This window comes from Colius striatus, chromosome 2 (assembly GCF_028858725.1).
Source record: "Colius striatus isolate bColStr4 chromosome 2, bColStr4.1.hap1, whole genome shotgun sequence".
In the NCBI taxonomy this organism is placed as follows: domain Eukaryota; kingdom Metazoa; phylum Chordata; class Aves; order Coliiformes; family Coliidae; genus Colius; species Colius striatus.
Genome location: NC_084760.1, coordinates 62,904,123 through 63,131,510, shown reverse-complemented (window position 1 = coordinate 63,131,510; position 227,388 = coordinate 62,904,123). Strand labels below are relative to the sequence as shown.

Genomic DNA, 227,388 nt, shown 5'->3' with positions numbered 1-227,388 from the left:
TTAAATATAGTCAGCATTTTTTAATTCTAAAGAAACTTTTCCTGAAATAGGAAATAGGCTAAAATTCTTTATAGTTTCTCCCCACTTTAAAGAAAACTAAAACCAACTTTTTAATCTCTGTTTCACTGTATTTAGAAGTTGATTCCTGTGCTGTTAAGCAGTGTTTATATGTTCTTTCATGAACTAACAAAAAAATTATTTTGCTAGAAATGCTTAAAACTTGGCATGTTTGTAGTCCTCCAAGGAAAGCATGCTCTGCCAAATCTGAAAACACTTGGAACAGAGAGAAGCTCTGAGTAAGTCTTGCATACTGTGCTACATTTTTTTTTACTGATTTATGAATAAGACGCTGATGCTTAGCCTGTACAGTACATCTGACCTATGCAATGAAATAAACACAGCTGCATTCATTACCGTGATTACATAGTCACATACTTGTTACCCACAAACTTTTGCGAATATTCAGAGAGCAGTATGTGCTAAAAATCCTAATTTCCTTTCTCTAATATCACTCTCAATTTATTTTAAATTTAACGTAAGGTTTTGTTTGTATAAGTGAAAAATGTTAATAGTAATGTTTCTGACACATCAGTAATTCAGATCATTTACACTGATTGCAAAGCAATGGTACTACCACTGCACAGGTCATAGAAAATACAGATGTGCCAGCCGTCACGGGTATGAAATTATGCAATGGAACTCAAGCAAGGCAGCCAAAGACCTTTAATGATCTGCCTTAGGAGAAGATTCTTTGCAAGTGAGTATTTTTAAAAGTCCGGATAAAGTCGAAAGATTCTTTTTCCTGGCATCCTGTAAATATCTAAACCATAGACAGTATACTAAATATATTTAGGAAATATTTTATCTTTTTTTTTTAATGCAAAAATTTCAAGAGTTATCCAAAACCTCTAAAAAACTGGAAGAGGGAATTCAGACAATGGTAGAGTCTGGTGCAGATTACTATAATTTCACCAGGAACCAGTTCATCTATGGGGGAGACCACAGCGACAAGCCATGTTCACTGAAAAGGAAGAGAATGGGGAAATCTTTGTTGGTTGCTGGATGGTTTATCACACCCTGTGTTTTTTCAGGAACCAAAGCCTATATTTTATTTGAGGCAGGAGCTGCTGGATATATCAAAAATCGTTTGTGACTGACTGATGTACCATCCATCTGTGTTCGTCAACTGAAGCTAAATAGGGTTTTGGGTTTTTTATACAAAAAGCATTCTATATAGTTTAAACAAGTAGTTTGTTCTTCTTGTGACCGATAGTGGGAAGCTAATGCCTAAGAAGAGTTCGGGTTCTGCTTTTGTGACCAGCATGGTCTGCATGTTTGGGAAGCAATTTAAGAGGCTCCCGTTCATTGGATGTATTGTTTGTTCTGAGTGATGAAGCATTCATTTAAGAAGATAATCAGCCTTGTTAAAAGAATACAATTTGAAGTCTTGTTTGAATGTTTTTCAAACTGTTTTAGGGTTTTTCTGTTACAATATTTAGACAACGGATCAAAATGTAAATTGTGTAGTTACTTCAGAGGAGACCACATATAACACAATTAGAAAAGACAAAAATGTGGTCAGTGTCTTAGATAAATAAAAATTCCATATGGAATTTATGAAAGCTTTTAACACAAACTGTTCTCATTAAAGCCAGGGACAGCAACAAAATACTTTGCTTAGCATTTATGAACTCTCCATATGTTGAGTCTGATTTTCAGCTGATGATTCCTCCAGCCTTTGTTTTTCCAGATGAAGGGGGATTTTTTCACAAATACTGGCACCCATATTCCTGTCCGACAGTTACTTGCTGTAACTATGTATCTCAGTAATAATGAATAATTGTACATGACTTAGATTAGATTTACATTAGATATACTGAAGAAATTTTTCACTGGGACAGATTGCCCAGAGAGGCTGTGAGTGCCCCATCTCTGGAAATGTTCAAGACCAGGTTGGATGGGACTTTGAGCAACCTGGTCTAGTAAAAGACATCCCTGCCTATGGCAGGGGGTTTGAAACTAGATGGTCTTTAAAGATCCCTTCTGAACAAAACCATTCTGTGATTCCGTGATATTTAGACAGCTGAAATCCTTATGGAGCAGAAACCTAAACACTTTATCAATTAGAAAAAGAATACATCAGCAGGTTTTCTGTCCCAGAGGAAGCAGAAGTGAGGAATGCAGTTTGTTTAAAGACACAGAAGCGTCTCAACCAAATGAAGAAAATTGTTACGGCAACTCCAAGGGTAGTACTGTTGATGCACTGAGGTAACTTATCATCAATTTGTTTTCTACATGGGCAGATACAGCTTTGGGTTGTTTCCATTTTCCAGGAATAGGAGGCCTAAAGGTACGTTGTCTCTCAGTCCTACACTGCCATCATGACTGGCAGTCTTCTCTTTGCACTGTAGTCCATTGACCACAAGGATCAAAAACCTCTGATTATCACTACGTGCTTTGAGCTCTGAAAGGGCTGTAATGCTATGGTCATGTTTTCACAGACTCTATGTGTTTCTGTGTGTTTCTATGTGTTACATGTGTTTCTATGCACAGCCTAGATTTTTCATCACTGTTTTCATCACTCCCCAAAGAATGTTCCAACCTACTGCTGCATCTTGAAGTGCAGAAAGTATGTTTGTCTGCAACTTCTTCGCACCATGTCAGCTGCCACACTTTATGCAGAACTACAGTAGTTCTACACTGAGGACTTTCAGACGCTTGCAAACCGAGCTGCAGACCATGCATCTGTGAGCAAGAATGGAAGGAAGGAAGCAGGGGTGGAAGAGCTCCTCTTTTAGTGGCAAAGAGCTGTTATGCCTGGTTGATGTGTTGTTGAATCATATCCTTAGGTCATCACAACTACCACTTCCTCCATGCTGTCGTTCCTACTGCACTTAGCTGGGATTGTTCCATTGCACCATTGCTACTGAGGTTTTTCGAAAAGTGAGAAAGGGTTTGAGAGATTTTAAGCTGGCAGAACACAGTGTGCTGACTCTTGCACTCCTGTAGATATGCAGAGCTCTGTAGCTTTGAAAAGCTCAGGGACTAGCCAGCAGAATGACCAGAGGTCTAAAGCACAAACCAGACAGACCTGGAGAATAAGTTTTAGCTTAATGTTAGGATTGAGAAGAGAGGACAGACAGAAGACTCACCGTGAGTAGTACAACAAGCCACTAACCTTTAAGATAGTTCTCCAGAAAATACTAAACTCATGTACTATGGAAGTGTGAATATATCTGCTAAGTACTTTGAGTAACAGGGATGAAGGTGTTGGAGTTAGTGCTGCTGCCTTTGTTTAATGGTGAAAATAACATGGCAAAGAAAATCAGCAAAAATATTACAGAACAAAATAGAAAAATGGAGCTCAGACACAGGCTTCGAGCAGGTGCATGACCCAGGGATAAGCCAGACAAAGAGAACTTGGGGCTGACAGAAGTTTCAAACAATGAATATCCAGGGAAATAGGACTTAGAGAAAAGCCTATCATTATCAGGAAAGTTCTACTATTAGTTTAAAATTGATGAGCAGGAAGAAAACTGAAAATCGGAAGTTCTGCTGCATCATCAGGCAAAGGTGTTGTGATCATTTGATAATATTTATATAAAGCACAAAAAGTATGGAGTCATGAGGGACAGGCCACAAAAGAAACAGGCAAAATTCTGGTATCATTTAACTTTGTCTGGAGTCAGACCTACTCCCATTTTCTGCCTGTCTTCACAGAATCACAGAATCTTAAGGGTTGGAAGGGACCTTGAAAGATCATCCAGTCCCATCCCCCTGCCAGAGCAGGACCACCTAGAGTAGGTCACACAAGAACTCGTCCAAGTTTCTTTGAAAAAACAATTTATGTTGTAGACAGAATTGAAATGTATGGTGATTATAAAAGCCCAGTGGCCCAACAAGACTGAGAGCATCCACATACTTTCGGTTAACCAGGAAAGAATAAAATGCTAGAAAACATCCTTCTCTTGCAGAATTGCCTCTGTTTTAAGCCTACACCAAACTTTTACAGTTCCACAGCCAAAGTAACTAAAAAATACAGGAGCTGACTATGTGCCAAGAACATTGAGCTTGCTTTCTAAATTACAAACCAGATCTCATTAGTGCTGCTCTGGAAGCAATGATGAAACACCCTCCCCCATCCCTCAGAGCTGTACTGTTGATTATTTCTGTGTATCACCTGGGTTGGGTTTTCCTTGCCTACACAGCCACATAGCTTGAATCTGTGGGATAAGCTACAGTGAGTGAGCCTGGTGATGCCAGCTGATCCCATGTAAACTAGTTTCTTGGCATGTAACTACAGTTTCAGGAAGAGCTGTTTGATATTGCATGATTGGCCTCATGGGTCTCGCCATTTGCTTCTGAGAGCCCAAAGGGATTGCAGAAGCCAGTCGAGGGAAGAGCAGTATTCATTCTGCAATGGGTGGTGAGTAACTCCCACAAAACTTGTCTTATGTTCCTTGAAATAGAACGTGAAAGTTATTAGGTCCTTAATTTGGTAATTTAACTTGAGGCTTAAAATACTGAAGGGAGAAAGGTATAATTCAGACATAATGAACTTTCCAGTGCACTTTGAACTTTCATTAAAAGTAAAATCAATATTGACTTGAAATAATTAGTAGAGTCTCTACTGTCCTTTTTTCTGCCTTCCTCCTTTGCATCTTGGTTTTCTCAGAGGATCTCCCACCCCAACCGAGACGGTTTGTAGGTATAAGACCCAGGATGTTGGGGCGATGCTGAGCTGCATATGTGAAAGCGACTGCTGCCCACTGAGCTTGCAGACCTCCTTCTCCAGCGGATGCAGCTAAATGGAAAGCAGCCCCTCGCTCCCACCACTCACACACCGCGATTACCACGGACTGCATTGCGTGAACGTGTGGGGCCGCGAGCCGCAAGGGTGGCTTGTCCATAGGCAGCAGGGGTGTAAAAAAAGAGGCAGGAGCATCCTTGTGGCACTGCCAGAAAAGGAAACATTTTTCAGCCATAACTGCTTGAAGTAGACAATATGCATGGGTATCTGAGGGAGGAGGGGTGTCCCTAAGAAAGTATGCGTTTCCGCTGAACTTAGAAATCTTAAATGCTTCCTTTCCGGCACGATGAATACTTTAAATCTCTAACTGTGCAAGTATTTAAGCTTCATTTCCCTTCATGTGTCCCTTCCTTTCACATGGGAAGAAACAAGCTCTGAGACCATCTTTTACTGGTTTCAGTTAACCAGTGTTCACATTTCAGTCACTCAATATTTACTTTTTTTTTTTCCCACACCTGTTTTTGTCTGAGCATTCCATATAGTAACAGTCCATCCTAGAAAAACAGACATACACAAATGAATAAAAACAAGGATTGTTCTGGAATAAACATACAGGCTTTGAATGTTTCAAGAATGTCAGTGCTTTTAAAATTCAGATTTCTTTCTTAACTTGGTTTAACTGTCAGTCCTAAAAACCCCTTATTTTTTATGAGCCCTCATTCTCTCCAGAAATGTTCAAGCTGTCATAGTAGTTCATTTTACAGTTTGCAAACATAGGAACCAGTGAAATAGCTGAAGTGGGCTTCACTGACAGTGAAACTCCACTCACTCATGGCATCTGAAGCTGTTTTCTGCATTTAGGTTTTGACTTCTCATTATTCTCCCTGTGTTGAAATCCATTTTAAGTACTTTTTCTTGCTTACAGATAAGAACATGCAAAAATATTTGCAACATCAGGATTTGATCTGCATTTTTAGAAAGGATATTAGGCTGGTAAATGTATCCTTTTTTAAACTAAATTTCAAGATTAAAATGAGGAATTTTGAATCAAACATGCTCACAGTCTTATGATATCTGCACTGGCAGACAATCTGACACCCGAATCGAGCTCTTAGCTTGTTTTCTTCCTACTGTCTTGTATTTAAGTCCACCTCATACTTGTTTTCCCCATGATACCCCTATAGTTTAAACAAAACTCCTCTCAGTTCAAGCATGCTAGTGAACAGGCCATAGTTTTTATCAAATGGCTGTCTCAAATGAACATGTCTAAGAACTAATGAAGGCATTCTGTCCCAAAATAAAACCAGAAGAATTCAATGTGGGAGAATGACTGCTTTCCACCCTCTCTTAATCAATCCTGACAGCTTCTCCTTCACAAGGCTATTGCTTAGGATTCCTTATGTGCTTAGACCTCTGCTTAAACAGCAGTTAGCCTGTTTGCACACTGTTCTCATCAGCTTCAACAAATAGTATACATCTGCACTCGGGATTACTGTCTGCAACAGAGAATCAGTGGGGCCATTCCAAGTTGCGAAGTTGTCTGTTGGGCAACCTATTTGGACTGAGATCAGAAGAAAGGTGATTCCGTTCTTTATTTTTTTAACACTAGATTGCATTGCACTTTTTTTTTCTTTTCCAAATGAAAACTTGAAGATGAAAGACTACTCTTGATTAACAGAGGAGAATTAGTGACTTGCAACTTTTGTGTATGAGTATCACCCCTAAACATGTTTCCCCTAGATCTTAACTCTCGTGTATGCCATTGAGCTTTTGGTTTGTATTCCACTGTCTCTGGCCTTGCACCCAAACTCCTCTATGCACCAAGGAGCTTCTGAAACATGAAATAGTAGAATAGTTTTTCTCAGGTTTACTTTAAGTAACCAAGGTAAAAAACAGATATAACAAAATATTCTACATCATAGTAATTATTGTAAATTTCATGTCCCCAAGATGCTAATGTAAAGGTGCAGTGGATCAGTCCCTGGATCCTTCCTTTGACAGCTGATTCTTTTTCTTTCATCACATCAATTCAGCAGCTGCAGTGGGAGCTGCAGAAGGCTACAGGGCAGGAAGGGACCATACAATCACTTCTCCCTAGGGCCCTTTTCCACAAAAAGGGAGGGATTGGGTTCTGCTCTTTATCATATAGCAGGAGCCGGAGCCAGTAGGGCATTGTCCAATTAAAATTAAATAGCAGCTGTTGACAGTTGCTAGTAGACTAAATTGGTTCTGTGGGGAATAGCCCATCAGAGCAGTCATCTAAGAGCTGCTGGTGCCTCGCAATGACAAAGTGTGTGGGCTTCTAAGGCTTGAACCTGCTTTCGGCCCATACCAGAATTACATGCTGGGACAACATTCGGTGCCGTGACATTCGATGGTTCGTTCCTAGCTGCCTGGCTCAGACTTTGCTTTTTCCTATTTTAGTAAGAATCTTAGTAAAAGTTAGCCACAATTAACAACTAGAGCTCCGCTCGCACCGCGGCTCGCGTTTCTCGGGCGGGCTGATTTTCTCCTTTGCGCGGTATCTCCGGCCTGACCTGGGCACGGCAGGGGACCAGGCTGAGGCCAGTCGCCAGCAGCGACGTTCCGCATCTCTTGCTTGACTCCTTTCGCCGGGCAGGAGGCGGCGGTGGCACCGGGAGCTGGTGTCCCCCGGGAGCCGGGCTGAGCCGCGCGGGCAGCGGCCCCTTCGGCTGTTAGCCGTCCGGGAAGGGTGAGGCGCTGGCAGAGGCTCCAGTTCGGGGAGCCACAGGTAGGCGGCGGCCTCTTTTTCTTTTCCCAGGTTCGTGGAGCTTTTTTTTTTTTAACTTCTTTTTTTTTTTTTTTTTTTTTTCCCTTCTCTCCTCCTCTCTTTCCAGCTTTCGCTTTCCGGGTTGGGACTTTGGTGCGTTCAGTAAAGTGCCTGCAACTGCACGGGGTTCCCCAGGTGGGGCTGCTCCGGGCTTTTCTCTCTCTCCTCCTCTCCCGCCTCGCCTGCCTTTCCTCCTTTGTGGCCGCATCCAGGACGCTTTAGCCCCCCTCCCACGCTTCCTCCTTTCTCCCTCCTCTCCAGTCTCCACATCTTGGAGAGAAAGCCGGACTCTTTCCCGTCTCCCGGCGCAGGGCAGCGTCCGCCGTGCCTGCGGTGCAGAGGCGGGCAGCCGCCCCGCTCTCCTCTCCTCCCTTCCCTCCTCCCGGGGCCGCTCCCGCCTCCGGGGGCCGCTCCCGCACATGGGCGCCGCGCGGGGCTCCCCCTCCGCCGAGGCGGAGGCAGCGGCGGCGGCTCCCCCCCGGCCCCAGAGCGCCTAGCCCGGCAGCCATCCCGCCCCGATTCATTTGTTGTTGTTGTTCTCCTCCCTCTCTCCTTCTCTCCCTCCCTCTCTCCTTCTCTCCCTCCCTCTCTTCTCTTTCTGAACTTTTGTCACCGCGGCCGCTGCGCAGATGAAGACTTTTTGCACCGGAGACGCCTAGCTTCTCCCCCCCGCCCCCGTGCCCTGCTCTGCCCTCTTTCCCTCGGCCGCGATGCCGTTTCCCCTGCGGACCCTGGAGCCGCTGAAGCTGTGCAGGTTGGAGGAGGCCGGTGCGGACGGCGCGGAGCGGGGCGGCCCGGCGCCGGGGGACCACGGCGGGGCGGCTGATGGGGCCGGCGGGCGCCGGCGCGGCGCGCTGCCGCTCTTCGGGGCGCTGGAGCAGGTCAGCTCGTACGCGCTGGTGTCACTGCTGATGCAGCTCTCCGACCTCTCCCGCTGCGCCGGCGACATCTTCGGCGGGATCCTCAGCGAGGCGGACTCCCTCTGCCACCGCAACGCCCGGCTCCAGCGCCGCCTCGGCGCCCTGGAGACACTCCTCGCTCGCCTCGACCACCGCAAAGTCAAGATCCGTGAGTGCGACCCTTCCCCGCCGCTGCGAGCCCGGGACGGTGGCGGGGCGGCTCGGGGGGTGTGTTGGGGAGGAAGGACGGACTGGCTGGGGAGCGTCCGCCCAGCAGTTTGCGCAGCCGGCTTCGCTTTATTTATTTATTTGTTGAAAAAATGAAAAGAAAGAGGGAAACTTCAGCATCGCCCTCTCGCCCTTCTCATGTTCGGGTCCCGCCGCGGTTCCTCTCGGGGCCGCGCCGGTGGCCGCCGGCTGCAGCGCGGTGTTACCCGCCTTCCTCTCGGTGACCCCCGCCCCGGCCCCGGGCTTCGTCCCGGCGGCTCCGGCGCTGGCTGCCGGCTGGGCAGGGAGGTGTCGGCGTGCGGGGCCGCTGGCTGCCGGTGTTTCCCGGTGCCTTTGTCTGGCAGAGACCGAATTCTCTGGGGAGAGGGTGTCCGCGGCGGGGAGAGGCGGCTGGCTGTCAGCGCCTCCAGCGAGGCGAGATTTTAGCCGGGAGATTTTTCCCGCGGTAATCCTGAGGGAGGGCTGGATGGGTTTGATCGTGTGTCTGTATCGGGTTTGCGATAGGCTTCGGATCAGCCGGGCTTCTGACAGTTCAGCCCACACGCCCGATTAATTCTTTTGTATGTGCATGGAAAGACCTCAGTAAATGGAACCTGGAATATCCTTTGCAGCTGGTTTTGTATCTCTTGGTTCTCATGAACTTCTCTTCTTGTGCAGAGCTGATCCCAAACTTGCATTTTCAACTTCATACGGAGCACAAACAGCAAGATCCAGGTTCAATCTCAGAGTCCAAAGTAGTGTCAGTATAGGGAGGAGATTCTTGTTAAGTTTCTCTCTGAACTTGTACAGTGGCCCTTAGAAACGACTAATTGTACAGCTATGCAGAGCTATAGGATTTTGTTTTTTCAGAGCTTGATTCAGTTTTGTAGAAAGTATCTCATAAAAATTGTATCTGCTACGTGCAGTTTCATTTGTGTGTGTCCTAGCCTCCCCACAGGCTAAGTGAAGGATGGCTTGCAACATCAACTTAGCTTTCTCAATGTGTTGGAAACATTCAGGAATCCAAAGAACTGTGTTGCAACTTCTGTGGCAGCTGTATAAGGTATAAACCCAGCCTAAGTAGGATTGCTGCTTGGAGACCACTGGTAGTTTTCTTTCAAATGGAAGTAGAAAGCCTGCTTTGCATATGGTATACTTATGAACCAAATTGGTAAGAAAGGCCTTTCACAGATAAGATTCAGAGTAGAAACCTTGGATGGGTAACTTATCATTGCAGAATTATTCCTTCTGGGATACTTCAGTGTAGGGTTCCCCCAGTGGAGAAAATCATCATCAACTTTACCAAAGGGCTGCTTCTGTGGTTTAGAAGTGTTAGGCTCAAGTTTTTGTGATAACTACTTTGACTTTTTTTTGTGCATTGTAACTGGTTGACAATTTAAGGAGCTTGTCTTCCTCACCAAGACAGGTATATCCTTTTCTGCCACTATAGTTGTGTTTAGTTTGGCATGGTGCAGTCCGACATGAAATGAGAATGTTTTGTTACTGAGGATACCTGCAGCATGATGGTGTATTACGCTGATGTCCTGATAGGAAGCAGTACTTATGTATCTGTTTTAAATAGGGAGCTTATTATTACTGTACACTGATGCAACACACCTAAAGGGAAGGATGAAATAAGGTTAGTGCTGCACTGTATGAACCCTGAGATTTTACAGGTGTCAGACATTTAGTTATTCTGTTCTGTCTTGGTCATCATTTTGCACAAGTCATGTATTTACTCCTTAATTTTTTTAAATTACAACTCCCGTCTTTGAGCTAAGCCTGTCATTGCTTTTAATTTGATGATCTTTGCCCATGTCCTTTCAATTCCCAAAACTGAACAAGTTCTTATGTTTGGCTTTCTCCATTTAGTTTTCAGTTCTTTGGTAAGTGCTGTCAAAATTAATTTTGTTACTTAACATCTGCATTGCTGCTGCTACCTTTCAAAGATCTTATTTGTTAATGTCAACAAGAATTAATAATTATTTATTTATATTTTATTGTATGGAATAGATTTTTTTTGTAAAAGAAGATGATTTTATTTGTCTGTTGATCACAAGGAATTGACATGTAGGCTGAACCTATTGACATGAATTTGCACATAAAGGTGTGTCAGTTCTCTTATGTGCTTTCTACATATTGTAATCTGTTTGAGGACATTAGGTGGGATGATCAGTTGTAGTTAGCACCATGAAGGTCTCTCTGGTGCAAGCTGTGAAGGCCTGTCTGCAAGTTCAGCTCTGTTCCTGGCATTGAAGGGAAATACCTGCAAAACAAAGAGAATGGTTTCATAATGCTGTCTTTGTTTGGGAACAATGACAAGGAAGATTTTTTCCTTCCCATTTTTGAAGATGAAGCTTCATGGAGAAAGCTGTTTGCTAGTGCAGGACTATAAGAACAAGGATTGTAAACAAATCTAATTGCTTTCCCATTTACTAGATTCTTATTGCTCATAAACCTTTTCTTGTGGGGAAAATACAGTAGTTTATAATATCTCTTGTGGTGCACAGGCAGATACCGTATGACACTGTGTTGGATGACAAGTATTTTGCTCTGACTTTCAGGATGAGAGGATAAGATGTTTTACACCCGCTTTTCAAATCATGGGTAATTTCTACTTGAATAAATGGCTTTTGTTCTCATTGTGGGGCCCAGACAATAATTTTCTCTTGGAACTGAAGGTCCCAGAGTGATTTCTGTGATCCCAGCCTATATGGGAAGGACCAGAGGAGGACTAGCAAACTTCAAATCTGGGTCACAACCACTGCTTGGGAAGTAGCTGCAGATTGGTGGCTGGTATAAGCTATGCTACATATTCCCCTGGTGCTTGGGAAAGTACAGACTTTGAAATTGTGTGGAGGTTTTATTTGTGACTATCATAATTTTGTTTCAAAGTGAAATTTCCATGTAGTAACCTTCAGATAACAGGGGTCTGTTAGTGTTTGTTCTTGGCGGAGCAGGGGTGGGGGTGTGAGGAAGGGAAAGCTTAGGCAGAACAAAGCTCTTCATCTTCAGTTAGTCGTTCTTTACAGTCATGGACTTGGCCTGCTTGTCTGGCTACTCAGTATGTCCTTATGTGTGTGTGATCCATATGCTCCTAGATATATGTATTGAGTATTAATAGGTGTGTCTTGAATTATCTGTATTATTTCTCTTTGGTATCCTGTAGCAAAAGCATTAGTTCAAGTACATCCATTCATTGCACCACATGTGAAAGAATTCTCACAAACCGGTTGATTAGGTGCTGTATTGCAATAGATGCTACGTCTTTGCAACCTTGACAAGGGGAGGCTGCCTCATCTATCAGGAGCGGTTGGACTTCTGTCATGCTGCTCAATTGGAAGGCCTGCTTTCCAAGGGTTTTGTGTTGGAGAGTTTAATTTCATGTTCACGTTAGGATATTGAAGGTAGCTTTCAGTTGTATGCGATCTCAGCGCTAGCTGAGTTTTCAAGGCAACTTGAGTTGCCACTGACTTTGGGATTCATTGGAATGGTTCATCTCTCTCGTTTGGTTTGGCTGTTTTATACTTTCCATTTAGAGTAGTAGAAAAGCTTCTCTGCATCACCCGAGAAACTTGTACACGACTGTGTTTCAATACAAGGATATTTTTAAGGCTGTTTAGTAAAATGCTTTCCTGACATATATTTGAGCTTTTCTGAAGAGAAGGGTGTTGTACTATAAGAAGGGACATTAAAATATGATGAGACATGTCCCTGTGGGGCTGATGACTGATTTTTAGCTCATGGTGGTGTGAGGCACTAATGGCTCAAGGTACAGTATGCATACTGGTGACCTTAGCTTAACTGCACTAGCCACATCTAGAGAATTAATTAGATTCAGTACTTTTTTTTTAATAGTCTTTCATCAGGTTTTCATTAAGCTTGTGCACATTGTTGTTTGGTGTGGTGTTATATGTTTCCAGCATCCAGCTGCTGTAATATGTTTTACAACATGGAACTTGCTTAACAGCTTTTTGTTGTCTAGCAGTGTGCATCTGTAGCTGTGACCTAGCATTAGGTGATGTAGTTTTCATCACTTTCAGTTCTTAAATGTCAGGGTGGGTGAGGACAAGTGCCTCTTGGGAGGGATCAGAGCTCATCAAAAGAATTGTGATGGCAGCAGAGAAATCTTGTGTGAATTACAAGGCCAGCTCTGCGGAAACTCTGTGAGGCCTTAAACAGTCATTTTTATAAGGCCATTTCTTTCATTAATGTTTGTCTGCAGATACTTAAAAAAACATTAATATTGCTGTTCTTTTCTGTGAATCCTAATGGTTCAGCAGACTGGAATGCTGTCTCTTCCATCTTCTGTGCTATTTATTTTTAGTCCTCCTGAAGAGATGTTTTGAGAGAAATGTTGGGAGGTTAACCTAATTGACAACTTCTGGTTCAGTTTCTCCATTAGTAGGATGGGGTTTGGCCAGTTGTATCTTCTATTTTAACAAGAAGAAACTGATCCTGTGGGATGGAGGAAATACTACCTCCTAATTGGCGTTGTTGTTGTTTGAAGTCCTTCAGAGTTTGGTTTTAAAGGCACAGCATAATTATTTGATGTTCATGCAGAAAATATATACATATGTGTGTGTGTGGGGGGATGTTTCCAAACTTAAGCACGTTAATGCAAGAGAGCTGGGGGACTGAGGAGTATGGTTTTCTGTTTGTCTGCATGATGGAAGGACAATCCAGTTTACACTTCATCTCCTGCTATTTTGTTTAGTAAGTATTTTCCACTCTTTGTGTGCAAGGCAGTACTGGAGCACATTTCCTGCTTTAGCCGAACAGGAAGCTTTATTCAGCTTATTCCTAGGGAAACCCCTCCTCCATCCCTAGCCACCAAACGTGAGTATTATTTGAGACCGTGTCAGCCATAGGCAGGAGATGACCAGGCTGTCTGACTTTCTGGGCTTTCTATAGCTCCTGCTGTAAGGACAGAGTGTACAATATATTAATCATCTTGTAATAAACCTTTTCTAAAGGTTAAAAAAAAAAATTAAACAAGACACCTCACCCAAAATAAAACCCAAAAAAAAAACCAAACCCCAACCAACAACACCACAACCAAAAACCCCAAACCACCCACTAAAACTCTGGTGTGCTGTTGAGGAAGCTTTGGTGAGAAAGGGCTGACTTTCAGGTGAAAAACTCTGTTCTAACACTATTTGGGAGCTATGGTTTGGCTGTGATACTCTACAGATGCTTGAGGTGCCTGTGCACTGGGGTACTTTTCTTCTCTATTGCTGTATAATATGAAGATCCAGCAGCAAAGTTCAAACCATGTTAAACAGTTAATTGTGAAGTTCCTCTTGGAGGGGAGGAAAGAAAAAGACATTTTCTCTTTTAGCCTGTTGTAATTATTCGGATTGCTGCTCAGAAGGAATATAACTCTTGTTTTATTTAGCTAGTGCAAGACTAATTATCTGTGGAAATTCAAACTGATCCAAAGGAGATTTTGTTTTAAATAAGCAGGAAGAAAGTCTGAGTTAGAAAAAGATTTCCCATGGGGACGGTGGGCCAAGTCGCTGTCCTGCTGAGTGGCAAAGCTCCAGCTGAATTCAGTTTGATGAGGGTTTGGCTTGCTATTTTGAAAACAGTTGACACTCCTTGGCTGAAATGTAGAGCTGCTTTGTTCATGGCTCAGAACCTATTATACACCACCTATGAACGTTTATTTCCGTAGATCTTATGATTGGCTTGATCATTGGAAACTGGTGTTCAGGTGAGGTAGTTAATGAATTAAACATACTTGTATGTAGTTGTTTTTAATGAGAATCTATTTTGAAAGTTCCTTATACTTTAGGATACAATTAAAACATCCTCAGATGTTTCTTTATTAGTATTGGCACAATCTCAGCTTGGTTGAGTGTAAGGTAGTAATCTTGGTCTTCTGGGCTTCTCTCCTAAGCTACTAATACAAAGTTCCTGCAGAAGAGGCATTTTTTTGGGTGAACCTATTAACAAACATAAAACAACACAGTGGAAAGCCACTGAAATTCCTTAAAACCTCTGTTTTGGAATTTAAACCAGCCTCTAATCAGTGGAGAGTCAGATGAGACTTTCAAGGGGGATGGGCATCAGTTTATCCCACACATCCTTAATGATTCCTATACCTTCCTCTGAAGTGTTTTAGACTGGCTGCCATCAGCCACAGGATACTGCACTTCACGTTGCCAAAGCCAGCTTCACTGTCATAGTTCCCATCATTTTTCTGTGTTTCTGGGTGAAGGAGGGGCAATTTCCCTTTCCTCATCTTCCTTTTTTCTTTTTTTTTTTTTCCCATTGCATGTCCAAATAGATGATATGATAAATGAGTGAGGGCATATGTTTTGCTTCCTGTTATCAGGAGCATTAGTGCAGCAGAAACAGAAAGGGAGATTGAGAAATAGAAGGAATTAAAAATTCACATTGAAAGCCTGGCAATTATGCAAAGTCCCAGTTTCTTTTGTAGTCGTAAACTAGCTATCAGCAGGCGAGATCAAAGCTGTCAACCCTAACAGTTAACAAGATCAATTAAACATGGTAATTAAATGTTGTTCATGGTTGTAGATTGGATAGGAAACCTACTGGTTGGATGGAAGTCTCCAGAGAGCCTGGATGACATGCCACTTAAGAGGCTGGGAGAAATATCTTTCTACCTGTGAGTTAAGCAGAGATTAATGTGGGTGGATTTTGCAAGTTGTTTGTATTTACATTATACTGTGTTTTTGCTGGGCAGGGCTTCTTCTGACTTCATACTGTCATGGTTTTTTTTCTTTGTCATTTGTGAATTTGTTTTAGCTTGTTCTTATTTATTTATTGGCCTCTTGTCCTTTAATCAGCATTGTGCATATGAGATTTTGTTGCCCTTTGAGAATTACGAGTCGTTAGAATATGAACATTGAAGGTCCCACTGAATGTGGTTGAGTTAATGTCACTGCACAGTCTGGAGGCATGGTGGCAGGGCTAAGTAATTGCTTTGTCATGACTCCTCTTGGTAATTTTCCTGCTGGAGCCACTGATCTACATGCTTTTTAGGTTAATGCCTGATGTTTTTTCTTTTCCCTCCCTGGTCCTCTCCTTTCTCCTTTGCTACCCGTATTGTGCCTGATAAAACTGGCATTGGTTATCTCCCCTACCTCAACACTCTTTGCATGCCTGGTAGTTAGTAGATTTGAGAATTAGGAGGAAGGAGATGAGGGAATAGGAGGCAGAGAAAGGAAAGGGTGAAATGTGATAGAGCTTCTGGCTTTCTCATGACAACCCCTTCTCACCTTTCCATTTCATAGCCCTCGGTGTTAGCACCAGTATAAGGCTTTCCTAAGTGTGGTTGTTGCACAGTGGCTAGTATCACAGTAATAGTTTTAATTTTGTCCAAGTGTGTTCTTATGTTCATTTTTAATGCTTCCCTTCCAAACACAGAGATGCCTATTGCTCTGCTATGTGAGTACAAAGTGAGACCAAAAAAACCACTTACCTCATTACTGTGGAGGAAGTGAGAGTATTCAGGTGTTAACAGAATTTTACTTCAATGTATATCTGTGGCTGAGTTCTTACAAGTTTTGAACTTAAAGGACATTTTAATGTTTCAGTAAGTTTAATCTACATGTGAGCAGCAGCTCTCTTTTAATCTGAAATGTCACACCTTGACAATCAGTAGATGTTAAGTTAGTTGATTGGATATCCCTTTTACTCTAATAAGGCTGTCGTCTAACTAAGCGAATTTTGATTAAGATTGTAATTTAAAAATTAAGTCCTACTTTTCAGAGATTAGGACTATAACAGATGCTTCCTGAAGTAAATTACAACTATGGGTGCTATGTGAAGAGCTGAGCCACTTGATTTTTCTACTAGCAGTAAATACTAATGTAAATCTTAATGGAAACTCAATAAAGTAGATGATTCAAACATACTGAGTAATAGGGACAGTGGTGGGGTTTTATTTTTTTTATTTGATTTTTTTTCTGGTTGAATGGCCAAGTGGAAAATGAAAACAAGAGACTTCTCCGGAATATTCTAAATGTTAACATGTTGTATTTGAATGCTTGGTTTTTTTCCTTGTTTCTCCTGTGTTTTTGTTTGTTGGTATTTTTTTCCTTTTTAGTATAAAAATTCTGCCAACAGAAGGGCTCTCATCAACTTTTAAGTCTTGGGATAAATAGTGCCGCTCACTGGCTTACATATATTCTTCTGTGTCTGATTGTTACGTTGGTAAGCTTTCCCAACAGCTTGGGTTTGAGTAAGAAAGCAAGCTTAGTCTTTCTCCTGGCAAATGGACATCTGTCTTCTGTTTTCTACTTTGGTGAGCTTTTGCTTTTGGCAACAGATGGAGTTTGCTTACAGAAAGCTCAGCAGGACCTAAGAGGAACACTTTGTGGGTTATCTCTAGTCGTACCTTTTGTTCCTGTTTTACAGGAGGAAAGAGATCTGAAGTGAGTGATGTTGGCTTTCCTATTCAATAACTAGTTGATTCTGAGTAACTGAATCTGTTTAAGTGCCTTGAAAAACCAAGTGGTGTTTGGCTGATGCACTATCTTTAAATGTTAAAAAGAAAACCTCAAAATATTGTTAGCCACGTTGTCCTTTGAGGTGCTTAATACAATTTGAATTATAAAAAAGAAGTTAAATGCCAGGAAATAGGAATAAGTTCCTACAAAACTTACTTAAACCATTCCCTTTTTTCTTAGCTATAGTATTTTGATTTTCCGTTTAGAAGAAAGATAGCTCAAGCAATGCTTGTTTGAATATACAACAAGATCCACGCCACAAACTACCCTTGCCCCCCTTATTCTGGACATGATGCAAATAAAATCCTTTTTTCTCAGTTTTTGAATGATTCATATCTGAGCATACATACTAGACACTGAAAATACTTCTTTGCCAAGTTGACGAATCCAAGAATATCTGAAAATAATAACTGTAAGTTGGAGATATGTAATAATGTGTACATGAACAGTAATATAGTGAATTACATGGTTATAGTCTCCTTTGTACTACTTTGATTTGTAGTGTTGGAAAGATGACACCCCTATTTTGGGAACTTTAAAATTTTAAATGTGAGAAAGGACTTAAGTTTGTTCCACATTTGTTATGAGCGAGAAGGAGAATAAAAATACTATCATGTTCATGATATGCCTTGGTGTGTTAGTTCAGATGGAGTTTTCTAAAACTTGTTCATTAAACTATTTGCTTGGTCCATTAAAGTAAAGGTAGGTAGTCACTGTATGGTTCTTCCTGCTAGCATTTTCTAAATAGCATGTCTATGTGAGAGAAGATCAAGAGTACAATAACATGTAAGCTTAATTTTTCATAAGTAAGTTTGCATGGCTGAGTCCATGCTGTAGAGAATCAATAGGGTAGAAAACAGAAGGATGATAGTGGGGGATTAGGAAGGTTTTGTACCAGTTGTGTTTGGGAGCTTGATGGAAGCCAAGATATGGGAAACTGGTATAGCAGCAACTGATTTCCACGGGGCAAACACCCTTCCCCGTATCTCTGATTGCTACCCTTGCAGTGAGGAGCATGTGCAGTCCTGTTGGGCAGGCTGGGACAGCCCGAGCTCCATGGGGAGCAGTCACATGGAGTGGGGGGCCCTGACCCTGTTGGGCTGAGGCTGAGCTCGGCCTTGGTTGTGCAACATGTGCTGAAGTGGCTCTGCCTCTGCGCTTGTGGAAATCTCAGGTAGCATCATGTATGGTTTACCTCGTCCTGGGGAGGCAGGCATGATCTTAACAAGGGTGGTTTAAATGTAAATAGATCATTACAGTTGATTTTGAAATCACAGTTGCAGTTATAATTATGTAATAGTTATAAAATACATAGCATTGTAATCTGTAATGATGATCTTTACCTTCAGGAAAGATAGGAAGGCTGGCGAAAATGAGGTGAATGTGACCCAGTTTTCTTGCTCTGTCTTGTCATGGTGGTCGGTGGCAGGACAGGGTTGCCCTCCAGCAAGAAGTCCCCTGCACAGAGGGGAGGGAGGCTGTGCTTGGTTATCCTGAAGGAAGGTGAAACTGCAGTGTTTGACCTGCTATCACAATTTTCCTTAAAATACTAGGAGGCACTTAGCACAGCCACAGTACAGATTTAACTATGAGCATAAGGCTCTTTGCACTGAGAGAGTCTAGTCTTAACGCATTTAAGTCAAACTAGAAGATGCCAATTTAGTTAAGTGTGGTTTAAGAAGGTCTGTGTTGAAGAACCCAAAGTTTCACAATAGTTATGGGCCTTCTTGAGGTCTGGAGGAAGAGCAGGTAATTAGAAATCCACGGAGTGTTTGCCTGAGGTGAAGAATACCACAAAAACTTAGAGCTCTTGCTGGGTTTTTTGCGTTTGTCACATTACAAAAGCCTCTGTTTGTTCCATATCTGTTACAGAGACATTGTGTCTACTTGGTGGTAATGAAGACCAAAACTATCTGCAGTATTTATTATCTTGCCTGCTCCCACTCATGGCTAAGTTTGGCTTGAATTCTGTTATTTCTGATGTCCCCTCTGAAGAGTGTGGTATGTAAAATGGGAGGGAGTGCTCTATGAGGCGTGTTGTTTTGACCCTGTTGCTCCAACAAATTGTGTTTTCCTCCCCCACCCCTTTTCCAAACACGCAAAACACAGTAGCTTTTTCCTTAGGATCCATTTTGTTGCTGTTACTAATCTTGCTGCCAAATTATGAAGCTTGCTGCAGTCTGGAAATAGCTACAACTTGTAAATGATAGGATGAAGAATAGGTAATTTAGTGTAGTATATAGTGATAATGTGCAGCAGGTTAACACATCAAATATTTAAGTGATATAAATACATTGTGTAGTGTGCAACTGGTAGAAAAATGAATTAGGTCACAATAGACCAAAGTTTTCTTCATTTGAGCTCCTATCTGCTTTGCATGTTTGTGCTTCGTTGGTTTTATCTCTAGTTACATCTGTGTATATACTGTATTTCTAATTTAAGTTATTATTAGTGGCTTATTAAAATATGAATAAACTTGATCCTGAAGACAATGGAAGCATGGGTATGTTTCTAATAGAAGTTTGAATTTACCAGGTAGAACCCCAAAATATCTCAGCATTTAACAGAAAGGAAATTGGACTGACAAAAGGCAGATACCACGAAAATAGCAGGCTTCAGAATGAATTCTGTGGGTAAATGCTGAAGTGACAGCCTGAAAGTCCTGCGTCATCTCAGTTAACACTAGAGCACAGTCTCTACTTACAGGGTGTTATAAAAGATACTTGAACTGTATGCTGTTTGCTGCAGTACCTTTTTTGATTTCTCTCCCCCACCTTGGTGGCTGCTGTTGAAGCTGTGGCTGCAAGTTCAAACTTTTCAAGTAAGAGTTCTTGAGGCTGCTTGAGCAGTCACCAAAGGCCATGTGTTGAGAGCCTTGCAACTGAAAGTGTAAGTGGTTTATTTTGCGGTCACTGAAATCATCACCTAATCCAGCCCCCTACTCAGCTTGAACAAGGTGACAAGAGCTGTGTCCAGTTGAATTCTGAGTATCTCCAAGGATGAGGAATCCACAACCCACCTGGGCAACCTCTGCCAGTGTTTGACTACCCTTATGATAAGTTTTTTCCCCCCCCTTACGTTTAAATGGAGTTTCTTGCACTTTAGTTTGTTCTCATTGCCACTTCTCAAAGCATTTTAAATGGGGAGGTGTTAGCTAGTCAAGCAATGAAGCTGGGAAACAAAAATCATGTTCTATAAAGTATAATTATTTCAAAAAACATTATTTATTTTTATTTATAATTATATACTTGAGACATTGCTACACTTTGCTGGAAGAGCTTTAATACTCTCAATAAAAATACCTACCGCTCCTACCGAAAGGCAAGGTATAAACTTGATCTCAGAAAGGTGGAAACTCTCCAGTAGAGATAGCAGAAACTGTTTCCAGTGTCTCACCTTACAAATAGTCCTGGCAAAGTCTCTTAGAGAGTGAAAGGCATACAGTGTTTGCAGGAGAAGTCCTGAACAACCCTTCTGCATGCTTAAGAATTTCAGCAACGGCTTCTTTTTGAAATTCTGACAAAGGTTCTTGGCTAGGTCTTTGGAAACTGTCTAGGATCTAGGTTACATCAATGCAGTACTCTTTCTCATTGAGAGGAGATCTATTAAACAGGTTAAAAAAAGATACCATATAGTTCTGTTCTTCATCTTGCTTGGGGCAAACAAGTGAACTCCAATGAGAATTACGGCAAACACTTTTTTCATCATCCACAGCAGCAGTTGATCAAATAAAGTAGTCTCTTGGTGCTGTTAGTTAAACACATTTTCCTATCCTTCCTCTAAGTAAGCACCCCTTTAGGCTGAGTTAATTGCCAGCACTTTGTATGTGTGATGATGCTTCCAATGAGGTTTGTGATTTAAGGACTAAATAAAACCTAATGAAGAGAAATAACTTACTTGAAAATGTTTTTGTTAGACTGCAGGATTATCTGTTTTTTTACATAACCTATTACTTACATGGATGGCAAACTATCGTTATACATTCTTTTTTTTTTTTCCTCTCCAATGAAAGTTCATAAACTCTCGTTAAAGTGTCCAAATTCACATGGGGGATGCCAAACTGGCATGCAATAAAGCTTTATTTAAAGCTCTTGGCAGGACTTTTCCCATATGAAAGATGTTATATGTAAGCTCTTAGTATAAAACTTTAGACTTGTCATCTCAAAACATTTTAAAAGACTACCAGATCATCCTAAAATTAAGAGATTTAAATACTAGATCACAGTTTTGTGTCAGAGTTCTCCTGTCTTACACTGTTTTTGTATTGTACATGTAAATTGACTTTTGTTACGGCACCTTTGGGAAATATCCACTGGGTAAGCTCGTAATCTCAGGTATTTGGCACATCTGTTGTTTTCTGCGGTGGACTTGTGCAAAAATGGGGTTCACTGAAAACTCTGGCCTAAGTATTTGAGCATAATGAATGATTTTTATTTTTCTTCCCCTATTGTATTTCTAAGGAGAACAGTTACCGTGGAATACATCCTGTTTTCTCTGCTGCAGTGAAACCTGTGGGTTTTTTATTCAGAATACCTACTATTTTTCTTCTTTGTTAAGGCAGCCCACATCTGACCCAGGACTTCTTAAAGCCAAAGGCTAATAGAGATGTGTTTCTTTGTTGTTTTTTTTTTTTACCAGAGAGGAAAAGGTTGGGGTTTTTTTTAAAACAAGTTTTTTTTCCTTGTGGTGTTTTCAATCAAACCTTTTGTGTGTGTGACTCTCAAAAAAAAGTCAAACCACCAACCAACCCACAAAACTCCCAATAACAACAACAAAAAAACCCCAGACAAACCCACCAGGTGGAAAAAAACCCCAGACTTTGGACCTGCTGTGAGAGAACTGAAGCATTAAAGGCATTGGATCCTAAAATGCATATATTCTTTTTTTCTAAACTGTGTCATTACTAGTGTAGATTAACAACCTAATCCATAGTCATTTTAAAGTTGATTATATTACTTGACATATATTTTAATATAAGCAGATAGTGTAGCTAAATATTTTTTTTTACCTGTTTCTTATTTGCATTTTTAAGATTAGGAAGACACGGAGGGGTGAAAGACTAGGTTGACTTACAATTTACGTTTTCCAACATCAGTTTTGACCTTGAGTTGCTAAGTATGAACTTGGAACAAAAGAACTTTATAGAAGCGGCTGATGGATGGGTTGTAATATTGAACTTTCCCTCCCGCATGCTCACATCCTCAGAGCTCAGTCCGTTGTTAGACGGAAGCGCAGGCTTTTTAAGGAAGAGCCTATTTGCTTCAGGAGTTAAAATGCTGAGGTGGACGTTTTGGGAGTCTGTTTATAATTGTGAAGATGTAGGAGAGAGAGAAAAGGTGAAAAGTGTGTAGGTAAGTTTTGTGTGAGTGGTTGTATTTTTTCTTTTTGGGGGAGGATATCCCCCAGTGTTTCCTAATTAGGTAGCTGGTTTAGATCAATGTTTAGCCTGTCTATCGCATAGGAAATGCTATTATATTCTCTGCAAACAGCTTGTGTTTTTTGTGTGGATTGTGGTACATTTACTTTTTTTATTAAAACAAAATCATCCTTAGCCCGATCCCACTCTAGCTTTTCCCTCATTTATTTCAGTAGCTCTAGCTATCATGAGTTTGGATTTTGGCGAAATTGTTGAGGTTAGTCCTTATTCTTCTTCACTTAAATGCTATGAAAATAGAGTGGGGGTTGTTTTAGGAGGAGAGGAAATTACCGGCAGTGGAAGTAGCAGCCTGAGCACTGCTATATCCAGGAATGATCTAGAAGATGGATTTTGCAATATTGAAATTTGAAAACAGAGTTTCTCCTAGCTAGGGATTGCCCTTGAGTTTTTAATCAAGCTTTGATGATATTCAGTAATGAGTATGGTGTAAGCACAGGGTTGCTGTGCAGTGGTAGTGGGGCACGCACTGTGGCTTCCAGCTGGGCTTCTGCAAGCGTTGTCCTCAGATCAGAGAGTAGGAATCTGTGCTGTCGTATCCAGTTGATGTCTCCTGTGTTAATTAATTAATCTGTTTTGCTGTGGATGGAAAAGGTAAAGTAGTTACAAGAACAGATGGCATGATGGAAAGAGATGGATTGAAGAGAAACAAAATTAGCAGAAGCAGGTTTGGTCCCGTTGAACTAACCAAGTTGTCACCTCTGCAGCCATCTTGCAGTCAAGTCAGATTCTCATGGGTGTTGTCTACTGTGGTCAGTGTTTGTATGTGAAACAAAATTAAACAGATGAAGGAGAGGGATATAAGTGTCACTTGTTTTGCTGGAGGGGATTTTAGGAAAAAAACCCAAATGAATGTGAAATTAACAAAAGTTAAAGTACTGTGGATGAAATCCTACAAGTACCATTGATGCTTAGAGTGTTCATGTGTGCCAGCATTCCTGTGAGACCTGTAATAATGACCAGTTCTCTTGTATTGTAATCTTGCAAGATCTCCTGTAATGCAATTTAAGGATTGCCTGAAGTTCAGAGATCTTCCTCTGCAAGTCTTGAAGAGACAGATCTTAATTTTGGAAACTAGAAAAACTCTTATGGAATCTGTGGATACAGAAGAATGGACTGCTACATAAAGAACTGGAAAATCTCTGTATGAAAATACCATCACCACCACAAAAATAAAGAGGAAAGAAGCCTTCAATGGAAGAGCAACATCGCTTCTTTTGAAGGCTTGTGTTTCAAAGGCTGATGTGGCCATGGCTGTGGCCATAAAAGGCATTCTCACTCATAGATGTCAAAAGGACTTTGAGAATGAGAGAATTCCCATTTTACAGTTAAGACAAAGAAAATTCAGAAAGATCAAGTGGCACATCCAAGTAAGCTAGTATCAGAGCCTGCATCTCAGTCCTGGTGAAATAGGATATCCCAATGGATTAAGCTGCTTTCCAGTTTGTAGGCTGCACAAGCTTGATGTGGGTGGAACTGACTTGCTTCTGTTGAACTTCACTTTGATGAACTTGTCTTTGATGAATAGGGTATCAGTAGCCTAACTAGTCCATCAGATCCTGAGGAGGGAGTGGGAGTGCCTGGTATTTTGCAGACTTGGGATGACTCTGATGATTAAGATGACTTTAATGATACAGGAAAATAATGACATTATTCCCTGTAACATTCCATAGACATATAAATCCAAGGCATTGCTTTTCATCCCAGCATTGTATGAAATAGGTATTTTTATTGTAACATTTGTGGTCAACTTCCTAGTGCACCAAAATAAAAAATAACTTCTCGAATGATACTGCAGTAGTTCAAAGGTGTCTTGGATTTCCTGTTTGCCTCCTTGGCTACATGTGTGCCCAGAGACACTCTCTGTAACACTGGTTGATGCTTGCTCCTTCAATCCTGGCTTGTGCTGGTCTGTTGATTTAGTTCCCAGGCTGAAATTTTTCCTTCTGCTTTGACAATCCTGAAAAGCCTTCCTCAAATCCCCATTTTGGTTAATTTTAACTACCCCGTGCAAACAAATTCAAGAATGGTTTTACCATCTAAATGTGTAAAGGATAATCATCTATGTATACGTCCTGAAATTACTTCATTGAGGTATGTCTGACGATTTATGAGGAAAGGGCTGAATGCTTTTTGACTTCAGTTAAGTGCTTTTCACAAAATATGTCTGTGGTTTCCCTAGTGATTAATTGCTCTCAAATACTTATCCCAGCTGAATTATGTAATATGAATCTCTGAAGGTTTCACCCCCAAAAAGTTTGTGAATGGTTGATGGAAATGTCTGCAGTGGCTTTTGAAATTCTAGACGTGACAAGTGCTAATGGGAAAAATATTTTACATAGCTCCTAAGATAAAGGTAGGGTCTAGAATTTTTTTTAAGGCCTTGTATTTAACTCCCACTGATTTAAAAATCTGAGGCGTTGCTATAAATTGTTCCTTATGCTTCTGGCATTGAGTACATTCAAAGAAATTAGGTTAAGGCTGGGAAGTAAAGAATACAAAATGGAAAGGTATGTACCTAGTTCCAAGTGTTGCGTGCGAAAATCTGGTGTAATACACTTCAGATTGTATGATAGGGTGCTATTTCTGAGAACCTCAATATGGATTTTTTTTTTTTTTTGGCAGCAGGATGATTAACAGTTTTTCTTGAGTCCTAAATTTTTCAAAGTGCTTTCGCTGGCAGCCCAGGAATTTAAAATAGACAAACATAAAGCTGAACATGTTGACATTTTCAGTATGTACAGAAAATTAAATTTCAAGGTTCATGATGCATGTACTAATGACTGAAGATCACAGAAAAAGTTAGAGGGTTTTGGATGTGGTTGAAAATGGAGTTTGCAAGGGTATACATAAAGCAGGTTGGAGGCAGGAGGGGCTTACCTCTTGTGCTGGAGTGCTCAGGTCAGCATTGACTTGGGAGTCCCGTGTCCTGTGCATGCAGAGGATGGGTAAAATGAGCAGTTTCTCTACTTGGATGTAGAGAAGTATAGTACAACCTCTGTTGTGGTAAAGGAAAGCATACCTGAACACATGAAAGTGTAAGATCTCCAATCCAGATAGGCAGACAGCCTGTGCTTATCTTTCCTGTGTTGCTTGGCTTACTACTGCCTCAGAAACAGCTGTTAATGATGAGGCTACTGAAACGCTCACAATTTCTCCATATGACATGCATTGCTGTGGTCACGTTCCCTGTTTTGGGCTTTACCTGTCATTTGTCAGTCATCTCCTGGAGTGGTATCAGTCCTGCCATGTTTTCAGCTCCATTTACCTGTCAGTGGTGGCTTTCAGGTATTCATTGTCTATGCCCAGTCAAGACAGGAGAGCTTTGGCCTGTCCCTGCTGTGTGGTTGGCAGCTCTGTGCTAGCTCACAGCAGCCCCTCTCGCTCTCCCTTTGAAAAGTGGCAGTCCAGACAGACTTGTCTGTGATTCTAATGGTGGGACCACCCCCACTTCAGTTTCAGACGGGTTTCTTCTTGGACGCTGCAAGATCTTGGTGTTGGTGCAAACAAGAATAAAATTGGACCTAATGTGTTTGTGCTCAGCTGATGTGACCAGCATCTAATACAGCTGATTGATCTGGTGGTGTTCTGTTCTCCTTAGAGCACAGAAGTATTGGGATACTGTAGTAATGGGGCTTGAATAATTATTAAAAAAATTATTAAAAATAAAAAGAGTTTTTGCTAATGTAAGAATGTGGTGCAGCGTTTTTTTCTGTGTTGTTTTTTTAAAGATATTCCCATCTGCAGTCCATACCCTTTTTGTTATAAGGGAAGATGGATCATCTGAAATGCTTCAGCTGGTGACCAGTAGATTCTTGCTGTAGCATTTTACTCTGTCCAGAGTTGATTTGTTATCAGAACCTGATAATTAGATATGCAGGAGAGTACTGAGAAGTGTGGAGAAAAAAACCCACCATCGTCGAAGCTGGTTCTACCAGCCTTGAAGTCTGAGTCAGGATACAAAAGGATTTCAGGGAATTTCCCTGGATTTCAGGGAAGCAAATGTTAACCAGAACTGGAGTTTATAAACCTCTGAAAATCTTGTGTGGGTTTCCTTATGCTGAGGAGAGAGACATTAGTCCACACTTGTATTCATTTAAAAAGTCATTGACGTCACTGTGTTGCTGTGCATATACCCCTCCAAAAAAGGCAGCAATGACCCAAAGGAAGAGCTCCTGTGACTCCATAGGCAAAAGCATTATCTGGCACAGAGGTGACTGAGGCCACATGTGATATCTTGCAGCTCCTCAGCAGCAGCTGGAGGGGAATGATTTAAGCACGCTGAGAAATGGTGCCATTTGGGGCTGCTACCAGTTAACAGGAGTTAGAGCAGTCCCTGGTTTTGGTGGCACTTGAGGAGATGGAAAAAAAATAATAATCAGATAAGAGCCAGCTTTAGAACTTTGCTGGCCATCCCTCTGTTGCCTTAGGACCACTTGATATTGAGAGTACCTCCTTCCACCTCTTCAGTGTCAGTGGCAATATCTGGAAAAAGTATCTCATTCCAAAATATATGTGCATATGCAGATTTGCTGAGGATTAACACAAAGTGTGAAGTGAAAACAGCTTTAGTTATTTTGGTACATTATATAGTTATTTGGGAAGTTGGTATGTAGCTCAACTCTCTGTAAGCGTTCCCAAAGGATATAATAAATACTGAATTGTTTAAATAAAAGGCTTCATATTTTCTTTAATAGATGGTTTTGAGCAAAGTGTCATGAACTATTGTTAACTCTGTAGATCAGTTAATGGTATGAATGTGTTTTAGGCATTTTTGTTCAGCTTATGGGTTGATAAGTCTGCTGTTTTGAGGGGAAGAAAAAAAACCCCACCTCTGTTTACAAATGTATTAATCTAAAATATATTTTTAAAAATTAAATATCATTAATTAGTTATTTGTTGTCTTAAGTTCAGATTTATAGCGTTGGTGTTTTTAGGTTTTCTATTTTTAAAAAACTCTCCTCACAGTCCTTAAAATAAAGCATGCTATGTTCTCTCCCAGCCCCTGCCTCCCCTAAAAGACTATTTTAAAACATTATTTCTAGCTCAAAAGTAATACAGATATTCCAGGTTAAGTTTTATTAACCTCATTCTCAGTCTGCTGCTACCTGTAAGCATGTGTGGCCTGATATTTTATATGGAGTCATTCACATTATTGCCAGCTGAAATCTATTCTGGGTAATGTAATTCCCCAAAGTAATGTTTTTTTCAAAAATTTCTGAAACACGGAATGTCTCAGCATTGTGTATTTATGGCAATAGTAATATTTTCAGCCATAACATTATTACTCTAATTTACACACATGGAATGACAGTCTTAGTTTGTAATCTTTTGAGGCTCTTGGTCTTATTCTTGCAATAATTAAAGTTCAGCTGAGTAATTATGAAGACTAGCCAAGCTTATCCTTATTAAATGTATTGTTTGCATGTTTTTTTCAGTTGCAGCTTATGTTTTTGACAACCAAACCCTGAAGCAGAAATGGCAAACAAGCCACAGTTGATGTATTTCTAAGGTTAGGTAAGCAGCAATGAAAACTGTGACAGCTATCAAGTACCGGGAGTAGTAACTAAACTGGGTTAGTTATTTGAAGCCATACATTGTGTTCATTCGTATGTGACACTTCCTCCATGTTATGGGTGTAGTTCTGTTCATTTATTTACACCATAGGAAACAAATTACATTTCTGAAGCTCTGCTGATCTTCAAATTTACTCACAAACTTTTATTTACAATAGAAAAAGTTTTTATGAACAAACTGTACTCAATCTGTATTATATATTTCACTGGTCAATATCAGATGTCTGGTACTGATTTTTTTTTTTTTTCAGCTTTACTAAATGTAGTGAATATTCTCAAGCTTTTGGCAAAACTTGTAAGTATTTGCAATTCTTAAATCCTGGAGACAATGTCTAAAAAGCCCAAGTTGTCCAAATTTGTTTCATCTCAATACTTTCTCAATATGTACCACTTTGTACCATTTTACAGTGGGAAAAGGGGGCAGGGGTTGGCTTGTTCATCCCCTTCCCTCTCTTACTGGATGAGTGTATGGCTCATCTGAATGTAACTGGAAACAACTGCTGAACTTTCATCTGTTAATTAGCCATTTATTGAGGACTGCACTGCTGCAGCATCTGTTAGTAATTATGTCTTGCTTAAAAAGAAGCCAGAAGGAAAAATATAGGAGGGAGAAAAACTGAGGTATTGGTTTAGAGCACGGAATTGATAACAAATGTTCTATTTTTGGTTTCTTTGCTGCCATGGAAGCCTTGTACTTTCACACAAATAATATACATGTCTTTCATCACCTGTTAAATGAAGGTGCCTGCTGCTTGCAGGTGTTTTATTTTTAGTTTGTGCATGCATCAGTAGAAAGCTTTGAAAATTCTTGGGTTTGCCTTTTCTTTCCTCTGCCTGTGATTCTGTATTTCTTTGTTGTTTTTTTGTTGTTGATGTTGTTTTCCAACCATGGTTGTTATCAAGATTTTTCGCTAGATGTTTTTTCTCTTTACTTTCTAAAGCACAGTGGCAATGGGAGGCTCCACTGGTGCAGAAGTTGGAGCCTGCATTGCAAGGCTGTAGAAGATAGCACACCTGTGAGAGAGTTGTCACTATACTGGTGTCAGCAGTATCTCTTGAACTGCCTGTAAAGATCTAACATTGATAAGATGGATTTTGGATTTTCAGAACAGTAACAAAGAGAATTTGTGCAATGATTGTGTGAGCTTTATATTTTTAACTCATGATTCTGGCCTGAAATATAAGGTATATGGCTCCTGCTTGCTCCCAAATAGATTAATTATTCCACATGAATTTATGACCAGGCATTCCCTGTCTGATATGTGACAGAGTAATGTACGGTCTGTGCTCTTAGTTGTTGGAATGGTGCTCTGCATAAAACTACCATGCACTTCAGTCTGCTGACTTTTGCTTCAATCTGGCTTCTGTGTCTTTTCAGTAAGTTTTGTCTGTTGGAGAATCTATGCTATGCCCTTGCATGACTTGTCCAGCCCTACCTAATACACCAGAAGAGCTTGGTGTGGTGTCTGTGGGCGAAGTAGCAGGAATAAGGCACCAGTGAAATGTTCCAGACTTTGTCCACATACATTTTGACCCCCAAGAGAAGGTAGAAGAATGTGAATATCCCCTTTGATGGTGGCAGCAAGGTGGTGGATGTGCTCAGCCTGCCACACTGGGTGGCACCTGGTCTGTGTAACTGTAGGTTGCTGCCACCCACTGCCTTCTCCTCCTGCTGTTGCTACGGGCTCCTAAAGTCAGATCCTGCAAAGGTGCAGTGCCAGTTCAGTCTACTGACCTTTCTAGCAAAAGCAACAACATATAGTTTTACTAGATTCGGAGTGATGACCTTGATGAGGTATGATGGTGTGTTCACTTAGGCAGTGCCCACCTTAACACCTTCTGTCCTCTCTGCAGTGTGCTGGCTCAGCACCAAAGTGATTGTAGAAATGAGCCAGTAAGATGACTCTGAAGAAGTAAAGGAAACTAGTAGGAGCTCTTTGTCTTGCATTTACTTACCTTAAAAACTCTTGAGTAACTACAACCTTGGGAAACTGCTGGGCCCAGGAGTCTGGACTTACTGCCCAGTAACTTACCTTGCAAGCTAACTGAACTTGGTTGATAACTCCCTCCTTGATTTGTTGTTCGGTTTAATGTTTTATTCTTTAAGGACAACAATAGGCACTTTTTATTAAGTGGCCTCTTCAAGGCCAAGTTGAATGGGGCTTTGAGCAACCTGGTCTAGTGGATGGTATCCCTGCCATCTAAAGGATGGAACTAAAGGATCTTTAAGGTCCCATCCAACCCAAACTATACTATGGTTCTAAGATTCAGACTGAAGGCAGTCAGAGTGCATGAGCTTCAGTCACTAGGCTGGTGTGTGCACTTTCTATCCCTTCTACTGGAGTAAAGATCTTGGGACTGAAAAGGAAGAAATTGGGAAAGAAGCCTCCTAGGCTTTGTAGCCTGGGAATTAAGACACTTGTTTGGATTACTGTGGGTTTTGGTCTATGTTCTGGGATTTTTTTTTTTTTTTGCTTTAGTCTGGTGATTTAAAAAAAAATATATTTATGAATAATAATGCAGCTATTATTAATAGGAAGTTCTGTATATCCAATTCTGGATTCTCAATTCCACATCATTTATAAACCTAATTCCTTTACCTAGATCACCAAGTATTTTTGGAATGTCACAATGGAAAACTTTGCTTCCTATGTTTTCTGGAGTATGCCTCCCTGCTCTCTCATCATCTCTTGTCTTTGTCTGTAGGCACTGGAATTTTCACTTAGCTGAAATTCCTGTTTCTCTAGCACACCTTGAGTGTTCATTAGTTTCCCCTATTGAAATTGATGCCAGACCTGTGTGGCTTGATCTACTGCTGTAATTAAATGCAAATTAAACCAGTTTTGCTCAATGTCAGTCTGCATTACAACTCACTAATTAAAAGTGCCTAATGTCTTGAAAAACCTGAGTCACTGAATTTCTCAGCCTGGAACAACAGTCTGGGACTGCCACTGCAGTGACAGAAAGTAGCTGATTTGGGGTTCAGTGCACAGCAGATGCCTCTGAGATACTAAGTAAGCAGAAGACAGGATATTACCCCTTTCTGTTCGCATCTGCTTTAACAGGAATTAGAAAAGGTTTTTTTAGTTGTTTATTCACAAATGGTGAGTTTAATTCAACCAGAAACTAGTGCTCCTGTCTAAACAGGCAGGTCTGCACTTGTTTTTTGGATCTGTCTTGCTGGAAACTCAGGGCTCTTAGCCTGCCCAGTAATCCCACATCCCTGGGATCTGAGGTGGGAGAACTGGTGCTCCTCTGTGTTCAGCCCTGCCTGGCTCTTCCTCTGCATTCCTTGGTGTCTCATCTTATTTTGCATTAAGATAAAATTTCTTCTTCCTGCTTGATTTCTCCCTTCCTTGTAAATCTCTAACCTGTTTTTATTTGTTTTGTAAGTTTGCCTTTAGTGTTGATACTTCCCAAAACGCTCTCTGGTTCAGGACACGTTAATTAGGGTTGTAACAAACATGCCTCTTAATATTTGCTCTCTTGTATGCAAGCTACACATGGCATCTGATTTTGAAATTCCCCTTGGGGTGAGGAGATTGTTATTGCTCAGCACACTTTCTCTTTACTGGATTTGTAAGCATGACTATATAGACAGTTTAGCTCAGAACACTGTATATAATAACTAGTAGACATGCTGGTAGGAGCAGCATATTGGTAGGTGGCTGTTTACTGGCCAGTGTACAATTATTGCTTAATTGCTTTTCCTTACAGTAATTTTTTTTTTTTTAAACTGGTTCCACCTCTGTGCATGTGTTCATTTCTCAGGCTGGTCTTAAAGAGCTTGGGAAACTGTTTAAAGGTTGTGAAGCCTGTGCCACTGCAGGGGATGTGTATCTGGGATGGTTTGGGTTGTGGTCACCTTTGGGAACTTGTCTCCCTGTAAGATGACCTTTCTTAAAATGAGCCCCAAACACCCTACAAAGTTTTTAGTTAATTTGTGTCTCTAATAGAAAAGTATTCATTCAAAGAAAACGTTTAAAGTTAATGGTGGTTCTTTCCCTTGTCCCTAATGCTTGGTCATTTCCTAACATGGATCCTGAGTGCTGCTCAGATTGTAGTTTCTCAGTGCTGTAGTTTGAGTCAGGATTTCTTGGATTTTAGCATGGCATGGTTGACTCTTTTGGTACCAGCTTCCACAAAGGACAGTAAATCTTTTGGCATCTATTTAGCAAACGTGAAATTACTGTGCTTATCTAGTCTATAATTACAGTCACAAACGCCAGTGAGTGAACTGATCAAATGTTCCCTTCACAAAAGCAGAGGTGACTGGCTTACTAGCATTACAGTGGTTTTGACCATTGGTGATCTGTATTGAATGTGAACCAGTGATCTAATACTTACATGGTGTTTTGATTGCTTATGCCCCATGGTTTTTATGAAGTACATTTGTTGGTTGCCTATGATCACTACTATAGAAGGAAGGCAGTTAGAGGTTTCATAGTGATAGTAATATTTTGTCTTTTAATGTGTAAGTAGAGTACCATGTGTGCATGTGGAGGAGTAAAAAAGCAAAGAGCTGTGCTTTTGAGACTCCAGAGATTTCTTTTAACCTCACTTTCCATCATTATTTTTTCTGAGCAGAATAGAAGCAAAAAATTACTGGCATTTTGGAAGTGGCAGAGAACCATGTTATCAAAAGCCATTTTAAGCTTGCATATATAGTGTTGTCCAGTTGGTTGGGCACTGGAGTAGACACACAGGACTTGGACTCGTAATTCCAGCTCTACCATTAATCCTTCCCAAAAACAGGGATAAACTCTTTACATGTCCCTATAGTTACTAGGAGGTCTAATTGAAGTTAGCTAAAAGGAAGCATTGAACAATCCAGTGAAGAGCACATTTCTTTAGGTCTTCCTGTTGAAATCAAGGCCTCTGTCCTGTTCCTGTTTTAGTCTTGTTACCATTAATAATCTCTCCTAAGCTGGTGCTGTGACTCGTATTTCTCTGCCACGGCTGAAGGTGAAGCTGGGAGGAGGGGAAGGAGGAGGTTGGTGCATCCTCTGCTGGGACAGTTTCCTGTTCTGCACTTCCCGTTGAGTGTCTGAGAGCAGGAGTTAAACCATGGTAAACAGGGTGGGGAGGGAGGACAGAGTGCTGAATTGACCAGAAATTGGGGCTTCACCTGCTTCTCTTGCTGCTATGTACCTACTATGCCCCAAATCAGAGTTTTAAGTATGGTACTGCAGAAGATACAGTAAAGCAGAAGCCCCTATCTTATTTAAATGCATGCAGGCAGCACTCCCTTGTGACCTTACACCATGCAGGCAGGGAGTCATGGCAGGGATATGGGGAGAGGTGTGGGTAGAGGGGTCTGATGAAGCAGTGGGAAGTCTGAAGGTAAAGAGATGTTGAGTAACAAGAAGAGATAAAGATCTATGAAGAAGAGGCCAGGCCAGCACTGGGATGCGTGGGAGTGCTGGAAAGTGTCTAGAGGGGAGACGGTAAGGAATTGGATTTAAGTAGCAAGAAGGAGAGAAGGAATAGGAGAGTATTTGTGTGAATTTGTTTTTAAACAAACAAGTAGAAAATCTGATGACCTTTGTGGTGAGACAAACCAAAGCTTGGAGCCTGGTTAAAACCATGTGGATGCATCAACTGCCATTCTTGTAAGCATGGGATCAATTCACTATGTTCCTCTGTGCAACACTGGATACAAAGAATATGGCAGAGATTTCTGCTTGAAATGCAGCATTTCAGAAAAGGCAAGTGTTCTGTTGTACGTAGATCTGTCTCTTCTACTACCAGAGTGTTTCCCTGCTGCCTTCAGTTCCTGGTCATGCCTGAGGTGTGATAAGATCTTGCAGGAGAATGTAAAACCGAAGTGTGATCTGTTTGTGATGAAATGTTTGCTTCCTGACCCATCTGAAGGACTATTTAACTTCTGAAGATTGAAATAACATTATTTTAGCATGCCCAACCTTGCTCATTGTCTTTTCTCAGTAATGCTGTATGTTTTGAGAGGAGCAGCAGTGCATCTTTTCCCCCAAGATTTGCATATTCACACTGAAATACAGGGTTGATCCCTTCACAAAATAATGAGTGTTGATGGGGGGTGGGGATGGGGGGGAGGGGGAAGGGAGGAAAAAGAGAAAGTCCCTGCTCTCTTCAGGACAGTGTCTGTGGAAGTGTCATCCAGCTTGTCTTTGTTTGAGAGTGTTTTCTGCACTTTCAGCTGCTCTATGAAATGCACTAACTCCATGAAATCATAATCGGCAATCTCAGGGGAAGTCAAATATAGAAATTATACTTAACTGTATAACGTGAATCCACTTAAAAGCAAACAGAAATAGAATTCGGCCACAAATAATATAATGCTGCAGGAGTAATAATAGACTATATTCTGGGCTTTTTTCTGTTATAATCTTCCCTGTGTATAGTCCTTAGTAGTTTGGGTTTGGGCACCAACTCTGTATAGCTGTAGATGAAGCACGTTCAGAGGGAGAAGAGTGGTTTTTAATGTGAGATTCTGACAGGGCATGCTTAAAAGAACACAAGACTTCATCTTTTCTCAGGTCAAAATCTCTGGTTTGGCAAAACTGATTTGAAATAAATTCATATTAAAAAAATCTGAAGAGAGTCAGTTTGAATTTCTGTAATTTTCATTAACTACAATCAATGGAACTTTTTCCAATAAAAAGGAAGCTAGTTACTGAATATTATTGTGTTCGTTGGGTTAATATCAGACGTATTAAGAAAATAAAGCAAACTAATGGATAAAGATCTAACAATTAAAGTTAGGTACTGTCATAATTTCTTCAAGTATCTCAAGTATGTGATCATGTGAGCAGTGTTTGTATGGTATGGATGAGCATGTCTGACCGCAGTGTTATTAAGGGCAAGAGATTCAGGTTTGGATAACAAAGAAAGTGAATGACTGAGGAAAACACAGAATCCAATGCCATGAGTCTTGTTTTTGCATTTTATTCATAGGTCTGCTGACTTGCTATGGTGCATATGTAATCTTGGTGTCTATTGTGAGAAGGAGCTTTGCATAATATACGATTCCTTTTGAAACAGACTTGAACTACTTCTTAAAGGCACTGTGCTCTATCTTGGTGGATGAACTTGTAAAGAATTACAAGCACTGGTTGAGGAGCTGCAGAGTATCTGGTTTCAGTCTTTCTTCCTACACAGAAAATAATGTTTCTGCAGAGTAACTGGAGGAGATCTGTTGTGTCTACAGGGGTGAGGCAGGTTGAAAGCTGCAAAGCTGCTGTGTGATAGTGAGGGTTTCTCTGGTTACTGTCAAATTGTCTGTATTTACTTATGTTACTTTTTGTGTGCTACCTGCCAGTCATGAATTTTGGTAATTCACAGTGGGGAAATTTGACTGCCAAAGATACTGGGTTTGTGCATGATGGGTTTTGAACCCTGTGTATAACATTGCATTTAACAAGAGGTTCCTTGTTGTAAATACGCTTGTGAGTTAGCTCTGTCGGGAGCAGAAAGTGCGCTTGCAGCTCTGACAGGGAGGGGAGAAGGAGAGAGAGGCAGAAGTCCAGAAAATGGTAAGTTTTTGCTTGAATACAGATGTTGTTCTCTGCCATGAACTTTTGTACCTGCAGCACTCTTGGATTCGGCTTTACCAGTGGGAGCAATCAGCTGCTGGTCAAGAAGCATGTTCATGAGAGCCAGGAGGAGATTTCTAGGGGAAGAGCTACAAAAGCAAGGGAAACAGACATTACAAACAAACCAGTTTCTCGAATCTTACTAAACTGAAAAATCGCAGGATAACTTTAGCTTCAGAAAGTCTTCTGGAGATGAGCTAGTATTTTTTGCAAACTGGAGTGATGTTTGCCTTTCTTAAATTGCCGTTCAGTGTGAAAAGAAAGTTAAACAGGAGATTAAAAATGAGCCAAGTTCATATTCCTACCTGTCATTCAGCTTGCAGCTGACACTTTCTGTGCTTGATGGAAAAATGGTACAACAGCAGTCTTGACAAGGCTCTAGAACAAATCAAGCATGTATGAGACAAAGAAACAACAAAATAATCCTGAATTTAGAATTGTGGTGGGAAGCAGCATGGGCATAGCATGTGAAGTTCTTGCATTTTTTTTTTTAAGTTTGAAGCTTTAATTTGTGGCAAGATGTCTTTTGAAACACTGACATTATCAAGGTTTGGTGCTATAAACTAGTCAGGTGGAGACTCTGGATTGGAAAACATTGAGCAAAGTGGACAGTAACTATTTTTTGGAAAAGTGTCTCTAAATTCATCCCCTTGGTGAAATTCTGTATCTCTTTAAATTGGCATTTCAGGTTTACTGACTGAAAATCTCTGTGACTTGACTGGTTACGAATGTTTTCATGCAAGCACATTAGCTTTTAAGTTAGTACATAAGCTGCTTTTTTTGTAAAGAAAGTGAATAAGCTTGTAAAGTACCGCGTTGGAAACAAAAAAAGTCTTTTTTTCACATAGACAGATCTGATTCATCAGAGAGCATCAAGATAATTGTCACGATTTTCATTTTAAAAGGAAACCAAGAAATCTTGGCACAAGTGTAAAACTTTCTGTTGCTGTACTGGCCTGTTGCCTGGAGCTAAATATTTGCCTCATGAATTTTCCTTTTCCTATCAGGAACAGGAAGCAATGTTACAAATGAAATGTATTAAGGTTTGTGAGTGATGCCTGTTATTCAGAAAAGGAAAGATGCTGTACATGTTATGGGATTATAAATGAGATAAAACAATTTTTACTCTGACTGAAATTTGGATGATCAGTTATGTTTGATGATTTGAGTACTTCCTAATGTGGAGATTTGTATCTACTTGCTGCAGGTCTCGTTCATCTAAATAATTAAAACATACATTAGAGTCAAGTTTAGTTATACAACTTCAAATACCACTAAGATGACTAGACATGCGGTCCTTTTCCTGTATTTTTCACTTAATTTTTCTTTTAATGAGCTCGGCCATCAGCAAATTGGGTTGTTGCTGTTGCTTTTTGGTCTTAGTACTTCACGTGCCTCTTGTAACTTCATCTTCTTTCCTGCATCGCTCTCAAGGGGTGCTACCTGTGACAGTCTGTTACTTGGAGTAAAAGGAAAGAGAAACAAATCCTGTCAAGAGACGAGAAAACTGCAGAGGCTGTGGAAATCTGGGAAATCATTTTGACATTTTGTTTGTTTCTGGAAATTCTCCTGCTTGTTGGGAAGACCTCACCTGTCTGCGTCAAACAGGAGGAAACCCAATGTCCCAGGCAGTGTACTCTGCCCACATTCCAGGTGATTTAGGTCCATAGTACATTTTGTCAAACATGATAAACATGAGAAGTGGCTCACCTTTTCCTACTGCTTGGTATGAGTTAGAGGATCAGCAATTGATTCCTACTCTGCTCTTAATCACAAGTGAATTCAAAGCTACCACCACATTACAGGCATGTAGTTGATAATATAGCAAAGGACTCTCTGAGGGTTACAAAATCTACTCCATAAGTGGAGATATATTTATCAACTGTAAAACCATTCAACTTATATCTTTGAATCTGCAAGGGCCTTGTATTTTGCTGTATGTTTCTGCTTTGTAAGTAACAGTTGACATGGCTGTGATACTGAAGGATAAAATGTACTGGTGAAACAAATTAATGAAAATGCAGAGCTTTAATTTTTTTGCTACTTTGTGATTCTGTATTTCTGAAGTTAGGCAAGTTGTTTTTTCTGCAGTCTTTTTTCCAGAGATATCATGTTGTCTTGTGTTTAATCATTTGCCTTTCATTACATATTATAAAATAAGATTTCTGTTCTCTAGTACAGACATATATTTTATTATCTTCATAGGTAATTCTCCAAAGTTTTCCTTTCATTTTGCCTATTTCGTGCAGCTGTAAAAGGACTTTCTTCTTAGCCAAGCATACCTAACATTAAATGTTCGCTGTGTGTATCATTACTACACATTTGTAGTTCTTGAGTTAAGACAGTTTGAGAGTTGGGGCACACAATGCCTTTTTTCCATCTACTCTGGAAAAGCTTTGCATGGTAATAGGCACTGCAGTTAGCCAAAGTACTCTTACTTCCTAATGAAATCTGCTTTCTCTGGACTTGAGGAAGTGCAGGAGGGCAGTGTGGTTGCTGTGGTTTGTGTCTGCCTGTGCATTATCATATACCCTTTTAGGAATCAGCCAGAAGAGTTTTAGAAAACAGCAGTGCTGTCTTTCATGTTTACATTGTTAATCTCAATAGCCTTCTGAGCATCTTAGGCCATAATAAAAACTGCAGTCCTACAACGGACCTCTCTGTTGGCTTTGCAGATGACTGACTTTACCGGGCAGACATTTGTTTTCATAGAATATATGGAGATATACACTTCCACTTTCTTATCAGAAACAAATTATTATGTTGAGAGTTTTCTATTGAACTTCTTCTTCAGTTTTGTATTGCACAAAAGCATCATTGTCAAAGTAAGAAATAATTTTTTGTTACTCAGCTATGGTGTTTGTATGTTAAAATGTGTATGGAGTCATTGACCTGCATAAATCTTTAGAGTATAAGAACTGCCTTGCATTTAGATGGCTTCTAAGAAAACAATACAGAGAGGGAAATTAGAACCAAGCTGACACAGCTCAACCCCAAGAAATGCCTGTGTCCACTGCAAGAATTTGAGTGCTGTGAATTAGAAGCTTCAAACAGGGAGAGAAGGTGATGTGTTTGAGCAAGAGAAAGACGATGAGTAAGTAAAACTTACTCATTTAAGTTTGGGGCTCAGCCTGGATGAAGCTCAAGGTGTGTGGCATTGGGATTGTGCATTGTTGACAGTGGTTTCGGACAGCAAGCAAAAGAATCATCTCCCTTTTTAATCCCTCATGCACACAAGGGCACTGTGGGTTGCTGTGAAAACTTGCAAGCTCTCATTGCAAATTCTCTCTAGCTACGGCAAATTATCACACACGGAGATTCTGTCTGGCTGTTATAATGCAAATGGACAGCATTGATTCTTCTGCCAGAGAGAAAGTGATATTGAGCAAGCCATCTGCACAGGTTTTTGCCTGATACAAATGCTGGGAATATAGCTGTTTCATTCTCCTGTGCTTTCACTTGTAATTGATTTAAAACTATTTTTTTTAAACTTATCTCTTTTAAACTGTGAAAACTTTGACTCCTGTTTTGTTTCTAGAGATATTTACTAATTGAGGAGCTAATGTGATTTGTTGTGGAGGTCAGGCTCTTTCACACACCAAGTGGTGTCATATGAATTGAGATAAAATCTCTGATAAACATGGACTAAGGGGATGATCCTTACAAGTTACCAGAATGATATTTGTTGTTTGAGAGTTGTTTTAACTTGTAATGATGCAGTGGAATGGCCTGTTATGATTTGCAGCAGCTTGTGTCACAGAATGGGCTTACTAGTGCTTTCCACCCGCTATTCAGCTTGCTATTGCTTGCTTGTTTTCTGTTTTAAAGTATTTTCATTGTCAAACTGTATCCAAACGATTCAGTTGGAGCAGCCCTGTTCTCTGGTGCTCCGAGAGGCTTCGTTTTGTCCTGACTGACACCTGATGATGGACAGAGAATATTCTGAACTAAATGGTAAATATGACTCTTCTACTTATGTTGCTATTTTTACTTATATTGATTTTTATTTAGGTCCAGCACATGTTTTATGACTGTGATTGAAGGCTGATGAGGTCACAGCACTTCAGAGCTCTGACTACCAGCAAAAATCTCATGGATGTAAATATGCAGAAAACAGGCAAACTGTGCAGACAGAAAAACTTGTTTGCAGAATATTGCTGGATAACAAAGGAAGATTTTTGTCTTCTCTTGCTTCTGAAATCATAAAAAATACATAAGATCATAGTAGTATTTAGTAGTGAATAAGGTTCTTGTATGAAATACTACTTTGCAAGCCCTTCAAAGCTAAACAGCAAGAACTGAGAAGGAACTGGCCAGGAAAAAGTGTTTGGAATGTCTGCCTCGTTGAAATAGAGGGGAAAAAAATATAGAAAAGCCAGAAACTATGGGTGTACATTGAGTGCTAAGTTTTGGGAGAAGATCATCTGTAGACACAGGTGAAATAGAAAATAGTCTATGCACTGCATCTTGCATTCTTTACATTGTTAAGTTATTAAAGGTTTTTATCTTCAGTGTCATATCAAGCACTGAAAGCTGTGATGGATATGAGTCCTCCAGGGAAACCTTTCTGATGTGTTTCTAGATTCTTGTTTGTATTTTAGGAATTAATGCAATCATCAGGACATGATTCTACGAATGTGTACAATTTGTCTTTTCTTGCACCACTTAGAGGGATCTGCTCACAGTTAAATACATAAGCTTTTGCAGGATTAAATCTTAAGTGGTCTAAAAAAAACCAAGAACTCTGAAATATTTTTATGCTTTTAAATATTTTAAGATGTATATGTAGCTGGGTATGGATATGTGCATCTTGGGTATGTGTTTCTGCATCATTTCTACAGTAGGAAACCCCTACTTGTTTCTTTAATTTCATTTCATTCATCTCTCTTTTGCATGCTCTCTTTTTTTTTAACTCGATGAACCAAAAGATACTTTTTAAGTTACGTGCTTCCAAAAATCTAGAGAAGTCCCAGTGATGTAATTTTTTTAAAAAAAAGCTTTTTCATTTTGATGCTGGGGAGCTTTTATTCCTCTTCCTACTGTGCATGTGTTTATATTTTATGTTTTTAAGGAAATTAATTTTGAATGGTTTCTGATTAGTGGCTTGGCCATACTTCATTATCATGCTGATTTTCATATGGTTCGCTTAAAATATCAGAAAGGCAGACATGGTAATGTGGGGAGAGCCAGAAGCCCTAGATGTTTCTGGCTGCCTTAATGTGGGGAAAGCCTTTGAGGTAAGAGCGGAAACTGGAAAGCATGTCCTGAGCTGGGTGTCCCTGGCTGGAAGCAAGGGACGACAAGACATATAGAGTGCAGTAAGAGTACAGTGTCTTTTTGTCCCAGGTCAAGGAAATTAAACATCTGATTTGTAGTGTTGCATAGTGGGCTAGAAAAAAGTCAATGGAACTGGAGGTAAAAAATACCAGAAAAACAAGTGGCGGAGGGGAAAATACATACGAACTCATAACATGGCAACTGCTGGCTGCAGGATGCCATTCGCTGATGGCTGGTTCCAAGGACTAGTGCCCACTCTGCACCCCGGCAGTCCTGTGCTGCTGGTATGGAGAGAACTGGAGCAGTTTGGTAGTGCCCAGCTGAGATGTTCTGCACCATCCAAGTCATTGCTTACTGAGTTGGGACACATCAGTTATGAGCCGTGACCTTTAAATCATTTCCCCATGGTACTGAGAGGTGCATGATTTTCCTGTAGAGTGCCCCTAATTGAGTTTATTCCATATCAGTGCTGAGATCTTCCTGTTTGCAGGACCGAGATGTGTTACTGCTTTAGTTCAGCATTTGCTGCTTTCACTTACTCAGCTTGAAATATATGAATACCAGGTACACAGAAGTGTTCTGTGATATGACTGGAGATGTGTAAAGGATTGGAGAGGAAAGCACAAATAAAGCGTCATTTTCACAGCACATTTAATTTTGTGTTTGCTTAACTGCGGAAGACCAATTCAAAGAGACTTCTTCATTTACTAAAAAGGGAGTGTCTTCATAACTATAGAGTCAGTAACTCTAAGTTTATTATTCTACCACTGTCAGGTGAATTTAAAACTTGTTTAATCAGATGAAGTTGGGCTGCCTCATTGCCACAATGAGACAAGCAAAACCCCATTGAGTTTCCTTAACCATCCTAGGAAACTTCAAAACAAGGGGCTATCGGAGGGTGTCAAGTTGGAGGTATTCCCCTCCGTTTTTTGCTCCCTAATGATTGCTACTGCTGGGTGGTCAGTAGCCTTCCATCACTGCATACCTCTCCCACAGCAGCAGCTACTTAAGCCACTCGCTGCATGTCGGTTTTTCTCCTATTATTAGGTCTTACAAAAACTGATATTTCATTATAATCTAGTAAAGAAACATATGTACTATCTTGTGCATTTGCTATAATTGGTTTATTTAACTGTAAATTTTTTAATCTTGTCAGAAAAAGTGGGACTTTGGAAAACCATACTGACATGTTTAGTGTAAGGGAAGGCTTAAATTTTAAGGTGCTTTCATTTATGTCCTCTGAGATATTATGTAAAATCCATTCTGGTTTTCTTTGTCATATTTCAAGTGATAGATGCTGCTGTGGTTGCAACATAGTCTGTAATGTTAAGCTAACAAGGTGAAGAGCAGGATTGCAGCTCTCAGTACTCTTGACTGCTCAGGTAGCTGCCACAGTCCCAGGTGGTGGGTTGCAGCCCTTGTGTCTTCTTTTGGCTCTGGGGCTTGAGCTGGCCACTTGAAGATGCACTTGAACATGTGTAGCAGTCCCAGGGGTAGGAATGTGCCTGCAGGTTTAGCACCTAGGAGACAACCAGCACAGAAATGAAACTTAATTTCCACATTAGTGTTCCACTTAATGATTTTTTTTTTTCCTGAGAAAGTGACTGTACCTGCTGTTTATCTGGCAGAAGTCTGTGACTTCAATCCAGAACGCAGGAATAAATGGTGATTAAACTGTGATACTGGTCTTTCCATTTGCTGAAGTTTGCAGTAGCTGCTCAAGGGGAATACAATACCCTGCAAACTCTGCTGTGTCAGTGTTGGCTTCATCATGACACCAGAAACATCTTTTGTTCACTGCTAGTTTAGAAAGCTTTTCCTGATTGTTTTTAAATTGGTGTTACACACTGGGAGAAGTTCTAGGTGGTTATTTTTTTTGGAAGAGCATGAAGGCACTAATGTGCCTCTGGTTACTGTGTGTAGGCTGAAGCAAAGTCTGAAAAATTCTGAGGGAGAGAACTCTGTTATTTGATGTTAATAGACTTGTGAGTATTTTTTTTTTTTAACTGAAGGCCAGGAATTTGTACATTGCCCAGAGGTGGTAAATTCCCAGGCAGTAGATGGTAGAGGAACTGGAGTCACTGAAATATTGAATGTAAAGAAGAATGGTTGTAGAATTCCAGTAAACTGAAGTCAAGTTGTTTATGTATTTGTCTATAGACTTTTCAGTTAAGAGTCTTACATTTGGGAATAAAATAATATGGGCTTTCATGTAGGATCTGAATTCTTTTTTCCATGTGTTTTTTTGCCTTGCTGCCAAAAGGTATAGGCAAGGGGAAAGCATCATCAAGTTAAGACAGTGCTAAGTTAAACTGAGCTGTAGAGCCGTAATGGGACTTGTTGTATATTCTGTTCTTTCTGACTATTTGTGCTTGAGATAGGACAGACCAGATGAAATTTAAGACTTTTATGAACTAGGTCCTGCTAGTTTGCCTATGGGTAGTTCAGAAGCAGTATCCCTTGAGGGCCTGTGTGCCATGCAGAGATGTTCCTGACCCTTTCTATGACTTATGTGAAACAACTTTGCTTACCTGTTGACCAAAGCGAATGAAGTTCTGTTTTCTGTTAACTGGCAAATTACTTCTGCTGGTTTATTTCTTCATAATTATTTAAATACTTGTGAGAGACCCGAATGAAATTGCCCCTTTCAAAGATCTAATTCCCTTCAAGTGTAAATTGTTTGGAACTGAAGGTTATTGCAGTTTGATGTTCCTGTTAGCACATTAAATCTTTGATCTCATTTATGTTACAAGTGACCACATCATTCATGTTTTCAAAGCATTACTGTACTCAGAATAAATTTACAGAGCTCACAGTCTTACAAGACAAACATATGTAAAAAGTTATAAAAATAGGTATAAAGCTTGGGTTTTAAACAAGTTTAACTTGACTTAAGTAGCTTGATGAGTTTCCCTCCATCCTTTCTTCCCCAGAAGTGAGGTGAGAAGCTTACATACAGTAACTGGTGTAACCACTTTACACTCTTTATTTTACTATAGTGTAATACCATATGGACAGTGACAACTCTTGTACCTAGTGCAGTGCCATATAGATACAGCTGATGTGTCTGTTAACTGTGAAAGAATGATAATTTTTAATTATAGCTCCCTTTTAATAATATTATGCTGTGGAATGAAAAAGTAGAATTTGAAAGACACTATTGTTTTCCTTATTCCTTCTTACTGCCACTCAATGCCAAAAATGTCAATTCTGATATTCACATCTTTTTGTGAGGACTGTGTGGTATGACTTTAGGGTTTTAATAGTGAAAGTAGCACAGTGTTTCCTTACCCACCATATTAGTTTATTTTTTGTGAAACTCAGAAGTTTTTTACAAGAGCTTTGTGGCATCTGTTGTGTTGGTGTCTGCACTCTTGATTTTTTTACTTTCAGCCTCACCATTTTGCAAACTCTTGATCTCCCAGGCTAGACAGGATCTGCATTTCTAATATGAAAATTCAGTCATTTTTGTAGATCAAAATGGAACAAAAATAGACAAGTTTCTCCACAGCTATTAACCTGGCGCCTCTCGTAAACATTAATTAATGTACTAAAAACTACCAATGATACTTCCAATTGCAGTGATTTTCCTTGAAATGCGAAATACTGCAGTACCCACAAATTTTCAGGATTATTAAAAAAAAAAAAAGTACCTCCAATAATGCAAGAGGATTAAATTTGATGGCTTTAATATAAAATTTGGCTTTTGTAGAGTAGCTTTAGACAAATAGAAGATATGTACAAAACACAAAAGTTGTTCAGGAGCTTGCACATAGGTTACAGGATGAAGCATGAAGAGTAATGACATAGGGTATTTATTAGAATAAGGTACATGAGAAATATTTTAAGACTTATATTTGCTGGAATGTTTACTTCACTGTTTGAAAAAAAAATCCAAGATTGCTAATACAGAGTCAGTATTTTCTTTTCCACTGTCTCCAACTAAATTGAAGGTCAGCTTCATAATGATTTCCTTTTCTCAACCTGTTCTTTTTGTTTCTAGTCTGTAAGAGTATAATTTGGAAAACACACCTACTGTCTGGGCACGAACCAACAAAGTTTGACTTGTTCTACTAGGTGAGCTCTTTGACCAAAACAAAATACTTGCTGATATTCACATTCTCCATATGAAACACAGTATTTGTAAAGTATGTCATCATCTGTATTGCCATCATTCCTCAAACTAAATACCATTGGAATCAGTGCAAGTTGGCATAAATCTTGATAACAAATATTGATTGTAAGTAATAATGAACATAAGAAAATTAAAGTCATGTTTTTGGTAAATGCTAAATTTTGGTATGGCATGGAAATTGTGGTAAAAGTTCTGTAAGATCATGATTGAGATGGACATCCCCTTGTACTCATCTACATAAACAGGTTGCCTTTGGAAGAACACTGGAAGTTGCTTTGAGGATAACAAATACTTTGGAAGTTGGTTTTGGTTAGAGTCATGTTTGTAACTGGCTATTACATCTAATTGTGTTCACAGTTGTCTAGTTAGAGGTTTCCTTATTTATTCTACTCTTGGTTAAGTTTCACTATGTGTGGTTAAAGCTGTAATCAAACATTAATGTTAATGCATAACATTATTTCAAGTTTACACAGATACTGAATTGGTATTTGAGCAGATTCAAAGTGGGTACTATTGAAACAGAAGCAATTTTAGCAGGAGGTGTCCTGTTGAAAGCAGTGCAACAGAAAGCTGGTGCTATAATAGAATATCCTTTCAAATTTAAGGTTACAATTTTACTATGTTGCCCTTCAAGTCTAAAGTTGGTATTTTAGTTGGAGACTACTTTATGCTGAGTTGTGGGATACAGCAACAAGGAGCAGTTGCCTTAGCTAGTTTGAGTACATTCATACACAGTTCAGTCTTGGATCTGTTGGAACAATTACCTGGTGCTGTTGGCAGGCTCTTGTGATGGGAAACGATGGGGAAGTTGAAAACAGCGTTTCAAGGAGAGGCTACAACTGGCAAGCTCTTCCACTTGCTCACATGCAGAGATCTATGCATTTTACCTGGGCATATACCAAAGTAAACAGACTCTGGTTTCTGGGACGAATACTGCATTTGTTCCCGAGCTGCTTCATGTGCAAGTTGCATACCTTTGCCTTGAGACAGTGTGTGGGTAGAGATAGGAGCAACTTTACTTGTCTGACTTTTACTAACTGCTACAAATCTGTCAGAAACCTGATGTGGGTTTTGGTGTCTGAAAAAGGAACTACCACAAAGTTTAAAGACTTCCTGCCTTTATCCCTCTGCTGCAGGTTAGTGCCCTGACAGCAAGATTTTACAAAGGTTATCTGTCATGAAGCTTTTTTTTAAAAAAAAATTATCCTCAATCTACTTTGAGGTTTCAATATAATCAAGATGTAAATTAGGCAGAATATTTTCATACTCATTTTATAAGTTCAGATATAGTTCACTTCTCTGTAACCTACTCCATTTTTTACACAAATTCTTCTTAACCACAATATACCAAACTGCAAGACAGTAAAAATTCAAACCAAATATCATTCATTCTTGGAAAATTGCCCTCTTCAGAAGGTGTCTGACTTCCTTAAAAGCATTAAATCTGTCCATATTCACTATTTTCCTATTTGGCAATTAGCATGTGCCTAAACTTTAACATTTTTAAGTACTGTATTATGTTATACAGGTACTTAAAGTATTTGCACACCTGGATTTGTAGGTAAATGTCCAGGAAGTTTTTGGTAATGTCAGAGATCCAAGTGTTTTAATAAGAGTGAGCTTTGGCTGGGTAACCATATCTTTTCTAGTTCTCTATCATCCATGCTTTTGCCTTATTTTCCCCTTTGTCTGGGCAATTTCCATGCAGCCACTGCTATTGAGCCAGCAGACTAGGGTAGAGGACAGCAGCTATCCATAGCTCTTTGCAAAGCAGTGCCTTCATCACCCTTGCTCTTCAGCAGAAAGCAGCAGGCACATCAGTCTTTGCAAATATTTGCTATTACTGTGTTTTTCCAAGACTTGTTGCCTTCCCTTGATGCTCTAGTTTAGCCCATGTTGTCAGTATTATGTATTTACCTGTCAGTGAAGTGATTGCTTCATTATTATTGGTTGTCCTTGCCAATTCTAATGTTCAGTCATTGAATGTCTTCCCCTGGCTTGCTTGTTATTTTGTTTTTCTTTCATGTCATACAGCCTTCATGAGCTTTTACTGAGTGATATATGCAGAATTATTCATCGTTTTAATATATAAGGGCTTAATACATACTCAAGTATAATGAGTAAGGAAATAGTTGTTTAAGCTGCAGTATTTCATTTATATCTTGTAACTCAAAATAAACAGTACAAATCCATTGGCTCCATTCCATTAACCGTGCTTATAATAGCGTAGTGAAGTTTCCTGTGTTATTTTCTCTTTTTTCCATGCATTCTCACCATCAACCTCACCATTTCTTTGTTATCCCCATTTGATTTATTTTCTCTTAAGACTGTGAATGACATGGAGAAAACACTTTATATTGTGTGTTTATATGCTCCGGGTTGGAGTCTCTTACTGTAGGCAATGGAAGTTTTCCACAAGAATGATGCAGGTAAAAGTGGTTCTGACACCAACATTAAAGTAGAGAAGTGGGGCCACTTTTAGGATGAGCATCAGCTCCAAGTTATGATCTAGATGCAAAGTAGCCTGTTTCTCTGTTCTGCTTGAGCCTGTAGTTTCATGGTAAGCTTTTACAAAGCAAAATCTCAATTAACAGTTGATTAGATCCACATAGTTCATGGAGTTTCATCCAGTAGTCTCTACACCAGGCTCAGTAACACGTCTAAGCTGATCATCTCCCTTAGAAATATGTTTGACAACTGAAAGTTAAAAGAGGTATAAGTATTTTTCATCCTAAAAGAAAAACATTCTGAAAGTATATTTCAAAGTCTGTTCCTCTTCTCTAAGAGTTTGCACTCCACAATATACATGAGAAACACTAGTTATTTTCAGAGAATAAATAACTAAGAAGTATTTGAGCTTGAGTGCTGTTTTTTCTAGTGAGTCTGGATTCCCCTGGCATTACTTAAGTAACTCCATATTTATGGAAATGCCAGATTTGCCATTTATTTGCAGCATTTCAAGATACGGTGCCAAAAAGATTCAAAGAGGCCATACATGCAGCAGAAACATAGTGCAGAAAGAAGTCCCAACGGTCGCAGCTTTGAACCTGGAAATAATGGTTTTGTCAATGTATATCTGTCATACAACTTTTGATCAAGCCTATGAAGCTGTCATCCTCACAATGAAGCAATACTAACACTTTTTACCACATGGGCAGGACTTCCAGTAAGCATGGTGCTGTGTCAGCCCAGGGTGTCTTCCTAAGAAGTAGGCAGAAATTCCTGCCTGTTACATTCCTTTTGTTTTCCAACCACTCCGATCAATTAGTTTTGTATCAAATACATCCTTCTTCAGAAGTACAGTGACTGCACTGAACATGTTTGTATCGGATGTTCTGAGAAGGTTTCACAAGGAGCATTTAAGTTCCTTAGAGTACCTGCAGTGTGTTTATGTGCTGGTATGATGCCAGAGAGCCAGAGTTTCTCTTGATATTGTCCGAGCTGAAGGAAACATCACATTAAAAAGTTATAATCCTTTTTTAGAGATTTTTATGAAATACTTAAGTGAGAAGAAAGTAGTTGTTAAATAGAAATAAATGTAGACCTGAGGGAAAGTAGCTGGAAAAGCAAGTAAAATAAATTTTGTGTAGGCTCGACTACTTGCAGCAGCTTTCACATAAGCAAACATCATTAAGATGTAATGCCAGGAGCCAGCTTTGACAGATCTGAAGAGCTAAAGATTGAATTTCATAGTGAGCTGAAAGCTTCAATGTGTTAGTACTAGGTTTGGTTAAGACACTTCTTGGAGCTGCGGTTTGGTTAAACTTTCAGGAGTGTATGTAGTAATTTTCCAATGATGAGCTTATAACAAACAAGAAGAATATGGATTACAAAGATACATGGTTGCATCTGGGAATAATACCGTTTGTTTCTCTACTAATAAAAGTTATATATTACCTTTCCTTGTCTAAGTAATTGTGAGATTTGGTGGGGTGAGGGATACAAAACACACCCTGCTACCTATTTCAAACTATTTATTTAGTGTCCACAAGTTTTAGATATGGTTACTTTATTCTTCAAAATTTATCTTTGCAAGAATTACTCAAACTGATGCCTCTTGCTACTTTTATCCACTGAGTTGTTGCACACGTGCTGTTTACTGCAAGTGAGGCTTTTTTTATGTTCTGCAGAAGCCTGCCAGGTTTAGTTTTTTTCTGTTTCAAAGCAAGAGTTCACATCTGAATGTTTTCTCACTCTAGGGGTGGATGAAGTCTTCTGGAGTGTGCTGTTGTAACTCTGTAGAAGGGTAGAAACCCAGGGGAACAGGAATCAAGCATTTAAAAAGATGGAAAGATATTTGTATTCTAATAAACGTGATGAAGTTTTTGGGTGGGTTTTTTTTTCTTCAGGCATGAGCGCTGCCTTGCAAATGAGAATTTGATTTCTCAAATCTGTGGTCATTTAAAAGTTGTGAATGTATGAATGAAACATAATGTAGAGATTGCCAAAAGAATGCAAATTTGAAAAGATAAAATTTAGCATTTAAGTTGAAGTAAATTGGATTTTGGCAACTGTGGGTTCTTTTTTTCTTTTGAATTCAAAGTTTTGTTTGAAAACCACAGTGTTGCCTTTTGCAAGTGAACCTTGTGCATTTTCTTGTACATGACTGTTCAGCAAGCACAGGTGACAGGCCTTGAGCAGTTGCCTCTCTTGGGATGCAGTGTCACGATTTGTTCTTTCATGACCTAAGATTAGGATTGCAGCCTGGGCATGCCAGCCGCAGGCAGCTCCTTCAGCAGGTAACTCATGTCTTACTCTCTGTAGGGGACTCTCTTCTGCAGTCTGGTGACAGCAGATGTCAGTGGCAGCAAGTCAGCATCTTCAGAACATGGTGTTATTTATTCATCCCTTGAAAATGCCTACTGGATACATGATATAGTACTGCGTGAGATGTAGCTTCGTCTCCAAAAAGGCTTATGTGGATAGATTTTCCTTACTCATTTATAAATTCCTCTAAGTCTAGATAAATCTGTCTCTGGCAAGGAGAGTTGGCTGAAACTGTGTTTTTACAAGATGAATTCATATCCCACGTTTCCATCTCGTGCTCACGTGCACGGACCTCTCGGTTGTTCCAGCACAGCCGTACAGCTCTCCTGGGACTCTGAGTGGGAACTGGGTCTGACTTTAAAAAGTGTGTAGGCAGCAGGGAACCAACATGTTTCATGGGTTTTGTTTTGCTCAACAAATCCAGATCTGATTGTCTGCATGGCAGTGTAAACAGGTGTGCTGGCCTTGCTGTGGGAGTGGGGCAGCAGCATTCCAAACAGGTGCTACTGTGGGAGGTTCCAGTGACTGAAATCATGTAATGAGCTTACAGCGTGGCTGTAAGGAGGAGTCAGCCCATCTTCCTGTCACCAGCAGAGTCATGTGGATTGTTGGGTTTTTTTTTCCCTGCTTCATTCAAACGTCTTCCCTTTCCTTGAGGTATGAAATAGCTTTTGGTTCATTTGTAAGCTTTGGGAAAATTAACACATTCAAATGTGGATGGATTTATGCACAGTCTCTCCAGTTAATAGTGTTGGCACTGTCAGTTCCTTTTGAAGCTATGTCTTTGAGACATTTACTTGCTGGCTTGTTTTCCTTTTTTTCTGCTCAGAAGTTTAGCAATCCCTTTCTAGTTTCTTTTCTTCTTCACCAGGGAAGTAGAGGTAGACAGTGAAGAGTGCATCTGTCAACAAATAAGCATTTTTCTACTTCTTTGAAACTCTTAACCCCTCCCAAGTTAGTCTTTAAATTTTCCAGTAAAGTAGCTGAACAAAATAGTTAAATACACTGGAAAAAGCCTCTATTCTCCCTCTCTTGACTTTTCTGTGAGATTATTATAGTGGTTTGTTCTTTATCTCAGTTATCTGCTGGAGTAGATTGCAGATACATCTCTAATGTGAGAAGGTGGCAGAAGCTGGTGCAGTTATTACTGGATTTTGAATATGTTGTAGTCTGGTATTTTCCTGCTTCTAGAGCTCTTTGAAGAGCCTGAGAACAGTTTGTGTGTGCTTTTTGAAGTCCTCTTGAGTGAAGTGTAATCCCAACTAGCTGTCTCTATTAATACAGAAGCTCAAGAGCTTTTCATTAGGACTGCATCCTGAAAAATGAATGCAGTGATATAATGGCCACCTTGTTTTGTTTATCCTTTTCTTTCATTTCTTCTGCTCCTCCTGATTTGCTGAGAAGCAGCACATCAGTCCGTGCTTGAAACCGTGTAGAGAGATCTGCAGCATTGCCAGAACTGGCACACTAAAAGAAATTATAGACATCTCTGTGTGTTGGGGTGTCCTTAACCATAAGAATTCATACTGCTCAGGTTCTCACTGCATTCATGTTTTGATACTTGAAATGGCTAAATTGTGTAAAGTTTTACATAGTAATTTGAAGCAAGATAAAATAAAGAGGAAAGGAAACGACCCAAGTGACTTTAGCATCTGCTTATTAAGACTGTAACAAAAATACATGCAGAAATTCTAAGATAAACCCAAGTGTGCTTTTACACCTCTGACATGAATATTGCACTTTCAAAGGGAAGGGATGAGTTTGACTTCTCAATTTACAGAGAGAGGAGAAGTGAAAAAATGTCTGCTTCAACCAGTTGGTACCTAACCAAAGTTGTCTTGTCATGTTAAGCTTCAGCTCATTTTTTATGGGCGTGATTGCAATTTCCCCTTTGCTTAATTCACGGAACATTTTGGGTGTACGGTGCTTGCTGCTGCTGTGTACGGGGGTCACTGCTGCCCTTTGCCGTGGCTGCTGCCTGTGCCGGCCTCTGCCCCTTCTCCTTCTCTGGAGTAGCTGGGCAGCAGGCTGTGGGGCAAGCTTCAGGATAGGGGAACTATGCATGCACATGGCCTGCTGGCCTCTCTGCTTTGGTGAAATGACTTTAAAGGCATCAAATGGGTAGTAGGTTTGAGTTTTTGACCGGAGAGACATAAGGTGTAATTTTTTCAGTGGAGGTATGTGCTGTGCTCTACTCTCACCCTGTCCCTCCCTCACAATTTTTATTGTTTTCTTTGTTTTTCAAAACCACAGATATTTGACCCCCTGGATATTTTAGGACTATGCTAATGCTGCAGTACATCAGGAATACAACTGCTGTGGATATTATCTTTATCCAGGCTATTGTTCAACTGTTGCAACAAATTGTACGTAGCTTGTTATGAACACAACACAGACTTTCTCCTATAAATTGTAAGCCTTCAAGTGTGGTTGAGTTCAGCTCCACCCTTGAGCCTGTGCAGCTTAAGAAAGTCTGGTTTTGCCTGATGGCACTAGAGATGTTGCATATAGGCTAATCAGATGCCGAACCCTTGTGCCTGTGTAACTGAGATTGTATTAATTGTGCTTACATTAACTCTCTGCTGAACGGAATCAGCTTGCCACAAAGCAGGGTAATGTTGGCAGCAGGGTTCTGGCCAGATCCCACGCTTCCAGTTGGAGGTGAAAGCGCTCTTTGCTAGGAGGAGCACAGTTTGAAAGTAGAGGGAGAGAAGTTGTGTTTTGGGGCTGTGCACAGAGCTGATGGGAGTTCAGGTGGTTGTAATTCAGGTGGAAGCAGGGGGAAATGAAAGGAGAAGGAATGTAGTCAGTGTGTTAAATGTGAGTGTACTAAATAGTCAGTTTGGCACCGTTTCCTCAGGATGTGTCCCTGTCTTCCAGTCCCTGCATTACTAGTAGGGTTCCTTTTCAGTATGCTTTCTGTAGGATAGTTCTGTGGTGTTCAGTGGTCCCACTTGTGATACTCTGTAACAGAAGCACCTCACAGCCACTTATTTGTCTGGCCTGATTGAGTTAAGATGCTTTGAGTAGGGAGTATGACCAGGAGTACTCAACAAGCACTGAGGATTGTAGTTCGGAAAGTGAAGCAAACAGCCCTGCTCAAGAGAAAGCTCTCAGACTGAAGTTGCTATCTAGATTGATGTTGCTGGTATTGAATATTCAGTGTTTTGAAGAAGAGATATCAGCTGAGAACAAGATACATGTTTTTGTGTTTTATGTAGTATGCCATACAGATGCACAGAGCAGATTTATCACTTGATGTTTGGTTTATGATGAGAAGTGGAGCTTGAAAACAAAAGCCATTTAGGCGTAAGTTTCTTCCCCAGTTGCTTTTCCTTTATTGACTTTCTGCATTTTGTCACAGCTGCAAAAGTTTACATTTCTCCATTATAAGACAGTGGCCTATATATAACTCAAGTCCCTAGGCAATTACCAGTATAATAAAAACAAGTGGTTGAGAAACTTATCAAAATTGTAAATAAGCAAGAAGATTAAAGATCTGCTAAAGGTGATCATTTTCTATGAGGAAATCTGATGGTCTTGTGCATATACATGGAAACTGTGAAGTTCCCAGGTCCTGCTCCTGGCATTGACTGTGCCTGCGGTGGTGGTGTGTAAGTTGCATCACTTTTCCCCTGGCTTCTGTGTTAAATAGTTTCCTCTATTAACTGGCCGAATAGTTTGTTTCCTCTGGAGTACTTCATCAGGAAGCTGCCAAACCTGACGTACAGTGGAGCCTGTCTTATTCTTTCACTGTTCTCATTGAAGTTAGTGAGTGTGCTTGTAATTAGACTTTGTTATGAGTAAGCAGCATCAAGCTATAAACCTAATATCCTTCTGAGATGAGTGTTGCTTAAATAATAAGTAACCTTCTGTTTTGTCTATCCAGTCTAGTTTAAGTTTAGTAGGCTTTCAAAATGAAACACTGTATTGTATGGCCCTAATAATTTCCTGTGACTAGCAGCTATTAGGTTTAGACCTGCCTTATACTTGATGAAAATACATGTGCAGTTTGTGCTGATGTTTTCTTTCCTTACCAATACTCACTTTTGAATTCAAATGTTTTAATCAAATATCTTTCTCTTGCAAATTAGCTCTTCCTGTTTGCTTTTGGCCTCCAGTATTTATTCTCATCTTATATATTACTGTTCCTTCCAAAGCAGTTACTGCTTACATTCTGTGCTATACCAAACATTTTCATACGTGATGTAAAATAAAATAAACTTTGTCATCTAAACCTGCTTGGAGAATCCTGTTCTGTCTTCAATTCTCTCTTCCTTTTGCTTTGTGTTTTACCTGTTAAAGCTGCTCTATCTGAAATATCCTTTGCTAATCTTATAGCTTTTACTGATACTTGGAAAGATATGATGGGATTAGAAGATGAGTGGTGACTTGGGAGCAGGTGAACTCACAGAGAACATGATCCTGTTTGTAGAGAGACAGTTTGAAGTATTTTAAATTAGCCAGCTACAGAAATTCTAGCTGTCAAAATGTGCCCCTTGAGCTGTGTGTGCTGTGTAGAGCCTCAATGACCTGCATGCTGGGAAAGCATCTGTGAAGTTACCTGCCTTGCCAAAAAAGTCATAGATTTCTGGTGGTTTGGAATGTATTGGCTGTCCTTCCCTTGCCACCTCCTGTCCCCTCACCTGCCACATCCTTGGCTCCTGCAGCCATTGGCCTTGCACCACAGGCTAGCTGTGTCAGAGCCATGCAAGCTGTGCCCTGAGCTGGTGAGAGGATGGTCTGAGAGTACATCAGACAGTTATAAATAATTGACTTACTGCTGATTTAGATATTGCTGTGCATGGCATCAGGACCCTTCCGCTGTTTGTGTATGCCTTTAACAAAAGGAACAGGTTGATTTAATCTATATTCATAACGTAGCTGGGACTGCTCGGGACAACGTGAGGTCAGTTACCAGCTTTCTGCTAATAGGTCATAATTTTTGAAGAGGCACAAGACAGGAACTGCTTTTGTTTCTGTGTGTGCTCCCTGAAGAGCCCCTGTGCCACCTTCTCCTGGGATGAGCTCTTCCTGGCCCAGGTGGGTTTCTTTAGGAATGCAAATGGGAAGAAGGAATGTTTGAGGGCAAGACTTGGTGCAATGGTTTCCAGTAAGGGCGAATAAAGTGTGCAGAGGGTAGCAGCTTCCCCTGTGGTGTTTGTGTTGTGCTTGTAGATCAGATCCCTTGCTCTTCTCCCCTGTGCTGAGGGAGGCTTTGCAGCTAACCCCAGGAAGTAGCATGAAAAGGGAAGGACAGGGAAGGTGTATTTTGGGTGGATTCCAACTTTCTTCTCGAGCCCTATCTGAACAGAACAAGAGGAATGAAATCTCCCTCCTTTTTTTTTTTTTTGTAAAACCAACCTCAAATAGTTTAGTGTTATGCAGATAATTCTGAGGGCATCTTAAGTACAAAATTTGGTTGTTTGAAATTGTATGTGTACCTCTCAAATTTCTAGATGCTTAGGTATTTGCTTAAAGCTTGTTTCCTTTGAGCTAAACTAAATACCAAGATTTGAAAAGAATTCGTAGGTGAAAGACATGACTTGTCACCTCGAAGACTATAATTACTGAGGCTTTTTGTTTTCTCAGGAGCCTTATCCTTTTAGAATAAATATTGTATTTTCAGAGCACATTACTTAGAACTTCACTTGTTGGGATTACCTCTTGTGGTGCTGTGCCCTACCCCTGCTTGGCTGCATGGGAGAGAAAAGGGAGAAATTACTGCAGGTTGCAGAGACACTTTGCCCTAATTATTGTTCTTCATTGAGGAGCAATGGTCCACTTCAGTGCTAATCACTGATAAGTGTGCATTTGCAAAGTGTCCACTCACTGGAGATCCAGGATGAGAAACAGCTTGTCAGGCTTAAGCAAAATTTCTAATGCAACTACTCCAGGTGTAAGTTTTATCAATTTGCTTCTGGTTTTTGCTTTTGCAAGGCTTCATGATTTTTGAAGGGAGAGAGCAAAGGATTGAAGGATTTCTTAGGTAAAATAACAATAGGACATCAGTGCATGTACAGTCTACTTTAGGGGCAATCAGTATTGGTACCCGCTATGTGGCCTGCATTACACAGTGAAGGCAACAGAAGCACTCTGTTTTTTTTTTTATTTTCCACAATTTAAGCACAGTAAAATGCTGTCAAATAAGGTCTATCAGGGTCCCCCAAGTTTGATGTGGCCCTTTTCTTGTGTATTTCTTCCCTGCTAAGCTGCTCAGTATTCCAACAGTCCCCCAAACTTTTGCATGCTGTGAAGTAACGAAGCAGAACATTGAGTCTTTTAAATCCAAAGAGTGCTGGCAATCTACTGAGCATTTCACAGCGCTGTTGTCAGCGAAGAATGCATATGTGTATTCTCCACTTTGTAATCCTCTGAGTGTGAAATTAGATCTGCTACCACTGTATTTTATTCCTTTTTTCTTTCCCTCTTTAATTATTTTTCATATCAAATATAGTATGTACTTTAATCACCCTATCTGTTTCTGGGTATATAAAGCAAGAAATTACCTTTTGCTAAGAAGATTTCCACTCTTTTTCTGGTTTTAGTAATACAGCTTAATAGCACAAGTTAAATAGAATGAATGGTTACGTGAGGAATTATAGGCTTTTTTTCCCTCCCCCTTTATTGTTAAATATGGGCTCCTTTTGAATATTTGGCAATGTCAATCCTATACATCCCTATTTATATTTTAAAAATCTATGTAGTATGTGGCCTTTTTGTGATTAAAGTTGGGCTTAATGAGTACTTTCAAAACCTTACTTTTATATGAATATAATTTAAACTTCAAGTTTCAGTAGCACAGAAATAACAGTTTTAAATAGTTCTCTTCTTCTGCTGTGTTTTTATTGACCACGAGAAGTGTCAACTCACAAGTCTCTTCCCCTACTCAAGTTTAAACAAGTTAAAACAAAGATTTAAACAAATCAAGTTTTTGTTTAAACTCACTAACTAGAGTTAGTAAGTGACCAACATTAGAAACTGGCACAGCTGTACAGTCATCTGCAAGAGTAAAAATAGACGAACAACTGGAAAGACACAAATGAGATGGAATTGGATGAGTTTGAATAAAGGGATCCAGTAGTGTGTACCTCTTAAACAGCTGAAATTATCTGCTCTGTGCTCACCAGCGTGATGCAGTCTTCACAGGGATATGGAAAGCTCCTGTGTTATGAAGGAAGGAGAAGGTTCAGGTTCTTTTATGGAAAGTTGAGCTACTTGGAAATGTTCATCCAAGGAAGCAGCAGATAGTGCTTGTTGTAAATGTGTTTTGAGTTAAAAAATCTGTTGCGAGTTTAACTGGGGAGTTAGTGATTGGGCAAATGGGGAGTCAAGTACATGTGGTTTGTAGCACTGAGGAGGAAATATCATGGATGGGCAGCCTTGGGATTCCCATTTGCTAGAGTCGAGATGAACAGAGGGACAAGATGCCAATTTCTCTGTTTCTTAGACAGTTGTGAGTAGGGCCATTTCTGGATTGTAGTCTTTTGTTGGGGAAATAACAAATTTTATTTCTGTGTAAATTAGATTTCGTGTTTGGAAATAAGTGTATTTGTAGTCCCTCTATACTGCAGGCGGATTTAAATAGGAGGTGATATTTTTGGCACTTAGTTGGCTAAAGAGAAGAAAGAGCATGCTTTCATTCTTATAAAAGAAGCAGCTGTCTTTACTGTTCAGAGTAATCTAGCTTTTTCATCTGAAAATTAAAGTTGTCAAAGCACACACAATACAAAAGGTCTGCTGCTTTAGGGAAACATGAGTAGTCTTTGTTTTAAATTAATATATTTATTCACTGATTGATCTTCAGTAAAAATGTAGGTATTATAATGTGATGAAGCTTGGGAGACTGATGTAACAAATCATGAAAGCTCAGGTGAGACCAGAAAACTTAAAGTTCCTTGTACTGATAAGCTCACAGGGACTGCAGACTACAACTAGCACAGAACAATGACTGTTTTTTTCCTTAAAGCTGATTTGCAAAAATATGTTCATGTCTTTTAAAATAAAAAGCTTTGAATATTCGCAGATATCCTTGTTTAAGTGCAATCCAGGCTTCTGTTACACTTGAAGTCTTCAGTGATCCTGTTCTGTTACTATGGGTAGGATAGAAATAGCATTTGTTGAAGTTATATACTCTGCCTTGCCACAGCCTTGGTTTGTTTTTTTTTAGTGAAAAGTGTGAACCCTTGAAATGTTGGAATTTCTTTTAAGCAGCAGCGCTCTGGGCTTTCACTTCCATTGTCTTTAATCTGGGTGAATATGTCTGAATAACTATGCTGACATGGCAGTCATCATCCAAAAGTTTACATTGTTCTGCAAAATAGATGAAAGTTCATGAACAAAAATCCATTATTTAAGATCTCTTTGACATACAGGTGTGTGTAGTTTCAGGATGCCATTACATCCCTTGTTTCCTGGAGAGTCCTCTGGTATAATAATAGTGGCATTTTTCTCCTGTGTGAAATTTGATGCTATTGCCTATGCGTTTTTGGCTTCCAGAGGCATTTAATGAAGCTTTCTGTTTAAATTCCCATGAGAGAGATAGCAAGATCAGAGTGGAGCAGAGCTGCCAGTTTATCACTTTCCTTGCAGGTAGAGTCACTGACTTCTTCCTTGCTGCCTGGTGTGGCTCACAGTGGTGACTTGCCCATGACCTTTCCTATAAAATCTGTTGTACCTATGTTCATTAGTGTAGTTCTTGCTCATACTTAATAAAGGTAGATCCTTTGATGCTGTTGGCACAATTCTTTATTTGAGGGCCCTTGGCTCCACTGATTTGTTGTTAGTTAAAGCATCATGAAGTCCTGCTTGTTTGCTCACCTGCTGCCCAAAAGGCTTGGTGAGAACTTGTGTGTGCCTTTGTGTTAGGTGTATCTCATACTTGGGATATAACTTTTGTTTTAAAATTAAAAAGGAAATGTGGTGGAATCCATCATTCATGAACTTTAATGTGAGACAAAATCTGTGTAGAAAAAAATTCATAGTTCAAGAAAGAAACGGGTCACACAGGTTCAAGAAACTGTATGTATGTCTGCTGTTCTTGAATAATCTAAACAATTTCTTTTTAAGAACTTAATCTAAAAGACTATGAAAAGCTCCCCTTCCTCCATTTTGAAGTATTTCATGATTTATCTGGTGAATACAGCAATGAACTTGGTAAATTCCAAATCTCATATTGATAATCAGTGAAAAGCTGTTGTAACAAGAGGCAAGAGCAGATATGAAAGGAAGAAGACTCCATCTCTTGCTGAAGTAGCCTTTGGTATGCACTTTAGCAACACACTTAAAATATTAATATAAGATTTTTCAATATAAGTAATAACCAGTCAGTGGTAATTACTTCAATTATGTTCTTAAAAAAAGCCAAAACAAAGACACCTTATAAAAACCTGGCAGGTTTTGAGACCGGGTTTTGAATGCTTTAAAACAAAACTTTGCTTTTACATAGATGCAGTCTTGTAGCTACTAATACCAAGAACTTGGGAGTGACTTCCAGTGATCACAGCTGCTTTATAAACACTTAAACTAGACTTGCTTCTGTTGAAATTAATGAGAGTTTTAGCCACCAGTTTTGGTGGAAGTAGGCTACATCTTTTTAATTATTTGAGCTTTGCTTCATTGAAGTTTGATGGTAATCGCAAAGTTAAAGCACAGGAGCAGAATCAGAATAAAAGACATGAAATTCTGGCCCTATGGAAATTAGGTAACTTATTTTGTCGGTTTCCTCACATAGCTTTTTAATAACTTAGCTAACTGCTGTTCTGTAGTTTTTCTTGGTAAAGTAGAAGAAATTATACCATAAATCACAAGGTGATCATGGAGCTTTGCATCTTGATAATCTCCATCAGTGTTAGATTGTTTCAGCTGAAGTATGATGTGAATATGTAGATAGTTTATTCTTGAGAATAATGAAGTTGGCTCTTCTCTACATACTAATTGACTAGTGGAAACACAGCAGAAAGAAATCTCCTTTATTAGGAGAAGGCATATTTAAGCAGGTACCAATTAATTCTTCTAAGGTATCTGTAGCTGGATGGCTCTTTCAGACAGGGTGTCTCCTCTTTGATGATCTTCATGGTGGTTTACTTTGTGGTGTTTTGTTGGGTTTTTTCCCGCCTACTGCAGGAAATTAAAGAATTGTGGTCCTGCCTTCATAGCTTGTGCACATAGGATATGCTATGTTTCTTTGTAGAAAATACCATGTTGTCACACACTGACAGGTTATGCTGGCTGTGTTGCATTGCATCTCCCCTGTCAGAAGATGAACAGAGAATGTGGGAGGCATGACGGTGGTTACTCCACCAGTGATGCACTGTTGGGAATTTGAGGCTCAGAGGTGGATATATGACTTGCCCCTTGCTCAGCACCTGGCATGGGAGCTCTGCTAAGCTTAAAGATCAGCTGTGGGAGTTTGAGTGAGCCTTCTGAGGCTGGACCTTGGTCAGGGCTTCCCTCAACTTGTAGTGAGATGCCATCCCTTCATGTCTCACCACAGCCTTTCTCTGTGGCTTTGAGGGAAGGTTGAAGGAAGTCTTGATTGATTTTGCTGTATGGATCTGAGATTAGTATGCAAGTTATGAGACCAGTAGGAGTCATCATACTACCCTTGCATCTCTTTGATGACTTGCTGTGGCAGCACTGCAGAGCAGTGCTGTGATGAGGCCTGTACGTTCTCCATCCTGAAAGACATTATGTGTTTCAATGCTGATTTACCTTAGCTTTACCTTAGCTGTGTGGGGTGTGGGCAGGAGCTGCTGCAGTGGTGGCTGCTGAATTGCAGTTGAAATGCAGCTTGTGCTGCTCTAGTGCTTACTTCAATTTGTTTTGACTTCCGTAGAGAAAGTAATTTCTTATGAAAACTTAGTCAAGCAATGTTATCACATTTAATTTCTCCCTCATTAACTGTATGATGGGCCATAGGAAACTGGGTGATGCCATTTTTCCCCAAGAATGCTGGATTTCAGTAAAGTGTGAGACTGTGTTAGTGTTGCATCTCTATTTCAGTACCCTGCACTGAGGCATTTATTAAAGTTGTGAAGAAATGTTCATTTCCAGTTAAATTTTTACATTTGTATTTTAATAGGAACACTTAAGTATTTTAAAGTACTTTGAATAGATCTCTTTATAACTTCATTAAAGCTCAGTGCCACTGAGACTCACAAATGTAAGTTGCTTTATCTCCCATTTGATTTAAACCAAAAGCCTTCATTTATCTGTAGATAAATCATAGATTTTGTTTTAAAAAAATATATGAAGCAGGAAAGAAGGAAGGAATACATAAATATGTAGAGTTGCTCTGGTTTTGAAGAAGGTTATTGCAAGTGTATTTGTCTTAGAGACTGGTAATTGAAATGCCCTCCCTTTACAAATGTGCTTCTTGTTATCTCTTCACTTTGACACAGACAAGCCACATTAGACTTCAATGGTAATTATATTAATTGGAAAAAATGAAAAATATTGGATTTAAAAGTTTCCCCTTGTAATTATGGGAAATATATGATCATCTTTGTGGCAGTGGTTGCCTACCCATATATCTAGTAATTATAATTGTTACTAAGAAGTAAACCAGAAACACATTTTTTTCTGATGCTACATGAATTTCACTGGCAATCGGTAACAATTGCAGTGGACATGTATTTTTGAAGAAGATTAAGTAAACAAACAAAAAGATAAAAAGGTTGTTTGGCAGGCTGACAACTTGCTAAGAGTTTCTGCTGACTCCTCTGAGTTTCCACTGATCTCCTTCCTTTGAAAACAGGACAAACGGGTTCAAAATTATCCGTCTGTGCTGTCTAGATGGACTGCTTTTCACTGTCATAGTAAATGAATTTTTATTAAAGAGATACATTGAGCAAAGATGGTGACAGATCTATGCTCTGCAAAGCTTCACCTGATGACCTGAGTCTCTAGGCCTGGAATTACACTATATTTAGAAGGGAACGATTAAATGTAGCAGGAACAATTGTGTTTTATAACAACTGCGTAGCATTTATGATGATGCAGATAAAGGCTGCACTTTGGTTTATGGATGAAAGCTTTACACTTATTTGTGTGTATGTATAAAAGTCAGATCAGAGTCCAAATGTGCAGATTCTAACCAAAGTATGTGTCCTTTTGATTTCATAATGTGTTTTAAATCAAGCGTAAATAACAATGGAGAATGCTGCTGAGTAAACGGAATTCACTGAATGGTTGGAAGAACTGCTTCAACAAAGTGAATAGGAAAACAAAGCAAAGACTCTGAGCTCCTTGTGTTATAAGCAATACTAATGAAGTGAACCTCTATGTGGAAGTCCTAAAAATTCAGATTTTTACAATACAGTCACATTAGTGTCAGTGTTGTCACACTTGCTCAGTCTGATGGAGGAGATTTATCAATTGAAGTGTCTGTAAGAACATTTTTAGAAATGGAATTGAATATTTCATGTGTTCCAGGAGCAGCATCTCTTTTTGGATGACCATTTTGTTAGCTGTTTATCCATAGAACTTTACCTACTGGCTATATTTAAATAGTGTTCTATATATAAAAGGAATGGAAAGTGTATCTATTTGTGTGTATGTATGAATAGATATAAGCAGAAATCTGACAAGAGTAATTTCCTGCAGAGAGAAGATGCTGACTGAATACACTCTGTTCTTGCAATTTTATTTTATTTTATTTTATTTTATTTTATTTTATTTTATTTTATTTTCCCCATATCTATATGTGTGTTTTACAGAACAGCAAAAGCCTTTAACATAGTCATCGGCTATTTATTGCTTTCCTATCAATTTGAAGTACATTAAAGAATTTATCAACAATAATAAGAACGGTGAGCAGCCAATAGTCTTTTCTTAGTGACAGTTCAAACAGTTCCATTTATAGTAGTAAAAAAGTGAAAGTCTAACTGCCTTATCTCTTGCTGTTTGCTCTTCTACTTGATGTTTTGGTTTTTAATTTAATTTAGAGTCTCAAAATGAAATATTTCTCCTTCCCTCAGTTTTTCAGCAAGGAGATTTTCAGGTATTTGGTTGTGGATTTTAGCTGGCTTAGGTTGCCTTATGTGCAAAGGCTGTTTTAAAGCAGGAAATTACTACATTTGGGAATTATAAAAAATCGTATTCACTTCAGGACTAGCCCAACTCTTGTGAAAGTTTTGATGAATGTGTGGGTTAACATGCCTCATGCACGGGTAAAGGAGATGTTCTATTGCTGTTCAATTTGTCTAGATACCATATGCATTTGGTACCCTGGTACTACCTACATCAGCCCAGGGAAGGGTGGGAAGAGATGATAGAGATGAGAAGCAAGCTACATGGCTGCAGTGACTCTGGCAGGGAGTGTGACTTTCCCTGTGCTGTCTGGAGCTCTACTCTGGCTGCAGGGGTGGCCAAGTTGGTCAGTGTGTGGGGAGGTTGGCCCCCGCAGTGCTAGCAGAGGCACTTGCTTCCCACTCGGAGTCCGTAAGCAGTTCCCACATTTCTACTATAGTCTGTCCAGATTTTAAAACCCTGGAGTTCTACAAGCCCATCGTTTGGTAAGAGGACAGACTATTTTTACATGCAGCGTGTAAGGCCAATGTTATGCAGTCCAAGAGTATTACAAGAAAGGGTTGGTATGTATTAAAAAGATACGAATGAGTGAGTTTAATTAATGCATTTATGTGAAAAGTTGTTTTTAAAAAAGAGTTCATATTGCATCAAATCCAGGTCTAAATATTGAAGTCCAAGATTATCCAGTTACTGATGAGTTTTGTACATGGTGCTGTTGTAATTTTTGGAAGAGAAGCAGGAATGACTTCATTCAAATCAAGGAGGTATGGCTTTTTTCCACCATCTCCTGGAACCAGCCTGAGAGAGAGAAACATATACTCCACGTCCCTACAAACTATCCCACAAAACTAGACAGTCCACATCTATAAAGCCCTCATTGAAATGTGCTAGTCCTTCTCAAATAACTAAAAATGGATTACCACACTTTCTAGCGCTTCTGCAGATCACAACAGAAACTCTCCTGCTAACTGTCCCTTTAGGAAATGTGTTGGCAATACGAGTGATCAATTCTAGGATAAATAACAGGTGAGAGGGAACAGTGATGGGAGGATGAACCACACTGAGAAATGATGTAATGTATGGCTTCAGATATTTTTTCTCAACCATGTAGTTCCCTCCTTGCTGCATCAAGCAAGCATGGGGCAGATAAACCTCAGGGACAGGAGGTGTCTGAGAACTTCAGCTTTGGTTACAACAGCTCTGTTGTTGGATAGTGGATTTGATCTCCACCAAAAAACCCCACAACTTGATTTAATCATCGTGTTCTTTTGCATGGGCTTGCACACTTTTGCTTGGAGGCCAGCTGTGTTCAGGGAGCAGGCTGCTGGATGCACTGGTTACATGAGAGGAAAGCTGACAAAATCAAGTTCATTTATAGGCAAGGGCTTGTTTGTAGGTGTAGCAGGTAAATGAGACTGCAGCATCTTCCGTAGCCCATGATAAGGAGCATTCATGCCATGGAGTGCTGCAAATGACTTCCACTGTAAATGTGCCCCCAAGGACAGAGAAGTAACACTGGGCTGTTTCTTAAAGGCGGAGATAGGGCTGTACTGCTGAGAATTTGGAAAATGGAATATAATAAAAACCAGGCAGAAATGACATCATTTTTTTTTCTGTTTCATAAGCATGCACTGCATGTGTGGACAGTGTGCAGATATCTTGCTTTGATAACTTTCTGTGTAGGTTTATGTCCCTCGGGCATTGATAATTGAAGAGGTTGGTTTTCTTTTGAACTGCATGAAGTTCTGTGGAAGCATGTGTCAAACTTCAAGTCACATTTCTGTGATATTTAGGGTGTTCTAGTCACAGAGACTCACGACTTTACTACTTAGTATTTTAAATATTTTTTTATTAGTCTTCCTGCTCCTTTTTTTCAGTTGCTAATTGTTTCCAGATACTTGTTTCACTGTGATGAAGACCTCTGACATTTTCTTTTTCTTTACTTAATTTTTTCTTCTTTTTTCTTAAGTGCAATGTGTAGGGAGGTGTTTTGATTTCATCCTCTTTCTAGAAAGTCAGAATAGTAAACTTTGAACACATGGTGTTTCTTGACATCAGAATTTCCTGCCAACAGTGTCTGATACCACAAAAAAAAAAAAAAAAAGAAAAAGAGATGAAGTCTCTGGAGAGCTTTCTAATGGTTTGTCTTAGTTTACTCTTGTATTCGAGACCAGACTCTATTATGTCTAAGACCAGGATTGATATACACTGCCTGAATCTGCTGATTGCTAGAGAACAGCTTTGCTAGATGAATGTAACACATTCCAAAGGTTTCTCCCTTTTATGGTCTCAGTTACAAATAATTTTTAGCTCCAGTATGCTTTAGTGAATGTATTTTGCTTTTAAATAGACATTCAACATATGTGTGTCTAACAAAGAGCCAACAAGCCATAGATCAGATAAAATCATTTTTCAGTTTGACTATATAATCCTACTAAATAGAGTTTATTTTTCCTTGCATGTCTTTTCCATTGTTTGCCAAAGTTTCTGTTGTTTAATATTATCCCCAAGTTTCCTTGGGGATCAAATGACCAGGACCCTGTTTTGGTCTTTTCTGTTGATGATTCAGAAATGTCATAAATTGATAAGACAGAATTAAGTAGTAACATAAATAGAGTGGAGATGGGAGCTGTAGAGACTGCTTCGGATGTAGACCAGTGGTGATTTACAGTAGTGCATAGCCTGTGTTTCTCTATAGAAAATTGCTATTTCAGAGCAATGAGAGAGATCAGTGAAATCAAAGAAATTTTTCAGTTTATATCACATGAAGAAGGCTGTGCTAAGTTCTCAACCCCCTCCCCTCCATAAAACAAACCCATATCCAAATTCCCTGTGCTCATTGTAAAATCTTGTCCCTTGTTTGGAAGCTTTAGGTCAGAGGCCTTATGTGGGTGAAGGAAATACTCCCCTCTTCCATCCCCAAGTTGTGTCATCTCTCCTGTGGATATATTCATCCTTCTGATGGAAATATCAGCCCTTATTCTGCTGTTTTTTTTTTTTCTTTTAAAGCCCCATTAGTAAGCTGCTGTGCTGTCCAGCACTCTCATACTTATCTTCCTTTGAGTTGCAGAAGTGTGTGACATTTCTTGTAAATGTTCTAGACTGTTAGTTCTAGTTCTAAAATATTACCTAGTTCCAGGGTACTGTGATTTATTTTGAGTAACTGACTCTTCTGCATTACATATCTTTTGCCAGCTGTCTGTTTGTTTGATTATAAAAACAGAAAAATCAATGTGGTTGACCACTCTTGCTTTAAAGAAAAGTCTGTTAATTGATGGTTTAGTTTATTGAATTTCAAGAAATATATTTTCAGCATACATTGACTTATCTAGTCAGTCATTAATGCTTCTTTTACACTGTTCTTAATACATTGTCTTTTTCTCTAAGGGCAAAAGAAGAATGTGTCAGTCTATAGTACATATAGGTCAGTTGGCTAAATTGGTGGGCTTGTTTTATCTTTAGATACAAAGTGTTAAATGTTGATTTAGTCCCTTCTTGCTTTTTCTGAGGATAAAAGCAGCTTTTTTTGGTTTTGCAAGCTGATCTGCAAACTCAGTAGTAAGTTGTGTATTAGATGAAAATAAGGAAATATAAACAAGAAAGTTTTCAACAAAAACATCGCTTAGTCTTTCATACCATGCAATATGAAAAATTGGTAGGCTTATTTACTGGTGAACTAAATTCAGTAGGTAACATTGATCAAATTTTTCATCTTGTGCTTTTGTCATAAATTTGACTGATGCAGCAAAAAAATGAAACAGGAGAGAAGTTAATTAATTGCAAATCTTGTGACAGTAGTTGATAGCTAGGTGGAGGCATCCATCTGGAGCTGTATGCTCACCTTCATGCAGACCCAGCTTCAGCTGATTCAGAGACTTCTTTTACACAGAGATAGTGAAGAAAGTGAGGGAGGTGGGCATGCTAGTGGTGATCCCATTCTGGTTGTCTCAGATACTGCTACTTTATGCTTAAAACAATCCTATGAAGTTACCCTTTTCAGAATGAGAGCTTTATCTTTAAAAGTTGACTGTTTGTTTTTTTTTTTTTTATAGTTTGATTAAAATATGAGTTTAACCAATTAAGAGTTTTTTTAAGAATCAAGATCAGATTTTCAGTCAACTCTTTGAATAAAATAAGCATTGTAGGACAAGAACTTTAAGTTCCATTAATTAGCTTTTGGGTGAAATAAATTTAGTCACTTATATTTGGTTGTGTGTTTTCTGGGAGGAAAGTGTGGTTTTTTTGGTTCATACTGACTAAAGACATTGCCATATAGAAAGCTTTCATATTTTTGTCCCATTGATGCTTCAGTTCTTGCTTCTCTTCGAACACTTGCAATCTTGCACTATTTTTGTTAGCATTATTGTTCTAACTACTTGGTGGTGAGCAATTACTTAGTAAACTGCTTTCACTACTAAGGGTGTGCACGCAATTATCCAATAAGGAAAAGCCTGTATTCTTCTTGCTTCCACCCTGATGGGGCACCAGATTGACAGGAGTGACATGAAAATTATTGTACGCAAGCATTCAGCAGTCTCCCCAGGAAAGCATCCCTTATCTTGCTTTAACTGCATTCCTGCAGCGTAACTGCTTCCATTGCAGAGAATTTGACTAAGATCTCTCCACCTGTTGAGGTGTGTTTAGCCAAAGCACACAGGATCTTGAGCTTACTAAATAAATAAATAAAAAGGTGGGGTTTTTTAAAGTAGTTATTGAGGTTTGAAGTTTTATGATGTTTAGGTTGTGTGAATTTCCTCCATACCTCAAATTAAGTTTAGGAAATTTCTCTGTCCTTTGAAGATAAAACACGAGACTCTTGCCCAAGAACGAGGATGTGGGAGGAAGCAGCACAGAGATGATTGATTCACCCTGAATTTTGGCAGTGCTGTGGGAAGTGGGGGGAACGAGTGCACAAGCACATGCATAGTGTTTAGCCCTACATCTCATATGCAGAGTGGCAGTGTGGTTTCTCTGTGCTACCTTGTGTTTCTCAGCTTAGTCTCCCAATTGCACTATCCTGGGAAGCTGCCTATGGAGAGGGAATGACACTGGAGAAAATGTTGGATGAGGCTTAAAGGTATTTTCTCACATTTCAGTCTGCAGCTCTGACTAACAGTGTCCATCACTGGAGAAGAAAGCAGTTATTATGGAGAGGCCGTGGGATGGAAAGAGAAGGTAGGCAGGAGGTTAGCCTCCCTGCAAGGAGACTGTAGACCCAGTTTTACAGGCAGAACCTGTAGGACAACTGCAGATGAACCTCTGCTAAAGACATGCAAAGGCAACAGCCCTCTTCTAAGCTTAGAACTATCTGGTAGTGCCTAAAGGATGAGTGTCTGCCCAGTGGACCTGCTGCTGAAGGCAGAGGGGGGTTTCAGGCTTCATCTTGAGCTGCTTTTCTGAGGAGAAGTGTATGCATGCTATGTATTTTGGTCAATGAGGGAGCTGTGTCCTCATCTCAGCAGTGATATCTCTTTTCCAACAAGGCTGGAGGGCTCAGGATGCCTGTCCTGCCCTTCCCTCCCGTTAATGACTTGCCCCCCGCCGCCCCCACCTCTGTGCTTGCCACTCTATCACAGAAATGCATTTTCTATCCAGTCTCGTAGTGGCTTTCTGTACTAAGATCTGAAGGTGACGTTTTCCTTGAAAAAAAAAAAACCCAAAGAAATGTTGAAAGCTAAAGCAGCAGGCAGCAGCTTTGCCAACTGAGCCTAGAGTTAAAAATTTGTAAAGGAAATAAGATTCCCTGGAATTAAGGTAGAAACACATCTCCATGCAATTTTAGCAAGCTGCCCTAACAAATTGTAATATCTGTAGGTGGCTGGCAATGTAGAAATAACCCATGAACTAAAAGAAAAGTTTACTTCAGAAGACAACTCTCTTAAATAATTTACCTTGGCTCCATCCTCTCCTGAACTGGGGAGAACATAAGAGTATTTCCCTCTCTTGGAATCCCTGTGTTGGCTGTTTGCTTTTGGATATGATGAGAACTACTTAGCACAGGAGAGAACTTCCAACATAGCAAAACTGATTGCCAAAACTAAAACAAAAAAAGTCTGCATCCAGTAATGACCTTTCTGTGATCTTGGATGCTATATTCCTTTTGTGCTGTCGCAATGACTTTTCCACACATTTTTATGAAGTGTTTTGAATTTTTTTTTGGTGACATAATTCACACAAATGCTCTGAGTGCTCTCTGTGCCTAATTCTGACCTCATCCCACTACAAAGTTTCTGTAATATTTTTTTCATATGTTGAAAACTAACAAAGACTTCAAGAATCATTTACTCACACACAGTGAAAATAAAGGATTATTTTAAAAAAATACTCCAGAACAAACCTAAAAACCGCTACCACAGATGAGTCTTGATTGAAAATAAAAGCCTTCTTTTTTTCCTTTCTTCTTTTTTTAAAGTACGAGTTGAATAGGGATTTGGCAAAGAATTGTGCTATGACCTTCTCCTTATCAATACCCTGAATTGTCCAGAAGAGAACTGAACAGTTTGTAGAAACCCCAGGACAGATGTAGCCTGGACGGTATGGCTGGTTAACCTGACATGCTCTGCTTCTGAAGAAGTTCCTGGGCTTGTGTCCACTCTTCTTCAGCTTGCTGTCCCTTCAGTTATGCTGACACAGCTGTTTTAGGGCCCTCAGTTGTCTCACTGCAGTAATTTAGGTTAAATCCCAGTATTTCTGAAAGGTTGCAGTTGCAATGATGCAGTGTCCCAGGCAGTCCCCAAAACAGCTGTGCCACACAGGAGAAGCAGTGTGGCTGGCTGCCACGGTGCACAGGGCAGGGAAAGACAGGAGCTCTTATTTTCTGGCTTTACTGGAGAGCAAAAAAAAAAGGTACTAGATCACACTGACCACCCAAGAGGGTAGGTTCCAAGCACTCTCCTGAGGGCTGTTGTAAGTTTTTTGGTTTTTTTTTTTTCCCTCTGAAATAGTGACCTCTAGAGCAGCCCACAATTTGGGAGCCATAAAGGAGCTGCTTTGTCTGTTTGTTCAGGACTTTTTAAAATAAATATCTATAAAATGAACTTTTTTTTTTCTCCTTTTTTTTTTTTTTTAAAGAGAAGCCATGCAGGATACTGACTTGGCAACTAAACTGTGTCTCTTAAGATGGCTCACTCATTGCTGAAGGAGACTGACAGGTACCATATATTTTAGTCATAATACGATTTTTTTTTTTAAAATAAGATTTTGTTGTTGTTGTTTTTGAGTAGTGTTTAGAGCTGCCAGTCTGTTACCTTTTGCTGGCCCTAAACTAAACAGAATAACTTAGGATCCTGTAGCTGGAGTAGCCCTTCATAAATGAAGTTCAGTTGGGTGCAGTAATGTAACAACAATGTTAGACCAAGCAGAGGAGCATTAACTACACTGAGAGTTCCCGAAAGTGGGTGGTGTCTACCACCAAGTTCAGTAACGCATTGTCATAATGAAAAAAAATTACTGTCTGCAAGTAAAGATTGAAAGCATCTCCTCACATCTGTTTGTCTGAGATTGGGAAAAGGTGCCATTGGATGAGAACAAATCCTGCTGTGGCCGTGCTCATACATGAAGGAAAAGCTTTAAATGCCAGAAAATGCCAAAGCATCTTTCATGAAGTCAGTTTTAATGTATTTTTAGACTTGATTAATAGTTACTGCAATATTTGCCTTGCACATTTTTAATGGAATGCTTTAAAAAAGCCTTGTTTAATATGTGACCCCTTCTGTGTAATTGTGCTCTCATACAATGTCTTTGGTGAGAATGAACTAGCACAGTTTTACCCAGAATTGTTTGGAAGACACCAGTGTGGAAAGCAGAGATGAGTCACAGTGCCTCAGAGGAAGAAGAGCTAGCAATTAACCATAGAGCATGGCATTATCTCTGTGCCAAAACTGGCTGAGAAAATGAGCATATTTTCCATATTGCTATTTCAAGGGGAAAAAAAAGTACCACAGGGAACTATTGTCTCTTTAAGCAATCTTGATAATCTTGTCAACTTGATGAGTTTAGAACAGGTAGCATGGGAGGCATGTGAATCAAAAGAAGGTGGTAGTTCCCATCTAGAAATCATTGTTGTTTTAATTTGATTAATAAATACATCAGAAACATTCTCCTGATTTGTCAGCAGACTCCTCTGGGTGGATAAACTTTGTTGCATAACCAGAATGTGGGATGTGATAGAGCCCATGGTTAGATAGCAAGTATTTCTGCATAAATTTATTTTCTATGTTATCTCATGTAGCTGTACTCATATTTCTTTAGGAATATCTATCAGGCATCAGTTTCTACTGCTGGCAATTTTCCAGATGCCTGAAAATAAGGAATGTTTACTGCAAGTGAAATAAGTGTCTTCTCAATGTCATTTGATTCTGTTTGAGTTTAGTGCAGTAGTTTTCATAATGATGAAGGAGGCTTGGTTTTACAGGTAGAACTAGGTGAAAATCACAGCAATTACTTTTGATTTCTTTACAATAAAAACTATCTTTTAAAGCATGTGCTGAATATTTTCTTTTGGGGCTGTATAACGTAAATTAGTTTGACATTTCCTTTTATGTCTAATGGCCTTGATTTTTGCTTACACAGAGAATACAGTAAGAATTCTTCCATTTTTGAATCCTAGTTTTTCTCAGCAGTCATCTCCTGAAAAATGTGAGGACATATTGCTCTTGTGGTGTGCAGCCCAGGGACCTGGGCCTGTTCTTGGGATCTTCTTCTATAACACTTCTTCCAATGAAAGTGTGCAATCTCAGTTACCGAGCTTGACCCGTATGTTCCTTGTTATTGTGAAAGAGAAGGTGAAAGACTTCATGAAATATTGGATTTGGCACATGGGCTACCAGTTGTGCCAATTGCTTTACTTCATTTGTTGAAAAAAACACCACCAATAAAGGACAGGAGCAGTATTTTGGCCATAGTCATAGAAGAAGCCATGTTGAAGGAGGTGTTTGGGAGTTAATGATATATCGGGATTGATACTCTATTTACAAGCATCTGAAGAGGAAGGCTTTGAAGAACCTGCGTGATGAGGAGCTTAAGACTTGCTTTCAGGCTAGCAGGGCATTGCAAGCAGTTTGTCTAGTGGGCAGGAAAAAGCCCTAGGTGAAGACTAAGCCTGTAATTTAGTCCACTGGTTAATAGTGAAATGTTAGGGTGACTTCATTTTAAAATGATTATCAAGGTGTGAATCTTCTTTTCCTTAATGAAACCAGCTGACAGTGATTGATGGTTGGCATTGACTGTGAGAAGTCAGTAAGTCTGCTTTCTAAACACTTTCCTCCTCGGAAGAAGTTGATTTGAGGTATTAGTATTGTGGGAGACATCCACTGGGCTCTCAACAGATTAGTATCTGGTGAACAAACATTTCTTACACCTGTAATTTCAGTTACACATGACTTCTCTTTCACTTTCTCCACCTTCCACTCTGTGTTTCACTAAGTGGTATGCCAGAAGAGGAGCTTTCTTTAGGTATGCAAACAAGATGCTGTGGTGCAAATTACATAGGGTTGCAGAGCCTTGATTTTTTTTTTTTTTTCTTTGTGCTGTGAACAAAGAGCAAGGATTTAAGAATTGACACTTGATTTCTTAACTGTGACTAAACAGCTGCTCTGTTAAGGCTGATTATTTCATATACCAGTGGTTCAGAGGCAGTGTGAGATTATTCCTGCTGCTAGCGTGAATGTCCTTATTTATCCTGTCTTCTCTTCTACTGATGATAATTTGGGCTTTCATTCTCCTTCCTGTCCTCACCTTGTTTTGGCAGCTGATGAATAGGAGTCCTTCCTGTGTGTCAAATGTTTTACATAGGGTCTGCTGAGGAGACTGTAGGTTCTATAAGAATGTCCCTACATATTATTATTTTGTATGCTAGTCTTTTTCCACCTGCAAACTACTACTGGTAGAAGAAAAAATGTTAAAATGTTTTCGGGCTGCAGAAAAACTCAAGAGCTGATTTCAGCCCTGTATGTGGCAGAAGGGGAAATTGCAGCAGGGGGCTTGTTCTCATTGGTCACAGTTGGTGCTCCTGCTGAAAATATGGATGTGTACATATGGAGTGAGCACATACACAGGCACTCCATACAGGCAGAACATGTACACATACCTAGGTCATATGTTCATTATTTTAGACGTTTTGTTTTCTCTTGATTTTTGTATCAGGCTTTTAACTGGGATATTTTAATTGGGATTAAATGTAACTATGTAGGACAGCAACCAAGACACAAACTGTGTTTGCACTCTCTGTGTGTCAGCAACATTCCTTGTGCTCATCCTCTGCCTAGAAATGAGTTTCTTTTAACCTAGAGCCTCTTGTGAGGAAGAGAGAACATTGCAGCATTCCTTTAGGCGTGGTGGGGCTGGGTTTCATTTACAAATTTTGTTCGGAGTTGCAACACATTCCTCTGTACTTACCACGTATCAGGCGAAATAGGCATGCAAACTTAAAATGAATTGGAAAAAGCATGACAGCAATCCTATACCTGTGCACACGTATGCAAAAGAGAGCCTTCTGTCTTTCTTCTGAAGTTCTATAGTTATGCATGGTTTACAGAAACAGTACATTCTTAGCTTGGTTGCTAGAAGAGACATGTACAAAGTCAGTAAGGTTAAATGAAGGTGCTGGTTTGGCTGTGAAGTAACTTTGAAATATGCTTTAAAGGTACAGTACTGAAGACAAAAAGGTGTGCCCAAACAGCATTTGTATCTGTAGGAAGAAATAGTTGCCTCTGTTTTGCATGTCAGTGAGACCTCGTTATAACATAAATATGAATTACGCTTTTGGTGTTGGAATGGTCTGGTCTGCCCAAGCGTCTCACTACATTCTAAAGTTCTTTTTTATCATTTGATTATTGCAAGTACCTAGTAGGATTCATTAAGTAGTGTATTTTGTAAATCAAAGAATGTGTAAATACATACAGGAAAAAAGAAAACAAAACAAATTTCTTTTGCATTTATGGGCCTAGTAAATAAGATAAAGAATGAGGATTTCTGAGTTTACTGACTATTCTTCTGTGCTGCTGCTTTAGCCACTCTCTCCTTTCTTGTTCTTTGTGGTTCTGTTATCTACAAAAACATTCAGATTACTGTGTTAATTAGTTTATGTTAACCAGCAGAGGGCTTCCACCTCAAAGCAAACAGTCATGTTCTCTCTGCAATTTCCCTGGTCCTCCTATTCAGAGAAGTGGGAAATAGAAAGGCATTTGTTTAGTTGTGTTGGGTACTTTCCTGCTGTCAGAATGGTCCTCAATTACATGTTAATAAATGTGGTTTAAACAGTTAATTTTTACCAGGCTTCCAGATCATTCTAGTACAGCTGTCAGTATTTCCACAGGAAACTTAGATGATCCAGTAGAATTTTCTTGTGCTTCACCAGAATCTCATCTTTCTAAATTTCTAATGTAATTGGCATGTTGTAAAGGTTCATGTGCATACTCAGATATTAAAAGTGATTTGTTCCCTTTCTTGGTATGAACATAGCATATGCTGAGTAAAGTTGTGAGAGAGAGCATAACAATTTAGATTAAAGCAGTGCAAAGTTGCATTTGTAAAATCAGGATTTGTTTAAACCTGTGTGTTCATTGCAGAGTGTTCAAGAGCAGAGAGGAATATATGTGAAGTAGAGACAGGGTATTACAAAAGCACATAGCTTTCTTGGGAGGTATGAGCCTCCTGATGAGATGCAAGGGAGTGGTTTGATTTGGAGCACACTTTGTCATCTGGGACAGCAGTTTGGAGCAGGTGGGTGTGTGGTGGAGTGAGGAGGTGCTGAATGCTGCCTAACTTCTGTAGCATATCGCTCAAGTTTCTCTCACAGGCCCTGAAAGTGACTTCTTGTGTTGATCGGAACTGTCACTGATAAATTTTCAGTGACCAGATAAGTGCGGGGGAAAATAAAAGAAAAATTCTTCAGGCAGAAAACTTGCCTCTCCCTCAAACATTCAATTCTTAATCATCACAGACCATTGGGATGTGTTGGCTAACAGTGGAGGAGGCCAAGCCGCAGGTTAGGTAGGGAGGTGACCCTGTGGTTAACAGATTTAAAAAGAAAAAAAAATTTAAAAATCTTTGTGTTATGAGAGGACCCCCCCAGTTTGTGAGAATCTGTGTAGGAATCCTGGCAGTGGCCACAGGCAGTGGGAGCTTTTAGCAGAGCCCTCTTAATGAGCAAGTTGCCACTCCCGCGTCACAACAACAACCAACAACCTCCCCCCGACAATTGTTAACTGCATTTTAAACAGAGATGATCTGGAACAAGGAACTGGCCAAAAAGTAAAGGAGAAGCGTGCGTCCCCGTCCCCGTGAGCCTGTTTGTCACCCGGCAGGGGCGGGAAGAGGGCGCGGCGCGTGGATGCTGCCGCCACCTGGCGGCCCGCCCTGCGCGCCCGGACTGCGGCGCCGCGCCGCGAGGGGCCGGCGGCTGCTGCTGCTGCGGTGCCCGCGGCCGCGCGGCTTGCCGGAGTTCAGCAGCGGCCCGAGACTCGGCCCCTTAGATTGTACCACGACATAAATCCTCACGTCAACGCTTGTGCGCTGGGAGAGCAGAAGTTATTTTGCCATTAAATAAGCTCCTTTATTTGTGAAATAGTGGCTGCCGTGAGGTAATTTAAAAAAAAAAAAAGGTCTATATACAGACAGGGCTGCAATTGAACGCAGTTTAAGCCCTTTCCTCCTGTATTCCTGAGAATATCCATCATCCTCAGTCACAAAACTCACTACTTCAAAGAGCTTCTGCAGTCAGCGATTGCCTAACTCGGTGTGTACTTACTTGGAAGTGGATTTACTCTGAAATTTTGAGTTTCCATGAATTCTGGAATTGAGCCGAGTCAGAAAAAACAGAAACTTGTGAATGTATTTGTACACAGCTGAAGCAGGTAGGTGTTGTATGCACTGTTAACTTGCCTGCTCTTTTGGCATTGAAATATCATGGAGAAAAACAGCATTTGTTTCTGGATGAATCTTGCTAACAACCAAATCATGCAAGCACCTTGTTTGTGTTCCTTGCTCGGTTCCTTTCTTACAGTAAGAGTGGTTTGGTTGGCTGTGCAGTAGTTACCCCTATGTGCAGCTAACGTTGAAGGGAGAACCAGGCCCAGGTTAGCTTAGAACTTTATAGAAACTGTCCCTGGGCTTCATGAAGTTTCCTTACCAAGCATTAAATCAGAGAAAACATTGCCTGTTTTGACACAGCGAATCCTTATGAGTATAGAAGTTGAAGGGAGGGAGCCTGGTGTCAAGTGCATCACACAGACCTGTCCAAAATGGTTTTATCCTCTATTGTTGTCTGCAGTCTGATTTTTTTTTTTTCCCTCTCTCCTTTTTTTTTCCCTCTCCTTGAAATCTTTTTTTTTTTTTCAATGGACCCAATCAAGTTGGAAATGTGGATGAGATGCTTGAAGCAGTTCTACAGTGCACAACTCCCTTCTTCCTTCTAGGTGCTTATTTATGGTATGACATATTTTTAAATTGAAAAGCACCCCAAAAGGATAAAATGGGTAGCGAAACAGGAAGGAAATTTTCATTTGTAATTAGGGCATTCAAAAGCTCTGTAGTGATTGTGATAGAAGCAATTAATAAGCATTGCTTTTTGTTTGAGACAGGGTCTACTTAAGTAGGTCATGAGGCTGGTAGCCAGGAGACCTACTTTCTTTTCTTAGCTTTGCTGCTTATTCTTTCTGTGATCTTAGGCAAGTAACTTCATCTTTGATCCTTTTCCTTCTATACTGGCTTTTTCCCCTCTCAGATCCATTCACATTGGAAAGTGTTTCTTGCTGTGTGCTCTGCACAAAAAGGGGCACAATCTTAACTGGAAGTTTGACGCCCTGTTGCAATACTAAAATGCTCTATGGTGGCTGATTTGCTATGAAAACAATCATGCAGAAAAATGGATTACTTTGCAGGTTTGTTGTGCGAGTGTTTTATATAGGAACAGGCATGCTGTAGATGAAGACCTCTGATGGAGGTCAGGTTTACAAGATTTTGATACCTGCTGAAATTCCCACGTGTTTCTACTTGGAGATGAGCGGTGTTAGGAAGGTGACCATAGGTAGCAGATCTACTGCTGTTGGAGCCGTTTCTGAGATGGAGGGCCTTTCAGGGCTTCTAGGGGCACCAATGTATTTCCCCTGCTGCAGGGAGAGCTGCCTAGCCAAGGGCTAAATTTGCAGGCAAAGTGTTTTCAACGGGCTTTTGACAGTGATCCATGTGTCTTTATGATTGATGAGTCATTACCACCTGAAGGAAAACACCCTGTAAGCCTGGGAGAGAGGTATCCTTTAGGCTATTTGGGGCAGTGGCTGGCCCAGGAAGTTGTACTTGTGAATCACGATTGTTACTGGTCTGGTTGAGTCATCAAAAAAGTATAAGACTAGGAAATGTAGGAATGAAATTAACATGTGAGTTGTACCAAAACCCACAGCCCAACCAAAACCAGAGTAGGTCAGTGGGGTTTGGAGGTTGATTTTTATTGTTCTCCTTCTTTTTTTTTTTTTTTTTTTTTTAACATGGAATAGAAACCTTTTCTATGCAACCTTTTTGTTTGTTTGGTGGCCTTCAGGGAACGCAGTGGATGTGAGCTGTGTGTGTGTGTGTGTGTGTGTGTGTGTGTGTGTGTGTGTGTGTGTGTGTGTGTGTGTTGATGATAACGTTGTGATAGATGGTAAAAATCATGATGGTAAGTGAAGCTATGCATATTTGCTCTTATTCACCTCTAAAAAGGGGAAAAGAAAAGTAAAAAAGAGCCGGAAGGAGGAACAAATTTAGCTCTCTACTTCAAACTCTGTTTCATCTGCTGTAATTCCTTCATGATGACTTTGTTTTGTTTTGTTTTTTTAACTGAGCTGGGCTTGTATTAAGCAAACCAAAAGTAATGCCTTAATCGTTGCATGCATAACCTGGAAAATGTATAAGTCTATTTCCTTATGTGATGACTTCATAAAGGAGAAAATAGTCAGGTTGGAAAATTAATTAAGCTTATTAGAAGTGTACTCTATTTCTCTTAAATGGCTTTGTAAAGTGTTTTACAAAATTAAATTTCATCATCTAAAATGTGTGAGATGCTAAATTTTCCAGCTAACTCCTTGGCTTTGTGTTTGGTTACTGATTAAGGCACGGATTAAGCACCAATTCCGTTGGTGTTAATCCCTCAATATGTATTGTTTCTCAAATGAGGGTCACTATATTCTCTCGACCCTGGGAAATCTACTTTTGATCCACATGTGCAACGATGTATGTTGATACTGAGCTTCTTGTCACCTACAAATAAAAAGTGTTCTGTTGTAATGACAGTATTGCAATCAATCTTTTCCTGCAATGAAATACAATAATACCAAACCCTGAGCACAGTGTTGCACCACTCTGTATTTTACAGTAACAGTGGAAAACATAGTCACCCATAGCAATGTTTTCACCTTTCCGTCATCAAGTTGTGATTCAGCATCATGATATAAAGGCAGAGCTCCAGTCTGGTCAGGAAAATTCCTAAAATCAAATTACTGCCAAGATTTCAGGCAGGTCTCTGGCATTTACCCTGTCATTTTGGGTTAACCTGGAAGGGTTTCTTTCTTGGTGGTTTCTCTAATGTTCTGTTTCTATGTAGTACAGTGGAGAGGAGTTCCTAACAGGGCCTGTGTCTCTATAATTTAGCCAGTAATAGCTGTGGTACTTTAAAGTTCCCTGTGCTTTTCAGTACTGCCAATTCCAAATGTTTTCTCTTTCTCAAAAAAACCAGTAAATTGACATAAAGCATAGTATTTGATTCTTACATTAAATCCTACCTATTTGAACATGGACTGCCCCAAAGTGGATATTCCAGTGTTTGGGTCTCAGGGGGTGTGTGTCACCCCCACATTCTCCAAATCTTCCATTAAGTAAAAGGTCTAAAGAATAAAACCAAAACATCCCCCACCCCCCCCCCCCCAAGACTCTTGTCTCATCAGAGATGGAGGTCTTTTTAAGGCAAAATCCTCCAAAATAGGACTTGATGACATAGTAAGGAAAGCAAATGTTAGCACACTCATTCGCACACTCCCTCAGCCTACCTCCCCAACCCCACTACGACACTGCTGACTTTGGGAAGCGGTGGAAGACTTGTGCATGTACATATGGATTACTTTGCTGGGTGAGTTGAATTTAAACACAGCCTATTAAATTATTTACAGAAGACAGTTGGCCAACCCATTGTGCAGTGTTAGTAGGAGCCAAAGGTCACTTTGGTGTGCCTGGTTGATTCATAGGGTAATCTGATACAGTACTTAGCTTTTTGCCTTCCCGTCAGCGGGTTAAATCTTATCCTCTTATGAATCAGAAAACCATAAGTTTCAGAAAAACCCAGAGCCTTTGTTTTTAATGGTTTTGAAGAGGCTGTGCTGCAGAATCTAGAAGGCTGTGAGAGCATCTGCTAGGGGATCGGGGTGTGTTCTGCAATAGTGTAAATCTGACTGACAGCTTGAGAGCTGAAACGCTGTACCCTTGTTTTTTTGAGCTGTTTATCCTTTTGCTAGCATCATCTGCAGCCATTAGGATGTTAAGGCACTAATGCTTATTCTTCAGACATGTGGCATGTTTTCAGTTGGTTTGTTGTTTGGTGGTTGTTTTTTGGTTTGTTTTTTTTCCTGGATTCCTTGCTACCAGCATCTCATTGAGGATTTGCTGAGCTGATTTTATTGGGCATCTCATACATTCAAACCTATTCTTTTGCTGCAGGACACAAACTTGGGTGGTTTTTGTCAGCTTGCATCTTGGTGACAAATGCCATCAAAACCCATAGGTGTTGGGATGCCTTAGTATTGCCAGCTTCTGCCTGCTTTAAAAATGTTGTCCTTGCCTCCCCCCTTCCAGGCTCACTTCCTCCTGGAAGCAGCATTGGTGTTGGCATGCAGGGCAAGTGATTGGCACTGCAGCAGCTTTCAGTAGTGCCTGAGCTTTTAAAAACTTCACACCATGGAGTGCTTTTTCCAGACACTAATTTAAAGAGAAGGTGACAGAACGTGGGAGCAAAACCTGTTTTGTGAGCTGCAGCTGCACCAGTGGGAGTCTGGTCACTAAATGCGTCCTCTCGGATTTTATTTGTTTGTACACTTGTATTTAATTTCTTTTAAATGTACCACAGTTATAGGGGCACTAATATCCCCAGCACGCTGTTCAGGATGCTTGTGGTGTTGATAAGCTTGAGAATTTTATTTTTCCTCTCTCTGAATCTGCAGAGGTGCAGAAGTGCTTTTCTATTTCTGCACACAGGGTTCAGAAGTTTGCGCTGCCACTGAGCTCGCTGAGGAAAGGAGGAGTTTTGCTTCTGTGGTCATGCTTTTAGGAGAGTGAGCCTATCGTGTTTCACTCTAATCCTAGGCGATAGCCACGCAGTCTGTTTTATTGTTAGGAGAGCCTTACTGGTGCTCCTTCACCAGGCTTTTCACTAAGAGAAAGAAAGAAGGGCAGCCACAACAAGGAGACAGAAGTGTGGTCGGTCTATTGTCCCTTCTGAGCTGTGCCATGCTGGGGCGTGATCTCTGCCTGCTCTTCCTCCATCGTGGGGTGTTTCTGATGAGCCAGAAGACAGGACCGAATCGCGTGGACGATCCTGGGGAGCGATGCCAGAGAGAAGAGTGGAGCTACAGTTCTTGCTGTTGAGTGGAGAATGGGGGAAACACGTGCCTTGGTGCTATATATTCTGCTCAGCCGTTACATGCTTCTCTGAGCTGCTGCAAGGTGCCACTTTCTGCTGCTTTTTTCCCCTTTGTTTTCTTTGGCAGCTCCCTAAGTGCTGTATCAAAACAGCTTCAGGGGAGCTGTGCTGGCACAGTGACCTACCTCCATACTACTGCTGGTTTAAATGCAGCGAGGAGAAACATAGACGGAAGTCGAATTGAAATTGCTTAGCCTCCCACGAAAACTGCTGAGAAAGGGGACAGGAACACTTTCAGAAAGGTCTCTCTGGAATAGAGGCCAGTAGCTGGCTTGAAACAAAATGAAAAAGGAGTGTGTTTCAAGATCTTTCAAACTCAAACAAAACCCAGGCTCCCTCTCGCGTGCTGTAAGCTGGATAAATTTCTCCTCCTTGTCAAGGCAGACAAAGAGATTATTTCGCAGTGATGGTGAACTCTCCTCCATGTGTGTGCAGCAGGTAGACGAGGATGATGAGAACTGGACCTACAGGAGCCATCAGAGAAAAGGTGACTTGCTTTCTCTTTAACCCTTGTGATTGCTGCTGTGGTGTCAGCCCCTGTTGCCTGCTGTTGTCCAGCTACTGGGGTTCTGCTAGGAGCCACAGGTGGGGTAGGAGGAGGGTGGCACAAAAGCCTGAGGCGCAGCACCACCTTGCCAAGTTTTACTCATGTTAAAACTGTGAAAGCTTACAGTAATCAACAGGGAAAACCTTTAATTTCCCATGTGAGCAACATAAAGGTACTGACAGTGTGGTGTGTAGGTAAGTTGTGTTTACGCTTCTCATAGCCAGTAGCTGTTGATGGGCAGATCGTTTGGGCAGGTGCTGTAGGAATCTCTCCTTTGTATGTGGCACCAAAAGCTATTTAAGACTTCATTTGTAACAGATTGGGTGGCTTTTTGAGTGCCTTATGATCTGGATGGGAAATTTAAAGTGTGTTTTCTTTTATGAGGGCAGATTGACAAGAAGTCTCAGATGCAAATTAAATCAGGTGATGGGGTGCTAATGGGAATTGCTCTACAGAGAGGAGGAGGAAGATCTAGGATGAGAGAGAGGCAGCTCTGAATGGACCCTTGAAAAACTCAAAACCTGGAGTATAATTTATATGTAACTTTTAAAAAGTACTTTTATTTTCTTTGTTTAGTTCTTTTTAATGGAGTTTGCTAGATACTTATAAAAGAATACCTCATATTTACCATAAATCAAATTTCAGAAGTTGATTCTTCTGAGATGGTGAGCTACTGTTAACAGTGCATTTACTGGCTGGCAGGCAGGGGAGGGTGTGTGCATGTGGTTAAACATATTTGATAAAGTGATTTGATTCTCTAGTGTTGCCAGAGCACTAGCTGGTTATTGGAAAGTGTAAGGTTGACTCAATTTTGCTGTAAGGTCACTTTTGTAAGACCAGGCAGGCTCTCCAAGGACATTTGAACTTCAATGGAATTTTTATTTCTTTTCATTTCTTGGAGCCCTTAATAGCAATTTGACCAGAATTCCAGGGTCAGAATAAATTGTGGCTTTAGTAGATGGTTTGGATGCAGGAACTCTAACACAGGATGTGTATGCTTCTGCTTTGCTCCCAGCATTCCAGGAGACAATTTTAGGGTGTGCTTTGAAGATTGTTTTTTAACCCCTTACGCTGCTGAAAAACTTCTCAGAGAGGCTACCAGTGCAACCAGTGACTAGTTTTTACTTTTGATCATTGACACGTTGATATTGTACAGCAATGTAAGATACACTTCGAATGCCTGAGGGATCTTACATGCTGTGGATCAGAAGAACCACCCAGTACTGCTGCTGGTCACTACGCAACTTCCATCAAGTTTCTCATGCTGCCTTCCTTAGCCTGTGCTCACACCACCAGGCAGTGATGGGAAAGGAAGCTTTTGCTGATGGATTAATGGTGTATTAATTTTTCAGAGCGATTTACATAAAGAGCCCATTGTACAATCTGGAGGGGGGAGGGCTGAATTCCTCCCATAATTGGGCAGCAAGCTATGAAAGCCTGCCTGCCTATAGGGGAGATGACAATACGTCATTTTTTAAAGGAAGGTAGAGGGAGATATAGATTATGCTGGGTTTATTTTCCCTTTGCAGGGCATAATTTGACCTGACTTGTAAAATCTGCCTGGATCATAAATCTAGCGATGCACTTCTGCCTGACCAGCATCTTGTGCTTGGAAGGAGCTGACAAACTGGCAAGGGCTGCCTAGGCCAAAGGGAGTTTGGGTTATATCCTTGGGCAGGAGAAATTTGTCATGGCTGCAAGTGTTTCACCCAGGCCTGCAAGTCAGGTTTGCACAGTGGTGGAGGAGGAGTAGGAGTACCTGGTTGAGTTGTTGTCTTGAGTTTGTGCTCAGAGGCAAAACGTGGTAAATGAATACTTGTGTTCTTGCATTAGCTTGCTCCACTGGACCGTTGCGTTAGTGCTTACCAGCCTTTGTAAAACTGAGGGCTCAAAACAATACTGTCTTTGGTGCTTGAATTAACCACACTACTTAAAATTAATGGAGACTGGAAAGAAATGGGATGCACGGCAGGCTGGAAGGATGGCTGCTTTTGTGTAGAAAACCAGACTTTCCTCTGTTTATATTTCAGACTATTTAAAATTTCATCTATTAATATGACTTTTGCCTCCAATTCTTCCTCAGGTAAATTGGTTAAAAGGTATGCCTGACAAATCACAGTCTTCTACCTTTTTCTTCGCCCAACTGTACGTGTAAAGGTGGGGTGCGTTAACAGGAATTGGAAATGAAGGAATCGTTGCTTTTCTTTCTGAGCTGTTTATCTTCCTCTCTTTTTAAACCTCCTCTTCTTTTGCCGCTTCATTGCTTTTCCCGGCTCATATTGCATTCCCACGAGGCTGCTAGGTGACAGGCACAAGGCAACATGTGTTGCGTGGTATTTCACCAGCAAAGTGGCTAATCTGCATTGGCTGCAAATGGGAACTTGCAAACAGTAGCGGGCAGGGAGATTGGTTGGATTTTTCAGTTTAAAACTAAGAAAAACAAAAGGTTAACGCCAGCTGCAGACCTGGGGCACACCCTGATGTCCTGTGCTGCTGAGCCCTGTTTGTGTGAGCTCTTTGTTTTAAAAAGGTACACAGTAGTGCAGAGCATTTTGGAACTGGCAGCAGCCCCAATTTGACTTCATATCTCTTAAAGCAGCTACTAAAACAGACAGTAAAAGCTGATAGTAAAATAAAGGTTTGCTGTTTGAAGCATTTCTTGCTTAGCCCTCTTCCTCCCCAGTCAGCTGAAGGACCTTTGCAATAGGAGCACTCTGTAACTGCTATGTTGCTCTAATCTGAATTTTTAGTTTGTATTTCTTACTTTTTTGTGATAGCAGAAAGTTCTCTTTCTTCTGAAGCCTGTGTGTGGGTGAAATTATATTTTTGTTATCCCTTATGCATGTTTCAAGTGTCTTTTCTCCTTCGTAGTCACTCATCCTTTCTGTTACCAGCATTTCCAGAGGTTGCTCCAGGGCCAGGATGGATGCTGAATTCTTAGTGCTCGTGGCCTGTAATGAGTCTGTACTACTGACCGTGATTTGTGCGGCTGCACGTGGGGTGTCGGGGCAGTGGTATCCAGGCACCTTTGCTGAGAGGTACTGCTGACTGGGGCTGTCCATCTCATGAAAGCCACCGGAGTTGCAGACATCAGCCTCCTGGGTTATGGAGCTCCTCTGTTGCTGCCTTGGTCAACTAAGCTGGCTTGTTTTGCTGAATAGGGTCCTGAGGCAGCTTTGTGAGCATTCTGTAACTTCTTTGCATGAGGTTTAACAGCCTCCTTTCCCTCACAGAAGACAGCTGTGCAACAATGCTCTCTGCTAGCACAGCTGCTTTAAAGAGGCAGGTGTAGGGCCAGTCAGACTTTGATTTTTTGTCCAGGCTTTTTGTTGGTAGATATTCCAGTTTTCATCTACTTCTCTCTTGTAATGGCATGACTTGTTTTTAGTACACTCAGTGGGAACGCAGGAAACAGCCTGATGGTAATTCCCACCAGAAACAGGGCTGTTGTTTGCTTGCTTATGGCTCCTAGAAGAGTGAGCAAGTGTTGTTTTGGAGGCTGCTCCCTGTGCCTTGGTGTGTTTCTGCATGCACTGGAGGTGCAGAAGTAGACAGGTAAAACCAGCAACGTGCTGCTCCTGCCCCTGGGGTGTTTTCAGGCGGAAGCTCAAAGCGTTTTTTCCTTTAAAAAACACGTTATTGAAAAAAACACTAATGGTTACTCTTTGAAACTGAAGCAAGGGTGGCTGTGTGTACATTGCAAAGGGTTTCTGACATACAGAAGTATATAACAGTCATTCACATGAGCTCATGCTGTTTACCATGAGGATGACATAGCAAGTTAACTTTGAACAGAGATAACACGTGTCAGTTTGATACAGATGTCACCATGTTTACCTTGACTTTGCAGAAAAGGACATGAATCATATATCAACATCAGAACATCTTACTGACTTTTCCCCTTTCCCCTCTCCCCTTTGCCCTTTCCTTTTCTCCCATTGGTTTTGCATGTTGGTAGACGAGAACTTGTGCAACAGCTCTGAGCAGTGCTGCCTGCATGGCTGGTCTTGCTGATCTCCCTACTGGGCTGCCTGGAATGCAGAAGAAGAGGAGATGTTTCTCCAGAGCAGTTAAATATGCCTGAGCTAGTGACCTTATTTCTCCTATTATTTCCTTCCAAGAGTGATCTTATGGCCAGGTGTTGCAGAAAAAGAAGTCAGACCTGGCTGCAGATGGCAATGCATCAAAAGAAGCTGTTATTCAATGGGAAGATTTTCCCCCTTCTCCCCCTAGCTCCTGTCCCTGCTTACTACTCTGATTTTTTTTTTTACCCACTGCCTCCATTTCACTTGGTCACTTTCCAGCCTTTCTGCATCACGAGAAAGTCAAAAGCCTTGTCTGTGTTTTACTGCAGGCTGCACTGCCTGGAAAACTGATGTACAGGCATTAGTCAAGAGTGTTGTGGTTTTGCCCAGCCAGCAATGAAGCACCAGGACAGTCTCTCACTTGGTGCTCCCCATTCACCTCCACTCTTGTTAGGATGGCAGAGACCCCAGCGAAATGGGAGGAAAAAAGATAAGCAAGGTTGATGCGGATTAAGACAAGGGCAGGGAGGACTTCCTGCCAATTACGGTTCTGGGCAAAACAGACTCTAGTACTCAACTTAGAGAGGAAAGTAGGAAGGTTTATTCTACTACCTACAAGAAACAGAACAGAACAAAAAGCAAAAAGAGAGCAGGATGATGAGAAAATTATAACCAGCACTTTAAGATCTCCCTCCCTCATCCCTCCTTTCTTCCTGGGCCCAGCTCACTGCCCCCAATATCTCTGCCTCCTCCCCCCTCAACGGCTCGGGGAGGTGGAGTTGGGGTGGCGGGAGTAGGGAATGGAGGATGTGGTCAGTCTCTCACAGATGGGCTCTCCCACTTCTCTCTTCTCAGATGAGGATGACTCTTTGCATTCTTCCCCTGCTCCAATATGGGGTCCTTCCCACAAACTTCTCTGGTATGGGTTCTTCCCAGCAGTTGCAGCTTCTGCATATACAGAGACCTCCACACTGGGCACACCCTCTGAGCATCATTTTAATGAACATCTCTCTCTCTCTCTTCCCACTCCTTGCACCACCACCAGCCTCTCAGAAAAGAAGAAGGGACAGAAGAAAGAAGAAACAGGAAGAATCCTCCTCTTCCGACTTCTTAAAAAGTGATCATAGAGGTGCCTAATTGGCTCAGCCTCAGAAGTGAGTCTGACTCAGAGCTGGGGAGAGTTTTGAGCAACTACTTACAGGAGCCATCTTTACAGCCCCTTCCCCCTTACCAGAAATGGTGTCATGTCAAACGATGACACAGAGCGACCTCATTTTTCAGATAACTGTAGCCTTTTAAAGATTTATCAAACACAATTTAAAAGGTGTCAGCCACTGGCTTTCTGCTGGCCAAGTCTCAGTCCTTAATACAAAAGCATGTGGAATGCCCATTGTTTTTTTCCTTGCTAAAACAGTCTAAATGTGAAATTTTCTTTTAATGCTAGAAGGCCTTTAAATTCATAACTACTTGCGGGCATAGCCTTTCATGTCCTTGTGGCATGTCCAGTGGAGGTACTCCTGATGACTTGATGACAACTCTTTCCAAAGCTATCAGTTAATTTCCTAACCACATACTGCATATCAGAGTCTGAATGTCACACTGACCACGGGATCAAATTTCCACAAACTGAACAACTATTTTCTTCTGTCACAATAGTAATATTGGTGCTGCCTTATTATGTCAATAAGGGTTATGAATTATATATACCTATACTACCTGCGGTCAGTTTAAACATATATTGCATAAGTTTGAGACTCTCAGGTGAGTTTTTCTTCATGTTCCAGGGGCAGAGTCAGACTTAAGATCTTTGGATTTTGTAATAGTGAGGATTTTGTATTTTCAGGGCTTCCTGTACAAACTCAGTGTAGGGATTTACAGCTCCAAGATTGTCTAGCTGCAGTGTCAGAGCATCGACCAGTCCTTTTCTAAAAAGTCCAAATGATTTTTTAAATTGTGTTTCTGTAGGTTATGAACACAGTTCACAGGGGGATTTCAAGGATAGAGCAGTTAGTGCTTTTTTAACGATAATGAGATGTGAGAGTAGCAAGAACTTAGCAATTTCCCATAAGCAAGATACTGAACCTAGACTTGCTGTTGCTATTCTAATGTAAAATCATTTTCTGTCTGTTTTTGCGCAAGGTCTCGTGTTAAAGGAGTGAAAAAGCCATGTCAGTTACCTCATAGATAAGGATTCATAACCCTGAAGGGAGCTGTTAGCATTTGTAGAAGTGGTAATATGTGATGGATTGTAGTGTTGAGGCATGTGTGTCTGTGAAAAGGATTCTTGATGCTTTGGGCAAATCCATAAATGATGATTTTGGAAACTTCAAAAAGCATTTGTGAAAGACTCTGGAATAACTCTAAAGCAAATAGTATATGTTATATATACCTTCTTGGTGATGACTTTTTTTAAAAAAAGCAATTAATGTTTTCTTGACAGCAGTTTAGTGTATATGAGCAAACACATACAAATCTGAATATTTAAGTGGGAAAAAAGGATATTTGATACAAAGCCTTGTCTTGTCGTACCTTTTTCTTTTACGTGTTGTAGATTCTGTATGCAAAGATAAAATTTCATATAGCTATATGCATTTGTAACAATTTGCTTATATGGTCAAATTTGCATCTTAATATTTGTGGTTGAAACTGTTGCATGTTGTACTTCAGAAGCAGTCTTCAGCTGCCAGGAGAGCTACCACCTAAATTACTGAGGCATTTACTGTTTTTCTTAGCATATTTGTGTCATGGCACAGCTGAGGGTTCTGTAGAACTTTCATTGATATACAGTGGCAAGTGAAACTTTTCATGCTGGTCTGTCAGAAGTCCTGCATTTAACTGCAACTTGAAGTTATCAACTTTTGTATACTTGTACGTAAATGCAAATTGAAGGCAAAAGTTTTTCTTCTTTCCCACACCTTCTGGTAAATGTTGCCATAGATGGGAATCTGAAAGTAGGATTGCCAAGCAAAAGTTTGTAAGATGCTGAAGCTAAGTAAGAAATGTTGATATGTATCACAGAATCATTTGTTCAGATCCACATTGTTACTTTTGCTTTACCAAAAAAACATGGCTCCAGCCATCATTGCTATTTTTTTTATAAAATCTGTGCCAAATTGCAATCCTTTGCCATTTTTATAGTACAAATAACTTTTTAAAAATCAAATTGTTCCTTGTCATCTGATCAAAACCTTCCAAGTGAAAACAGAAGAAATAATTAACTTGACCTTAAACATTCACTGCAGTCCTTCCCTGTTTGCCAGTTGCTATCCCAGTGTGTCATTTCCTATCCAGGAGGCAGTGTCTGGAGAACTGCAGTCTGTGCTAAAGAACATTTCTGAGTAGACTTTTTTACAAATGGTTGTGGCTGGTTTCACTGTCTACATGCTATTTACTCTAAGAGCCATAACCTGTTACTGATGTAAGTTTACTGTGTTGAAGGGCCTTATATCTCTGAGGGAGTTGTGGTATTTTTTTGTTATGATGGAGCTGAAGGGAAGAACAGGTTCATACATTGTTACTGGGGGGAATCAGCATGTTGGAGCTGCTGTCTCAGAAGTGTGCTTTTGTTAGATGAAGGGGAAGTTAACCGCTGGTATTTGAGAACTGTGAAGCTCCTCAAATTGTTGCTCCTGGGGCAGATACTGATTCCTTCTGGGCTGTTCTGTGTTGCTGTGAAGCGAGACCCTGGCCCTTCTCACTGTCTGCACCACACCTTGAATTTTCCTTGATGAGCAGCTCCAGTAAGAGTTTTCTTGGCTGGTTGCTGTAGATGATGACAGTCTTGGGATATGCAAATAAACAGAGTAGCACTTAACCATGTGTTTCCAAAGTTACAAGGACATTGCAACCCAATTTGTCTTGGATTTAACTTTACTTGAAGTTTGGATTAGCACTGTAGCTAGAGCAGTGGTCTTCACAGAATAATGTGTCCTTTGCTTGCTTCTTTGCAGCAATGAAGGGTCCTTGCAGCACAGGGTCCCGTGATTTTTCTTCTGAGACTGTATTGTTTTGACCTTTATGAATGGTTTAAAGTTATATTTCATGATATATACATGCCTTTTTCTTGTTCCCAAGACTTCTCATTCCTTCCCAAGTCCAGCTAATCTCTCAGATGAGATCTTGAGGCAAATGTTTCCCCTCAGTAGAGGGTCAAAACTGGTGTCTCCTGACCTTCACATTTTACTCTTAGCTAGCTGTATTTTATAAAGCAGACTGGATGTTTTCCAGTGAGCCGAAACAATGCACTGTGTGTGCCTACTGTGCTCATCAAGTAAGAGAATACATGAACATTTCCATTTCCATGCAGTTGTTAGCCAACTGTTTTGTGAATTGTCCCCTAAAACTGAGGGGACTTTTGTCTCTGGCATGGTCATAACTCACCATTCTGGCAGAATATTGCAAATATTACAGCTACTTGTTTTTCTCCAATCTCCATTAAAAATGAAAGTGAAGTTTAAAGTTAAGAAGGTATTTTAATGAATAAAGTTAATGAATTTTGCAAGACTGCGTTTAGTGTCTATTACATTATTTGGAACAATTCAAAAGGGTGGATTTGACAGTTTGTAATTTAAACTGTGACATACATTTTCTTCTTGTGTTTTAGCTGCAGCATCTTAATACAAGTAGAGGTTAAACTCTAGGTTTTCCATCAACCTGGTCTTTTTTTTTTCCCCCGACATTTACTTATTAATTTAGCTACTAGCCTCTTTCCCACTTGTAAGTGGAAACCCCTTTGTTGTCTTTTACTTTTTTTTTTGGGGGGGGGAGGTGGAATTGAAATGGAAACTATGCATAAGTGTAGCTTATTCTGAAGTGTAAACTGAAACAATCTGCTAAAATATAAGGCTTAGGTGCTTATACTATCTATGCAAGGTGTATTTTCAGCATGTGAGCATGTATGTTGGACACATAAAAGTATGTGTATTTTCCATTCCAAGGAAAGGTAATTAATATGTACACCCTCTGCTTCCCTTACATGTGGCACGGCAGCTTCTGCTTGGCATTTTATCTCCCTGAAGCAGATGAATTCCCTGGACACTGGGTCTCAATGAACTTGCAGTGCACTGAAGGCAATTAAGAGCTGGGGATTAAATGCATTGCAACTAGTGTATCACTTGCCTGTTTCACTCAAAAAGATGAGAAGTGTATAGAAGGTTTTCAGTAAAGTTGCTCAGGAATTGTCAAATCAAGCACCAAAGCAGAGGGATTGAGAGGGCTGCATATTGTTGGAGAGTAGCTCACATAGATGGTAAACAGAAGTTATTCCTGGTGGTAATTTCTCCGAGGTAACACAGGTCCATAATAAAAGTGTAGGTGCAGTTGCACACATGCGTGTTGGTGGGCAGGGAGAAGGCAGAGACACAGCCCTCTTCCCACTTCTTACATTGAACTGTGGGCTACCTCCATTAACTGGTACAAGAAGCTGTGCTTGCCAGTTGGCAGGTCAGGGTTGATAGGGACAGCTGCAGGAGGGAGGTATGGCTTGGCCCTCCTCACTGCTTTGCCTGGGAATGGCACCTGCCCATCAGACACCATGTCCCCCTCGCTCGAGTCCCATCACACGTGCTCCTGTTGCTGTGGCCTCTCTTTCCTTCTGCTTGCTTGCACGTGTGAATTTCCTTACTTCTCTGTGGCTTTGTTTTGCACATGCAGATATTTGCTCCCTAATGCAGTGGGGATGCTTAGGGTTTATTTATTTGGCTAATACTTTAAATCATGCTCTTGTAGGTACCTTACTAGTGACTAAATTAAGGACCTGTGGAAAAAACAGGCTCTTAATTTTGGTTGTTATTCATGCCTAATTTTAATGCCTGAAATAGGTGTAGAAACTAATGAGTAGTGGAGGCTGTTGCCTTTTAGAAGCTGAAATTTGTTTGTACTTGCTTGTAATTTTCACCGAGTGTTTTGTATCTGTTTTTATCCCCTTGTAGTCAAGACTGATGATGAGTAAGGGTGACTGATTATAACATACTGTACATTTACATTGAAACTTTTATCCGGGAGTTATTAACTCCATTTTATTAACCTTGACTAATGCATGTAATGCCATGTACGATAAAAATGGTGCGTTCATTTCAGAATGAAAATGAGAGGTCATTGTGACAGGCAGTGGCAGAAGGAAACGACACATTTAACTTGGAACTAACTTGATCTGGTTTTGCAACGGGAGAAAACCTCCTATGCTCTGCAGCACAACGCCTTCCATTGGGGAGCTCTCTAGTTAAGACAGAGGAGGTGTACCAACACTGAAGGGCTGCATCTTTTCCAGAGTCTTGGCAAATGGTGATTCAGCTGGGACTGTGAGGAAGGCAGCAAATCTATTAGATTAATCAGATCAAATGAGAAATAACTCATTTTGTTCATCCTGTTCTGTGCTGACACTTCACATACCCATGCCAGAGCTTTAGTAAAGAAGCATGAGGGCAGAAAATGCCTTGGGGCTGGCTCAGGTTTGTAGCAAGGGAAGAGACAGAAGATGTGGGGATTCAGGGATATTCCCCATTGCAAAGCACAGGTGAAGCTGTAATCATGTGCAAACTGCTCCGTCGTGCTGCTTTGCGCACCATTAATAATGAGAGTGTTGGATCTATATGCTCCCCAAAGACAGAGAGTGTCCAAGTACCAGTGCATGTTATTTGTTTTCAAATACTTGGATGTATTTTGGCTTGTAGCTTTAAATCCAGAGAGAACTGCTCAAAGTACTGCTGGTTCTGGCTCTGTATTTCAGTGAACAATTTGTGGTCTGTTAGGTAAGCATTTCGACTATGTGAATGAAGACGGACTCCCCAGCTAGTACTGACAGTGTGCCTGCACAGTTGTACCCATAGGTCAGAAGAGAAACTGATTGTTCAGTTTGCTTCTTTGTATTTGTCTGATGTGTGTTTCAGCCACAAGGAGTTTTTACCATAAGAGACAGTTGTTCTGTATTTGGTGACAATGTGCTGTAATTATGCGTATTTGGGGATACAACCTGTTCTTTTCTTGTCCTATTTGTAGGACACGTGGGTAATGGTACAGTTGTCTTCGGATGCTAGGATGACAACAGGGCAATTCATGTGTCCTTCCTGTCGACTATGATTTTGGTATTTCTCCTTACTCAAAGGTGGCTTCAGAGCATTCCTCAGCAACTTGTTGTTACTAGAGCTAATGAAATACTGATGGCATCAGTCTGAAGGAGCAAGCCAATATCAACCTGTGGTACACCTGCAGCAATTTTATGGAGCGGTGAATGAGTGACTGGGCAAATAAAAGTGCTGCAAAGAGCTTTTTACTTTTCTTTTAATAGTAAACATTATTGGTAAAGTCCTGTTGCATTTGTCAATCAAAGATAATTTGGCACAAAACCCTTACCAAAAAAAAAAAAAAAAAAAAATAGGAGCACATCTTTTAGCAGCAAATTGAAATTCTTGCATTGCCTGTTGTTTTTCTGGGCTTTTTCTTCGGAATTTCTGCTCTAGCCTCTTTTTAAGTTTAGGACCATCAGTCACTGTTTTGGGATAATTAGTTTTCCCTTTGTCATGTGGTAAGCCTCTACACACTTTGGTCCTCCCCACACAAACAGTAATGCCCTCTTTGTTCAACTTCTGCAGCAAAGAAATTCCTGAATGAAGTTGGAGAAGTTGGTTACAGATTCTTTTCTTGACATACAGCAGCTCTTAAAAAGATTCTACCCTCTTGATGCCCTTTGTCTGAAGAGTAAGGCAAACAAAAGATAAGGCAAACTAATTCATGACTTCATAGTATTTGTTTTCTTCTTCACTTAAGGTAGAAGACTGTCTATTCCTAAAGCTATTAATTTTATTCATTTTAGTGCCAAGTAATTTGCACCTGCAGGCATTACTGGGTTTATTACAGAAGCACATTTTTTTGTAATAATCAGAAACCAGTTTCACAAATGCTGTGTATTGAACCATAATTGAAAACTCAGACAGTGTAGATATAGCTAGGGTGGGAATAGAAATGAAGTTGTTTCATTGAGAATTGTCTTTGATGAAAAAAGCAGACATGCAGATAAAATATTTTATTTCAGTCTTGAATTTACATATCACTGAAGTGGAACTATGTATAGAGCACAGGAAGCTCTATACTAATTGTTTCACTGATAATCTAAGCAGGTCCGTTCACCACAACTCACCTGCCTGCATTACTTTTTGCAGGACAGGACACATCCTTTTACCTCCTGCTATGGTGAACATTTATCAGTTTGAGTTATTTAAATTAATCACAGAGTTGTTCTAATTATTCACATTGAATTCTTTAAAGGACGTATTTCCAGCGTGGTCACTGGAGTAAGTTACTTGTTTCATTATGTTTCCTGTTGCTGTCCCCAAACGAATTTGATCATCTCTAATAATGTTTTAAATGTTTCTTTTCTTCCTCACTGCATGAGGAAACTCCACCCTAATCAGTCCTCAAGTGTAACGGGTAATATAATACGCACTATCAACTTCAAGAGATAACAGCAAAATATTTTCTCTCACATTGGAGTTAGAAGAATATTTTGTTTTACTTATCAAAATAATGGTTAATATCTTTCCAGAGCGTGCTAAGTTTCCAAGTCAATGCTGCCCCTTTAAAGATACACTGAGGCTGACCTGACCTCTCTTATCTCCTCCCTCTTATCACTGGTGGGACCACAGCGCCTGGTAGGCTCTGGGTCTGGATTTCCTTAGAGCTTGAGCTGACTACAGGCTACACAGTGTTGGACTGTGATGACCTTCAAGTTGAAAATTTCTTTTTCTTTTTTTTTTCTCCAGTTGTTTTCTTTGGATAATTTTCAGGGTGGATGTTTGTTGGGCCCTGGTGGGGTTTTTAGTGTTCATGTGTTCTATGCACAGTTTGAAAGGGAAACATTTGTAAAACCTGAATCATTCTGATATAAAATTATCTTCTGATAGTTGGCACCCATCGAGAGTATCAGAAATGTATGTCTCTGCAGGTCACTTGGGTTATAAAAGGAAAAAGGATTTAATTAGATATCCCAGAAGCCCTGCTAGTTAGCAGTCAAATCAAGATGCTCTTTGCTGTGCAGCAATATGTGAAACAAGACAGAAAGAGCCTATAAAACCCTTGTCCTTTTCCCATGAGTTGGGCAGGTCTGAGCTGCATTTTCTTCCATGCTCATTTTAGCGGTATAAACTTTTTCATATTAAAGTGTTGGGAGTGTGTACATATTTCCCTAAATTTATTTCCCTTCATCCCATTGCATTTTCAAGCTGGTGCAGCTAAGTAAGAGAAGTGGTGCTACTGATGTTCTTTTTTCAACAAGGGGAAAATGACACTAATGTATTTCTTCTAGTTGTTCTCAGCTGATAGAAGTTTCAGTGACTTGTGCATAAATGAGAGAATGAAGGACATGGCTTGCTGTGTCAAAGTTCCTGACTTGATGTGGTTAAAACATTTCTATTTTGAAAACCTTGACCAGTCCTTATTAAACATGGATATACATGCACAATTCTCCGTGTCAGTTGTGGTCTCCTCTATAGAGACATTCTATTCAACATCCGATCAGTAGAAGCAGCAGTGCCTCCCTGAGAGAGAGATGGTGATGGCAGTTGGTGTTACCTCTGCAGCTTCTCTCTTGGTCGGGTAGATGAAGTGGAATATGTTCCTTGAGGCAGTGCTTCACACTTGTAACTATCTCTTTGTATGCAGGTTGATGGGTGATACTTTATACAATCAATATACTTTGTAACTTGATTCTTGGAAGATACTGCCTGTTTCCCTGTTACTGCCATAGAGTTCACCCGGGTACAATAGGGAAACCCACTACTGTCAAAGAGAGCAAAATGAGACGTGTAAGGAGAACCAGTTCCCTGATAGGACTCAGGTCCAGGTGTGACATCCTGCAAGTGTCACAGCTGCCAGAGAGTGTCCAGGCACCTGTCCAATTGCTGCAAATGCCCAGGGAAGAGAAGAGTATCGTTTTGGTCTTCCTGCCTTCACAGACACCAAGGTCCACCACCTTTGAGGCACTCAGTAGCATACCAGGCCTCCTTAGTTTTTCTGCTTGTAAAGCTATGCATGTGTCTTTGGGGCACTCATAGTGTCCTGACACATTAAAAAAAAAAAAAAAGAGAACATAGATACTAGACTGCTTTATGCCTGTCTTGGTTTGTTAATTCTGCTCCTTTCCCAAATCTGTGAATTTTAATTTGATTTTTACTTAAGCATTCCTTCTTTCCTAATAGGTATCAGGAATGTGGGGATCCTATTAAGGCTTCTTTGCCCTCCTGTTGGTGAAGGTGGGAGAGGGAGCTGGCCAACAGGGCTGAGGATATTCCCGCAAGAAAGGAACTCTGGTCCAAACCCTCCCAGAGGGGTGTGTGCCACTGGTGGTACAGCCCAGAGCAACATCTGACTTTTCAGCACTTGAATACCACATTGCCTTTAAGCTGTCTGAGACAATATCATTGTTCTGTAGTTGGCTACTTCTTCATTGTTTTATTGACAGTTTTTCCTGCAGACTATGTGCAGAACTGACTGCTGGTTTTGTGATTGTTTGGGGGTTTTATAATTTTTCTACTTGTGTTTGTGATTCCCTTAGAAACTGTTGTGTTGTTTCTCAGTCCCCAGTGGTGTGCTTGCAGCTGCTCTCAGTCCCTGGTGATTATCCCTGATGCGCTGCTTACTTCCCATTCCAGGTAATTAATGAGAAGATTTAACAAGATTGGGTCTTAAAATCCCTCTGGTATCCAAGTAACCTTCCTCCAGCTACAAGATGTTTTTGTTTATTTTGCCTCCATGAAGTGTTTGTTCCTGGAGCCCTCTGAAGAGTTATGGTTAGGAAGTTGTGTTTGCATGCCTGGAGCACCAGAAAATGGAATTGAGAGGAAAGGGCCCTTTTGCTTCTCAGAGCGCAAAGAAATCTTGACATTAGTCTGTACTCCTTCTAGCAGGATTTAAAAGAGAAAAGGCAGGCTAAGCTATAAAAATGCTGTTTCTGGATTTGGAGCTACTCCACTGTAATGTCTCCACTTTTCTGCCTCTGCAGCCTGCTCTTAGCCCACTCTAAAATAAAGCAACTTTTCTTACATGATGACAGATACTTGAAATGTGATTCTTTAAGTCCTAAGCACAGCTAATGGTACTCAGCATCTCATTAGTACTGTTTCATCTGGGGTCTAAACTGTCTTTTCAAGGTGTCTGGACCAGGCTGCTTTTTCCCCCCCCTGGAGCTCTGCCCAAAGATAACATGTGTTCCACATGCATTATTTTCATTTGGCTTTCCATGGAGGATTTTAAGACTTGTGCATTTGCAGACAGTTGCAATTTTTGGTTGTTCAGTGGAGTACATTACCCTGACCCCTGTCTTGCTCCCTAGCTCTTGGGTTTCTTTGCTGTGCCAGGCCATATTAAAGTTAGTCAACACAACATAGCTACGTTTAGACCCAGTAAGCACAGCTGGTGGCAGCTCTTTGTTACCCTTATAAAATCAAAATGCTTGTGAGGTTGTGCACTTCAATTCCAGAAGTCTTCCTCCACAGATGTAGGGTGTATGTAAGAAATCTTTTTAGCCACAGGATGTATGTTGAGCTGGGGAAGAAGTCTTGGGGCACACAGAAATGAATATGCAGTATGAAAAAAGCAGCATTTAGTGTAGCTCAACTATGCAAGATTAGTTAATGAAATTATTTGTGCCTTTGTATGTAGATGAAATAGAAACTGCGCACAGAAAGCACTTTCTGAAGAAATGTATGCAAGAACAAAAGAAAAGGAAGTAAAAACCACAAAGGGCAGTGTTAGTGATTCATAACGAGCGGGATTAAAGAGATGTATTTCTGTACCGCTGGCCAACCGATGCCCGTAAGCCGGAGCCAGCGCGGTGAGAAATGCTGCCAGCAGAGCGGCAACAATTGCCTTCGGGCCGGGGGGCTGCAAGGACGGCCGGCAGATGACCGGCAGCCGTGTTTGTGAGTGGCCTTTCACCGGCACGGACGTCGCTTTGGGCCGGGCGGAGGGGAGGTGAGGACGGGGAGGTGTCAGCGCGGCGACGGCCCCAGCGGATTGGGCGGGCGGGGTGGGGGGCCCAGGGAGCTGCCCCGGGCCCCGCTCCGCCGCCGGCGCCGCGGGATGGGCCGGGCCCGGCCTGGCCGGAGCAGAGCGGGGCTGCGCCGGGCACTACGGGTTGCGGCGCCCCGGGCAGAGGCAGGGCCCGGGCCCCGCCTCGCCGCTGCCGGGCGGCAGCTGCGAGATGTTCTGCCTGAAAGGTGAGGGTGAAGCGCGGGACGAGAGCCGGTGTCGTCGTGCCCAGCCGGACCTTGCCGTCTGGTGGAGGAGGGAGAGATTTTTAGGATTGAAATGTAATTGCCTAAAACGTATGGAGCGCGTTGATGAGAGAGCGTGTGAATTTGTGGTTGCTTGTGTTCCTGCGAGCAGGGAGCGGGACATCGTGAGTCCCGCGGGAAGGTGCCCGGCAGCTCACCAGACAAAAGGCTGGGTTGTTTGGGCTCGGGTGTGCCGGCGCATGTCGGGTGCGGCGGGGCTGCTGCACGGCGGCGTTGCTTTGCACCTCAGGATCTTCCCCAGTGGCACGTCGTGTGGAGCATCCTTACTGGCGGTACCGCACCATGCGTTTTGTTGACCTTTATTCGGTTTTGCCTCCGTATGGGTATTTCGTCGTGGACACTTTCCGGCCCCGCCACCAGCAGAGAACGGGTGATGGTGCGGTGTAGCAGATACTCGACAGAAACGCCCACTGCTCTGCCGGGTGGTGCTTTTACGCTCTCTTAGATATTATGCAGAGCCGTGGGGACAATAAGAGTTTTCATATCTAAAGAGATGTGCTTATCTTTTTAATTGAACTTCCTAAAAAGGTGGTTCTGAAACTAAAAGACTAGTGAGAGCTTACCGGTTTTAACATCCATACTTCTGTGCTTGCTAAAAATTTATGTTAACTGCTAACTCATCTTACAGAAACACAGTGTTTGAAAGCTGACACCAGAGAGCTGTTGTAAGGAAGGATTTGAGAGTTGTAAAAAGCATACTTTCCCCGGGAAAGCACAGCAATTAACTACTCAAGTGCTTATCAACACTCAGAATATTTCTTTCTTTTCTCGAAGTTGGTTTGAAACGTTGACTGCTTTTATCCTCCTCATGACTTCTACATGTGCAAAGTCCCCGCTAAGGATCTTGGTACAGCCTCCATCCATACATATTAAAAGACATTAAAAAAGTACCATTCCTGCAAATTTCTGAATAGGGAACCAATGTTTCTGGAGAAAATTGATAGTACAACACAATTTGCTGTGCAGTGGATTAATTTAAATGAAATTGATCCTGTGGACAAAATCAAAAAACCTGCACTGTTTGATTTTAACAGCAAAAGGTTTTCAATTCATGACAATTCAATGGATCACTGCAATTTAGACACAACGAAAGATGAAACTTTTGGTAAAGCATTAACTTAGAGATATAGAAGTTGTTGTTGAAATTAGTAGTATAATAGGTAAAGGATTTCAAAGCGAGTGGGATAAACAGGCAGCTAAGAAGACTGAGGCCTCTGTATTCTAGATCACCCGACTGAACCATGGAATAAAGTTCTCAGAGAATGTGGTATGTGCAGTAAATGAGTGTGTACAGAAGCAAAATATTTTTTGATTGCATAATAACCTTGATTTACACTTAAAAAAAAATCTTAATTTGAATGTGTGGAAAAAGTATTTTCAGAATGTTCACGTTTATTTCTGAATAAGAAAAGTTGCTAGTTACAAGAGATAAAACCCCATTATAAGGCTCTGCTTCAAAGCAGTGAAGGTACTGGGTAGTTTTGCTGCATAGCAATGTATTTTGATGTGGTTTTTTTTTTCCCCATTTGAATGCACTTAAATACTGTTTTCTCTTAAGTCACTGGGCTTTGCACTATTTTGTTAGTTTGTAGTAGATTTCTCCCTACCTTGAGGAGCAAGTATTAATCGTGTATTACATTATTATGCATTGAAAATCATGATCCTGAAATAATCAGCTGGGACATTATCATTGAGAACCTTAATGTGTGAATAAGAGAAGCTGTTGCACATCAGTCTTTTTACTGACTTGATGGTAGCCTCCACAGGGAGGAAGGTTTGTCTTCCTGAGGGCATGGCACCTTTGCCTTGCAGCTGCTGTTTTGTTTGGGCTGTGAGGGCTTAGCCTTGGCCACCAGCTCCCGCAGTATTTTCTCAGTCTGATCTAGTGAGCAGTCTCAATCAGGAGAATTAGTTCTAGGTTTGCATTGGGACTGGGTCGATCACAAAGTCACCGAATTTCAAGGGTTGCAAGGGACCTCGAAAGATCATCTAGTCCAACACTCTTGCCAGAGCAGGACCTCCTAGAGTAGGTCACACAGGAACTTATCCAGATTGGTTTTGAATGTCTACAGAGAAGGAGACTCCACAATGCATCTGGGCTGCCTGTTCCAGTGCTCTGTCACCCTCACAGCGAAGAAATTCTTCCTTGTATTTCTTTGGAACCTCTTATGTTGCAGCTTATACCTGTTGCCCCTTGTCGTATCGTTGGCCATCACTGAGAAGAGCCTGGCTCCATCGTCCTGACACCCACCCTTTACATATTTGTGAACTTTAATGTGATCACCCCTCAGTCTTCTCTAAGCAAAGAGCCCCAGCTCCCTCAGCCTTTCATCGTAAGGGAGATGCTCCACTTCATCATCTTTATGGCATTGCGCTGAACTCTCTTCAGTAGCTTCCTGTTCTTCTTGAACTGAGAGGCCTAGAACTGGACACAACATTTCAATGGGAATACTGAGCAGGCAACGCTCAGTTCTTTGTTACAGCCCTTCAGATGCCCTGCATCACGTGAAACACAAGTTATATTAGGATTTGATGGAAACTTGCTATCTGCAGCAGAGGCCGTGCAGTGTGCTTCTTAGGGAGGGCTTGGACTGAAGATGTACAAATCAAAGATTTAAATGAATTTTCTTATAAAAATGATTTAATTCCTAGAAGGGTCATGAGCCAGTTCATTGGCATGTGCAGGAAAATTAGCTCTTGTTCTGTAATACTTGCCCATGGTTTGTCTTTCATAGTTTTTGTAGAAAGAGAATAGTGCCAAGAAACTCTCTAAAGCAAGCATATGTGCTTACTGGTGCCTGCACTTGGGAAGTATTTTCCATCCTTGCTTGTCTTACAGCTGTGGATTTGAGGGGAGAAGTCTTTTATACTAATAATAGCAAGCAGTTATGATAGAAGCTATCCATGAAAAATCCCAAGCATGTGCTCCTTGCTCCCTGGAGAAGGGTTACATGCTAGAAATGCAGATTTAAAAAATTTATTTAATGTAAAAGATCACAGGGTTGCTCACCAGTTGTCTCATGTGTTCTGTGCACTTAAGGACATTCCGTGGATTCCTTTCTTGGCAACGTTTTCATAAAATATCCGATGTTTGAAATCAGAAACAGATTTTCTGTGATGTCTTTAGACAAATGCATTTTCCAAGTCAAATTAGGCAAGCAAAAATTTGGGCAAGTTGTATTCTTATTGTTTTTTCTTTCTGTTTTACTTTTTTTGTACATCTAACAGCAGGCCAAAATGGGAGGGGGGGAATGTGTTGTAATTTAAGTGAAGGGATCTGTCAGAGTGAAGATTCGTGGCAGAATTTAGTGAGTTTAGTTTAAGCCGAAGATTGAGTATGTGGCCTTTGTTCCTCCGACTTAATTTAAATTTTTTAAATTTCTGTCTGAGTCGTGTGTAATCACAGTGGGACTTGTGAGTCAGACCCATTCTTTTTGTAGCTGTTTTTTATGTCATATGCTTCATTTTAATAGGGTGAGTAACTTTTGAGGACAATTTTTACCTTCAATTCTTCAAAATATAAAAGGAGTTTGAAAAAATGCAGATCTAGTACAAACAAATGAGAAGTATCAGGCATATGGCTTTGAGTTAAAAAAATATTTCTGAAAGAGGAACTCTGTTATTTTTCTTCATTTCTCATGCCTCTTATGGACTGCACTTTTTCTAGTCTTTTTGCCACCAGTTTTCCTATCCTTACCCAGTGAATTGCTCCCTGGTTCATCTTGGATGCAGCTTGAGTCTGCCGCTTACTCTGCTGGCTGAATGAAAGTGTTCACAGTTAACACCTGTGTGAATCCCTGACATGCTGAGAGCACCACAGAGAGCTTTATTAAACATAATGTAGTCACATACTATGGAAAAAAGTGGTTTTTACTTAATTACTGAAGAGATTTTTGTGTTTAAGGCTGCATTCAGTTGGTTAAATGACAACTCTATTGCTGCATGCTGAAAGATGGAGAGGTGGAGAAAAAAATAAGTCTGCATCTGAGCAGAGCTGAGCATCTGATACATCTTATATCTCTATAAGGCAGCAGTGAATGGGAATCGCTTCTAAGAGTGCGGAAGTACAGAATGAAGTTGAACGTGTAATGTAAGGAAAGATGATTGGTCTGGATTAAGACATTCTCATTGAAGTTAGCTGGGTGCTCATAAATATTGAAGATCCCCATGTATTTCTACTTTTGTGGCTACTGTGCTGTTGTGTAATGTATTTGGGCACCAAGTAAAACAGTATTTCTACTTGGATCAATTTACAATCTAAATACATGGTAAAGGGGGCAGCTTATGTAAAAGCAATTTCCAAGGGCAACTGAGTGCCTGGCTGAGCTGTGGCTGTGCCTACCCTGCTTGTCTCTATTTGCAGCAAAAAGGGCAAATGTAAACCTCGGTGAGTACTTCTGCCATTCCAGCCCATTGGGGGAGAGTGGTATATCCCAGCTCTTCTTTCTGTGATTCAGAGATTGTCCATAAATACATTTCACCACATTGTGTAAGCATATTGTTTCACTCCTTGGAGCTGTTTCATGTGAGAGCTTCTGAGGAGACCACCAAATGGTACGGGCACAGAACCTGCAGAATGAATGCCTATTGTTTGCGGTGGTTTTGCTTTGCTTTTTTTGGTCATAGAACAGGGTGTGGGCGCCTGTTTTTTCCGTTATATTTTTAAGAAGCCCAATGGCAATGGGTGAAGCAGGGTGAATATAATGAGGGATCAGATAAATATCTCTTCCGGCAGGAATGCCACACCTTCCAGGACACGTGGGGCTTTCACCCTGAAATGGTATGACAGTGCAAGTCAGATAGATTCATCTGTGAAAAATCAGTTGGGATTGAACCTCTCCTTCAGTAAATCTTTAGCTGATGGTTGGGAAAGTGAAGGTTGGGATAGACTTAAGTACATGCCTAGCTTTCAGGACTTTAGCTTGTACTTTTTGAACACAGTGCCGTGTAAATATACACAGACAAAAATACTTGATGCTTTTAGTCTATTAGTTTACTCAGGTGGTGTTCAGTCTTTGAGACTATGACAATTGATTTGTTTACTGTCACAACTCTATAATTAACACACAGCTTTTCCTTAGACTCTGTTATTACTTTCATATGAGCATTTAATGCACATTCTGCCTTTCTGCTCCACGTGTAGTTCTTTACTGCAGACTGCGACAGGAGCCATTTACACAGTTCCCACAGAACTGCAATCCTGAAGAGGGCTTATTGGTAAATGAATCATAGGAATAAAGATCATCTACTGTTTTTCTTGACGTGCTAATGTTTGCTTTTAACAATACCTGTTAACCCCCTCCATCATCTGAAGGGCTGTGAGTAGTATGCAGATGGTGATTACTGTGCAAAGCAGTAGTAGAGGGCAGTGAACTTCTGTCAAATTGCAGCAGGAAGTCCATGCTTAATTTTAAACAGTGTAAGTGTGCAGGCTTAGAAGATATTAAAACAGATGTAAAAGTAGCATGCACAGCTGATTGGATTCCTAAGTATTAAAAGAATTTTGTGTTGAAGTGGCCTTTGAAACATCATGCACATTCTTGGAGCCTATACATATCTTCACACATTTTTTTAGTGGTTTAAGCATAGTAATGGTTTGACATTGTTTAAGTATTGCATTACCACATTTGTACTGTCTATGCTTCTCGCTCTTCTACATTGCCCTTTCCCTGCCCGCCCCCAGCAGCATTTGTGCAGAAGGCCCCTGTTACTTCTGGGGAAATGCCATAAACCTTTGTTAAACAGGACAGCCTGGTATTAAGAAATGGAAATTTTACTAACTCTTTTATTCAGAGTCCTGTCACAGCTGTGATCTTGCCTGGGGTTAGTAACTGGCAAAACAGTCTGTAATTACCCCAGGCATCTTTTCTTAATACTATCTCAGTGTTGTCTGACTCCTTAGTCCTTTAGAGCATCCCACTGTTTTTCTAGCTCTATTTTTTTTAAAAAAAACCTGAAACTTAAAATGTTTTTGGCATTTAAGCTCTTGCATAATTTATCTGGATCTTCACACTTTAAAATGCTTTAAACTTGGTTGTTGGTCATATGCAGAGGGATTACAAAAGCATGGCTTATTTAGTCTAGCTGGTAGCTTGAGAGGTAAATACCACAAGGAGGGAGGAAACCTGTTGAAGTCCAAGGAGAGTATTGGCACAAGATGAATGGTTATGAGTGTGTTCTGAAGTTAATTGAAGTCAGACATTAAAAGCTCTCAAACCATCTGAGGAGGGAAGCTGGGGAACAGACTTCCAAACAGGATAATGTGGACAAAGAAGTGTTTTTAAGATGGTTCTTGGGAAGTTTAAGGAGAGTTTAAGTCAGAATTTTTGGAGTGGTTAAGGGAAATTTGTGACAGGGCCTTCAGACTACATGGAAGCTTGGGAATGGGATTGCATTTGTGTGTATGTCGTAGTTGTCCCACGTTTAAGTGCTTCTGTTGGTCCTCCTGTGAAAACTAGGAAGAATTACACCTTTAAATACATAATTGTAGCTTCTGAAGTTTGTTTTTATTCTGTTGTGCCTCACGGGATGCTGGTCACAGGGAAAGGCAGGATGAAGAGCTGAGTGGGCTACAGGTCCTCATGGCATCCACCTGACTTGCAGGTGTGTCCTGCTTACTCCATCCTTCCTTTTAGACTGAGCCACAGGTCCTGCTGAGGCAGAAATCTCCTTGCAAAGTCAGTGTGGTCAGAGCTCTGGGGCTTTTCCTGTTGTCTTCTATTGCTGGGTGTGCAACACTCTCCTTAGAGATTTCTCTTACAGATTTCCTGCTCTCACAGGGACATTGGACCTCACTGACACCCTTCAATTTTCTCTTGCTTTTTTACTGTGGCACACTGTAGTTAGTTACGTATGTGATAAGTAGCCTACAAGAAGACATAAGATTGTTTTAAGGTCTTTCTTGGCCCACAAATCTTCCTAATCCAGAGACCTGTTGGAAATCTGCTCTTTGCAGCACAGTATCATTGCCCCTTTCCATTTCTGATTTTTAATCCATTTTCATTTTAATTTAACCCCATTAATAGTTGCTGAAACAGAAAAATTTAAACAGGAATTTTAGCCAAATACCATAGTGAAGACAAAGACTTGTGGTGCTGAAGCAAAGGCATCTTCAGCAATGGCAGATTCTGCATTTTAGGAGGGGAATGTGCTTTCTGTCTGCAGAACCGTTGCCATTTTGGATTATTTTGTTAATCCTTCAGCTTTAAGAGTATTTCTGCATCTTTAACATGCTTATGTGGGATAAAGAACCATGACACTTAAGTAATATGGAAGATCCAGGTTTTTCTTCCTTTCATTATTGAAGTGAACCAGTTGGATGCTTTTGCCTGAAGGCTTAATTTGCAAGGAAGTTTGTGTTAAACAGGGGAAAAGCTTTCCACTATCTGAATGCATAAATGAGCCCTTCTTTGTTCGGTCAGGTTTGCTTATTTTTGTCCTTGTTTAATACCTCAGATGAATTCAAGATCACAATGAGGTTTTTGTAGTTACTGGCAACCAGGAGCCATCATTTGTGCAGCACCCTGTGGATAGATGCCCTTCCCTATGCAAACCATGCTGGAAAACTAGAGTAAAGGTGGCTGTAAATTTAGGAGAGGGAAGGAGTATGTGCTTAGTCACTTAATTCGAATTTTATTTTTAAAATGAAATACATTCTTTCTCCTGTCTGTTACACAGTTATATTCTGTCAAAAGATGGAATTTCAGAATATGTGATTCTGAAACTAACAGAAACATAGATTTGAAGAATTGTATTACTTTTCCATGTCCTAGGTTATGGCTTTTTTATGGGCCTTGTCATAACCAGGGCATTTTACATTGCTCAATTGAGGGCTCTTGCAGAGGACATCCTTCTCTGATGCAATATCAGCATGTAGGGTAGGGAATCAGAAAGGAGATGTATTTTCAAGAGTATTGCTTGGAAATTCAGAATTAATTTTACTACTTCTACTAGTGATCAGCCTGCAAATTAAACCCATAGACAATGGAACCCATTAGTTTTTGTGCTTATTATAGTGTGTATACAGATGTCTGCTCTTTCCAGTTGATTTTGTGAAGCTCACTCATTTGACTTGTATTTTTTACAAACCAGTAACTCCAAATACCAAGAAAAAAGAGCATTGGTAGGCTCTAATTGCAGCTATAGCACCTGCATTTAATCATTTTGTTGGAAAATTAGATATTGTAAGAGCAGTTGATTTCAGTAAACTCATATTCTGCATCAAAGAAGTCCAGAAAGTTTGTTGCTAGACATGCCAAAGTGACAAGTTCGTGTGCATTTTCTGTGAAAATCAAGACCATTCAATTGATATTTACTAGTTTACACATCATATGGATATGTTATTGATCCAAGACTCAAGAAGAGCATTCTTCCTAGGGTGTGACTTGATTTTAGATTGGAATACAGCTACTTTGTAGTGCTCCTCGTTAGCTTAATCTTCTCCATGGCAATGGTGCATATTTTTGTCATTACTCTTTCTAATGGAATTTGATGCATTCCTCTGCCATGATCTGTAAATCCAACAGTTTACTTAATCTTTTTAAAAAGCCTTTATGTGACTTGTTGGAAAGTAGATGGACTGTATTTATCCATAATTCACAAGAAGCTAGTGCTGACTGGCTTGTGTTGCATAAATATGATTTTGAAGTAAATGTGGCACTTGAGATGAAAAAAATTGTACTGAACTGTTCCAGGTTAATGTAATGATGTTTGAAATAAAGTATTGTTTTAGTTCTTTTAAAGTATTTCTCTTTCCTGAGGTATAACCTTTCCTTAGGCTGCTGAGCGAATCACAGAATCTCAAGGACTGGAAGGGACCTTGAAAGATCATCCAGTCCAACCGTCATGCCAGAGCAAGATCTCCTAAAGTAGGTCCCACAGGAACTCATATGGGTGGGTTTTGATTAGACATCATTGAGAAGAGCCTGACTCCATTGTCCTGACCCTCACCCTTCATGTATATGTAATGTTAATGAGGTCACCCCTCAGTCTCCTCCAAGCTGAAGTGCCCCGGCTCCTTCAGCCTTTCATCATAAGTGACATCATCTTAATCATCAGTGTGGCCCTGTGCTGAACTCTCTCCAGCAACTCCTCGTCCTTCTTGAACTGAGGGGTCCAGAACGAGGCACAATATTCCAGATGTGGTCTCATGAGGGCACAAATGTGTGACAGGGTTATTTTTTTCATTGGTTGTATATTTAAAAGTACTAAAACTACCTTAAACATACAGAATGATTCTGAGAAGCTATGTCTTATCTGGCAATTAGCATGACAGAAGAGACAGAGATTTGTAGGTTGGAGTAGTTGTAAAGTTCTTGTGCCTGTGATTCAAACCAGTGGCATGACATGTGGAGGATGCCAGTGTCCTGCCAAAAGAAGAATCCCTGAGCGAAACTAACCTATGTCTGAAATATGTGCTGATATGCAGGAAGAGTACAGGGTAACAATCCTTGTTCCTGTTTGGTCCCACTGTTCTGGTACAAGGCAGGATGTCATTGGCCTTCTTGGCCACCTGGCCACACAGCTGGCTGAATATGAGCCAGCAGTTGATCAACACCCCCAGGTCCTTTTCCTCTGTGCAGCTTTTGAGCCACTCTGCCCTGAGCCTGTAACGCTGCATGGGGTTATTGTGGCCCAAGTGCAGGACCCAGCACTTGACCTTGTTAACCTCATAGAAGTGGCCTCAGCCCATTGCTCCAGCCTGTCTAGATCCCTCTGAGGAGCCTTCATGCCCTCAAGCAGATCTATGCTATGGTGTCAACTGCAAACTTACTGAGAGTGCACTCGATCCCCTCATCCAGATCATTGATAGAGATGTTAAACAGAATAGGCCTCGGTGACTGGCTACCAACTCCATCCCCCCTGCCCCACTCTCAGGACCCGGCATACAGGCAGTTTTCCACCAGATCTGTTCTTTCTACTTCATCGACATTTTAATATGGTTGTATTGCACTGGGACGACACTTTATTTCTGTAGTGTCCAGTGATAGGACAAGGGCTATATGGGCAAAAGCTGGAACATGAAATGTTCCACTTAAACACAAGGAAAAACTACTTTACTGTAAGGGTGGGGGAGCCCTTGCACAGGCTGCCCAGGGAGAGTTTTGGAGTCTCCTCTGGAAGTTTTCAAATCCACTGGACATGTTCCTGTGTGACCTTGAAGTGAACCTGCTTTAGCAGGGAGGTTGGACTAGATGATCTTCAGAGATCCCTTCCAACACCTGCCATCCTGTGATACCATTCCATGATATTGTAATCTTTTTTAATCTAATATATTATCTGCTGCTCTGTGGTCCAAAAAAGGGTGAATGAATGCCTTTGTCTTGTAGAAGCTGACTGATGCCCTTCGATGTTGAATGTTGTGCCCAATAGAGTGGGAAGTCTTTGATGTTGCAGGGGTGGGTATGGCCTAGTTGTTTCTGTCTAAAATAGGTAACAGGTCAGCTCATATTTTGACATCTCAAGTTGTTGGGATTTTTTTAGAATATGCTAAAGCGGCTTTGTAAAAACAAAATGGTTTTAGGGGACTCTCTAAAACTAATGAATGTTGTCCACGTGGATTTGAAATCTCATTTTTGCCATTTTCATCTTAGAAGCTCTCCTGTCTCTCTCTGAGGCACCTGGGCAAGGCAGACCTTCCTGTCAGCATACGTGTCCAGGAGATGGCACTGTGTTTTTTTACAGTGGTGATGGTTTGTACATGGACAGAAGGCAGCAGAGCGTCTCCTCCAGAAGGAGGAAGACTGGGATTCTGTAGTCTTCTAACTGAAGGCTGCTTTTTTATGGTGGCTTTTGTCAATTAGTGTGAGTTGCTTTGGTCTTTGTATTGAAAATCCCACTGTGTGTGGACTCTTCTGATGAGCTGCTTGGGTATCGGGAAGGTTGCTGCTGTGCTGTATCAGAAAGGTGCTTCCCTTTTGGGGCTTTTAAATCCATTAAAAGAATCGAGAGAAAATAGGAATGAGGAGACAGCTTCTTTCTTTTCTTGTTACTATGGTAATGAGTTTAATGAGTAGACTTGAAACCGGTAATCCTACCCAATTCTGTCTGAATTGTCATTTAATGAGTTGTAAAATAAGCTGGCAGAGATATAAGAGATATGGCCCCTTTGTTCCCAGAGAGTGTGGGTCTACCAGTGATACTGGGGCTGCCATACGTTATGGTTCCAGACAGGAAGCCAACTTCTACATTGTCTTTTGGCAACATCTTTTGCTCTGTGTTTTCAGAAGGATCAGCAGATGTGTGAGACCCAGTCCTTGGAGTAAGGCAGCAAAAATAGCTTCTGTTTTATCCACCAGCATTAATACCTAATTCCTTCCATCTTGCTAACAGTTCTGTCTTCTGTCCCAAATGTGAGTCACCCCCTTCCCAAAGGTGCTCTGGTTCATGGAATGCATCAACCAAAATCCTTCATCTTTCTTTTTGTATGGTAATAGAGCTTAAAAAGAAAGTCAGAGAAAGGCTTTTCTGAGTTACTTACTGCTTATACAGCTGGCTTTATTTGCTTTCTTATTGAAATATTGCAAAGCAGTGATCAAGAGTTAATATCAAACATATGACATTGCTTGTTACTCTTAAAAAGGCTTGCTAATTGAAAGTAAAAATTAATAATTAGAACACAGAAATGTATTTTTAAGTGCTCAGGGACTGCCAATAATGTAATATAAAGTGTGTTTTTCTTCTCTAGTGTCTTGCATAGGTACTGTATATCTGAGTGCCTATTGGATTAAAAGTAATTAGAGGGCTATTACATAACAGCAAAGGAAAAATTAAGATATAGAAGAGAGGGTAATGATTATGTTCAGAATTAATGTGGCAGGGAGATATAGGATGGCCGTTCCAGATAGTGATAAAAGATTCCTCCATATTGTCAGCATGAGAGAATTCTATATGAAGAGACAGGACAAAGCTGTTAATGGAAACAAAGATTCCAAAAGTATGTGCAGCAATCTCTGCACGGTTTTGATGGGAAGGGTGTTAATTCAGAGCTTACAGTGAATTTGAAACCAGAGGAGATGTTTCGCTAGTAGGCCTGTAGTTGCTGGAGAGTGACAGCAAGAAACTTAAGTCAGCTGGGTTTGTAAAGATCTTTCTACTTTTCACTGAGGCATTGATTCCTCACAGTCCATTTAGTTTACTTTGATTTTTATTTTTTGTTGTTTGTTGTTGTTTTCTGCTGTGTTTTATGGGTACCTGCTGTGTCAAATTGTTTGCAGATCTCAGTATCCTTGCAGAGGACTGAGGTTTGCCTCAGGATGGCACTTTGAATCTAGCACTGGCTATTCAGATACTAGGAATAAAATTGGACCCTGAATGGCCCTACCATTCAGGAGTCTGCTGTAGCTTTTGCCAAAGTATATTTGATAGGTAGGGCTTCTTTAAGCTGTCATGCTGGTTGAGCTCTGACACACAGGCCTTATAACTTATATCCTTTAAAAAAAAAAAAAAAAAAGAGTTGATAGAGGCCATGTGATCTGAAGCTTATGGTAAAGGAACTATATCCATGAAAGTAGTCGGGGACAGTGCTAACACTAGGGAATGTGAAAATAGCCACATGGAAGGATCTTCTGGATTATCATGAGGGTTTATGTATGTTCTGGCGGTGGTCCCTGTCGCCCTCCTGAGTCTACTTCATTTCCCATGTGCCCTGATATCAGTGTTGCACAAGCTCATCAAGTATTGTGCTTGTTTTAAACACCATCAAATTAGTATCTTCTGCTTGTTTCCTATCTGAGAAATTTGTGTTCAGCTAAAAAGCGAATTGTACCTCAAGGAGGCTTTTTTTCCCCCCTCTCTTTGTTTTGAAATTCTTTAGCTTTTGTCTATTGTATGTATGTTTAAGGAGCAGGAGTTAAGACCTCAGGCACACTAAACTGATGCACAAGAAATTGGAAAGGTACACAAAAGGGCCAGAAGAGCAGGACATCCCACATCCAATCTGACTGTTGTGAGCTCCCGAGGATGCTGGGGTACTCTGCTGCCATGAGTATGTCCTCGTTCTTGCTGTGTCACAAGTTGTATGTTTGTGAAAGGAGGATACTTTCTCTGACAGTATTATTTTAAGGCTTAAGTTAATGCTGTGTGTCTCCAATTAAATACCTTTAATGTATAAATAAATGCTTTTTCTTGTTTTAAAAATAACTGTTCAAGTACGATTTCAAACCTGCAGCTGATAGCCCAAAAGCCCAGAATGCATCAACCCATTGCTTCTAAAAATAGAATCACTATTTAATTAGGACAAAGTTTATCCCTGTGGATTTCTGCAAGCTCTCCTTAATTTCCAGTGTGACTGTTGGACTTGCATCAGACATTACTTTGGTTGATGGTTTTGTCCTGTGTGGTGTTCATAAAAGTGCCATTATTTCACTACATTGTGCATGTTACTGTTTTCCATCTACATAGAGGATCTGCAAATTGAATGTAAAGACTGACAGTAGTTTCTCATGTATCATATTTATAAAGGTTATCTTAATGCCAGAGCAGGACAATGCTCTGTGATTGCAAGTCCCTTGAGTTCCCATTAGATATATCTGATGTGCTTTTTAAACTCCTATGTATAATAAGTCATCAGTATCATTGCTGTTTTGAGAGCTAAGGAATATATATGCTTGTCTGATAAAAGGACTAATATTTTCCTGAGGTTTTGTTTCGGTTTGGTTTTTGTGTGTCTAGTTTAGTTTCCTGCAGTCCCACCATTAGAGTTCTGGGATGCTATCAAACTCATGATTTTTTTTCCCAGAACAAATGTTGTTTCCAGTATAATGTAATAATTTTCTCCCTAATTATTCAAGCTCTTCCTAAAAGAGCCTGACTGTAAAGAAGTAATTTAATAAAAATGAACTATGCTGATAAAGATGAATATATGCATGTCTAAGTCTGCTCAGAACACTCATAATTGCATTACTAATAGTTCAATTTTTTAAAAATGTCAAAGAGAATAATAAGGGAAATAAAATGTTGTTTTAGGGAAATCTTTGTATGAGTGGTAGCCCAAGGCTGAGAAAAATTAACAGCCTCACTTTTGTATATTTTGAAAACATAAACCAGCACTATAGCTGCAGTAGAATAAGTGAAGTTTAATTGGAAGTTTTGTGGTAAAATTTTGAGATTATCAATCTTAGAGGGATTATTGCTCCATATAGACACAGTAGAAAATACTAGTTTCTTTTTATGGGATTTTCTGAAAGAGACTATATGAGGAAAAAGCAATGTACACTATATCTTTCTCCTCTTCCTAACTCTTTGTGGTTTTACATTTGCTAATAACTGAGACCATAACCACCACCAAATCTGTTATCATATATGTTACTAAGGTCTTCCAGGCTTCAGTGAAGAACGATTTTATTTTTCAATTAAAAAAAAAAAAAAGGATCATTAATACCTGCCATATGGTAAATATACTTGTTAAACTGGATTTCGGCCTCGATGCCATTATTGTGCCTTACTTTGTGAGCATGCATTGGAAACGTGGCTAATTGAGAATGTCTGTAGTCCAGAGAAGTGTATGGTAAATGCCAGGGGGACTCCAGGCCAATATGTTTTCCTCTGTCATCTTGTTAAGTGTGTTCAATTAGAGTGCCGTGTCAACACTTCGGCTCATCTAAAACAACCTTCCATGTAGTGTGAAGGCCCTGTCACAAATTTCCCTTAACCACTCCAAAAATTCTGACTTAAACTATCCTTAAACTTCCCAAGAACCATCTTAAAAACACTGAACATTGAATTTTGTCGGTCCCCACATCTTCTTGCTCGTATGTTTGCACTGCATTTTACCTAACAATAGAGTTTGATGATTAGCTCTACACCTAACTTCTATGTCAAGTAACGTGATTGTATAGACACACAAAGACTGCATGCAAACATCAGCTGATATCCCTTCGAAACAGAATTTGGTAATGTGATTTTGTTTTGTTAAAAAGCAGTAACAGAAATGCAACTGTATTATTTTCTGCCATTCCTGTCTGCAGGAGAAATAAGTACAAGCCTCAGGGCACTCTTTTTATCAATAGCTTGTTGATGCTCAGAAGTTTTGTCCATCACTTCTATAAAAGTGACTCTTCCTGAGCCTCTGGTAGTCGCAAGGAGTTGAAAGGGAAACACAGCAGGCACAGTGGCTAGACAAGTGAGTTACAGAGATACTATCCCATTAGGGAGACATTAACGAGACCTCCCTATGAACTGGTTCACTAACAGCACTCTGGGCTTCATCCCACGCAGGAGGACTGTCTAGACAGTTATTCATATATTCTGGGGGATGCAATATCAGCGTGGTTGATGACCGAGTTGAATTCAGCTAGTGCTAATCAGAGTTTATTTTTCTCATAGTCTGATGAGTAAATCTGTATTTGCCTCAAGTGCCTGGTTGCCAGTGTTTGGTTTGTGTCGCTGGGTTTCTGCCATATGTACAGAGGAGCCAGCAGTGCTGACAGCTATCACCCGTCCTGTTGGCACATTTTCTCCCTTCCTTCCATGTGTTTGCAGATGCTTGAAATTGTGGAAAAAATGCAAAATTGCGGGGAGGGCTTATTTCATCCCTGTTCATTAAATTTATCTGCCACATTTCATTGTAAGACCTATTTTTATCTATTTGCTCAAGATACTAAGATTCGACCATGTGAGATGTCCTGTAATAGCAAAAATTATTTGCTCAGGTTGCTGTGCAAAGTAAGAGGATGTAAGAGGATGTTACAAGAAAGTAATCCACAAATACTAAACAGGTGAATTTCTTGCTACGTTTCTACACTTTGCCAGTTGAGTCAACATTTCAAACACTTTTATGCTGGGTGGTACTCTGTGTTTTGCATGGTTGGATGCTGATGCCACAGGGCTGCAGTGCCTGAGGACTGCTGCTATGTATATCCTGCTCCTGGCAGTGCCAATGCAGCAGGAGATGTGTTAGGCAGAAAGAGGAGTTGTACGTCTGATCTGATTTTGTTGTTGTTAAAAAGTGATTTATGTTTTTTTTGGTCCAGAAGTTTATTGTAGATATAAACCAAACCCTTTTCTACAGTGCATAGAAAACCTGACACTGTTGTGCTCCTATGCAGAGCACTTTGATGAATGGTATGAGCTGCGCACAAAGTTTTTATAAAGAAGAGCTCAGAAAGCAGAGTAAGAATTCATCTTTGTTGTACTTAAGGTTTTGATATCTTCCCATTTTTGAAAACAAATGTTATCCCTTGTAATCTTTCAGATAATATAAAACAAAAAGCAAACTTCAAAAAGTTACTGAAGACGGTGGTTTATGCGGGCTGTGTGCTTCTTTATGTGCTGTTTTTCTTGCTATCCCAGTCTGATTGTGCTGTTGCAGGCAATTCAAAAGCCCAGGAGGGGAATGCTTCCTGGATCCTAGAGAAAAACAGTATAGGGCATGCAGTATTAGGGTTGATGCAGTTACTAGCACAGAAACTTGTTTAGTAGTGCAGTATTGGAAGAGATGCCTTATACTAATGGCTTGCAGGTTAGGCTGAAGAACTGAGAATACCTCAACCCTAATCCTGGCTTTTCCACTCTGTGGGCAGGTTACTAAATCCCTTAGAGGCTATGTCTTCATCTTTAAATAGGAGTAATAAGTACCATCTAGGGGCACTGTGAGGATTTATTTATTTATGCAGTACTTATTGAGTGCAAACTGACAACTGCCTGTGCATTGTATTCAGTATCTATATGGTTGTAGTCTTTTGATGACAGTCATTTTGTTTCTGACTTTTAAAGGAAGTTCCTGTACTAAAATCTTGAGTACTGAAATCACAACACCTGGCTCTTTCCTTTTTGTCTTTTTCTTGCTTTTACATTACAGAAGAAGGTAAATGTTCTTGTTCTTGGCAGATTCCTACCAAGTTGCAGTTCTCCAGCCATCAGTGTCACAGTGATTACAGTATGTTAGCTTTAAATAAGCTGCTCAGATACGGCCATCTGCGTATGGCCATAGTACCTGTTGTTCAGAGAGTGCTGAATAATCGGGGATAAAGCTTAAGATAAGCAGCAGACTGGAGTGGAAGCAGGAAGGGAGAAGCCTGAAATAAGTGGCAGGTGACTGGGTTTCCCAGGTCTCTGCCGCCTGTGTTTTCCTGCTGGTGGCCGTGAGCTGTGGGCCGGTGGTAGGGCAGAGTCTGGGCATCCTGCAGCTGGAACGAGCTGCTTAACCAAGTAGTTGATTTTTTAATTTTGTTTTGTTTTCCTTCTTTTTTAAGGGTTGACAGAATCCTATTCAAAACAGTTGCTAGCATTACCAAGTAGCTTAGCTTGCCTAAGCGCAGGGGAGGAGAAAATCTTTTCCTTCACAGCCTTTTGAATGCATCTGTTAAAGGGTTGTGAGCAGGCCACTCCCTTCAGCTCCAAACCAGCCATTGGGGACAGCAGGGACATCCTTGAGAGCAGCATCTCACAATGATCGCCTATGTGCACTGCCTGCCAGCGGACCCGATGGTCGGGTGCCTCGGCAGGAGCAAGTGGCAGCCCAGCTGCAATGATGATGATGAGGAGGAGGAACTTATCCCACTGTATTCCAGCAAAATGGGAAACGCTCACACCAAGCTGCCGGGGCGCCTCAAGAAAAAGTTACTGAGTAAAGAGGACAACTCCTTCTGGCCAAGTAAGAAAGATCAGTTTCTTTTTGCTAGTTGCTTTGGTCATTTAGTGTTATGTTGTCATAACGAAGGATGAAAGCATTAGGAACAGTTTTCTTAAGAGTGTATTTCCACTTCAGGAGAACATATGTAAATACTGTATTGGATGGGACTGCTGAGTTTGATACAGGATGACACTGTCTTTGTGCACGTGATATGTCTATGTTTGAGAGGTCTTCAACACTTGTTTTTAGTCCAATAATGCTCCTTTTCAGCAGAATGGTTGTTTTAGATGAGTAGAAGTGTTGACAGAGCACTCTGTCATAGAAACAGTCAGTAGGTGAAAAGGCCAAGAAAAATAAGAAAAAACTCTGTAAAAGACTCAAAGATGCTTAATGCAGCTGATGAGTACTTTCTTTTTTATGCTTTTGAATAACCTTAGGTCTACGGTTATTTTCCTGCTGAAAGTGAGAAGAAAGAATTCCTCAGTTGTGATGACTCTCCCTTTTTTAATCTATATAGTTTCAAGTTTCACTGGCAAATACAGATGGGAAATAGAGAGAATAGAACAGACAATGGTACTGTTCAGCTGTTTTGTTTTTAGCCTCATTGCTTACCTTCCCCATTTTTCTGACCACCTAAGCAAAGGCACCCAGCTGTTCATGGAATGGTTGTTCAGAAAAGAGTATTTAAGGGTGATGGGGGAGAAATTTCACAAGACAAAGAAAGCTTTTCTTGCAAAAGCCAGCTGACTGGCTATCTTGCACTAGGCTTTTTTTTTTTTTTTTTTTTTTTTTTAAAGTATATGACTATATTTACAACTGTATTGATTTTTTTCTTTTCCTCATTGGTCTTATACTGGTCACCTGAGAATGGCTAGTTACTGCCAGCAATTGAAAAAAAATCACTGTCTAGCCACAGATGCTAACACTGATTAGTGAAACCACCTGTATTTCTCTTTTCTGTATTACAGTATTCTCCATCTAGTGCTTAGCAAGCTTCACCTGATGTCCCTTCCTGAAGGAGGTGTTTCAGGCCTTTTTCTAGAGGAGGAAATTTCTTAAAATGCAGGGAAAGAAAAATCCAGCTCATCTGCTAAACTTTTGTATTTTAGAGCACAGGGTCAATTCTGATTGATTCAGCAGGAAAGATGAAAATGCTTCCTTTATATAAAATTACTTAGCCTCCGTAGGGTAGGACTTGAAGAAAATGTGAAGAGGCGAGGTGCTAGGGAGCAGCTCCAAGGATGCTGTCAGGGAGGACATGACTCCTCTGTGCCCCAGACAGCCTGTGGGGGTATGCCTTTGTCTCTCTTGCTGGGTGACACGTTAGTTTATTCCTATGAAGTCATGATGTTGGCTTTCAGAGCTGGTTCTTGCCCTCAGAGGTTGTTGCTCCAGCAGCCAAGCTCAGTGCACTGGAAGCGGCTGCTCTGTTGCAAGCTGCTTCTCTGGTGTGTGGAAATGGGGCTGAGGAGCACAGGTAGAACACTTAAAAATCTCTGCTTTCTCACTGGCAGCCTGTTTCCTTTTCATCTGCTCTGTGTGGAAGGAAAGGTGTCCATCACCTATCTCCTCCTTTCTAATATGCACTCAAACGGAAATTATGTTCTTTTCAGAAGACAACTATAGACAGAGGAATGGGGGATGGACCAGTACTTTTAAAAAATATATTTGTTACTACAGTATTAGAAAGAGGTAGTAATATAAGCTGATGATCTTAAATCTTCTTTGCATTTTAGAAGTTTGGAAACTGAAACACAGGGATTTCATATTGGTTATTTTTTATTTTAAATAACTGAGTCACTTCAAGACACTGTCCAGTTTCTTCTTGGATGAGAACTTAATGACTTTTGATTTAAAAGTATGTAAATGTGTGTGCCAAGAGGAACCTGGGAAACTTTGGCACATGGTATGATATAGTTCCTACATTGTACACAGTAGGAATGTCTGCTCTCCCTGCTCAGTTGCGTTCTTTTTTTTTTTTTTTAATTGTTTCTTCAGCATAGTCCTAATGAAGAAAGAATTCTGTGTAATTATCTATAATATTTTCAAAATTGTGTGCATGTGTGTAGATTGCATGCAATTACAGAGTGGTAGGGGTTGGAAAGGACTTCTGGAGATGCTAAATCAGGTTAACCTAGAGCACGTTGCACAGGAACACGTCCAAGCAAGTTTTGGAAATGATGGTTGGTAAGCATAATTTCCTCTTGCTGAATCCATAGTGACTACCCCTGACAACCTTCTTTAACTTCATGTGCTTAGAAATGACATATATGATGAGCTGTTCTATCACCTTTCCAGGAATATGGGTGAGGCTGACTGGCCTGTAATTTTCCAGGTCCTCTTCTTGCCCTTTTTGAAGACTGGAGTGACGTTGACCTTCTTCCAGCCCACACACACCTCACCTGTACTCCATGATCTTTCAAAAATGATATGGAGCAGCTTAGCAATAACATCAGCCAGCTCCCTCAGCACTTGTAGATGCATCCCATCAGGATTAGTGGATCCAGCTTGCCTAGTAGATAGATCCCTAGGCCAGTCCTCCTCAGCCAAGGGAAGGTCTTCCTTTCATCAGACTTCATCCTCCAGGGACTGGGCTTCCTGAGGGCCAGTCTTGGCTGTGAAGGTTGAAGCAAAGGTAGCATTCAGTAGCTCTGCTGTGTCTGTGTCCTCTGTCACCAGGGCATCCTCCTTGTTCAGCAGCGGGCTCACACTTCTCCCCAGTCTTCTTTTAGCTGCTGATGTACTTGAAGAAGCTCTCCTTGTTTTCCTTTACATTCTCTGCCAGGTTTAATTCCAAGAGGGCTTTAGCCTTCCTTGTTTTGTCCCTGCATACTCTGACAACATTTCTGTACTCTTCCCAAGTGACCAAGCCCATTTTCCACATTCTGTAGACTTCCTTCTTCCATTTGAGTTATTCCAGAAGCTCCTTGTTCATCCGTGCCAGGCCTCTTACCTACTTTACTCATTTTTTTTACACTGATCTTCAGCTTGGAGGAAGTAGTACTTGCAAATTAACCAGCTTTTTTTGGGTACCTCTACCTTATGGAGTCCTAGCCCAGGAGATTCCTTCAACCAGGTCTTTGAAGAGGCCAAAGTCAGCTCTCCTGAAGTCCAGGGTCGTTTATGATATAAGCAATTGAATTGTTGGACTTGTGATCTACTAGAGGTTTTTAAGGTAATTTCTGGTCCCTGACAATAAATTTCTGCATGTTTCAGACCAATGTTATTCTTGGTTCCTTATGTTTTAGTTTCACTGATGTCTGGTATGACCCTATGCGTTTTATTTTTTCTTAAATTACAGACTGTTGTCATTTCAGTATTTAACATTGCCTTCTTGAAATGGTGAATGGCAAAATCAGTTGGCTTTCCCAGGAAAACTACTTGTGCTTCTTTCAGTGGTTGTGTCCCACCATGGTACAAGTATGTACATGTGGGACATCAGCTCTGCCTCATTGGCTCCCTTTCCCTTTCCTTCTTCCCTGTTCCCTGTCAACAGAAAGAAAAGAATGGTAATGTAATTAAGCCATCAGTTAGAAGTGTTATTTGTGGGACAGGTACTGTTTCTTTTTGAGATAGGGAGTCTGCATAGCTTTTAAACTCTGTTAATATTTATTTTAGGGAACAAAAGTGTTTACAAGTGGAAGTGCTTGCTGGGACCAGGTCAAGTGATAACTGTGGAGCACAGCAGGGGATTATTGGCTGAGCCTTATCTCTGTCGATAAAGGCCTCCCTTTAGGGTCCTTATCGAGCGTCATGAGAACTGTGCTTCCAGAGGTTTCACAGCGCTGATGTACTTTGTAGAAAATGCCCCAGCTAGTGTTAGGGTTGTTTGAAAACATAACACAGTCAAATTATTGAACTTTCTTGCAGGCTGGGGAAGCGTCCTCTCTGCTGGAATCTTGATGCTGTGCAGCAGGAGACCCCAGCATTCCTGCTCACCTTACAGCATCTCTGCTACAAAATACTCAATTGTCAGAATATGTCAGAAACCGTCAGCTGCGGCAATCCAGTGAGCACGCTAGGATTTGGAGTTTTTTAAGCTGTAGCAATTGTCCCCATAAATCTGTTAAATTAGTGATACTGTGAAGTAAAGGTTCTGCATTACCATCTCAGCATCGTTTCAGCATCTGTGATGCTGTTCCTCTGCCATTCTTTGCTGACAGATTGACTGTAAATAGACAACGTAGGACTGCACTGGAGTGCAGCTAGATATCCTTTAACAGCCTGTCTACTGGCAAGAAAAATGGTATTACAGTGGTGGAGAGTCTATCACCATCACATACTCATTCTTGATTTAAGATAAACTCTAGTGGTGCTGAGTGTTTGGTAGCTGGTTTTCCTGCAGCAAAGTTAAGCTGAGACTATCCACTGACCAGGTTTGGCAGAAATGTGAAGGGCTTGGTTTGGTTTTGTTTAAATATCTACGAAGGTATTTCAGAGTACTGAGGCAGACACTTTCTTTGGGTTAGAGTACTGCCTCTCTCTTGTGGTGCTCGTTGCCACTTCTTTTCAAATTGCCACTTCTTACTTTTTCAAACTTACTTTTTAAAATTTTCTGAGTTTAAAGATGTGATAGGTTTATTAACCTATAACTAGTAGCCTAGCTAAATTGCGGTGTCTGTTGGCTTTTTGTGGCAGTAAAGTTTTGGTAAGGAATTAGGAGGGTTTTTTTTCTCTTTTTACAGATGTGGGAGTGAGCCAGCGTCAGTATCAGGCTACTTTTAATGTTTGTTAATCAGGAGTTTCAGTTATTTGGACTTTTTTCTCAGTGTTTTGTTGCCTGCTAGCTCATGAAAGAATGCTTTCTTTTTCATTCATTACTCTTTCTAAGGACAACAGCTCTGTCTTATCTGTAGAGCTGAGACCTTTCTGTGTGTTTTCATAGAATCACAGAATAGTTTTGGGTAGGAGGAGACCTTTACAGGTCATTTAGTCCACCCCCTGCTGTGAGCAGGGACATCAGCTATATGTTAGTGTTTTGTGGAAAACATATAAAATTTGAAACAATAATAACTAAACCTATTTATAAATGAATAGGATACTCTGAACCCAGCTGGGTATTTATTATTCACTATTTGCTATGATCTTTTTTCCCCATAGCAATGAGATTTAAATTTCTCAATTAATGGATGTTATATTGAAAAAAATCCAGAATGCTTTCAACTTGGGAGGAGTCATTCTTTGCTTTCTCATTTAGCAGCGTGAAACAAAGACTGAATCGCTATCCCTCTCTGCAGATCCTGGGCTGTGCAGAGCACTGAGCAAGCCATTGTGGCCTTTCATGCCCTAAGTGACAGAAGGGCTCAGTCTATTGCGGTGAATAGCTGGGACAGCTACTTACAGAGCCTCATGCAAGTGACTGGCCATCCTTGCTCCTAGTTTCTTCTGTGGCATGCAGCTTGTACCACAACAGCTGACGTTTCGGATTGCATCAGATAAAACCAGGAACTGAGTTGTTTTCAAAAGAAAAAGTAACTTGAATATTATTTTTATTGCATGTTTCTGTGTTCTTACTTCAGATCTTGAATAAATAACACTCTTCTGGGGGGCATTTCTGTACGTGTCTTGTGTTTTTGGCTTATCCTGCTCCACATTCCTTGCATGTGCCACAGCAAACAAGTATCTCTACCTGTTCTTTTCAGGCCAGACCATAGAGGTCCAGCTCTTGGTATTTGGAGCTATTGCACCTCATATACAGTTCATAAGCCTTTTTGAGAGTCAGAGAGGAGAGCATTGTGAGGGAAGGAATGGATAAAGAACAACTTGGAAAATGCTGGGTAAAAAGATTAATGTTGGGATGTTGTTAACAACTTCAGTGAATCAGTAACATGTAAGATGAAGGCTTTGTTGTGTTGCCTTGTCAGAAGAAAACTTTTCTAGCGTGGCTGCTCACTGCTAGGTGCAAACTTATGCTTGTCATTGGGAAGAGATGCTGGTAGTGGATGTTTCATGCATTCCTCTCCATGCAAGCAGACAGGAAGCCACATGTGGCACTTGGGCACACAAGGAAGAGGTGGGGAGGGTTTTGGTATGGAGCTCATTAATATCACTCAAGTGTATATGAAAGAGTCTGAAAAAAATAGATTTCACAGACATCTTTTGTGTAGTGTTTCTGGCAACTGGAGTGGTGAGCAACTGCTGTAATTAAGGAGGTGGAACAATGTAAGTACAAATTCACATGTGAAACAGGTGAGACTGTAAAGCCTGTGTATGAGGATGGTGGTTAGTGGTCAACTGAATATGGTCTTCAGTGCTTAATTTGATTAAAACTCCTGCGGTTTAGGGATGATGGGTACAGTATTTTTTCAGAGTTGCTAAATCTAGTGCAGTAAAGTAAAAAAATGATTTTGAATGCTGTAAGAAAATCAGACTTGTATGAGGTTAAAGCTGAAACACGGTGAGGAGAACATGCAACTCCACAGAAAGGACACAAACGTTTTAAGGGGTTCCTCCGTCAGCCTGGCTAATGGAGTCACACTAGCTGTCAGAAATGAATTGTGGCAACATGATCAAAATCCAGTTTACTATGCCATGTTTCTTATTGTATATCAGGGTTTTGCTCCTGTTCTTGGCTTCTTGTTTCTCAGCTGTCTGAAACCACTCTTCTTCCATATAGCTCCTGCATAGACCAAACTAATGCCTTTTAAAGGAAACGGTATTAAAAGTCTGATAGACTACAACAGATTTGTAGCCCTCTATTAAATTAGTGAAAAATAAGCATACTGCTTGATCCTCAAGATGTTCAAACCTCTGCTTGGACTAAGTTACAGATCAGGTCTGCTTTTGTCCCCTGTCCAGAGCCACTCACTCCATACTATAGGCTGTGATACTTAAAAGCCTGCTCATTCTCTGAACTATATCACTTCTCTCCTTAACTCTCAATTGGCTTGTGGAAACGTCATGGAGGTAAAGCAAACTTTCACTTCACTGGCATTGGAGCTGGCAACATATAAATCTGGTTTATTGATACTTCGTCATGTTATTAAAAAAAAAAGAAGTTTCAAATAATCCCAAATGCCAATAGGCTTAGTGACACTTAAACATGAGCGATGCTGTCAGTTCATCCACAAACAAAAGCAGTACATCTTAATTTGTCTAATTACACTCTAACATGCAGACCAGCTGCTGCTGTGAACAAAAGCAGTTGATCTCGCACCATTTTATTAATTGCATATTAATTGCCACATTCGTGTTAACCATATGGGAGACAGTGGAGTGGAGTGAAGGCTACTTAGTGGTGGAAAAGAGAAAATGAACTGGCAGAGTGGTTATCTTCAGAGGACAAATCTCACAATAATAGGGTGCCTGGAGCTTGCTGATGGCAGTCTCCTTTTTAGAAGGAATCTGTTTTCATTTTTTCCCCTCATGCTAAATTATTTTATGTAAGTAAGAGGGATTTGAGTAGAAAGGATTGTGCCTGGCATGGTGACTGCATATCTGTGAAAGTACTCCTGTGCAAGTTGGTACTGAATCTGGTAATTTGCAGAAGGCAGCCTTCCTGACACGTGGCCATTTATCTACCTTTGTCTGCCTGCTCTGCCCGTGGATGCCCCTGCTGCTTGGAATCACTTCTTGGGGGAGCAAGGCTGGAGGAGTCAAAAAGAGTAAAAAAACTTGCTGATTTTTATACCTTGTGCCATTTTTCTGCAAGTATCTAGTCTTTTTAGATAACAGCTGTAAGTCTTGAACAGAACTGGGTTTCTTAGATTGAATAATAAAAGTCTTGACACCGGTGGTTAACTTGATGTGAAACACCTACAGCAAAAAGCAAATGGTGTAGTGGACTGTCTGCTGCATGTACCTGGAATCAGATTACCATGGAGGATGCTGAATGATGCTTTTCCGGAAAGTGAGACTTTGGAAGGCTGCTCTTAACTTTGTTTAAAAAATTGTTATTGTTGTGCTGTGTGAAGGCAGCAGCCACTCTCAGCAGTTCTGTCGGGCAGCAGCTGCAGATTGGGAGTACACATGCAGGGGCTTCTCTCTTGTCACCCCCTAGACTGACATTATCACGGTCTACAGAGCAGCTCCTTTGACAGGGCTGTGGGTTGGCTGTCTCCTGCCTTAGGGCAGCTGCTGGCCTGCAGGGAGGTACCCGCAGCAGGGACAAATGGTATCATGTACAAAGGAAGCTTCCTGAAACGAGACAAAAAACCCACCTGAGGTCTGCCTGGAGTATTTAGTTCCTTTCTAGCCGCTTCAGGAAGTGAGCAAAGTCAAATGCTGGAATTTTTAAGGTGAAGAGGCAGCAGGTTTGGTAGGAGGAAAAGAGACAAGGGCAGCTCTTGCTTTCTTGGAAAGGAAGCAATGAATTAATGGCAAATCAAATAGAACTATGTGTAATTATGTGAATGGAAGAACAGGACTGGACCTGGAATATACAGTGATTTAGAGAACTCAATCTTGATTAAGTCTGCCTTCTTGGGTTTTCTAAAGTGAGTACTTAAACATTAGAGGCTTAGTCCCACCTCATTGCCAACAGATGGCATTTTGCTTGCATTTCCTAAGTGTCTTAGTAGAGCTGGGATTGGGAGAGATTGGTTATTTAAAGAAAAAAAGGGGGAGAGGCAGAGAGGTCACGACTGTTTTTTTAATTAACATATTGTTCCCCCCAAAAAACCCCTCAAACCATTTTTCAAACTGTATTGAAAAACACAAAAGGACACACAAGCACTTCACTATTAAGAAACTGCAAAAAGGCATTTGAAAGTAGACTGGATCGGATCTATTTTAAGGATGTGTGGTGTAAACCAAACAGTAATGGTGACATTCTTACACCGAAATAGAAAATGGGGCAGAAGGCTTGTTTTCCTGTTATTTTTTTTTTTTTATAATCAGAAAAGTGATCAGAAAAGTGGCTCATCGCAATTACATCTTCATTGATGCTGTAATACACTACAGTAGGATCTAGATTATGGGGATGATGCATGATCAGCTTGAATTTTGGATTGCAAGCAGCACCTGCCATTACAGCAGTTACAAAAACGGCACCTGACTTGCGAACTGACCAGTTTTGACCTGGAGTCATCAGAAGAGAATTAAATGTGAAACCCCACGATGCCTCTTCTCCAGTCACAACAGAAGGGTACTTAATCAGCCTCCCCACGTCTTTGGTGCACTGGCAGGTAGGCAGGCTGGCTGTGGCCTGACTATTACTAATTTAAAGGCTGAATTCCCCATAGCATTGCTTATGACTCTTAGGCTGCAGCTCCTGGCTTTTGTTTGGAAATTGGTTTTCAGGATATTGGCAACCATCCAAGTTACCAGCAAGGAGTTGTCCCCATTGGCTCAGCCTGAACTGATGTCGCTGGAGACTAGTAGACTTCTGAAGAAGAGAGCTTGTGGTTGAAAGGCAAGTTACGCGACTGTGACACTTCTGTGAGTGTTCTCAGCTACCCACTCTGCAAGGGGTCAGTGGCCATGTGCTGCTCATCCTGAAGGTCACATTCCCCCTTCTATCTGGTTTCTGATTTAAGCCATGATTACTTTAGAAGAACTTTTTCTCCTTCTGTGCTGTCATTTTTTTTGTCTGCTATACTTTGGATCCTTTGCCAAGGAGTTTAAAAACAGTGAAATTTTACACACAAAGACTGTGGAGCATATTTGTTTTTGCCCAAAAGCATCGAGAGAGATTTATAAAACCATTTCTCTGCCATTTCAGGATCTGTTCCAGGGAGTATTAATTAAACTTGTAGCTGGGTAACATCTTCAAAGCACGTTTGACACCTCTTCTAACTGAACGATCCCTCGTTCTTGTTCTCAGCATCAACTTTTAATTATCCTGGCCCTCCTTTTGTTTGTCAGACATTTGCCACAAGCATGATGGCATGGCTAGATCAGGGACAGTAGGCTGATGTTTGACAGATGCGAGCAGGTCCCTAAGCAGATGGTGGTAGCAACGTTAGGTTAAATAATTAATAGCATCAGAGAAAAAGATGGCCTTTTATGTCCAGTAGCTGAAGGTGAGCCTGAGCTTTTCCTGTGTGTGATGCTAGCCTTGTCCTGTCAGGTTTATTTAATCCAAAGAGGAGCAGCATGCTAATTGCCCTGATACAAAAATAATTATTTTCAAAGCCTATATGAGCACAGTATTTGAATTTCTTCATTCCTGGAGCAGTGTATGCTATATACAGAATAGTAGATATTGTGACATGTCAGATACTTTTAGTGACTGTAGTTTCAACTATGTTCTTCAAATGAGCCATGGTTGAAAAACAAAAATGTAAATTGAGTTTTGGTGTGCAGCAGGTTAGAATTTTCTTGGCATGGTGACAAAGCAGGGATCCAGTTAGATGAGACTTCTGTCTCACTTAGGTGAGCTAGCATTAGAATTTGTTTAGTGCTGCACTGCAGCATCCTTAAAGGGTTCTAGAGTCTAAAACTGCTTGTATCATTATCCATAAAGATAGGGAAAAGTACAAGCTTTTTCATGCATACTATGTACTTTCAGAGTAATTTTGGGAAAATACAGCTGCAGTTTTATTGACTGGTTTTCTTGAGGGTGTAAATTTATTCACATTGACCATGTTACTTATCTCACACCTCCTTCTTTACATTCGAATTGGATCTTCTGCTCCAGGCATCAGCCCTGCCCTGGTCCCAGTGGGAAGTTTCTCCTCTGACTCTTCTAGACTAGTTTTAAAACAGACTCCTCCTCTTTTCTCAATAACTTTCCATGTAAAGTGCTGCTCATTGCAATTCTGTAATAGCACAAGCTGTCAGTAATGAACAGTTCTCTGGATAAATGTTACCCAAAGTTGTATTTAGATGGTTGTGCATAGGTTAAAAATGCAGCTGCTGGGATACACGGTAGTTTTGTTAACTACCTTGAGGTGACACAATAGTAGTAGTTAGCTATTGATGCTTTTTTTCAATTGTTTTTACTGTTGTCTTAATAACAGCTACTGGGAATTTTCAGGAATGGCCAACCTGAGCAGGACACTTCATTTTTGCAAGTTTATTGTCTGGAATGGAAAACACATGATATTTCTGCACAGAAGGCGGGGTGAGTACATAGACATGCTTGAGGGCAGGAAGGCTTTTCAGGAGGACCTGGACAGCCTGGAGCAATGGGCTAAGGCCAATTGTGTGAGGCTCAGCAAAGCCAAGTACGGGGTCCTGTACTTGGGCCACAACAACCCCATGAAACGCTACAGGCTTGGGGTAGAGTGGCTGGAAAGCTGCACAGAGGAAAAGGACCTGGAGATGTTGATCGACAGCAGCTGAACAGGAACCAACAGTGTGCCCAGGCTGCCAAGAAGGCCAATGGCATCCTGGCTTGTACCAGAAATAGTGTGACCGAGCAGGAGCAAGGAAGTGATTGTCCCCCTGCATTTGACACTGGTGAAGCCACACCTCAAGTACTGTGTTCAACTCTGGGCCTCTCAAGAAGGACAAGAAGGACATTGAGATGCTGTAGTGTGTCCAGAGATGGGAAACAAAGCTGGTGAAGGGTCTGTAGCACAAGTCTTGTGAGGAGCAGCTGAGGGAACCAGAGTTGTTGAGTCTGGAGATAAGAAGACTAAGGGGAGACATGATCACTCTCAACAACTACCTGAAAGGAGGCTGTAGTGAGGTGGGGATTGGTTTCTTCTCCCAAGTAACAAGTGACAGGATGAGAGGAAATGGCCTCAAGTTACATCAGAGGAAGTTTAGATTGGAGACTAGGAAGAACATTTCCACAAGAGAGGATTGTTTGACACTGGCACAAGACTGCCCAGGGAGGTGGTGGAATCCCCAGCCCTGGAGATATTTAGAAGATGCATAGATAAGGGTAGTGGCTGAACCTGGTGATCTTAAAGGTACTTTACAACTAAAATTATTCTATGAAATTATTTTTAGGCTCTGCATAGTTGTCTCTTTACTGGTTTGTATTGTGTCTCTGATCTCTGATCAAGTGTTGGAAATCTCCGAGTCTTACTGTATCTCCTATTGTTAAAAAACTGTGTTTAGAAGCTCTTTCAAAAATATATTGGTCATTTTAGTGTAAGTGGTTTGGATCTGAATTGGAAACACATGCTGGCATTGCAGTTGACTTCAAGTTAAACTCACCACTGGAAGCAAATTACTCTGAAGACATGATGGCACCTTACAGAGCACTTGATCTTTTCAGAGCTGAAGTGCAGATGATGGTGTCATAACTGCACACTTTGAATGGTTTTCATACACAAATTGTCAAAGTACTTGGAAGAAACATTTTTAAAACTAGCATCGCTGCATCACATTTAACACAGTTTTCCTCTAACTCATTCAACTTCTCCAATAAAATGAAAACTTTTCTGCAGTCTATATCTTGTGCTAAGTGGGGAAACTAAGGATACAGGGAGAGACATTTTTGCAATGAAGAATGTTGTTTCATTTTAAATGGTCATGTCACAACTTTGCTGTTTGTTCAGTTTTCTGAATTTCTCCAGCCATAGCAAGGAATAACCAGTTTTTCTGAATTATGAAAGATTGTAGGTATCTGCAGTAGAGATCCTGTAGAAAAATGTAAGGATCCACTCCTTTTCCTTTCTGTCAGGAAACAGAGGCAGAAGTGGCAGACTAAAAGTGGGAGGGGAGAGAATCTAATTTTTTAAAATCTTTTGTACATAACCTGATGAAGCAGATGGTGATGCCTGTTGTTTTCTTGATGTGCCCCCCACATACTTACTTGTTGAAACTATTGCCATGATATTAAAAATCATGGTAGTTGATGTGTTCACTAGTGCTTTCCGAAGATGTTTGGAGTCAAGGCACCTTGTCACAGTGGCATCATTTAAACTGCTAGATGGGTTTTGATAACAATCCAAAGAAACCCAACTATTCAGTTGTTAATGTTGACCAAGGTTGTTCACTTTTGGGCTGCTGGATTGCCTATGATTAATAACAAGGATGTTTGTGTCTCTGATCCTTTTAATCAAATAGGTGGTAATAAAATTTTAAGTTGGTATCCACCTGGTAACTTTGGAAAGTTGAACCAATCAACAAGTCAAATTTAGGCTTTATTGAGAACTTCTATTATAAGAAGATGGTGACCACACAAGTAATATTTTAAATTCTTTCATTTTCAAAATGCATTGGTATTTGATTGTGTCTGAGGCCAGCCAAAGACATGTTCTGGAGATACCATGGTCCAGATGTTGGTTCAGTTATTTCCTTAGGAACTTAGAACAGGTTACTGAATCCTGCAGCAACATAATTATTACGTAACTATTACATGGACTCAATGCCTTCAGTCTGAAGCATACTGTTTTTCAGAGCAGATTGAGACATTATGTCAAAAATCTTAGGGCTTCAGGGACAATGCCATATGTCACAACTGCTAAAATCTATTTATTATTTGTGAACCTTAGGTTTTACTTATCATTTTACTATTGTGTTGGGCAGATAACATTTTCAGGTGAAGGTTTTTGTAAGTTTCTAACTAAGAACCCAATTTTTTTTTCAGGTTGCTGTGTGAGTGGGTGGTGCTTGATTTTTTTTTTTACATAATCAGTCCTATGATTGCGTGAAGGTTGATACTTTCCAATGAGCTTAATCTTTTTCATTTATAGATTTAGGAAACTAGAAGTACTGGCCTAATTTTAAGAGAGATTAAATATGACTCAACTCTGAGTTTAAATATTAAGAGTCAGGAGGGGAAAAAAAAAAGAATAAGAATTTGTCCACTCTTTATAGCAGGATAATCCATATATAAATAAAAGTATGCCAAAGAGCAATGTTGGGTGGGGAGACAGAGATAGGCTATAAGAATTCTTTCTTTGACCTTGAAATAAGTGAAATGAGTGGGGAGCGTGTCCCCTTCAGGATGCCCGTGAGGAGAATGCAGACTGAGATTAGTTGAAGAATTCCATTGGATATTACTGGGGATCCACAAGTGCACAGCTGCCAAAGATGGAATTACAGGCTGAACAGGGAGACAGTTCTGGACAGAAGTTCAGAAATGGCAGGTTTGCACTCTGGTTTTGTTGGTTTCTCTGCAGGTCCTGCAGGATGAATCAGTGAGAAAACTTAGGCAAACTTCTCTGCCTAGTATTTTTTACACCGCCAATTCAGAAGAGAAGCATCTTCTCTATGCTGCATTATTAGGGCAAATTTAAGTCGAGATTTTGCAGATTAATGTACTTGCAGCCATTTTTGATTGGTTCTTTAGGATATTCATAGCATTTGAACATTGAAATGCATTTAGAATTTAAATTGAAAATATTTCCTAGTGACATTTTAAAAGGCTCTTCCTAGGGAGACTGAAAAATACTCTTCTGGGAGCTGATGTAAATAAATTTGCGTTAGCTGGGATGAGGAATGGCCAAAGGAAAAAGGATTGTGCTCTGCAATTTAAAACAAAGGACTAAACAATGTCGCACATTCAGTAAATGTTTTCTCTTCTCCTGCCTGCAGTTACAGTGTGTGGGGAGATACTCCAACCAAAAGAAACTGCTGCTTTGTCTGCAGGCAGCCCTGCCCAAATGCTCCCTTTTCTCTCTGCTGCTGTGTTTGCATGACAGAGGATCCTGTGGAAAGATGTTTTGAATTGTCAAAGGAATGAATTAGCTTTATTGTGCTGTGACCTAAATAGGATCATCAGATCAATCAGTCTGCTGCTTTTCTGTCCTCTCCGGCTTAGGTTGTGCTGCTTCTTCTCATCTTCCACCCTCTTCCCCCTGCCCCCGCCAGGCAGCCCCTTTCCCAGAGCCTGCAGCCATAACCCCTTCTGAGCACGAATAAAGGAGGGCACTGCCGGGGTACCCTCTTTAAAGCAATACCTGCTCCGTAATTGCCTGTGCGGAGACAGGCTCAGCGCCCATCTCCCCTGCCAGTTCGCTGGGGCAAGGGTCCTTCTTGGCTTTTTGTTGCAATGGCTTTGGGATAAAATACTTTCTCTCCTTTGTTCCCACTCCCCCGTGCATTCTCTTCCTCCTCTTCGTCCTGATCCCAGGTTTAATGAATTGTAATTTCTCAGTAGCCGGGGAAGTATCGCACTTCACCAAGGCTGAGGTTGCCCTGAAAGAGGCCATTGTGAGCGAGCTGAGCTGGAGACAGGAGGGTAGCTGAATGTGGTGCCGCCTGGGACTGCCTTTGTGGAGGGAGCACTTTTGTTCTCGTGAAAGATGCCGGGAGCCGGGACTAGTTCTAAGGGAGGAAGAAACCCATTCTGACCATAAATTATTTGTGATCTGTGGGGGTGGCTTCGACTCCATTTAAACACCAGAAAGGTGGCTAGACAGGCATAAAGCTTGAGGTCTGAAAACACTCAAGGCAATCCATGTTTATTATCTCAGGTGCTTGATGTTTCTTAATGACAGAAGCCTTGCCTCCCGAGTAAAGGTGCTGCTTTCAAGGCAGGGTGACTTAGTCTGAGCCAGGCGGGAGCCTTATGGCCTGCAGGAAGGAGTTTACAACCGTCCTCAGGTTCAGGCTCACCGTGGCATATCTGGGTGCGTCTGCACCGCCTGGGGAGGTGATGCTTCATGGTCAGTCTCATGGCTGCTCAGAGGGGGCAGATTGGGGTGGCAGGAAGCAATCCTGAGCATGTCCCACATGGACCCATCCCTGCAGACATGCTGGAAACAACTGCCCTCCAACAGCTTCTTCCCAGAGCATCCCCATGTGAGCTGCTGGAGCGTGGCAGAGTGGAAACTTATTTCGAGCGAGTAACTGATGTGTCCATAAAAAGCAAAGGCATTGATTTAATTGTTTTGAGTACATCTGCTTACCAATGTTTCTACTTTCCCTTTTGCTTATTGAACAGACACTCACTGGGCAGTTCCCAGCATAGTTGTATTGTTTTACTTTATCTTTCCTTTTAAAATGTCATCAAGCTATACAGTTGTTTAATGGAGGATTTTTCTGTTGTCTGAATAAAGTCACTAAGGCTTACAACTGAAAGTTTAGGTTTTAAGATGATAGTTACATGTTAGTAGTTCGATGCATCTTTCCTTTCATTAACTTGGTAGATATTTACCTTTCCTTCATGAAAATAAGTGGTAAAATTTGTCATGATCTGTGGGAGGGAGGAGGAATGGGTTGCTTTAACTAGTGTTGTGTTTTATTTGGTTTATTTAACTTGGTACTTCCTAAATTCCATACTGCACATGTGCATAGGCTGATGAGCAGCAGTGGGAAGAACAGTTGATTCTCACTGATTCATTAGTGTTCCTGCTGTGCATCTGCCCCAGCTGTAGCTATGAACGACCCAACTACAACCCTTTTCATCATCTGCCTTTTTATAAAGCTTAACCTCTTTAATGGGTCTTGTTCACTGGTGGCAAGGTTCAGGGCATTGGGTTGGGAATGGAGGCTGGACAGGAGAGCCTCCATCCCATCCCCCAGGGTCTAGAAATATTTCTATGGAAGCTGAATATTTCCAGATTGTTTCACAGGCTCCAGTGTTTTATGTTGCTTTGACTGTGGAGAGGTGGCTGTCCCAGATGGCTGTCACAGAGCAGGTCATCTGGAAAGCCCTTCTAAAGAAGGGGGAGAATGCAGGGAGAGAACTGAAGGAATGGCTGCAGTGTTTTAGGCATGCCATGCACAACCAGCCACTCATGTTTGCATCTCTTCTGGGTCTACATGACTTCTACTCGGAATGAAAATCAGTTTTAACCTCTTCGGGATTAAAAACTCTTATAATGTGAACTTTAAAAAAATGGACACAGTTTTGCTAATGAGTGTGTTACACATTAATGATTTCAAGCATGCTGTCTGTCACTGCATTCTGTGGCGCTCATTTTATTTGTTTCAGTCTCTGACTTGTTAGGAAGGAGTTTCTTCTGGGCCAAACTTTTTAACTCAAGTTAACAATCCCATCTAATATGAAGTGTATTTGTTGTATCCTTGTGCAATCGAAAGTGAGTGTGATTCCTACTTGTAAGGATGTAGGAACTGAAGCAGTGAGTTAATATTAACTTGTCCCAGGTGAAGTAGGAAGTGTACCACAGAACAAGGCCTCACCAGTCTGCCACCTGTCTCTGGGCCATTTGCTTTTAAACAACTGATAACACAGTGTGTTACTGTTCATGTTGGGTTTATCCGGCTTTAAAAGATTTAAGATTTTTTTTTTCCAAGGTAGTTTTAGGTAGGTTTTTGCTTTTGTTGTTTGAGGGGAGAGGGATGTTTATGGTTTTGTCTGCTGGATTGGCAACGTTGGAGGCTAAAGTCCTTTATCTGTTTGCTCAGTGACTACAATATAAATTTTCTCAAGCAGCTTCATCTTTTCCTCCTCAGGGCGGACTGTGGAGAAGCACATTTATTTCATGCTTTCAGCTCCAAGAAAACAGCCATCAAAAGCCTATCATGGTGACAGCTTCTTGTGACAGGAAAAACATTTGAGATTGAGACAACATGCTGAATTTAATGAAAACCAATGGATTTGTCTGAAATGGTGAAGCGTTTTTTGTTATTGTTGATCTAATGTAGACTCAGAGAGATTCAGAGCTGTAGCCAAGTGGTGTTTCCTTTGGGTTGTCCCCTCATGATGGCCATTTTTGTTTTTTGAACCTCTTTATCAGCATGACCTGAGGGACAATGGAAGCAAAGTTGGGAAAGGATGAAAGGCAGACATCATCTTATGCATTGTTTGTTACTGGATTTGAATAGCTGCCTCCATACTGGAGATCAGGGTTTGAGGACAGTAATCAAGTGTTTATTCTCAGGCAGGAGAAATGCTTCAGGGTGGGTCAAGGATCCAAAAACAAAGACCTGGCACACCTTGCAGTGAAAATGTGAAGGGTTCAAGTGAGCCATCCAGAGTACTCAAGATCATGCTGATACACAGGGGCATGACCATGAAAAGAGAACAAAGTCTTGTATCCCAGAGCTTCTAAGTGTCTATGAGGTGCCATAAAGACTTGGAGGAGAATCTCTCTTACTTCCAGTAGCCCAGTCTCCTTTACACGGGAGCTTGAAACTATCCCCTTCCCCTGTGCAAATGCATAGTAGCTCCCATTCTCACCTAAACAGTAGCTCGCCTTCTCACTTAAATGGTGGCACTTCCTACATCCAAGACAAGATCACCTCCATGCTAAAAAAGGAGCTACCACCTTCTGGGTTTGCTCTTGGATGGCAATGTTGCTGGAGTTAGACATTGAGTCCTTCTACACTCCCCTTCAGAGTGTGTCCAGTGTGTGTTTAAAGTGGTTTTAACGATGGTGGTGATGGCAAATTCCAGGAGTATTATTGTGCATGGGATTTAAAAACAAACAAAATCCACAAATAACAACAACAACAAGAAAACTCCTGCATCACAAAATAGTTATCTTGTTATCAGAGTTTGATGCCAGAGTCACTTTTTGTGTAAGGTGCTTGATGGAATTTAATGCAAAAGCAGAGGTACCTTCCCTGCTGTTGCTGCCATGGCACAGTGGTCTTCTGTCCCTTTGGCAGAGGCGAGCCAGTCAAAAGGTCTCTTGGACCAACAGCTGCTGGAGACCTGCAGCTAAGGGCAATTTTATTGCCAAATCTGTATTGAATTGATTGTAAAATCTCTGAGTTTGGGAAATACTGATAAAATTCTTACGGTAGTGTGTTCAGAGAATGATGGACTCGCTTATAGTCTGTTCTGTGCTGTTGCTGAGTCTCAGCCATTTGGGGAAACTTGAGGTTCCTGTGGAGCCTTTTACATGCCTCACTCCAGAGGCCGGATCCTGCAGCAGCTTTGGGGTCAGCCCGAGCCCCCTGCTGCTGGCATTTTTCCTTTTCCTGAAGAAAAAATCCTTTTCATTGTTAACTCGAGGGGGTTTCCTAAGCTCGCTTTGTGAGGGAGGGCTTGCTTCTTGAGCCTGAACATTGTGCGAAGGGCATGCCCAGCTGAGCACATTGATTTGATGCTTAGCGTTTTCTCTTTAACTTCTGCAAAATTGCAGTTCATTCCTAGGAAAGACAGCTGTGGACCTTTTTTAAGGCATGAGAGTATCACGCACACCTAAAAAAGCTGGGCTATTCCATCTCTGTGCACAAGTTTCATTTGATGAATAACAGGTTGCTATTAGCCAGACATAACTCGATTTTGTTTTCCATGTATCTGGTCTGAGATGACGCTAATAAGAATAAATTAGGAGTGTTGCTGAATGAAATTCAATATATGAGATTAGTGGTCTGATGTCCCAGGCAGCGGTAGTGACCGCGGGGGGAGCAGCGGATCTGGAAGGGCAGGCAATATGCAGGAGTGAGGCTGCATGTTGCAGCCAACTCAGCCACAGCTTTGGGGTCCTTCATAAAGTAGGGAGCGAAAGGGGAGGAATAAAAAAGGGGGGAGGAAGGGGGCGAGAGGGGAAAGGATGGGAGTGGTGGGAAAGCGGGGCATCCTGATTTGCACGAAAATGCAGCGCTCATTTGCAACTGGAAGGCGGCTGCGGGGCAGCGCCCGGGGGCGGTCGCCGGCGGGGTGGGGGGAGCCGCCCGTCGCGAGAGCCGGGCGGGGGGGCAAAGGGCGCGGCGGGGGTGGCGTGGGGAAGGAAGATGCCGGCGTCTCCCTCTGCTCCGCCGGCAGAGCGATGAGAAGGAGAAAATCACCTGCAAACTCAGGCTTTCTGCAGTAGCCGAACTTGAAGAGCGGAGGAAAGGATGATTAGAACTTAGTAGATGCGTGGGGAGCAGGAGAGAACGATTTTTGGTCCTCTGCAAATGGGAATAACAGTCAACTTTTCTTAAATTATTATTACCTCTCTCCTGTTTTCAGCCCGCAAGGTTAAATGTGAGGAGGAGAAATTAAGGCTAAAGAATTGTAAGTGGTTTCGTGCACCAGGAATATCCAGACAGATTTAAAGTTGTGATTTCAGGACAGAAAGGCAGAGGGGAGAAGCCAGGCGAAGAGAAATTTGGTGTGCAGAGTTTGGACAGGCTCAGTCTGGAAAGCAATCACCTTTCTGCAACTCCTCCTTTCTCTGGGATTTAAACTCCAGGATCGCAGTTGCAATCCAACAATTTGAAAATGGTGGTTTTCATCAACACTAAGCTTAAATCTCTCGTGAAACTTTTCAAGAGAAAGAGTAAGTAGTTGTGTGCGCTCGCTGTCCTTTCGGGAGCCATCCGGGAAAGTGCAGTTCCCTTGGGCTTCGCTTCCCCTATCCTGAAGCCTCTGAAATTAATTTACTTTGCTTCCTTCTTCGTTGAGTGTTTTGTAATGTACAGAGAGTCAGTTTTACGGGGTGCTTTGGGATAAAGTTGCTGTTGAAGACCATTGTCGCGGTGGCTTTGAAGGAGCCAACCTTCTCGGTGTGAAACGAGCGGCTCGGCGACACCAGGGTCGTGGCCATACGCAGGTGTCTGGCCGCAATGCCCAGCCTCAGCCAGGCACCCGTATCTTTTGAGGTATCTCCGTAAAGCTTGTTCTGAGACGAGTTTTGACGTTTAAAGATGCAGTGGTTTCAGAATGCCTTTTAAAATCTCGAGTCTTCCTCTAATAGAGAAAAATTGTGCTAGAGAGTGTGGTTGGCAAATGTAATCTAGTGAGCCTTCGATTGTCGTATGGTGGGACTGAAGTCGGACAGTGGACTGCACGGCTGATGTTCCGCTTTTCCTCTTCTCCCAGCCTTGCTCACCTCCCTGTCTGCTCAGCCAGGGGATGGCAAGGGGGGCTTTTCAGTCAGGCCATTGACTATACCTATCACTTCTGTAATAACAGGATGATTGATGCAGTGACCAGGTAGGTGGTGACTTGTCACTTTGTCGTGATTTAGGTTTGACCTCTAGTTATCAAGGACAGGAAAAGCAGACACAGAGTGAACAGTTTATCTGTGATGTTTGAGAGAGAGGAGGGAATGCAGGATGAATACACTGAGGAGATAGAGAGACCAATCTAAATAGACGTAATTTATATTAATCTTTAAAAAGTGAGGCAAGGCAGTTAAGAACCTCCCCCTAGCCCATCCCAAATCCATTTAGGGCAAAACAGCTATTGAGTATTAGGCTGTAGGTCAGTTTTGAAGTGAAAGGCATAGCTTATTTCTTTAGTCTGCAGTGATCCTGACAGATGCACAATGATGTTAGGGAGTCATTCTTCAGACGACAGGAGGCTGTTGCCTTTGTTTTCCTACTGGATTTACACACCTCCTCTGCTACCACAGAGGCATCAGACAAATTTCACAAAGTGATGCTACAGACAGCGGAGCAGTGAGCAGAACCCAGGCTATGCAAGAAGCAAGGAAGGTAAAGGGGAGATACAGAGCTGGCAGTGAGGCCAGTGCAATAAGACATGTGCTTGGGAGGCAGCACAGCTGTAGTGGCCTTTTCTGCTTTGGAAAGCTAAAAGCAAGGATGTGCAGTATGTTGGCTGAAGGCCAAAAGGTACCTGGGGGAATCATAAAATATGCCCCCCAGCTGCCCTTTTCTTGTTATTACAGGGTGGAGGGATAAGGCCATTGAGCTGAGGAAGTTTTTATTGATGATAAACTTTAAACAAAAGGTAATGACTGTCTCTTGGGAAGCATAAATGGTAAACAAATCTTAGCAATCTGTGCTTTGGCTGATTCATTACTAGGCTACCTGTAGGGAACTTTGAACTTGAGCAAGGTCTGTACTTTATTTTCACAAGTGTATTGTCTGACAAAGAGGTGGACAGAGCAATCCCTCTTCAGTGCTGTTGTCCTAAGTGGCTAATCTATTGGATTTCTAGGAATCTTTGAGTGAGCAGGTGTTTTCTCGGTACACATGAGCCTGTTGTAATCTCTCACGATGACTGTCATATTCCTAGGGTCACCTTTGAGCCAAGAGGAAGCTACCCTGCTAGCCACAGTGCCTGGTGGGGTCCGGGGACTGGGAAACTGATGTAATTTGTGAAGATTAAGAGCTAGAGGGGGGAAAACAGTTGCAAGTTGAGAGTAAATACAACAGTGAGTAAAACACAGGACAAGGAAAAGTTGTTTCCTACATAACATAAGTTTTGACTTAGAAATGAGAGCAGGGTTTTTAAGCGTCAAGAAAGTGAGGTTGTACAGAGTGTTTTGGTGGGCCTACAGTGGCAGTCTTTTTTGGTTTAAGATGATGCGCAACAAACCTACTTTTGGAGTTTTATGATAAAGCTATCTACACTAACATTCAGTTTTCTTCTCTTCTCTCTGTCTGCAGCTGTTTCCAACCTAGATGAAGAAAGTAGATGGACTGTGCACTACAGTGCTCCGTGGCACCAGCAGGAAAATGTCTTCTTGCCCTCCTCTAGACCACCTTGTGTGGAGGACTTGCACCGACAAGCCAAGCTGAACCTCAAGTCAGTACTGAGAGGTAAGATGCTGCTGCTGTCACAGATGTGTCGTAAAGCAACAGTAGTTTTTGCCACAGTCTTTGCAAATGTATCTGAATTGCCATCTTTGGAAGAAGCTTATTTGTTTTCCTGCCTGGAGCACGTTGGGAATGTCAGTGGGATTTATCCACTCAAATATAGGGATAGAGCAAAAATGTTTTTGCTGTCAAGAGACAAGGACATGTGTTATGTGGCAGAACACTCTAGAATGGAAAAAAGAGGGAAAACCTTGTGTCTTTTGCCCATTTCCATTTAGTCTTTGGGTTGTTTCGAAAATGATACATTCAAATTCAGTAAGTCCTGAGTTACTGCGTTTACATTCTTCAGTGTAAGAACTACATCAGAGGTGTTTCTTTTGGTGGTTTCTTTTGTTGGACGTTGTCGCTTCCAGGGATGTGGCTGTTGGTGAGTTTGTAAAAGGTGCTGAGGACAGAGAAGGGAAGAGAGGCACTCACAAGGATGCTTTCAGTAGTGAAAGTGCTCTCTTGCAGAAAGGTGCAACATATTTTTAAAGACCAGTTAGTAGTACCTTCATTGGGGATATACTCATACAGTCTGGCGTGAGAGGGATTATGTGGTGGTACTGCAGCCATGAGGACAGAGGCAGACACCCAGTCGGGAGGACTGTAGAAATCTTTGCCTGGGCCAGAAGTAAAATTTAAAATTACAGCTTAATGTCCGTGTTCTGGAAGTGTAGATTAATGTAGGTTTTTTGTTACATTGGCTATTTAACAAAGAGGGTTACCTTGCAAAGAGCCAACTCATTTCAAGTCTCTTTTTGTTTCAGCAGGAACTGCAGGTGCTTGCAGACTTAACTTGATTTAAAATAACATTGTGATTTTTGTTTAACATGACATTTCTGCTTTTTAAATGTGAAGAAAACTTCATTTTATATGGATGAATAGAGAAGTGTTTGGCTGCTGTATTTTATTTCTCTTGCCATTTCTCCAGTTAATTGATTTTTACCATCTCTTAGTAAATGCCTTTTGTTGTCATTTAATAGAGGAGTCTTGACAGCCAATGTTATTAGCTCACGCATGGCTCACCAGATAGTCTGTGTGTCCTCTATACTTATTGTTGGATTAATGCATTTGTGCAGCCCTTTAGGCTCAAAGTGTTTAGTGTTCCATTGCAGGCACACTTACCAGTTCTTTACAAAAGAAAAAATATTTGCCTGCTTTAGATTAAAAATAATTCTGCTTTTGGTGAGGTTTTCGTAAACTTCAGTTGTTTATCCATTTTTTCTGTTCTCTGGGACTATTATTAAAGAAAAGAGCACAGACTAAAATATTGCTCTGGTTTTCTTGTGTTTTATCAGAAATGTATCTACTGCAGTTTCATATAATGTTTCGATAAATAATGTATTTGTGTAAAAGTAGGTAATATGCACTGCTTCCCATAGCTTGCACATCTGAAGATATTTCTGTCTGCTGGGATTTTTCTTCAGAGCTACTACTTTTTATAAAACAAAAGCTGCTCAGTGCTACTTCAGCTTACCAGTTAGCTATTTGTGTTAAATAAACTGGCTTGTGCACATGATGCAGGACTTCTTGGTAAGGAACCTGATTTCCATTTCATGCTTTCAGGGTAGTAACTGAGAGAGAGAAGCTGTGATGCCTTCACCAGATCCCAAGCTGCTGATGTAGTCAACAAAACTCTGTTGGTGTTTGGTTGTTTTTTTTGGGGTTTGGTTTGGTTTTTTTTTTTTTCCTCTCCTCACTTCAAGCTATTTCCCTGGACCATGTAAGAGAAGCTTTGAAATAACTCATTCCCGTGGCCTGTAGTTGTCCTAAGTAGCTACAGCATGAATCTGATACCATTTTCAGTAGTTTCATTGACACTTGTAGGGGTCTGAGTGGTAAAAGAGGCACTGACTGAAGTTTTACTCTGCTGCTGTTGCTTCAGCCAGCGTTGTGAAATCATGAAGATGCAAGTGCATCTGAACACATTTGGAGGATTAGGTTAAAAGTTATGTAGCTAGAGATGAGTTTCATTCAGTATAAAAGTGTTGGTGAAATTATGACCTAATTGTCAAAACTACTGAACTGCTTTTCCACCTGCTACTTCAGGAAAGACTGAATTTTTCAAAGCTGCTTAATGGGTAGGAAGTAAATTAAGTGCTGTGTGGTTATAGCATAGAAGACCTTGAGGAAAAGTAACTTTGTGAGGCGCGTCACTGGGCTGTCATGGGAGCTTTACTTCTGCGTTTCTTGGATTCATGATGAAGCTTGCATTTTGACATCTTTTTAGTTGAGGTAAAGCGCGAGGCAGTAGAGTGGCTGTGTGTGACCTGACATGCTGCCTGAGTGGTGTGGAACAAACAATGTTGAATACATTGAATACAAGAGATACCATAGTCTTGTGTAGGAAACATTGGGATGATTCCCCATTTTCTCCAGAACGTGTTTGTGCAAACTGGAAAGGAGTAGAGCAAAAGCAAAACTAATGTTTTCTTTGCGGTAAGTTAGAGATGAGATAGTGGACGTACATGGCAGTGGAGAAATACTTAGGTTGGTAAAGGAGTAGCTCCCTCACAGTAAAGATACTGAAGTGCTGAAATGAATTTTGGTGGCTAGGAAATCATTGGAGGTTTTTAAGGACAGATCAGGAAAACACTGCTTAAAAATTGTTTATGTATATTTGATCCTACCTTTAAATGTAGAGAACTTCTACTCGTTCCCTCTAACCTAACTGTGTGGTCCTGAGGTCTAAACTAGTGGCTGTAGTTCAGACCAATAAAATACACCTGTTTGAAAGTTTTCCAATCCTGTCCTTGTTTGGAATATGACATTACTAGTACACAGTAACTTGATTACTTGGTTTGTTATTGCATTCATTGCTCCCCCAGTGCAAAACTGAAGGTAACATACAGTAATTCACACACAGGACAGCAGTCATTTAAACCACCTGTAAAGACATTGAGTGTATAAAATATATCGGAATCATTCAAGGGGGGTATTCCTTTCTGTGTAGGTGTTTCACGCATTTAATACTAACCAGATGAAATCCTGGCTAGATTTCAAGATAATGCAAGGTCAAACCTATTTATTCTGGTACAGTTTTCATAGCTCAGCACATTTTTGACAGCATGGGTCTAGCTAAAATATCTAGTGAAATAGATAGGAAGTTGTCTGTTACCTAACTTCTGAGCACCACTTAAGGATCAAAAAAGCTTTTACCACTGCTTATTCTTAAATTGATTTAAAAATTAAAAGTTAAAGATAGAGGTATTAAAATGTATGATATCTAAAGTGTTTTGAGAGATATCAAGGCTTGGTGATCTCTGCATGCTCTACATACCTTTACAGGATACAGTGTTGTGTGTGGAGGAGAAGGAATTTTTTGTGCGGTTTATTTTAATTGGTATATTATAGGTGTATGAAGTGTTTACTGCTTATCACACTGTGGAAGTGGATGTAGCATGCGACAGTAGATCCTGTATGGGAAGATTTTTTTATATTTTTGGACCTGTGAATTAGACTTTTACCCTTTTGAAATCAAGGGAAAATACAGTGCTCCTCCTTTATGAAGCTACTTTCAAATATCAATGGTGGGATCTTGCATAAAATTTTTTTCATAACTGAGGTAAAATTATTTGTCCTTCTTTAGACATACATGTGCTTGGGTGCCACCTGAATTTTAAAAAGCAATGTTTTCTAGTAACCTGAATTAAAAAATGAAGCACCTGGAATATTTGTTAGGCACAATATAGCTGTTACTGAGAGCTGAGGTGGCTTTATGTAACTTATCAAAATCTAAAGTTGTCACTGACTAAAATAAGTGGCATGAACACATTTGACCTAGGCTCCGTTACTGCATTTATATAAAAGCTTATTCTGGTGGATGGAGTAGAAGAGCATATTCAGCTACCCTTCAGAATCGTGGTACTGTTGCAATGTGACTTAAATGTTTACAAAATTATGTAGTTATTCAGTTGTGGTGGTAGATGCCATTATTTTAATTTTTTGGATTGCACTGAATAGAACAAACTCTCCCTTTCTTTTGGAAAAGCAGACAGGACCTTAGAGTGGTAGAGCAGATGGTTGAATGTCAAACATGCAATCCAAGGCACCTATTTCCCTGTCCTCAGGGCCAAGGTGGTCTAACTGACCTTTCCTGAGAGCCTATCTGAAGTGGCTTTTTCCTCAAGTTTTCATGGTCACCTTATGAAGTGTGTTTTCCAGCATACAGGCATTCAGGTGGAAACAACATTAACCCTTGAGGAGTCTTGCGTAACCCTGTGCTCTACATCACTGTTTCCTTCTAGGGAGATGTGAAGATGAGTGGGGAGGAAGAGCTGAGTTTCTGAGTGGTGTAAGGATCCTTAAATCAATCCTACCACCTTGTGCTGGGTGCTCTGCTCCAAGGCTGAAGGATTATTTGACTTTAGTCTTATGTTACCAATGTCTACCAAGTGGCTATGCCAGCTCTTGAAGTGTGCTCTGGACAGTAGCAGAACTATGAGTTTCGTGTTATTTAGAGCAGCAGTTGTTTCAATTCTTTGTAATTGATCAAATTATTTTCTATTTCATTATCTCTACTGAAGGAGCGAGTGCCACATACTGCAGTGTTTCTCACAGTGGTTTTTTTTTTGGTTCATGAAGCCAACAGGTTGAGCGAATGTTTCACTATAATCTGGAGGGTAGCACCACAAGACATCTCCATCTCCCATCCATGACATGGTTCATAGACAGATCTGGCTTGTTGCTTTGCAGCGTGCTTGTGTATAATGTACCACTGTCTGAAGATGTTCCCAAAGTATGGTGGTCTGGTGGATATCGGAGTGATGGAAAGGAGTTGTAGTGAGGTGGAAGTCAGTTTCTTCTCTCCAGTAATGAATGATAGGACATGAGGAAATGGCCTCAGGTTGCATCTAGAATCATAGAATGATAGGGATTGGAAGGGACCTTTAGAGATCATCTAGTCCAATCCCCCTGCAGAAGCCGGTTCACCTACATCAGGTCACGTAGGAGCACGTCCAGGCGGGTCTTGAACCTCCAAGGAAGGAGACTCCACAACCCCTCTGGGCAGCCTGTTCCACTGCTGCGTCACCCTCACAGTGAAATAGTTTGTTACTGAGTGGAACTTTTTGTGTTCCAGCTTCATCCCATTACCCCTTGTCCTCTTGCTAGCTAGTGTAGAAAAAAGGGACGTCCCAACCTCCTGACACCCACCATTTAGATATTTGTAAATGTTAATAAGATCTCCCCTCAGTCTTCTCTTTTCTAGACTAAACAGCCCCAGTTCCTGCAGCCTTTTCTTGTATGAAAGATGTTCCAGTCCCCTGATCATCTTGATGGCCCTGCGCTGGACTCTCTCCAGCACTTCCCTGTCCCTCTTGAGCTGAGGAGCCCAGAACTGGACACAGGACTCCAGATGAGGCCTCACCAGGGCAGAATAGAGGGGGAGCAGAACCTCCCTTGACCTGCTGGCCACACTCTTCCTGATGCATCCCAGGATGCCATTGGCCTTGGCCACAAGGGCACATTGCTGGCTCATGCTTAGCTTATTATCAATCAGGACTCCCAGGTCTCTCTCTGCACAGCTGCTCTTCAGCAGTTTGACTCCCAGCCTGTACTGGTGCAGGGGATTGTTCCTTCCCAGATGCAGGACTCTGCACTGGTCCTTGTTGAACCTCATGAGGTTCCTCTCTGTCCAAATCTCAAGCTGGTTGAGATCCTGCTGAATGGCAGCACAGCCTTCTGGGGAATCAGCCAGTCCTCCCAGTTTGGTGTCATCAGTAACTTGCTGAGAGTACAGTCTGTCCCCTCATCCAGGTCATTGATGAAGATGTTGAACAAGACTGGCCCCAGAACCGATCCCGGTGGAACTCCACTGGCCACAGGCCTCCAGCTCGATTCTGTGCCATTGATCACCAACCTCTGGGCTCTGTCATTCAGCTAGTTCTTGATCCACCTCACTGTCCACTCATCTAAGACACACTGCCTGAGCTTTCTGATGAGGATGTTGTGGGAGACAGTGTCAAAAGCCTTGCTGAAGTCAAGGTAGATGACATCTGCTGCTCTCCCCTCATCTAGCCAGACAGTTATGCACTCATAGAAGGCTATCCGGTTGCTCAAACAGGATTTCCCCTTGGTGAAGCCATGTTGACTCCCCTGATAACCATCTTTTCCTCCATATGTTCAGTGATAACGTTCAGGATGAGTTGTTCCATCACCTTTCCAGGGATGGAGGTGAGACTGACAGCCTGTAGTTTCCTAGATCATCCTTCCTGGTCTTTTCGAAGACTAGCATGACATTGGCCTTTCTCCAGTCCTCAGGCACCTTGCCTGTCCTCCATGATTGTTCAAAAATGATAGAGAGAGGCTTAACAATCACATCAGCCAGCTCCTTCAGCACTCTAGGATGCATCCCATCAGGACCCATAGACTTATGAGCCATAAGCTTGGCCAACAAGTCTTTAACCTCTTCGACTTCCACCCAGGGCAAGTCCTCTGCCATCCTGGCCATCCTGTTATCCTTGCTGGACTGAGCTTCCAGAGGGCCGGCCTTGGCCATAAAGACTGAAGCAAAGAAGGCATTCAGTACTTTGGCCTTCTCTGCATCCTCAGTCACCAGGGCACCCTCTGTGTTTAGCAGCGAGCCCACATTCCCCCTCGCCATCCATCTGCTGCTGATGTACTTGAAAAGTGCCTTATTACTGTCCTTAACTTCCCTGGCTAAATTTAATTCTAGAAGGGCTCTAGCCTTCCTAGTTGCACCCCTACATGCCCTGGCAGCATTCCTATACTCTTCCCAAGAAGCCAGCCCTTGTTCCCACCTCTCATAGACGGCTGCTTTCTGCCTGAGTTGTCCCGGTAGATCCTTGCTCATCCATGGAGGCCTCCTGCCTCCTTTTCCTCCTTTCTTTCACATTGGGACACACTGATCTTGGGCTTGGAGAAAGTGGGGCTTGAAGATTGACCAACTCAGATGGGCACTTCTGTCTTCTAGAATCATATCCCATGAGATCCGTCCAAGTAGATCTTTGAAGAGGCCAAAGTCAGCTCGCCTGAAACCCAGGGTCACAATCCTGCTTTGTCCTGCTTCTTCCATACAGGATCTTGAACTCCGCCATCTTGTCTATGGAGGTTTAGATTGTAGATGAGGAAGACGTTTTTTCCTGATAGATTTTTAGACACTGGCACAGATTGCCCAGGGAGATGATGAATTCCCACTCCCTGGAGATACTGCAAAGCCATGGACCTGGAGTGCTGAGGGACACGATTTCGTGGTGGGCTTGGCAGTGTGAGGTGAGTGGTTCTACTCCATGATCTTAAGGAGCACTGATATAACAGCAGTAGTCTATAGCAGTGATGCAAATACTTGAAAAGAGAAGTAAATTGAGACTAATCATTTTGCTAACTGTACTATAGTCTAAAAATGACAAGCAGTGAAGCATGAGTCATGGAGATAAGGAGACACAGCACTGTGGTAGTGTTGCTTTGCTTAACTGCTTGGAGCATGTGATAAGTGTACTTGTCTGCCTTCAGGAGAGGTTTGCATTGTTAGCAGTGTGTTCACAGGTGTTGGTCTAGTGACCTAAAAGAAAAGTCTGAAGTAGTCTGGAATACATTGACCTCTTACAAAGTCATTTTGTGAAGGAAAAGAGAACATTTTCTTGGTACACATCTGGACTCACTTTGCTTCTGCATTTATCGAACTATCCTATATTCTCCTTCAAACATGGATATAAGTCAGTTGACGGGATGGGAAGAAGAGGATATATATAGTGGGATTTCCAAGGAGCAATTATATTCCATTTCCTGCAGTTAGCAGTGTAGAGCACTTTTGATTTAAAAAAGGCAAGCTCCACTGGTGAGTGTTGTCACTTGTTCATGAGTTGGGAGACAACAGGCATAAAGTCAAGGGACAGAATGACCGTGTTAAAGGGCAAACGTAGTGAAACTGAAATGATAGGTTGTTGGGAGATAGCCAGCTCTTGTGAAGAGTCTTGTGGACACTCTCTCTGTGCAGTTCAAATTGCAGACAACAGTGGGTAACAAGGTGTGGGATAGGTACCGAGGAAGGTGTACCTGTAAATGATGGGTACAGTCTGTATGCTGACTTCCATACCCCTTTTCAGACTATCACTGTGGAGGCTTCCTACACGCTGTCTGTATTTTGTGCCCTTTTCCCCCCCTCAGAGTAATTGTGTTGATTCAAGCTATGTACATAATATAGGGCTCGTTGTTCTAATGTCTGCGATGATTCATTTATTATCTCATCTTCAGAAGAGCTGGATTTGGCTGACTGTAGCTTCTGTTTAGCTTTGTTGGCCAAATTCAAGGAATGTATTTAAACAGCAGTGATTGAAACACTTGATTTGTTTTCCAGAAGACATCTGGTTAGCATTGTCAAATAAAACGGGATTTAAGTAGTTACTCAAAGCCTCTATTATGTCTTGCTGCAAGACCCTCCAGACAGGTATGTGTTTAGCCTTTGTTTTCTCAGTGCATCTGCCAGATCACTGTTCAGATGAGCAATATTAGGGTCAGCCCTACTAGTCGATAATCCTGCTGAGAAGATTATGGACTTAAAATAATCTTATGTTTCATTAAAGAGCTGCAAAATAGGGAGGAACCACTTCATATTAACAATAAGTCTAGTTCAGGTTCAGAGAGATGTCAAGATACGGGTTCCCTACCAACTGGAAACTTTAATGGAGTAAAAGACTATTAAAGACTAGGGGTAGACCATATGTTCCGGAAAGGCTTTGGAACTGTAAACTAAAAAAAAAATATATAAATCAACTTAGTTCTCATTATTTTAGTTTCAGTAGTCAAGTTAGTATCAGAGGTTCTGCCCTTTTTACTGTTCCTGAATTAATTCACAGTACATCTGCTGATGGTTTTGGCCAAGTTCCGTACTCCAATTTGCCCTCTCTAGTAAGGAGTTTTTAAAAGCAAATATTCAAATGAAACTAAGCAGAATTTGATCATGAATCTACACTGCATGTGTTTCAAAGCTGCTCTTGTGCTGAAAAATTGAGCTACGTGGAAGCATTTACATTCCCTATTTTTAGGTGTAGTTAAATAGTGCAGTGCTGACTGTAAAAAAACATACAGGTTAGTTACATGTAGATTTATTGCATTATATACATAAGTAAAAGCAATCCCAGTGAAAGGGCTAAAAGAAAATAAAAATTTGTTTCAAAATAATACTACTGATTTTTTTTTTTATTAAACCAGGTTGATGTGCTTTCTTGATGTTTTATGATACAAGTCAGAATCATTAGGAAGATTTAGCTCAAAGATTATCTAACCTCACCCCTTTTCAGATCTGTGCCTTTAGTGTAAAGAAGGAATTTGAACTGTCACTGTGGTGTAGTTGTTTCAGTGCCAGGTAAAGCAGCCTCCATTACAAACACTATCAAACTTTTGATTGTTTCCCTTTTCACTTTCTTCCTCCTTTCTTTCTTAGATTGGAGTATTATGCATGCTTGTTTCCAGCATTTTAGATAGCTTTAATGTTAAGTGTCCAAGGCGAAAAAAAAAGATAAAACCTCCCTTCATATTTTTATATTAGCTGTCGTCTAGGAAACAGCAAATATCCATAAAAATGCTAGAGAGAAAGTGAGGAGAATGGTTTTAATGCCAGCATCAAACATGCAAAAGGAAGCAAATAAACTGTTAAATTTAAGACATCCTGTCACCACTAAATGTAGTCCTGTAACACACTTGCAGAAATTTAAATTAACTCAAGACAAACCGTGATAATAATTTTGAGTACTCCCCAGTGACAGCTTGTTAACAAATATAATTTGTAATGGCTGTTGCATTTTAGTGCCATTAGAAAGGTTTTCTGTATGGCTAAATCACACAGATTACCTGGGGGATTAAGGGTGGGATTAAATACATTTGTTTTTTAAAAGCTTCAAGACTAGAAAGAAAGGAATGATCAACATGTTTGCATTGACTTAACCCTGCTAAAGGTATTTGCAAAATGCAGCATTTGTTTTGGCTTCGATCCTTGAAAATAAATCTAACTGCATACCTTTAATATTGTACTTTCATGCCCTATCCTTGCACTACTACAGCCATCTTTACAGCTGAGCCTTGAAGCAATTTGGAGAAACAAGTCTGGAACAGTTGGGCTTCCATGCCTGGTCAGGCATCCACATCAGGATGCCCTTCCCAATGAGAGAGTAAGCAATTGTGCGTTGGAAGGAAGAGATCTAACATGTAGTCGCTTTCAGTAAAACTTTTTTGAAGTATCCCTTCAACAGGCCATCACAGAATCCAACAGCCCTCTGTCAGGGTTACCTTCATCCTGTAGAACCCAAGGCAGCTTTGTTTCTGGGAATCTGCCTATGTGGCTGGGCTTGGCTACACTTTCAAGAGGGGAAATACACACATAACAGTCTTTTAAAAGTCTGATAGACCTTTCTTGTTACTCATCAAATGAGAAGGCAGTACAGTAATTAAGTTTGGTTGTTGGATTAAGAACTTACCATTCATATGGTCCTTGTGGAAGAAGTGTGTTGGGTACCAGTGTTCACAGTCTCCGGGTTTGCCTTACAGTTTCCCATATATGTGGATAAAAGTAAAGATCTATAAATAGCAAAATAAAATTGCATTTTGGTGGAAAAGAAGGCAATAATAGGGAAGACAAATGGATTGACAGAGGGTGGCATTAGTCAAAGCATCTACATTGAATTGTTAAGTAGAAATGTTTTCATCTGGGCTGCCATGGTACTATGTCTGTTGGAATCCCTGACCTGTTAAACTGGGAGTCTGAACAAAGCAATGCACTGGATATATCGCAGCTGAAGTTCATGAACTTGCTTTGCAGTCAGCATTGGTTACAGTTCAGTTGTTGCACAAGTGCATCATTGCTGTGGCTTTACAACATATTTTAAAGCTTTAATTTAGAAGCACTCTCTGTGATTGTCAAATTCTGGAGATGATACGGGGATTTATGCATTTATGGGAAATGGGATTTGATCCAAGCTGAATGAATTTTTGGGAGGAATATAAAGTGGTAGAGGCAAGCTGTCTGTCTCATATTTAGATTCAGGGACAAAAATAGATGCTGCATTGGAATGAAACTGAGCTGCTTTTATAAAAAGTCATTTAGCATGAGATATTTGTAAAAAACAAGATTGCCTTTGTACAACTCTGCTTTGATACAGCCTGTTTAATACACACAGGGAGCCATGCATTCTTATCCTCAGTTTACAAATGAGGGACTCTGAAGCACAGAGCAAAAGGCAGTAGTTTTAGTTAGCATTACTAACAAGAGAGACCTTTGAACTAGGGCGTCTGTTGTAATTGTGGTCCCGGGCATAATTGTTCTCAACAAGCTCTTTATCTTAAAAAGTCACCTCCCTGAAATTCCCCAGTTAAGCACATAGTCCAGAGTCACCCTGGTCTTATCGACGTTTTACTACAGCACTGCAAGTAGGCAGAGAGGCATCTGTGCCCTTTGAAGAGGTCCCAGTTAGGTTGAAGAGGTCCCAGTTAGGTAGGTGTGCACAGCGCATGTCTCAGTACACACTGGTATGACTGGTTCCAATGCAAGCATAAGCAACTTGTTACACTTCAGGTGGCAACGTTTTTGCCTACTAGTGTTCAGAGCATACTGTTAAGGAAATTGAAAATTTAGCCTGTGCTCACCTCACCCTTAAAGAATTTGTATCTACATGAAAAATACTTTAAATTAGGGTACTTCATTGTAAGCAACTGTTGGATGAAAAGCACATCATCCTCACAACTAAAGATACTGAAATCCCTGTTACATTCTTCTGCCCCTCATGAGAATAAAGGCCTGTGTGGGGCATCACTGATGTGGCGAGGATGAGAGTTAAGGCAGCTCAGGTTCTTCCTTAGTTGGCTTTATCCTAAGGTGCTTCACTATTTACCCACATGCTGCAGGCAGAGTGTAGATACCTTCTTGGACTCTGAATTTAGTAAACACATACATGAAATTTAAATTGTGTCTTGTCTGTCTGTAGATGTAAGTTCTTGACCAGGTCTAACCCAAACTGATTTGCTCAGATGCAGCAAATGCCAGGTTGGGAATCCAGGTCTTCTGATACCCACATCTGTCTGTCACAAGCCCACGAGGTCTTAGTTGTGTAAGCTCAACAGCAAAAGCAAGTTCGAATTATTTATTAAGTAAATTAAAATGATATGTAGTTATTTACCAGCTTTGAAATAGAAGATTCTTTTAAAACAAAAAGCAATGCTATGGTACATATTTTGATTATTTAAGTAGAGCATGGCCTATAAAGTAATGGATCTTTTTTTAAGGTTTGCTTTTACAAGAAATGTATATTGTACTATAGCTTGTCTGGTTTTAGCTGAAATTTTGAAAAGCTACTTGCAAGACAATATTTGTAGTTGTGGCTTAGGGAGAGGAACATTGTTTGTGGGTATTCACAGAAGAAGAGGCTGACTACACAGTGTTTGAAGACAAAAAAATTTCTGACCTCAGGGAGCAGAGCAGTTTTCCAGTGATACGTGCTGTGAATGGATAAATGTTCTTTAATATCCTAGTCAGCAGATTTATTTCTGTAGTTGACAGTTTAGTTGACTCTTGCAGTTAATAGCCTCTCTCTAGTACAGAAAGAAGAATAAAAAATCCTCTCTACAAAATACAAGTTACAGCATGAAAGTCTGCCAAAAAGTCACCCTGACTTTTGCTGAGATAATTTTTTGAGCGTGCAGATGCAGCTGTCATCTTATCTCTTGTCCCTTCTTGCTGAGAAAGAGACAACAGGGGATGGTGCAAAGGCAAGCAAAGCGTGTGCTGGTCTTCCCCCACCTTTCTCCCTCTGCAAACTTCCTTAGAGAGTTTATGTTTTGGCAGCTTTGGACAGCTCTGCTGGGTGGACAGCTCTGCTGGGTGGACAGCACCTCCTCTTCTCTGGGAAACTCTCTGGGATCTTCCAGCTGGGTTTTAGCAATTGGTCTCAAGTTCCAGGTGCTGTTCTTGGATACAAGGCAAATTCAGATGTTTCTGTGACATTATAATTCTGTCTTTTATTGCTTGACTCATCTAGTGGGATGGCTAGTTATGCCAAGCAAGGCAGAGCTATTTTAATGTCTGGATAACCTTAATGCCAAGTTTCTAAGTTTAATAGTGTGAGTATTGTGATAGTGTAATTCTTTAACCAGTGTCTTTACTATCTATTAATAAATACTTAGAAACATAAAAAAGTAGATTATTTTTTGCTAAACTCTTCAATAGATGCTTGCTAGAGTGTGATCGAGTGTGTACATGTGGAGGTAGACAGCTATGTAGCTTAAGGCCTGATCCTGCAACAGTCATGTGAGCAGTGTTTACTTATACAAGTAATCTCATTAGGGCTAATTTAATGAGTGGTGGTGGCACATTCAGGCCTGAGGCAAGGAGGACTGGGGCTGCACCTGGGGGGGTGTCCTGGGCTCAGATGAGGTCCAGCCCTGGAAACCAGCATTTGGAGCCTTTCTCTCTGCAGCCAGGTTAATATGGGGCACCCTGACCCTGGCAGGCTCAAGAGTGTTGTTTATGAAGAAGCTTATGAAAAATGACACCTAGTCTTGAACAGTTCATTTACACTATAAAAAAAAAACAATGGAAAACTTCTGAAAACATGAATCCACCTTCCTCCAACCGGTTCTGCTGCTGGCAGGGCAATGCGTTTTCCTTCATGTAAACTCAAGATGCCACGACTAGTTTTAGGTACTGGAAGCTCCGCAAGTAAGAAATGCTACCAAAGTTGGTCGAAGGAGACGAACCAACACTTCCAGTTCCCTTCTAAACAAACACAACCTCCCTCACATTGTGGAGCAGCACAGCGTGTAGGTCTGACTAAGCAGAGAGGGTAAACATTAATCCTGTTTTTCCGTGGTAATACCATGTCAGACGAATTACTGAGGTATCAGTGTTTGTGCCTTCTGTTCAGTCGGGTGATTTGTGGCTAAAATTGTCATCTAAGAGTATGGTTTCAGGTTGTTGCAAAAGCAGTAAATTGCCTCGGCATGCAAGACTTGCTACCATGTATTACCTGCTGAGGGTCAAATGCAATTACATGTGAGTTCCTCATACAAAACAGAGGAGGTATGGGCTGAGAAACTTGAAGATATTTTCATACACATAGCCTGACTGCTTGTCACGGGAGTCATAAGATTTTACATTGAGAGGTTGAGTTACTCATGGCAGTGATGAATTCAGTTCTTGTGGCTCAAAACTCTGGTGCAGAAATCTCAGTTGGCTCAGTTGAGCCCTTGCATTCAACATGGTGCTGCTGATACCCATGTACTTCCCACGTATTTATTGGGAAGAAGGGGAGGGGAGGGGAGGGGAGGGGAGGGGAGGGGAGGGGAGGGGAGGGGAGGGGAGGGGAGGGGAGGGGAGGGGAGGGGAGGGGAGGGGAGGGGAGGGGAGAGGAGAGGAGAGGAGAGGAGAGGAGAGGAGAGGAGAGGAGAGGAGAGGAGAGGAGAGGAGAGGAGAGGAGAGGAGAGGAGAGGAGAGGAGAGGAGAGGAGAGGAGAGGAGAGGAGAGGAGAGGAGAGGAGAGGAGAGGAGAGGAGAGGAGAGGAGAGGAGAGGAGAGGAGAGGAGAGGAGAGGAGAGGAGAGGAGAGGAGAGGAGAGGAGAGGAAGACGATGTGCTTACCTGCTTCTGGTGAGAAGCACATAATCAGGGCTTGCTTCTGTTTGATGGCAGGATTTAGCAAACTTTCGGGTAGTGCCATCCAAAGCAGCAACCAAGGTATCAAGCAGCATTTAATACATTTTCTTCCATTGTGCATCTCCTGAACATGACATCTGCCCTGTTCTAATAACTGTGGAAATGATTAGGGGGCCTTTAAGAGTTTTTTGACCACATATCCTATGCATGTTGTTAATGGTTAACTAAAACCACTCTGTGAACAGTAAAAATCAACTTCACACAAAGTTCCTTTGTCTAGAAAGGGTTTTGCTTGTACCACAGAAGTGGGGATAAATTAAATGTCAATCTAATCTGACTATAGTCATTTTCAAGCTATGTTTATAATACGGAGGACGTTTTGAAATTTAATATCACTAGTGTAGAAGGATCAGGACAAGAACTAATCTATGGCTTTACCTAGCCAGAAAAGCACATGCAGAAGATGACAGGTAGCAACCCTTGGGCACTCAAGCCCCAGAAGCAGTTGGGGAACAAAGGACAGATAGATAGTTGCAGCCTTTGCCAGGCAGCAGCTCTTTTGGGGGGTGAATGGTCAGTGTGTAAGCAAAACCAGTTCATCTTGTGCACAATAATATTATTGCACGTTTCAGATCAGATACATACAAGATTATGACTTTAATCTTGACTGTAACATGTCCTGAGGATTTGAACTGGTAGGCACATCTTCGGGAACAGATGTTCGTGTCCTGCCTAATGCATACTCCTCGAGTTTACCCTGGCAGTTCTTAGGCAGAAATATGGAGATGCTGTGCACAGTTTTGTGTACTGGAAGATGTGGGTAATGGCAGCCGGGTCCAGAAGCACGTGTATGTTCCTGGCTCAGCTAGTTCAAGTGGGTTGTCACTTTCTTAAAACCAAAATTTAGCAACAACTGGACCTGGCTGGATGTTTCAGTTCCTTGCTCAGCTTTCTGTGTCTGAAATAACTTGCATAACTGTAAGAACTTTTTCAGTAACTGAGTATATAGTGCTCTTTTGTGTCTGGGATTGTGGGAACCAGATTGCTCCCTTGGGAAAAATGAAGCATGTCTGGAGTCTTTCCTAGAGTAAAAATTTCTAGCTTATTTTACATAAATTAAACCCACATTTATCTGAAAAACACCAGCCTGATTGCCTACAGAAGACCGTGGGCACCTTTAATAACAGTGCGATGAGACAGAGGGGGTGCTCCCAGCTACTTTAAACTACAGCTGCCACCCTCAGTCTGGCAGCAACAGTAGCTTCAGTTAGATGCAATGATTGCCCTTGTGTTGTGCTTTTGGGCTGTTGCAATGTGAAGTTGAAGATATCTGCCTAAAACCTGAAATTGATTTCTGCTCTCTGTGCTGTGAAATGTGCAGTGACAATACATAAACAGAAAAGCTGTTCTTGAGGTTGGATCACCTTTTTGTTGTTGTGGTTCACCCAGCAGTTGGTGGCAATTCTCTACTTGGCTTCTTCAGCAATGTTGCAGGAATAGCTTGTGATGTTATGTGGGTCTTGTATTGTGGACAGGTGGTGGTTGTGAGCTTGATAACCTGAAAGGTTTTTATTATTAGTTCACTCGAAATTGTGGTGGAGTTGACACCCTTCAGTATTGAATTCCTGAAGTTTTTGGAGCTCTTCTGGCCCTCGTGAAGTTCACTATTACACCATTTTTGTCTCCTTGGTTAGGAGAATAAATAAGGTCAAACAATTAGTATCAGAGGGTACATCTATGACGCTCCATAACAGCCCACCATCCTTGAGGCTTGCTGTGAAGCCTGATGTGGGAGAGTCACAGAACTGGCCAGCCCCAGGACCTTGGGCCTTATCACAAGACAGGAGGAAAAACAACTGCATTCCTGTTGTCTTCCTGTTTGTTTGTGGTGATCAGTGACTGATCTGAAGGTAAAACTTGCAGTGTCTTAAGTTGACAACATAGCGTGTTAACCCACGCTACAGGTTGGCTCAAGTCTCTGGTCTGTCTTGTTCTGCCACAGCCTACTTATCCCTGCTGATTTGTAGCTCAAACTGACAAACAGCCCATCAGGGTGTCAGGGTGCTCACATTTGTGAGTGTTATGTACTGGATCTGACTAGATCCAGGGCCAGATTTGGAAGGGCGATAGAGGAATTTGTTTTACTGCTGTTGCTGGCAGTAATTTTTCACCCTGCTCCTGAAGTGTGCAGCAGCTGTTTGCCAGATGTGTGCAGTGTTGGCATGCTCAAATGTGTGAAACAGGTAAATAGGATTACCAGCCCACCTTTCCTGAGGTGTAGCAATTGATTTGGATCGCAATCACCATCGTCTTTGGTCCTTAAGAGAAAAGTGACGAGTTTATGCCGTGCTACTCTTTTTAACTTCATGCAGAAACATGTCATAGGATGTATGTGTGACTAATGAAAGTGGCTGGTTGTCACACTGTTAAGCTTGCCTTCTCAATGTGAATGTGCAGGTGCAGAGGGGGAGTCTGAACTGGTTAAATCCTCATAGACCTGTGGTTGCTTTAGGTCCTGTTGGTATGAAGTCTGTCAGACCTCAGCCTTAGAAACATCTGACTATAACAGAGAAAACGTATGCTGGAGTTGCAAATTGTAACTCCACTTCATCATTTGCCAGGCAAAAGCCTGTCTAAAACCTTTTCCTCAATATAAACATCACATATTACATTTTAAGGGGGACTCAAAAAATCAAAATAGGGAGTGAGGTGATAGAGTCACATAGAGTCTTTCTTCAGCAAGCAATGAAAAAACTCTTTGTGTCATGGTAATGCCTGTGTATTGTGGAGAAATTTCAATTCCTTAGATATAAATGTACCAAATACTTAATTTGCTTTTTGTTTTCCTAGTCTTTTAACAGATTCGGATATCTGTCTCTGGAAATGCAAAGCTAACAGTTTGACTGGGCTGATGAGCTTGGTTGCCGCATCTTGAACATTTAATTTTTCCTTATGCTCTGGCGTCTGTTATTCTTTAGCACAGTCACACTGAATATCAATGAGGAGGCGGGAAGATGATCATAGAAAACTTGAGTGAAGGGGATGAGATACTGACTGGAGTTTTGTCCATGTTGAGTGGGCATGTATATTTGCTCTGAGTTCTTTCCGAACTTTCAGTATTAGACTACATGTGCTCTGCAACACCACGGGATTTTAAGATCCCCATGATATATGCATTCCTCTGTTGAAAATCACAATAAATGATCTCTTCTGTGGGCAGGAAGACAAGACAAGTGGTCAGTGCCAAAGTTGTTTAGCAGATGGTGCTTGAGTAGTGAGCAACATCATCATTTCAAGTGTAAGGCACATAATGGACGTCTACCGGCCTGGCAAATGAGACCCCTGGTGTTACTCACATGCTTCCGTCTCCCATCCTGCAAGATGCCACCATCTGTCAAGACACTGAGCCAGGCCTCAGATAAATAAATCCATTTCCCTCTTCTTTCCAAAGCTCTTGCCATCTCTGGGTTAAATAAAAGCCATGTATATATATGCTATGTGTGGGCATACGTATATAATGCACGTGAGGGAGAAGGAAAATACAGATACAAATGTAAGAAATGCTCCTTTGTGTTCTATTGCTTGGGACAGATAACACTGATGCATGGTAAACAGTTTCAGGAAGGAGCTATGTGCTTTTCTAAGCTCACTGTATACCAGTGGCTCTTGCCATGATTTGATCTCCTCTCTCTCTCTGTCTTTTGTCAGAGTGTGACAAGCTGCGGCGGGATGGCTACCGGAGCTCGCAGTATTACTCTCAGGGCCCCACCTTCTCCTCTTCCTCCAGTGCAATCTGTGGAAGTTACCAGGATGATTATGAAGAAATTGAACAAAAGGTAATGATGGGGGACAGAGTGCTGAGAAGAACACATGGCTGGTGCCATTGAATTGCCTGTTACAACTTTGTTGAAATAACGTAGGATTTTTATAAGATTGTAAAGATGCATATTCCTTTGAATTACAGTAATCATAGGTCATCTGATTTCTGTAGTCTCTTAAAAAGCCCAGTTCTACTCACACATTTATATAAAGTTTCCACTGGCAAAATAAAGGTGTGAAGGTGAGGAGGAGTTTGGTAATGTTGTGGAGTGAAAAAGAAAACCCCAGTAGCCGTTTTTAATCTGTTAAGTGTTGACATTCAACTAGCAGGAAGAGCTATTAGCCAGCGAGCAGCAGACTCCAATGCTAACACCAATATGTGCACACTTTGAATTGCTAATATAGTCAGTCACAGTTTCATTAGGGAGAGACTTTGTCCTAATGCATTGCAATTCTTTGCCTATAGGCATCCAGAGGAATGAAAGATTGCCCCCTGGGTTGGGTTTATCAGATTTCTTTCAGTTTGCTTCATGCTTTTCATGTTTATATGCCCACCCCTCTAGTCTGTGTATGCTTAGCTTAGTATCTAGAAGAGGAAGCAGGGGGAGGAAGGAAGAACAGTTGAGCAAAAATGCTAAGAAAGTTTTCGAGACTTATTTTTATATATGCATCAATTTATATATGCTCCAATTACAGAACTAGTAAGTTGCATTAGTGTTCTAAGGAAGAGAAGTTTTGCTCCCCTGCCATTGTCCTGTTGGACCCGTGGGCTCTGGAAGAGAAACTAACTTTATTGCTGAGGGAAAGGACATTACTGCTTGGGTGAACAACAAGTTGAACAAGAGCCTGGCTGTCCAGACTTGAAATGCTGGAGCTCCTGGGACTTTCAAGATAGATAATTCTAGAATACTTTGCCACAGACTGTTGCTCAGAGAGTGGGAGGATATCCTTGGTTGTAGCACACTTCTAATTTCTTTGAGTCATTACTAAACCATATGTGTCTCTGTAGCATCGACCAAATAACCCTGTCCCTATACAAAATGTGCAGATCCTGTGAACTCACTTCAAAGGTGATGTTTTCAGTTCTGCCCTCCATAGTTTTTAATCACATAATAAAAGATGTGGTGGAATATGTACAATCTCTCATCCAGGTGGTGATTGCATTATATTCGTGTGTTGGCAGGGAATGTTAGAGCATCTTGTTTAGCTGTGTGTGGTATGTACCAGCAGTGAGCAGAGAATGTAAAGCATATTCATACTGTGGAATGAATTATAATGATAATTAGCAAAACCTTACCAAAATCAGTAGCATCATGATTTCCATTTGGGAAAGTATTAACACATTCTTTATTGCTGTTAATGTACTTCATATATATGCATACATATATGTTATCAACTGGTCTTAGCCAGTGTTGTGCAGCATATGACCATCTGCACAGGTGTAACTAATGTAACATTTAAAAAATAGACTTTTTTTTAACAATTCACATGAGAGCATGTAAAGCATGGGTGAGGCCTCTTAGAGACTAAAAGCTGTTGCCCTTATCTTAGTTCAGGTCTTTCTGGAGTGTTAACATAATGTGTTACTAACAATTTGTGCGCATTCTGAAAAAAAATTAATGCAACTAATTATGCTTCAAGGATATGATAGCTCTTCCATTTGAAATTGGAATGGTTTCCTTTAAATATTTTTAGCTGAAAAGATGATTCATATCTGTGGAGTAAGATAGTTGCCAAACTGACAGTCTTGGAATGTTACTAATTATCTCAGAACCATAACCCTGCTGCTCTTATTTGCATCTCAGAAAGGTATTAATCCCTTATAAAAGTTAGGGTGATTCTCCCTTCATATTGAACAACTGAGTATTTAGTGGTGCCCTTTGAGTAGTGTCTTTGTTTGTCTTTTTTTGTAATGACCTAAAATTTTAGTCTTCTTTTTTAAATGAATGCTCACCACAACAAACCTCTGAACTTGAATTATAATCCCACTGGTAAATTGCCAAGAAATTCTTAATAAGTCTTACGCCTTGAGCAAGTCATATTTCAGCTGTCAGAAGAGCTCTTCAGTAGCAGTGTGGAACTGGGGTCACTGAAATCTCAGGATTCAAAATGTGAGCCCCTCACTACTAGATGAAAGTTTTATATCTTTGTTGTCTATTCAAAGCAAAAAAAAGGACAACATTTAAATTCTGTACATCCAGTACTTAGTAGTTGAAATTTGAGAACAGCAGAATAATGATGGATGGATGAATAGCTATATACTATTAGAGAATTTGCTTCAAAGTTGACATGTCAACTTGCAGAAAAACTGTTTTGCTGCATGGGGATTTCACAATGAAAACCATCTTTCCCTACTCTTTTTAATCTTCTTTTAAAAACAAAACAAACCAAACAAACGGATTCAGATATTCTGCTTCTCTGTCTTTGCTGGATAATACGGACAATATGAAACCATGGTTAGGTGATGCAAGATGAGACCTAGATCCACAAACATTCTCACATTTTGTGATATAAAGTTCCTGTAACTGTCATTTTACTCTTAGGCTGATTCTTAAGAGTTATATCAATGGAACAAAGACCAAGTTCTAACACAGTTTATTTCTGCTGATCCTAATTGAGTTTGTGGGAAATTAAACTGGTTTATCTGGATTTTACTTGTCAGTACCTTGACCAGTGTCCTTCTTTCTCATCTTTTACATATCACTGTTGGTGACATGACTTGGGAGCTATTCCTGTCCTTTAGTTTTCCAAGTCCTCTGTTTTCCAAGGGTCAAAGGTGTATTGAGATGTCGCTTTCAAATTCTGTTTCTCCTTATGTTCTGAAATGTATATTAAATGTGTTTGTATATTAAATGTCTGTCTTTTGTGTGGTTTTTGTTCTCATTCTTTATTCTTTCCCTTTTACTCACTCATTCTCTTTGTTTCTTTTTTTGTCTTGCTCAACAGTCTAGTCTGTTAGATTGCATCTCTCAGTCTTGCCTTAGTTCCTGCTGTAACTTGGTTCCCTGGAGCAACAAGGTACCTTGCCCTTGAGTGGGACCATCCAGCTGCGGTATCTGCAGCTTGATGTTACTTGTAGCGTTTAGCATACATATAGTCTTATTCTGCTCTTAGCCTTCAGTTACAAGCTTCTGTTTTTTAAAAAAAAAGTAAGTAATAAACCCAAACTGCTCAACAGAAGAATGCCATGCCAGGCTTCTTTCCTTTACTTTTCCTCATTACTCCTTTTTGTCTGCAGTCCAGTGTCTTCTTGTTTACTTGATTCCCTGAAGTTTTCAGTTCCTTTTTCTCTATTAGCATTTGCCTCCTTTGAAGCCCTCCGTCAATGAAAACTGTGTTTTATTTAATTGGCTGCTTCATTGATTTTTAATTAGCCATGGAAAAACTTTACTAATTTTGAGTAATGTGTTTTCATAAATGATGAATGTGAGCTACAGAAAATATTTGCTCCCAGGCATGCAGTATATCATGTCTTTATTCCATATATGAAAACGGTTAGATGCAAGAACTCATGGTATTTTTCCCCAGGTCTTGTCATTTGACTTATGAACTTTACTTTGATACAGTCTGTTAAGCTTCAGGTGAAAAAACATTTATTTTACTTGTTCATGGGGGGAAAAGTCTATTTTTGCCAAACTCTTAGTCATCTCTTCAGTACTTGCAAGAGACTGTTCAGTATCTTAAGTGAAAGAAAATTTATTAATTGTCTTGGCCCAGGGGTCTTGGGAAGGTCTAACTTCAAACTTTACATGGCGTTAAGAGGGGTTAAAGCAGTTGGGCTCTCCAGTTTGGAGGGGAGAGTGTCTTGAGAGCCCTGAGGCATGGGTTCTAGCAGAACTGGTGATGACCTCAGCTGGCCTCCTTGCCCTTCTGCTGCAATTGTATGGGGTTGCTCTTGAGAGCGGCACATATATCTTACACCGCTTCATGTTTCTTTGAAAGTACTACTCAATTTACTGAGTTGAAATAGCAGTTCAAAGCATAAAATGACAAAGCCATAAGGAAGTGAGTACAGAAACTCTTTGAACAAACAAAACGAGGTAATTTCTCACTCAGCAGATATTCCCACTGTTCAGCTACTGCAGAAATTGTGGATGCTGAAAGTGTGCATAGATTCAGAAAGCAACTGGGTAAATTTTTGGGGGGCAAAGGACTTAGCTAATGCTGAGAGAGTATTCAGGGAAAGGTGTTAACTATATGCATCCTCTGATGTAGTTTCACTTATATATCATTAGTTGGCCATTATCATAGGGCAGATACTAGACAGGCCTTTAAGAGCTCTGAACTGATGCAGTACAGTGCTTTTTGTGTTTTTAGTCCCACTGCAACGGAACAGAAGATTAACGTTCCTTTGCTGAAAGGTAGAGTTTGTATGGATTTAATTTTTCTTCTGTAGGGCTCATCTTTTTTCAAACAGTGTAGTGTAAATGCCTAAAATATGAAAAGATTAAGAATAAATAGATTATTTAGGTAGAGAGTGCTGAGGGATACACAGTGTATATTTACTTGTCGCCTGGGACTTTTCAAATAGCATGAACGTGCTGAAGACAGTGAAACTTTTGTTGTATATCAGTGTCTGAGTAGGCTGGGGGACAGTATGTCAAGAAATTATTGGAGAGGCTCTGGCTTAATGAGCCATACAGCTCATCTAAAGGGTATTTCTAGGGTATTCTCATTTCAACTCCCCTTTGAAAGTTCCTACTTTTTCCCCTCTTAAAGCATGTTTGTGAAAACACTGCAAGGTCCGAGGCTGCTGCTTTCACATTCCACCTTTTCCTCTTCCTATATCCGTTAAAAAGAATGTATTCCAACGGGTTTTCCTGGGGAAATGAGTGTAACGTCCCTTGCATAGAAATTTGGCCATTTATGTCTAGCAGTAAAGTTGTTCCGAATCAGAGATCCTTTAAGAACATGATAATTGCTTTCTGTTCTATTATGAACATAGTGGTTATGATCAGCTTTGCTAAGCAGATACATAATCTTAAAATACTGCCTAGTCCAGTGCTATTCTTATATGAGACCTTACTTGAGAGGGCATTCCTATTATAAAGCAGCAATTCACTACATCTTTCAGCATATTTCTTTGTTGTAAGTCTGGGAATGTTTGCTAAAAAGAAGTAAATCCGTATTTGCATCCTGGTTATAGAGGTAAATCATTTATATATGCTGAAAGATGAACTGCTGTTTTCCTCTGTGTGCAATAAAGCCGCATACAGGTTTGTTGTGCCCATTAAAAGTATCTTCACATCAAAAAATCCCTATACCACCAATATTACTGTGAGTACTTTGGAGGAAAGAATGTAGGTAGAGACTTACAGGAACTGTGAAAGGTGTACTTACAGATGAAATGTAAACATTTATTCCTAGATTCTAAGATGCTCACAACTCTTACACGAAATTAGTTTACAGACTTAAAAACCACAGTCCCATGGCAGAAAATGGTTCTTACTGACACAGTGCTTTGAACTCAGCTGCACAATTGGGTTTTGAGTTTCTTTTCATTTGTTATATGCTCCCTGAGCTGATTAATTTCTGTCCTTCTATTTGTCCCCACTTTAATCAGCTTTTACTAACAATATTTGTGATTTTTACTCCACATTTTTTTAGATAATTAGGATTCTCTTGTAGCAGATATTAATCTCTTCAGTATGTTCTGTAAGAACAAATGTTCTGCTTGGTTTGAGTAATTTCCTTGAAGAGGAGGGCGTGGCTTTGTCACCAGTATCTCTACCACTTGGCATATTAGAGTAGCCCCCAGTGACTGCCATATGACAACTGAGACCTGGCACTGCGGTGTGGCCTGAAGGTGACAGGTATTGATGCTGACAGTATCAACCCAGCAGAGTATCCAAAGGTCACTGGAGCTCATCCTCATCCCACACAAACTGCAAACCCAGGCTTGTTTGAGGTGTCTCCCTTGATGCTCTGGTTCTGGCAGAGAAAAACTCTCTAGAATTCATTGCCACAACTCCCAGTCGCTCCTTTAGGTGTACACACATGTGCCCACCATGACAGTGGGCTAGCACCTCTGTGCTATGTTCCTTATAAACCCTTTCTCTCTCTGTCTCTCTCTGCTGTTTTAAACTAATTGGGGAAAGCATGGCCTGGAGGCAGCTTTCCCTTCTGTGATGGTATTTCTCTCCCAAGTGCCTAATTAACGTTTTTATGAATTTGAGTAATTCAAGGCAGGGAAGTCCTTACGTTTGTGTGTAAGTACGTATATGTACGTGTGTCCACACTGTATATATGTATAAACAGTTTATGTACACACACTCCTAAAGCAATAACCATTCACATTATATTTCATAGAAATGGGTTTAGAGCCTTTTAAAAACAATGTAGACCTGAAAAAATATTGGTGACGCCCAAGAAGCTTGTATTGAAATAATTTCTAGGGCTTTCACAGGGCTGACCACTTCCCTGCAGAGCAACCTTCCTAGTAAAGAAACCTTGAATACTGTGTTCAGTTTTGAGCCCCTTGCTACAAGAAGGACATTGAGGTACTGGAGTGCATCCAGAGATGGGCAACAAAATTGGTGAAGAGTCTGGAGAACAAGTCTGATTAGGAGCTGCTGAGTGAGCTGGGAGTGTTTAGCCTGGAGAAGAGGAGGCTGAGGGGAGACATGATCACTCTCTACAACTACCTGAATTCAAGTGGCTTTCAGTGAGGTCAGGGTCAGTCTCTTCTCTTAAGTAACAAGTGACAGGGCAAGAGGAAATGGCCACAAGTTGCACCAGGGGAGGTTTAGATGGAAGCCAGGCAGAACTTTTTCAGTGAGAAGCTTGTTCAACACTGGCACAGGCTGCCCAGGGAGTTGGTGGAGTCACCATCCCTGCAGGTATTTAGAAGATGCATAGGTGAGATGCTGAGGGATATGGTTTAGTGATGGGCTTGGCAGCGTGAGGTTAGTGATTGGACTCAATTATCTTAAAGGTCTCTTTCCAACCAAAATACTTCTGTGAATTGCAGGACTGTCAGAAATCGATTATTTCCTTGAAGAAAAGCTCTCATGTTTGTAGAGCATGGTTCCAAACCACAGGATGACATCAGTAATAATTCCATTGCCTGAAATATTTTGGATTTTTACTTTTCTATTCTGCTTTTTTGTCTGGAGAATGCTTTTATTTTTATTAAATAAATTGTTGGGGCTTGTCTTAAAGAATATAGAGCTGAAGCATAATAGAATAAATAAATGGTTATTTATTTATAAACAGCAGGAACTCCTCATGGCAACAGGAAGAAAATTAAAGTTGGAAATGATAAGCAGTGGTTACAACACAGTGTCTGGACGTGTCTTTTGTATAGCACTCAGCTTCCAGAGAAAACAGTTTGCTTAGATTGAAAACCCTTAATAATAATTTTTTAATTCTACCTGTTATAAATAGCTGTGGTGTTTCTTTCCATGCTCATGTATAGCAGTGAGGGAAGAACCACTGGGAGAGGCAGTGATCCAGTACTGACACCCCTATTTTGTGTAATATTCTGCTCCCCAAAGGGAGAAAGGAATAAAGAAAAGGGGAAGGGGACTGTAACTCTGGTACTAGGGAAGGAGGTCCCAAATTAAACACCCCTGAAGCAGAGGAGTGAGGAGGTTAGAGGGAGATCTCTGCTAATGCTGCAGCCACTATACAACTTCTCTTCCATTGTTTTTCTCTTTCTCTCCAACCCCTACTATTCTATGATTCTTGTTTTGCCTGGGTGCAGGAGGAGGCAGGCAGAGGTTGGTTTTCCTCCAGGTCTTCCTTCATCTCCTGCTTCTGGGATTCTCTGGGGTGTCTTGCTGGCAGCAGTGGGGAGGAGAGAAGGCTGCTTCTCTTTAGTGTGCTTGGAGCTTGTGACCACCTGCTAGAAGCCTCAGTGGTGTCTTCTGCGTGCCCTGAACCTGCCTGTCCAGAGTTGCCTGTGGACTAGCTAGTACTTTAAGTAAAAAGCTATGTTAAGCTTTCTCTGCTATTTCTGACATGCCATCAGGTACCTTATATTGAAAACAGATGTGCTGCCTGAAAACAAATGACTTTTTAGACTTACAGCTTTGTCTGGTGAAATGATTTGCACAAGGTGTTGCAACCTCTTTTTCTTGTGCAGAAAGATTTTTGTTTCATTGGTTTGATTTGTGGGGGGTTTTTTAAGTGAAACACCCATCATGGAGGTGTGAAATCTGCTTCTTTGATAAGGAATGACTTTTTTAAATGACCATATTATGGCTACTAATATTGTTAACTGCGTCACCCCTAAAAAAATGAGCGAAATTAATACCCCTTGACTGTGGAGTGCGTTTCTCCAAGGCTAAAACAAGTTATTCTTACTACCTCACTCATGCATAGCTGGTGAGTTTTTTAGAGTACGTTGGCTGATTCTGACTTCTTCATGAGATCTTATGCATTCTCACAACCTAGTATAGCTAGAGCAAAGCAGTGTTCAAATTTCATAGAATGGCTCTGGTTCGAAGGGACCTTAAAGAGCATCTAATTCCAAACCCCTTGTCATGAGCAGAGACACCTCCCACTTGAACAGGTTGCTCCAAGCCCCATCCAGCCTGGCCTTGAACATTTAAAGGGATGGGGCATCTTCTTCCTAATAAGGGCACTGAGAGGAGGGAGAGAGGAAGGGAAGGCAAACCACAGTGCGGTGAGAGGAGTTAATCACTCCAGGGACTCCAGTGTGTAAGATAATTAGTTGCTGTGCTTTGCTATGCTTGAGGCTGTTCTTTTCTCTGTGATTGGTGTGTATTCTTTAGACTGATCATATGTCTTGGATAAATACAATCCAGATGTTTTGTTGTGAGGGGGTTGGTTGTGTTTTTTAAATTACTCTTTATGTGGTTCAAAGTGTGATATTTGTAAGGATGTATTTTACTCCACAAGCAATTGTGCTGACTGCAGTGACAATACCTTAGTAACACCATAGTCCTACATTTGTTTGATAGTGAACTTACATTCTTGCATGTTATTTCCTGTTGTAGTGTCCTGTCTCTTCCCCAGAAGAAGAAAAGCTTATTACCATCAAAAGGCCTAAAACTCCAGTTTCAAGTGAGTTATCAGATATCAACACCCAAACCAACTGGACTAAGTCACTCCCACTGCCAACGCCAGAAGAGAAAATGCGACAACAAGCACAGGCAGTCCAAACAGATGTGGTTCCTATTAATGTGACTGGTAGGCTTTTAATTTCAGTAATTAGATTACACTGATGAAGGAGGGAAGGGATTAGAGGGGATCTATAGAGTTGGATAGTATTTTGATAGTCATATATTTGATACATGAATTTAAAATTACTTATTGCATCTTTCTTTGGGAAACAATGCTTTGTCTTTGATAGTCTGTCTCCAAACCTAATGAGAAAGGTCACAACATGGGTTTGAAACTGTGTTAGATGTTCATGAAATGAAAAAGAAGGATTGATAATTGGCAATGTTTTGCTGTGGAGATATACAATGGAAAATCATGTTTTATGGACGGCTATTAGTATTTCAGGATTTTCTACTAGGAATTTTATGCAAGGAAAGTTATCAGGGACGTCTGTATTCTCAAGACTTAAGTATTACAAAATTAAAGAAAAAGACCTCTAGGGTCTTATTTTTATCAGCAACAAGAGGTGTAGGTGTCAAGGAGAGCATGGGAAGAACAGCAAATGTTAAGGGGCCTACATCTTGGAGCAAGGCTTTTGGCAAGACACTCCACTTATGTGACCATAGTCCACATTTTCATCTTCTCAACTGTGTGTTAACTCTCAGTTTTGAAAATGCTCTTTGGTTTTACAGTTTTATAAATTATAATGTTAAATCCTGATGACAAATAGATACAGTGTCATGTGTAAATAGAATTTCCAAGAAAGACTGAATGATCAATTTAATAATCCCTCTTTTTCTGCACAGTAGCATTGTCTTAGTTAATTCAAATAACTGACCGTTTGCCTGCCAAAACCAGGATGGTATTCGATATCCAATTTATTTCAAACGCCATATGGCACTCTCTGACTCCACACTCACTCTTACAATCAATAGCTTGCAATGTTTCTTTTTTGTCTTGAAAGTAAGTTAGGTATTCTTTTTCCCTGCATGACTACCTGATTTTATATAAATTAATATTTTAAATAGTATTACTGAGTAGTATTTAAATATTTCCATAGTAAAAGAGCAGTACTTCTGTAACAAACATCAGAGAGCTCTGAGAAATCAACAAGAAATCTTTCCTTAAATAGGCAGAAGAAAATAACAGAATTTGAAATAAACAGCATGAAGACAACAGAAAATTGCAAACGCCTCATCTCTGGAAAATAAACAAGGAAAATAGAATGCAATGCTGAAATATTACTAGGCCAGTTGGCATTATCTAGGGAATAAAGGATACAGGTGCAGAAGGCCAAATTACAGGAACAACGGATAATCTGACATAATCGATAAGCTTGAGCAGGGCTTAGATATTGTGACAGCAGGAACAGGGTATACTTACAGAAAGAGTAATCTGCTGTTCAATTTAGTGACCCTGCGTACTGAAAATATAAGAGGGAAGTAAACAGATGGAAATAAAAATTAAGCAAAAGAGATCAAATTATCCTCATAGATTTAATTCAGTGTCAATGAGAACATTACAGCATTTGGATAAATTACACTTCTGACTTCGACCAGTTTAATTCGACTTGTGTCCCCTGAATTGTTTGATTTGCACTGAGCAAAATCAACAGTTCTCAACTTTTCCGATAAAATTAGTGCACATGCATATTACACCTCACCTTTCTGGAGTGTGCTGTTGAGCATTTATTCCTTACGGTCATCATAAGGGATAGAAAGGAAGAGCAGTAAAGGCATACTACTGTTGCAGTATGTGCACTGATCTCTGGGATCCACCATTTCCTTTCCTTTGGAATAATTATATCACTGCTGTGGTACAAGGCAAGCAACAGTAACAGACTACGAGCCACACACAACACACAAAAAAAGCTGCTGTCCTTGTTCCTCTTTCAAAAAAAAAAAAAAGTCACAATCTGCTCCCCTCCTCTGCCCTCCCACATGCAGAGTAATTTTATTTTGGGAAGTTCCTTATGTTACTGCACAAGGCAGGAAGGAAAAAGGACCCAAAATTCTGTGCTATTCTTTCAAATGTGTCGTGGAACACCCCACGGCCGTTTTTTTAATTTGATTTGTCTTTTCCCTTTGCTTGCTATTTTTCTGACTCTCCCAGAAGAGAAGTCAAAAACCTTCCATTTTATTACTCTTGGCATGAAATAAAAGGTTAACCTCTGAAGAGGCTGCTGGCAATTGACGGCGTTTTCAGCAGTGCATTAGCAGTGATTCTGCTAGAATGGCCTCTCACGTGGCTGTGCAATAAATGCTCTGCGAGTTCAGCTTTCAGGGCTCTTTGGTGAACAGCTTCCAACTAATACAGTAGTAGTAAAAATCTGTTGGATAGCTTGAAGGGGTATTGCATTAGGTTGCCAAGCTGCTGAGTGGACATCCAGATTTGGGAGCAGTTTCAGTCTTTGGGAGTTCCTGGGCTGAGCTTTTAAGAGGTTGGGCTGAATTGTCAGTGGTGGCCCGTCTATGCTTTTACATACCCTCTGGATTAAAAGACGTATAATGGTGCCTGCTCTCCTGGGTTTTCTGGAACTAACTTTCTTTCCACTGATGGTGGAGGTGATCAGTGCGAGACTGGGTCCTGCAAAACATTTAAGCATTTTCTTGAATCCAGCTTGACTGACTTCAGTGCAATTTAAGCTCGTACTTAAATATTTTCAGCAAATCCAAGGAAACTGAGTAAACTGTGTAAAGAATGCCTAGGCAATTTGTTACAAACCTGTTACAGCAGGAGAAAAGTATCCTTAGATCTGCGAAATTTCATTTTTTAAAGGAAAAAAAATTACAATGAGGAAGGGAAAAAAGATGGAAACATTCTGATTTTGCTTGTTGGAATTTGCTAAAGCTACTACTTGGAAATACTACAAGTTTGCACAGTGGTTTTGAAAAAACCTTTGTGTATCAGAAGCCATTGAAGATGGGTTGGTTGAGTTAGCTCTTGGGGTAGCTCCGGGGGAAAAAGTTACTGTGGATCAGCTGACATAGTAACCGGATCCCTGTGATCACCCTGTTTGTGCTGTTTAAGGCTTTACTAAAAGACTCTCTCCTTGTTTGCACCTTATTTACATTTTATTCCCAGGCATTAAGAGCTGTACATTAATCTCCTTGCAACTCGCCATCTCAGGCGTTATTGTTGGCCTTTGAATAGATGAAGAGACATGTTCAGAGATGCAAAACTTTCTCTTTGAAATTCTTTGCATTTGTTGCGACTTGACTAGAATTATTATTATCCTGCATTGCAGGATTACCTAATGGTCCTCACCCTAACCTCCGTAAGGATTCTAACATCCTAATGGTGGTAATGCCCCAGACAGCAGATAGTCTGTCTCAATATTTCAGGGCCTCTACTAAATCAGAGGAAGCCATAGCTCTAAATTTTATAGATCCCATGGGCTTCCTTCTCCTTTAATCTGCCCTTACTTCGGTCAATCCAAAACTTGGATGAAACTGGCACTTCTTTGTAGCTGCAAGGATTCCACATAGCATAAGTGCAGCTCATGGGAGCACAGGGCTTCAGTCAAACAGAGTCAGAGTCTTTATATTTACAATGTGGTGGATGAACTGCTATGATTTTTTCCTTGCATTTTCACAAGTCCACATGCTATACTCCTAATGTGTGACTGTATCTTTAGCTGTCATAGAGGTAATGAGGTTTTCTATGCTATTTGCAAGACACACATCATAGTGATGTGCAGTCAGCCAGGGGTAATATTTATGACATATTAGTTACTGTGCATTAATCACTTTTTAGAGGGAAATAATTTGGTCATAAATTTTCAAAGAAAGCATACAAGGCAAAAACCATAGACACATACATCAAATTTTTTCTCCATTTAAGTTTTAAATGGGTCATCTAAAGGACATTTATCAGTGCTTTAAAATGCTTTAACTTCTAAAAAGGGAACCTATGAGTGAGATGTGGGGGATAGCTGTTAGATTTTTAGAAGTGCCAGAGAATGAACTCGGCCCACAATCTATAGAGCAAGTTATATCTTGCTACTTATAAAATGGCCAAATTATAAACCTCTGAACAAAAGTGAGTTTGTGAGGAAAAGCTGCTTAATGATAGTGGTGCTTCTGGGTCCCATGATAATACAGCACGTGGTCATCATAAGGCTTTGTCTGGCAACATGCACTTAGCACATTTGTTTTCGGCTCTTGTCATTGTATATTTTTATAATAATTCATAAAGATTCAGTTTGAGATGGCTTTCACTCAGATATTTATGAGACCACAAGATCAGTTTGATCTCTGCACGCTCCGTAGTACTTATTTGTATTCATGTTAAAAGATCACCGCCAGAAATGTGGTACCCTTGACAGGTTCAGAGCAACTTTGAATGAAAAAGCAACATCTCGTGTGGTTTAATGATGGAGCCGTGCAAAGACGTAATAGCTATTGCCAACAGCAATGTCTGTTGCTGCATAAACCGTTGTGGTCTTTCATTTTCATGAGCAGATTTGCTTTTTCTGCAGCTCATTACTTCAAAATAAAACAACAAAACCACACAAAACCCCACAGAGGGCCAAATTAAAGCAAAGATTCTGTTTGCTTGTGTACTTAGGGCTTCTGTCACCAGATCTGAACTGGGCTCAAGAAGTCAAAATTCCTTTTAAAACTTGCAGTATCCTATAATGGACGTGTGTCTAAAGCCTTACTGTGACGATGTGCTGTATCTTCTCTCTGTGTAAACCTTACATTGTAGGACCAAGCTAACATCATTTATTAATGCCTTTTTTTCCATTTCCACGACAAAACTAGTGGAAGAAAGTGCATGATGTCAGCGTGCTTGGAAGTAATGTTGCTTTGCTTGTTCTACCATGTATTAGGGGAGAATTTCGACCGCCAAGCCAGCATTCGGCGGTCTCTAATTTACACAGACACGGTGGTAAGACGGCCGAAGAAAGTCAAAAGGAGAAAGACTATTACAGGAATCCCTGACAACATACAAAAGGAGCTAGGTATGGCTCATCAGAACTGTATTCCATCCACTGTTCATTGTCACTGCTTATCATTACTCGACTAATAACGTTACCAGTGCTCATGAAACCAATACAGTCTGATAGCCTATTACAGTTCCAATGACGTGTGTGCCTCCTTCCCACCTTGTGCACTGGGAAATTAGGACCTTTTAGCTGTTGACTTCCATCTGTTGAAGGGAACAGGATATTTGGATAATGGTGTACTGGTACAGTAGAAGTCTGGAGAGATGTAAAGTTTCTGGCCTTTAACGCATTCCTGGAGATTTGGTCTACTGACCTAGGGTGTTCACTGAGGCAAATCTGAAATGGGCAGGCATTTTGGCTTGGAAATAACTACTCAGTGGAGTAAAACAAATCATGGATGCCTAGCCAAATGTGTTGAGAGTTGCATCAACAGTGAAAAACCTGTATATTTTCCTGTTCAGTTTAGATCCAATTGGATACTTAAGTATCAGTGTTGTTTGATGGGAAGTAGTTTATGAGCACTCATGAGCTCTGTATTCCAGAGGAAAAATGCCTCCTCAGTCCCACTTATACTGCTTCATGCTGTCCTCTTTCAGTTAGTAGCACATGTAGTATTCAAAGCTGGTGAAGTAGTCTGAATTTTGGCAGACCATTCAGATACTTTTTTGCAGAACTTTGTGATTTAAATCTGGTCATTCTTAAATGTTTTTTAAAAAGATTATTCAATTTTTCCCAAAGGATAACCTCACAGATAAAACTATACTCTCTGTCCATTGGGATATTTTGTTTGTTTTTTGGTTTTTTTTCGGTAGAGGAAGAATGACTTTATTATGTTCTCTTTTTGCATCTCTTCTTTTTTAAATTTTGTTTTCAGTTCTTGGTTCTTTGTCTAGATTTTTCAGAAACAGAAGCAAAAATATGTGACTGGGTGGGGTTTGAAATGAGCTGGAGGGCCAAGCACAGAAAAAGCCAAGAAATGAGCAAGTAAATGAAGAACAGTGTGTGAATGTGGGACTGTGCTCCTTCAGCATCTATGATGAAATAGTGCCTTGCCGTGGGAATCCTCTGTGACAAGAAAGAAAATTCCATTGCCCTAACCCTGTTAGTACAGCTAAAGTTAGGCAGCTTTAGATTTCGTTACCTTTGGATCTCACATAATGATGTTATTTCTAACTGCTGCTCTGAGATTTTGTCCAAAGCTGTCAGGTGTCTTTATCCATCTCTTCTTGTGGGATGAGTGCTGTCTCATGCCTTCCATAGGGAATTCCTCCTCATAGTGGGAGTTCCCTTCCTCCCTCTTCACTATCTGTAGTGGTTCTTGCAATCTGGCAGGAGACACTTTCCAGGCCTGGAGTCCTCCTGGAGGTCAAAATTTGAATTGTAACGTTTCCTGAGAGAGAATGACACGTTTATCAGCTGTGCAATCATCTGTAAGCAAACTTGAGGGTTAAATAAAACAGATTATTTTTTTCTAAACAAATAAAGATCAAAGCAACGTAAAACTTAGTATTGAATTATTCTTAACAAAAGATTCCCTTCTCCCATTTTAGGTCTCTCTAAGGCTAATACTTCAGATACTAAGTTTACAGTGCTCCATAAAAACACTTGTGCCACTTAAATGCAAAACTGATGCAGGACTTCACTTAAACTGATCAGTTTCAGGGTCATTAGAGTGGTCTCGAATGTAATCTATTCTGAAAATGACACACATGCCAAGGTCGTCAATTCCAACAGAGATTATCTTTGGCACATGTAGGACATACCTTGAGGGCAGATAGCAGAGAAATGCAGAGCGAAGCAGAACGTTTTCTTCCACGCTAATTTTTGTTACTTTTTGGGGTTCCTGATGCTCTTTCAGGCAGATTAGTGAGAACAGTACTTGGGGGGATGTGCCAGAGAGTGCTCCCTGACAGCAGCATTTCTAAAACTCCAAGGTTACATTTGTGACCACTTCAGACAGATTACAGAATTGCAGAATGATAAGGGTTGGAAGGGACCTTTAGATCAAAAATCCCTCACCTGAACAGCAAAATAGTTTTTCCTTAGGTTTGAATAGATCTTCTTGTGTTCCAGCTTCATCCCATTACCCCTTGTCCTATCGCTAGATACAATAGAAAAAAGAGATGCCCCAACCTCCTGACATCCACCAATTTGTAAATATTAATTAGATCCCCTCTCAGTCTCCTCTTCTTCAGACTAAACAGCCCCAGGTCCCACAGCCTTTCCTCACAAGGAAGATGTTCCAGCCCCGTGATCATCTTGACGGCCCTGCACTGGACTCTCTCCAGAAGTTCTCTGTCCCTCTTGAGCTTGGGAGCCCAGAACTGGACACAAGGCTCCAGACCAGGGCAGAGTAGAAGGGGAGCAGAACGTCCCTTGACCTGCTGGCCACACTCTTCTTGATGCATCCCAGGATGCCATTGGCCTTGGCCACGAGGGCACATTGCTGACTCATGTTCAGTTTAGTTCCAACCAACACTCCGAGGTCTCTCTCTGCAGAGCTGTTCTCCAGCAGGTCAATCCCCAACCTGTACTAGTGCATAGGGTTGTTCCTTCCCAGATGCAGGACTCTGCACTTGTCCTTGTTGAACCTCATGAGGTTCCTCTCTGCCCAACTCTCAAGCCAGTCGAGATCCCACTGAATGGCAGCACAGCCTTCTGGGAAATCAGCCAGTCCTCCCAGTTTGGTGTCATCAGGGAACTTGCTGAGGGTACACTCATCCAGGTCATTGATAAAGATCTTGAACAAGACTGGTTGAAAACATCACCTGTAGTTTACCTAGTGGAATAAACTGAGAATGTAGTTGGCATCTATCTTAAAAAGAATTCTTAGATTAACATCTTAAAAGAAATCTGTGACTTTTGCTAAATCTGTTTGCCAAGGGTGACAGGGTTTATGGTCTTTATTATAGTTTCATCTCTGTGCTGAGCACATTTCATGTTGCACTGCTTGAAGGTCTTCTTTAGCTCCTGTTTTAAGTTGCAGAAATGTCAGGCCTGACAGCATCTCACCACAGGAGCTTTCTCTGAATGGTTCCTTAGCCTACAGCTTGCAGACCCAGAGTGCTTCAGTCATCTGCCCGATGGTGGAAGTTATCTGAGGAGTTTCATGTCACTTCTGTGGTAGTTCTGTGTCATCCAGACAGCAAAATGTATGACAGGGAAGCTCTGATAGCGTATTGCGTTCCATCACTAGAAGAAAAGTGTGCTTGTAAAAGAATAATTATCATGCTATAGATGGGGAAACCAGGCATACTACAGTGAAGAGACTTAGTCTGAATCACCCACCAGGCTGCTGGCAAGACTGGGAATAAATTAAGTCTTCCCCATCCCTGTTCAATGCTTTTTCTGCCTTTTTTCCCTTGTCACTCTTCAAATATTTCTGTATCTGTCCTTTCCCTATTTCTCTTACGTGGTCCCAAAACAAACAATGAGTTGTTTTAAAACATTCCACAGTTCATTTGATCGGAACAAGGATCTGGACTAAACTCCAAATCAAGCAATTGCATTGGGCCTATTGACATTCTCCCTGTGGTTTCAGCTGAATAAATCTCTTTGTTTCTCCCCTAAAGCATCACTGTGAATGGCTATAATATTTACACAAAGATTAAAATCCCTTGGTGCGCCAAAGTTGCTGTGCACAGGCTAAATAACCAACACATACAGCAGATTCTTGTTACCTCTTGTTTATTCTTCAGAAGGAAGCAGAAACTTGAGAGAACCTCAAAGCTTCAACCAAGCTTGAACTATTTTCATTTCTTGCAAGAGAGCCTGGAAGAGATTCTGCCGGGCCAAGCTGCTGGGGTTCTCCCGTGCTGCTTTGGCTTCTTTGTAACAAAAAAGGCCAAACAGAAGAGAAAGCCTGCGATGATTGCTGGCCCGAGCTCAGCAGCAACGGTACTGCTGTAGAATTCAGCCAAATGTACTGAAAGGAATCATTAACTACACCCATGAGGCATATGCTGAAAAGATCTTTAAACATTCCCAGTTTTGAGTGGAGTTGTACTGCTGTGTTTTCACAGGTGTCTTCCAGTGACGAACCAGTCTCCCTGTGTAGACTAGAGACTTGCATATTAAAAAAGCTTAGTAGATAAGGTGCAATGTGGTAGATGGGATTCTGAGGCAGAATGAGATGCCTGCCAGTTTTCTGAGCGACACTAAAGACGAGAAGGCAAAGCATTCCTCTCTCTGCCAAACACAGCAATGAGAAAATTAGTTTTGCATATCTCTGAATTACCTTCATTGTCTTACAGATTATAAACGTTCTGTATGTTTAATGGAGTCATTGTTGGATCAAAACCGCAGAAAGGACCAGAAACTTTGAAGTGATGTTTTACTTCAAGTTTCTGTGCTCTCAATTTCTCTTCACTGTGTTGCCATTATCCATCGTCTCTAGGTGTCTTCTTCAGATGGTACCTTATATACAAACTGATATTGTCCTTGGGCAAGAAGATTATTCCTAAACAGAAGTTTGATGGAGATGAGCAGCTCTCTGGGAGAACATGTTGTAGGCGTTGCTCATTGACCCTGCTTTTTTCTTTTCTCTTGGTTATTTTCAGCTTTGTTCACATGTGCTGACTCTCCAGATGAAGTAAAGGCAGCAAAATGTTCTCATGTTTCTATGGTCTTTCTGTCAGCCTCTATGGTCCGGCTCAGACTAACTCTGTTTTTGTGAAGGTACCAAATTGCCTGGTTGTGAGTATGTCTCCAGACCTCTGCACCAGTGCAGTCCCAGGCACTGACAGATACTTTCTAGTATGACTCCCTCCCTATGTTGCAGGAGAACCAATCTCAGACCTGAGTATCCGTTCCACCACGGTTCATCTTCCAAATAAAAGCTCACCAAAGTAGGGGATAGGAAACCATCTTCAAGTTTTCCACCTTTTGATTTTTTTTCTTCTTCTGACAGTTATTTTGTTCTTCTTCAATTGAACAGAGTTTTTGTCCTCTTTCAGGTTTTGAAAAAATATCTTCTAATTTTATACCTTCCTTTAATTACCCTCAATACTTTGTTTCCCACCGCAAGATGTAATCCATGGTCGTTAAGATTTCTGACTCTCCCCCATCTTTTTTATTTATTTGTTTTCTTTACCAAAGGGATAAGAGGGTTAGAATAACCTCATATGCTTTTTTTTTTTTCAGTTTATTACCCCGCCTCCCATCTTCAGTAGCTCACAACAAGTTGTCACCTATAGGACCTTCTGTCAGTCATCAGTATGGATGTGACTGACACCTGAATTGTCAATCCCTCATTTGCTTTCTTATAGCACAGCTCAGACCCTCTGTTAGTACCAGCCAGCACACCAGGGATCATTTGGATCTGCTGAAGCTTCTGTTTTGACATGCCTTAGAGGAAGCAATGCCATCTTGGCAACATGGGGGCACATAAGTCCTTCTGATCTTCAGGAACTCAGTTCTATTGCAGACTCCTCGTACTTGATAGTCCCTTTGGTACTAGCAGTCATTCAAGTTACAAGTCCCATAGGTAAGAAGAGTCCCAGATATCCATTGATTCTACAGATTTAGAGATGCTACATGGAATTACCCAGCTGTTTAAGTTATTATTAAGTTATTATTCTACACTTGCTTCAAGTTGCAGCTTTGGCAGTCTTTGGAGAGAATGTCTTTCAGAGTTATTGTGCCTTTTAACTAATAGAGTAGTTTCTCAACGTTGAACATTCCCAGCACTATTCATCCAGAGATCATGGTATTACAAGATCTGTGTCTTTTTTTGATAATGGGAGAAGAAAGACAGAAATGCCAGGAATATAATCTTCACCAGAGGCTGTTTAGTAGTGAAATGAACAGAATTGAGAAAACTTTTAATTCCCTGTATTTTCATCAAAATTCTGGCTTTCGTGGTAGCAGTGATATATGCAAGGATTTGGGATATTTTTTGAGCTTCCAGTACTGGAAAGTATCTCAGAATTCTCTGCAATATTTTTCTCCCCTCTGATGGCTGACAATTGCTTCGTGGAGCACAGTGAAAATTACCTAAAATTACGGTGAGCCTGATGTACTTATCTGTTTCTTGTTGAGCCTTTGGTGTATAAGTACTGGGGTAAAATAGATGAACAATCTCCAGAGTTCTTTATAACACTGGAAGTTGTGATGCCTGCACAGTGACTTGTCCAGGTCAACAAGTTTGGAGGAAGATTGCAGGGTGAGGCATGAGAAGAAGATAAAAGCAACAGGTCTTAGGAATGTGCCTGTGGCACAAGAGACAAGTGCTTATAGTCAAAATGATTAGTCAGAAGTAGTTTGGGAAGAGAGATTACTTCTGTAGTTGAAACAAGCATATTCTTTGTGATATTAACATGCTTTTTTTTTCCTCTTTCCATATCCTCAGTTTTCTATGTTCATTTCAATGCAGACAACCTTTCTGCTGATTCTTGGCAGCAAGAGGCAGGTGCTGTCACATCAGCCAGGGTCATGGGAGGAGAGGGAGTCTTCTAATAGCTAGTACCTGGCTCTGGGGATTACATGCAGACACTGTCATTTTTCCATCAAACTTGCAGTCAGTCTCAATTGCTGTCATCTTTAATGAGCAAGAGCAGTAACTACCAGCCTCAGGGAAAACTGGTGTAACCTGTATGGGCCTATCTTGGATCTAGTGCATGGAGCTAAGGTATGCATTTGAACCTCTTCTCTGTGCTTCCATGCAAGAGTTGTTAAATATGTTACATCTTGCACTTGTTCCAGAGAGTGGGCGTTTACTTGCTGGTGGCATCTACACTGAACATGTGCATTAGGGAAGAGCATTTTCCCTCAGAGATTTTCAGCATAGCAAGAAGTAGGGTAATAAAAAAGAAAGGAGTGTAGATACAGGCCTCCTGTGATGAGCATAGCACTGACTACTAGGTTGCTGTACACAGAATAGTATAAAATGCACAGGAGATGATTATTAATTAGTTTCAGACAGTTATCGTATCACCAAATTGTAGGTCCTTCTGACTTGGCAACATTCAGCATCTGTAGCCTGCTGTCCAGTTCTGCAGTACTTTTTCCTACTCTCTGCTCAGACATTGCCCTTGCAACCAGATGGACTTGTAGGTGCTATTCTTTAAAAGCTCTGATTCAGTTCCCGAATTTTGGAAGTGCAGAAATCTTGTAATGTTGGATGACTATTTAAATAGAGGTTTCCAGAAAGGCATAGCATTTTCAGTGTAATAGTCACTTAAAGCTTTGAGCTGTCACTTAGACTTGGATTGTTCATCTTCTAACTGCAGTACCAATAAATGTTTTGATTTTAAGGATTTAAGGGAATCCTTGCTTTTCAGTGTGATTCTGGAAGTAAGTGAGGTTTTTACCATGCACTTGTAAATTACGTGCAAAATACTTCTTGCTACCCTGCTATGAATTCCACCAAAATCTTAAAACCCTCCACATCATAAGAGAATATCTCAGTCCTAACTATTCCTTTGATTATCTTTTTGAACCATTTTCCTTGCATATTTTCTTGGCCCTCTTCAGGAAATAGAACTATAAAAAGAGCACTTGCAGTATTATATAGGGCAGGTAAATCCTCACAGATTTGTGTGAGATTGTGCATATATGTAAAGCCAAGATCAAAGCTGAAGTAATTTCAGAATATGTGGCATTTCTGCACAACAACAACAAAAAAATCAAAACCTCAAACTTGTGTTCTTGTAATAGCAACAGCTGTGAAGAGTCCTTTCCCTGACCAGATGCCATGTCATGATTGAAGGATATAGCCCTGTAGTTTAACCTTCTGAGACTGTGCTGTCTTACCCCCTCTGAACACTCTCTTTATTTGGGCTACAAGCCACTCTGACTCCCAAGAGGCCTCACACTGGTGCAACGACCTGCCCTGACAGGCTTCCCTGCAGCACCAAGGCTGTAAAAGTTTACAGCTGTTAAGTCATTTTATGCAATTTGGATACCCAAGTTCCATCTATTCTGGTGACAGTAACAGAGGGTTAGCACTGATGTACAGCAGCGGCCTGTGGTTGTTGATGCTGCCCTTGTATTGGCCTACTCCTCCTGCACGGCTCCAGCCTGGGCCAGCCAGCGGGCCTCCAGGCTCTGCTGGGGCATGGTAGGGAGGACCTGACCTCCTCCCCAGGGCATTTTGGTACAGCCGTTCTCAGCCTCTTTTCTATAGTGACATAAAGCACCAAGGTTTGGGTTTATATTTCATACATTGCTGTGTGTTTGCTGTGAAACAGAGTGTCCCAGTAATGCATTCTAACACTCCTGGCTTTGAAAGGAGAAAAGAAGAGGTTAGCAAGTCTAGCATTGCTGCACTTTGCCATTTACCTCCCTAGCAATAACATTTGAAACAAGCATAAACCACCCATCCGCGTTACACTGCTTGTGAAACAGAGTAGTGTGTTTAGCTTCCTTTGTGAATACCAACATACTGCATGCTGAAATGAGGTGCTCTCAGCCACAGGTCAGTATGTGACAGTATTAGGTACTTGCTGTACTGCTGACAGCTTCATTCTTCACCAGCCCCATTCTTCTATCGTGTGTGTGTGCGTGTGTGTGTGTGTTTTTGTGTGCGTGTGTGTATTCACAGTGGCAGAAAGAAGAAAAATACCCTGTCTCTTTGAGTATTTATGTAACTTAGTATGCAGGTTTTTATTACCAGATATTTTTAATTGGCTAACAGTTGTCATCGGTGATGTCGTGGTTTCAGAAACGTTTGTAATGTCTCCTTGGATGCTTTTCTCTGTTAACCAAAGTGAGACACTGATTCTATAGGAAAAATACAAAAGGAAAACAAAACTAAATTATTTTACTTAACTGTATAAATCTTAATAACCTCAGACAGAATATGCAAATATCTCCCTTGGTTGGCTGCTATAGTCCATCTGTTCTGACAGTACCTCATATTAGATTATCCAAGACATTTGCCAGCATCTGAGTGTCTAGCTTTGCTGTAGACCTCCACCAGAAGCAGAAAGAGGCTATGTTTTCATGAGAGCAAGCGAATCTACACAAAGCAAAATATATAGGCTTCAGGCATCTAAAAGAGTACTTCTGTGCCTGGTGAAAAGGAGTAAAGAATTTCTTTGTGTGTGCTGCTTTCACTGTAGCGTTTTCAGAACCCTCTTTTCTTCATCCTAAATGCTTCATTTTCCTGCCAAGAATAAGGATAATTAAATGTCCTTTAAGTGGTGTTTAAAGCTGCATGATAAGAATACCTATCTTCCTGATCCAGTTCTGTATAGTAAATATGAAAGGAGAGCTGTCCTATCAAGGCACGCTCCTTCATCACTCTGGAGAACAGCTAAGGCGGAGACTTGAAATAACCAATTTTCCCCCACAGTGACATATGCAGCATCCTTACAAGCATCTCCAGCAGCACGCCTGCCTCTCGTGTCTGCTATTTATACAGTAGCACAACTGAATTGAAAAGCAACAGCCTTACACAGACTAATTTTAAAACAATGCTCCTGTTTGTGATTTTAAAGGGCAGCTGCCAGTAAATATTGGTAAAACTTAACCCCAGAAGCCTTTCTACTGACTCAGTGATAACTCTATTTTGAAATAAAACTGTTTTTCCATTGTCATCAAAGGGTAGTTTATGCCAATATGTGATTATTTCTTCTTCTTTTAAAAAAAAAGTACTGCTATTTTTTACTTCCTGACAGTGCTGACGGTGAGATGACCATCAGTGCTAGCTGTTTCTTTTCCCCTCTTATTTGAGTTTTTCCTTTATGATAAATAGAAAATAGTTGTGTGAAGAAATGTTACTTAATGGTTTTCTTTGCAGCATCGAATAATGTCTTTGTGTATAATGCTGTTACAGCATATGCATGATTTGTGGTAAAGCAATGCATGTTTAAATGTGTCAGCCTTCTTTCAGATGAATTGCAAGACTTGGGAGAGCTATCCATGTCTCCTGAAATCTTTTTTTTTCTGAAGTGTAATGATTTTCAAAAGCAGATCTGATTATTCATATTAGTCTCCAGATTTCCTTCCCCTTTTCTTTATTGCATGAGGCATTAGCATGGAAACACACTCCACGCTTCTCAGGCTTTTGTCTGTTCTGCTGCTTTGCCTACTGGAAGTCAAATGGTGTGACTTGGTTTCTGACATAACTGATTACTATGGAAATTATTACCATGTCATAAACAGAGGATTTCATGTGTCGAATGTGCGGCAGCAGCGCAAGATGATTCTGTAGGCAAAAGGTTCCCGGTAATAAGGAAAAAGGGCAGAGAAGTGCAGAAGACACACGATGGCTGCTCAAAATCCATTGCTGCAGATTCTTTTTCAGAAGGCATGACCTGCAGGAGCACGGGGGATCAAAGCATTTTGCTGAGGTTTTGTTTGGGTTTTTTTTCTGTTCTGAAATGAGTAAGTAGAGAAATGTGAATTTGTGCTTCAAGAAATAATTATTTTATTTTGACTCCAGCAGTTGGCACTGGCCAGGGTGATTTCCGAGGACATTCCATATATGTCCCAGATCACTGTTCCACGCTGGGGAGACTAGACAGCTATCGTTCTGCTATGCAGCGCTCGGAGACCAAGGACACCAGCTGCCAGACAGAGGAAGTTAAAGTTGTGCCCCCTTCTATGAGAAGAATACGAGCACAGAAAGGACAAGGCATTGCAGCCCAGATGTCTCAGTTCTCCAGCTCATCTGGAAACATGTCAGTGATGAGTGATTCTGCTGCAGTTATATTTGCTTCTCGCCAAAATAGCGACGTAGGTTTTCACAGCTTGCCTCGGGCTGGTGCAAGAGTATCTCTGCAGTCCCTAGAGCAGACACAGAGCATCTCTAGGCAGACAGAAGACATTGCTGGCACTTTACCCCATCAGATAAGTAAATTGCAAGTGGATGATAGTGTTGTGCATCTGAGGAACAATTCCACAACAGGGAACCTGTTGAGGCCAAGGTCTCAAGAGATGAGAAGCTATGACAGTGAAAAGTCTGCAAGCCCAGCATGTGTGGTCTCTCCTCACGCTACCTACTCAACAAGCATCATACCCAATGCAACACTGTCGTCCTCCTCAGAAGTTATAGTTATTCACACTGCTCAGAGTGCTGGGTCACTGGACAGTAAAATTACCAGCTCTGCTGCCTACCCAAAGCCAAGAGACAATCCTGTCGCCAGCAGTACAGTAAGCGGGAAAGAAGATCACCATTCTTCAAGTGGTAACTGGAGTGAGAGCAGCTCCACACGTCACTCACAGACTTCAGATACCATCCCATCTAATGCTGTTGTGATGCTATCTCTTGGAGACTCTGCCGTCTCTCTTAGTGCTTCTGGAAACGTGGAGGCTGGGTCTCAGAGCGTGATCTCCAGCGGTAGGAACAATCTTGCTTTACCAACCCCTTCCCAGGACAGCGATGGTAGGAGTGACTCTAGCTCCTTAGGAGAGCGAGCACAAGCATCAGTGAACAGCACAGAGCACTGGCTGTGCAAGCCTGTGGAAACCAGTGAGACTCCGTCACACAAGGGGGTGATTTGTACCACACCGGGCTGTGCCACTCCTGGTAGCAACCTGAGCAGCAGCAGCCTGGAGAGGACTTCAGCCAGGGATGATTCTACATCTCTCTGTTCTGTGGATCACGATGGTTATTACAGTTCCACACATATGGACTCTGGACTGAAGTCAGATGTGCCATGCAGTACCGCTAACGGTTTTGGGAACCCTAGAGACAGTGTGATAAATGTCTTTGAAGGAAATGAGAAGAAACATCAGGATGACCAGTCAGGCCAAGGTGACAAATCCCTTGCAAGAAACATCTCCCTGAAAAAGGCCAAGAAACCACCTTTGCCACCATCCAGAACAGACTCACTCAGAAGGGTGCCCAAGAAAAAAGCCCAGTCCAATGGACAGGTACTTGATGAAACCCTCATTGCGACTCTTCAGCATTCTCTGCAGTTGAATCTCAAGTGTAAAAATGGCAGCTCCCCTTCCCAGAGCCCCTGCAGCGATTATGAGGATCCCTGGGTGTTGCGCTCCCGCAGCCAAAGCTCAATCAGTGCAAGCAGCAGCATGATGTCCACTACTGCTCCAAACCTGTACTCCATCTGCACAGTCACCCCCTCTCAGAGTGAAACAAGCAGCATCAAGTCAGAGTACGCCGACCAGTGGGGTTACTACAGCGACTATGCCGCAGTAGTGGACGATCAGGCGAAATCCCCAGTGACCCATTCTGCCAGCACGTCGTCTGCTCTCAGTGATTACAGCATCAGCCACTTTAGTGATGGTTCAAGGGCTTCTGTGCCACAAGTGCCCAGTGGAATGGCCAAACCAAAGAGCACTTCTCCGGAGAAATCCCACCGAGTCACGTCACCATCGAGTGGATACTCCAGCCAGTCCAATACACCCACCGCACTCACTCCTGTGCCTGTATTCGTAAAATCCACATCATCGGGAAATGGGAAATCCAAGCTGAAGCCTAAAGTGCCTGAAAGAAAATCCTCTCTTTTGTCTTCAGTCTCCATGTCTTCATCCTCCACTTCTCTTTCTTCAAATACATCTACTGAAGGGAGTGTGAGTTTGAAGAAAGTGGACCCCACTCTGAGCTCTCCTCTGGATTGTGGTGCACCTCCTCCACCACCTCCTCTTCCAACGCCTCCTCCACAATGCCCAGAACTTTCTCCTCCTCTTCCTCCCCCTCCTCCAGCAGAAATCATGGATCTGTCACCATTGTCAGCCTCTCCCACATTCCCACCTCCTCCGCCAGAAGCTGATGTGAATTCTTCCTATATCCAGACTGTCCCATGGTTTCTCCAAGAAGCCCCTATCAGTTCATTCTCTTCCGCAGTTCCTCCTCCTTCCACTTTCCCCTTAGCTGTCCCACCACCAGCACCACCTCTTGATCCCAAACTAACAAAAGATGCAACAATATGCCCACAGTATTCTTTTAAGAAACGTAACCAGGAAGAATCTTGCTACAGTCCAGTGAAACAGCCACTCAACAAGCAAGACGCATCGAGACCTGTCATGCCCTTAGTAACTACCAAAGCATTGCAAATGGTGCAGCTGAGGTCTGTGAAAAAAGTGACAGAAGGCGAACTATCACCTGAACCTGCTTCTGAAGCCGTCTCTCAGGAAAAGGGTACTGTAAATTCATCATTGCAGTCTTCCCTAAAGCCATCTCTCTCGCTAAGACTCAGTAGCAGCCTAGGTGAAGAGGAAATGAAAACTCAAGGCACTTCATTTAAAAACTCAGTTCAAACACTGGCTCGGGGTTCTCCCCTTGTTCTTTCTGATAACATACCTGCGCTTGACAGCAATCAGAAGCCTGTGAGTGCAGTAGGTCTAAACAAGTCTTTTGAACCTGATGCACTAGGGACAGCTACTGAAGAAACACCCGAGTCTCCAGTGCAGAGCGAACACATCCATTCTGGCATGTCACTTCAGGGGTCACCAGCATCTCCCGACAAGACTCAGGTCATATCGCTAAGCAAGAAACCACCTCCTATTTCAAAGAAACCCAAACTGTTCCTTGTTGTACCACCTCCACAGTTGGATCTCACAGTGGAGAAAATAGCTGAAGTGAGCGATACTGTCAGAAGCACTTCAAGCCCAACGAAGAGAGACGCTGTGCTTGCACGGTGTGAGGAGGCGAGAAACTGCCTTACAGATGGACTCAGTTCTAGCGAGATGGACTCTGGCAGCCTGGTTCCTGAGGGAGGAGCTGCCGGATTCACCTTCTCCGAGACAGTGGGAGCTAATGCCTCTGTGGTACAGCCTGCTGCATCACCAGTTCAAGGAGAACCCAGGCAGGAGGAGCAGCCTGCTTTTGATGAAGGAAGCGGTTCAGGCAGCAGCCAGGACAGTGGCAGTAACACTGACGGGCACCTATCTCAGGAGAATGAAAGTGGTGAGTCTCTTTTCTCTGTCTCTTCTTCAGATGCAGAAGTAGTTATTTTGAAGAAGCTGGTGAGTGGGAATAGCAGTCATAGCATTCAGGTGGGCTTCTGTAGACAAAAGAGCCTCTTGGTGATAGTTAAAACTTGGAACCTGAAGGAAGTAGCAGGGATCCGATCAGTACTCTATGGGATTTCTTATAATTCCTTTCTGACTTCTCATTATCGCAGACATGGAAAGAAAGTGGTGCTTTATTTAACTGTGCTATGTTTGAAGCATTCTATGAAAACATGGCTTAGCTTTGTTAATTTTGATTTTACGTTACAGTGGGAACCACACAAATTTGTCTTCGGTGGTGTTCTCTGCCTGGGTGTGTGAGCAAGCGTGCGCATGTCGCATGCTGCAGTTTCCAAGGCAGACTCTGCTCTCAACTCGCAAATAACGGCAGTGCTGCGCTCACTCAGTTTCTCGGATGCTTTGCCTTAGCGGCAGGGAGGACTGGTTTCATGATGATGTGCCGATTGTGTTCCCACGATGGACTGACAGCATTGTTCGTTCTCTCTCTGTAGTGGAGGTGTTTGAATCGGATACAGTGAGTAGTTCGTTCCTGCCGAGCAATAGTTATGGGGAAGAGACGGACGGAGTGTCAACACCAGCAAGACCAAGGACTACTGAGGATCTGTTTGCAGCCATTCACAGGTACTGCAGAAATTGCCCTTCCTATACCATCAGGTCCAGTAGTTCTCTCAAAAATTAATGAACTAAAACACCCAATTACAACAGTCATTGCTTTAACAAAAAGTACACGTTTATCAACTTTCTACCAGGGCTATATAGTAAAAAGATAAAGAAAAGAACTTGTGTTCTGTTGATTTACAAATATATTTAATGCATTCTGAACTACCAGATAAAATGAATGCAGATTATCTTCTAAATAACTTGCCCTTTAAAATACCAAACTACGTCTAGTATTTATTGTACTGTTCTCAATCTGCCATATTAACTCTACTGTTGCTTTTTCTGTGTATCTTTTTGTTTTCATTCTTGTTCTTCTCCATCTCTTTTTACTCCCTTCGCTGCTTATATGGTGCAGTTTGGGACAGAGGCTCAACGCTAATGCTTCATGGCAAGCGTGGCTGAAACTGGCAAGTAACTCAACATGTCAGTCATATGACAAAACATATGGCAAACGCTGGATTATAGTTTGCCATAATCCAGCCTGAGGTCGGGTGTTCTGTGTCAAACCGGTTCATGAATGAAATGTGAGATACTCACTCTATTATTAATGACATTATTCATTTCCCTTAAAAACAAAATCATCCGGAATAGGCAACTAGATTTTTTGTGCTGTTCACATTAAGTGGTCAAAAAAAAAAACCCCAACAAAACCCAAACCAGAAAAGAAGACAAAACCACAAAATGAGACGTGTGCACCATTTAAACAGTACACACAGAAGACTATTTCCACTCCCTGAACTACTGAGCTTGCTTGTAGACTAGACTCGATGTAGCAGTAGTGCCATCTTGCGGCTGTTTCCTCTGACTTCAAAATGTGGAGGGGGCCATCTCTTTTAACTGGTCACAGGAAAGGGCTCAGCGGTGTCCCCAGAGGTTTATCTAGGTGCTCAGTCAGTTTGCAGACGTGTGCCCAGGTTCTGCAGCAGGAGCAGAGTGATGGGAAAAGCCTGTTGTGAGAACGTGGCTGGGAGGTGGGAGACTGCAGCATTTGGGATGGAAATGCTTTTTTTTTTTCCCATTCTTGAAACAATTTTGTTTCAGACGTTACAAAAATTGTCTTTGTGACTTTTTATAACCTAGAGCTACTCTTTTGGCTTGGCCTGTAGGAGCTGTTCTAAAAATGATCTGTTGCATTCGCATCGCATGGTACTCTCTGGGACTGCAACAAATCTGGTTTTAGAAAGAAATATTCTGGTCAGTGACCTTTCACCATGATGTTTACAGATAGAGAGTGGATCTCTGTGTGCATGCACAGCACATACCTATCATTCATGAGTTTATGGGGAAATGGACAATGGAACTGGATGTGGCATAGTTAAAAAACGCTTGATAACGTTTGCTATTAAAACCTTGCTTTTGCTGGCTTTAGACTTGAACTACTATCTTCCTTCATTCTTAATTAAAAATGGTTTGGGTTTCTCCCCAGTGCTTCTGAAAGGTATTGTTTCAGTGATTGGCACTCTTGAATATGTGCTTTGGAGTAAGGCAAGAAATTTAGCGGCATGTGTGTTAAAGGCAGGAAGAACAATCTGAATTTAAGACACAGTTTTGTTTGAATACATCACCTACCTCTGTCTGAAAAGCCACCAAAACCAAATTTGGTTCTTAATTTTAAGTTTCTGCCATAATTCATACATGCTGAGAAAAGCTGGTTAGATGCTGACAGCAAACTGACCGCTCATGCAGCACGTTCAGTCTTACTGAATTACTTCAAGCCAGGATAAATGAGTCTTTCCCTGCAGATCTTTGTGATTGAATTTTACTGTCTGTTTATTTGGAATTTCATTTGATTTTGGCAGCAGGACAGCCCCAGCGTTGTAGTGTTTAAAGACACCCATAGGCAGCCAGAACCCTAATGGAGGGAAATCTTTTCACTGTACTTAATCGCACACAGACTCGCAGAGCTTAACCATGACAGCATCCAAGCACCAAATTCACTTGCTGCCTGTAATACTGACACTGTTAAATATCAACAAGGTTCTTAAGTTTGCCACAACTGAAGCCGTCATTTTATCGCTATGCGGTCTTCTGGCATCCATTCATCCTCAGGCTGAGTGGATGTCAGTCTTAGATTGTTATTCTTTTTCCAGAAAGACAGGTGGAGGCAGCAGCAGCTGAAGATAACAGCTGTTGCAGCTGCCTGTGGGGGTTATCTGTGCACAAACTTCTCCCCTTGAGAGAGACAGGATCCCTCCAAAGTCTTGGCAGGTTTATGGCCGTGTCTGTTGCTGCCGCCTACTCAGATGATGGTTCCTGCCACTTTGTTTTCCGGGTTTTTTTTAATTATCAGTAGACTGCAATGCATAAAAGACATTTGAGCGTGCCTTGGCAAAATCTCAAGGCCTTCAAGAATGTAGAGTTAAAGATCACATTAAGTAGAAACCTGTCCTGCAAGAAGAAGGGTCTGCATTGAACACATACTTGATTAAAAGTAATACGGAATTAGAGCTTGATAATCTTGTATTTGTAACAAGTCTGCTGACTTGTTTTAAACTCTTGCCAAAATAGCATATGTAAAGTTAGCTTTTATACAGCCTTTTTGAATTAATTAATACTCTACAAAGAAGCAAAGCAGCTTTGCTACAGATACCAGGCATGTAGTACATTTTTTTTCCTTAAGATTTTTAGTGATACAAAAAAGGAGGCAATAGAAGTCCAGTTGCCACTTATTCCCAGTCCCACAATCGCTTCTTATTTTTGTTTTTGTTATCCCTTCACCTCACATTTAAATTAATAAACACTCTGCCATTTCATTTGGAAAGATAACTTTCATGTCAGGAAGTCGATGTCTCCTTCATTTAGTCAACGAGTTACAATGACAGAGCACCAACAGAACTGTGAATTTTGTCTTTGCATCTTAATAGAAGCCCAAAACCTCAGTTTTCACTATTTGTTTAATGTTTGGAGTGGAGAGGGGAGGGGATTTTTTTTCTTTTTTCTCTCTTTAAATCCTTTAATCTAGAATGATTACACATTTCTCCCCCTCCCTTTTCCTCCGTCTTAACTTTAGGAGCAATGCATTGCAATATCCTTTTCTAAAGACAGGTGGGCTAAATGGCGCTTCCAGTCTCCAGAGAGCATCAAATGAAATAGTAGAAAACCCAAAACAGTCCAGCATATTCTAGATGACATCTTTTTCATCAGATCCCCAAACCAACAGACAAATGGCGTTGAGTATAATCTTTACAACGCATTGTACTTTTAGCAGTTGAATACTGACTCCAGAAACCTGATTGACTAAATTTGATGAAGTGTTTTGGACCAGTATTTCCCGTTTTTGTAGTTCTGTTGTTCTAGATTTGCAGAAAAAGATACTATAAACTTAGCTTATGCCTCCAATATCTGCATTAATGCCTGTACAGTTTTGGTGGTGTTCTTACTCATACTTTAGTTTTAGATTACTTCTCCCTTATCCCTCTTTCTGCTTTAGCTGAATTCATTGTCATCCTTTTAAGCCAAGTCTAATTAGGGGAGGTTTAAAAGCTTTTTTTGTTTGTTTGTTTGGTCCTCTTTTTTTGTTGTTGTTTTTCAAACTCAGATCCAAAAGGAAAGTCCTTGGCCGTAAGGATTCTGAAGACGACCGTACCCGCAACCATTCTCCATCGCCCCCCGTAACTCCCACCGGTGCTTCCCCAACCTTAACTCCCCTCAAGCAAGCTGGATCTATTCAGAGAAGCGTTCGGAAGAGCAGCACCAGTAACGACAACTTCAAAGCCCTGCTGCTGAAGAAAGGGAGCCGCTGTGACACCAGCTCTCGCATGTCTGCAGCAGAGATGTTGAAGAACACGGACCCACGGTTCCACCGGGCAAAGGCGGACTCTGGCCCCGACCTTCCTGACAGCTCCACTGGCTGCTCACCCAGCAAGAGCAAGCGGGCCCAGGAGGAGTGGGCCAAGAGCGAGGGCCTGATGCCAAGGAGCATGTCCTTCTCTGGCACCAGGTACGGCCGGTCGCGAACGCCACCCTCTGCTGCTAGCAGCAAGTACAATGTCCGAAACCGCATCCAGAGCAGCCCCATGACCGTCATTAGCGAAGGAGATGGAGAAGTGGTGGAACAGTCAGAGGGCAGGGCCCAGAGGACTTTGGAATCAGAGCGGCAAGAGGGGCAGCTTGACGTATTTAACAGTGACGAGATGGACGTGAGTGACTTTTCGTATGCTGAGGAGGCAAGCTGCAAAGAAGCCTCTGAGACAACCCACCTAGACTTCATGACTCAACCTGGTACTTCAAGGAAGTATCCAAGTCCTTCAGCTGAGGACAGTTAAAAGGCAGTGGCAAGAGGTATTGGATGTTAGTCTAGAAAATGAACAGAGGACTAGATTCCAGAAGAGAGCCCAGACCAGGACAAGTTTACTTTGCTGAGCGTTTATTCCATGAACTGCATGTGCGCGTTTAAATGCTAAAGGCAATGATAGTTCTGCATGGTTGGGTAGGGGTGGGGAGGACTTGCTTGGAACGAGAGGTCTGTGGCTTCAAGAAAGTTAACAGTTGAATTTTTTGTGTAAAGCCTTAGGAGTCCTCTTACGGGAGGTGGGGGGGGAGAGTTTTCTCAGAGCCTGTAGGGGTGTGAAATTTTTCTGTTTTCTTGAGACTGCAGTTGTGCAAGTAAAATGTAGGAATAAGCCTGAAAAAAGGAATGAGAGGCTCCTGTAGTACAAGCTGGATGTTTGCTTCAAAAGCGTTTGTGGTGGTGCAGCGTAGTACATTCGTTAAGCAGAGAGAGAGGCACGATGAGGCACATTCACTTAAGAGAAGATAGTAGGGTTGATGCTGGGGGTTATGTGGCTTGTCACTGGGGTATGCCCCAGTCTTTGATGAAGCGTGTCCTGCTAAAGCAATTAGGCCACCAGGTTAAGAATTAGTCCAGGGTACTTTTTTTTTTCTTCTTCTTTTTTTTTTTTTCCTGAGGGAAAAATCAAACACGTAGTTAGCGTGGAAAAGGGAGCCAGGTTTTATAACACACTACTGGCTGCTGTGCAGCCACATGCGTACACTTGGTGAAACATTCATTTCCAAGTGACTTGCTTCCTTGACTGGAGTATTCCCTTAGAGAACTGGGAAAACTGGGTGTGTGCAGAGGACGTGAACAGACACGTGGGAGAAACAGAAAAGTGGGTGAGGAACTGAGCAGTGTACTGCCAAGAGTTTGGAAAGGTTCCGTTTCTGAGTAAGAAAGCGAAGTTTGACTTTGAGAACTTGCACTACAGAGCTGTAGGTGGAGCCTGTCTTTCAAAACTGAAACACGGGAGTTGTGTTTTGCCAGAAGTCTTTCTTCCATTTGTCAAAATGGGAAGATTCTTAGTTTTCACCACTTGAAATACAGATACTTGCTAACTTTTGGTTACCAAAGAATAAGTTACAGTTACTTTCCTTATTGATTTGCCTGCAGTATTTCTCTTCTTTTTTTAACCTTAATAATTTAGTGAGGTTCATTTTTATTGTATATTTTACAGATAATAATAATAAACATTTTAACGGTTTTCCGATTGTAAAGAAGACCAATAATTAAAACTGAAATATTGGCTGGAGTTTTTTTGGTTCTTGGTAGGAATGAAGCTTTTCATTTTTAAGACAAGTTTTGCATCATTTGATGGCGTGCGCAGTTTTTGTATTGTTTGTACATATTGAAAGTTGTTAAAATATCTTTTGATCTCCCTACCGTAGAATTTATACGTTTTTAGATTGCTTTGAAGAAGAAAAAGCACTCTTTGTAGATTATTTATTTTAGAGAAGTACGCTTGTAATCTCTTTCTTCAATCCTTTACTTGTTAGTAATGTAAATTTCAGGGGCCTTCGTTTAACTCTTCCCTTCACAAGAGGGGAATAGTGATGAAAATGCTGTGACTTTGCTTCAATAAAGAAAAAGGCTGCCAGTTGCCATATTGTCTTTTGAGTTGGTTATAATCTCCTTCAAAAGATGTGTCCTGCAGTGTATGGCAACCCACCAAACACCATAAATCATGCACCCAGCTACTAATTTCCAGTTTTCATTGCAAAATGTACTAATTCACTGGAGAGACAACTAAAGTGTACTTACATTCCCATCCCATTTTGGCACCTCAGTGCTGAGACTGAAAAAATTGAAATGATAATCCTAAACTTTCTCCAGTATAGTTTGTGAGTGTTTCTACTGCTGCTTTCCTACTTGCAACCTGTCCCAGAAAACTAAAATTCTTGGAGAACCAGATTATAGGCAGGCGAGTGAGAAGTGGAGAGGGTGAATCCACCTGTGCTCACTGGAACAAGGGTAGTACTAAGCAGTGCACAGCAAACTTTCTATGCTTCTTTTTTGAGTGCTAAAAATGTTTAAAGAACCTTTGTATCTTTTTTTAATGAGTGAAAACCTAGTTAAAAATACTTGGATAAAGTAGAATCAGTTTGGGTATTACTAGTATTGATCTTCTCTACATGCAGTTGCAAAGAGATAGTGCAAAACATTTCACAGCTGCTGCATGTTTCAGAAGTGTTGCTTTGGGGTTTCCCCGAGAGATGATGACACAAAAAGAAAGCGCTGTGTCCTTTTCACAGCAGGTACTCTCCCTTGCAAAGCTATGTGTAAATGTTACCTAGTCCTCATGCCACCACCCAAGCAGGGGAGTACTCAGGCTTTGCTTTATTGTTTACAAATGGGGAAATCACTCAAGTGAAATGTTGCAGCATTGGAGAAGATGATAGTTCCAGTGTCTGCAACTCCTGCAGGACTTTGCGGCATTTTGCATGGAGTGCCTGCATGAGAGTGCCCAGCCAGGTTCTGTCCCTGATGCTGGCCAGCTGCTCCTATGGGCTGCATGGAGAACTCTGTGAAGTCCCAGCTTCTATACACACCATCTTGTCCATGCAGGAAGGTGAGATTAAACTTAAAGGGAGCATAGGCTGAGTTTCGTCTCTGGGCACTGGCGGATGCTCATTGAAAACCCACATCTGGTGTAAGGTGAGTTTGGGCTGTGGCTCAGGTCTTGTCTAGAGCATAGAAGGCAGTGTTTATGTAGCCCTACTAATGGTGCTACATGACTACATTTTGCTTAGTGTAAGATGTAGTGAAATGCATTAAATGTGCTGAAATATGTTTACTAGTGCTTGTAATGATACTTATTTAAGCAACTGATGTAACTATCTTACGGAGGTACTGCTGTGTCCCCTCCCCGATGCCATCATTGTCTGTAGTAGTGCGCGGAGTTGGTTGGTAGCTGAGTTCTCTCAGCAATATAGGCCTTGGCCCAAGTTTCTGCTGCAAAACCCGAAGAGCACAACAGCTTTAGGCTGCGCTTTCTGTACCGGAAACTACTGTGGTGTATATGTGGAGGAAAACATGCTTCATTTTCCATCACGCATCCGACTTCAAACTTACTTTCTTCCATTAGAAACATTCTCCATAGGGAGGTTTGCAATTGTGACTTTATTGGTCAGAAATATAGATTTATCAAACCTCTGCTAAAGACATCCAGAACAGTAAGAGAGAAGGAAAAATACACAAACTTTGGCTAAAGAGAAGAAGATTCTTGTCATCCTGATGCTTGATGAATCATACTGCTATGGGGCTTGTTCAGAGTTTACAGTTGGTTGGCAGCTTGCCTCTCAAACAAGAGTCATTACTGAAGCTAGATGTGAGGTTAATTTCTGGTTTTCCTTTTATGGGAAATGATTTTCGACTTTAATGCTACTGAATTTTGCTCCATATTTACATATTCTATGCTTCCTTTGTTTATATTCAAAACCCATTATTGCTGCTGTCAGTTGTAGGCAGCTCCGACGTCCCTTAGAACTGGAGCCCTTCAGTTAGTAAGTTAATACATTCTTGAGATCTGTGGCATTTATGAGCCTTCACTGTAGATACGCTGGAGAGAAGAGAACTTAGTATCTGAATCTAAGCGAAGGATGGTTATGCAAGGAGCAATAGCTTGGTGGGAAGAGGTTTGGAAGGTTATTGGAAATCAGTTAAAGGAATTGAGGAAGAAGTGGATTTGGTGAAGACAGGGTTGTGAGGAACACAACTGGTGGAGGACACTGGTTCATGCATGAGGCTTGGCCTGAGCGAAGGCACAACGTAATGGCAGGAAAGGTAGTAAAAAGTACATTGAATGAGCAGAATGACAAAAAGGTATGTGGTGGGCAGGATAATGCAGACTCTTGAAGATAAAGAAGCTTCAAGTACAGAGGAGAGAAAAAGGCAAAGGAACAATGGGATGGATATTCACAGCAAGGGGGAAGAACAATTTTAGCCTAGGTGTTTCTTCGCCATTGAAAGGGTGTGGAAGGCCAAAGTCAGTCAAACATGGGAAAAAAAATGGAGAATGAAAAAGCAAAAATCTGTGAGTTTAGAGAAGGAGTGATAGGCTGAAGTGAGGAATGCTCTAGGAGACATCAGGCAACACTGGGCAGGCAGCTGCAAGCTTGAACACAATGCTTGGAAAAGTTCTGTACAGAATAGGTTGTTTCATGCCTGAAATCTGGGCAGAATATGGGATCAGGAAGACTTACATTCATCCTGCCTAATTTCCACCAACAACCCTGCATCCAGTGATTCCTGTGGACTGACTGCAGGTCTCCAGACACTCGTGTTCTGGTTACTCAACTTCAGTCATTTCCTAGAGCAAAGAGAGGACACTTGTCCATGCAGCACATGGGTGATGTGTTCGTAATATTGCAAGCAAATATATCCTGTCAGGTATTGTTGGCATCATGTGAACTTCTGGAAAAACCATTTATAGCAACAGTCACTGCGCCAACAAAGATGTTGCTATAATACATTCAAGTGGTTCAGAATTATACCTTTGTTTGCCTCTATAAGAGAACATTGAAAGAATGGCCTTCAACAATAAAAGTGTTAAAAAATTTACAGTGGCCATCAGGAGTCATTTTGTCTCTTTTATTTAAAATAACTTCCGTATTGCCAAAAAAAGAACACAAAGCTCTAAACTACTATAGCTGTATAATGTACAAAGTACCTTATATTAGCTTTCTGAGTTTCCCCCTTCTATTTTCTGAACAACTTTCACAAGTTGTGGCTTTAATGGTGAAGACTAGAAAAAGGCTCCTGACATAAATTTGTTGATTTTCTTGGTTACCAACTTTAGATCAAAGTACAGCATTAAAATCTTGCAGGCGTTCAGCACTGCATCATGACTGGCTATACTGTCATGATTCAGTAATCACTCACTTGACAGAGTGAAATACAGAGATATTTGATAAAGAAGTGCTGTGACATAGATATATGTTGTTCTGAAAGACTGGGTAAAAGCCTTGATAGTGCTTCCCCAGCAGAACGAGTTTGTTTTATGTTGCAAATTTAGCTCTCTGCAGTTAGGTTCTTTCACTTAATATACAATCAACCTTTTAAGGGACAATCAATTCTTCTCCCGACAGTGCTAGTGCAAAATGTCATTGATTTTTAGTTGGAAATTGTCTGTTAATAGTGAATCCAAATATGTGTGTATTAGTTGGGGGCGGGGGGAAGTTGTGGGGTGAAATATAAACAGAAGAGAGAAGGACCAGTCCTAATGTACATTAATTGCTTCTGTCTATAGTATACTGGTCTATCTTTGCACCAGTCTTTGGTATAAACCCAGAAATTCTAGCCACTGAAGGAACACAAAAGTGAAAATTTGTCAGAATATATATGTTGCAGAAGTTTCTGCATGTGCAGTACCTCTTGAAAAGAATAATAGAAACCTAAGTTCTGCATGTAGGTGGTCAAAAACTAATTTGTGGGAGAAAAAAAAATAGAAAACCAAGTAAATAAAATCTGTCAACAAACAAGAAATGCAGGAAACGAAATGTCCACCTGAAAAAGTCAGTCGAAGATGCTTTACTAGTTCCTGAAGGCAGGAATTTCTGTGTCAATTTTTCTGCAACCCAGTATGAAAAGAGTGTTAGTTAGCTAGCTAATTTCATTTGGAAGAAGGTAACTGATTTCCAGGCCAGTTTAAAACCAGTGAAAGAGCACTACAGTGACAAAGGCATTCGGTGCCTGGTGAGACATCACCAGTTGAGAAGCTATACTGGTGGAGTCTGAAAGATGGTCCCATCCTTCTCTCAATCAGGATGTGCTGCCTGGAGAAAGGCCATCCTTGTCAATTACTGTGCCAGCTGGGTGCTGCACTGTAGTCAAAAGGATTACAGAAATGCAAAGCCCAGATTTATAGAGTCAGTACAGTAGTCACAAGCTAGAGAGTGATAACGATTTTAATACATTACCCTTTTATAGGATCCTGATACAGGGCGAAAGTACTTTTCAGAAAGAGATCTTAAGACAACAGAAGCATGTGCACTGGGGAGCAGAGCACATGCAGTTGCACAGAACTCAAGTGTGGCTCTGGGGTAGCTTATATCCGTTTGCAAGCCACGGACATGACATGCAGTACCAAAGCACTGATGATCCCACACGAGACTGGTGAATTCCTGTGCACGTCACACTTTGCTCTTTTATGATCCAGGATCGCTTAAATTCTGCAGAAGGGTCTATGTGATGTCATGTACAGGAGGAAAAGCAATATAGTATTCAAGAGGGTAGTACTTTATTTATTCCAACATGGAACATTGATAAAACTGTTTTTTCTCTATGTACTGGTGCAGCTTTTGGCAAAGTTTGTCAGAAATGGGGACTGTTCAGTCTGTTAAGCACAACCCTGAGTAAACGAACTTGTGTAAAATAAAAGCTTTCTCTGAAGCCCAGGACTGACTATGCAGCAAAATGCTCATCCAATTCATGGGATTAATTCCTTTCATGATGTGACAGTCTCTGTAGATCCAGGTGGGATTTGGGGAACAAGGAATCTCAAAAATTATTTTCTTTGCCACAAACATACGCTGTCTCAAATGATCACCAGTGGCTGGGTAATTGTAGTGACCTTTTAGAGGAGAAACTGTTAGTCCATGTTGTAAGTTATCTAAAATATTTGCTGAGAAAAGAGGGAAGAAAGTAACTTGGCAATAAACTGAAACTGTCTTCCCTACAAGTCATTCTGGTTGTTACTCATGCTTGTCAGACCTTTCCTTCTTTGGATAAGCCTCACCTCGTGTCATTATTAATTCACATAGACTGCCTTCTTGATAGCATCCAGACTTCTTCGTGATGCTGATATGTCATCTGAAAGGCCCACCAAGAATAATAAATACGGAGTCTAAGGTTGATTGTTCTCCATGCCCTAGTCTGTAGGCTGTGGACTCCCAAAGCTTATCTGTCTGGCAAAATGGCAGCAGTGGCAGCAGCTCCTGCTTCTGTGCCAGCCCACCTGCATACATGACAGCACAGGGGCTTCCATCCTGGTTGGCTCTTCAGCTTTTATCAACACCTGAAACCTTTTTAGTTTACTGGACTGTGGATTCTGAGGAGAGGTACCTGCAGCTACATTTCTCTCACCTCGTCTAACGCTATCTGCCAACCCTTTGACCGCACTACCTTTCACCTCTCAGCAGATCTGCTTTCTTTAATCACAGATGCACATGCCATCTTTCCATTCTTCTCCAGCAGAACTCCAGAGACTGACCCTGGGCTCCAAGCTCTCACTCACCATCCTCTTTCACACCTAGCATGCACAAACTAGCAGCTCAGCTCTGCCCTTAGCCACCCCACCTGGTTCTCACACCCACAAGAGGACTGCAAACAGCTCCAGATAGTGATGGCACCACTGGAGCAGTAACAGCATGGACAGGCACTTACAGTGCACACTGAAGTATAAGCAGGAGGTGCCTCTGCCATCAGCATCCAGCACCTTGCTGTGGTGGGAACCTCTTCTATAGCCCTTCAGCCTGCCCCTTGCCTGCAGCCTATTTTACCGTGTTCTCTTCACTCCCAAATGTTTGGGCTTCTTAAATATTTGTGAAGAGAAGTGGTCCTGGGACAAAAGCCAGCATGCGTTAAATGTCTTTCCAATGAACAAGCTGGTAAGATAGATGGCTGCACATCTTGATTTGCATTTCTCAAGAACTTGATGTCCCGAGAGATGATACTTGGAAAAGTAGAATTTCATCAAATAGGGCCTAAATGGGAACATTGAAAACACAGAAAAGATCTATGATTTTCCTGATACTCTTCAGTTGCTCTTTTCAGCAATCTGTAACAGAGAAAATATTAGAATCTGGAATTCAGTTTGATTCCTTCATGGTTGCAAAGTGCCCAGGTTTTTTTCCTTTCCTCCCCAGCTCCTCTTAGCACAATGTTTTTATTGTGATACATGAACAACCAATGTGGGACAATAACGGAAGATGACTGAGGAGCATTATAAATGCTCTCATATGACTTGCAGCTGGGGTGTAGAAAAACACATGTATCATACTCATTGTTTAGCCTTGTATGTTTGACAAGTAGAACATCTGTGTTTAGATAACATAGGCCTGTGATAGACTTAGAGGCACCCTATCAGACATGCTTCAGATTTCTGCCCTGCTGCAGAAAAGATCAAAGCACAGGGGTAAAATGTGCCTGCGTGAATCCCTGATTAATGGGCAATAATGGCAGATTCCAGCGATCCTCTGCCACAGTTTGGTATGGGCAGATAAGAGCAATACTGAATAAGGTACAGCAAACAGCCCACCGATTTCCTGTACCAACCAGCGGCAAACAGCTACAGGCCTTCTTGGGACTTTCAGGCTGTTGGAGAGCTTTGATGACACATCTGGCAGTATTAGTGCACCCTGTGGAGATATTAACTAGGAGGAAGGTTGTTTGGTGCCTGCAAAAATGATTTGATTGAGCATGTGAAGTTACACACTCCAAGACCAGAACATCTTTTTGAATTTGAAGTTATAATAATTCTAGATGAATTATCTATGAGGTCTCATGGGCATCATGGCAGATGACCGGGCCAAAAAGTAAGGAAGAACCCGTAGGACTTTGGTCCAAGGCAATACAAGGCTGTATGTTACACCTGAATGGGAAAACAAATTTTAGCTGCAGTCAGGGCACTATAAGAAGCTGAAAGAATCATAGGCCAAGACAACATGACTGTATGCACCCCCATCAATATCTGTTCATGGGTGGGTTAAGGATGGTTTCTTTAGGGCCTGTGCAGGAATGGCTCAGGCAGCCAGGTGCTGGAAATGGAAACATTATTTATAGCAGCAATTTCTACTGAGAAAACCACATGTAACCACTGCAGACACTACTCCCCCAGGAACTGTATCATTTAATCATATGCCCACACTTAGAGGAAGCCTTTCCCCTTGGAGATACCCTTATGTCTCCTGGGAAGGAAGCTCCCCCTTATGACAAGTTAATGGCAGAGCACAAAAAAGATGCCTGGTTTATGGGTGACGGCAACTGTACAACAACAGTGGAGAGCAGTTGTGTGTGCTCCAGATCTGGCCATTATATTATGGCAAACAAGTGTACAGGCATCTAGTCACTGGGCTGAATTAATTGCAGTATCTCTTGCCATCCTTGAAGGGAAAGCACAGTGCTTACACACTGACAGCTGGGCTGTATACAAAAGCCTGCCAGGCCCAAGCAGATTGGCATGTGCAAAAATACCCTACATAGGGGTCTGATACATGGCAACAAATTTGGCAATATGTCCAAAGGTGTCCTTTGAAAGCAAGGCATGTCTCAGCTCATCAAAAAGATGAGGCTTTGTGACACTTGAGTCACAAAATAATAGGGAAGTAGATGGAACAACCTCAGCCAAAGTACATGCTCAAGCTATAAATGTGCACATAGCTCGTGGACATCAATCAGCTCATACTCAGTCCACTAGACATTGCTCACAGTCAAATCCTCTACCATTACATATTTATAAAGCATGCACACATAATTGTACTATTTGTACACAGCTGAAGGAGCTGGAGCAATGGCGTACGTGTTGCTGGAAGGACATGACATTCCTTTTTACCTCCCTTAGAACAGGTTGGCTTGTTATGCTTTGCGGTCTTGTACTACTACTGGATATATTTCCATGAGATCAACATGTCAGTCCTTGGGTTTGCTTGACCTCTACTGTAACCAACTCATCTGCCTTTGTACTAAAGGAGAATTAACAGCTGCAGATCTCCTGACAGTGTGTTTCATTGGTGTGGCTACTCCAGTACTACAGGATATGCCAAGTGCTTTTGATATTCATGTTCCCCATTGCTCTTTGTTCCTAGTAGGTAATCGTAAAACCATAGAATTATTACAATTGGAAAAGACCTTTAAGATCATTGAGTCCAACCACTAACCTCACACTGCCAAGCCCATCACTAAACTAAGCCATGTCCCTCAGCACCTCATCTATATGGGTTTTTTAATATCTCCATGGATAGTGACTCCACCACCTCCCTGGGCAGTCTGTTTTGGCCTAACAAACCTCTCAGTAAAAGTTCCTCCTAATGTCCACTCTAAACCTTCCCTTGTGCAACTTGAACCCATTTCCTCTTGTCCTATCATTTGTTACTGGAGAGAATAGATTGACCCCCACCTCACTACAACTCACCTTCAGGTAGTTATAAAGAGTGATCATGTCAGCTTCCTCCATAATAAACATCCCCAGCTCCCTCAGCTGCTCCTTATAAGGCCTGTTCTCCAGACCCTTCACCAGCTTCATTGCCCATCTCTGGAAACACTCAAATGTGCCTCTTGTAGTGAGGGGCCCAGAACTGAACACAGTGTTCAAGGTGTGGCCTCACCAGCACCGAGTCCAGGGGAACAATCACTTCCTTGGTCCTGCTGGTCACACTGTTCCTGATAGAGGCCAGGATGCCATTGGCCTTCTTGGCCACCTGGGCACACTGCTGGTTCATATTCTGACTGTTAGTTAGTACCTCCTAGGTCCTTTTCTGCTGAACAGCTTCCCAGCCACTCTGCCCCAAGCATTGCATGGGGTTGCTGTGGCCCAAGTGCAGGACCCATCACTTGGCCTTGTTGAACCTTGTTCAATTGGCTTTGTCCCAACACTCCAGCCTGTCCAAATCCCTCCAAAGGCACTTCCTGCCCTCAAGCAGGTCTATGCACCCACCCAGCTTGAATGGCTGTATACCAAGGAACATTACAACATCTATTGGTGGTGGATTGTCTCCATCTTCAACACTATAAATGCTGCTTTGATTTTGAAGGCATGTGTTGCTTCAACACAACTGATGAATAGAGGGTGATACTCAGCATCCTTGGGACTTAATGCATCAAAAGAAATAATCTCCTGGTGTTTCTTGGCTAGCTGAGTGGTTTAATTCCCTGACAGGATGTGTGGGACACCTGACTTAAAGCATTATTGTAGGGATACATTTATTCCTTTTTCTTTTCATGTTTAAGATGTACCTTTGTAAATTACCCTGCCCTAATACCCCCCAAGGCCAAATGGACACCTGAAGCTCTGCCAGCCCCTGCAGAAGACGTCACTTGACTGAGGGGATGGAATATGGGATAATAAACAGAAGATTGGCGAGGATGATAAACATCCTCGAGTGACCTGCATCTGGGGTTTGGTAAAATACATGTATCATACTAATTGTGTGGCAAAACTAGCAGGTTCAGCAATCCTCTAGCATGGACTGAGCTCTGCAATGCCACTGTCCATCCCCTCCTGTGCACCTCTGCCCAGGTGCTGCTTCGGGAATCCCCCGGTTGGAGAGGCAACAAAATTAATTGGCTCTGCATTTCATCCATGGTTTTGTGGTTATGCCTATGCCCTACCTATGCTGACTCACACAATCAAGTAGGGAATATGTGTGATTATGGAAAGTAATATGTAATCTGGTGTGATATAATCCACATAAATTGTGCCCTTTGTAAGGAAAAAAATAGAAAAATGTGTGAGTTTTTCATAAGAATCACCCCAGTGAATCCCATGGTAAGAGAGTAATGATTTTTCATGTATTATTGACTAATTCAGACAAGGTTTTGGCTCCAGGCAGTGCATGGTTTAGTTGATGAAAATGAAAACGACATTCCCTAAGGCAGGCAAGTAGGTACTACTTTACTAACTTTAGTGTTCTGGCACATAAAAACTCAAATATATCAGCCAGGAGCATGGAGTTCAAGAATCTGTCTTGATGGTTTGTGCAAAGGTTGCATTTGCTCCTTTAATTCTGTACAGAGGATAGTAATATAGCAATTGTGCAATGTCATTGTTCTGCCATAGTTCTGTGGGAAACAAAGTATGAATGTCTGTTTTTCTGTACCTTCATGTCTTGTTGGATTCTCTGCAGCATTTCAGAATGCATGCTACAATTAACATGCTCTCTATTGAGTCTTTCTTCTAACGGTCTTACAAGAGATGACCCAATATTACAATCTCTCCCTCAGCAAGGTCATTATTGTGGTCACTTTCCTTGAAACTTGAGTTTTCACAAAACTGAAAGAAAGTTTGTGTTTTTTAAGTTACCTAATTTCACATGGATTTCACAGAGAGGCCATAACAGGGCAGAAAAGCCAGTAGGAAGAGAAGAAAAGACTCTGAGATCCCATGTAAGGTAATCGTATCACATTAGTTTCCTGAGGAAATCTTGCTACCCAGCACCTTGCTACCCTTTTCTCCTCAGCTACGTAGCAGGCTCTGTGTAGTCTTACTGTGACCAAAGGGAGTGTGTCTGAGGGATCACTGTTGGTCCTGAACATGGTTTGTTTTGTAGCAAGCCTATTAAGAATGGGGGAAGCTGCCCATGGGCTGAACACTTCACAGATCTGACAAAAGAGTATTCCCCTCCCTAGAAGGTACTTAGTCATATCAGTTGTTTTCTCCTTGCTGAGGCTTGGAAAGAGTTAATTTTGCTCACAGATGGGCACAAAAAAAGGCCACAGCTGCCTGTAGGGTTGGAAAGGCTAGGCCAGGTGGTGGTAGTTAAGTAATTCTCAAGGAAGTTAAGAGCAGCACTGGCATCTGATTGAAACTAGTCAGACAAGCAGAGAAAATGAAATTTTGGCTGCATAATGGCTGTTAAAGGTTCTTTTCAGTTCTGGAAACTCGTTTGTTCTGCAAAAAATGGGCCACAGGTGAAATCTTATTAAGAACTGAAGTTAGTTTTGATATGAGCTTTGAAAAGTGCTGTGAATATGGCGGTTGCATCTGAAGATATCTGTAATGGTGGACTGGAGCTGGACTTTGCTCTCCGAAGGCTCTCCGAAGGCTTGCCAGATGCTGTCTGTTACAGGGATTTGGGTAAGTACAAGAGTGCTTAGATACATTGCAATATTTGTTGTGGTTTTATTGGCTGTGACTAAGAATAGAAGTCTTTCCTTCTGTTGGAAGGATTCGTGCCTTCATAACATTGTATCAAGGAAAGTTTGTTGTTCAGGGAGCTACATCAAAGCTGAAGAAAGACGTTGTACAGGATGGAAAACAATCATGAGAATCCTCTGAATAGTTGCAATCAACAGCTGTAATCAAGAAGTTTCAATGTAAGTCAGATGTTCAAGTTGCCTTAAATAGTGTAGGAGCTGTCTTATGGATGTTTGTTCTTCACTACAGATTGCATTTAGTCTGAAGTTTTAACCTCCTGAGTAGTGGGAGCACTGGAACTGGAGGGTGTAATTCTTAAAGGCCTTCAAGAGGAAGAAATTGTAAAGTAGATTTAGAAGGAGCTGTGTTAAATGCTTCTTCTGGTGAACTGGGCAAGGCTCTTTTTGTTCTTGTCCTTAAGCTGACCCCTGAAAGGACTACTACTGCCCATCAGTTTCTGTGCCCTTTTCTGAACCAACAGCTAGATTAAGGGTGCCCTGACTGTCAGATGTGTGTAGGCTGTGGGTTATAGTTGGACAGTGGTAGGTGCTATCTTTTCTAATTGCCAGACTCTACAAGACTCCCTGCCCTCTCTAAAGCCAGACCTGTGAATCTGCTTCTGGATTGCTGCAGTTTTCTGTTCAGTGTGTTAAAGTAATAAAAATCAGTGCTTGTTGATCCTTGTGGCTGTGCAGCAAACTTCATGATTCAGCAGATACTTGGTGACCCTTTCTAGGAGACTGTTAAGGTGTCCAAGCTCGTCTTTTGCTGTTGGGGAAAAGCACTCCTGGTCTTCTTACATATACAATACTTGCTTTTCGCTGCCTGTAAAGCCGTGTACCTCAACTCTTCACACTGTTACCTCGTTAAGGTACCTGCTGGTCTCGGACAATCCTGAGGGAGTTGTGAGGGTAGGGGACATGGGGGCAAACACGCAGGATTTGGTGGCCATCTGTCCCCTTTGCATGAAGCACTTAGTGACGGGAAACAGACAAAAATTACTAAGTGCTAGTCTACTCAGACAAAAAATATCTGGTATTAAATATTTACAACTCTGGTGATTTACTGGACACTTAATGCTATTGATCTGTCACTCAGATTTTTTGGACAAAGCTGCTGCGTGGTCCAACAAAAATGCTGGGCTTTTCTGGCGCAGTGTCTGCCCTCAAGCAGGCTCTGGGTTGTGGGGGATTCTGTCGCAGTACAGGCAACCTCTGTATGTTTTGTAAAAAAGTTATGGTTCAAAACCATGTTAACTGGAAAAATTTCAGTTGGAGTGGTTTATATTGTTGGATCCTATCACAGTAATTTATGAGTATTACCAAACAAAAGTCTACAACCTTAAAAAGTACAGCATTGGGAGCACAAGAGTGGGTGAACAAGAGTTACTGAAAATTCCCTAGGGCTCAGCAGCAGTGAAAGCCAGCTTCTCCCTCTTAGTAGCTGTTAGGTGTGATGACATCAGATTTCTCCAAACAAGCTGAGTCTTTGAGAAAGTGGGAATTTAATCTCAGTGTCTGCACTGTTGAAGGGTGGTGCCAAGCTGCCTAATGGACAGGCAGCTGTTCCATGCTTGCCTCTTCTGGGAACTGGAAGATGCAACTTGTCAGGGATGCAGATTGTTGTTATAATGAAAAAATGTTTTCACCTTTTCAAAAGGGATATCATCACCCTAGATACAAGCCATTCTAGCAATAGTCTTTAACAAGGCTTAAATTTGTAGTTATTGGAAATCAGTATGCTTTGATGTGAATACTTCCTAACAGTCCCAGCTAAAACTGAAAATGTGGTAGTAAATAAATCTCAACAAACCCAAATCACGAATGTCTCTGCCAATGGTATAGTTAGCTGCTTGAGGGAGGGGGCACTTGGAGGGAGTCCAGAGTGCTGCCAAAATATTGCTATTACTTCATAGATCTAAAAGGAGGTGATTAATTTTTTTGAGGTTATGTTAGCCAAAGAAAGTGAGCTGTTTGTGTGGAGCTCTGGGGTTCAGTACAGAATCAAAGAATCTTAAGAGTTGGAAGGGACCTCAAAAGATCATCCAGTCCAACACTCCTGCCAGAGCAGGACACCTAGAGTAGGTCACACAGGAACTTGTCCAGGTGGGATTTGAATGTCATCAGAGAAGGAGACTCAACAACCCATCTGGGCAGCCTGTTCCAGTGCTCCCTCACCTGAACAGGGAAGAAATTCTTCCTTGTATTTCTTCAGAACCTCTTGTGTTCCAGCTTGTACCCATTGCTACTTGTCATATCATTGGACATCACTGAGAACAGCCTGGCTCCATCCTCCTGACATGCACCCTTTACATATTTGTAAACATTAATGAGATCACCCCTCAGTCTTTTCCAAGCTAAAGCGCTCCAGCTCCCTCAGCCTTTCATAAGGGAGATGCTCCACTGCCTTCATAATCTTTGTGGCCCTGTGCTGAATTCTTTCCCAGGCATACTTCATGCTTCCAGTAAACCTTTCCAGTTATTTTAAATATAATACCTTGTAGAGATTTTAGAGATAAGGTATGCATAAGCATAGTAAAGTAAAGTATGAAGAATAGTAAATTAGAAAATAAGCCCCTCTGACTTACAGGATGATCTGCAAAGCATAAAATATGATATCAGACAGCAGTCCTTTCTTTGTGCTCTAGATTATATCAGGTCATCTTTTTAGGAAAAAAGTAGACTTTACTCAGTGGTAAACCACTGGCACACAGATCTAGACATTATCAGTATGTTCACTTGCTAATTTTATAATAAAAAGATGCTTTGAAGGTATAAAATGTTGTTATTTTATTTTGTTTCCAGTAGGAGTCTTATGATATGACAGGCTGAGACTACTCTGCCTGTCCTCTGTATGAGTGGGAGAGGCAGGACCAGGGCTGCTGAAGGGGAGCACAGGAGCATGGGAGATGTGGAGACCTATTGATGAGGCCCCCTCACAGTGGAAGGATCCTTAGGTCAACTGTGAAGGATTGTCTCACCATCTCCCATGGTCAGGGACACCGTGCTAGTGACTTGTGTAGCACTGTTCTCCTTCTCCAATTGATGATTTCTGGAAATGCTCTGGAACAGAGCAGATGAGGAGACCTCAGAACTCTGCTAGACAAGATTTTAGTTATTTTGCTTCGTCTGTCTCCATATTAATGTCCTTTGTTTGCTTTGCTCTTCTGGCTGGAGCTGAACACTGTAAGAGTTGTGGTAATGGATCTCTATTCTTTTTTTTTGTTCTTTTTCCTTCTATTGCATAAAATGACAGCATTTTCTTGTTTCTGATGACCATAATGATTTGTTGCTATGCAGACTTCACTAGAAACTAGACAATTATAGAAATGTTTAGGCTTTGCCTCCTTAACAGCGGAAAACTGTCCTTGTCAGTAAAGGAGATGAATATTAATTGAAGATAGAGTTTATAAGAAAACTAATTCCCTTCAAACTGATTTTTGTGTCTAAAAACTTGTATTTAAAGCCCTTATGAAGAAACTTGAGGCCATACTAACATCTGAGAGTGGTGTCTACTGCACGTTTTTCAAATTGGAAGAAAAAGAGAAAGGACAAATGCCACAGTACTGAAACACATAATGAGTTTTTAATGTCTCTGCTTAAATCATTTGGCATCTTGTTGGCTACACAGGCAGTGAAATATGTTTGTAGAAATATGTTTGAATTTGTCTTTTTAACCTATTGTGGAAAACAGTTCAATGCAAATCCATTTTACAGTGAAAAACAGATATTCCAGATTATGATTAGAACATAGCACATGATACTTAGTTTTGCTCTCCATGGCCGTTGGTCTGTCTTTTAAAGTCAAGTCTTCCTTTCTATGTTGTCTGTTATTTAGCTGGTGTAATGGTAGAATTAAATTGAATGAGAGAGAAGTGAAGAAAGGGAAGTAAAGGAGGGGAATGCAAGTTTGTAAGAGGCTTACTTCTCAGTGGGCGTATTCTCTTATTTTCTCATTGTGAGTTGCATTCTTTTGTATATTCCTTTCCCTTTAGGGCACTTCACTGGGGTAAGGCAGTAAAAGTTTGGCTCTACTCCCTGGTCTCTGTGCATGGAAATCTACTAAAGGAATTCAGTTCATTTGAACTCAAAGAGCTAAAATAACATTCATTCAGTTTTCTTTTAGTTTGAACCTGTAAAAAAAAAAAAAAAAACTAAGAAAAAGGCCAACCAGAAAATCCAAACACCCCACAAAATAAAAGTTAGGTCTTGAATCTTATGAATGGGCTTGGCATGGTTGGAAAGGGTTGCCTGTACTTGCTCTACTGCTTTGAAGTTTGGGGTTTTTTTGTCACAGATAGAAATGTCTGAAAAATCATAAGCATTCTGGAAAAGAAAATAATATCCTGACTTTTTAAGAACAAAGAAATATGGAAAGGGCTGGATGATACGATAGGGATGATGATGATACGATAGGGATGATTAATATCATTAATCATCTTGATATTAATGGCATGACTTCTTTGAAATTCTGAGACAAGTTTGATTCTTTCACATCCTCAACAAATGTGAAAGACATTCTGATCACTTTTACCTAGCTTTTTAATGGAAAGTTTATGGAAGTGCAAACGTACATCTGTGCTGCTGTCAGCCTAGTCAAGTATCTAAGACTTTTGTTAAAAGAATTTTCACTAAGTTTTCGCTGTCTTCATCCACATCTGTGTTTCTATGGTGTGGATTTTTACTAGCTGTGCCCAGCCTTGTTAGCTGTACCTTTGGGAATGGTGTGTGGTGTCTATGACAGAGAACACCTCCCTTATGCTCCACACTCTCATGCTTTCTTTGTTCTGCAGAAGACCTAGATACCCAAATAATGAAAGGATTTACTGTGTAACAAAAGTGACAACATAACGTGATCATTTACTAACAGACTGAAACAAATACATTTTATTATTAAAATTTCCTAACTGTTTTACTTATGGAGAGATTTTGCCATAAGTGTTCAGTTCATTCTTCTTTGATGTTTTTGTGCAATTTTCCTCCTTAAAAGTTTGTGGGGGGGAAAAAAGTGTTACACTCCTAGCCAGAATAAGACTGATAACTTAACTTCCCACATAAATAAAACTTACATTCATAAGAATTGTTTTACTCCTAAAGTATATATTGTTCATGCTAGTGGAATTTGTAGGGACAAAACTAGTCATGTGTCTGTATTTGGAGGCTTTGCTGGCATAGGCACCCAAGTGAAATCCTTGTAAGCCAATCGTTAAGCCAAAGTTTTATTTCTGGGGCAGTTCTTTCTTCGCCACTGTGGGATTACTGAGCGACCACACAGACATTCTGACTTGATGTCAGAGTTTGGCTTTTTTAAAAAAAATAAAATATTCCACTTCAGTGAAACCAGGATCTGAATTTTTAGTCAAGACATTTGTTACAAACAAGCATCTCTCTTTAATGAAACATGTGCTGAAGTGCCTCTTCTCCCTTTTCTAAACCAAGGGTGGAAGCTGGTTCGTAAGGTCAAGCAGTGACTGTCCTGTTTTGAAAACACATTTTATCACTGGCAAGTACAAACCAGTGAGTCATGAGTTAGTTTTTGTTTCAGCAAAGATTGGGTGCCAGATGCTAAATCTGTGCACAAGCATGAATCGATTTTATCCAAGATGCTTGTTTCTGAGCTCCTACTGTGGTTGCAAATTGCTGTTTTGTCTTTTCTTCCTTCCAGTAGAAATAAGAGAGGCAGGGTATTCTATCAATATTAAACCACTGTATTATTATCATCAAAAATATGTGCTGCATACTTTCAGTGGGTATTTAGTGGAAACCATTTTGTATAAACTACTTGTGTTGTTTTTCTTTAAATATCTTTCAATCAAGAGACCTGCATGTGAGAGAGATGTGTATCCATCTTAGTCTACAAAGTAATAGACCTGTGTCAGTAAGGGACTCTGGCAGCTCTAACAGAGGAGAAGGACAGAGATTGCCCTCTAAGCTTCTGAAAGCCTCCTTAGAGAGGGCCTGTGTTGTTCCACACTTTCTTGCTAAACCTATTGTTTATAAACAAAAGAAAAATGTATATAAGGGCCTTGTGGTTGTGAAGTACAATGCCAGAGTTACACTCATCTCTGGGTGCACATGAAATTTCATAGTATCAGGTTTTCAAAGAACCAGACATCTGATTTAATACAAAACTTGGAAAGGATGAATAAGATTTATTTGGAATATAGCCTTAGGGCATAGAAAAGAGAGAGGACCCAGAAAAGACAACGAATCCATTTCTTGCTCCAACTGGTATCCTTCATCACTCCTGACAGATATTTGTCTAACTTGTTCATGTGTGCAGAGATGATGCTGTCAGTGGTTCGCTGTATTTTCAGACTGCACTTCAGTTTTATGAATTTCTTTTCTGACTTAATTTTACTGCACTTTAAGCTCACTAGTACCAGTTCAGATTGCTGCAGGCTTGAAGGATGTTTTATTTTACTTTGTTTGCAGTTATCATTTCTGCATTTCGAAACAATGTCTCAGTCATCCTGTCTACAGCCTCAACTCCATCATCTTACTTTTAGATGGCATGCTCTAAACCTTCACCCTACAGATAAGTAGTTCTGAGAAAATGGAAGACTTCTTCCCTAACACTTATGGTTGCTGAACCAGAGTTCCTTTCAGATTCTGAGCTCTCAATGTTTGGATATGGAATGTGGTTAACCTGGTAGCTGCTCTGTAACCAGTAGCACTGGTACCAATAACAGTGTGATTACTGACATGTGTGCAACCACAGGCTGATATGATCAGAGGCAGCTTCTAGGCAATGCAGATTAATTTTGATATGTTTGCATAAGAAATGTTCTCTCTTGTTTTACTGGACCTTCTCTTTGGGGTGAAGATGAAGAGTGAGATGCTGGCTAAGTTAAAACCCACTAAGGACCATTAACATACACGACTAGACAAATCTGCATTGGGATGAAGTTAAGGGATACAAATTCCAGATAGAATAAAAAGCAATCTATTAGAAAGGAGAATGTTAGTCATGAGAGTTTCTGTTTATTTGGATTTGAACAACTATCTGGGTTTTTTAGTAATTCAAGCAAACAGAAACTATCTAAGGCAGGATGTAAGAGTTCTGATAAATACTCTGTGAGAGATAATCACTCTCCACATTCTTTGATAGAATAGTGATTCTGTGCTAGTTCTAGAAGTGTATCAGTCTTAGTCACAAGAAATATCAGTTTAGAATGATGAGCCCAGGGGCTGGGTTTCAGGCTCTATCCTGATAAGGGTAAACAACAAATTGTGCTGAAGAACAGTGTAACTCATTTCAGAACAGAGCAGATCTTTTAAGGCAAAATATACTCAATTCAATACAATAATGTCTGAATTTTCAAGCACATCTGTACAATTCTGCTGAAGTTAGTGGAATATAGAAACCACCAGAGGCAGAAGTGATTTATCTTTGAACTCAAACCTTTGTGCCTTGCTGATTAGGCTGCATATGTTGTTTAGAGCTCCTGTGTTGTTTTTTTTTTTCCAGTTTTCCTTGTAGCTGGCAACAACCACATGTACCAAATACTAAGGAGGTAAACAAAATGCAAGGAGGCAGTAGAATATAGAACTTCAAAATGCATCAGCAAATGCCAGGAACTCATAGCAGATATGGTCTGAAAAAAATATAGTTGATTGAATTTGGATTTTCCCAAAACATCTGTTGCTGCTGCTCTTAAAATTTGGTTACCAAAAAGGAATGTTAGAAAAGGTAATGATCTCAAGTGTAGTTCAAGTGAATAATCTCTCTTCTGAATTACAAAAAGTAGATTGATTTTTTTTTTTTTTCCTTCCTTGTTTTAAGGGAATTTATGAGTGGGATCATCAGGGGATTTTTTTTCTTGTTTGCTTTTTCTGGTGTTTTATTTTTCTTTAAGAATGTCTTAGTTTCACAAAGCAGGATTGCAGATATTGACACGTCATGACAGTTGCTGGAATCACAATGTGCAAGTCAGGACAGCCTTTGGGTTTAGGAATTGCACCAAGACTGCACACAGTAATATGTAGTAGTTATGTTGGCAAGCCATGGACAAATGTGATGTTGTGGAATAGCTGACACCCACAAGCAAAAAGGTGTCCTAACTTTTGAGGCTGTCAGGAACCATAGTAGCCACCTTTCATAACAAGAGCATCTGTCAACATAGTGAAAATGTTGTCCTGCAAGAAAGAATGAAAGATCATGTCATTGTCTAAGTGTGTTCAAGCCCTCCTGAGAAACTGAATCACTGCCACCGATGTGCTTGAGTGAAACTTACATAGCCCAAGTGTTGAAGGGTAAGGGACTGTAATGTGGTTTTGAAATACAGACTGGATTGGTTTTTGGTGCGTTTGACTTTATTAACTTTTTCCCAATTGTTTTACAGCCTGCACCAAATAGATCCCAGGGTTCATTATTGTAGCCTTGTACATTGGAACATAGTCAAGCCAATAGTCTGGAATGCTGGGACCTTGCCGACTTTGGCAAGTTGCTTGCAGCAACGGTGTAAATGTGCTCTTGAGTGGTGCTGCTGCAGTTTTCACCCAGAATGATCAGGTCTTCTCAGTTGTCCTTATTGTTCAACTGTGACAAAAGAACCTTTATCCACAGCACATGTTTCAACCTTTGGGGACAGTAGCTGGAAACTTTGTAACAGTTATTTATTTGCTTTCCTGAGAGCTGTTGGGATTGTTCAGAGCACTGCAGAACAATGTGTTAGCACACACAGATGGAGCACATCAGCTTGTCAGAAACTCAGTTAAAAACTAACACACAGAAAATAAAAAGCCAAACTTGAATAGCCCTTTTTTTCTTTTTTGTGACCGGTTAATCTACAGCATGATTTGTTTCCTTGTAGCTGAGGGATTGCAGAGGGACAAATTCCCACCTGTTCCTATATTTAATCCTTATATGCCATGCTTTGTTAGCTGTTTGCTTTGTTAACTCATGTTACCAGTCCGGGACCAGCTTGGTGCTATACTGCGTGTGTATGCTTGCTACAAGTATAAGGTAGAGGGTCCTAGAGTGAGGTGAAGAGACTCATTTTGTCTTACTCCAAATTTCTTCTATCATTAATCCATTGGTTTGGTGCCTCATTTGGGATCTCTTCACTCATTTTAAAGGCCATGGCAGTTCCATGTTTGTGCCTCGAGGGGCTGCATGCTTCAGCTAAGGTGCTTCTGTAGGAAGTTCATTTGGCGCTGCTGGAGTGCAGCGTGCTCTCTTCGTAAGGAGGCACTGGGTCTGGAGAGAGCTCAATGTGAGCCTGATCCATGGAAGTCTTCATAGTGGCCTCCTCGTAGGATGGAGGCAAACACAGAGTGAGCAACGTGGCATCAGGGACTAGAGTGGAATAGTGGAAACTCTGTTCGCTGTTCCAGGGCAGCACGGAGAGGAAATTGGGCACATCATGCTCGGGGAGGGCCTCGGGGAGGTCGATACTAAAGATCTGCCCCTGCGGAGCAGGGCGCTGGCAGCGGCGGTACAGGAAAAGCAGCAGGAATGCCAGGAAGAGCATCATGGTGGCAGGCAATATGATGCACAGAAATGGCTCTATGTCGTCTTTGGTTGAACTTGTCTGTTGTCTGCTCTGTAATCAAAGCAAATAAGTTGCGTGTTGGATTCCTGGAGACCTCTTAAACAGAGGGGAAAAAAATACATTCTTCATCTCCCCCCACTGCGATGTAGCAATTGTTTCTCCACACTGTCTATGTGCCTTAGTGGCTTTCAAGTAACATGTTTTACAGGCTTATGAACTGCCAAAGCCTATTTGCTGGTCCGTTAAAACAAATGGCAACTAGAGACAAAAGGAAAGAAAAAAGTGCAAAGAGTCCTGGGCTTTTAGGAAATACTGTCTCCAGTGGGGAAAAAATCCTATCACCTGGAATGATATGTATTTTGGTAGGAGATTTTTATTACTGTTGAATTACACTTGGACCAGTCCTCTTTGTGGGACACCAGCCAAGATTTTAAAACTTGGGAGAACACTGAATTGCATAGGAATGGGGCTGGTGATCCCCCGTCCGGTGGTGTTTCTTTCTATTTGGAAAACTGTACTGTTCAGAGAACAAATGTGTACAACTATCCCTTTCATCAGGACCTACTGCCTACAATACCTGTTCTTTCAGCTGCTCTAACCTTACACGCCAGACCCAAATAAAACATAGTGTGTCAGGACAGCCTGGACTGGGACTCTTTCTTGAGCTTGTTCTGCCAACTAACCAAGAATCATTTTCTCTATTTAAAACTGTGGAAAAAGAACTTGTGGCTGTAAGATTAATAGCAGCTGTGACTGCTGTTTCAGGCTTTTATCTCCTACAAAATGTAACACAAAAGATCCTGTCTTACAGCTTTTGAATTGTGCTGTAGTGTTACCAGGAATTACAAGCTTTTTCTTTAAAAAAATAATAATTGTGCTCTTCTGTTGTATTGGCTTCACTTTTAAAATTTAGTATATCTTATTTCCAGTCTGACTATCCAGCTCTGGCTTCTAATGACTGGATCTCGATCAGAAACTAGTCTGGAGATGGGGTTAAACCCAAACCCTCAAATAGTGTTTATTATCAACTCATTCCCTTTGTAAGTATTTGAAGACTGTAATCAGATGGCTTTTCAATTTTTTTATGGTGAGACTAAAGAGGTCAATGGATTAGATTTCCTTTGATTTGAAGGAAGGCAGCTTTTCAAGCTAGGAAAACTCAACTAGTTCTTTCCTGAAAGCATTTAGAAGCAGGGAGGCAAACAGGCTGTTTGCAGTAACAGCTTTGTGAAAGACAGTAACTCCAGTGCTCTTTTCTTAGTCTATGAACATCGTCTCTTCTTATTCTTCCGAGCATTCCAGTCATCTTTTTAGCTACAAAATCACACTACAACCAACTAGTTATCTACCAAGCTTGGGAGTTGGGCAGAGAGGAACCTCATGAGGTTCAACAAGGACAAGTGCAGAGTCCTGCATCTGAGAAGGAACAACCCCCTGCACCAGTACAGGCTGGGGATTGACCTGCTGGAGAGCAGCTCTGCAGAGAGAGACCTGGGAGTCCTGGTTGATAATAAACTGAACATGAGGCAGTGATATGCCCTCATGGCCAAGACTACCAATGGCATCCTGGGATGCATCAAGAAGAGTGTGACCAGCAGGTCAAGGGAGGTTCTTCTCCCCCTCTACTCTGCCCTGGTGAGGCCTCATCTGGAGTCCCATGTCCAGTTCTGGGCTCTTCAGAACAAGAAGGACAGGGAACTGCTGGAGAGAGTCCAGTGCAGGACCGTCAAGATGATCAGGGGACTGAAACATCTTTCTTATGATGAAAGGCTGTGGGAACTGGGGCTGTTTAGTCTGGAGAAGAGGAGACTGAGGGGAGATCTTATTAACATTTATAAATATCTAAATGGTGAGAGTCAGGAGGTTGGGACGTCCCTTTTTTCTGTTGTACCTAGCAACAAGACAAGGGGTAATGGGATGAATCTGGAACACAAAAAGTTCCATTTTAAACATAAGAAAAAACTATTTCACTGTGAGAGTGATGGAGCCCTGACACTGGCTGCCCAGGGAGAGTGTGGAGTCTCCTTCCTTGGAGGTATTCAAGATACGCCTGGACATGTTCCTATGCAAGCTGATCTAAGTGGACCTGCTTCTTCAGAAAGTTGGACTGGATGATCTCTAAAGGTCCCTTCCAAACCTACCATTCTATGATTCTATGAAACTGCACTGCTTCATTGTCATATTATGAAATTATTAGTACATGGTCATGCCAAAGAAAAAGAAAGTAAATAGGTTTTGACTTCTTCTAACCAGTAATGTAGGGGAGTTTTCTGCCCTTTTTCCTCCAGCCAAACCCATTAAAGTCATTTTAACATGCATCGAGACTTTTGTAGATTAGATATTGTTCTTTTTTCCTCATATGTCTTTTACCACAAAAATGCATACTAAAGAACTATTTCATATTATTAATCATTTCTTTAATAAGAGTTTCTGGCAGTACAAGCTGTTGTCTTACCTGGTCATTAAATGAGCAACAGGACACAGCAGAGTTGGAAGAAAATGTTCAGCTATTTATTCTAATGCAGACATTATTTTTGGTTTTTTTTTTTTTTTAGAAAAAAACCCAACAGTCACAGTGTGTCTTGTAAGCTGCATAAAAAAGGCCACAGGAAAATTAGGAAAAGCATTGCTCCACAATGCACGTAATTTTTGGTTCTGTTATTGTGTACAAGGTGCCTGCTTGTGTACAAGTGCCCACTCTAGCATTGTGATAGGTTGCTTGGAGAAGAAGACTACAGCACTTCAGGATAATATAGAAGCAGATAGGATGAAGGAGTGGGTCATATATTTTACTGCACGCCAACAGGTGATGGAAAGGACTAAAGAACTTTAGTCTCTGTCTCAAAGCATCTGTAGCTTTTTAAATGCAGCTATTATTAAGCCTTAGCTTTCCTGTTTGGGTGAAACAATCTGTATGCTATTTAGTGTTATTTGAATTGAAACTGTTTTGAGTAAGTTAATACTGCCCCACAGATGCCTAGAAACTGAACAGGGAGTTACAGGTCCATTTTGATACCGCTTCCCACCAAACACTTTACATGGACTAATTGTACATTGCAATGTAGTTCAAAAAGCCAATTAACTTCTTGTAGGTGTATCTACATGTATATCAAATGTATCGGGAGACAATTGAGCAGTATTAGTCTCTGTTTCCCTGTTGCAACTTTATGCCTATTTCTGAGAAGAGTGGCTAAGGGGCTACTTATGAATGTTGCAAAGACCTTGACATAGACTTGTAAAATCTTGTAGCCATTAAAAAAAAAATTACTAAAATTGTATCTGGTTGTAGTATAAAATTAAACAAAAGTCACTAAGAAAATAAAATATCTTGCTCTGAAGTTCTAAACTAGAACTAAAGTTCTAAGCTGAACTAAAACTAACTTCTAGAAATGAAACCAGTGTGTACAGGTATCAGAAATAGCTGCCAAAACTGGAAAATAAAATGATCCACACATGAAACTGAATCTTCAGTGACAGAATTGAGAGTGTAAGCAAACAAACCAACTGCAGATCATAGATAAAGTAAAATCCTCTACTGTTTAACTGGTTCTAGAAGCTTCCAAGTGAAGCATATGAAGTGTCTGAGGGAATTATATGATAACATCTCCTTGGCTGTTTGAGTTTTGATGCTGCTGCTTCACTGGAGAGCAGCAGGCTCTGGCTGGGTCATCACAAGCAGCAATTGTTGGGTTTGTAATTGACAAAAATAAGATTCCAATTTCCAACATGAAATAAATTAGACATGTAAATACAGAGAAAATACCCTTTATAAAGAGAAAAGGCAGAGAAGGGCATGGGGGTGAGTGAAAGGGATTATGTTTCTAAAAAGTCCTGTTTTCCCAGAACTGACTTTTAGTAGGATGGTTTGGCTAGTATAGGCTCATATTTATTCCCTTCCTTTCATTGTAGGGACTGAAGCAGAGGATCGATTTTCCCAAAGACTGAGCACAAACTAGAAGCAGTAAAGCCTTTCATTAGTAATCTGTTTGCCTGCATTTTTTTTAACATGCTGAGCATGTACAATTGCCAGCTTACAGATTACGTGACCCATATCAATTTAGATGAGCTTTTACTCATGCTTGTTGGTAAAGTAATGAAAAGCAGAGCGCAGTCCAGTTGAGTGGCATTTCCATCATGTGTAATGGAATGGGTTTAGAATTCAACTCTTTGTCTGGATAAAAGAAGCCTAGTACCTGGCTTTGAAGAGAGTGACCTAATAAGGCCAAACATGAGTTTAAAGGAAGCGTTTGTCTAAGGACAGAAAAATGAAAGTTTATTTGGCTTGCTTAAATTCCCATTGAAGTGATTGATTGATGGATGCTAGGATTTATTGTGCTGTTAATGATTTGCCAGGGTACCTAGAACTTTAATAAAATTATGTTTGTTGGTATAGCTCATATTCTAATATTTTTTGAAGTTGAACCAGGAAACTGACACTTCTGAAATGTTTTAAGCAGATTTGGAGCAAAGTCTGCTTTGAAGTCATTAGGCTGTGACCCACACATAGGTGCTTTTCCAAGCTCTATCCCGCTCTTAAAGCGCTTCATTATTCCTTGTAAAAAACCAAAACATTTAACTCTGGCAAATGGAAAACCATTCTGATGTGGTTTTGTATACATTAATAATGACACATAATTTTAAAGGGAGCCTAGACCTAGACTAAATTTTCAAATACTTGTTAGAACGTGACTTTGGTGATGACGTTTGTTTCTCACTGCCAGACAAAGCAGTCTCGGGGTCTGAAAACATTGCCATTGCTATTCTAACTGGCCATGTTACTGATGAGGTAGACTTTGTTAAAATCGTAGAGGCATTTAAAAATTACTTTTTCTCTTGTTGTGACACCCCCACTCCTAACCCCTTTATTTTGCAACAGTACACAGCGATATCTCGGCTAAGTAGTGTGGCCAGTTCATTTGCTGGTGCTACTTGACCCAGACATTTACTGGGGATATATATGCACCTTAAATTATTATTTCTGATCAGAAAACCTCTTTCGATGTCTCCCAGACAAAGCTATAAAGACAGGCTATGTTTTCATCTCCAAGGGCTACTTCCCTCCCCCCTACTTGCCTGCATGTGATCCTCTCTCGCAGAAGTAATCAGCGCACAGCTTAGGGAACAGGAGTTCATTGCTGACTGCTACTGACTCTTAACATCTGCAGAAAGACTTCATGGGACCAGTTCCAAAGAGTAAACATGCATTTAAAAGAAAGGAAAGCAAGCAATAGCATAATGCATGATGCTTAAAGGAAATAATGAAACTTTTTTACCTGCCTCTCCAGCAAGATTTTTTCATCTAATGCTTCTCTTTCCCCACACAGATGTTTGAAACAACTTAACAGGAAATAAATAAATGCTCTGACTCTCTATAATTTGGCAGCACTGCTTTGATACACCTCAGTCCCCAGGTATTAACTCTGTGCTATTACACTGAGGCGTTACACGGTACACACACATGCAAAGTCAAAGGACGTGCCACAGAGACGAGCAGGGGAGTACAGACCTGAAGCTCTGTTTCCTGAAGTGGCCCACCCGGTTCACTGTTTAGCCAGTCATAGTTTCCCCTGTCAGCGTGTCCAAATTTTCTCCAGCTGCTGCCCAAGAGCCACCTCATGCTTTCATTAACCTGGTCTTCTCTGCCTTCGTGCCTCCACCTTGCTTTGCTGCTTGCAACTGCGTCCCCGCCTCCCAGCCTTGACCCAGCTGGGCTGCTCTCAGCTAATGATTCCTCTTAAATGATATCCCGTTTATAGTGGAAAAGAAAAAAAAGAAGTTGGACAAAACCCCACTCCCTTTCCCCCCCCCACCCCTCCTTGTCATCAGGAAGCCAAGCAAATAGATCTCAGAGCCTCTCTCCACTTCCAACTCAATCTCTCTGGATTTGCTTCGGTGGCCTACATTACCAGCAAAGCTGGCATCAGGTATCTGGGGCTGATAGCTCTCTGATTGGAGCGTTCCCTGCATTAGGATTATTAAAAGGGGAATTTGCATGTGAATCTGAGCCCACATGGTCATGACTCTGTGTGGATAAATAATGCTCTATATTTAGGGAGCTAATAAATGCTTTTTCCAAGAAAACACGTCTACGTTGAGAGTGAAGGTTACCCCTCGGTTATGCAGCGTGAGGAGGAGCCACCACTCAGACAGGTTTTTCCTCCCTGTATTGCTGGAACATACAATAAATAGTGAGAGTGGTTTCTGGTTAGAGATGCAAGGACGTAAGGCTAAATGCTGTGCTGAATTATTTAGCAGTGTTAGGATGGAGATATTAATGATAAAATCAGAGAGGGAGCTCTGCCAGGAAAGCTTTGGTCACTGAGAGTACACAATTGCTTTCAGCAATAACGAGTCGTCAGTTCAGTTAAATCAGGACTTGTTTACAGCTTTCTAGGAGACATGCTGTTAAATGGCAATTGTTTCCAGTGAGAAGCCTTGGTGCAGTTTGTCCAGAAGAAAAAGATGTTTTACTGACACATGTTAACCTCTGAAGGGAGGAACATTTAAGTTGAAAGTTGTATCAAGGTTTAACTCTTACTAAGAAATCAGCGGTATCTTTTTCTGCCTTGCTGTGAGAAGAGGGAGAGGCTGTTGGTAATATCCTGTTTGGCTGTGGTGTATTTTGCATGGTTTCCCAAGGCTAACCTATTCAAGCAATAGGGGACAGGCGATACAAAATTGGGGTCAAAATTGTCACCTTGTATTTCTTCCTGGACTTCATTTTGTCAGCTATTCTTTTGAGCTCATGGCTCCCAGATAATTTCAGGCCTGACTGGCAGCAGGCTCAACTCTTGCAGCTCCAACAGTGGCAGTTGGAATTGCCAGCACTTGATGGGGGACTTTGAGGGGACTCTGGAAGAGCCTGTTCCAAGGCTGACTGCAATCTCTGCCACTGCAGCATGCAGGAGGGATTTACCCTGCAGGTTAACCTGGGCTCTGGGGAAAAGAGGAGATAATTTGATAAATCTGCCCCTGTTTTGTTACCAAAAGCTGCCAGGTGGCCGGTGGACAGGAAGCAGTAATATTAAATGAAGGGTTGTCCTTAGTGTGGAAGCAGCCACATCATTCACTAGAAACCTGACCTCACTCTCATTTCTGCCAAAGAGGTCCTGTGTGAAGCTAGAAAGGTCACCTCAGCAAAGCCTTTGCGCTCTTGTTGGAAGACTCCTCCTTTCCTTGTTCCCTTGATTGTCATCTTGGAAAGCACTTTCAGAGGCAGTGAGTGCTTGCAGCTGCAACCCGAGTCCAGGGGAGTTAGGCTGTGAACTACAACTTTCCCTGAGAAGCCAGGTCCTAAATGTGGCTTAAAAGGGTCACATCAAGGCAGTGAAATACTTCTGACTTGATGCCTTGACACCATGGATGGAAGAAAGGATGACAACCATCTTTCCCAAGCTGGTGTTAATAAGAAAATAATTTTCTTAAGAGTTTGGTAACTGCTTAGTGTCATTCCATGTGCAATGAAATGTTCATGTACTATCTTAATTAGGGTCTTAATACAGCCCCTAAGATTACTCATGCTATTTTTAGAACTCTGCTGTAAAAGTGGTTTGGGACTATGTCATGAATAATGAGAAGTAGAAAATTATGCCTGCTTACAGTACAAGCACCCCATTTGGCATCCTTGGATTTTAGTTCGATGAATTTTAGACAAAAAATAAGATGTATGCTTTTAAGACTCACTGACCTGATTTACCAAGTGCTGCTTTGAATTCTTGACCTCTGGAAAATGTTTAAGAATGATTTAATATTGTAAAGCTAATGCCAAAAGGGAATTTGAGGAAATGTGGTAATGTGTCATGCAGGTAATTAGAATATTAAAAAAAATTTGTCTCTGTGGCTTTTTATATTACCAGTGGACCTAACAGAAAGATTAATGAGAGTATTGGGGATAGCTTCTTTCTACTGCCAGTATTGGATGCCCATTTGACATACTGCCTTCAAAGGGAAGATCTGCTCTTGTGCAAAACTGAAATAGGATTTATGATGTCAAATCTGTTGCAGATTTCTACCAGTCCTGTGGGACACATGTGACACTTCTCCATCTCACAAAGAGTTCTTAAATACCACCAGAGCTTGGACATGTTGTAGTGTGGAAGTCTTGGGGAAGAGGAACACCTTTGATTCCATGCACATGGTCAGATGTCAGGCTTGCTGCTTTGAAGCATGGGAGAGGTTGACCTTTGGAGATCTTCAGACCTTGACATGAACAAAACTCCCCCTCCCCACCTCCTCCAGTGGCTTTGTTATTTGAAATAGTTCAGTCTAAGAGTTGCCTTGTCAAATAATCTGAAGAAAATAACTGACATGGAATAGAACCATCAAATTGATTAAATTTTGGTAAAATTTCCAGTGCTCCTTCAGGAGAGCAGGGAGAGGCTTTCTGAGAAAATGACTGCAGACAACAGTCACCTCCTCTGTCCTCAGTACAAAGCTCAAACTGTCTTTCATAAATAATTAATTTTCTTGACTTGCTGAGATGTTTGAGACTAGCAGTATAAGTGCAGGCTGCATTGCCACTAATATTGGTACAGATCAGAATATCCATGGTGCCCTAGATGCCTTTCAAATTTCTCACTACTTTCTTCCCCCAGTTTCTTTTGCCACTTTCCACAGGCAGCAAACCTTCCCTGCTTGGATGACTGTGTTGCAGTGAGGGAAGGTGTGAGGGCTAATCTGAATAATGCAAAACTAGGAATTGTGGTGGGTGAGGTGTTAAATGGTACTGTGCCATCAGATTTAGGTTTGTTAGATGAAATGGGGGAAATGCTGCCATTTGCCTATAACCAACTGTGTCCTTCAGGCAGGAGTCATTGTAGCTCCTGTGCATTCTCTTTCACTTGGATAATTAAGCTATTCCTAGTGATTTGCTCAGTTTGGTATTTTTCTTGATATTGAGATTTTGGCTCTTGTTGTGGCTTTTGGTTTGGATTTTTTTTGTTGTTAAACGTCAATACATTTGTTTCTCAAAAGCAAAGCACCTTCTGAAGAGCAATCTTCACGCTCCACTCAAGTTAAAACCACTGTCACTTCAAAGGACAGATGTAAGTTGACATAGCCCCACTGAATTTTGGAGAGCAAAGTTTGTGGACAAGCTGCAAATACTCCCAGCCTGCAGAAACAGAGACAGCGAGACCCAGTTATAAAACATGTGCCTGCTGATGCTACCTACCTGGGCGTAGGAGCAGCAGTGGCCAGAGGAGCAGGAAGAGGTACTGCTGAGGTATCTGATGCTGCAGATGGGTACCTGAAGGTAAAGCCTTTAGAGAGTGCCAGTGACAGACCTGAGGTTGCTGCTGGGGCAGGATTGCCTCCTGCAGAATAATATCCCTCAGGACTTGAAATCTCTGTGGCTGTGGCAGAGTGCTAGTGACTTACCAGTGTCCATCTGACGATAATGTCTAGAGCTTTGCAGTTTGGGTGGTTGTGTGTTGGAATTTTGTGGGGTTTTTCTTTTGAAATTTCTATCAATCTAGGTTTAATCCCCTTTATTTACAGTTGGTCATCTTTACCCTGAATTCTTGTTTCTTTCTTGTTCAAGTCTGCCACTATGCACTGTGTGGTATTTTGTTCCTAGTTAGCCAAACTACGGAAAGTATTTTTTTGTTTGAGACGAGGGGGCAGGGAGGTGGTTTGTGACTGTGGGTTTTGGTTGTGTTTCTTTTTTACTTCAGCCCATGTTGCCTTGTGTAACCACTGATACATCTTGTCAGTACTTTGCAAACCTTTCAGGGTGATGGGAAATGGAAACACTGTCCAAAAGTGATGTGCTGCTACCTTTCAACTTGGACAGTAGCCAGAGAGGGTCAGGTACCAGGTGGGATCAACAGCTTTGACTAGGCTGTGCCACAGGTCTTGAGGTGTCCAACACAGTGTTGTAAGCTTCACTCATGCAGCCTGGTGCCCATGGCACTAGGGAGCCCCGTCTGTTCTGTCCTGCAGCTGCTACCTAGTCCCCAGTGTCCCTATGGGCCTCAGTCTGCCATGACCTCTCTCAGCATCAGCATTAGTCTCCAGGAGACCACAGTTTGGGCAAAGGCTGGAAAACACAAACTGTTCTGGGGGGAAGCATGACACATTTTTTCCTCACTGTCCTAAACTCTGAGTGTGTGTGTGTGGTTAAAGTGTCAGGGAATTGATTTCATTGCTAGTTTGTGTTTTGAGGGAGGTTTGTCTGTGATCTTTTTTTCTTTTGAGGGAAACGGCAATGAAATGTTTTGGCACGTTTTCTATTTTCAGACTGAGATATGCCCATCTTATTATTCTGTCTTCCTGGCATTGTCAGACCTTCTCCTTTCTCTTGGTGAAAATTATGCTGTCCTCCTGGGCTCTGACTCTTTGCAATCACAATCAGTTGAAATGTCACCACCGACTCCATGCAGAGGGACAGATGTTGAGATCTGTGTATCGTCTTACCTGTCACAGATAAGTGAACTGTGGGCCACTTTCCCACTGCATCATATTACTCCTACTCAATGTAATTGAAATAAAATGAGGCAACTTCTTTTGCTTTACTAAAGCTTGACAAAAAATGCATTTATCTGGCATTAGGAATACACTGTCAAGTTGCACATGGCAATTCAGTTACCTTCGTATCTGAACTCCAGTTTCTTGAACATTTATGTAGGCTAATTCATCCTGGTGCTATAGCCTCCTGGTGACTGTGTGGCCTCCTGTCCTGGAGCCTGTGGCATGGCTTATCAGGTGCTTTTGTGTTCTTGAAGGAAAAAAAAGCATTCTTGACCGGTTCTTCCATTTAGGCTGTCACCTGCAAATAAGCATCTTCTGCTTTTCCAAGGTACCTAAAAGATTGTTTTTGCAACTCATGCTGACTCAAGGCTGTTGTTTCTTCAATAATTAATGAAAACTAAACATCACCTAGACAAAAATACTTCAGAATTTAAAAGATGATTATATATGCACAAAATATAGGAGTAGAAAAGTGATTCATTTGAAATTTCCATCATTTTATCATAACTTTCCAAAATGTGTTAATGAGTTCAATTAACTTTTGCAGGATTTAGGATTGCCAGTATTCTGTTTGGGAGTCCTGAAATAGAGCTGGAAACTGGGCCTGATCTACAGGTTGTCCTGTACCAGGAGTTGAAAACTATCTGTATAAACTAAACCAGTTGATTCAGGATGTAAGCTTGTAGCAGATTGCAGTGGCACATGTATTTGTGAGGATGAGTGATATGACAAACTGAATCAAAGACACAGTGTTTGGGGGACCTTCAGGCTCTGTAAAAGAAAAGTTAAAAGGTTAGGTACTGCCAGTTCCTCGAGTGGCCTCTTGGAGAGCCAAGGGAGAAACCTGTGGTATGTTGGAGGATAAGCTAGAGTTACAGAGGTTATCTAGCTCTCACTGGCTTGCCTCTAGACTAGGCAGGTTACTTGCTTCTCTTTAACCCCAGCTCATCACTGGTTAGGTGGCTTCCCTGAAGCTGCAGACTGCATCTGTATTAGAACTGGGACTGTGAATTGGGAGATATATGTTCAGTGTTGTGCTCAGTTGTCAAGGAAAGGCCAAGGGAGAGCCTTTAGGACAAGGGGTAGAATTATTCCTGTCTATGGACTTCTGAATCCATATGAAACTCCCTGAATTGAAGTGTGCATTATTTATCAGAGAAGCAACCGAGAGGCTTTGGGCAATGCTGTGCTGTTTTAATTTAGGTGAACTGGAACATCTCTTTTCTTGAAATAACACTTTTTGTGTTCTGTTGTGATTCAGAGTTCACGTCTGAATCTCCTGTTGTGAATCTAAAGATTTATGCTTCCAGCATATAGGGCACATATAGGCACAGCCTCCTGCAACCTGTAAAAGAAAGTTTGATACAGAAATGAAATACATGAAGAAAATCTTGTGTATAGAAAATGCCCCAAATCTACAGACATGGCAAGAGCTTTATTTTCTCCTGTGTACTTGTTAATGGTTCAGCTTGTCGACAAAGTTGTGGCCAAGTCTAGATTTGAGGATATGAACCTTGTGACACAAAAACAGGTCAGCTAATTTTATTAGCAGGACTGGTGGCAACACATTGACCACAAAGTTACCTGAAGGGGCAGGGAGAAGGGAAAACTCTTCCCCACCAGGCAGGTGGGAAGAGAAGTGAGGGAATTCCAGGCAGATGTGTCCTCCTCCTTGGGGTGTCCTCTCGGTGCAGTGGGTCCCCCATGACACTGTGCTGAGTGTGATGACTTTGGTTTCACTTGGAGCAGGTCAAACTCCCATTGGTTGCTTTTGCCTGTGATGCTGTTAGTGCCAGTTAGTGGCAGTGTGTGTGCTGCATGTTAACTACTTGCTAAGCTTTTGCATACGTGTTACCCAGTAATGTCTATTGGACAGATAAAGAGGCACTGCTCTAGTAGATGCTGAAGCTACCTAAAAAAACTGCACGGAGAAGGCTGAAGAGCTCTTACTATGGAGCTATAGACTGGAAATTAAAATGTCCAGAGGAACAGAAATGAGTTGCAGAATCACAGAACGGTAGGGATTGGAAGGGACCTCTAGAGATCATCTAGATCAATCCTCCCTCTACCTACTCTCCCCTGCTAAAGCAGGTCTACCTAGATCAGGGGGCACAGGAACATATCCAGGAGGGTTTTGAAAACCTCCAGAGAAATAGACACCACACCCTCCCTGGGCAGCCTGTGCCAGGGCTCCCTCACCTGAACAGGAAAGAAGTTTCTTCTCATGTTCAAATGGAGCTTCCTCTGTTCTAGCTTGTGTCCATTACTTCTTGTCCTGTCACTGGGCACCACAGAAAAAAGACTCACCCCATTGTCTCAGCTCTTCCCCTCTAGGTATCTATAAGCATTGATGAGGTCCCCCACTCAGTCTCCTCCAGGCTGAAAAGCCCCAGTTCCCACAGCCTTTCCTCATAAGGAAGGTGCTCCAGTCCCCTGATCATCTTGGTGGCCCTGCACTGGACTCTCTCCAGCAGTTCTCTGTCTCTCTTGAGCTGGGGAGCCCAAAACACAAAAGGCAGGCACTTCCTGACATAAAAATGTAAAAACGTTTCAGAATGGATGGTGTAAGGCCACAAGGATATGTGCTTAAAACAGTGTAGTAGGGGCAGTGACAGTGTCCTTGGTCTGGGGAGATGAGAGCTTACAGAGATGTGAGTGGAAACTGTGTTATGGGATTGGAAATGAAAGGCCCTTGGTGGGAAAAAAGATAAGGCACCATGCCACACCCTCAATAGAAAGCTACAAATATCAAGAAAAAGGCTTTAAAGAGTGGCTTCTTGAATTGAGAGGCTTATCCAGGCAGCTGAGTGTGGCATTGAAAGCAGGAGATCATGAAAGAAACAGGTTGTCTGAGGGATGTGTGGATGATTGGATGGGAACAACTACACCTTGGACCTGAACAATGGAGCTGCAGAGGACAATTATTCAGCATGGACAGCTTTATACCTAACAGATTTTCTGCTGGCAAATTTAAACTGCAGACCAAGAATGATGTGCAGATATTGAGGTGTATGGAAGTGAACAACAGCATGTCCTGTGGGAAGGTGTCATTGAGGGGGAGGCTTGTACAAATAGAAAGGACAAAGCAATAGCAAAGGAAATTCTGATCTGGGACTTGGAGAGATTGAATGGACGACCTGAACAGCTCTTTCTCATGTGCAGCCTGTCACATCCTAAATCCAGGAGACTTTATTGCCATCTCAGAGTGTATTGAGAAAATGCCCACTGCAGTGACCCCTTTCTTGGATAATGAGTGGGCAGACAGTGCCCTGTATGGCCTTCCAGTACATACTGCATTGGCTGCATTGATGCAGCTGGCCTAATGTTGTTCCTATGTAAAGCTGTTGATGGGCAGTTAGTTGTACAGTGGGGAAAGTTTGGGTCCAGGCTGATTAAAAGGAAAATGTGCCTATAAAGATCTATTAGATTTTACTTGGAGCAGTGGTATACAAACAGAATTGGCCATGAACAGAACAGATGAGGTGGTGATTTGATTTGTTTTCTGCTATGAGGTGGGGATCCTCTCATCCTATTTCCAGGCATAGCCTCACATGCTCAACGCCAAGTGATAGTGTGTTATAGCAGGAGGAAACAGGTGGCTGCTGTGTGGCAATGGGGCCTGCACAGGTGAACAGTTATAATAGACTTAGGTTGTTGAGGGAACACTAGACTTGACTGGTTAGAGGCATTTCTGTATTGATGTTGCTCTTGGTTTGTTGGTTGGAGTTTTTTTGTGTTTTATCTTGCTTCAAATGTTGCATTTTATCATGTGCCTCCTTGAAAGGGATGCTTGTCCAGTCAGCCTGGCTTGGTTTGATGACTGAAGCTCCAACAGAGACACTAAAAGTGATGTAGTTTGGCACTTGTGCCCTGCCTCAGGCGCTTCTTTCTCATCCCTTTTTTCTTCAGCAATCTTCAGCAAAATTCTTCCCTGTGAGGATGAGGGAGCCCTGGCACAGGCTGCCCAGGGAGGGTGTGGAGCCGCCTTCTCTGGAGGTTTTCAAATCCCACCTGGACATATTGCTGTGCCACCTCATCTAGGTGGACCTGCTTTGAGTAGGGGGGTTGGACTATGAAATCTTTACAGGTCTCTTCCAGCCCCTTGCATTCTGTGAATTGCTGCTGATCTGTGCTGTTGTCAGGCAAGCACAGCTTACCCTACACCCCAGCACTACTTTAGCAGACTCTTAACGGTGGTCATCCTTCTTGGCCTACTCTCAGTACAGCTCTGCCTAAAACCTCTATGGCATGCTGTTACACCGCATTTCTGTTCCATCCCTCGTAATGCTCTTGTTCCCCTGAAATGCTAAAGGAGATCTGATTGAAAACTTGAAAGAAAAGAATTATTAGTGAGTGAACCTTCAGTCTTTTTTTTTCTTTTTTTTTTTCATGGTTGAGTTTGCAAACTAATGATCTTTATTCTCTTGGGCTTGTGGCTGGTCACAAGAGCCTGCACTGAGATGTTCAATTATTTAGTGTCCTCTTAAAAGAAAAGGTAATGTATGCAAGAGAGATGCAAGATCTGCTCTGATGACCATCCCTGCACCTGGGACTTTAAAAGAACATTTTTATCAGGGTGCTTGCCCTTGTTGTGCCAGAAACAGATTCCTGTGTTTTCTCAAGAGAAGATGAATTGCTTTTGCAGGTGAGTGTGTCGAACCAACCAAGAGCCTTGTTCCCTTCCTCTCCTTACATGAGTTACCACAATACATTTTCAAAACCATTTTTCACTTTCTCATTATGTTTGACATTCTTGTTTCCCAAGCTTGAAGATTTGTCTGTTTCTGACCTCCTGGGCACACTTACTTGTAGGCATGGATTTCAATATAGCATCTTATTCAGTTTTGTTCTGATCTGTTTCTCCTCCCATAATCTCTGGCACAAAGGAGAACCTGATTTGAAGCACGAAGGTGTCTGCCAGGAATGTAATGTAGCATTCAAAACCATAATAAATAATTGATAAGTACCATGCAGGAAAGTATGCTAAATTATTTTAATCGGTTGTAATTTTGTCAGACTGTGGCAGTGAATGAGGATGATGGCAGACCTCCTCAGAAGTGGTCACAGCAAACAAATTCAGCTTGGGCATATTTCCTCAGAGCTGGCAAACCAGGATAAGGATCTCCTAGTAATACATTGTAGACAAAGGTACAATTCTCTTGTAAAAATGAAACAAAAAACTAAACCAAATTTACTGCTATGGATTTCTATCAAGAGTCAGAAAATTGCATCCCGACTAATGTGTTGGGTTTTGGGTTTTATGTGGGGTGTCTTTTCTCTTCAGTATAAGACTAGGACCTAACTGACCTGTGCTTGCATCCAAATAGTTGTGATTTATTTGGAGTTCTGTTGGATTTTGAAACCTGTGAGCTGAGAGCACTGTTCTAGGACATTGTGTCAGGATAAAGAGTTCAACTTGTGTTTGTTTATAGTGATATTATATGTTAAGAGGTTTATCCTGATTGCTAGCTTCTTTGCCAAAAGCTCAGAAATTGGAGGTCACCCTGAGTTTCATCTGCTCAGCAGACAGAACCTGAGCCTGCTTCTACTTCTTGTTTCTACTTCTGTCACAAACTCACTCAGTGGACCAAAATAAAGGTTTCTCCATCTGTATAACACAGAGCAAGAAACACCTTTCCTGGAAACAGCATGCTTCAAGCAGGATGGCTGAAAACACTGTCCCACTATTACTGCAGTGGTACTGAGTGTGCAGGTGTATGGATGTGCTGGTCATCCCCTACGCAACACTATCATGCAATAGCTGTTGCATCCAAAGGGTATTTCCTTCTCTTTAGTGTTATACCTGAAGTATCTGCTACTATCTCCAGTTGACCTTTCTACTGTCCCTCCCAAAAGCTGTCTTTGCTGTTAGTTGGTATAGTTTTGTTTTGTTTTTTTCCTCTCCTTCTTGCCACAGGTCAACAGCTCTGGGGTAAGCAAGAAGCCAGAGCACGTGCTGTAGATACTTTGGACCCTTTTGAGGCCAAGGACAAATTTTTTACTTGTTCAGTTGTTCATCCCATCTGTTGAATGTTACTGGTGACACTGGGCATTCTCTTGACACCCTG

At 41.1% G+C, this 227,388-nt stretch overlaps 2 protein-coding genes across 3 annotated transcripts; one reads left to right on the top strand and one right to left on the bottom strand.

The window, feature by feature from the left end:
* Positions 1-80,866: 80,866 nt before the first annotated feature.
* Positions 80,867-189,607, top strand: NHSL1 (NHS like 1). Of its 2 annotated transcripts, XM_061989723.1 has the most exons (8): positions 97,325-97,365; positions 137,060-137,212; positions 155,557-155,684; positions 164,631-164,823; positions 169,571-169,702; positions 180,075-183,503; positions 184,060-184,189; positions 187,767-189,607. In XM_061989723.1, exons 1-8 carry the CDS (start codon positions 97,350-97,352, stop codon positions 188,491-188,493), a joined length of 4,908 nt encoding a protein of 1,635 aa, XP_061845707.1. In that variant the 5' UTR covers positions 97,325-97,349; the 3' UTR covers positions 188,494-189,607. The 2 variants fall into 2 exon arrangements, with proteins under 2 accessions (XP_061845706.1, XP_061845707.1); XM_061989722.1 differs by lacking the exons at positions 97,325-97,365; positions 169,571-169,702 and adding an exon at positions 80,867-81,071.
* A 20,895-nt stretch (positions 189,608-210,502) lies between these two features.
* On the bottom strand, positions 210,503-216,467 carry SMIM28 (small integral membrane protein 28). Its single transcript, XM_061989488.1, has 2 exons — positions 216,357-216,467; positions 210,503-210,901 (listed from the first exon to the last, which is right to left on the bottom strand). The coding sequence occupies exons 1-2, from the start codon at positions 216,465-216,467 to the stop codon at positions 210,503-210,505; spliced, it is 510 nt and encodes a 169-aa protein (XP_061845472.1).
* Between the last annotated feature and the right edge of the window lie 10,921 nt (positions 216,468-227,388).

Bases quoted from the DNA above. Each gene is read 5' to 3' on its own strand.
- NHSL1 (XM_061989722.1), top strand. From the start codon at position 80,867: ATGAAAAAGGAGTGTGTTTCAAGATCTTTCAAACTCAAACAAAACCCA. The intron at 137,213-155,556 runs GTAAGATGCTGC...GTCTTTTGTCAG, and splicing joins CCTCAAGTCAGTACTGAGAG to AGTGTGACAAGCTGCGGCGG. The intron at 155,685-164,630 runs GTAATGATGGGG...TTCCTGTTGTAG, and splicing joins ATGAAGAAATTGAACAAAAG to TGTCCTGTCTCTTCCCCAGA.
- SMIM28 (XM_061989488.1), bottom strand. From the start codon at position 216,467: ATGAGGTGGCTCTTGGGCAGCAGCTGGAGAAAATTTGGACACGCTGAC. The intron at 210,902-216,356 runs GTCTGTACTCCC...CTTTGATTACAG, and splicing joins TTCAGGAAACAGAGCTTCAG to AGCAGACAACAGACAAGTTC.